Source organism: Pectinophora gossypiella, chromosome 17 (genome assembly GCF_024362695.1).
Source record: "Pectinophora gossypiella chromosome 17, ilPecGoss1.1, whole genome shotgun sequence".
NCBI classification, from domain to species: domain Eukaryota; kingdom Metazoa; phylum Arthropoda; class Insecta; order Lepidoptera; family Gelechiidae; genus Pectinophora; species Pectinophora gossypiella.
In genome coordinates, this window is record NC_065420.1 from 14407861 (window position 1) to 14696218 (window position 288358).

A 288358-nucleotide genomic window follows, 5' to 3' on the forward strand; every position below is an offset into this window, starting at 1 on the left:
TACATAACATAAACAGCCTATATACGTCCCACTGCTGGGCACAGGCCTCCCCTCAATCAACCGGAGGGGGTATGGAGCATACTCCACCACGCTGCACCAATGCGGGTTGGTGGAGGTGTTTTTACGGCTAATAGCCGGGACTAACGGCTTAACGTGCCCTCCGAAGCACGGAATCATCTTAATTTTTCGGACAATCAGGTGATTCAAGCCTGAAGAGTCCTTACCAAACAAAGGACAGTCTCACAAAGTGATTTCGACAATGTCCCCATCGGGAGTCGAACCCGGACCTCCAGATAGTGAGCCTAACGCTCTAACCACTAGACCACGGAGGCTGTTCAGATGTTTGAATAAATAAAATTTATTATTATTAATATCTTGTGTTTACAGGCAGAAAGTAGACAGCATCGACAACCTTGAAGTAAGTATATAATTAAGTAGCCATATTATTTAAGAATATGTACATCCTTAACGTCCAGAAGTTCAGGAAATATCCAGAAAGTTTATGACTGACCTTCGGTTCTTGTTCACTGTAAAATTGCTGTTTTTTTAACTGACTTATAAATTTATTGTTCAATTGACTCGATATTTGATTGTCTACCTCTTTAGGTTGTTCGGGCGCGAGTTTAGGCAGTACTTGTGTATGTAAGGTAAAGGTATACAGAGTGTCCCTTTTTTTTCACCAAAAAAAAAGAAAGAAAAAAGTCGAGAGGAGTGGAAAAATGAAAGGGAGGCCTTTGCCCAGCAGTGGGATCGTATAGGCTAAATAAGATAAGATAAGAAAGGCTACCAGAAACATCCCCGTGTTCAACGATTACGGATTAGGAGATATAACAAAAAAAATCATGTCTATCGCTATTTAGCTGCTACATAACATAAACAGACTATATACGTCTCACTGGTGGGCACAGGCCTCCCCTCAATCGACCGGAGGGGGTGTGGAGCATACTCCACCACGGTGCTCCACTAATTAGTTTCATGGAGGCGTTTGAGTCAGTAGCCCGGGGCTCCCGAAGCACGGAATAATAATGTTTCAGGTCAGGACAGTCTCATGAAGTAATATCGACAATGTCCCCATCGGGAATCGGACCAGGACCTCCAGATCGTGAGCCTAGCGCTCTAACCACTGGATCATGGAAGCTGTTTTAATTTTACTGCTATCTCTTTCTTGTTTATTCTTTTAGGTAAGTATTTTACTTCAGAGCTACTCTAAAGAATGTGGCCATTTGCGAAAAAAATAATACAGGAAATCCAACCTAAATACGTAAGTATATAATATATGTACATAGCAGAAAAATAATCTCCTGAAGTAGGTACCTACGGCCAACATAGGTAGTGTTCTAAGTTACCTACCTATTAATAATTCTAATCCTATGAATGTCAGCCCTGGGTTGATCCATTTCAGTCATGCACCTGCGGCGCGTGCGCAGCCGGCGTAATGGCCGTAATGCTCCACTACCAGGAAATCTCACATCTATACTCATATTGAAGGAAAAATATTTAAAACGTTTACGTACGTAAATACATTATATTATATTATTTGTATAACATAAACAGCCTATATAAGTCCCACTACTGGGCGCAGGCCTCCCCTCAATCAACCAGAAGGGTATGGAGCAGCGTGGTGGAGTATGCTCCATACTATTTTTATACAACAGACAGCGTAAATAACCTACATACCTATAAGTATACGCACGGGCCTCCGCTTGTAGATCGTAAGGAGTACAGAGCATATTTCAATCCGACGAAGTAAGAGTCCCTATGTCGATGATTGAAACGCTTTGTTTCATGATAGGAAATCAGGAAACACAACGCGTTGAACTATTTGAACGCCTATCGTTTTATTTTAGCTATTGTTATAGTGAATGCAACGCCTAGTAATATAAGTAAAGCAATCACTGTACTGCGTGTCCATTTATTACCAGGCGCTAAAACTCGACTTAATTATAGTTATAACGTAGTTATAATAACATTTCGTTAGTCGTTTATGAACGAATGGTAAGTACATAGTGTCTTTGCCGCGTCCAGAACTGTCATTCGACTCATTTAAAAAGAGCTCTTATTAGATTCGCACCGCAGTCCCGAACTGGTTGAGGTACGAAACGACTGAGCATCCGCTTTCCCGGCTCATTCTCTCTCTATTTGTCTGGCTTCGTAGGGACATTTTGTGCTTAGGGAACTTACTCCTTACTTACTAACAAAGAGTGGACTTGAACCCGCAGTTTTTGACAAGCCGGGACGAGCGTATTAACCATTAACCATTACACCACCTCCCGTCAGAATTATTCGGTCTAATTTACTCTTTGTAGGTACGTAGGAAAACGTCCAAGAATCTACCAACATTAGTTTACTGTATAAATCGATCCATTCCAATACTTTCTTCCACCCAAATCCATTAGGTCCGATGCATCGGGTAAAGGTATAAACTGTATGGCAAAATCATAGCCCCGCCCACCGATGGGCCAGATCAGAGGGTCTTTCCTTTTCGGCTGATAAGAAAATGACAGGCATAACTTAAAATAAAAGAAAAAAGTGTCTACAGGAGGTAGCACCAATATTTTGACAAGATGATTATGATTTTGATGTTTTTTTAACTAAACATTAATGTGTGTATATTTTAATGTTGTTTTTTGTTGTTGTAATGTGGAGGAAGCAAGAGTGTGTCAGAATCGAAGCAAATGGATTCTATAGTCTCTGCTTACCCCGGTGGGAAATAGGCGTGAGTTTATGTATGTATGTTTAATGTTGTAAATGTATATGTGTGTCGAAGGTTTTACCTAAATAAACTTTTTTATTATTATTATTTTAAGATGATTATACAGGGCTTTTACCGCGTTATATCTGTTATGTGACTACTCACATAACAGATATAACGCGAAGTGACGAATCTACATTCGTCACTTGGTCGAAGATGCGGGATATAAAAATACAAAATAAAAAACTGTTCATCTCTATAGTATAACACCTTTTATTTACGTCATTATGAACTCGTGGAATGATAGAATCTATTAATAAGAGTACCCAATAATGGCAGTTATATCTAAGGTGTATAGTCAATTCACAAATTTTAAAATTAATTACAATTTAATTATTAGAATTCTTTATTAGCTATACAATAAAATTCACCCGACCACTGCTGAACTTTTATTGTTTCATTTACCTGTATTTACAGGGCTCGAAATATGATATTGGGTAGTTTCCTAGGTCAAAGATAAATTATGAAATTCTAATTGCTTTTTCGTACAAACTCCACAGTAATTTCGTGTTTTGACTAGTTGGAAACTACCCTATTATCGCGATAAATTATATAAATATGTCGAATTTATTAATAGCTCGAGGTTGCGCTATCGTTACACTTTCAAACCCTTGGCGGAGACACGTTGACCCTGACTAAACGTCCCGAATGGAGGGCTTTGCTTCACACATGACTTTGAACATCAACGTCGCTTAGAGCTTGACGCCAAACGCGATGAATTGAAAGCCCGACTACTTACGGCGATCAATTATACAGATCTAAATGGTGTGTTCATATGCCCGCTATGTGCGAGGATCTTTTCCAATAAGATTGGCTTGGATACCAGGCACATGCGAGCACATGAACGTGGGAGTTGAAGCAGTCGCCGTAGCCGAAATCAGCAGGATCATATCATTATCATCATAGGTTTGTGTTCCGGTAAGGGACCTTGGATAAACGATATAACGCTAGGGAGATGATGAGGTTTGCATTCGACCACAATTTTACTTGATGGTACGTGAAGATGTGCTCTAAGGTGAACATTAGAGGTATATTTACCTAATAAATTCGTCATGTCTTATTAAAGTGTCCAATATTTGCCTCTTTCCCCTGACTCTTACTAGTACTTCCCCATTAGTAACCCTTTCTGTCCAACTAATTCCTTCCATCACCACATATCAAAGGCCTCGAGTCTCTCTCTGTCTTTAGTAAACGCCTATTCGTTCTTAATTTTGAAGAAGAGTGAACAAGCAGGGTAAAAGCAGTGGGTACAGTCGGTCCTTTGTTTAATTGTAGACAAATATGAAAGAAAAATTTTATCTAATATTCGAACCCTGACTTAACAATAATTATTATTAAAATAAATCACAAAGTTATATCATACTACTACACTATATCACACATGAAATCGGAATTTGGACATAAAATTAATCTGTCAGCTGATTTTACAAAAATAATCACATTATTATAAACTACTTTGAATGGGAAACAATCTTGGTAGGTAACGATTTCTTTTAAATATATTAAATTATTTGAACAAATTGTTTGTACTTCAGGTCAACGCACACACAGCTGGGAGAACGGGACAAGTGGACGTAGGGTTGCCACTGTTTTTAATGAGAATATAGTTTTTTTTTTGCAATTGGCTAATAGATATTACATAGAATTTTAAGAAAATGCAAGAAAATATAAAGTACCTTAATATATTTTTCACTTACTTATTTAAGATTAGGAGGGAACCGTGGGGTGTATTCAAAACTTAAGATGTATTTCGCCTTGATTCACTCACATGCAGACGATTCAGTAGGAAAATTAATACATCAATAAAAAATACAGTAGGTGCTTGTAGAATACATAGAACAATTTACTAAAATAAAGATATGATACTATGTATATAATCAGTACAGGTGACAACCCTAAATCGACGAAAGTACAAGATGTTGTGTTGAACCGCTTTTCCCGATTTCCCGGCTGTGTGTGGTACAGCAAGCATTAATCATAATAATACTAATGTTATAACATTTGTTAATTTATATAAAAAAGCCGTGAACGTGTAAAAACATTGTGAAAATTAATTTGTCACCGTAACAGATTGTCTTTTAGGTCGCGTTCACCCATTATCTACTGAAATAATTATACTTAAGTTACCTAGTTCAATGATTGTACATACATCTAGCACGCGTTAATGAGTTTACACTAACACAATTATAAATTTTAAATGTCGTTTAGAAATAATTACCACAGAAGATAAAGTAAACAGTTTTAAATAATGAGTACTTACCTTAAAACGAATTGTAATTTCAATACGTAGTCAATCTCAAAAATAGCATAAGTTATAAAATCCAGTTAATACTTTCCTAAGCAAGTTTATTTCTGACTTAAATATTAATTATAATATGACCACTATTTGGTAGTCCATCACATAATTATATAAAGTGTTATGTTTATCAACTCGCTTATCTATTCGGTGATTCTATTATTTGTAACTTAAAATCTTAGTTCGCATTAGAGGTATGTTATGTGTGATTTCAATATTATGAGAATCGGTACTATAACTTCACATTATTATTATTTTACAGTTACTTACTCCATTTTATAACGTCAAATGACACGCAACCAACCTGGTCCACTATGATACGACCCACCAGCAAGCAACATACAATAGATGAAATACACCTGCCCTCGCGGCACAGCACTTATATCGCGGATTTTGACCAATAGTGGTACGACGTCTATCAACGTAGATAGCATTCTCTGTGTCTATTGGACGAAACCATAGACATAATTCTCAATGCGCACGGCACGGTAGCCATGCAGAGCCTGCAGTAGGTATTCCACTGAGTGATGGCGAGGCATCCAGAAAGAAGATAGCACACACTGCCGCTGATGAATCATAATCAACTATTCAAGGCACGAGACCATAAACGAACTTCAAGAAACACAGCAATAACGACCTTATGCTATTTTATTTTCATTTGCGTCACGCATTCATACTCCTCAGTAATATATTACCTACTGTACGAAATTATCCTTTTTATTTCTGCACCCGCGGCGTAGCACACGCGACGCGATTATTATCGTAGGTTTCGACTAACATAGACAGAATATAGATAATCATGTAGGTAATTTTGGAATCCCAGTACATAAGTAATCAATATCATAGTCAGTATTTATCGCGTCGCGTCTGCAATGCCACACGTGCGATCCAGGAGTAGACTACTCTCAAGTACACCGTGATATCCTTTACGTCCACTATGGGGTTATGAGAGCTGCAGAGTCTGCACGATTCACGCTATCGCGAGTAGCGCGATAGCTACCGCAAACTTCGAAAAAAATCTGTCTACGTACATTTATTTATTACTTTATTTAGTACATAAACGCAGCATGACTTTTGATCGAAGCTCGCGATGACATCCGTGCAAATTCTGCTAGGCATTCCCGCGCTATAGAAGACCTTGGTATTTGAGTGAGGTTTTATAAGACACCCCAACCGTCGCAGTCCTCGATGAGCTCGGCGAACCGCTTGGCGAACAGGTCGTTGCTGGGTATGATGAAGTTGCTCAGGTCGCCGTCGGTGCGCGGCGCGTGCTCGGCCTCCACCAGCACGATGGGCAGTAGCGCGATGCTCAGGAATATGGCGTATGGCATCATCTGGAGTTGGTAGACAGAGAGGAGCTTATTAACAAAGTCCTATTCTTCTTCTATCGTGTGGGTAGTGAGGCGAGACCAACATCATCGACCCTGGTTTCAAGGTTATTATTGAGCCGCCAAAGGCCTGTGACTTGGCTGATGTCACGACTATGTACTTACTTACAGTAAGTAGTAACCAGGACAAACATGCCTACTGAAGCTCGGAAATCGTATTATTAACCCTGTTTGCTGAGCAACGAGCCGGGGCGCGAGGTTTAGTGTGAAACAGCAAACAAAATCCCACACTTCAGCCCGTTTGGCTTTTTAAGAATGTCGAAAGTCAGAAGGTCACAGGGGGGTTGAATAGGTCATATCCAAGCAATTCATCATATAAAAGTAAGTGCGCAATGCAAACAAATGTCAAATAGCAATTTTGCTTTCTTAGATGAATTGCTTTGATGTGGCCTTTTTAACCCCCAGATCTACACAAGATAAAAATATTGCGTCAAGTGCAGTGTCGACGTATCAGCTAAGGGTTAGGGGTGAGGTCGATCATCCTCACAGCCCACACGAGAGATGGAATTACTTCTATAAAACTATCTATTACAGAAAAAGTTAACGTCGTGTCTTATAGGGAAGTCAAGGAATTGGCCTTTGATAGACTGGAATGATTAGAGAACCGGAGAGGAAATATGATTGGCCACCTGATACGACACGATTCATTTATAACAAACATTATAGAAGGAAAAATTTAAGGGAAGAGAGGAAGGGGTAGACCTAGGATAACATTTATGAAACAAATAAAAGAGAAGGTGCAGGTCGTGTCGTATCGGGAGGTGAAGGTTTTGGCGGGAAGAAGAGAGGAATGGCGGTTACTCCACCGACAAGAGCGCAGCTCTTAAATAGAGAGAGAGAGAGACTGGAATGGAAAATGCTACACCGACAAGAGCGTGGCTCTTAAATTGATGATGATAAACTTTCTATCTCTAGGATGCAAAGAACGATGATGACGTGAAGACAAGCCTGCTCCATCTCCCGTAAATGGAACCAGTGGAGCAGTTCAGTGTGAAATACGGAACAACACCGACACACACACACACACACACACAAAACAACAAAAACAGCAAGCACAACAGTTAACAGCTTATAAATAGTTGAATATCAACCAACCCGCTTCATCTCCTCATCGAACACCTCACGCGGATACACCTCGGTGACGTCAACATGCAGCCGTGTCAACGCGGCTGTCAGTTCCTCGTAGTAGTGGTCGAGCAGGCGCGCGTGATGCTGCTTACGGAAGGCGGCGTCGGTTGCCAGCAGCTCGAAGTACAGCAGGTCGGTGGCCACGCAGCCCACGTGGATCGTTTGGAAGTCCACCGGCATTGTGAGCACTTTATTGCCCTGTGGAGGGAAGTATATGGTTTATCAGACCAGTACATCAAAAACCCCCCCTCACCGTTTACTAATGATTTGTGGCTTTAAAATGCGGAGTGTCCGCTTGCTCATTGGTTTTGCTTATTGTATAATTATTATTGAACTAATTAAATAGTTACACAGAATGTCTACACTTTTTATATCTTAGCAATTCATTTCTATTTAGCCGGGTACATTGTAATTCGACATTTTATAACCTCCTTTTGGTTGATAGAGAGAGTTGGTTGCCTCACGTTTGCTATAAGATATATGGGTTTATCGGTTGAGTAACAATTTGTTCTGAATGGTTCGAAATATACCGGTTTGAGGGCCTTGGTACGATAATTATAATATTCTTATGACTGCCTATGTGCTGTCTGACATGTCTCAAATTCGAGTCCCATATACTTAGTAGTGATGTGTCGGATCGTTAAAAATGTACTTATATCCGCGGATACGGATACGGATCTTTATTTTCTTAAAAAAAAAGATTGAAGTTTTAGTTATTTCATTGTTATAAGAGTGATATTTTATCTTGCTTTCATTATTATAGATCTATCTATCTAAATTTTTGCAATATAAAGGTGCCAAATATTAATTTTTTAAGAAATAAAAACAAACGGAATGGAATTTTATAGTTTTTTATTTAATAATTCTACTTAATCACCTGAAAAAGATCCGTAAAAGATCCGCGTGAAAAGTAACGGACACGGATACGGATACGGATTTTTCTTTTATCTCGGATATCCGCGGATACGGATACGGATATTCGGAACATCACTAATACTTAGCTATAATTTATAAGTATAAATTCATGTTGCTTACTCTAATGGCATTAGGTGAGCCTATTTGTAACATGGGACTTAAACATAAATGGCGAGCAGCGATGTCCAGTTCCCGGAAATGTTCCCAAAGTGGGAATGTTTTTGTGCTCCACATGGATTCGAACCCGTGACGTACGGATCGTGAGATCAACGCTCAACCACTGGACGACAAAGGCCGCTACTTTACGAGTTTATTATCAAAATTTCGTGAATATTTTCAAGTTTATCTCAACCGGTAGTCGTCAATTGTCAACAAAATGATGGATTGAACCTTGGTTTTTGTATGGAGTATCTCGCTTCACTAAACTACGTGACGTTACCGTTTTTTTTTTTTTTTTTCCGTGACTTAAGTGCAAATGGCTTTGACTAGTTGGCCGGAAACGTTACCGTAGTTAGGAACATAAGTAGGTAACTGTACATAAACATTGTTGATGAAACTTGTACAATCATGAGCAATATAATGTACCCACTTTAGGACTCTGTCGCACTAACATATTTGACATTTAGTGAGACTTACAGTTCAATTTGTCAAAAAAGTTATGCTGATGCTGACCTCACCCCCTTTGGGTCTAACTTTAGTCTTAAATGGCCTTAAGCCGCCGAGGACTAAAGGGGAGGGAGCAAGAACTGTGTCTCGCTCGCACTTGCGCATTAGACGGCACACAGTAAGAATGCCAAACAAGCACTTCCTTAGGTGTCACATGGCTATAGATGTAAAATACCCGATGTAACCCTTTCACTGACAGAGACCATGGGTCATTGATGGTTCATAATAGGTAGTATGACACCTTGGATTCGGAACGTCCTTATACGTTCTGTCCTTGAAAGTGTTAAAACTTTTTGAAATGAAAATAATGAAAATGAAAATATTTTTATTTCACTTTACCAAGTAAATTCTAAGTTAGGGTTGATGACTCCTTTTAAGCATAAAAGCCTGTGTTAGGAGCCAACGCTCTTCCGTAGTAAACAAGTGAATATTTGTAAGATTAGGATAAGAGTGAGACATTAAATAATAAAAAAGAAAAAATAAAGAAATAATACAAAGAAAGTGAATCTTAACTTATGTTACAATTTTTAGTGATAGTACGAATATGTGTGTGTTTGTGTGTGTGTGTGTATGCGTGTGTGTGTGTGTATGTGTGTATGTGTGTGTGTGTGTGTGTGTGTGTGTGTGTGTGTGTGTGTGTGTGTGTGTGTGTGTGTGTGTGTTAATTATAAGTTAATGTGTTCGTTAGAAACGTAGTGCACTACTGATTAGCTTGCTATATGTTTATACTTATGTGTATAAGTGTAGATAGATGTATGTTATTTATTAGTAGATGTATTTTATTGTATTTATGTAGTAGTACCCATTACCGTGACCCATTATCAGACTTTAGAATTAAGATTACAACTTTAAGGTTGAGATTCGGATACCTACTAGGATAGCCCTACGACGACATCATTTTGGGATCGGAAACTGCAATGAAGAGCAAAGCAGTTTCCACTATCTAGTTAGGAGTTCTTCAGTTTCCTCATAATTTTTAATTAGAAGCCACTGCATCTGCATTTTTAAACACAATGTTGCCGTTTTAAACCCCAAATCGTTTTAAACTGTTGAAAACTCGCCTACAACAATAAAAGAACTGTGTTTTAAACTTCATTATGGACAATGTTTGGTCACCTGACATAATTCGTTTTAATTCGTTTATAGAATATCAATAGAAAGTACCCACGACGGACCATAAACATAAACTCACGCCCGTAATCCCTAATGGGGTGGGCAGAGCCACAAGTAATCAAAGACAACTTGCAGCCACTGTTGATACGATGTCGTAAGCTGGATATGATGAACCTTATGATGATAAGGGATCAGCCTATCGCCTATAACATTAGTCCATCATGTTAGAGGACACAATCCCTCTGTCGGTTTTTACGACATGCCCGGGAAGACAAGCAGCTGAACGTTTTCTATGTTTTTTATTTGCTCCCAGAACAGCATAGAAGCACCAACTAGAACAAAACACGCTAAGTCTATTATTATCAATAACAGCTGCATATTACGCATTCAAAATGTTTTACACAGTTCCTAGGTACTTACTTAAGTACTTCGTTATATCCCTACCTCGGTAAAGTCAAGGAAATTTAAGTAGTTATAATTATAATTAAGAAAAACATAGTCATCAACAGCGGCCGTTTTAAGCCGTAATTCATAATTCATAATCATTTACAAAACAAAACACAACAAAAACAAAACAAACAACAACACAAAACAACAAAATGGTACAAAATGGTTTCGGTTTTAAATGGTTATTTTCGTTTTAAACGAATTGGTTTAAATAGTTTTAAACCGGCCTTACATCTTATAATACACGTGACCCTATATTATGTTCTGTTATGATTCTTCTGTGGTCACATTTTTACCTGTGGTAAATTTTAGAAGGCTAACTGCTACAGAGCCCTGAAAAACTTATTCAAACAGAACCTTAACTTTTTTCTTATCTTTCAGCCGGTGACTTTGACACCGCCGCGCGCCGATCGAATCAACTAAGCGCGCCCTTGACCGACTTGCCGCCATTTTCCCTGGCGGGGTACCACAAAAAAAAAACAAAAGACCATCGCGCACCGTTTTCACCACAGCCGTGCTAACCCCAACCTAGTTTAAGAGACAATACATTGCAGTTTATCCCAAAAACGATTGTTAAACCGCGGAAAACGAGCAATGGTAAACGAATGCCGGCAGTTGATGTGGCATGATATTTTGTCGCGATAAGGTCGCAGCGACTGTGGATCAAGGCTGCAGTGATAAAGTGACGTAACGATACTCCTGCGCAGCTCACTGTACTACAAACTACTAGTGTCTATAACAAGGTGTTAAGGCCCAAAGTCATTTTTAAAATGCAATTGTTTAGCTATTCTGACTGGATATATGACCCGTAAGAGGATACAAGACACGGAAGGGACAGAAGTAGCGATTTTATTAGATTCTAAACGGCCTCAGTGGTCCAGTGGTTGAGCGTTGGGCTCACGATCCGGAGGTCCCGGGTTCAAATCCCGGTGGGGACATGTCACTAAAATCACTTTGTGATCCCTAGTTTGGTTAGAACATTACAGGCTGATCACCTGATTGTCTGAAAGATGATCCGTGCTTCAGAAGGCACGTTAAGCCGTTGGTCCCGGTTACTACTTTCTTATGTAGCTAAGGTAGTAGTCGTTACATGAGCCATGTCAGGGGCCTTTGATGGCTCAATAGTAACCCTGACACCAGGATTGATGGGGTTGGTACTCCACCTCACAACCCACACGATTGAAGATTAGATTCATATAATAATTTAGTCATTTCTTCTTCAGTCATTTACCTAATATTTAGTGTGGCCCAAGACGTTCATTTAACTGTGATGACGTGTGGCTCTGTCCACCCCTAAATGATAACGGGCGAGAGTTCGATCCATGTTGTTTTCATCTGTTTGTATCAAATATTATAATGTATTTAATAAAAATCAGTTTTGTGTGTCGCAAACGAGGTCCTGAACCGAATACCCGGGCACTCTCAGGGCTGTTGTCTAAAATGTTGTAAGTACCGGGTGAGAGCCCTTAGCGCTCACCACTTGTCCAGACAAATAGTTAATTCTATTATAATTCTAACGTACAACTAGTCACATAAAAAACAATGTTCTGTTTGTGTACTAGAGACTGTTACAAACATACCTACATAAACTCACACCCGTAATCCCTAATGGGGTCGGCAGACCCACAAGTAATCAAAGACAACTTGCAGCCACTGTTGATACGATCTGGGATATGATGAACCTTATGGTGATAAGGGATCAGCCTATCGCCAATAACATTAAAAAAAACTAACTATTAGCTTAAGAAGCATTTTTTGACGGGACCATTCATCATCACTGATGATTAAATGTGAACTACACATATGACAGCTAGGACAGCTGTTGAATGGGTGCTTCATATTATGATTATTTTCTAAATGTTTTCTTTTTGTTAGAAATTAAGACAATTATATTATGTAAGTTATGTACGCCGTAACTGTGATTTACATTAGATCTATGTATATAATAAGAGTTAATTAGTATTAATGCATAAATGTAAACCATGTGGCAGTACTAATTATACAAATAAATAAAACATTAGTCCATCATGTAAGGACACAATCCCTCTGTCGGATATAACGACATGCCCGGGAGGATAAGCAGCTGAACGTGTTCTATGTGTTTTTTTCGCTCCCAGAACAGCATAGAAGCACCAGACTGGTAGTAAGCTAATAGACTGATGAATGAATAATAAGTAGGTGATAAAAATTAAGGGCCCCTTACTGGTAACGTGCTACTGGCCCCGCGCCGGCGTGATCTGGTGCCTACTGCCTTGGGAGGTCACGGCCACAAAAATTATGTTTTGTAGATAACAAAGTAAACAAACTCAACAAATGAGTATCTATCTACCTACTTCTTGACGTCAAAGATGGCAAATGTTTATGTGAGCTTAACCTACGAAGATTACACTGCACCGAAATAACGCGTAAATTCGAATCCTTATTACCTAATTAATTTAAGTAAGTAGATAAAAACCTACTGCGTAGGTAAATACAAATAAGTACTTTTTATTGCACAAAGACAGAAACAATTAAAGAGGAAAAAGAGGCTCTAATACAAGACAATTGGCGGCCTTCACAACACATCATAAGGTGAATGCATACGAAAATAAGTTTGTAAACTTTTTTTTTTTGACGTGACTTATTGTAGATTTGCGGCAGATGGCATTAACTACTTGGCCGGACAAATGGGGAGTGCTGAAGGCTCTCACCCGGTACAACGTTTAAGACAACAGGCCTGAGGGTGCCCAGTTGGGCGCGAACCTCGGCTCAGGGCGTCGTCTGAGAGGAAAAATATTTGAAAGAATTAATCGACCCTAATGGGTCGATAGCGATAAGCGCTGAATGAGGGAAATCGTCGACCACGCCGGCGGGGTCGGTATCATTTTGTAAACAGAGACTAACAGGTATCATGGAAATGGCAGAAATTCGGTACCTACCTCATAGGTCCTACATATTCACACACCTAAACAACAGGCTCTGCACGGCAACCGAGCCGCGCGCGGCGCGTCTTATATCGAGCCTTTCAATCATACACTAGTCTACTATCTACGTGGATAATTGTCGATATGCCGCGGGGGCAAGTCTCAGTCCGAGGGAGTTTTTGGTTGTCCCTATCCATTCGGTAAGGTGATCTTTAGGCGATCTTTGTGCCAATTTTTATTTGTTGGGGTGTGAGGTAATTCAAGCTGCTCCACTGACATTAGGCAACCAAAAAACTAAGTCTAGGGCTCTACGCAGAGGTTTTTCTTGCTGGTTCTTTTCCCCGGCTATACAGGTTGTGAGAATTTACAATAGTTTTAAGCGGATGAGACATTCGTTATGTAAAAAAAACGACGATTGAAAGTGTAACTATGTTACCTACTGCATAAAGATATTTTTTGAAAATAGAGAAAAATAACAAAAGTCTATACCACCGTTCGGGGTTCACAAAATAGAGCGAGTAAAAAGTTTTTAACTGAAAATTTATTTTAATTAATAAAAAATAGTCTTTTACCAAAAAGACTCGTTCTTTCTTTTTTTTTCAAACATGGTCGTATTGGTGCAGAACGGGAAGTGTCCGATCCTTTGCAAATTCTTTATTTTATGAATTTTTATACTCTTAACTTTTGTTAAGAAATCACGGGCACTGCCGGTTGTAACTATACTACGCATATAAGTATAAGAGGGTAGATTAGTAAGTAATAAGTTTTATGTCGATACCTACATACTTACTTATTGCGAATGTGTCTTTATCTTGTAATAAATGTCATAGTCAAAAGCACAGTTTTACTGGTTCCCTGTGTAGGCCCCTAAATATAGCCTAGACTGTTCATTAACTTGGTAATTTTGTTATTAGTTAAGTTTATTTTTATCTAAAAAAACCTACCTCATTCCTTTCCATATTTAGATATTTACATAGTTTTATGTTAATTATACGTTTTGCATATACAAGTAAGATTTATAACTCTGAATAAAGGAAGTTGATACACTGGCTTGTGGTAGGAGGCAAACATAGCCGTGTTAGGTGGGTAGTTTCCTATCTATTTTTCTGAATGTAAATTAAAAGAATAACGCTTAATACGTGGTTTTCCCTTGGCGACATCATGCACTTATGTATCTACTTATAAAGAGATATATTTTGTAAGTTTGTGAGTTTGTTTGTAGGTGTACCTACCATATGAAACGCAAACGGAATAAAGTTTTTGATCTCATTTGAGTAATCTCTGAAACTAGTCAACTGCTTTTGAAAATTCGTTCACCAGTAGAAAGCTACATTATTCCCGAGTGTTATGGACTATATTTGTGTCCACGACGGGCAGAGTCGCGAACCGAAAGCTAGTTTTTTATTTATCATCTACATAGCAGCCTACGGACTTAGTATTATTGTTTAGGTATTTATTTTATTCACGTTGGTCTAACATAAAGCTCGGTGAGGTGTTATTTAGTTTATCTTGCGACGGATGTACCTCTGACTACCCCAATTGGGATATAGTCGTGAGCTTATGTTGTTGTGAATATACTCTACATATAGAGACACAGGAAAGAGAGGAAAGAGATATTACGAGGCCCCATGAGCCGCACGCTTACCAATGGGTATACCTAATACTCTTTTCACGAGCATTAATATTGTATAGGTACACTTTGCTACCATGTCACATTAACTTTTTTGACAAATTGAACTGTAAGTCTCACTAAATGTCAAATATGTTAGTGCGACAGAGTCCTAAAGTGGGTACATTATATCGCTCATGACTGTAAGTACCTTCATATTCGAAGCGAAGCATGTGCTACGCGCGTATAAAGGTGAACGCGCACTAAACACACCGCAGAACCCGCAAGTGTTGACGTAATCGCATGGTGCGGCAAAATGCGTGTCGTGCGGCGCGGATAGGTGCGCGACGTTGCATGTATACGATTTCATACAAAGATTTATAATCTTATCACATAAGTAATAACGCATGCGGCATACAGCGTGAGAGGCATATGCCTTATAATATTTGTATCCGACGTAACTCTTCTCGTGTCTGTCTATATGCATTAAAACAAAGGATGCAATGACGTCTAAAACAAATAATAATGTTTAATTTGTTAAGTTATGCAAACAAACAATTTTCCCGGATATAACCACCACTGTGCTCTGAAACTCTCATTATCGTAAGACTTAGATGGAATTACAAGAACTATAATAATTACAAGACCTTTGCCCAGCAGTGGGAATTTATAGACTAGGTTAGTAGCTATATCTATTTACTTCCTCGATATTTTTTTCCATAAGTATATCAACAATCTATCTACTCAGCCTGTATCCACCCACTGCCGGGTATAGCTCCTCTCTTTCACGCCATCTTTTTTCCACCTCATCATCATCAGCCCATTAACGTCCCCACTGCTGGGGCACGGGCCTTCCCTATGGATGGGTAGGGAGATCGGGCCTTAAACCATCACGCGGGCCCAGTGCGGATTGATGATTATTAACGACTGCTAATGCAGCCGGGACCAACGGCTTAACGTGCCTTCCGAAGCACGGAGGAGCTCGAGATGATTTATTTTTTTGTGGTCACCCATCCAATGACCGGCCTTTGCTAAAGTTGCTTTACTTCAACAATCGCAGACCGAGCGCGTTAACCCTTGAGCCACCGAGCCCCTCAACTTTGCCACCTACCCGACATTAAATTTATTTTTAAAAAGATACAGCATACCTTTTGTTAATTCATACCTAGGTAATCATAACATAGGTCATAAATAACAATCAATCATATCTTCATTCATCCGTAACATGCTTATAATATGACGACTTACTATAGGAGATACCTAATCATATTAAAATTCTTCAAATCAAATTCTTCTTCAGCTACCTTCTTTTGCCTAAAACATACATTATAAAAGCCACTCACCTTCCGTTTGTACATGAGGTTACTGGTTCTGTAATCGCCATGTAGTAAAACTTTCGCAATCAAAGGCCTCTTGAACTTGGTATTCATATCCTCGCCCAGGTCCTGGACACTCTTGAGGAACCGCCCTCTCAGGTCCTCCCTTATGAACCCGATACAGTTCTTTATCATCCTCGCCCAGTACTCTTTACCCACTTCAGTCGTCTCTGGTATCTGGTACACCAGATGTTCACAAGCCTTCTCAAAATCTTCAGGCTTTTCCTTCTGATAAGCGAACGACAGAGCGTGGAATTTAGCTAGTGTTTCAACGGTGCTGGCCGCGTGTTCCCAGTCCACCGGCTCGAACCTGCTGTAGGACCCGTACCCTCGCGCCACCAAGTTCTCCATTATAACCGCCTCTTGGAACTCTTTAGTGCTGCAACCGTAATATTTAGGGTAGGACAACAAATCGTCGCCGGTGATGCCGTGTCTCGACTGTAAGTCCTCGTACGTCTTCGCGAGTTTAGTATAGAAGTAGTCCTCGAGGTGGTACAAGCGACCAACGTTCATGACTTCGCGCATCGTCTTCCCGACAATAGCCACCTTCGCGAACAGGTTCATGTCTTTTCTATTGGGGAATATGAGGTCGATGAGGTACAGCGCCGAGGTGTAGTTGGCGCCGCCGCTGGTAATGGCTTTGATCTGCACTTCATGCTCCTCGAAGTCTTGTTCGCGAGCGATTTTCACGATTAGATCGCGCAGAATGGTCTCAGCGTCCGCCATGTTGCGCGCCCGGTGTACAACTGCGCGCGCGCCGATCTATTGCGGGATTGTGTAACGATTGTTTGACAGTTCGACGCAGCTCCGTTCTGCTGTAGGTCAACGTTAGATGTAGGCCGGCTGCCAAAATAAAGTGATGAATGACCGGCGATGTTCGTATTTGGAATCATTATTTATTTATAAGTAATTTGTGAGTAGAGAGAAGGTCCCGCAATGGATATTAATACCTTGAAATATAGCGGAATGGAGTTTAGGTACTTACCTAGTTATGTTTATATTCTTTACTCCTATTTCAGTAGAGAAATCAGAAATTATTCTCCCCATCTTGCATGTATTCGTTAAGGCGAGGTGTTATGTACGCCTAACATCCTGATGTAAGAAAGTTTACAGTCCGCAAAACAAACCACGCCATAGTAATGGGGTGCGAGAATGGCGCCTCTCCGCGTGACGTATGTGTTATTTACTTATAAGTAAAGTTACTTCCCTAAAATGTACTCTAATAGCTACTAATAATAAATGCGTAGGGATATGACGAACCCATCGCCTCATTCTTCAGCGAACCTGGTTGTTTCTGAGCGGTCAGTTTCCGCTGGCTAGCTGGCAAGCCACGAACCACCGGAAACAACAGAAAGCACGCGGACCTGATATCCCCCGAGAGTCGGCCAGGCCCTCCGTCTCAGGCTTACCTTCATTGACCGGCCGGAGTGGCCCCATGGGGGGCCGCAGGACCGTCACCTATGGCTTGCTTTGGTTTCAGCAGGGGCATCATTAGGTAGCTGACGAGGAGTAGATGTATATTCTATACACCTCTGCCTACCCCTTCGGAGACGCAAGCGTGATGCGTTATGTTAGTAGTAGGATAGTCTGAAATGCATTTAATAACAGTAAAAACCCTTTCGTAAACTTAATTCACCTGAGCTAATTCACCTAGGTGCATTAAACAAACTTTTAGTTATCTTTAATCACCTGCAAACTAAGGGGTTCTCGGGATTAGTCCGAACACAACATACATACATACATACATAAACTCACGCCTATTTCCCACCGGGGTAAGCAGAGACAAACACAAACTTTTTGACGAAGCTTTTGTTGATTTCTTTGACAGTTGTTTCTTTGACTGCTTTTAATTAATACATTTTTGACGAAACCAGAGGTGGACGTCTAGTCTTCTTTTTCATTATTAAATAAATATAAACTAACTTCCTCTTAATATTATATAGTTATTACAATGCAGTTTAGGTACCTAGCAAGCCTTGCAAATGCAGCACTCGATTATCAACTTGTCCGTAACATTGAAAGTGCAATGAACGAACTACGTAATAATAGATGTTTTCATAGAGCTCAATGCCGTGGTTTATCTAGGCACGTGTATAGGGTGATTGAGTCATTACGTACTTCCCTTTGTGTTGCATAGCGTTTTAGTTGCTGTATGAACAGTCACGTGCAGTTGTTCCCACTTCGAGAATGTTCCCAGCAGTAAAAAGGCGAAAAACCTAAAGCTTTGTTACTTAACTTTTAGGCAGATAAGACCGGAGTACAAGAAAGAACATTTTGAAAAACAAAATCAGCATTTTTATTAGTTTTTACAACGGACAACATTCAAATTGGAAACATTTCCGGGAACGGTAGATAATCATTTGCACAATTTTAAACATCAATAGGTACTTTTTCTCTCGAGTGGGTTGTAAGACCAATTACCGAGCTCACCAACCTACTGTCAGGGTTACAGTTGAACCTCCAAAGGCTATAAAACTACATAGGTACTTCATCATCATCAGCCCATTAACGTACCCACTGCTGGGGCACGGGCCTTCCCTATGGATGAATAGGGAGATCGGGCCTTAAACCACGACGCGGGCCCAGTGCGGATTGATGGTTATTAACGACTGCTAATGCAGCCGGGACCGACGACTTAACGTGCCTTCCGAAGCACGGAGGAGCTCGGGACCGACACTCGCCATCCTACTTTCGAACAAACAGGTGATCAGCCTGCAATGTCCTAACCTAACTAGGAATCGTAAAGTGATTTCCGTGGTATGTCCCCAGCGGAATTTAACCCGGGACCTTCGGACTGCGAGCGCAACGCTCTGAACCACACAGGCCATGTTGTTAATGATACAAATCGCATCCAATGACTATACACTTATAAGTTTTGCCAGGTAATGACTAATTATATCATTTGATACAAAGTCTCTGCGATACACGTGTGGACATTGTCTCGCGAGATGCGAGATCCGCTGTAAATATAGATTAATGTGTGATTGTTACTCTGTCTATTTTTCAAAGCTTCATAAAATGAAGTATGTTGTATGACCAGTGCAGTTGTATGACCGACCGAAACTTCTGATTTATATTAGGTAAGTATGCGTGTACAAGATACACTTCTCATCCAAAAACTCGATACGCCTCGCAAGTTCACGTTTGGTATAAAGAGAAATATGAATATTAGGAATAAAAAATGAATGTCATTATACCCTCATTTTACAATGGTTTTTAGGGTTTTGAATTTTTAATGTTAACGTTCCTTTTCAACTTTCAAATGTTCATAAACTCGTGTTTAGTTGATCAAAAATTCGGAAGTTTCAATTTTATTTGATGAGAAGTATATTTATTAAAGAACTACTTATACCGATATAGAAATATTAATGGCATAGGTAATAATCAGAAACATACGTAACTTCGTCACATCTAACTAGGCGCTTCTGATCTGATCTGGTCCAAACGAACCCAATACACTAGCGGCATTGTCCCGTGGCACAGCCAATGATAGGCGTTGGACCAGGTAAGACGCAGACCTAGGGTCACCCCTTCTGACTTTGAGTCTCCGGCCGATCTCCCTGATCAATTCCCTAATAATAGAATAAAAAAAGGTAATAGAATTGTATTTTCTTATTAATTAGGTACTGCACACTCTCGACTTTCTTCTTCTAATCCTTTTATACCTTTTATCCTGTTGCGATGTGAGGTGTGCGTCAAGCTAGCGGCCTCAAAAAAAAAATGGGCACGAAAAAATAATTTGACCATACCAAAAAATAGTACTCTTATTGAAAAAAATAGTACCTGTTGTAAAAAAATTAGTACCATCACGGTTCTGGATTTATAGCTATGTTTTATTGCACTTGCTAGCTTGACGGTGAGCGAAATTTGGCGAGAGTTAACGATAAGGTCTTTCGCTTTGATTTAAACGCCAAAAAATAGTATCGAAATAGTACTCACCCCCTGCAAAATACCGAAAGTAGTACTTCAACGGTTCCAAAGTTATAAAGGCAGTTCTTTGATCCCGCTAGCTTGACGTTTTGAAAATACCTATTATCTGGGGAACGCTTGCATACTTCAGTATGTAACTAATGTCAATAAACTCGTATGAAATAGTACTCCCTACCATCATAATTTTGATCCGATTCTCTTTGTAGAAATGTTAAAAAATCATCATAACCTATGCCATACATTTGTTGTTGATACAGTCACGTAGACAATTACATAACCTCACAATTTATTCGTAAGTATTGCCATTTTGGAGGTCTACCCTACCATTTCTTTGCACTTCAGTGCTGCTATTACAAAAAATTCCTATTGCACACACCCATATGCACTAATTTTAATAGAAAATGGCTGCATGGGTCTAGTTCTTATCGAAAACAATCTGTGATTTTAATACATCATAATACATTTTTAATTTTCTGTTTTATTTTATAATTTATACCTTCATGTTGAATTTGTTACGGATCGAAGTGTTTGTTAATAAACAATTTGCAGTATTTGTAGAATAACTCAAAGAGTTTCAACAATGATATTACTTTCATCTGACAACCCTGGCACTTCACCAAATTTTACCCAAAAATGGGGAAAAATACTGAAATGAAAAATGAAAATGAAAAAATGAAAATATTGTTTATTGTATCCGATATAGGACTTAATTAGGTACATTAATTTAATTATAAATACAGAGATATATTCAAACTTAGACCCAAATAAATCCATCTCTTAAAAATTGAGCAGAGGTCCCCAAACTAGGCACAGCCTGTATCTTGGGGAACCAAATTACAATTAGGTTGCTGAGTTTGTACGAATAAGGTAAAAATGAAATGTAGGTATATTAAAATTTAGGTTTACAAAGTTTCCCAAAATTATCACTAAAATTAACTATAACTTATATAAGCCTTAACTTAAACCTTAAACCTTAAGCCTTAACTTAAGCCTTAACTTAACTTATAAATCTGACAACATTCTTGACCATGTGTAATAATTTTGTTCGCGACTGTACTTGTCTTGATAAATGTATGACATAGGTTATAATGACTTTTGACATATTTCTACAAGGAGAATCAGGTCCAAATTATGATGGTAGGGAGTACTATTTCATACGAGTTTATTGACATTAGGTACAAACTGAAGTATGCAAGCATTCCCCAGATAATAGGTATTTTCAAAACGTCAAGGTAGCGGGATCAAAGAACTGCCTTTATAACTTTGGAACCGTTGAAGTACTACTTTCGGTATTTTGCAGGGGGTGAGTACTATTTCGGTACTATTTTTTGGCGTTTAAATCAAAGCGAAAGACCTTGTCGTTAACTCTCGCCAAATTTCGCTCACCGTCAAGCTAGCAACTGCAATAAAACATAGCTATAAATCCAGAACCGTGATGGTACTAATTTTTTTACAACAGGTACTATTTTTTTCAATAAGAGTACTATTTTTTGGTATGGTCAAATTATTTTTTCGTGCCCATTTTTTTTTTGAGGCCGCTAGCTTGACGCACACGATGTGAGCGTCGAATAACAGATTTCCCTTCTTCGCGATCTTTTGCAGCCCTGTAGCTTACTCCCGAGACATGTCGAGAGTTCTCGACTTTGCGAAAAGAAAATTAATGGAACACAACTTTGTCAATTAGGTATATAGCTATGGGTATATTTTTCTGTAGGTATATTTATAGAATATAAATTATTAACCGTATTATCGTTAAGTGCATTAGATAGGTATATAGCACCCTTCACATACATTACCATACCACGAACGCCCGATATGAGCAGTCGATTAATAACTTCCTTCAAGCTCATAATTTTAAAACCATAGAATATGTAAAACGTAACATTAGAATGACATATCTTTCGTACTAAGCTGTATACCGTTGATGCGAAAGAAACATCTCTCTCTTTCACGCTAAGCGATGTACCATATTTCTGTCCTGCAAACAATTTAATCATGCTATGTTTTAAGAGGTATAGTTGTATTTTTCCATAGATGTGCAGTCTTTTGATGTATAATAATATGTTACTATGTACAGTACTTTCAGCACTGTAATAAGGTTCAGTTTGCAGTTTTTATGTGTGTGGGAAATAGAAGCAGACTATTTGTGTGAAATTGTTGAACTTTGGAATACCTAATGAAAAATAAAACACAAAGTTTTATAATATTTCCCTTTTATTATCTCAGGAATTGTTTGTTTTCATATTAATATAATATCATAGTTTCATTACAGTGATTACAAGTCAGCAGGTAATGACGAATGCACGAACGCTAGTACCCGACCGGTCCACCAACATTTTCACCTTAAATATCATTTAAAACAATTGTATTACATAAATACTCTCGCGCGCACCATTCAACCGTAACCGCCGTATCGAAAGAACCATAGACAATTCAACATTTTTATTTTTCAAGGTTTGGATAAATGACTATTCAGCCAGCCGGTTGAAAAGCGGCGCGAATACAAAAATTAACCGCGCAACAATATTAAACAGAAATGTCGCAACAAAAATACACAGCCTTCAAACAAAACATGACGTAACACTGCATTAGGTCGTCATTGGTGCAACTACCCACTACGCCCCAGCGGCTGCCCGAGTACCGACATTCAATAATAATTTATTTGGTCGTACACGCTATATTATTACAAACGTACACAACTTCATTTATATATAAACATTTATATTATCATAATCAATATAAGTACCTAGTAGAATTTCTCTAACCTTGCATTTAACTAGAACGACTTAGTGCATAAACATTTTTTAATCGTTTTTTTAAATAAGCATAAATTATCTTAAAACAGTATTTAAACGGTATTTTGAGTAGAAAACAACTTTTTAGTAAAAATGCAGTCCGTTAGGCTTAAAGAAGTAGGTAACGGAAACAAGCGAAGACACGGCGAAACACTAGACTTACAGGCGATATGTGTAACCAGTAATATAACGTTTCAGCTAACTATAATATAAACTTCGTAGCATTTGGGCCTTAGGGGAAGTATGTCCGTACTGCCAAGTGTCGATAGCAATCGAGTTATAGATAATTTATAAATAAATAGAAAGGCAAAACAACCCTCGACCGCCGTCGTCTCGGCAGCGGACCGCAGGCCGGCTCTAATCGTAGCTATAAATAGATAGAAATATCTACGTACAAAGCTAAATCACAAGAATTTGATTACACGATAGTTATTGTATCATTAGAACAATCCACTTCAAGTCCCCTCGACGCAAACCAAACGTTTATGATATGAGATATATTGTACTATATTTTTTTTACTTTTTTAGTCCCAAGCTGCGTCCCAAACTTGCATTCCTAGATGGCATTTGAATTAATTTATGTTGTTTATGCAATACTTAATACAAACGCATTTATAACATTTATAAAAGCACTTGTATGGGTACTGGATCTTTTAATAGAAAAGTCGGGAAATCGAGTTCAACTTTTCAAAAACTAGTATAAAATGGTCAAGATAGGAACTATAATTTTTACATCTGGCAATCTGTTGTGGTATTGTCAATTAAAGAAAAATATTTCACTTTTTGTTAAATTGTACTTAAAACCTTCGATAAAACTTGAAAATATAATTTAGATTGCACTTGAAATGTATATTAAAATAAAATGGGCACGATTTCCTGAACCTCTTCTAATCTTGTTGGGATCTTCATCAATCAATCGTCTTCTTGCTCTACATTATCACCCCCTACCGTCCTCTATACAATCCACTACTCAATTCTAATTCATAAGAACATGACGATAATGCTATTTACGATAAACCCGGTTACGTACGGCAGCTTTTTACATGAGACTTTCAATTTATCTAAAAAGTTATTGTAATAAAAACGATGCATCGAAGCAAGAGGCAGAATACAATTTATGATTAAAACTTATTTAAAATCTGGTTTAGCGAAAAATATATTAAATAAATATCATATTTAGGTCGTTATAATACTCTTTGATAATATAATGGAATGTTTATGATTAGTTTGAATTCAACATCAATTCCATTCCATACATCATTCGAACACAATTACTTTCTAGATAAACTTGTTTTATATAACTGAAATCACTGTTTCACAGAAACATGCCTATATATATATTTCGTTGCATACACAAGAAGCGACCGAACTCATAGTAACAGACTCGAATAGATATACACATTGCAAAATATTAATATTCTATAGTAACACTTAAATATCTGAACGTTAGAACTATTTTCTTTTGATATAATACGTTCAAATACCTAAGTGAGAGGTCAAATTTAATTTAGCGGTAAAATCCTCTCTAAGCCACTTTTGATGGCCACCCTTACGTATTGTCACCTGGTGCAGTGCTTAGTAACCCTATGCAATAGTAATATTGTGAGCAATTTGTCAAAATCCTAATAGGCTAATTCGGCCACCAAAGAACTTTAGTTGGACTATTCCGCCAAATTTAATGACCAACTGTTATTTAAAGTTACAACAACGACGGGAATCTGACTCGACTGGTAGTGTTTATAATGACTACATACATTCGCGTGAGTTCGGGGACTGCTACATAACCATAACCTTCCATTCTATCCTACCTCTAAGTCAAACTTCAATTTTGCAATCCGTTAACAATTCGAGATTCGACCAAGAACTCGCAGGGACCTAGCATAACATTTCAACCCCAAAGTAACCACTGACTGTTACTTTTTTGAACACCTACACACGCTGCATACATTCCATTGGTCGATCTGAATTCCCTAACCATTACTGGTCTCTGAAACCACACAGTGACATTCGCAAATCTCCAAATATGATAAATTTATGATATTTCATTAATCGTTACTCTACAAAAGCTAAGGCGCGCGGTCCTAATAATACTGAATGAATCTAAATTTAAAGCCAGATCTGGAGCCAATAAGCAAATTCATGCTGTCTCGCTCATAGCCACCTGGTCGACAAGCCGCGTGAAGGAGACACCATCAGTTTGGTAAGCTGCGAGCGCTCCAAGTGATCCCCAGTGGTCAGATAGTACCGCGCACCGTCACTACCGACTTAAGCTTACAATAACCTGTATCTTTAATCAATCCGTTATTAATGTTTAGCTTTAAATACACATATACACGTCAACGTCAAGAGTTAAAGTTTATTTATTCCGCTATCATTGAAAGGTACATACATATTTATTGTATACTCGATAACAGACACGGGTCGGCGGCGCGCGCGGAGCACTACTATAATTATAAATCCTACACAAAATATAAGGTGCCGTGCGACCGCACACCACACCACATCTCAAGCGCATAGACATACGAATTGACTGGAAAATATAGATATTTCTACAATTTTCAACAACACAATAAAGTTTTAAAAAATAACAGGTCGATTTACATCTAGAATATAACATTTAATAACGTAAATTCGAATATGTATACCTATTAAAGAAAATATTATATCCACGTATCAAGAGAGTTCCAAATGGGAACTACGAATAGAGGAGCGCCCGCGCGCCCCGCCGAGCCTCAAACAACAGCGCCTAAGAAAGAGATAACAACTTTAGGATAATACCCATAAACACACTGGTATTTTAATATTATTATACGTTTAGTTTACAAATTACATTCTTACATATATCTAGGGATTGCTTGCTGAGACATTTCGTTCCCGCCATGTTATCTATTAGCCAACGTTGCCATAACTACCAAAATGTTCCTATTAAGCAGCCGATGCCTCAGCAAGCACGCACTAACATAGTTATTGTACCGGAGGCGGCGCGTTGGGCCGTGCGCACGTAAGCTAGCGTGGCCAGGTGCCAGTCTACGGTGCTAACTTCCTAAAATCTACCATTTTGATAGAATAATAGTGCTAATTCCTGTAAACACCGTGTAATTTTATTTTAAGCTACACCTGTCATTTTCTTATTCGCCGAAAAGGAATGGGACGGATGGCTGACAGCTGTTAATTTTCAAATGAATGAATTAATGACCTGAGTGAATGAAATAGCAACCTGTTTGACGTTAATTCAAGTTATTTCTGTTGGATTATTGGCCATGTAAATTTTTAAGAGCGTTGAGTGGTGTTTCATAAATATTTAAGCCTGTTGATTATAGAAAATGACAGGTACAAGTTTACAGAAATTAGCACCATTTTTCCAGTTTATAAATGATTTTTGCTTTGCACGGATATGTGAACGGCGTCTTATATTATTCTTACGTTATGTGCGTTGGATAGATCAACGTCACTCGCCGTCGCGCTAGATGCAGACAAGACACAGACATAGCGAGGGAAGGCACTATAGGAGACATGTCGTGCCGCAGACACAAGCATCCGACTATTGAACGGCTAAACACCTACTTTAACCGTACTATTCAGACCCGTAAACCAATACTGTTATCAGTTCAAATAATTTCCGTTTGAGCATTCGGTGGTTGATCTATCTTTGGGAATGAGTATGTTGCGACAATTTCTCTACTTGCTTTAAACGGCGAACGGAGATAAACATGGAGGCAGTCTCTTCATACTCGCTGCATTTGATTTTATTGACGCCAAAAGTCAGACGATACAAAACACACTCACAGTAGCAAAATAATTAAAATTGAAAAAAGAACCACGTCACTGTTATTAATTTTATGTCGCTATTTGTCAGTGCTTAGCCGCGCTGTTTCGTAAGTTGACATACCTGTAAGTGATAAAAGGCGCGCGCCGATTTATGCCTTTATACGCAATGGCAGCAGCTATTCAGAGCCGGAGGACAGGAGTCCTGGTACAGCTTTGAAATAGACTACTCTGGGCGCCATCCCACTCGCGTCAGACAGAGTACTGCGGGGCGGAAGGCAAAAGGGAAACCGCTGTCCTATTTCTAAAAAAGTAGCATGGAGAATGCTACACCGACAAGATCGTGGCTCTTAAATTAGTGATGACCACATCAATAAAGGCCAGGTATAACGGTATGATTTTGAATCTCCGCCCCCCGCGGTACGACTTTCGTTGCGTCATTTTTAAGCCACAAGAATGCTTCCATGTCTATTTCAGTTCCCCGACTTTAAAGGATTAGTCATTCGTGCCGCATATCTGTCAACGAGACAAGCTGTTTCTCTGCCGACCGTACCACGTGTAGGGTTCGCATACAACATAGTTACAACGAAATAACAAACAAACATACAGAAATGCACAACGATTGTACTTCGACCGCCATCGAATGGAATCAGCACAGCTTATGTATTAATATACAACCGGTGAACAACGTACAACTATCGATGGTACGTGTATCAATGTTATAACCAAACATTTATTACATTGGCAATATTTATTAAGGAAACTGCATGACAAGAACCACTCAATGTTTCATCATAGAATCAATAGGATATGAAACACGCACATGATAAAATGTAATTCTAATGCCACCATTGCCGATATGTTTATACTCATAGACAGCATGGCGAGGTTCCTAATGACGCGATGCAATTCGTGCGATTTCTGGCTGAAAGACGCTAAGGAGTAAGGAGTAAGGGCGAGAGCGTGGACTGCCTGTCTCACTCGCTCTTATGCAATTTATGATTGTGTGAAATATCCGAGGTGTGCCCTCGATGTACTTTCAGCAAATTGTCAAAACATGCCTATGAAACTTTCACGAAGTTCAAAACATAGTGAGACGACTACAATCGTACATTAATACGACATCCGTTCTCGCCATGAGGAAACTCCCATAGGCTGCGTCTATTGGTCAAATTCCGTAATATTTTTCGCTTCAACGTCGATAGCGGTACCGTGCCGCGGTGGCAGAACTAGCAAACTATTGATATATTCCACTGTCGCTAACAGCACATGTAATGACCACTATCCGTGGATTTCATATCCTATTCATCGATTCTTCTTCTATCGTATGGGTTGTGAAGTGGATGACCAACCTCAACAACCATCAATCCAACAACCAATCATCAAATTTGAATTGGGTTATCATCAATTCCAATCGCATAAATTACAATCACACTTTTAACAATTTCTTCAAACTAAATATTGCCAATCAAGACATCAAAATAACTCGTGTAACGGTCTACCTAAACATGAAATATACAATCATATAAAACTAATAGTAAAAAACTAAATCATATTCACTGCTGTGATGCCGTTTCAGTAATAATATCCATTATTTTACAGCAAAATTATATTAACTGAATAAAATAATAATTTACAGTTACATTATAAATTATATTACAAATCATTAGGACTGTTTGTCCGATAAAAAAATCTGAGCATTAGAAAAGGACGCGTGAGTCGGCGTCTCTTTCCGACTGTCGAAGAATTATATCAATATATCGTGAAATAAAGTTACGGCTACTACTATACATATACTCGTATCTGTAGAAGCGTTAGGCCTCGGATGCAGACAAGACAACAACCATTATATTACAAGTTTTACAGCTATCGATACAATTTACCTCGAGACGGGAATAGTAATAAACATGATATATTTGTACTAAATAAAACCTAAGCTAATTTTAAATTTATATAGTCCCCGTGGTCACGGTACTCGGTACCTTTGCTTTGAAGGTATGCGTTCAGTACGAGCTGGTTAGTTTCAAAAGTACAAATGCACCGTGTTTACCCCCCCGCGACCCGCAGCCGCCCGGCGCCGGACGCCGAGACCTCTCCAATTGACTAGTGACAATTTCCACAATAATCCTAGTTTATTCGAAATCAAAATCCACACAGGGATCTTCAATATTAAACATGAATTCAGGTGCTTATATCCTTTATCCTGGGTAACGTGATAATCTAACGGGGCCAATTGCGAAATGGTACTTCGATATTCAACTGGGACTTAAATAAATTGGACGAATTCTTTCAAATGCAACAAAACCTCGGGCGGAGTTTCGACATGTCTACTTACGGAACCGTCGTTGGTTCACCGCGGGTCACTTCTCCTGGCGGGAGATGGCCAGCGCCAGCTGCAGCTCGGCGTCCTCCTGGCGGCGGCGCGCCTCTGCCTCGGCCTCCAGCCGCCGCGACTCGGCCGCCGCCCACGCCCACTGCTGCTCCTCCGTGGGCAGCACCTCCACGCTGCGCGCCTCCAACGCGGCCCCCTTAGACTTCTTGTCTTTCTTGTCCCTCGTCCGGCCGATGCCGCCTATCGTGTGCACGAGCGACTTCGCGTATTTCACCGGCTTCGGCGACTTCTCCTTCTTACTGGGTAACGTGTTGGACGGCCAGGTTTCATTGAGGTTCTTGTTCTGGTCGCCACCCCAGTCCGTGGCCCAGTTGTCCGTCTTGTTGGCCCAGTTGTCGGTCTTCCAGTCGCTGCCGGTGGACTTGCTGGTGTTCGTGTTGGTGTTGGTGGCGGTGGAGGCCCACGCGTCGGTCTCATCGGTCCGGGCGGTAGTGTTGGGCCCGGCCCAGGCGTCGTCGGCCACCCAGTTGTCGTTGGGCCAGGCCGCCCACGAGTCGTTGTTGTTGGTCGGCGGAGGAGGCTTGGCGGGGGCGGAGGGCTTGAAGTGGTCGCGCGAGGCGAAGGGGTCGTAGGGCACGGGCGGCGCCGACACGCGGCCGCTGCGCTTGTCGGGCGGCGCGAGCCCGTTGACCCCGGCGGGCGGGAACGGGTCCCCGGGCAGGAAGGCGGCGGCGGAGGTGGGCCGCGCGAACGGGTCGGCGCGCCGCGCGGCGGGCGCGTCCGAGAACGGGTCCTCGATGTTAAACGGGTCCTCGTAGCGGTAGTCTTTGAACGGATCCTCGGTGAAGTCCATGGCGCGCGTCTGGACACAAAGCGTGCGGGTGAGCCGCGCGACCAGGCGGGGGGAGGGGGGAGGGGATGTCAGGGAGTGCTGGGGGTGTCGGGGGGTGTCGGGGGGTGTCGGGGGGTGGGAGGTGGTGGGTACGCACGTGCCGCCGCCGCCGCCGCGCCCGCCTAGCGCTGCAAGTGGGAGGAAGCACACGCAGTGTTAGCATGTTAGTGGACAAGTGAGCCGTGATCATAGTGCGGGCGCATATCCACACTACATTACACTCGCGTCAACAAAACCGAATTTATATTGGTATTCAATTCACTTCAGATTATTATTTACAAAGAATCAACAACAATCACCTACGATTTACGATTAATTATATTCATTAAGTTAATTCACAAAATAGTCACGATATGCGCCCACACAATTATATAAAGTACAATATTTGTATAATACAGAAAAAAGTTAATAATATTAATTGAAGTAAATTGGAATAAATAAAATGGATAAATGAAAATGTAATAAATAATAAAGAAGAGAACGGGATGAAATATTTTAGCGCTACTGAAGCGACGACAATTACATATTACCAAATTTTATACACAAAGTATATAATTTAAACGTATCGATATATTCAATGTCTACTCCACTGTGAATATCTATAGTCTACTAATAAGCTCTATAAATAGAAAGCAGAACAAAATTCTTCTGCATCGTACGTGCTGCCAGAATTTTTTTAGTTTATAAGGAATTATAATCACTATGACAGAACAGAGAAAGTTGATTTTTCGTTTGTTAATTAGAAAAATCAGAAATTCGAATGTCATCAGAAGAAATCGTTGCAAATAGAACAAATATTGACCTCATCTGTTCTGTAATAGTGATTGTAATTCCATATAAAACTGAAAACGCGTAAGATGGGGAAGAATTTTCAATCATGTAGAACATTCATATTTAGGTACATCTAATCAAATAGCTACGAACAATTATTGTTTAAAATTACGGCTCATTTATTGATATAAAATGAACTTTAATTTTAATAAAAGTCTGGAAACTTTATTTAGAAATTCGTTTTCTTCTGTCTGATATGATAAACCATTATTATGGTTACAGAATAAACAATGATTACCCCCGCCGCGTTATTAATGAGCGCTAAAGGCCCTTGACATGACTCATGTAACGACTTCATACTTAAATCAGTAAGTAGTATCAGGGGCCAACGGTTTAACATGCCTTCCGAAGCACGGATCATCTAACTTTCGGAGAATCAGGTGATCAGCCCGTAATGTCCTAACCAACAAAGCGATTTTTGTGTCCCCACCGGGATTTGAACCCGGGACCTCCGGATCGCGAGAACAACGCTCAACTACTGGACCACAGAGGCCGTTAAGCGCATTATAAACCCGGCAAATAAATATTAAATATATGAATTGGAAAATGAAAACATGCAATACTAAACATATAATAATGAAACATGCCAAGCGAAACCGTAAAACCCTTAGCCGTTACCTGACCAGGAAAATAAAACAGTAAATATAAGAGACAATATATAATATATTAACTTGTAGTGCGTCAGGATAGAAGTAAATGGAATTCGAATAGTGTCTGCTTACCCCGGTGGGAGTTAGTGATACATTTATATACAGGGTGTTAGTGACATCGTAACGAAAACTTTAAGGGATGATTCAGCTCATTATTCTGAGTTAATATCAAGTGGAATTTTCCGTCGCATAATTCATGTTCTTTTTTAGATTTTTAAATTATTTTTAATTCTATACTTTTGCGGTGGAAAATTCCACTTGATATTAACTCAGAATAATGAGCTGAATCATCCCTCTCAATAGTCGTTACGATGTCACTTACACTGTATAATTTCTTTCTATATTTACTTTGTAACTAATACGTAAGGATAATTTCTGAAATACGTTTAAATTGATTATTAAACACAATTCTCAACAAAGGCTTCATAGCATTGCTACGGGAATGGAGTAGTTTTCAAGACACTCGAAGCCGATATCCATTAAGTGTTCTTATTTCAAAATGAATGACTGAATCATTGACCAAATGTAAATTGGCCTCCCAGCCGGTTCACAGTATTTCGCATGGTATAAGAAAACCAGGTATACTCAATCTTATGACAAGCTGCCATTGCTAAGTCCTTCATGATATGTGTTATCATTAAAATGGTATCTCCAACATGAATTACTGAATACAAAGTGAATTACTGACTAATGTATTTAATTACTATTATTTGCCTCATATATAAAAATCATTAAAACTGTACGCAAATCTTTTAATAAAAGCACAAGATTTTCTTACAAAGTGAATTAAAAACATTGGATGTGGGTTGGGATGACGTCAGCTGGGCTAACCTTGAAATGCTAGCTGTCACTTTTGAGCATACCTAGGTACGAAAGGAATTATTTTCTTGATCAGGTTTTACCCAGAGAACGTTCAAAAACAAGGCAACAAATTGGGATTTATGGGTTACCTCATCGAATCAGACGTATCGTTTTCGAACATACTCCTTCTACAACACGCCTTAAAACGGGAATGGCATTTTATACATAAACAGAGAAAGTAAAACTTGTTTCAAAACATATTCACAAAGCAGCAACGCCTTACACAAACATGTTTTTATACGTTTTTATGCTACGGAACCCAGTTTTGAGATTGACATTTTATGTCTTTACTGGTCAAAAAGCGAATAAGAAAAAAAAATATAAAACGCCATTCTCTGCTGAAATATGCGATATTGTTACGTGCATTAATTTACGTACATTTTACTTTCTCTGCAGCATACAGAAAATAAAAAAATATTTAGCTTTTTTGTCAACCACGTCTGCACATCTCGTCATGCGGCTAGATTTAAAAAAGGAAGGGAGAAGGGACAGGGCGGGAGACACAAAAAATAAAAAAAACAAATCGAAATCAATCTGAAAATAATAACTATTAGCTTAGAAGTAAAAAAAAAATGTGTCAAATCTCGTATTTTCTATCCTATTTTGAAATCCATAAATTAAAATGGTTCAATAATTGTAATGTATTGGTTAAACTTTTTATGAAGTTTAATTATTTTTTTTGCTAAGAATTTAATATTTATTTTACTCTATTGTAAGCCACTGCTGAACACGAGCCGTTCTTAACTTGGTAAAAAAAATCGATAAGTTTAGAAATATATAAAAACAAAACATGTATGTAAATGTCTATGTGTTTTATGTATGGTGTCTGTGTTTTATAATGTTTCGAAGGAGCGTTTCCTCCATTATCCGACATCGAGGTGTGTACAATTTGTATACTTGTTTCATATTTGTATATTTTTAACCAAACAATAAATATTATTATAAAAAGTCATAAATTGGGTCGTGTACTTGGTTCAAGATAAATTATAAAATTCTGATTACTAAATAACATGTTTAGGGTTCTGTTGAGGCTTCCACGTTTTTGCAGCGCATCAGGTATGTTTGCGAACGCAAATGTCGATTGTTTCTATACACTTATGCGCAAGAAGACCACATCGGTGTTGCAGCGAATGCGGGACAGCACCAATGGAATCCTAAATATGATAGAGGCGAGAATGGACTCTGATATCTTTGGCCGATTCCTGGATCTGCACGTTAAACGGGTAGACCGGGGAATGGGCTAATTATTATAAAATTCCCACGCTTCATCATTGTTTTTACTAACATAGTTTGTAAGTTACATTGTTACTAACAAAAATGGGCACTATTAGTCTGAAATAAAAGATTTTTTTTTTTTTAAAGACAGGTCTAAAACTAACGAAAAACATTTTATTTTTTTTTAATTAAATTATTTATAAATTTTAGTCAAGAAAAACAATACTAAGTCGGACATTTTATCACGTTTTTCTATGATGTCACAGAGTGCATTTTCATACAAATTCCATAGTAATTTCGTGTTTTGACGTTTAGTAAAAAATAACAATTTGACTATTTGGAAACTTGCCGATTGTATTTAAAATACGTAAATGTAAAATCGTCGAGGACAATGCGAAATGCAATCGAGTCAAATGACTTGATATATTGTCTCTTCTTATCGTGTGGGTTGTGAGGTGGAATACCAGCCTCATCAACCCTGGTGTCAGAGTTATGATTAAGCCGCCAAAGGCCCCTAACATGGCTCATGTAATGATTACTCACTTGATATATTGTGATAGGCTAAATGAGAACTTTTAGTCAAATGAGATACTTTTTACGAAACAACAAAACGATGCATTTCGATAGAAGTTCTATAAAAATGCTAAACTGATTACGTCATGAATAAACATGGTTAAACATAGAACTCTTTGTTACGTAGTATATTATTTTAACGGGTCGATGCGTGATTAAATGATAAGGAAAAAAACAATTACCACATTATCTATTTTCTTTGTTGCGTTACTAAAATACGTAAATGGGTCGTTCTTCTTTTTTATCGACAATAAAAAGACATTTTCTCGATTTATCGGATTTAACATCTTTAAAATTATAACGGCAATAAATATTTTAAAACATCATATAAAGATGTGTCTGTAGAGGACTATTTAGTGGTTCTCTTTATCTTGGTAACATACTTTTCTTTGCAGGCGCATTCCAAAAAATATTGTGACAGAGTGGCCCTTTTCATCGGAGACAGCATTTCAATTTACCACTCTGTCACGGAATTTTGTGAAAAACGATCAAGCTACGTTAATAACTAATTGAGGAACCGATTAGTATTTTGCTTGTATTTTGAGTATAATAAGATAACTATATTTTTGGACAATCAAAACATGAAATAAAATTCTAAAACATAACTTATCAGAAGGAGAACGAAGGACAGATCATTGTCGATAAAAAAGAAGAACGACCCAAATAAGACAAAAAGAAAAATGAGACATATTATCGATAAGCTTACGCTGACTTTTCATTTCTAGTTTAGCATTTTATAATTTACCTTCGGCGCATAACAAATTCGTGTCGGATTATGTGGAAATGCTGTATGTATAGTTATGTATAGTTATGTATAGTTATGTATAGTTATGTATAGTTATGTATAGTTATGTATAGTTATGTATAGTTATGTATAGTTATGTATAGTTATGTATAGTTATGTATATGTATGTGTGCGTGTGCGTGTGTATATGGAGTGCAGCTGGAGGTACCTTGTGCGGCGGGTTGGGGCGCGGCGGCGCGGGCCGCGGCGGCGGCGTCTTGTGCGCCTTGGGCGGCAGACCCGGCGCAGCCGCCCCAGCGCCCGCGCCCGCCCCCGCGCCCGCGCTGCTGCGCGTCGGCGCGTGTAACACCGCGAAGGGGTCGTTCTCCCACGCGCTCTGAAACCGTCGTTATTCCATATCTGTTACTACTACCTAATACTTGTAAGCGACCTCCGCGTCTCAGTGGTTGAGCGTTGGGCTCACGATCTGGAGGCGAGTGATAAGGTTCGATTCCCAATGGGGAACATTTCACAAAAATCACTTTGTGATCCCTAACTTTTTACTAAAATAATAAAATAAAAATATATGTTTAATAAAAATAGAATCGGTATTATATTTCGAAATTCAAGATTTGGGAGGCATATCCATGTTAAGACAAATCTCTTATATTTTTTCTTTTATTTTTTTTTATTTAATGTTCGGAGAAACAACAACTATAATTAATTTAGTAGCATCTTATGGTAAACACAGAAAGCCATATATTACTACTAATCGGCACTACCTATCCCGATTAGTGCTGCTCACTTGGGTGAGCACTTGGGTGATATTTTCTGACAGTTGGCTGTCAGAAAGTAAGATGGTGCTTCGAAGGGCACGTTAAGCAGCTCGTCCCACCGACTTTATGTAAGTAAGTATGTACGAAGGTGTACTCACATCGTTCTGCTTAGGCTTATTGTCTGCGGGCGTGAAAGCGTCGCCCGCGAACGGGTCCGCCGTATTCGCGAACGGATCCGAACCGAAACCATCCTGCATAAACATTACACATGTTAATACTGAATAGTAGAGTCAATATTTTTATTAGACTAAACGTCCATATTATATGGTGTCTTCGCTGGTCGTTAATTTCACTTTAAAATTATTGTAAATATAAATTATAGTCAGTGTAGATTACCATTAGTGTAAATAGTGTATATTATAGTTAGTGTAAATAGTGTACACTATAGTTAGTATAAATAGTGTAGATTATAGTTAATGTAAATAGTGTATTATATATTTTATAAAAGACCTGCACTGGCGCGCCAGAGGAGGGCGCGAAGGGGTCGTTGGCAGGGAAGGCGCTACTATCCTTGAAGGGGTCGGCCGCGAACCCGTTGGTCGTGCCGAACTCGTTGCTCTGAGAGAACGACGACTCCTCCTGCAATGTTATAATACAGTTTCCTTATTTTGGACTATTTTAAGTATAGGCGAGTCTCCGTGGTCTAGTGTCAACATTTAATTCCCATTGGGGCCAATTTCTTCTACAAATAAAATATTTTTTGTGAGTAAATAGAAGACATATTCATAGAAACTGGAGGCATATTGCACAAGTTTAATCACCAGATAATCCTAAAATACGAAATACACGTTATGCCGTTGTCACCGACTGTTATGTACTAAAATACTTAGTTGTGACTAAATGGTCTTACTTTAGTCTTCAATCGTATGGGCGTCAAACGTCACACACACAGATACGCATGTCCGGCAACGTCAATGTGTAGGGTCTGTGTGAAACGAGGTTTTTTTGTATGAAATGTTCGAGGCGAGCCTGATTCGTTGTCGGAAGTACATACGAGGGCGTCGTTGGGCGTCTGCCCCCGCACCAGCTGCTCCAGGTGCTGGTCGCTGAACCGCGGCTGCAGGCTCAGCACGGCGTGCGGCGCCGCGCCCGGGCCCGCCGCCTCCAGCGCCGAGCACGCCGCCTCCATGGCGCCCAGCTGCTCCTCCAGCTCCGTGATCTTTATGTTCGCCTGGGACATACACAATATTTTACACCATACACACACTTATTTACTTCATACTATAATAATACAAGGGAGTGAGGCTGATATCCGCACAAAGATATGGCGATGAATTGGTCATGTCCTTAAAAAACCTGTGGAGCACCCATCCCGACGAGCTTTGACCTGGTGTGCGGGAAGGGGGCGGCCCAAAGAGACCTGGCGACGCTCGGTTGGCCGAGAATTATACCTCTTGTCATGTCTAGGCGGCAAAAGATCGCGAGGAGTGGAAATCTATTATTCCAATTCTACATCCCAGCGGATATTATTATCCGTCGTTATTGTTATTATTAATCCTATGATTAGAAGAGGAAAAAAAACCAAAGAAAATGGATACCGGACTTGCAAATTTCTTCCAATGAGTTATTAATTTATCTTAAGTGAAGCTTTCACTGACACAGTTGAGTCGACCATTATGGACGGCGATATGGCACACCACCTATCACGTTGGTCTAACAGAAAGCTAGGTGAGGTGCGATAATGTACCTCGAGCTACCCCAATTGGGATATATTCGTGAGCTTATTAGTAGACGGCGATACGGTAAGTGACGAGCGTAGTGCGGGCCAGCGCGTACCTGGCTGACGGCGAGCACGGTCCGGCGCAGCTGCGCCGTGAGCGTGTCGGCCTCGCCCTCTGCGCCGCGCAGCTCGTCCAGCAGCGCGCGCTCCTTCTCCTTGAGCGTGTGCGCCGCCGCCCTCCGCGCCGCCACCTCGGCCTCCGTCTCGGCCGCCGCCGCCTCCTGCGCCGACACTTGAGACCGGAGCTTTTCTACCTGATAATGAAACATTTGGTTAGTACTGCAATGCAGCAGACTCTTCAGCCGGACCGCTCTCGTGGGGTCCACTTGGGGTCCTACTCCTGACCTATGGGGACTGGCAATAAAATAAGGATTGGAATGACTTAAACTAAATTCGCGAGGAGAGAGAGAATGAATGGGAAACAGTAAACGGGTGTACGCGTACGGCGGGAAGATAATCGCGGGCTTATCTCCCGATTGTCCGAAGGTATGTTAAGCCGTTTATCCGGCTACTACTTACTGATGGAAGTACGTAGTCGTTACATGAGTTAGGGTCAGACAATTTTATTTCATATTTGGTTTATTCGCACCAATTCCCATCAATGCCGAGCTAGATTCACTAATTCTCTATTTAATTATTGTCTTACTAAATATTTCTAGAAAAATCACACATTACTCACTTGTGTTTTAAGGTCATTTAACCTCTTTTGTGCTTCACCTTTTTGGTTTTCTAACTGCTTTAGTGTTGCCGTGAGTGTGTCCAGTTCACTCTGAAATATAAATTAATATAAGAACAGACAAAGACACGGCAGATGCGGCAGACTTGGTTAGGGGAGCTTCAACTGGATATATGATCCACGCAGGATATTTTATTTTTGTCTGCTATACGCAATAATAATAATTATATAAGAATAAATATTAATATTGAATATTACATAGAATTTATAATATACAACATTTCTTATCTAAGAGCCACCGCGGTCCAGTGGTTGGGCTTATGATCCTGAGGTCCCGGGTTCGAATCCCGGTGGGGACATACCTATAACACAAATCTCTTTGCTATCCCTAGTTAGGACATTATAGGCTGATCACCCGACAGGCGAAAGAAGATAACCCGTGTTTCGAAAGGCACGTTAAGCCATTGAGCCCGGTTACTACTTACTGATGTAAGTACCTAAACGTTACATGAGCCATGTCACGAGCCTTTAACGGGTCTATATTAACCCTGACACTAAGGTTGCCGGCATCGGTACACCGGCTTACTTCTAAATCAAGAAACGTCGGCTCGAAACCGGGTACCGGACTTGCACCATCACGTTGGTGTAACAGAAAGCTCGGCGAGACGTGGGTACCAATTAATCTTGCGATAGATGTACCTCTGGCTACCCAATTCCACATTACGATAGAAGCAGATGGGCCAGGTTGGTGGTATTGTGTGTTACCTGCAGGCTGTCCGCCTCGCCCGTCTTGCCGGTGAGCTCGCGTTGCTTGGTGGCCAGCTCGGCCTCCAGCGCCAGCCTCTCCCGGGCCAGCGCCTCCACCTCGCGGGCGATGGCCTCCATCTCTGGCGTCGGCTGCGGGCCCAGCCGCAACGCCTCTGGAACTGATTGCTGTTGGCAAAAGATATAAATGTTACATAGGTTACTTTATTTAAACATCTTATGCAAATCTCTTAACTATAAATTGTATTTTAATACGTAATATTTTTAAGCTAACTCCACTCCCACAGACAAGCCGAGGAACTGGTTTTGTGGGATTTTTAGTAACAATATTTCATGTGTCCTTATGAAAATTAACATTTTACTTCTTACTTACTATATCGAAATATAAGTTTATATCCAAAATCGACTAAAAGACCACTTGGCGTGTCTAATGTGGGACGAAGTGAGACTCCTTATAAATACTATCATATCATACAATTTTCCAGACAACTTTCTTCTTTTCTCCAAAACCGTATTCGCACTATTTTTGTTGGCTATTCTCTGGTGAAGCGCTTACCAACAACCAACATAACAAAAATAAATGTTGTTTATTCTATGTCTAAAATCGCGTATTTCCCTATTTACTAAGAACGTTATATCCTTTTCCTTGAGGTAGAATATTGTTTGGCGTGAACTACATTTGTCTATTTTTTAATAATTTAAAACAATGCTCAAAAATATAAAATGAAAACATCATCCGAACAGAAAAATGCATTTTCGGTATTCCTAAAATATGGCAACTATAACTGTCAACTTCCGATCTAACTTTCAATGGCAGTTTTTACTTCAAAAACTTTCTCAACAAATAATTCTAGCGTAAAATTCTATTCAAAATTCAAATATGAAATAAATTGTTCGAAACGTCAACAGAGTTCTCGACGTAAGACGAAAATACGATATGGCATGTTTGAAAATAATATTTCTTTTATTTATTTTAGTAGAAACCTCGCGATGTTTTACGTCCGAGTTGGAGGAGCGTATGCTGCAAAAGGTGGAGAATTTGAAGATAAGAGCCAAGCAGATGTATGGTGAAGAAGGCATGAGTGTTGGGGATAAGGGGGAGACGAATACATGGGAGTTCCAGCTTGAGGATAAACTCGCCTATCCGAGTAAGTATCGCAGAAATTTTGGGCCGATTTTGTATCGCACCAGGGCCGATTATTGGTACACGCGTAGCGAAATGATGAAATTTTGTATCAGCTGATATGTTTATGAAAACGTGAGCGAGATTCCTTGCGAGCACAGCCACAATTGTGATGAGTAATCATTTGCATTTCTGCTCGTGTACCACTGCCTCGGCTCGATGTTTCCCTTTTCTACCCCCGTTCTTGTGTTCGCTACCAGTATCGCCTCATCTCTTTTCAGGAGGTGATAAACAAAAGCTCCGCGAGATCTCCAAGAAATGGAACTCATACTACGAGTGCTGCGCGCGCTCGCTGGCGTCTCTGACGACTATGGGCGCGGTGCCGGCACACAGTCTGACGGCATACATGGGCTCCGTCGTGCGGCTGCCGTGCGGCGTCTGCCTCGCGCCCGGGGACCAGGTCAACTGGCTCTTCGCCAAGGTACTGTCCTCATCTCCTTGGACATCCACTTATTAATCTTATACCAAACGGCATTGAAGATTAAGGGCACTTTTTAATTAGATCGTCGTTTGACCACGATCGAATCGGCTTTGTCTTTGGACGTGTTTTCGTACGAATTTGCTTCATACGGCGTATTTATGAATATTTTTCTTTTAACCGATTACAATTTAGGGAGAAGGGAATCAATTGTTTAGGTCACATTTCTCCAGAGAGAGATTCTTCCTTTCATACGGTTTACATAGATTGTTTATCAGGTAAATATTGGTTTCAGTCGATGTACGAGCTGACATTCCAACCAATGGGGGACCGTCCGATGTCGGTGATGAGCGAGGGCGCACTAGTGATGTACCACGTGGGCCCCGACGACGCGGGCGTGTACCGCTGCGAGGTGGCCGGCAGCGGCGTCGGCCTGCTCGTGCTGGAGGTCGTGGACTACGAGGAGAACTACACTGTGGTCAGTACGCTAGCACCATTCATGATTAGAGCCTGATCCGGGTTCCACCCTCGATGGGAACGTTGTCGACATCACTTCGTGAGACTGTCTTTGGTTAAGACATTATGGGCCGATCACCCGATTGTTCGTGGTAATAATTAGTAAAGTCTAATTTGGTAGATTCTTTCTTAACCACCAACCAGTATCAAATTATAAAATCGTCGTAATCAAAATTGTGTTTAATTTTCTAGGATGAGCCGTGAATAGAACGTTAAACTCTCACTTTGTGGCCGCAGGTTCGAATCCCAGCATGGGCCTAAACCAATGATTTTATAATTCATGTTTGGATCACGTGCTCAAGAAAAACATCGTGTAGAATGTGTTTCGTAGATATACTGTATTGGGTTGGTTTTGCCTTAGCTGGTTGGAAGGTCGAGACAGGCAGTTGCTTCTGTAAAAAAACCGAACCTGTCAAATCTTCAGGATAGGTAAAGTAACCCCTTCAAAACGGGATAACGCTATGAATATGGCGTTTAATTTCCCAGGTGAAGCCACCAACAAGCCACGGTCCGTTGGCAGCGCCAGCAGTGATGGACGGCGAGCTACTAGTGTTCAGCTCCTGGTCTCCGTGGAGCGAGTGCAGCCGCTGCGGCCGCGTGGGCCGCCGCCGCCGGTACGGCATCTGCCACGTGCGGCTGGCCGACCAGGCAGACAAGGTCTGGTCATCTCATCTTCCTGGAGTTATCCAGAGTTCACTTTCAAGTAGAGGCCCCTAGCATTTTTCGAGCGTCGTCGTCGTACCAGCACAGCATCGACCCAATATCGACGCCAACGTTGACGCCAAATCGGGTAACTTCCAACTAATTAAATTAGTTATTTTTTACTATACAAAAACATTACATAGCATTATGCATGTATCTCCGAAGGGATAAGCAGAGCACTCCTCATTAGCTAAGTCTATGTCCCATTTAATAGGGGGCGGGCTTATTACCTTAAACCGGGCACAAATCCTGGAAATCACCTAACAACTTTTTACTATACTCCACTTTATTTGTTTGTAGTTGGACCATTTCGAAGAAATGGACACGACAACGCACGAAGAGGAAAGAATATGTGAAGAAGGTAGAAGGTATTTGGAAGGTATGAATGAATCAACAACAAACCAAACAATTGAATTGGACAAACCAATGTAGCAATCGAATATTATCCTTGTATCCTGCAGCGTTCCCGCGCGGCACGTGGTGCCGCTCGCGCTACCTGCCGCAATGCGTGCGCGAGCGGCCGGCCCTGCGCACACGCAGTAGCGAGATCATGATCGCCATGTGCAAGGTACCTCATCTACTCTTTAAGAATTCAACATTGTGGGAATTCAACTTTATGGACATGAAGAATTATATGAAATAGGTACCTTTTCAGCTAAAATCCGTACGAGGAAACTATTTGCTACTCTGGTATAGAAAACCGCATCGAGGGACTAGGTCGTTGTCACCAGATCGTTGGCATGTTGCACGGGTCGTACCTAGTGAAAATATTTACGTCGAGTGTTTCCAATACGTTACGTAAGCGTTCGAATACTGATCTGTGACGAACAACTCGCACTATGCGTTTCCAGAATACTTGGAAGGTTGGGAATGTTCCTGCGAGGTCCTCATCCGTCCATAGTGCGAGTGACGACGTTACGTTATGTGAGTGATGTTGGAGCATAGCTTAACCCCATTCCCCAGCGCGCGTGCAAGGAGGACCTGGTGTGGAGCCTGCGGCGGCGGCACGGCGCGGTGCTGCAGCGCGACAACGGCAGCGCCGCCGTGTACCGGCTGCGGCACCGCGCGACCCCGCCGCCGCCGCGCCTGGACGCGCGCGAGCTGCTCTACGTCATGCGGGCGCGGCCCGCGCTCATACGGTGCCCGGGGTCAGTCCACGTCGTATGCCAACCATCGCAGAGTACTCTTCCCTAAAATCGCACATCCGATTGCGCTGTGAAGAAGATCCCTTACATAACAAAGATTGACGTTTGACCAAGTTTATTAATGACGTCACGCTTTTGTATCTCAGTTGTCAATGTTGTCATGCATGGTGTTGCGCGGTGTGTCAGGACGACGATGCGCGACATGCCGGTGTCGTGGTCGGTGGGCGCGGCGCCGGTGTCGGAGCGGGTGCTGGAGCGCGGCAGCGGGGGCCGCGTGCGGGTCAACGCCCGGGACCACCTCGTGTTCAGCAGGGTGTGGGACTCCGACGCCAACATATACAGGTGATCCTACACTGCTGTTTCTATTTCTACACCCGATAACGTACATAACCCGTCCGAAATTAAATAAACACACTGCGTCATGGTCGATGCGTTACTAAATGTCTTTATTCGTTGGAGATTAGTTTGAAGATTGTATGTAAGTTCCAAACAGCGGATAACGGTATACGGCCATTTCAAACTAAAGATCCAAAGGGGGTGAGGTCGGGCCCTATACAAATAGATGCGCGGCGGAGAGTTACCGTTCGTATTTATTGTTATTCTTTATTCTATGGTAATATTCATATTTTGGATTGTAGATCATTGATATCACGTAGTTTCTAGGATATGTGGCTTTGTGCCCGGTTAGTGGCAATGCCCCCTATTACATGGAACTTAAACATATCTGGCGAGGAGTGGATGTACTACACACCTCTGCCTACCCTATTCAGGCGTGATGCAATGTTATGTGTCTATGGTCGTAGACATGCTTGGTTATTGCAATGTGTGTGTGGTACAGCTGTTGGCATGACGACGTGCTGGCGGGCGAGGTGAAGCTGGAGATCTGGTCGGGCGGGTCGAGCGCGGCGGGCCGCGTGCTGCTGCTGCTGGCCATCGGCGGCGCCTTCTACACGCTCAAGGTGCTGGCGCGCACGCAGCGGCGCAGGCGGCGGCTGCCGTAGCCACACCACCCACGTTACAGGCAAATAAGTCAGCGCTAACCAAGAGCAGCCTTCGCGGCAACCAATTATAAACAATACCTTGATAACCACTTCGACACGTTAACTGTGCATTTGACAAGGTTAACATTGCATTTGCATTTTATAATATAGTAACATTTTTTGTTATAAACCATATTGTGTTGATGAGATTAGATAACATTTTTTGTTATAAACCATATTGTGTTGATGAGAATTAGATTTGCCGCTGCTCTGTCTGCGCTAACTCTGAATGAGTGATGTTTTTTTTTGTTTTAATATTTAAGAATTTTTTGATGTAGGAGATATAATGACGGTGTAGCTTGAAGTGAATTGAATATTTTAAGTTATTAAAAGAAACGAGGTTTTTAAGTTACCTTATTTATAATAAATTATTTCTGATGCGATTTATATTTTTCTTTCTTTTTTCTATGTTAAAAAAGCGTGTGCATCATTTTCAATGTCCCGACAACTACTAGGTACCGGTAACAAAACTAATCCTATTCAATTTACAATCAGACTTCGAGAACCACTGAATGTATTTGCAAGCGATTTTACTGACGATCTGCGATTCTAAAAAAGTCTTTTAATCGAAAATAATCTGTTTAGGACGGGACTTGAGCCCGCAGCTCTTGTCAAGCCGAGATGAGCGTGTAATCATTACACCACCGGTTCCTCCTCCACCTGTCCCGTTAAGCTTTGATGAACACGAAGTGCTCTGTTAAAAGATTGGTCTGTCTTGGGAGGTTAAAAAGGTCACATCGAAGCGATTCATCTAAGAAAGCAATATTACACTTTGACATTTGCGCATATAAAAGTGCGCAATGCACACAAATGTCCCACGAACTGCTTCGATGCGGGCTTTCTGCCCCCCAGACGGTGCGTGGAGTACCTGGAGCGGCGGCGGCGCGTTGGGGCGCGCGGATGGCGGCAGCATGTCGGGCGCCAGCGCGGCGGGCGGCGCCGTCCCGCGCAGCGCGCGCTGCACCAGCCACATGGCCAACGCGAACTGCTCGCGGGACAGCTTGCCCAGGCTCTCCATGTCGCACAGTGCCCTGACGGAGTACACGGAGGTCGCTACTTATAATTATGGCTGCTTTTAGGAATTGTATAGCTACACGGCCACAGTCAAGTTGCAGTCGAGACATAGTTAAGTCACCGTCGAACCACAGTTAAGTCACAGTCGAATCATAGTTAAATCACAGTCGAGTCATAGTTAAATCACAGTCGAGTCACAGTTAAGTCACACTCGAGCCACGATTAAATCACAGTCAAGTCACAGTCGAATCACAGTCTAGTCATAGTCAAGTCACGAAACAAATACAAACTCAACTCTAACTAAAACACATACCATATATGTGCAAGAGTAGCCTGAGGCAATCCGGTCTCGAGGAAGGTATTCTTGATCTCTGCGCCGGACACGAACCCATCTCTGTCTTGATCAGCGCGCGTGAACTGTGCGTCGAATTGCGCTTGCTCTGCTGGGGTCACCACCCAGGTGGGCCCTGTCGTAGGGGCTATGAGGGACCCCGGCGGTGGGACCAACGGGGCGGTTGACATGAGCGGGGTGGGGGTTGACTGTGTGGGCTGCAACGGAACGGTTAACTGATGATTGTATGGATATCGAAAACCTTATTATCCTCGTACACCATTCTACTGCAGGGCAGAGGGCTCTTTCCTCCACTCTTCTCTATCCTGAGCCATTTTCTTACAAACTGTCAAATACGCATTCAGTTCATTACGACGTTTTTTTAACATTCGGAACTCAAGTCTGTATAATAATAAGAGATAATACTCACACTAGAAAGGTCGAGCAGTCCTTCAAGCAACGAGGCATTAGACTGCGGCGGCGGTTGAGGGCGTGGTGGCGGGGGCCTAGCGCCCGGGCTTGGGGGCCGACTGGGGGGCCTGGAGGGGGGTCTCGACGGGGGCCGCGAGGGGGGCCGCGCCGGCCGCGCGCGCAGCTCGGGCGGCAGCGTGGTCGGCACCGCGTGCTTCTCCAGCGCCTTGTATACCAGGTGCATGGCCTGTGAACCACAACCACTTGTGTAGAACACATCCAGTTACTGATGTCTATGTGTCATACATAGGCGCACTAGCGCTTTACTTTTGAGCGTTTAACGTAGACATAAAGACGATATAGATCGAAACTTTCGCATGAACAAAATGAGGACTCCATGGTGTAATGGTTAACACACTCGTCCTGGCTTGACAAAGAGCTGCTGGCTCAGATTCCCGTCCGAGTCAGATTTTTCGGTTTATTTTTCTCTTTGTCATCTGTGTGGTTCACACAAAATCGTATCACTAATCATTACGTCTTTAACTGTGAGTGGAATTTATCTAGAAATAGTAGAAGCTTCCTGTATAAAGGACAGTGTAAGAACGAAAAGTTCTTCGAATAAGACAAATTGCTCTAATACGTCTTCTTCAAAATATTGGCAATATACGGTCACGAGCATTAATATGTATACACTTTGGTACCATGTCACATTAACTTTTTTGACAAATTGAAAATGTTAGTGCGACAGGGTCCTAAACATTATATTGCTCATGACTGTACTACACCTCAAATCAATAATTAGTGTCTCTGTAACTCACGACAATAAACTCGTGTCGGTCGAGCATGCCATCCTTGTCCTGGTCCGCCAGGTCCCAGATCCGGCCGAGCGTTTCCAGCGGCAACTTGGACTCCATCAGCACGCCTTTCACCTGCACATAATTATGTCCAAGTTAAACATGCATACATAAACGAACGCCAGTGATACTCCATATTCCTTCTCGGGACTCTTCATCAACTTAATAGTCGCGATCTTGTCTCTGTTGCATATATACTCATTGGTCATTTCATTTGGGGACGCCCACATAAGTAAGAAGGGACTTTCCAGACTAGGTTCCCCACAAAAAATATAGAGGGCGCTGTACAGATTTGCATAGCCATTATCTTTGTTTTTGGGTATAAATGATGACCCTTTTGTTATTACACCCAGGCACAACACATCTTCCACCCATTATTATTCTGATCAAAATAAAGAGAAACAATATAGGTAGCAACACAATTCTACACCATATCTAATCCAAATATCAAGCAACAATTATTTTTATATAATGCCTCTGCTATTACATTATATTTTTGAATAATTATGTACCCGAGCAATGAGAAAATAGGTAACTCACGTGAAATCTTTACAACGCGATCTATAATGTTTTTGGGGAAGGCTGGAAAGTCCCTCATTAAGCCATTACATTACATATTGATATTTATTACCTTGTACCACTGCGCACCAATTTGAAAAAGTAAACGACTCAGCAGAGATGGAGACATGAACCTCGTACCTTGTTCCCAGCAATGAGGCCGTTGTTGGGCTGCAGCGAGTCGAACAGCTGGCTATACTTGTCTCTCTCTGCCGGCTTGATGCTCCAGTCCGTGGCGGGCGCGTGCGCCGCGGGCGCTGCGGGCCGCGCCGGCGCAGCGGTGGGAGGCAGCTTCGGGAGGTCGCCCTACGACAGAGATGTTTCATAGATAGTTGGACATATCATAAAAAAAAGAAATAATATGATGTTGAATACAATGTTAGAATTTAAATTCTGACATCGGCGAAACCAGCAACCTTCATTACCTGCAAACCCTGCCAATTCTCTACCGTGGATAATATTACATATACATACGGATCAAATTGATAACCTCCTTCTTTTTTGAAGTCGGTTAAAACTATATGTTAGTGACTATTTGCTTCTGACTGTACCACAGAACCACAGTGCCTATTACGAAGAATACTTTACATATGTGTGTGTGTGTATGATGTATAATGTATGTCGAAGTTTTTACCTAAATAACCTTTTTTATTATTAAGAATATTAAATGTATTAAAGATGTCCGTATACACAACAGGACCCTTCGTCTGATTCGATCGACAACCAGAGTTTCACTTTCGTAATATTTAGTACCTTCCGAGTAGTGTAAGAAAAATAATAGTACCTTTACAGTTAAACAAAAAACTTGAATTAATTTCCAGCAGGACCCTCCGTGGTTTGAAGGTCTTCAGACCATTGGTGTATATCCCTGTATAGCGGTGCATTAGTACCTTCAGATTATCTTCGTTTTCTTTTAAAACAAATATTAGTTTATAAGAAATAAATCTACAAAATTTTTATACTGCCAGCAGGACCCTTTTTTGTTTTGGTGCTCTCAGTCTAGACAGTCATATTTCCTAGCAGCAATATATTAGTACTTTTCAAAAAAATATCGCTTCGTTAAAAAATGAGTAGTATAAAGTAATAGTAATAAGACTCTGATTAATTATCAGGGAAAATATTCTAAATAGCATAACGTTACTTCTATTCCCGGAGTTTACTTTACCTATTATTGTTTTATTTATGTGATGCAACCAATTAAATAAAAATTTAGTTTTCATGTTATTTTAGGTAGGTACGTAGTTTAATCGTCGAAGAACATATAATTCAATAATTTACAAAATTGAGGGTAGATGAAAAAAAATAACCGATTTCGTAGTGTCATATCGCATATTAGTAACAGAGGTTCATTTGTGCTTATTACTTACTACTTTATACTACTCATTTTTTAACGAAGCGATATTTTTTTGAAAAGTACTAATATATTGCTGCTAGGAAATATGACTGTCTAGACTGAGAGCACCAAAACAAAAAAGGGTCCTGCTGGCAGTATAAAAATTTTGTAGATTTATTTCTTATAAACTAATATTTGTTTTAAAAGAAATCGAAGATAATCTGAAGGTACTAATGCACCGCTATACAGGGATATACACCAATGGTCTGAAGACCTTCAAACCACGGAGGGTCCTGCTGGAAATTAATTCAAGTTTTTTGTTTAACTGTAAAGGTACTATTATTTTCTTACACTACTCGGAAGGTACTAAATATTACGAAAGTGAAACTCTGGTTGTCGATCGAATCAGACGAAGGGTCCTGTTGTGTATACGGACATGTATTAAAGGTGCCTACTCACCACCTTGGGCGGCGGAGTCTCGCAGTGTATGTTGCTCATGTTGATGTCCTTGCCCGCCTGCGCAAGCGCCACCAGCTTCAACGCCACGAATAGTCCCGGCTGTTGACAATACAATACATGGTATTAGCATAGAATACGTACCAGACCCGCACCAAGTCGTATCAGAGTTTATATCAACCTTTTTGGTTGGCATCGCTCCTGACCCCTAACATCACGTCACAAATTAAATTACATATTATGTAACAAGCTTTAACTACTACCACATCGGAAGCTGTATCTCTGAGGGAAAGACGTGGCCAGAAAACCTCGCAGCACAGGGCCTTACTCCTACTGGTTCATGTTTTCCTTTCTTTTTCGTCATTCAAAGTTTGCCGACGACTGGAGTGCAAAGTTAAAGTGTGAACTATTTGCTCATACTTGTATGGCGCGCGTTTCGCGCCCACCCGGCCCTTCCAACCTCTTTATTCTATTCCGTAGCCTTTACTTACGACAACACGCCTAATATTTCTTTTTTTATTATTTACTTTTTCACATAAGTTATGCAAAAGTTACTAAACACTTCACCCATTGGGGTTACTCTCCTACTCCTCACGAGTTATGTCTAAGTCCCATGTAATAGGGGGCGGGCCCATTGTCATTAACCGGCCAGAAATCTTGGAAACCACGTGATATAACTAAGTACGTACCCGATTTACCTTTTTGATGGATAAATATTTACATTAACGTCCACAAATAAGTATTTTTAACTCTCGTGTAACAAACACAATGCACTTTTGTCATTGCGCACACATTTTAATCTAAATTTTATCGCCTATTATGCTTCACAAATTCGCTTACATTGTAAACCTGTTTTTGATAATATTGTGATCGGAATAATTTGCCTCGTAGCTTGCATCGAAATTGGCTGAATTATTTTATTACTTTTTAGTTTACACTTTGTAGTAATGAACCAGATGTCAAAATAATAATATGAGGGAGTTAAAGTGTCATTCAATGTTTTATTTATTTACACCCAAGAGTGAGCGAAACAAACCCCGCGCTACCCCTTGCTCGTTCGCGTCTTAAGTAATACAGAGGGGGTGAAGTCGGCGACCGATACGAATTGGTGCGGGGCGGAAGGTTACCTATGCCCATGTTTAACTCTCTCTCTCTCTATTTAAGAGCTGCGCTCTTGTCGGTGGAGTAATCGCCATTCCTTTCTTCTCCCCGCCAAAACCTTCACCTCCTGATACGACACGACCTGCTCCTTCTTTTATTTGTTTCATAAATGTTCTCCTAGGTCTACCCCTTTCTCTCTTCCCTTCAATTATTCCTTCTATGATGTTTGTCATAAATGAATCGTGTCGTATCAGGTGGCCAATCATATTTCCTCTCCGGTTCTCTATAGTCTTCAATATGGTCCTCCATGTTTAACTACATCTCAGTAATATGACTGCCTTAACACTTCTGACGCTTCAAATCAAATCAAAATCTTTATTTGTGAATACAGGTATACAAAAGGATGTTACATAAAATTATTACAACCTCTGTAATAATCTGAGTATATGTGTCTTCATTGCCACGATTCGTTTTCTGACATCATAATACATACACTGTATTATATATACCTAACCTAACCTTTATTGGGCTAATTTCCCTTCGCAAAAAGTCAGACAGGCATCAGTCGCTTTCGTAAAAAACCGGACCCGTCAAATCTTCAGGTTAGGTAAGCGGATACCTTGAAAATGGTATAACACTAGGGAGATGATGAATACACTGTATAAAGAAAAGGTACTATTCAAATAAAAATATCCGTCTTTTTCTGTTCAAACTCACCTTTACATCAAATTAAATTCATATTTAAAAATATCTTTATTCAGTTAGGTAACATAGTTACACTTTGAATCGTCAATTTTTACACCACATTCTTCTATTCCGTGATTTTTACATAACTCGTCTCATCCGCCTAAAACTACTGCAGCTTCTCACAACCTGTATAACCGAGAAAAAGAAGCTGCAAGAAAAACCTCGGCACAGGGCCACGTTCTTAAAAAAAATATAAAAATCCAACCTGCCTATATCACAAACCTCAATAATGCACAAAAATAAAAAATCTTTCAATAGACATTTTTTTCACTAAATGATCCACGTCCGCACAGAGCAAATAAATGGTACAGATAACATTATCAATGTGTAACTAAATACAACGCATCCTCTGTCTCTCTGTATTAATATTTGTTTGATTTACAAAATTTCAACTTATATGTATTTGCTGTCTTTGTTACTCATATACCAAATTATTATACTTTTACGAGTAACTAGTTTTTGCCCGCGCTTTAAATTCGGGGTAAGGCGGTTCCCCTTTCCTTATGCACAAATTTTCAGCTTCCTACCTTGAAAACTGCGAAAAGTCCCATATAAAATGTCACCCCTCTTTAAAGGGATTGGGGGCAGATTTCCAAAATCTTAAAAACTTATAAAGTGAAATTCAGTACTTCTTCTTCTTCTATCGTGTGGGTTGTGAGGTAGAGTACCAACCTCATCAACCCTGGTGTCAGGGTTACTATTGAGCCGCCAAAGGCCCCTGACATGTGTCATGTAACGACTACCTACTTACACCAGGACCAACCGCTTAACGTGCCTTCCGAAGCACGGAAAAAATAAAAATGATGCACGATTTTTTTGACTCACAAATAGTTCGCATACCAATTTTTGGCTTTCCACATACATACTCAAGGATAAAGGTATTAGCCGGGACCGACTGCTTAACGTACGTTTCGAAGCACGGAATTATCTTACGAGTATTTTTCGGACAATCAGGTTAGTACAGCCCTCTAGCCTGCAATGTCATGACCAAACCAGGGCCAATCTCACAAAATGTTTTTGTTAGACGTGTCCCCCACTGGGAATCGAATCTAGGACCTCGTGAGCTTAACACTCAAGAGCCTAACCCACAGGACCACGGAGCCTGTACAAAAACTTTTCCTAGGGAATAACGTATAAAAGCTTATATCTTTTAGTAATACCTGCCTACTTAAATATTAAAAATATCTTAAGGCCTTATTACATTACGCGATCCATCGAAATCGTGTATATTCTAATAATACACAGGGTGACCGGGGCCACGATTTCGCCATACATTATACCTGCACCCACTGATCTATAATAATGACACTGTGGTCCTACACCCGACGCGTCGAGCATGATGAATCGCGTAATGCTAAAAGGCATTTAGTGTCACAAAAAGTAAGTATAAGTAAGTGTAGTGTAGTGTAAGTGTAGTGTATAGTGTGTGTGTAAGTGTAAGTGGATGTTATCTAATGAACAGAGATATTTTTTTTAAGTTGAGTTCGAGTATATTACGGAAAACATGGTGTTAGACTTGAGTTGATATTACTGTTAGTTACTGCTAGTCGCGCGTCGCGCCCTTGCCCAACAATAAACTTTTATTAAGTTTCCACTAACATTTGGCAGGCTTACAAATTTTATTATGCATAGCAGGCATTCAAGTAGAAATTATTGATTTCATACATCCAGCGGTCCTTACTCAAGGTGACCTGCCGCCGCAACTGCCGTAATCAATTTTTTCACACTTATGCGGTAATCGTGACGAATGTCTGCATATTTATTTGTACAGGTACATAAGGATATCCTAAGTCGCTATGTTTTAAATGTAGATAAGAAATATTAAGTGCCTGTTTTTGAAAGTACATCTTCTCGTTGTGATCTACTGTTATAAACACGAAAGCACCTCTTGTCCGTCTGCTACGCTTTCACGGAAAAACTACTAAACCGTTTTTAATTTGGTATGTCGTTTCCATATCTCGGCCAATAGAGTCCCGGACTTTTGGAAGGCGTGCGTGGGGCCGAAGTCAACACGTAGAGGCCTCTTAAGACAGACAGTTTAATCTAAATGTGGTGAATGTTTTTATTTTTGGTAGATTAGATCTTGGGAAGGATCATAGGATAGATTACTGTATCACTTACAGGTGTTCAATCTGAACACCAAAAAAAAAGAAATAAAACCAAACCTATCAAATCTTCAGGTTATGACTGATGATGGGATACACATGCCGCGCGCGATGGAAAACCACACGGACCGAGTCGCGGGTGGAAAGATAATACGAAATATTCTATTGAGGTGAGGATAGTACGGTCACGAGCATTCATATGTATACACTTTGGTACCATGTCACATTAACTTTTTTGACAAATTGAACTGTAAGTCTCACTAAATGTCAAATATGTTAGTGCGACAGAGTCCTAAAGTGGGTACATTATATTGCTCATGACTGTACGCGCCAGCGACCGATCCCGCTGAGCGAGTGGCGAACGCCAAATGAAGCGTGGAGGGCTTTCATATGGTTGATTTATCACGACTTTGTGAATTTAAATTATGTTTGGATCATAGATGACATGATGGACTAATGTTATGGGCGATAGGCTGATCCCTTATCACCATAAGGTTCATCATATCCATCTTTGGACTTCGTATCAACAGTGGCTGCAAGTTGTCTTTGATTACTTGTGGCTCTGCCCACCCCATTAGGGATTACGGGCGTGAGTTTATGTATGTGTATGTTGGATCATAGATAATTTATATCACGTGGTATGCTGGATTTGTGACCGGTTAATGGCAATAGGTTCGCTCCCTATTACATGGGACTTAAACAGCATACTATTCACCTATGCCGGGGATACAAGAGTTATACTATTATGTTATATTGTTATGATTTATCACGATGGGCAAAAAAATGCCTAATTTTGCCTATAGGTACGATATAAGACTATTGTATATTGTTTGTATTGTATTGTGTAATATGTTTTTATATTGTTTAAACTTAAGTTTCATATGTTTTTTATTATACTGTTTATATTTAAAGTTTCACGGCGCATTGGCGCTTCTGCACTGTAAAGTCGCGAAATGTAAATAAATAAATAAATATATAAAGCTACTTGCCACTTCTACTCTGCTACTGGCTACTTATGGTGTTTGACTTCAATATAGGATCTTAATGTTATAGTGTAGCTTTTAGTTCTAAAGACAATATTTGTCAGTTCCGTTTCTGAAGCAAACTTAATCAAATATTCGTTGACTGGTGAGATCTAAAGTCGAAATGCAACGACTTTTAGAATACACTTTAGGTTACTTTCATCAACATCTCTGGGAACATAGGCTAATTCTTCTGAGTCACTTTGTGGTTATATCAGAATAGATACAAACAAACACATTGACTCACGACGCGTACGACGCCTGATAGTAACGATCAGTTTGATTGACAACTCTATTCTTATACAGAGAAAACCAAAGATTCAATGGCAAGTTATAATAAAATGTTATCTTGTGGCAGGAATAATTTAGTGCAGGTGTGCTAGTGACAACAACACGCCTATTAAACGCTGATTTACAGCAGTAATGACACACATCGCAAATATACGTCACATACATCACTAAAGTATAGACCTTAGGCCTCATTGTGTATATGCAAATTCGAACACAATACGGCGATGTATAAGCAAGCAAATGCAGAACGGAAGAGACGAGTCAAAGGGACTGTAACCTGGAACCCAGCAGTAACTATCAGTACTATTCAGAGGCGGAAGACAGGAGTCCTAGTACGGCTTTGAAATAGACTACTCTGGGCGCCATGACACTCGAGTCAAGAGTACTGCGGGCCGGAAGGCAAGAGGGAAATACAGCTCTATTTTTCCCTAAAAAGTAGCATGGAGAATGCTACACCGTCAAGAGCGTGGCGCTTAAATTAGTGATGATAAGAGCAAGGACGTACAAAGTATACGTATAGAGAAACCACTAAAACGCCTTTTTCAAAAATCACATTCTGAGGTGATTTTCTTTAAAAAAAACCTTAATTAATTTCAATGTGGGTAAAAAATGAAACCTCTAATTATTACCTGGATTGAACTTGAAACTGGGTTGTCTATTGCAAGACTTGTTAACATAAATCACATCACAATGTGATATAATCAAATGGAGCTTACGTGGTTTACACTATAAGACGACTTTGCTAACTGACGTATCTGTAATTTTTTGTTAAAGTGATTTGTGTCTTATTGACAATCGCAAAAGGTGCAAATCAGTTTTGCCAAAATTTGAATATACGTCACGTACGTTCGAATATGCTTACGACACCGTATCAACAGTGGCTGCAAGTTGTCGTTGATTACTTGTGGCTCTGCCCACCCCATTAGGGATTACGGGCGTGAGTTTATGTTACGTGTTGAATATACGTCAGTTCGCGACATCAGTAACGATATGGTACTAATATAAAGAGTGTTCACGTAGATTCGTTGTCACGTGCTTGCTACGCACCGACGCGCCACTCTCATATGAACAAGACATTTCTACACAGATAAGTAAAAAACACGCAGACCCCATTATAATGCGACCCAGAGTCCAGCCGATACATGCTCGACATCGTATATCGCGCAGGACGCGATAAATGAGGTAACCCTATTGGCTCAATTATAACTATAACATGCTACAGGGGCAGGTAAATGGATAAACAGATCTTATAAGATCATTTTTGTGCACATTTCCTAGTGTTTTCCTTTAACATAACTCAGGCATTAAAAACAAATATTGAGAAGTATGGCACCTACTGTGGGATTCAAAACAGTGACCTTATAATAATAGCATTCAGCCTCTGGGCTATTGCAAAACCTAAATCGACAATAAATAAGACTTTCAAACAGACAGACTGAAAGGGAACCTCTTATATGTTTCAATTTAATCTTGTTTTAATAAATAAAAATAAATAAATTCAAGGTCAATTTAAGATATAAGGTCTTTTTGGAAATCTTATTGGAAAATCCAAATCTGTGTCAACTTATTAAATATAAAGTTCATTTATTATGTTATTAAATAATGGTGTTGAATTTTACTGTGTTCAGTAAAATTAGTTTAAAAAATATAAAAATAATTACAAAAAATACCATTTCAATGTCAGTTGGATATGAACAAAACTTCTTATGCTTGTTTTGCTATATACTGAATATATATATTAACATTATATTACCATAACATCTATGAAAAAAAAAAACAAATATTATTTATTTTTCCTATAGTGTACAGGAACAGAATTATTATAGGGGTGAGCAGTGCAATGCCACAGTTTATTGGGCATTCATTCATGCATACTTACATAAACTCACCAATACTAAGATAGGTAAAACTAAATTTATTTATTATTTTGATGTATTTAGAGTGTAGAGCCTTACCTTGTCTAGGTACCCCTTGCCATTGGGGTCGGAGAGGTCCCATATCTTGCTGAGCACCACATCGCTAAGCCGAGACTTCTTCAGGAAGCGTGCAGCGTCCAACGCTTGGATCACACCTGAGCCATTTGGGTCCACCTGCAATAAGACATAGTGAGGGGCATGATACAGGTTTAGGGACTTGGTTTTATGGTCAAGTATTTTTCTTCTTCTCTCATTTTTATTGTGAGATAAATGACCAATCAAGTGTTATTGAAATAAAAATTTCATTACAAGGGGTTTAACTGGTACATGATTTGAAAATAAGTACCTAATTGATCTATCTTTTCAATCACCATTTCTCTATTGAAAAATAGACAATGTAAAGAAACCAATCGTTCATATTGTGATATTAGAGTTGTAGATGGTTCTTATCAGATACCAATATCAAGAGAAACTCTGAAAGGTCAGCCAGCAGTTAAGACACAGTACATATTACACAAGACCTTGATATCTACTTTAGAAGCAGAACGGTCATTCAGCATGTTGTTATTAGGAACAAAACTTCATAATCGATCACTAACAAGATCAATTGAACATAAATAATCATATGTTATATAGCTATAACAGAATAACTTACTTGGTGATAATACGCCTCGTACACAGCACTGTGGATCCCTGCCACCTGCGAAGGTTCAAGCCACATTTTGAGGTCGGAAATCTCACTAAAAAACTATTTTACAAACGATTTTTCTATCGTTATGGGTGTGACATTTGAACACTGTTAGTGACATTCGATGTTCGCGCAAAAACGTACGCTTCTGCGATCAGTATCACGGCAATACTGACGATTAATTACAACAGACACCACAAATATCCACTACACTCCTTAAAGATGTAAAGTTTTTCCACAATTTCCCGACAAATCTATCGAAATTCAATAATTATCGAAACATCGCAATCCGTCTACAGTACACGACACTTTGACGCCTTATTCTTCAACGTTTACGGTCCGATAGATAACATAAACTGCACTAAGCGATGGGCAAGTTAGTAGAGTTTAGTTTCAGCTATAGTACTGCAAATTTAGCACAACACAGATTATTTAATTCCAATTAATTCTACCTGAGTCGGAGACGGCAAGGCAGCCATTTTTTACATCTCCTCGTCCGACCAATCAATAGAGACCATAGAGGAAAGAAACTTTGACATAATATGGTTGTACAATTTTTGAAAAGTTTATAATCGAGGTTCTCTTGTTTATGGCATCAATCTATTATACAATAAAAGACAATCGCAAAGAAAATCGTTTATTAAAATATAAAATATATTACAAAAAAGAAAAAAGATTATATTTTTCGATACATCAATTATCATAGAAAGCTCCATCCAGCTGTTGGCATGTTTAGAGGGAGGAAAAAAATACACCTTATTATTATAATTTTCAAAATATGGGATTTATATGAATATAAAATTTGACAGCAATAATTACTTTGCTATAGAGAGTTTATCGTAACCACTTAGGCGATCCTTAACAGTTTCTACATTTGTCTTCAAAACTTTTAAACCTGCGGCATTAATATGCGAAAATGGGAGTGCGTTTATATTTTCCAACCAGTCATTAACTTTACTATGTCGTTTCAGTGGAGGTATTAACAGGCGCAGGGAGCTTATTGTTGCTGCACAACTTAAATCGCAAAGTCTCATCTGAAAATAAAGGTAAGTATTTATATGTTGCAATTAAAATATAATTAAAATTCATTGTCAAGTAAAAGGTTTAATGAATATGAATATAGAGAAAGTGTAGTGTATATTTCTATAGTACTCTAACGAATTTGATAGTTACCTTTTCACCAGCCAACCATTTGGAATTGACTAAAACACTTTCCAAATAATCAAGTAAAGTATTCCACTTTTCTACTTGTGTCGCATCAATAGGCCATTCATTGGCGAAGAAAGCAGACTAGAAAATAAAAATACAACTTTACATAATATAATACATCAATACACTACAGTATGCACGGAGGGAACAACTTCCCTGTATTATAATGATTAACTATTGAACTGTTATAAAAATACATCGGAACCATCTTATCTTATCTTATTTAGCCTATACGATCCCACTGCTGGGCAAAGGCCTCCCCTTGCCCATAATAATTTATCTAATTCAGCGCTTCACTATCGGCCCACTAGGGTTGATTAATTCTTAAAATAGAATGCTCTCAGATAATGCCCTGAGCCGAGCTTTGCGCCCAACCGGGTATCAAGAATGTTGTCTTACATTTTGTACCGTGTGACAGCTCTCAGCGCTCCCCATTTGTCCGGTCAAGAAGTTAATGTCATAATTTAGGTGACAAATCTATAATAAGTAACATCAAAAGAAAATCCTTACAAAAATAGCACTGTCGAGAGGAAACAATTCCCCAGAGTTGAAAAACAGCATTTGATCAACTCGAGCTTTCGGCAAGATTTCAGAGGGATATAAATCTCTGTCCTTACTTCGGTTGCATAAATACAAAGCTATAGCGTTGCTTTCAAGTATCACTTCATTCTCTATCTCTAATGCAGGCACTTTTTGGAGACGATTAATCTGTAAAATAAAAGACAATCCATTTTTATTATTCAATAAAACACCCTTTAAAATTTTCTACGTTTAAAATTTTAAATATATAAAAGTTAAGTGATAATTTTAAATAACGATATTTAATAACTTTTTTATTTGACAGAATGGAAAATTATACACAGAACCTTCAGAGAAATACCGACTAACTTGTTACTTACGTTAAATTACACCATCTAAAGATTACTTTACCATTCGTTTCCATCTTACCTTAGTATAGAACTCCGTTTTGTTTTCTCCACGGAAGAGATCAACTTTGTGAAAGTTTAAATCAATTTCCAAAGCCGATGCTGTCATCATCACAAACCTCACTGGGGGTGAAACTATGTCTCCAAACAAAGTCGGATTCCGTACGGGATTCCTAGAAAATAATTATATATATAGTCATCCTCCTGCCCTTATCCCACTCTAGGTGGGGTCGGCACAGCATGCATTCCTCTTCCATTATTTTTTTTCAATTATTGGCAATCGTCATCTCAGTACTCACAACTTTCAAACACATATCCTGCCTTACACAATCCATCCACACTTTGCTGGGTCGTCCCCAACCCCTATATCCAACCACATTCATACTCATAACTTTCCACGTTATATGCCGTTCATTACTTTTCATTACATGCCTATACCATGTTAACCTGCTGCCCCTCAATTTCTCAGTGACCGGCGCTACTTTCAGACTTCCCCCTGTATATTCTACATATTTAGATTAATATAGGACTAAAAATATAGTTATACTCTTTACATGCATGCAAATATGCAAAACCAGGAATAACAGTAATAATGCGAGATTAGATATAAGTTCATTGCAAAGTAGTAAGTAATTAGTAAGTAATATAAAAAACATGAAACATAAACAACTTGTAACAGTGGGACGTAGCCACTCGGGTTTCTCCTTAATCAAACAATGAAATTAAATGCTAATTAACTCACGGTGTTTCACATTGAAAACTAATACACCTCAAGGACGTTAACACCATAGTGTGATTTCTTAATATTGCCCGATATCCTAACATGATCATAAGTTATCTTTTATTTATTAACTAAGTATAGCTCAGCCGACTGCTCGATCTTGGATAAAAAGACATACTGAAGACACAGAGCGAGTTTATCCTGAACTGGATTCAAATTTCGTTGACCCTACTGTTTATATTTACATGTATTTTTGCTTTATGTTTCTTTATTATCATGTCGTTTTGCAGTAGCTAACAAACACCTTTTTGAGTTGATAAAAGAAACGATGAATTTAGGCGATGGTTAATTTCAATACTTTTTTATAGAAAAAAGAACCTAAATCATATACTTACATGATACATCTAGTTGTCAACTAAACTATTTACTGACTTTGAGACCTTTTGGCCTATAATTACGAAATTAATAATTTTCACAATACTTTTGCATCGCACTTAAAATAATACCTACGTCACGTCATACCTGACCAGATATGTAGGTATTCGAAAAATTTGATCCATAAAAACAACGACTTGCTTGAGTCTATAAAGACCGTTATCTTATTTCTTTGAAAGGCATAAATAATTGATTTGATATAAACAGTTCTTTGTTTGAATTGTAAAATCGCGGTTCATAAATAATTTATGTAAAACATCCAGCTCACGGGTACTAAATAACTAAAATTTTCTTGTTTTGAAATGCGGATTGTCTTCATTGCTTTTTCAGTTTGCGATTTTCATCTAAATAATATTTTTTAATATCAAAAAAATATTTTTACTTTTTTGCGCGTTGCGCCGGCGTGGTTTTGTCTAAAAAACACTTATACCTACACGCTGAGTACCTGCCTTCACGCTTACCCTTACGTGCAATTGTAACTCCACGAACTAATTAATAAAGATAGGTACTCTAATCATCATCAGCTGTATGACGCCCACTGCTGGGCATAGGCCTCCCCTGAGGATCTCCACGACGACCGGTACTCTAATAAAATGTTCTTTTTTTTTAGCGCGAGAATTCTTAATAAATTAAACTGAATAAGGCAACTCTCATCCAATTATTGGAAGAAGTTAAAACTACAATCTATGCTGCTTCTATATGTTGCTTCTATGCTGTTCTGGGAGCAAATAAAAAACATAGAAAACGTTCAGCTGCTTGTCTTCCCGGGCATGTCGTAAAAACCGACAAAGGGATTGTGTCCTCTAACATGATGGACTAATGTTATGGGCGATAGGCTGATCCCTTATCACCATAAGGTTCATCATATCCAGCTTACGACATCGTATCAACAGTGGCTGCAAGTTGTCTTTGATTACTTGTGGCTCTGCCCACCCCATTAGGGATTACGGGCGTGAGGTTATGTATGTATGTATGTATGTTAAAACTACAAATTATACGGAAAGGATTTTTGTGATGATTGTACAATCAAGAAAATGACACTGGCCATCAATAAAAAAATTAGTAAAAAAGATCTAGTGCCATTTTTGAAAATATCCCAAACCTTTTCTCCATAACATCATGTAAATATTTTTAGGCAATAAACTAAATCGCTTAATAACATAATTTTCGTTATTAAGCACTCAAATCACAACACAACACTCAATTTAAAACCCACAGTGTAGATTAAAACATTATGAAATAAGTTTAAGTGACTATCCACCATGGGTGCAAGCGGAAGCAAAAAGACAGTTGAAACTGCAATGAAGTAAGTATTATCCGTATTATCGTTGCTACTGGAGTAAACAAACCTATAGGCGTCCCAAGATAAATGTAATTAACAGTTGTCGTACGTATCATGAATGTTGTACACATAATTGTACACTTTAACAACTTCACTAACTGTAGTGGCTACACGACAAATAAACCCAATTCTGTAGAATATATCGCGTCACGCGCGACATACGGACTCCATGATGCGGTTCCTGGTAGGTTTTCTATTCGTCCTTAACTATGAATGTTGTTGTGTGTTTTGACTATACTATAGAATAATAATATTGTGTTGAAACTTCCTAGACATTGCACACTATGGAAAGCAGACCGAAGTCCAGCATGCAGAGCAGTCATGATGGCTCTGGACGCGATGAACCTGAGCCTCAACGAGGTCGACGTCAATATGGACAAGGAGCAACACAAGTCCTCGAAATTAGCCGTGGTTATACACTTGAAGTTTACTTCTTTCGTTTGTTGGTGTTAGAGTAGAATTATGTATCGTCGTTGTCATTGTCGCACTCCCGTTTAGAATAATAAAAGAACCAAAAGTTTTAGACTTCTCAGATATACGTCAGCACTCGCGCCGTTTCTATTAGTATATGGTCAGCACAAGTTGTCTTCGTAATGGATGACATGTGTTTCTGTTTTAGCCACCATGCTTGTTGGTTAACAAAGTAACTTATGGTATTAGCGTACGAAAATAAGGAGATAGGTACCTAATTGTATGTTAACTTTCTTTTCAGATGAATAGTCTACAGACATTACCGATCCTCAAAGACAGACAATTAATTTTGTGTGACAGGTAAGAATAAGGGAAAAAAGAATAAGGGACATGTTGTTATATCGGTATAAAGTATCTGTATAAAACTGGTAAAAATATTGGTATATAATTTCGAATATATAATAATATCGAACGCATTTCTGTATTGATAAGTATTTCCTCTTTCTACAGTTTCTTTTTTCTATAGAAACAAAGTAAAATTTCTGTGCTAAAATTTTATGTTACCATAAAGATAAGTACTTATGCGATGTCGTACAGAAAGGAAAATAAAACTCATATTCACACCGGTAAACAGTCCCTGATAAATTTTGAAATGTAGGTAAGGTCTTATCTATACCTATTACGATTTTCCACATTACAGTCACGCAATTAACACGTATCTGGTAAGGCGATACTGCGACAGTGGTCGTCTGCTGCCGAAGGATCCGGCCGGTCGGTCCTTGATCGAACAGATGTTGCACTACAACAGCGGGGTTCTCTATCCGAAATACCGAGCTGCTGCGGTCAGTAGGCCTTTAGAAGAATACCTTAAACTTCATTGATAGAACACAATTTTTTTAAATACATCTACAATAAAAAAATAAAGTAGCATGCAATCTCCTGAAAATGATTCATCCAAAAGATACATCTTTGGATGAATCTTTCCTAGGAGATTGATTGCTACTCTAATTACTATAATAGTCACTGGCATTTGTACTTAAAACAAATCTACTACAAAGAATCTTTTAACTTTTACTGTTGATCTACATCATGTCGTATTTTTTCAGTATCCAATTTTATACGATGATTGCCGCTACGTGATGCCACAGCATGTTTGCGAAATTGAGAGCGCATACGCTGAGTTGGAGAGTATGCTAGTGGGCCGCACCTGGTTTGGCAGTTGCTCCTGGCCCATGCTCAGCGACATCTGTATCTGTGCCACTGTCAGCACGCTGAACGTCATGGTGCCTATTGACAAAACCAGGTGGGGAATGTTCTTTCTTTTTGACTTTTTAGGTCTGAATAAAATCGTTGTCAGATTGCAGATGTTATAACTGTTATTAAGCTCTTTTCAGGTACCCGCGACTATCGAGTTGGCTTTACCGCATGTCTGAAGAGATGTTCTATCTGACTGCCAATGCAAAAGGACTCGGAGAGTTTTCAAAAATTATAGGCGAGTTAGAATTACAAAAATTATAGTTTTTACGTGTTCTGAAGAGTATGTTTCTTACACGTAATGTTTGTCGACACCAGATTGCGGTCATGTCGTTGAGGAAGAGAAAGACAAAGACAAAGAAAATGACGGTCCAAGAACTTCAATCAAGAGGCGTTCCTTCACAAAAGCGCAGAGGAGTGTTGTAGGAGTACTGTAATGAAAAATTCAAAACCCCACGAGAAAAATTGCAAGTAACGTTCGCTTCATAAACAAATATACAAATTGTAAATTTCTAAATAAAAAGTTTGCGTTCGTCGATAACTGTATCCTAGTTTTATTTCCTTTTTTACCAATCGCAAATTAATACTAATTAAGATTGTTGAGGTTGTATACAACTCACACTTTGACTTACATAACCATTACCTAATATCTACCTAATATCGAGAAAATGGTCACACTAAGTTTTATTACTTCACTTTCAAGTCCCCCGGTTCTCTGGGTGGTCCCTATTGGTCCAATTTTATTCATAAAACGACTACACATTTTTCAACGGGCTGGCGTGCGTGGCATGGTGTGTACTATACACCTCTGTTTACCCCTTAGGGGGTACAAGCGTGGCGGCCGTGATACTATGCTATGTTATGTGATAATGTAAGTTAGGTACAAGTTAGATTTATTTTACCTATAATGAGATGGCTACTATTTAAAGATATTACAGAGGTAGTACTTTGTGTGAATGTGACCCGTACTATTTTTTATTTATTTTAAACTTATACAATATTATATTAAGTTTTACAAAAGCAAAAAACCAATTTCAGAAAACAAAAGGATCACAGACCCTGTGCCTCTCTGTCGCTATGTCCTGATGTGGAGAGTGGATCACGCTTCATTAGTACTTGTTCAAAAGTGTGAAAATATTGTATAATTTAATCAATCGATTTAAAAATAAGCAATCGAGGTGATGCACATCACTTTCATGGAATGTCATCTGTCAATTCTGTCATGTATCTGTCACTTTTTTGTTAATTTGTTGTTGAGAGGAGGGATGGGTGCACAAGTTCAATGCAATTAATTTTATGAAGATTTATCAACATCTACCAACTATTGTTCACAGTTCACAGACGCAATGTAAAAACTTTGTATATTCTCACGGAAAAAGATGAAAGTTGTGAAAGGTTGTTTGTAGTGCTGTGACGATCTGACCCGAGCGACTGGTCGTGCCATGCTCCGCGCGTTCCTCTGGTACGTGTTAATACACAAAGTCGTCTATTACGTTACCATAACGTAACTCGTCCGGAGTGACAATAAACGCATCTGTTTGGGTTGTTCAGTTGGAAAGTTTTATCGATACTTTCTCGCGTCGCGCTCGAGCGATGTCGGGGTTCCAAGCAAGTGATACAATGCCGAAACTCGGGCATGTGACGGACCTGCGCGAGCAGTGGCTGGTGCGGGCGGACGGCGCGCTGGCGCACCGGTTGCAGGACCGCGAGATCTCGTCGCACCTCTGCGAGAACAGATACCGTAACCAACAGATCCGGGAAGACTTCCCGGTCGCGCTGCACGAGCAGAGAGGCATCGATCATGAACGGCGCATGCGAGATCTCGCGCTCCGCCGTCAAGCAGAAATCGACGCGGAGATAGCCAGGGAAATGGCTGAAATTAACCTCCGCCGACAAAGGCGACAACACTCCAATGACCTGGTGCAGCCGTGCTCGTCCCGCGCGGCGCCGCCCGCTCCGCCCCCGCCTGATCCAGTGAATTTGCCCACAGATATTGACCCTGAACAGCTGGGATTATCCCCTGCTGAGCTAGAGGAGATGAGAAGAAGATTAGAACAAGAAGAAAGAGATGCTAGACTTGCTAGAGAACTCAGTCATGAAGTTCAAGGTCAAGATGCTCTGTTGGCTGATATGAAATGTGCTGTTGAAGCTCAGGATGGAGAATTAGCTAGATTGCTTCAAGAAAGAGAATATAAGAAACTCCAAAGAGCTAAAGAAAAGGCTAGACAAAAAGCATTATTAAAAAAACAACAAAGAATGGCACAACAACAGAATGAACTACCACAAACTCCACAGGCGACGCTGTGTGATGCATACAGCAACCCACGAGAGAATAGACTCCGACTGTGCAAATCCGTTGATTCAGATTTGAATTATGTCGAGCCTTTTGAAAAGGAACATATCCAGTCCAAAGCCAGTGCCTTACAGTCTAAAGAGATATCTAAACAGTACTATTCACAAGAACCAGAACCAAGTACATCAAGGACAAATATAAACAACATATCTCATGGTCACTCCCGGTCCTTTGATTCAGATAAGCCCAGTTTACCCAGCGCAAACAGTATGTCATCAATCCAGCATCGTCAACCACCCCTGCCACCAACCACAGGCAAGAAGCCTCGTTTCCCTGACCCCATAAGCATCAGGCCTGCATCTCACTATCCCACTGACAATGTTTTACCTCACAATGACAACCCCAGCATTCCCCATAGCTATAGTGACAACAACAATTTGTATAGTTCAACATTCCCTCCGGACCATGGCAGCCCACAGAGGGGACTAGACAGACCAGACTCATCAAAGAGATTGTCTGTGATTTCTGACATCACAGCAGAAGGTTTAGCCAAGAAGAAAAACAAACAAGAGCAGAAAAAAAGGAAAGGGTGTAAGATACAGTAATTCTGAATCTAAGTCTACTCTCTATTTTATTTACTCAATTTTATTGTTGTTTCTGTGTATTGTGCTGTCCTCAATTCTACATTTATGTTCTTGTGGCAGTGATATTCAAACTGGTTAAGTTATAAACAAGGACAAAACATCATAATCTGTTGTTTGTTACAAAGTTATCTACTGTTTGGTGCCTAATTATAGTTTTGGAATGAAACATGTAACAACTTTAAATGGCTAAACATATTATGTGATTATTAACTTAAATAGTTTGTTTATCAGCTTGAGTACGACTGTTGTGTAGCCAGTAGTTTAATGTTTTTCAATAATTTCTTTTTTGAAGGTTTTTACTAACATTCTAGTAAGTTAGTTCTTTCTAAGGTTTTTGTAACTTATTTATTCTTTATTTACTCTAAGTGCAGATGTACCTGCAGGAACCAATGAGCCATTTTAATTATTCTAAGGACCAGGTGCCTTCTTAGTGTTAAGTAATTTACATTCCCAATTTGTGATTCATTTTGTATTGTTTTCACACAATTTATATGTATATGAATACTTTTATAATACATACTTTATAACACAAATAGTTTTATATCTAAAATAATACTGACAATAATGTTAGCAAATGATAGCAAATTCTTAAGTTAATTACATTTTTACTCTTTCCAAACACATTTTGGTTCAAAGTTAGATATTTCAGGAATAGTATATGAAAGCTAATTAAAATGTCATCATAAGCTGTATGGCAAAATTTTGATATTTGTTATAAGTATCTCTAGTATTGTTACATCTTTGTGGGAAAATAGCAAAGAGTACTTTCCCAAAATGGGTCATCAAGAGAAAAAAAAAATGGACCAAAATATAAACAATGGCAAACAAGTGGCATTCTAATCCGTACTTAATCTCTTAAACTGTAAGACTGATTTTTTAAAGTTTACCTGATCACAATTATTGGTTGAGGATATTTTTTATTTATACCAGTGCCTAGAAGGTGCTCATTTATTTTGTTTTTTTTTTTTTATGTGGTCATAATGACACATAAATTTGACCTTATGATTCTATAGGTACTTCACTAAATAAGTGTAGAACTTGCTACATTCATTATTTTCTATATTTGATATTAATCTTCTATCTGATAATAATTAAGATTTGATTATTCATGATTATTGTACAGGGCAATTATTAATAAAAGCTAATAAAGTTTTGAATGCAGATGTTAGATAAGCGGCTAGGTTTAGCAGCTATGAAGGATTAAATTCCGGTTACAATAATTAATTAGTATAAGTAATGTAAGCTTTAAAACGCAATCTACGGCCTTTGACGTGCCTTAATGGAACCGAACCAAACTCGAATAATTTATGACTCTTATAAGATTTTAATTATAGTTTTTCGAATTACCTATTTAGTATATTACGGACACTGGAAAGGTCGCTAGGAAATATTACTCAATTCGAGTAATATTCACTCATGAATGTAAATTGTAGATAGGTATATTTACCTAGATTCTTTTCAGATTAAAAAAAAAAGCTGTACGCGCTCTTTTCGATTGTTAATTAAATTAATACATACGTGATGTAACCAAGAATCCATTATTTAGATTCCAGTCAAAGCGCTTTGTTTCCTACGTCGTCCATTACTTACATTAATATGCAAACTTGTGTCCATAATAAGAATATGGCAATAAATTATTGTATAATCAGTCCACTTTGTACTTGTATTTATGATTCTTGTCTGAATTAAAGTTATCTTGATTTTGTATCGATATACGTAGATTTTTTATTTCCAAAGTTCCTGTTTGTTTAAAAAATTAAAAATATATTTTGGCGGGAAAAACTTACTGTGACGTAAATAACTTGAAAAAAAATGTGAAAGCAATGGCAAACAATCTATACATCCGTAAGATATAGTAAAAATATTTATGTAAGCATCACAATGCGTCAACTTATAAATGGAAATATGTATAACGACGGAGAAAGCATTTGTATACTCATTGCCATCTTCGCACAATGACGAGGAGATAAAAAGTTATGTGATGTTATAAAACATCGATTCACAAATACCTTACACCTTCTTAATGCCTGCATACCGTGATTGTCCTTCCTCTTTAGTGAAATCACAAATTATAGCTAACACAAATAAAAAAAATAATGCACCCCTCATAATAAAGGATGTAAGAGATTTCGTAGTTGTTGAACTTCTCTTCAAGACTTATCTACCTAATTACCTATTGAAAGTAAAGACCCAACAACAAAATGCAAAAAATATAAGATCTTTACCTCACAATCCACCCCAAAATAAATGAAGGATAGGTCCCATATAGATCCTCATAGGTAAGTACTTATAAAACCTTCAATAAACTTACATTACGAACATGAACGCTGGTCATTTTTGCTGGAAAAAATCATTAATAAGCCGTTAAAGTGGAAAAAAAGTTATTAACTGTTTTATTTTTAATCAATCAAGTGGCTTTCACTCGAGTTTTATTGTCCGAATTTGGCCAGTTCGACAAACTTTTTGGGATTGAATAAAAACTCCATGCTTCCACTAAAATTTACGCTAATTAGAGCTCATAAGCATGGAATAAGTTGTACGTTATTTCATGGGTGAACTCTGGATCTCGAAAAAGTAATGTTGCTTTTACGTAGGTAGTTATAGGTAAGGCAGCTGCATACTTACTCCATGTCGCGCTGTCCTTAACTGCGGAGTCGTACAGTAGGCACCTACCTATATACAGCCATGCAGGCTATTAAAAAGCCATAACACAAGCGCACTACTATATACCAATTGGGGTAGTTAGAGCTACATCTATCGCAAGATGAACTAAGGACCCACACCTCATCAAGCTTTATGTTGGGCCAAAGTGATAGGTGGTGAGCCGTATCGCCTTCGACAAACGGTCATGCATGCATCCATTGGTTGATTGCGTCTGACTGTTGTTCATTATCTAAGCTAAAGCTACGGGAGTTATCCGGGTTATTAGTCACGCTGACCTTGCGCTCTCATCCGTACATACAATATAACTGAATACTCAATGCGTCACGTATAAAGTACCTAAAATCAAGCTGGTATCGGACCGCGATATTATTGGCACAGGGCCGAATGTCCCTTCTAGCGTGCTTCTAGATAAGTAAGTATTATTGTTAATTCTATGCGCGAGCTGAGATTCGGAGGGTAAGTACCTACGTAAAACTAGGTACCTATTCCATTTTCGAAAATCATCATAATTTGCCTGCGGTAGGTATTTTCCAGGTTCATCTTCCCGACTTTGGGCGATTTTGAACGGTTTCGGAGTTGATATCCGCTTGCTTCAGGTCTTTTTGGACCGTCGTTTCGTCGTCTTTTTAGGGGGTCCTCCGTGCCCACGTTGTTCGTTGGTGTGCCTAAAGTCACCCGTACCATATAGTCTTCAGGACGTGTCCCTATTTGAATGTCTACTACTAAGTCGAAGTAGGTACTTAGACTGTTTTAGCTTGGTTATGGGCGAGGGATTATGTAGTATAAATACCGTCTTTTGTCTTCAAAGTACATGAAACAGAGCGTGAAAAATGTTTTGCGCAAATATTTCTAGCTAGACGTAATTATATGCTAAGAACATGCATATTAAAATTGTTTACCACGGCTAAGTTTGAGTTATGATAAATAACATTGATGAGGCCGTGATAACTGTAAAGCGTGTAATTTTTAAGAATTTTTCAAGCCGTAGTTTTTATAGGGAAAATTTCGAATATTTGGAATGTAAAGTTACCTACTTCTTTGCTGAAATGAGAGCGAACAAAAACACGTTCAGTTGGTTAATTAGATAGGTTGTACTCTCATTCATATAATACATGAATATGAATTTTAAATTATTTACCTACTACAAGTTTAGTCTAAAACTAATAGAATAGAGTAGAAAAAGTTTATTATAAAGAACATTTTCTTTTAATTACTTAATTATTTTACTACGGCCTCTGTGGTCCAGTGGTTAAGCGTTGAGCTCACGATCCGGAGGTCCCGGGTTCGAATCCCGGTGTGGACATATCACAAAAATCATCTTTGTGATCCCCAGTTTGGTCAGGACATTAGAGGCTGATCACCTGATTGTCTGGAAGTAAGATGATCCGTGCTTCGGAAGGCACGTGTTACAAGTAGTAATACTTACTGATGTAAGTGAGTAATCGTTACATGAGCCATGTCAGGGGCCTTTGGCGGCTCAATAATAACCCTGACACCAGGGTTGATAAGGTTGGTAGTTCACCCACACGATAGCAGCAGCATTTTACTACGAAAACAAAAGGTTGATTTTATCATGTTTTTCTATGACGTCACGGTGCACGTTTTCATATTCTTTTCCCTCAACCCCTCTACCAGATAGGCACAGTTTCCATTTAGTCAAATCAGACTTCCTTTTTCCGGTCTTTCTAACATATCGGAATTAAATATGTAGGATGATGGTCTGATCATCAATCACCATATTTTTATACCAACAGTTTAGGCTAGGACTTCGTATCAAGAGGCTTTATGTTAATGTTATTTGACTACTTCTAACACTGCCCACTCCATTAACGACTACGGGTGTGAGTTTATGTAGGTATGTTGTTACTGATATGATACAAAGTGTAGCAAGTTGCCTACTAAGGATTAACGGCAATAGGTTCGCCCTACCCCCTTGGGGATATAGGCGTGATGGTAAGTTACGGTTGTTGTCTACTTCGTCCAAGACCACTTCTCTTCTATCGTGTGGGTGGAGTACCAACCTCATCAACCCTGGTGTCAGGGTTACTATTGAGCCGCCAAAGGCCCCCGACATGGCTCATGTAATGACTACTTACCTACATCAGTAAGTAGTAACCGGGACTAACGGCTTAACGGTCAAAGACCACTGCGCCGCACTGACTGCGTGTTCCAACAGAAAACATCTAAGTCTACGGTTCTATCAAATTCCAGACTGCAGGTCACTGGACTGGGTGCAATAATTAAACTATAGAAATAAAACAACACCGTTCAATTTGAAATTGACTATGTTTATCACGTTAAACAAAAATAAATACAAAAATATGACACACACAGAGTCTAATTGTGTCCTCAACAGAAGATGGTACAGTTTACGTCAATTTTAAAATTAAGGTAAAATTATATTACATACACAAGAGAGTTCCAATTAATCAGCGTGGGTTATTGTGGTTGTGGGATGTGTAGCAGTGAGTTATGGCAGGTTCAGTAGTAATCAGGTTCATAATATAATCCTCTAGGTAGAAAAGTAGTAGGTAACGCCAATAATTATCCTCTCCCATAAAAATATGCAATTTGCTTAACTTTTTACAAAGCTATGGGCCAACGGACGCTATTTGGATAGGTTAGCAGCCTGTTTCTTTGCTTTTACTAATTCTACTAACTCCTTGTATCGTTTCATGCAGTCTTTTTTGGTACGGTTCGGGATACAATCAGCTATCTTGTCCCATCTCTCAGATGTGCTAGATGGGAATGTTTTCATGGCCTGTTCTAATAGTTCCTGCTCTGTTTTAGTCCACGGTCTATCTTCCTTTGTGTCTTTTTCGGGCTTAGCAACATCTCCATTCATTTTCGGTTTGGCTGTGCCATTGACCAGTTTAACAGCTGAATCACTCTTCGATATACTATTGTCATCAACATGGTTGGCCATCTTCTTCTTCTCCTTTTCAAATTGGTCAAAGGCTTCCTCATTTGCAGCTTTCTTTAGGCTGCTCTTAGAGAAATCTGAGCTTTGCAGATCTTTTGCTTTGTTGAGAACTTCTTTTGCATTGAAACGTTTTTCATCTGTGAAAGTGCAGTGTTGGTTTAGGAAGTTGGCTACTACATCCCACCTCTGGTTCGTCCCAGCCGGGAAAAGATTTACAGCTTTTATTAACATCTGTGTCATCTCCACGGTCCATTCAATTGGTGTACGCAATGCGGAATCTTTCTTGGCTTTTTGTTCTTCAGCTTTCTTATTTTCAAACAGGGCCTTACGTTCAGCTTCTAGTTTTTCTTCTGTTTCTTTCATTGTTTTGACAAAAGATTCTCTACCGTTGGCTTCCAAGTCCTTCATGAAGTCTTGTAGTTCCACAACTTTCATCATTTCACATATTTTCTCCACGGCAGCCATATGCGACACTGTTTCATCTTCACCTTGTGCATAGTAGTTGTTAGTTTTACATATATCTCTAAGAGCTTTACGTTCCTTGCGAAGGTTCTTTTTCTGTTGTTCCCTCTCGGCCCGTGCGGCCTCGATGCGCGCCCTCTCGGCCTCCTCCGCCTTCTGCTTGGCAAGCTGGGCTTCCTTGATGAGTCTCTCTTCTTCAGCTTTCTTGGCTTGGACTGCATTCTGGAAAGAAAATAAAACACATAAGTAAATTGAACACATTCAGCAGAAAATATATATATTTTAGTTACGCAAAGTATACCAACCATTCTGGCTTGTTTGGCAGCTAGTTTCTTGTCTTTGTCCTCCTGTTTGAAGCGCTGTATCCTTGGGTCATTGGCGTAAGCCAGATCTACTAAGCTACGTATCCTGGCCATTTCTTCTTTCTTTAGCTTAGCTCTTGCTGCTTTGTTCTGCTTTTCTATCCATCTCCTCTCTTCCCTGTCTGCTCCTCTCTCTTTCTCCTCCTCATCTAGATAAGAGAATTCGCGCCAAGATTCAAACTCATACCAAAAAGCGTAGAACCTCTCAACCTGCTCACGGGGGCTATTTTCATCACCTAACAAAGGCACGTTCTTCTTCTCAGACCATCGTGCATTTATTTCAAAAATCTTTGCAAAAGCTTTGAAGAATCCTTCCTTTTTGATCTCGGCAGGGGTCGGTACGTTGTCATCTACTAGGGGGTCAATGGAGTCATATGATCTCCTCTTGACTGGAGTTCCGAGGATCTCATAAGCTTTGGTAATGCAAGTGAAGTAGTCGTCGTCACTGCGAATTTCTTCTCCGAGTGCCTTCCGCTTGTCGGGGTGGTGTTTCAATACTTTCTGACGGTACGCGCGCTTTATGTCGTCATCAGTGGCCTTATTACGGAGGGTTTTCATACCCAGCACAGCATAGTGGTCCTGGTTCTTCCAGTCCTTGGGATCGAGGCTCCGCAAGTACTCCACATCATCGTCAAAGGTCACCTCCTCTGCCTTTTCTTTGGAGTTACTCGTGTCTTCGAGAGCATCTTCACCGTGACATTTGATCTTATAATAGCGCAGGAACGCCGCCCCCGCGCACTCCACCTGCCTCTTGACGATCAACTGTGATATCGCCACCACCCGACAATTATTACTATTCTCTCCTTCAGTCATTTTCTAATAGTTTTAACTAAACGATATGGACCAAATGCGAACATAACCTATAAGGGAGGTAAACACCTCTATAATGAAAGTGACACTCTCTTCTTCGCTTATTACGGTACACTTTCAAAAACTCTAATGAAAACTACAATAAATAAGCTTTACTAATAACTGCTAAGAGAAAGGAATCATAATTTATTAAAAATTAAAACGCGCGACAAATCCGACATTGTTCAAAGACATTTTTTTTTTTTTTTTTGGTTTGGTTTTCCCCGAAGGGTAAGGCAAAGGGAACTATGCCCATACAGCCATGTCTGACGTATTTTTTTTCTTGATGATTAATGAAATGATGAAAGGTGATGATGATGAAACCTAAGCCCCCACCCTCGGAGTAGACTCCTACTCCGAACCCCAAACGAATTAACTCAAAAGTCCGCATAAACTTTTGAGTTATGAAGCGGCTTCCTGATACGAAGCGAAAATAGGCAGATACACTTTGTTTATTGAATACTCCAATATAATAACACTCGCGAATGTCTTCCGACTAACTTAATGCGATCATTAACCACAAAACACCACTTCGTATTAATTATTTAGATTATTCAATGAAGAAAGCAACTGTCCCGTTCCCGCCTCCCGCCAAAAAGCCTTGTTCAAAGACAGATGAGCGAATTGAGTGAGTTGATTAAGTAATGACGTCAATGGGGAATGAATGAAATGAAGTAACACCACCACCAATAAATATTGACACAAATTGGTTAGGACCGTGTTTCCAGTCCTAGAAGATTCAGTGAAAAAATATATATATGACATCCACTTTCGCCAACTTAACAAACATAATCAGCTGACCGCCCGTCCGTGTCAAAACACGAAATAAACATTTCAGTTTGATTTGTAATTTCGATTAGTTTTATAAAGCTTCTGTAACATCTAGCCGTAGTTTTGTGTTAGATATCGACGAATAAAGATGTGTAACGAGTTAGATTTATTGTTTAAACCTATAGTGTTAGTGACAGGGTTCGGTCCGTTTGCTAACCACCCTGTTAACGCGAGTTGGGAGGCGGTAAAACTGATGAACAAGGAAGAACTGGAGGACAAGCACAATATCGAGCTGGTGCAGCTGGAGATACCCGTCACTTACGAAAATGTTGACGAATTTGTGCCCGCCTTGTGGGAGACACATGAGCCTAAAGTATGAAAATTATTCTTATTTGGTCGTTCATTACACTATCTACTACTATTACACTACTACCATCTATTACTATATTTACTATATATTTACGAATAAAAAAAACCTGTACCATTAATTTATTTATTTTTTAATTTCAAAGCCTTTTATTTATTATAAAAGAATAGGTGCTCATATTAAAATTAAATAATTTGCACATCATACCGATTATTGAACAGTTCTCGTTTCAGCTTGTCCACACATAGGCCTCCTCTAGTGCTTTCCACCTCTCTCTATCCCTTGCAGCTGATTGCCACAGTGGGCCAGCTGTTTTCAAATAAATAATTACACTATACTTATAAATAGTTTTCTGATTGTATTGTATAATGTTTCATGCTGACAAAATGTTAAGCCAATATTCAAAGGCTGTTAAATATTTTTCATTTGCAAACTAAAATAAAATTGTGAAAAACATTTATATCTTCTTCTTCTATCGTGTGGGTTGTGAGGTGGATTACCATCTTTAAAATAATGTAGATTTTAAAAGAATGTTCGGTCTTACGACTTTAACTCAGTCATAAAAATATATACTTTGACATTCCAGCTCATGATCCATGTAGGAGTGTCAAGCATCGCAAACAACATAACCCTGGAGATGCAGGCCCACAGGAAGGGCTACCAGCGGTTGGACTACTTTGACCAATGTCCGGCCAACAACACATGTCCTGCAGATGGTGCTGTACGCATCCACACCAAGCTGGACGTGGAGCGGCTGTGCCAGGAGTACAACAATGACAGCCCTAAGGAGACAGCTGCTGTTACATCTAAGGATGCGGGCAGGTAAATAGCAAACCATCACTGTACTTCCCAAAAATTATTTATCAAGAATGAACTGGATTTTCCCACCTTGATGATTTTGAGTTAACTACATTTTGGTGTAATTATCTATTATATTTAATAATAAAATAAAACAAATACAATAATATACTACTACTACACACTATATATACAATATGAGTACTGTGGGGTGGAAGGCAAGAGGGAAACCACTGCCCTATTTTTCCCTAAAAATGTAGCATGAAGAATGCTACACCGACAAGAGTGTGGCTCTTAAATTAGTGATGACAATAATATACTTTATAGAGTAGAAAATTTATTTATACATTAATGTTGGTCTTTCTTTTCTATTGATGTAAAATAAGTACTAACATGCAGTAAATATAACTTATGCAACTAAAGGTAAAAGGCTTTATACTTATCATAATGATAAATATTGCATTGTTATCCAGACACATGTTGTGCAATAAAATTGCTGATTGCCTTTTGTTTGTCTCACTGACACACTCCGCAATAAAGGGTAGTCTAAGGATCTGAATGATATCTCTATTATCAGTCAATCAACCAACATCACACAACAGATAAAGTAATAGTTGTATGAAATGAATCCTATTAAAGAAATTACTCACTGGAATAGCCATTAAAGTTCGGTATAATCATGTGCAAGAGAAAAACGAAAGACACTACTAAATGACTTAGTATTTTGAGACACTTTCGTTTTTCATACTCGACAGATCGCCATCGACTCGCAAAGAAGAAGAGCCACTTCTCTTCTCAGGCATGTCGTAAAATCCGACAGAGGGATTGTGTCCTTTCCAACGTGATGGACAACTGTTGTGGGTGATAGACTGTTTCCCTGTTACCATTAAGCCTCGTATCCACTAACAATTAAATGATTGAACCTTAGGCCGGTGGCCACTAAATAACGCTTAATTTCAACATGTGCATATGTCGCGCGCTAAATGTTGCCAAGTGGGCACCGGCTTAAGGTTCAATCATATCCATCTTAGAACTTTGTATCAACAGTGTGAATATGTATGTACTGCCGCGCCGCTGGCTTAAATAATTGTTAAATTACTCTTAAAATTTATTACAGATACCTCTGCGAATATATCTACTACACATCTCTATCAGTGGACAATAAGCGCACCCTGTTTGTCCATGTGCCCGACACGAACAAGTACTCTTCGGACCAGACGGCGCGAGCACTGGAGCGCATCCTGGAGCTCTGCCTGCAACAGCTGGACGAAGCCTCCTGCCCTAACGACGTCGCCAAGACGTTGGAGAGAACTACGTTAAGTGAAAATGGGATTTGCGAAAACAAGATTTAGAAATACGTATTGTTGAACTGTGTACATAGGTACCTAGTTGTAAGAATAGAGAAAGTTGATTTATGTTTTTTTAATAAACATAACATAATACAGCCTATATGCATCCTATTGCTGGGCACAGGCCTCCCTTCAATCAACTAGAGGGGGTATGGTGGATATTCAATGTAGCTTCCGTACGGGTTGGTGGTGTTTTTACGGCTAATAGCCGGGCCGGGGTATAAGAAGAATGGCCGGGACCAACGGCTTAATGTGCCCTCCTACTTTTTGAGACAATCATGTGATTCAAACCTGCAAAGTCCTTATCAAACAGAGGATAGTCTCCCAGTGATTTCGACAATGTCCCCATCGGGAATCGAACCCGTACCTACCTCCAGATCATGAGCCTAAGGCTGTAACTACTAGACCATGGAGGCCGTGTACTGTATAAGTAATGTACAAGGGCTAATAGGTGTATAGGAGTGGTGGAAAATATTTTACATAATACTGATGTAAAAAAGTATTTTTAAAGTATATCACTAAAAAAATATTTTGTGTATATTCGCAAATAAAATATTATGTAATAATTGTTGTCGCAATTTTTGAGATTGTTAAAAATGTTACTGTAATTCGTAAAATAAATGATTAAACTTATTTTAGAAGGTATTAGTACTTTTTACTGTATATTATTATAGACTACGAGCTTATTACGTCGGGCTTCCCGTAACAGTTACACAGGGGAACTAGATGTCCAGTCTTTTGTTTCAGTGAAACAGCTGGTGTGTCAGTGTCAGGCCAAGCTCCTTTCCCCAGGATCACTTTTTTGTTACAGCACTAAGCGAATATCTGGTTTCACCAACAAAGCGTCTATAATTTATCGATAATATATTATAATTTGTCGTTAACTCTCGCCAAATTTCGCTCACCGTCAAGCTAGCAAGTGCAATAAAACATAGTCAAATTATTTTTTCGTGCCCATTTTTTTTTGAGGCCGCTAGCTTGACGACGCACACGAAATATCACAACTTGATCGCACGGTCCTCCTATTTATTAAGCACTCCTTCTATCGTGTGGATTACCAACCTCAGTTACCCTGGTTAGGTTATTATACACTATAACACACTGTTGTTGCTGTGTGTTAGCACTTAAGATGTACTCGATTACAGTCTGCCGTATTTCTAATTCATTTAAAACCCATATCATATCAAGACTTCCCATATTGATCTTAAACGAGAGCTATTGATACCAATGATTTTCAAGATCAACTATCGATAGTTCGGCAACAGGTAATGCCTATAAGTGAGGGTCCTGCTACATTTACATATGTGCAGAGCAGAACTAGTGTTATTACTTCTTATTCAAATACTAGTGTGCTAGCCAAAACAAACTGTTCTCAATAATAGCAACAATAAAACAAAAAAATAGCTTATAAACATAAGTTTATTGGTTTAATCTTCTTCTTCGTCGTTACCGCCGCCGCCAGACTGTCCCTTGCGGAGGTTCTTCCTCTTGACGCGGCCAGGGCGGCCGCCGCCGAACGGAGACTTCAGGGAGAAGTCAATGTGCTTGCCAGAGTCCAGGCGGACAATGAATGAGGGGATGTTCACCACCTGCTTGCGGACGCTGGAATGGGAAGGCGTAGGTTAGACAATAAATTGGAAAATGTGGAAATAAAAGGCAGACATCTCGTCCATACAAGGAATTAGTATCGGTAAATGTGGAATGAGTGGAGCTCCAAATTCTGAATGAACAAACAATATTCAGAGGAATGTGAAGGTTTTGTGAAATTATCTTACAGTTTAAGACTCCAGAAAAGCTTCTCTAGCTACAGTAAAGAGACTAATATTACAATTAAATAGATTACCTGTACACAAGACAACTGACACAAGAGGAATCATAAATGTGTTGAACCATTTGTTAAGTTACAACACAAAATTTTGATAATTTGTGAGTAGGGTACTCAATAGGTATTATGCACATTACATGTATGTATGTAATGATATACATATTCAATACATTACCTGCATTTCAGCTCAAGAGAGCATACACATTTCAAGACATTGACCTTGTCAAGCAAGGTTCAAGTGGTCTATGAGAATAGGTTCAACAAATGCCAGGTATAGGGCAGCTCTCGCCACCGCTGCATCAGCTACCTGCATATTACAGCATGATCAAGCATTGCTTTGAAAAATGGCTCAAAGTAGGCATGTGTTTTACACCTTAATGCAGTATTTCAATTTGTGCTTATGCCAGTATCGGCAAGAGTTGTTTAGTCATAAAACCAAGGACAACTATTGTGCCTGAAAATCTCAGCTTTAGGTTAGTTGACTGAAACCATGTGGTTATGCCAACTAAAACAATTTTATAATCACTTGTTATGCATTTGTGCATTCATCATGTTGAAAGAGTCATCCAAAATTAATGAATCAAGATTTACCGGATATGTCTCTGCCTGATCAGGATGCGGGCATGATGGATGGACTTGGCGAGACCAGCTTTGAAGACCTGGGTCTGCAGACGGCGCTCCAAGAAGTCTTCAATTTTAAGACCAAGCACGTAATCAAGCTTCATCTGTTTCTCGTCCAGCACTCCGATCCTCACGAGACGACGGAGCAGGGCATTGCCTGGAAATTTGGAAATACAACTTATGATTTCTGTTCACAGCTGAACTGCACTTTTTGTTGTTTTTTAACAATGTAATCAGAAAATAGTTATGTTTTCAACAGAGTTAAGTCTGACAAGAGGTGTCAGAATAATTATCATCATTATAAATTAATGCTATACTAGGTATAAATATGTTGTTGCAACTAGAGTAGAGTCGACAGCAACAAGCTTGACGTACGGTATGAACAACCATGTGGTTAAAAACATGTGCAGCAGTACACAGTACTAACCTTCAAACAGTCTCTTGGGATCCTTCTCTTCGAGGGTCAGCAGTTCACGGGCAGCCTTACGGATGCGGGCGAGCGTGTACTTAACCCTCCACACCTCACGCTTGTTGCGGAGACCATATTCTCCGATGATCTTCAACTCCTGGTCGAGACGCGCCTTCTCGAAAGGCCGACGCGGAGTTACATAGGTCTTTGAGAAGACCGAGGGCACTCGGTTGTTCACCATTTTGGCGAGCTAAACGGTTAAACAAATGTTAGATATGGTATATTTGATGTTTAGACGTGTTTTTAGCACAATGTCACAGAAGAAAGGGGAGTTTGTCGCCACAAACTGTTGCAAACGCATTCTGAAATGCTTTACGTCTAGGAATCATGTTAGTGGCAGTACTGTAGCCTTATTGTCCAAACATGACGCCCGGTGATAAGAGCGCCATGGTCTACTCTAAGGCAAAATTGTTAAGATACAAGATATGTTCGTCGTCATACATTCAGAGGTTATGTGACACAAATCCATTATAATCACAAGAAATATGGAAATATTACCGAATATTATAGCACTGAACAAATCAATAACGTAAATTAGAAAGATATTCACACTTATTTCATTAATAAATTCACATAATCATCACAATATTCACCTCGGTCTGTTACACGGCCCGCCGGGAAAAGAAAAGAATCTGTCAATCTTGAACCAAAGACAACAAACTTTTTTTTAAGTTGCTAGAACTATGAACAAAAATACCCAAATATTGGATTTTTTAAACATAACTTTTCGTATTATTTTGATTATTTCATAATAATAAACTACCATTTATTCTTAAAAAAAGTAAAATTCTCTATCCTGCTAAAGGCAAACGCTGCAATACATACTACATGTTTTAATTTTATTTACTGAAAGTAAAAAATATTACCATCTTTTGTAGGAGCAAATTTCACTATGGCAACCTAAAAGCAAGCATAAACAATAGTTATACTTTGTTTTTAATAATTTCAGGTTCTGATACAAAGCAAATTTGTTTTGTCCATCGTGAAAATGAATTTTCTTTTATAATAAAAATTATAGGTCTTTACCTGTACTGGCCGTTTCAATTAATTTTATTTTAAAACGTGGAATTCTTTTTTTAACAGTTTATTTCCCACGTGCTCTTATGGAGAATATGTCCCCATATTACCCACACATATTATATGATATGGGAACGTATTTTCCACACTCTAGTCTGTAGGCCCAAGGTCTGGTGAGTAGGTACTCACTACTTCTACTATTACTTTACTCTCTCTACTACTTTTTCCAGAATTTGGAGAGATACCGAGAGGCAGTACAAATTCCCATGAAGAATTTATTGCCTCCCGTCGACTTGATTTCTTTTAGAAGGCCTTCAATAAACTGGCACTGCACAATAAACTGTTGCATTGCATGTGTAATTACTGCGAGTAATACAAATAAAAAACACGTAAAAAAAATTGTTTAAATTTGTTCATACAAAATCGCAATTTCATAGGTAATATATAATAATAATATATAAATATCAAGCGGGTTTACAAATTACAAGTCCGGCCAAGTTTACTTCGTAGATAGTATTTGGTTCTTTTGAAGAGTTGTAGACTTGCCTACTTCGATGTGCACGTTATAGTTTATGTTGAATCATATTTAGGAAATAATTTAGAAATTTTTAATAAAAAACAATTCATTTACAACTTTTCCTTAACAAAGTTTTATTAAAAATAAAATATTTAGAACTTCTTGTACTTCAAGAAACTTCTATATTTCTTAGGATTTAACCCGTACGCTTTTAGCCGTTCATCTGAAAGCTTGTTGAGAGGATTATCCGACGCGTTGTCTTTGCCTTGTTTATTTTTGAACATATCTTTTTGCTTGAAGGTCTTTTTATTATTTTTAAAGTCTTTCTTGCCCTTGTTGTCGAATTTCTTCTGCTTCTTACTTGGTTCTTGGTCATGTTGATCTAATTTGCGTTTTAGATCTGATTTCGGTAAATCTTCTTCTGTGATCGAATCCTTTCTCTTACTTCCTTCATGGCCCACGTGACTAGGTTCAGCGTTTCTAACATTTTCTATGACAAAACCATCGGATTTGTGTTTCTTTTTCTTATTTTTCTTTTTACTGACATCTGTAGATGTACCATTTACACGAAAAACATTATCTTGCGACTGTATCGTTTCTATGTCAACTTCTTTACTTTGAATGTTGCTATTTTCTTCATTTTCAATTATTTTTTTATGCTTTTTCTTATGTTTCTTTTCACTAATTTCTACATTAGGCTCGACTGTACCGTCTTGATTGCTCTCACTCCCTTTCTGCTTATTCTTTTTCCCTTCTGGTTTATTATATTCACTATTTTCGTTAGTTTCTAAATTTTCTTCATGAGTTTTATGCTTTTCCTTGTGTTTCTTAGGACTAGCTTCTACATTATCTTCTAGAAGAATGCTACTCTCGCTTCTTTCTTTATGCTTCTTCTTTTTCTTTATTTTAGCTTCTGTACTGTTATTTACCTCAGCTGCGCTACTTTCATCATTATTTTCTGTAGCATTTGATTTACTTTGCTGTTCATCATTTGTAATTTGATCTTCTTTCTTTTTATCTTTGTTCTTCTTTTTCTTCTTCTTCTTTTTGGTTGCTTCTTCTAGTGGCACTACTATTTCCGGTTCTCTGTAAACGTAACAACATATCTTGTTTAAATTTTTTTGATTTTTAGTTAAAGGAATACAGTTTAGATGTACGAAAGAGCCAGGTAATGCTTGCATTTTTTTTTAAATAATATAGGCTCGCGCTGATGGCAAGATCACGCTTACCTAGCGAATGCCTATTCCCTATTCACATATTCTTATAAATATTGCGGGTAGACATTGGTTATCACCAGTGGTCGGATATTCGGGATTATTTATCTAAAATATGGACATCATTGTATTGAGAAAATCCCGCGAAACCAATGAAAAAAACTCACTCGGGCAAGTTCTTGAAGAGGCTCGGCAGCACCTTCTTCTTGAGCCGCTCGTCCGCCGCCTTCGCCCGGTATGTGTGCACGTCGCTCTTCTCCACGTCGGCGGGGCGATGCTTCACTATCTTCTTGAGCGGCACCCACTGCGTCAGCTCCTTGTCGTCCGCCAGCAGGATCTACGAGACAACATATTATAACTGACTCCTTGATACGGGTCCAAACCGCTGTCACTAGAGAGTTGAAAAAGCTACCTTGTATAATTGCTTCATACATACATAAACTCACGCCTATTTCCCACCGGGGTAAGCGGAAACTATGAAATTCCATCAATTAATATAATTGCTTTCAAGTCGCCTTTTTAAGCGGTTAAGGTATACAAGTGGTCAATTCACTCAATCGAATTAGATGAAATTTGATATGGAGATAGTTTGAGACCTGGCGCGGAATATAAGATAGTTTTTATCCGGGAAATCACCCCCTAAGGGGATGAAAAATACATGCCGGGTCAAAGCCGCGGGCGGAAAGCTGGTACCACACTCACCTCTTCAATAGTCAACCCGTAATCGTTAGGAACGCACTCCCGATACTTGAACCGCGTCGGCAGGTCACCGCCTATGACGTCTTCACAGTCCATCTTGTAGTACTCCTCCATATACTCATCGTACGTCTTATCAGCGACAGTTGGAACAAACTTGGGCTTGTCCGAGGTGAGGATCTCTGCTAACTTAGACTTCTTCTTGCGGTTGCGACGTTTCTTGCCTAATGTGCTCTGTATTTCTTCTAGCAGGGTCGCTCTCGCTTGCTTCGGGTCGTAGTCTGCGTCCATCTGGGGAAAAAATGGTTTATCTTCAATGTTGGATTATAAAAACGTACATACATACATAAACAGCCTATATACGTCCCACTGCTGGGCACAGGCCTCCCCTCAATCAACCGGAGGGGGTACGGAGCATACTCCACCACGCTGCCCCACTGCGGGTTGGTGGAGATAAAAAAAAAGAAAACTTAAAAAAATCAAATTATTCATCATCATCAATCAGCCCATTAAGCACCCTTTGTCCATCGACCATCCTCCCGTCTAGCCAAGTGTCCGGTTCGTAATTCGCCTACCCACGTCAATAACTTTCGTCTTGCGACGAAATAATGGTGATGTCCTCCCAGACAGGGGCGGCCCTAGCAAAATATTTAGTTGGTGCGAGGTCTCAGTGGCACCCCTCAGCCCCTTAAAAAAAAAAAACCTTGGATGAACAATCTAACCCGATGAAGTTAGCTTGCGGCCAGGGTGAACCAGTCTTGGTTGATTTTTGCCAAATTTTGGCGCTCGTTGCGGTGGCACACGTCACACCGCCCTAAGGCCGCCTCTGCTCCCAGACATATCCGCCGAAGGCGACACCCCGACAATGGGTACGCGATCCACGCGGGAGATGCCTCACACGGAACCCAAAAAAAAAACATCAATGGCTCACATTAAAGTCTTCATCCTCGCAATGTGGCCCGTCGTCGCCCTCCGCATTCTTCGCCTCCTCCGGCTCATACTTGTCCCAATTTTCTGGAAAACACAGTAAAACATAATGTATCATCCCACTAAGCAATACGTAGCATCATCATCTCAGTTGATATCAAATGGAAAAATTCCGTCACAAAAGTATGGAACCGAAAATGATTTGCGACAGGAAATTCCACTTGATATCAACTCAGAATCATGGTCTTAATCATCCCTCAAAGTTGTTACGGTGTCACTGACACCCTGTATAAAGGCGAAAAGTCACTGACTGACTCATACATACATACATACATACATAAACAGCCTATATACGTCCCACTGCTGGGCACAGGCCTCCCGTCAATCAACCGGTGGGGGTATGGAGCATATTCCACCACGCTGCTCCAATGCGGGTTAGTGGAGGTGTTTTTACGGCTAATAGCCGGGACCAACGGCTTAACGTGCCCTCCGAAGCACGGAATCATCATACTTTTTCGGACAATCAGGTGATTCAAGCCTGAAAACTCCTTACCAAACAAAGGACAGTCTCATAAAGTGATTTCGACAATGTCCCCATCGGGAATCGAATCCGGACCTCCAGATCGTGAGCCTAACGCTCTAACCACTAGACCCACACTAGACCAACCACGGAGGCTGACTGACTCACTCACATACTACAAGTGCTAGGAGTCTAAAAGTTTGCAAGACGGAATTTTGCGAAATTCATCCCATGAAAAATGGGTTTTCATTAAGGTGTCTCTCAGATTTCCCTGTATATAGATTCTATGCTATGGGTGTTATCAACTATGGGCGGCGTGTGCTACTGACCGATCTCAAGCTCCTCGTCGAGGTCAGGGAAGACAGGTTTGTGCTCGTCGACATCTCCGTAGAACTCTTCATTAAACAACGCCTGCATGCGGCGGTCGTGCTCCGCGGGGTCGAAGTCACCCTCTATGTCCTCCTCCTGGTTAAAGAACGTAAGTTTTGGTGAGATATTACAACATTGACGGATTTTGTGTGCTTTGATGGGTTGTCTGTCTTTCATATTTCAGTCTCGCAGTTTGGAGTACCTACTCAAGACCTGCGGGCTTAGCACCGTAAGCGCGCGACTCTTTCTCGCCTCGACATACGTCACCCGTCACTCTCTCACAGTACTGCACAAAAAGAGACAGACGATTTCTGTCGCGGCGAGAATGTCTGTGCTTACGGTGCTAGGCCTGCTGAGGGGTTATAAAAGCCACATCGAAGCAATTCCTCATCACTAATTATTACCACATACCTTAAACGCCAGGTCCTCGTTCCCAGTAACTTCTTTTATCTTAGCGATCTTCTCCTGTATCTCCTTCAGCTTGAGCGCCTTCATCCGCTTGATCTCCTCCATCTTGCGTCTCTTCTCCTCCTCCTTGCGCGTGCGCAGCTCGGCTCGCTTGCGCGCGCGGCGCTCGTCCTTGGGCCGCGTGTAGCTCATGGTGCGCGGGTAGCGCTTTAGCTGATACAATGGAGGGTATTTTTGGCTAATTCATTCTTATTAATTTTTCATCATAACAAACAATGCTCGCCGATTTAAATACTCTAGCAACAACCACTGTATAATAACTAATTGCGTAACTGTATAGTATTGGTAATTCATTATTTTGTTTTCTCTATTCAATATTACTCTATAATGCAACTATTTTGTCTATGGTGTAAATAAATATTGCTATCTAATTTCCTGTATAATCCTTGTTTTAATCATGGCAAGGTTTATGTTGTCTCTGGTACACCAGTAGCAGAACTACCAGACCTTGAACTTGATTATACCAATATGTCCTGATATTAGTATACCACTTATGTCCTATGCTTTTATTTTCTTCTATCGTGTGGGTAGTCAGGTAGATTACCGACCCCATCAAAGCCGCCAAAGGCCCCTGATATGGTTCATGTAACGACTACATACTTACATCAGGAAGTTGTAACTGAGACCAAGGGCTTAAAACGCCGTCTGAAGCACGGATCAATACAATGTCTTAAGCAAACCAGGCCACGTTTACGGCATTGTTAGTGGCTTCGTAAAGGTCTTTAATAGTGCAGGTGTTAGGGCACTTAGGACAGCACAAAAGGTGAGCCATAGTTTGTGGTGATACTCCACATTCGCAATCAGGACCAATTATTGGTCAGCAAAAATTTAGTTTCGATCGCCATCGACTCGCAAAGAAGAAGAAGAAGCAAACCAGGGCTCAGAAAGTGATTTTTGACTATTTGCTGTGCTCCTTGCCTTTGCTGTAAGTTAATATGAATGAATGATAGTATAGCTTACATATTCGTCATCAGGCTCCTCGAAGCGGAAGTTATACGCGCGCTCGAACTTGCCCTGCTCCTCCACGCGGCGCTCGTCTTCCTCTAGGTCTTCATCATCACGCAGCTTGTCCGCGTCACCTACGTCGCCTTCCTCCAGGTATCTGATGAGGAATGATGGAGGACCTCTTAGTGATTTTGTGTAGTGATCATTAATTGTAATACTAATGACCCAACACCATCCCTTTCCATCACTCCACTTTAGATGACATAATATAGCATCACGCCTCTATCCCTGAAGGGTCAGGCAGAGGTGTATAGTACACCCACTGCCCTGCTATGTTTAAGTCTATTGCAATTAATTTACCGGTTCCAACTGAACATCAGCGCCATGGCATATAGTGAAAACATTAGCATTTTGAATAAATAGTTCTTTACTCTTTCTTTCTTTTCATTGGAATTTTACTTGGCTGTGTGTAAAAGATTCGCCAATCTGTCTCGGATTTATTTGTGATTGTTTTTGACAAAATAATATGTATGTAGAGAAGGAAAAAACAGGGTTAGATGATGTCACATACAAAACAATGCAGCTAAAATGGAAGTGGGCTGGACATACTATTAGAGCAGATAAATGTAGCAAAGTTGTTACACTATGGTACACTAAGAGGCCATAAGAGAAACAGGTAGGCATGAGTAGGCAATTTAAAAGGTGGGCCGACGAAATAATTCCTATGGCTGGAAACACCTTAGTGTTTCGGCCCACCTTTATTCTTTGTTCTTCACACCTTCATCTTTATTCAGATTAGCGCACAACAAAGAAGAATGGGGAAAAATCAGGGAGGCCTTTGCCTGAAGGCACACAGAATAAATAAATAAATGTAGACAAGGATAGGTGTCGTAAAAACCGACAGAGGGATTGTGTCCTCTAACATGATGGACTAATGTTATGGGCGATAGGCTGATCCCTTATCACTATAAGGTTTATCATATCCAGCTTATAACATCGTATCAACAGTGGCTGCAAGTTGTGTTTGATTACTTGTGGCTCAGACGACCCTATTAAGGATTACGGGCGTGAGTTTATGTATGTATGTGTAAGGATAGGTTTAACTTAAAAGCGGTGGAATTGGAACCAATGTGTACCTTTTGTTTAGTATGTAGTCCCTAAGGAAGGCCTCCCCCTCGTTCAGCTTGGGGTCCGACCACAGAGCCTTCAGGGGCGCCAGCTGTTGTTCCACATCCTCATCAATGTGCTCCACCTTACCCGTCAGGAAGTCCTTTATTTTTCCTTCCTGAAAGTTAAGAAATAAATGTGCATTGATTAAAGGTAGTCACCCACTGTCATACTAGTCAAATTCGTACAAAAATGTGTCTGAAGTGCAATCAGCCTTAATCTCAAAGGATTTTTTTATAGATTGTGTTTTAATGCTGCATACTTTATTTGCTTTATTTTAAAGTTACTTAATTTATAGTTATTACATAAGCTTTACATAATAAATTATATCTTATTCACTCACAATGACCCATTCTCTAATAAATACAATATTAACCTTATCAGTTTTCTTAGAATCAGCTGATTTCTTAGTAGGTGCCTCGGCAGCTATTTCGGCTTTCTTTTCCACCGTAAATATGTTGCCGTCATTGCTGTCCTCATCGTCACTGTCTTCAAATGTGAGGGTCTTGGCTGCAGGCTTCGCTTCTGGAGGAGAAATAATTATAATAATATAATTTTATGTTTGATCTGAGTTATAAGTAGGTAGATGAAGTAGGTCATATGAGTGCTAGTAATCTTAGTGTCACTTTGCCCTTTGGCAAAGGCCTCCCCAAGAGCACACCACAACTCCTAATCCAATGCCATTCTTCTCCATGCTGGCAAATTGACACAAAGGAAATAAAAAATAAAAATGAAGATGTCAGTAAACTAAAAATGTATTATTATAGTTTAATAATACAAATAATAAACAAAAAACACATACAAATACATTTTTAGTTTAAAATATTGTAATAATTAATAACATTTGTTTTTTATTACTTTTATTTTATTAATATTTATTTTTTTGTTATTTTTATAGTTCTAGTTGCAAGTGATTCTATGTAAATATTTTTTTTTGTGCAATAAAGATTATTATATTTTTTTTATGTAAAAAAACTGTCAGAAATAAAGGCTTACATTATAATAGGACTTAGTGACAAGCCACTTGCCCACTTGACAGTAGTTCTAGTAGTATCTGGCAGAAGAGGTAACAGACAGCTTATCAGAAAGTGCTGTAACAGACCCTTGGTCTTGTGTTTGATTCTTTTGTAGACAGTACCTTGATTTAGAATTAGACAAAGCTATTCTATTATGTAAAAAGTTACCACCACTAAATTTGTTTAGATTATTATCAAATAGTTTCCAGGATTTGTGCCCTAATGGCTAGTCCCACAATACATGGGACTTATACTTGGCTGGCGAAGAGTGAATGTATTATACAATTCTGACTACTCCTTTGGGGATGTAGGCGTGATGCTATTGATAAAAAGGCTTTATAAAACAACTGAATGAATACCTTCAACTTTCTTCTCTGTCTCATCAAAAAACTTGTAGTTGGGATCATAGATCTTGGGGTCCTTGGTCTTCAACAGCGCAAGGGTCTTGAGGAACTGAGTCTCCATCTCCTCGGAGACCTCCGGGGGCTCATCGCTCTCATCCTCGCTGTCGGATGACACCGAAGCGTCAGATGATAGAGGTTTTGACCCATACTTTTGTTCTACTGTAAAGTTAAAAGATTCATCAATGTTGATGATGTTGTTCTACATAAATTGTATGAAATATAATTGAAGTTTTGGCATAAAAATATTATATTGAGTTGCAAATGTGGAGTAAATAGAAAATAAATATAACTTACACTTGTATAATTCCTCTTTTTCCCGCCAATTATCATATTTCTTAGCGTACTCGTTTTCTGTTTTGAAGCTGACATCTTCTTCATCTAAATCATCATCGAATAATTTCTTTTTGGACATCTCACTGTAAATTATTCGTAAAAATAACCAACAAATCGTACGACGTGCGAGTGCGAGTAGCCAACACGGAGTTTTGACAATTACGATTCATTTCACTCTCTCGCAGAATTATGACACATCAGATTTCTGATATTAATTTATTATTTGATTTGATCATTAATTCACAACATAAAAGAAATAGTAATATTAGTTGTAGAGTGATGACGAATAACTAATGATTAAAATATAAAAAAAATACTTATAAAATAGAAGTTGCAAAAAACCTTTTGCGTGTAAACGAACTTGTATACCTAGGGTGGACAGTAAATAAAAATATGTTTCACGCTGAGGTAAAATTTATTCAATGAAATAATTATTTTCAAGCAACTGAACAGAAAATGAATTGCTTAGATAAAGCAACCGAATACATTTTAACTTTTCAGTGCATTTAGATTTGCTTAAATATAAGTACAAATTGAGTTTAATGTTGAAAACGGGTGTTCAGTTTGTTATTATGGCAACATTATAATAACCTCAAATTCTGCTTTTGTCATCTTTGGCCGGTGGATGTTTTGTTTTGCAAATCAATATTTTATTGAAATAATTATTAAACCTATTGCGTTCGAATGTCGTTGAATATATTCAGATAAATAAAATCTAAATCATGACCACTAATCCAAGAAAAGGCACCGATCCGGTGCTTATGGAGGAAAGTGACCAACTTACGATAAGGCCTTTGTGAGTATATTTTTGTTAGTGTTTTAAAACTATAAATCTATTGAAGTAACTAACTTTCATAGCTAAATGTTCCTATTCATCTAATGAGAATCTATATTTGCCGTATAATAACCATAAATCCAAACATTTGCGTGGTAATTTATCATGAATAATAATATGATGTCTAATGTACCATTTGTTTTTATACCACATTTTGTGCGTAGTATCTCAATGTATTTTTTTACAGAGGCGCTGGTCAAGAAGTAGGCAGATCATGCATCATGTTGGAGTTCAAAGGGAAAAAGATTATGGTAAAAATCGTTTTTTGCTTAATTACATACTTTTTCACAAATTGACACACAATGCTACAATATTGTGTAACAACATTTAAGTTAAGATAAGATGCTTTATTTATGATAAAAAAAAGTGATCGATTCAATTAAAAAAACATGCTCAAAACACTTTCTCAGATACAATGTTTACACCTGTCTCTATATGTGTAATGTGAACCGCTGGTGGATCGGGATTGGGATCCCAAAGTGTGATACTATTATGAAAAGTCCATCACCATATTTTTTTCAATTTAGTATTAATAGCAATTTTTCCAATGTAATTGTTTTTATTACAGCTGGACTGTGGCATCCACCCTGGTCTATCAGGAATGGATGCCCTGCCTTTTGTGGACTTAATAGAGGCTGATGAAGTGGATCTGCTGCTCATATCACAGTGAGTATCTGAAAAATCATCTTTTGTTTAAGTTGGCCCTTTCAAGGACTCTCATCATGGGTCAATGACCTTTTATTTGTAATAAGATTGGACATCAGCAACATAAATAACACAAGTTAATTAAAAAAAAAACAATCTAAAAATATCTGTTCAATGACATTGATTATGGTTACAAATGTGATTATAAATTGCAAATGACAATGATCTTTTTTTTACAGTTTCCATTTAGACCACAGTGGTGCTCTGCCATGGTTCTTGACGAAGACCTCATTCAAGGGCCGTGTGTTCATGACTCATGCAACCAAGGCTATCTATCGGTGGCTTGTCTCAGACTACATTAAAGTTAGGTGAGTTTTACTATAGGATTGGGTTTTTATTTTCCGTAAAGAATATTTCTTTTTTAATACCTATCGGTTTCAATTAAACCACAGACAGTGTATGTGTCTCCTTTTACCTTATTACTAACATAAGAACAAATATTTTCGTCTTCACTCTACCTGAGATGACATACATAAAAAAAAGAAACATTTGATTAGGTTTGTCTTTATTTTTTACATGATGATCATTCTTGTAAACAATTCCAGCAACATATCAACAGAACAGATGTTGTACACTGAGTCTGACCTGGAGAACTCAATGGACCGCATCGAGACCATCAACTTCCACGAGGAGAAGGACGTCCGTGGTGTCCGGTTCTGGGCATACAACGCCGGACACGTGCTGGGAGCTGCCATGTTCATGATTGAGATAGCTGGAGTTAAAGTAAATACATACACAGATAGACACAGGAGGACAGACAGACACAGGATGCCAGACTGACTCAGGGTGACAAACTGACACAGGGTGATACTGACACAGGGTGACAGACTGACACAGGGTGACAGACTGACACAGGGTGACAGACTGACACAGGGTGACAGACTGACACAGGGTGACAGACTGACACAGGGTGACAGACTGACACAGGGTGACAGACTGACACAGGGTGACAGACTGACACAGGGTGACAGACTGACACAGGGTGACAGACTGACACAGGGTGACAGACTGACACAAGATGACAGACTAACGTACAGACATGGGATTATAAACGTGCATTTTTTTTTATTTTAGCTTTTACCCATTATAATAGATATAGTCCATCATCATATTGATTGTACGTATATATACTAATTTCTCAGCTCTCCACTTGCTAAAGGAACATTTATTTACGCGTTGTAGATGTACAAGATAATTATAAAATGTCAAAACAATTTCAGATCCTGTATACTGGTGATTTCTCAAGACAAGAGGACCGGCATTTGATGGCGGCGGAAATACCGACAGTGCATCCCGATGTCCTGATTACGGTAAGAAAATTATTCAGCAATAAACTTTTCAGTATATACTTCGAGACTTTAAAATACTGACTTGCCATGTTATAGATGTAAATGTAATTTGTGTATCTTTGAACACAAAATCATGATTCGTTTACCAAATAAATCTACTTATTGTAAAAGCCGGAATATAAATGTTTTGCATATATTGCCCTCTTCCTGTCTAATCATTATCTCTAAAACTTAAAAAATAAGTAACCGTTTAAGTTGATTGAAACATAATTTAATTTTTTAAAGTCTCATGGCATTATCGAAGACTGTCACTTGACTGCCAAGCCCTGCATGTCTGCTTGTTTGCTTGACTGTCGGTGAGGTGTGCGTACTCCCCAATTGGGATATAGCCGTGAGTTTATGTTGTGTGGTCACTTGACTGCTCAACATTATATGCCACCAGGAGTCAACATACGGCACACACATCCACGAGAAACGCGAAGAGCGCGAGAGTCGGTTCACTGGTCTGGTCAGCGATATTGTGACGAGGGGGGGCCGATGCCTCATACCCGTGTTCGCTTTGGGGCGAGCACAGGAGTTGCTGCTTATATTGGGTGAGTATTTTGGCTTGACTCTCTATCCATTGTCATAGAATACAGAATACAGCGTATAGAAAGGTAACTCTTCCCCGCACCAAATCGTATCAGGCACGAAGCTAGATTTACCTCACCCCCTCTGGATCTTACTTTTTTTATGGAGTGATTTGATGAGATTTTTGTATGGAGTGTCCGATTTGTTCCACTGTATAGGAGCGAAGTAATTCATCTAAAAAGCAACATTGCAATCACATCTACCTACTGTACCTGTGTGTGATGTGTGAAAATGATTTGAATTTTTGCAATTTGTCATTTACGCACATGAATGTAAAGAAATGTCAACAAATATTGAATGAAATTGTGGCCTTTTCGACCAATAGCGATACGACGTCTATCTGTGTACTTATGTTCTAACGTTTCCTTTGTCCCCAGACGAATACTGGTCCCTGCACCCTGAGCTGCAGGACATCCCGATCTACTACGCGTCCTCGCTGGCCAAGAAGTGCATGGCGGTGTACCAGACGTACATCAACGCTATGAACGACCGCATCCGCCGCCAGATCGCCGTCAACAACCCCTTCGTCTTCCGGCACATATCCAATCTAAAGGTCAGTTTTCTATAGGAATAAAATATGTATATCTGTCGAAGGGAATAGACGTGCGGATGGACACTGGCGAGATTAGTCGGTTCCTACCCTACCACTTTTTACGAGTGATATCAATGACCGAACGCATCAACCCTGATCTCAACAAATTATGAAAAAATAAAGAGAATAATCATTACATGTTTAATTTAACAAATAGTACAAAATAATGAATAAATGCAAATTTAAGTAACGTAAATCTACGATTTCTCCTCGCCGACAGCAAACACATCAATTTCAGGCTTCACTTTATCATACAAATGCGGGAAGGCGCCTTCAGCCTTATACTTCTTGCGGACCACCTCATACAGCGACAGATCGAACATAACCTCAAACTCTTCTCTCGTCATGAATATATCAGCGTAGAGGAAGGAATATCCTCCAACGTCTCTTGTAAATTCCTCCATCTTTCTCATGGCTACCACGGGGTTATACGGCTTCTTCTCTTTCACTTTACCAGGTACTCCATATACTCCCAAATCGTTGTACATCGCGTAGTTGGTACCAGGAACTAAGTACTTCGAATCCGGTCGCCTCAGTTGACCTGATGACGGCCCATGGTCTACGATCTTGCATGGGTATACTAGTAACGGGAATTTTTCGAATAATTCGCTAGCAATATCAATCTGTCTTTCCAATTCCTTGATAGGCAAAACGATATCTTGAAACACTTGTTTAGTAAAAGTGTACTCTCGAACTCCAGGGGTGGTTGTGAACTTCAAAAACGCAGGTTTTGGAGGCAACAGCCAACCGAAAAGGTATCTGAATATCGGCTTGTTCCCGAATGAGAGCATATCTTCGACCACCCAAAATATAGCTCGATTGTGTCGTAATAAATAATCCCTCAACGGGATCAGCTCTGTGGTTTCGCCTTCAACCAGGAAAGACTCGACGTGTTTGTAGAACCAAGGTTTGTACCACTTGGAGCACTCATTGACGGGTATGTAAGGGTCGTAATCTGCGTAATCTCCTGTCATTATAACTGCTTCATCTTTGCTGAATATCGTCCCTTCGATATAATCCGGGAAGACTTCAGGTTGTTTCTCGTATGTGCCGGAGAGTTCCCTTAACCTATCGCAGTAGTTCTTCTGCCCTGTCACAGGGGTGTATGTGAGTTTGATGTAGGGTTTTACTTTGACGATTTTCAGAGTAAGTGCTACTAAGAATCCTAGACTTCCGTGGCACCAGGGCAGGGCTTTGTACAAGTCAGCGTGTTCGTTGTCTTTGGTAGCGGTTACTAAAGATCCGTCTCCGAGGACCACCTCGTAGCTGGTGATGGTTTCATGGTACAGGCCGGCCTTGTGGGAGTGTGTTGACATCCCCGTGCCGAACGCTAGACCTGGAGAAACAAAAGATATGAATATATTTCTGAGAGTAAGAGAGAAAGAGTACAAAAGGACGACTACATTCCTAAAATTGGCCTGGTCAAAGGTACATACGTCGCAAGATGAACTAAGTACCCACACATCACCCAAATTTATGTTAGTACAACGCGAGAGTTGGCAACTGTAGTAATATAAAACAAAAAATAAAGAAAGGCACAACCAGGCTTATTGATCAGGTAGCTATTTCTTCCAGATAATTTATTTTGTTGACCTTTGAGTACAGGAAAATTAAAACAATATTGTAATTATAGTACTTCGATATAACAATAAGAACTACTTTTATATGCACATTTTTGTAATAATATTTGCATTGTGTCGCTCACCCATTGCAGCACAGTGACTATTGTACCATAGTGAAGATAAACAGCTAATTCAGAGGCTCATAAACTTACCTCCTAAAGTAGCGTCCACCAGCTCAATGGTGACAGCTAGCGAATAACCCTTGGGTATCAAATATTCAGTGATCTCCCCTATAGTGACCATGGGTTCCACTCTGACGGTCATATTCGTCTCATCCAGCTCGAGTATGTCGTGCAGTGGGATCGGGACCTGGTGGTGGAGGTGTTTCTGGAAGAAGGTCGTGGAGAGAGACAGCCAGTTGGGGCGGGATGTGCACAGCAGGCGGCGTTGGTTTGGTGGTAGCTTGTTCCAATGCTGCACCTGGAATGGGATTCGTTTGATTTGTCACGTCATGTTGGTAATTCCATACCACACTATCTTTCAAAATTACAAGTTTATGTACTGGGGGTTTGTGATCAAAAAAGCTTATAGTTATTACAATCCTGATTCAATCTGGTTGCTGGGCTGATTCAATCTAAACAATGCTCAATTGAATTATCATAACTGTGCGTCATAGCGTGACTGACATCTTAGTGTCGATCGAATACCTGTTCAACTTTTGAGTTTGATCTTTGGATCACAGATAATTTAATTTTATATGAATGGTTTCCAGGACTTATGCCTGGTTAATGGCAACAAGTTCGCCTCCTATTGCATGGGTCTTAAACATAACTCACGAGGTGTGAGTGTATGTACTATGCACTTCTAAACCTAATGATATGCTTTTGTTGTCTGTTGGCGAATCGGCGCGCTACAATCACTCCTTGTCAGACTATAGGCTGATGAGTAGATACAGAACTTACCTTCGCTTGCACCTCTCTGACCGCTACATCATGCTGCCCGGGTCCCTGTCGGTGTCGCAGCCAGCTCTTCAACCGCAGCAGCAGTGTGAATAGGAAGCTGGCTGGCAGGCAAAACAACAGCACCACCAGCTCGCGGTTGTTCTCCAGCCATCTGATCAGCTGGGCCCTCAGCCAGTCGGGCAGCATTGCTGGGAAATAGATATAGGATACTTATAACCCGTAACAGCTTTTAATGGATGCAAAATTTCGTATTCTTCATTGCAAGTTTATGTCGTCATTCAGATCACGGGCCTAAACCAGTGACTTTTGAAATTGTTTTCGCATTCTTGTTTGGATCCCAGATGATTATTATCACGTTCTCAGCGGTGAAGGAAAACATCTTGAGAACCCACATTTCCGAGAAATGCGTTTCGCCTATGTGACAAACCGGACCTGTCGAAGCTTCAGGTTAGGTAAACGGACCCAGTCAGAAACGGGATAACGCTACGGAGATGATGAAGTTTATGACGCCACTCGAACTCATTTTATACTCAAATCGTAACGCGTATAAGTTCACGACTATTTCCCAACCAGCCATCGCATGATTAACTACAAGTATCTGTATAAATCATAACAACAAATTGAGGACTACATTTTGATCTGTGACTAGAAATTTCTAATGAAAACTTATGTACTTGTATTAAGAGAGTTGTAATAGTCTTATTATAACCATGATTAATATGAGCGTACTTAATGGACAACAACAGTGGCTGCAAGTTGTCTTTGATTACTTGTGGCTCTGCCCACCCCACTAGGGATTACGGGCGTGAGTTTATGTATGTATGTATGTATGTACTTAATGGAAAATGAAAGATGGGAATTTAAAAACATTGTTTAGAAAATCTATTCATTATTTACAATGTCTTACGTACCGTTGTATAAAAGAACGTTTCGCAGTAAATCATAAACCAAACCACAAATACCTTGAAATATTGAAACCGTCAACTTATTTACAATAACAAGCGAGACCCGGCGAAAGATAACCTCAAAACGACTTTAACAATCAAGGTACGTTATAAACTGCATACATCCGTGACCAACACAAAATATATAATCATATTACATAGGTACTAATGTTATAAATGTTAAAGTTATTCTGTCTGTGTGCGTCTGTTACTTTTCACATGTAAACCGCTCGACCGATTTGGATGAAAATTGGCTCAACAGTAGATCGACACTTTGAATACTTGTCAGGGGCCGACTTATAGTACCAATTTAACACGATAACTCAAGCCCACCCGAACTAAGTAGCGGGAATCAACTCCATAATTATACTCACTGGCAATATTCGTTATAATTAAATCTTTTACGATGTGACATAAAGTGCCATAAGTCCTGACAGTGATTATGATTACTGATTACAATATCCAATGAGTTATCATCGATGACTGAATACGAGATAACGTTACGGAACAAAGTACTAAAATAAACGCAGGGCCGAATTAAGTCAGCGAGGAACGCGTGTGCCCCTCTCGGATAAATTCAAGAGCCTAATTGTACCCTTTTACCATGACCATTGTAAGGTCCAATAGTGAAATTCGGTTGTGTACAAAAATGATCCTTTTTTACAAAACTTTTCAGGGCATCTGGGGCTAAGAGGTCCAAATGCCGTATTGACCACAGACCGCCTAAAAACTTTATTTAAAAAGCAAAGTTGTTAAGCCCGGTGGTCGGGTGATATTGTGAGGTATACATTGTCCCCATATCCCCATTTAAACGCGGTAATAACCCGTTATTGTGTGCTTTAATTATTGTGAGGTATGCCGAAAAGCAATGGATGAGACTTGCACAGGACCGGAAAGGTTGGCGTGAAAGAGAGGAGGCCTATACCCAGTAGTGGATGGACACAGGCTGAGTAAAGATAGAAAGTTATTGAAAGAGACTAAATAAGGATTTTCATTTTTTTCTAGTAACATTAGCCAGTAGAATAGGAGGCTAAAAGTTTTCTTTGGGCGGACACTTAGGTCTCTAGCGACGGCCCTGTCTCAATCACTTTTTAAAAGATTATTTTTATAAAATGTTATAAACAAATACTTGAACATCTAGACTATCTTTTAGCTGATTAGGTAATTATGGTAATCTTATTTATTGTTTTTTGATACCACTATCAGTCACTGTGGTTCTGTGTTACACCAGCTTGCTTCTTAATCGGGGAGTGTCGGTTCGAACCCCGGAACCGGACTTGTACCAATGAGTTATTAATTTATCTTAAGTGCAGTTTTCACTAACACGGTTGGCTCGACCATTATAGACCACCGATCACTAACACTTATACAACTTACAATTCCATAATGGATTAGGCAGATAAACTGATCAGAACTTCAGGAGACAACTTGAAGCCACTTTAGATACGATATGAAGTCATAGGATGGATATGATGAACCGTATGGTGCCAATTGATCAGTTACCTGGAGGAAATTGCATAAAAATACTTACTCTGGTAAACAATTTATGCGTCAAGCTTATTTTTTAGTTTTAGGTTAAAACAACGGGTGAAATTACAGTTTACACAATATCCGTAACCGAACTCCGAATGAATATGAAATGGTATTGTCTTCATAAAAACTGTGTGCGTGTGTTGTTTTTTTCTATTATTCCTATTTCTATGCTAAAGTCTAATCAATTTGACTGGTTCATTTGTTATAACTTGACTCACACACAACGACTCACGCCACAAGAAATGTCTCTATAAAATATTATCATATCACATATTTTCTTCCTACACACTTCGAGCTACAGACTATTGCTTGCCTCACGACCTTGACAAACTTGAGTGAAATGAATGAACTCAACAAACCTAAATTTAGTGTAGCCAACGTTATCGCCGTTGTAAGAGACAGATGTAGTTCTTATTGGTCGGTTTTAAGAGTCATGTTGACCGAATCTGTGAGCCGGTTAATTGTGTTTTATTGATGTAGGCAAATGCAAGGTATTTAAGAATGATAATAGTGATTGGTGGAATAATTGTATTATTTACACGTGAAGTGAAATCAGTATTAGTTTATGGAACGTAAATAATGAAAAAGAATGCGTTACTTGTTACGTTATTGTTATGTATAACAAGTGGTTATAAAATATTCAAAACATAGATTTACTACTACTGTATTTGATTGAACATCAGCGCTCAAAAAGTGTGACGCAAAGTTACTGTTAAAATAACGACGTTGACAGTACTTTACCTCGGTGCATCCTCAGTACGCGATTAGGCGCCGAACTGGCAACACGGGGAAGTGCGTGGTAAAAACATGCAAAAATAGAAGCTCAAAGCGAAAAAAGAAGGATGGAACGTCATAATTCTAATAAGTACTGACATTGTGCATGTTATCATAGTATAAACATTTTAATTTTCGCAGTAAAAGCAATCAACATTATTATTTTAGTTTAAAATTCACTAAAACAAGTACTCCCAGTCAATCCCAGTCGCAGTATAACCCGACCGCGTTACGAAGCACCACGCGCTAATATACGTAATAAGACGATGGACACTTTTTTAATTTGACACGATTTTATTGAATGTATAGCTAAACAAGCGCCAAGTTTTCGCCGCATTTTTGTATCAAGCGCTGTATCTACGGTAGTGGTAAATCAATGATTCTATAGCATAACATAGCATCACGCCTGTATTCCCAAAAGAGTAGGTAGAGGTGTCTCCCTCCGGATATGCGCGGATTATAGGCAGTGGTTTGTGGTTCCAGTAAAGCACTAGTCGGTAGAAGGGGTTAAAATGGCCACATCGAAGTAATTCATCTAAGAACGCAATAGTGCTATTTGACATTTGTCTGCATTGCGCACTTACTTTTATATGCGTAAATGTCAAATTGCAATGTTGCTTTCTCAGATGAATTGCTTCGATGTGGCTTTTTTAACCCCCCAGAAGTCAGTTTTCTGACGTTGGACGTTCGTTAGCATTAGTGATGTGTCTATCGGTTCTATCTAACAATACGTAGTATTATTCCATATACCTGGAGGGTACTGTCATGAATCTGTATTGGTTGCAGGGCATAGACCACTTCGAGGACATAGGTCCGTGCGTGATCATGGCGTCACCCGGTATGATGCAGTCGGGCCTCTCCCGCGAGCTGTTCGAGTCCTGGTGCACCGACCCTAAGAACGGTGTCATTATCGCTGGTAAGTACTGGTTGAAGGGCTGGGCTGGGCTGGTTTCCCAGGTTTAACATCTATTGCTATCTGTAATGCAATCGAGATTCACAAAAAATAACGATTTCTGTGAATTTGATAAAATTATACATAACATACATGAACAGCCCATATACACACTGCAGGGCACAGGCCTCCTCTTTATCAACTGGAGCGGATATGGAGCATACTCCACTTTGGGTTGGTGGAGGTGTTAAAACACCTCGGCTAATAGCCGGGACCAACGGCTCAACGTGACCTCCGAAGCACGGAATCATCTTAATTTTTCGACAATCAGGTTATTCAAGCCTGCAATGTCAATGCCAAACAAAGGACATTCTCCCAAAGTCTCTCTTTTCATATTATCATTCTCTTAACTAATATTTGGTACAGTACCACATCAAAGCAATTCATCTAAAAAAGCAATATAGCTATTTGACATTTGTTTGCATTGCGTATTTGCTTTTTTCGATGAATTGCTTCGATGTGGCCTTTTTAACCCCCCAGATCCTAAACACTTTCTCTTGAACTATATTTCCTCAAGTTTAGACCCCCATCAATTTCTTGCGGGATGACTTGCGCCCAGCATTAAAATTCAGTATAACTCCCCACCCAGGGTACTGCGTGGAAGGCACGCTGGCCAAGACGATCCTGTCGGAGCCGGAAGAGATCACCTCCATGTCCGGTCAGAAGCTGCCGCTCAAGATGTCCGTGGACTACATCTCCTTCTCCGCGCACACAGACTACCAGCAGACCTCCGAGTTCATCAACATCTTGAAGCCGCCGCATGTTGTGAGTGTTCGATACATAAACTCAAGCCCGTTACATATCGTTAGCCCTAATGGTCACAGCTATGAGTAATTAGAAGGGAACCTGCAGCCACTCTTGAAACTTACGACTTCGCGTCTTAAAAGTGATATGATGAGTTTTCTTCGGCTCTTGCTGTGTTTGGACTGTAAGTGTAGTAGATAGTGAGAGGTCGAGGGTTCTCCTTCCAATTGCAAAACACCAGTTTGTTCCTTGTCACTATTTAATTATGTTTTTATAATCGTTAAAATACATTTTCGCGGGAGTCGTCGGCCATTCAATTCCGTATGATATTGCCTTGCAAAAAATATTATTATTTTATAATTGTGTTGCCAGCAACAAGTCTTACCCTCGTCAAGCAGATACTTCCAGACACAAATTGGCTAGTTGACAGTTTTCGGATAAGTATCTTAAATATAACTGACGGTTATTTTGTACCTTTTAACATATTTTATTTTCTCGAAAAAGCTTTATACAATAGAAAAAAACATATGTTTCTTCAATTATTTTAAATTTCTCGCGTAAATATTATTATTATGTTGACTTCTCAAGTTTAGTTTATAATATGCATGACAATTTTAAATTCGTATGCCAATTCTTGGCTGAATCTGCTGAGACCGATGACAACACTGTAATATCTTGTAACACGCAACATTCACGAATAAATATATTTGTATTTGTAACGGTTGGTCATGTGACGGAAAATTCCACTTAATATCAACTCATAATCATGGTCTGAATCATCCCTTTCAGTATTCGTTACGATGTCACTAACACCCTGTACAACTTAATTTTTCTGGTGGCAGGTGCTGGTCCACGGCGAGCAGAACGAGATGTCCCGGCTGAAGGCGGCGCTGCAGCGCGAGCACCGCGGCCGCCTCGCCATCCACACGCCGCGGAACACGCAGCAGCTGGCGCTCACCTTCCGCGGGGACAAGACCGCCAAGGTGTGTATTGAAACAAGGAACCGTTTATTGCGATCTAGGGAGAGATCCCTTGAAGAAAGGAACATATTCTATGCTCATCAAAGAAAGATAGAAAGAAAGAAAGAAACATTTATTACTTCCGGACACCATAGACACAGACAGACAAGTACATTACATTCAACACAGGACAGAAACCACAAGGAAATCTATACACAGAAAAAAAAACCAATTAAATCTTAAAAATAATAATAATAATAAAGGTAAGTAACCGCGTTATTTTAAACATAAACACACCTATTTCCTACCAGGGTAAGCAGAGTATGGAATTCCATTTGCTTCGATCCTGACACACTTCTCTCGCTTCCTCCATATTCATCAAACGTTTCATACACGCACGCCGGTTCGAGTAGATCGTACTGAACCTTTTCTAAGGACAGGCGCCAACACAGCTCTTGTCAGTAACAACACGACGCGTGCGAGTAACAACAGAGTTCTTGTCAAGGCGCTTACGTGGTTTTCACTATAAGGCTTCAGTATAGTATATTCTTTACATCTCTGTCTACCTCTTCGGTTGTACAATCGTGATGTTATGTGGTTGTTTGCAGGTGATGGGTTCACTAGCCATGGAGCCCCCGGAGCCGGGGCGGCATCTGCAGGGCATCCTCGTCAAGAGGAACTTCAACTACCACATTCTGGCGCCGGCAGACCTCAACAGTAAGAATCCTTTATCAGTCAGAATGGCCTATACAAATAACAATCACAGAATAGTATTAATAAGGTAGACTCACCTTCTTCCTTCCTTCCTTCTTTTTTTCTTTTTTTCGGCAGTGATGTGCCGTTCCCGGGAATTTTCCCAAAGTGGGAATGTTCCCGTTGTAAAAACTGTGTAATAGTAAGAACCCTGGCTGCTTTTCTTTTCGCAATTCTTCCTTCTTGTACGGTCACGAGTACTAATACGTATACACCTTGAAACCATGTCACATTAACTTTTTTGACAAATTAAACCGTAAGTCTTATTAAACCGACAGAGGGATTGTGTCCTCTAACATGATGGGCTAATGTTATGGGCGATAGGCTGATCCCTTATCACCATAAGGTTCAACATATCCAGCTTACGACATCTTATCAACAGTGGCTGCAAGTTGTCTTTGATTACTTGTGGCTCTGCCCACCCCATTAGGGATTACGGGCGTGAGTTTACGTATGTGTAAGTCTTATTAAATGTCAAATACGATAGTGCGACAGGGTTCTAAAGTAGGTACATGTTGCTCATGACTGTACTCTGATCCTATCTACCTAAAGGTTAGGTATAACTCCCGGCAAACTTCTTGAGCATCGAGTGTCGTAGTGGGGGAAAGTTCGCGCACGTACACTTCCGTGCAAAAAAAAAAACGAACTTTTGATTATTTCCTTAACTTCATTAAAAAAAACAATTATTATATTATTTAATTATGCAAATAAAACTAAACTTATATTATTATAGTTTATTAAAACTTATATTGTTATATTTAATAAAAAAATAATCGTCAGGTAAGTATAATATTCCTTCCATGAGGTTGAAACCAGCAATACCAGAGCTAGTGCTAGGTTTTGGATCTGTAGACCTCGTGCTAGTAACTAATTCTTAAACTTAAACAAATGAGCAATAACAAAAAAAACTAACAAAAGACCAATAACAAAAACGTGACAGTTTCACTGCACGCAAGTGTATTCGGGAGTCAAAGGGACGAAGACAAGAGTGCGCGGGGGAAGTATCGACTGATGTACCAATAGCCGGTCGATGCGGTATTCACCCGCCCCCGCGCCCCGTACCGCACCACCAAAGAGATCTAAAATTCGGTTGTGCGCAGTCAAGGTCGATACTCAAGAAGTTTGCCGGGACCTATAATACAGCTCTTTTTACAGAGGTTTTGCACCTTTTTACTGCCATCACTGGTCACGCATGATATGAACGCTGAAAAAACATAACTAAGCTGGGGATAAACTTATAAATATATTATTTATTTTTCCAGAATACACAGAGTTAAGTCAATCGGAGGTCACACAACGCCAGTCCATCCACTACGCGGGCTCGCCTGCCTTACTGCGCCACGTGGTGATGCAACTAGCAGGCAACGTGGAGTTCCTCAGCGAGACACGCTGGAGGATCTACTCGTGCGTCGACCTCACACTAGAAAACAACATCATCACACTCGAGGTACCATACATATTACAAACACCACTCATACCAGTAACAACACAGCTCTTATCAGTAACAACACGACTCGTGCGAGTAACAACAGAGTTCTTGTCAGTGACATCACAACCACGCGTGCCAGTAACAACAAAACTCATGTCAGTAACAACACAACTCTTGTTAGTAACAACGCAACTCATGCCAGTAAGAAAGAAAGAAAATATTTATTTCCCCACACAAAGACATTGTACATGACAATTCACTAGTTTAAACTGACAGATTTTGTGAAAGGGCTGATGCCTAAACTAAGTTAAAAACTTGTAATATAGGTCATCAGGCCTATATTAAACAACAACACAACTCTTGTCAGTAACAACACTACTCATGCTTGTAACAACACATGTCAGTAACTACTCAACGAGACAAAAAAGACTTACGCTCGTAATTCCTTTCGGTTATTACCACAAGTTATAAGAAGATAACTTGGTCTTTTGATATTGCAGTCCTAAGGTAGATACGATGAACCATATAATGCTGTTTCTTTTGAGGACTATCAAAAAGCACCCGCGGCATTGATTCTGTGCCGGTCTTAGGACTTTGTATCAAGAGGGGCTGTATTTTTGAGGGTCAAAAATACTCCACTGTACTGCAGCCCGGGAGGCGGGGCTTCAAAACCATTCCGCCAATAATAATAACCATTAATAGGCTACTATGGCCTTTATTACTGTAAAGTAAATGAATTACATAAACGTGTTTATGGAATTTTAGTATACGGTAATTAGTATTTAATAGTATTACAAATAGTATTTTGCTGCTGAGATTGTTTTCTTTTTGTTATTATTGGCGTCAATAATCAACTGCAGGGAGTATAAAGAGACTGCTTCCATGGTTATTGCCGTTCACCGGGCTGGCCCATCAGAGATAACGGGCGTTGGTGGCATTTGAGAGCGGTCCCCCCACCCGCGTGGCGCGTGCTAACCCGTGGCGCTGTTGCAGTGGCAGGCGCAGCCGGTGTCGGACATGTACGCGGACGCGCTGGTGGCGGGCGTGCTGGCCGCGTCGGCGCTGCCCGCGCCGCGACACCTGCCGCTGGCGCCCAAGCTGGACCGCATGCACTTCAAGGTAACCACTTTATATTTCACTTACGCCCCAACCCGCACTGCAGCTGCGTGCTGGAGTATGTTCCTTCCATCTCCGGTTGATTGTAGGCAGGCCTGTACATGCTTGTACTGGATTTGCATCAACAAATTAAAGAAGTCAAAGAATTTGCCCTTGATAGACAAGAATGCCCTAAGGTTGTCTGGCAGAAATTGCTGTTTAGCAATAAGGCCGCCTATTGTGCTTATGTTTTATTCGTATGTTTATGTCCTTTGTATATGTTGTTGTGCAATAAGGTATTATTGATTGATTGAAGAATGGACAATGCTGAACTGCCAAAAGCACGGCTAAATCAATGATGATGATGTATATTTGAAGCTTATCGTTTTACCGCTTGACTCTGATTGTGAAGTCGCGAGGTATTTCGATTTTTGTGTGAAGTCTAGAAACCAGTCTGAGATCAAAATTCAACCTTAGTTTACCAATAATGAATGGTGTTTCAGGAGTGTGTAATAGAGATGCTGCAAGAAATGTTCGGGGAGGATTCCGTGCCCAAGATGTTCAAGGGGGACAAGCTGTACGTGACTGTGGGTGACAAGCGAGCCGACATCGACCTGCTCAGCATGGTGAGGATTGACTTGATAGATAATTGATATCCAGGTTTCCAGGATTTGGGCCTGGTTAACAGCAAGGCCTCAAGGGATGATATGCGATAGGCTAGTTTCCAACTAGTCAAATCAGTTACTTTTTACTAAACGTCAAAACACGAAATGACTATGGAATTTGTATGAAAAAGCACACTGTGACGTCAGAGAAAAACGTGATAAAATGTCGGACTTTTATTACGATTTTCTTGATGAAAATTCATAAATAATTTAAATAGAAAAAGGAAAATGTTTTTCGTTAGTTTTATTATTATTATTACATTTATTTCAGATTGTACTCCATATTATTGTTAGTAAGAAAAAAGGCGCTTATAAACTATGTTAGTAAAGTAACACTAGGTAATATCTATTTTTCGTAGGCACCAGAATCAGGCATGAATTAGGTTATTTATATCTGTCTTTATTTAGTAATCAGAATTTCATAATTTATCTTGAACCTAGTACACGACCCAATTGTACGCATTATTTGCTTAGCTTCAGCCCAATACTTCGGTCGCGTGGATTTCGACTGTCATGGCAAGAAATCCATTCCTGAATAACCTTATAGTTTCGATCTAGTCGACAATTTTCATTGGAATTACTCCAGCGATTTAGGCGTGGTCTTACTTTCGTATTTATAATATTACGATAGATAAGCTGATGTACTGTATCGTTATTCTAAATTACATTTCCGTTTCGCATTTCCCAGGAGGTATCCTGCCCAGAGGACGAAGGCTTCGAGCGCACCGTCCACACCGCCATCAGCAAGCTGTACGCGGCGCTGGCGCCCGTCAAGCCGCCGCCGCCGCCCAGCTCCTGACCTGCAGACCTGCTGACCAGCTCCTGACCTACTCGGCACGAGCGGGGCTCCACAATGCGCTACATTTAAAGTTTCACCTCTTAATTAAAATTTACATCAAAAACATTTTTAAAACGAAATTGGTGCTAATTCCTGTAAATACCATCTAATTTTATTTTAAGTTATATCTGTCCTTTTCTTATCCGCCGAAAAGGAAAGGGACGGGTAATCGACAAGCATAAAATTTATGGAACACACGTCAATTTTAAGCACAAATCTAAACCAACCGTCTAAAAATTTTACGTCAGTCAATAACCCGACACATTAATTTACTCATTCTTCCTAAAATTAAGAGCTGTGAATCATCCGTCCCTTTCCTTTTCGACGGATACGAAAATGACGGATATAACCTAAAATAAAATTAGGTGGTGTCTGCAGGAATCGGGGCCATTGTTTAGTTAAATTGTCCGATAAGGGATTCTAAACCACTCCTTAGGCCGGGTTTCCACTGACGCGGAGATGTGCGGATTTGACCAATCACAGCGTTCGAGAGCGAAAAACGAAGACGCTCAGTCACTCTCTCCCTCACGGTGATTGGTCGATTCCTGCACATCTCCGCACAGTCCCGCGTCAATGGAGACGCAGCCTTAAGTTGTGGTCACCTTTAAACTTTAATACTGAGGACTTAGGTTTGAGTTTAAGTTATTTTCTAAGTAAAGATCTTAAACCTTTTAATTCAGGTACGGGTAAACGACTGTAACGCATTGATGTATAATAAAGTTACTATAGTAACACTTAAAACACTCCATATTCATCGTTATACATTTCCATCCAAGTTCATGTCTCCTGGAGAGATTATAAAAAGACAATATAAATTGTCATGTTTGAAGACGTCAAACGAAATTGTTGTAACAATCATACAACTATTATTTTGTAAGTCATGAGTGTATAATGCGGATGGATTTCGTTCTAGTTTTATGTACTAACTCTAAAATGCGACTGCAAGTCAGCTTTTAAAAATAATAATTGTGAGACTGTATTATTATTGTGTAGTACACGTATTATGTAAGAATAAAATAAACTAATTATATCGTTTTCGAAGAGTTTTGAATTTATTATTTGGGTCAATCATCATCACCAGCCCATTAACGTCCCCACTGCTGGGGCACGGGCCTTCCCTATGGATGGATAGGGAGATCGGGCCTTAAACCACCACGCGGGCCCGGTGCGGATTGGTGGTTATTAACGACTGCTAATGCAGCCGGGACCAACGGCTTAACGTGCCTTCCGAAGCACGGAGGAGTTCGAGATGAAAACTTTTTTTTTGTGGTCACCCATCCTATGACCGGCCATTGCGAAAGTTGCTTAACTTCAACAATCGCAGACCGAGCGCGTTTACCGCTGCGCCACCGAGCTTCTTATTTAGTTGAATAAAATTCAAAAATGGAATTAAATATAAAAATACGTATATTTATTTACAATCATATAACTTAACGAACAATGACGCATAGCGCCGTTACATTATAATGGTACCTATTCGGGCGGACACAAACTTAATTTTAGTTTGACAGCTCTTACGTTATGCCGTCCTTCACTTACAATAAGTGCAAGAAAGAGATAGAACTAGTTTTAGTTCCGACAAATTACATTAAAGCTAAGTTGGTGGTGACCCAAATCTGCACCATTAACTCCTTCACTGTTCAGTTCAGCCTCTGTAACATAGAGACAGGTGCCTCTAGGGGTGAGCATCTTATGCACCCTGGGCGACCTCTCAAAGCGTAAAGTTCCTGCTTGGATGACACAAACATAATAGTACTGACAGTTACTGCTGCCCTCTATCAGGTTCGAGGTTACAGTCCCTGTGTCGCCTCTTCCGTCCTGCATTGCCGTACCGATGGCTCCCATCTCCGCCTCTGCAACCGTTGAGGTCTTCACCCGTATCGCTGGGCAAGGGATACGGGTCCTTCCATACGCGGTGTTTATTGGCTCCAATTACTACGAGCTCTTTGAGTATCCCTTCCAGAACTTCTTGACGTAATCACGCTTGGTGACCATCATGGTGCGTTAACGCTCATTCTACCACGTCACCACAACGCGGACACTTCATACAAAAATCTCGTTCTTACTCAGAAACAGTGTACCGAGCGAGACAGACAATCCATGCGCGCTCTTTACTCGCGCCTTACGGACGTGAGTACGCAAATCGCAGGCGGGGTGATCAGGCTTGAATCGGTGCGGGACGGAGAGTGTCCCTACTATATGTAGTATTGTTTACTCCATGCTCCAATTAGTACTACGAGCTCTTGGAGTATCTCTTCCAGAACTTCTTGACGTCGTCGTGCCCCTGCCTGGTGACCACCATGGTCCGCGAGCGCTCGTTCTGCCAGGTTAGCACACCCTGCTGGCGCGCGTAGTCGCGTAGCACTACGAAGTCCGCCTGCACATGGAAATGTGGGTTATATTACAGAGGAATAGCCAAGCATAAGACACTCCCTACAAAAATATCATTGTTACAGTGTGCCACCTGCGGGGGAACGAGGCAGATGATCCGCGCGCTCTTTTTTAGGGGTGAAACCACATCTGTCAGCATCTCATCGTTACTTTCCTATGCTTCTATCCTTTTCAGTTATTCAGAACAGTCATTTGTTGGAGCGAGACGAGGCGATACCGTGTACGCGTGCTGCCAGATGTGAATGACTAAAGTCCCAGAGGGGTGAGGTCAATTCTTTCATTCATTCACACCGCACCAATTCATCTAAAAAAATCAACATTGCAATTTCTTCTTATCGTGTCGATGGCAAACTAAATAGTATCGGCCCAAAAGTAAGTGCGCAATGCGAACAAATGTCAAATACCAATATTGCTTTTTAGATGGATTGATTAGATGTGGCCTTTTTAACCCTTTATGATAGTGTGATCATACCTGCGACAGGAACTGGTTGTAGACGACGCCCTCGGTGTACGTGAATCGGTTCCGCTCACTCTCCCACAGCCGCACCTGGTCCACCACAGTGGGCGGCAGCCGTGAAGACGAGCGGATACCGCCTGTCTCTGACTTCAGCATCTGAAAGAAACAGCCAACTTTATTAGTTGCTAAATGACGCCTAGTGCACTGAAGGTGGTTTGAGCGGCGTGTCGTCATGTGGTGATTTCAAACATAAATAGCGATGTATAAAAGCGATGTTCGATGTAGCCCCCTAACAACAAATGTATGACATAGGTTATATTGACTTTTTGACATATTTCTACAAAGAGAATCAGGTCCAAATTATGAGTACTATTTCATACGAGTTTATTGACATTAGTTACAAACTGAAGTATGCAAACGTTCCCCAGATAATAGGTATTTTTAAAACGTCAAGCCAGCGGGTTCAAAGAACTTTGGAACCGTTGAAGTACTAATTTCGGTATTTTGCAGGGGGTGGGTACTATTTCGGTACTAATTTTTGTCGTTTAAATCAAAGCGAAAGACCTTGTCGTTAACTCTCGCCAAATTTCGCTCACCGTCAAGTTAGCAAGTGCAATAAAACATGGCTATAAATCCAGAACCGTGATGGTACTAATTTTTTTACAACAGGTACTATTTTTTTTTAATAAGAGTACTAATTAATTTTTGGTATGGTCAAATTATTTTTTCGTGCCCATTTTTTTTTTGTGGCCGCTAGCTTGACGCACACATATTTTAATACACATGAGGTGACAATTATTTGAATATAACGCAAGAGTATATATACTGAGACCTCAACTGTCTTGTAGATTCATTTATCACACTATACTTTTAAAGATATCCCCCATACCTGTGGGTGTGAGTGTTGTTCCAGATAGTGTATAATTTGTTCCGCCGTGATGCCGCCGCGCAGCGCTTGTCTCACTGACTCTCGTGTTAGTACACCTACCACTAAATTGGGAAACCTGAAAACGATACCATACTTATATTGAATAAGGTAATTTTTTTATCAAGCATCATTTCGGACAATCACGTGATTGAAACCTGCAATGTCCTAGCCAAATAAAGAAAAGTCACACAAAGTGATTTCGACAATGCCGAATTGAACTCGGAACCTCAGATCGAGAGCGCAACGCTCTAACCACTCTAATAATGATCGTGATAAGTATGTTTTCTACAAATATATTCTGATTCATGTACGAAGTAACCAGAGTTGCACAGAGTGCAATTCCTTTGGATTAAATTAATAACATTTTTTTTTAATTAAAGAACAATGACTGTAATTGTATGAGTCCCTTCCCCCCTTCAAACAGATACTTTATATGTGTAAGTAGTGTCATTAGAATCTATAAAAATACTACCAATTAGTTTTAGCTTCAAAATCCATGGGGTTCAAAACAGCAACCCTTAATCTGTTGGTTAAAACTTGAAACAATGATGTACCAGGAGGTACCCAAAATCATATTTAAAAACCCGAATTCAGACTACACCCCGCGTATTTCGAGAAACCCATATAACAAAAATATCGACTCGCTAAGACGCTTCGAATGAGTCTGGAATCTGTTGGTGGAGGGGGACGTTTTGACTCATCTTCCTTTATAATTATAAAATACAATGTAATACACAGGTCTCTCAGAGACCTACCTGGTCTCTGTATTGATAATTACCTATAGATGAGCTCCGTAAAGAGGCCCAGCAGCGCCACCTGCAGGTTGGTCTGCGTGTAGGCGTACACGCGGTAGTTGGTCTCGACCAGGATGTACCCGCGGGCGCCGCGCGCCGCGCCGGGCTCCAGCGGCGCCACCAGCGCGGCGCCGTCGCGGACGCACGTGATGTTCAGCGCCAGCCGCGTCGGGTAGAAGCGGCCCGCCTTACGCTGCAAACATTGCACAGTGAACGTTTAAAATCTATATACGTAAAGTCGAAAAAAAAAGAAATAATCGAAGAAAAATCGCGAAATCTCAGTCGCAAGTGGATATATTGTCGCGTTACAGTGAAAACAAAGAAGATGCTCACTAAATAAACGTTAACTTAAATTAATAAATAACTTACTAAAAGTAAAGGAATTTGCGAAACTCAACCCCTAAAGGAGAAAAAAGGGACGGCAAAGTTTGTATGAAACTTCTATAGTTTTAATACTAGCGTTTCACGCGAACAAAATCACTTGTTTGATTATTTAAAACTAGAACATAAATAAGATTGATTAATTGATTAATAGAGATTATTTAGAACGAGATGTTCGCAGTAGAAGCGAGATTTTTTTTTTATTATAGTTGACTTTGATGAAATGTATAATAATGATTTTTAATGTAATTGTTTTTTATGAATTGATACAAATTTTTACTAGCTGACTTAAGTTACAGATTTAATTATAATTATTAATAATATTAATTTATTGAATTGACGTGAAATGATAATGCATGATATATAATTTTAATTTGTATACCTGAATTATAAGGTCGAATATGGCGGACATCCTAGCTATAAGATCATTTTGTACCTATATTCTTACAAATAAAGCAATTTGAATTTGAATATTTACTTGACATTTCTTGTACACTAGTATAGTTCGAGCCGGAACTATGTGATGAACACTAGACAGGTAATAATGAACATAGGTTACCTTCCTCTGGTACACGAGTCCGAACTCTCTCAGGTGTTGTAGGAACACTAGCATGTTGTTGCTCATACCCTCTGTACTGTAATCCTGAAAATAGAAACACAAATACATTGTTTTAGGTTTACGCGGTTATTATCATAATTAAAACACATAATAAGGGGTTCTTACCGTGTTTAAATCAGGGATATGAGACTTCCGATATTTCGACACTGTTGCAAGTGCCATGATCACGGGATGACAACAACACTTGACTTGCAACAGTGTCGAAATCCCTGATTTAAACGCGGTAAGAACCCGTTATTATGTGTTTTAATTAGAAACACAAATATTAGTCGACGCCACTAAGGTAAGCGTATTTAAAGTACTATTAAACCACATGTGGGTTTGAGTAAACATTATTCTTCTATTGAAATTATCCGTGCTTCGGAAGGCACGTTAAGCCGTTGGTCCCGGTTACTACTTACTGATGTAAGTTAGTAGTCGGTACATGAGCTATGTCAGGGGCCTTTGGCGGCTCAATAGTAATCCTGACACCAGGGTTGATGGGGTTGGTAATCCACCTCACAACCCACACAATAGAAGAAGAGTAAATATTGAGCAAACCGTAAAAAATATTGAGTGTGCGCGTACATCTTTCAAGCCTCGTTCAAGTCGGTATTTCTTTTTAGCCGTTAGTTTCGGTTACTTACTGATGAAAGTCGTGGTCGTTAGATGAGCCATGCTCAATAGTAACCCTGGCACAAGGGTTGAGGAGGTTGGTAATCAACCTCATAATCCACAAAATAGTAGAAGATTTCCTAATGAGGTAATTCCTTGATTGGGAAATCACATTAGAGGAACATCTAATTAGATGTACATCCATCGCAACATGAACGAACTGCTAGGTCTAAAGCTAAATACGGGTATGCCTCACCGAGCTTTCTGTTAGACCAACGTGCGGTGTTTATGTATATTATTATTATAAGTACTAGTTACCTTGCCCAACGTGCTGAAACTGAGCTGGTAGAGGAAGGCGAGGCACTCGGCCGCGCTCAGGCTGCGCTTCTCTGCCGTGTGCAGGTAGTGTTGCAGGAACAGCCATACCTGTAGACCACGACATTACACACCTTATCAATGCCATCGCCGATATATCAGGGGGTTTAAAATGGCCACACCAAAGCAAGTCATCTAAAATTAAAAAAAATAATAACAAAACGACATTTGCGCATACATTTACAGTCAAGTAAATGACTCCTTGTCGTGCGTAGTTATAAAAAAAAATGTTTATAACATGTGTGTCATAATTTTTAACAATTTACCTGAAAATTTAAAGGAATTAAATATGAAAGAATTTAAGCATGATTTAACTAAATGGTTATTACATATGTGTTTTATAGTGTCAACGAATTCTTTAACTATAAGAATAAGTCTTAATAATAATATAATTAAGTATATAAATATTTGCACACCTGCTTGCAGGTTGAATACATGCACTGTTTTACTTAGAATAAGTTCTTTAACTTTGTGTTCTTGCAAATAAATGATTGATTATGATTATTATTATGAGTATAAAAGATGGCCTAGTGATTAGCTTGACTTTCGTCATTGACAGACAGAACCACAACTGATGGTATGAAATGGATTTTCAACCGTGGAACTACACTTCTCATTTAAAAAAATATTTATATAAGGATTATCAGAAAAATATTAAATACGAATACCTATTAGGAATAAAAAATAAATGTAATTTTACAGTGGGTATTATAATATTATTAATTCTAAATGTTTTTTAAAATTATAAAAAAATGATTCATTTAAACTCGTTCTCAACAAAATTTCGTGTTTCGAATACTCACTTGTTTAGCAGTACTCAGCAGTAGGAATTGGAAGCCGGCGCGAGTTATCACCGCCGAACCGTCTTCTGCGTCCCTGAAATAGATGATAACTGCATTCAGATACAATTCCTTATTATTGTATTAAGTATATTAGGTTTCAGTACTTTGTTCCAAGAATTGTGTAGTAAATGTGACATGGTCACAGATTCTGCAATGAGTATTATTCATAAAGAAACAGTCAGTGTTTTAGATAATTATGAATAAATGAATGTATGATTGAATGAATTTTGGATTTGGATCCATAGGTGTTAGTAGGTACAAAAATAAGAAATAAAAATAATTATAAAAATGAAATAAACTCACCTGATTTCACCGACGGACCCCATATCCTGGCATAACTGGTATATTATGGAGGTCTGTCATTAAGTAACTTGGTTATAATAAAATTTATGGCAAACATAAAATAGTGACCTGGTCATGAGCCCCGCGTGCAGCAGTATCCGCACCGCGTCGGCGCTGATGCCCTCCGTCTGCGCGCTGCCCACCATGTAGTGCAGCACGCACTCCCAGCGCTCCAGCGCGTACGCATCCAGGAACGCCACGTCCCGAGCCTTGCCATCTGGCTCCAATGAGGATGACATGCTCCATGGACGACCGCTGTGGTGATGTTTAAGTTAGAATCTTTTTTTCTTACAAGGCATCTTTATGTTTTTTTTTTTATTTATATTTATTTGGGACACCTACAGTTACTACAATATATTCATACTTCATATACATTTAAATCATTATATCTAATTGCGTAACTAATTAAAGGTAAGCATCGCATGCAAAAGAACAAAGGAAAAAAAACTTTATAAAAATGCTAACCTAGAAATCAGAAGCCTGTTTAAAGTGATCAATCAATGTTCTAATTGCTAAGTAAACAAGAGGTGAACATTTGTTAAAGGATTTATATAAATACTTTGGCAAAGTTCAATTGAAATTAAGTGATAAATGGATTCAATTTTGCCCGACGCCACATTAAAAGTTTCGCCCCTTTGTCTGCGCCATTGTAGCTTCAGAATGGGTGGTCTGATCTGGTAGAGGTTTTTTGCTTGATAACTGATATTCGCCAGTAGGTTCTTAGTTGTAACTGAAGGATCTAGAGTCTGATGATCAGGTAGTCATAGGAATTTGACATTTAAAACTACTCCTATACTAAAGATGGCTCTTAAGAAATTGTGCACTTACTTTATATCATAGTGTTCTTTAAATTAAACATTTACTAAAAGCAGCAGATAGGTGAAATATGATATTTTTTGTAGGAAAATATTTTATAACAGAGTATCTACTTATGCTATTACTTAAATAACTCACCCTCCCAACAAAGCCACCTTCAGGTTTTTCTTGAAGGACTGTGCGAGGATCCAGCCGGGCAGGCCCCCTGGGATAGGAGCCTCCTGCCACACCGACAACTCGGACAGTGCCTCGCATGCTTTTGACTGCTCTCTGAACAAATATAAGAAAAAAATTCAATTATTATTATGTTATTTATCCGTTCATGACTGCTAAACAGCGCCACAATGCATTTAGTGTCATGTCACATAGCCTATAACCAGTTGACACTCAAGATGCTTCTAGTTAAACCTCATTTGTTAAATTCAAAGTGGTTTAGAAGTTACGAAAAAACAGATATAGATACAAACATACATTTTATTTTAGAATAGGGATAATGCCTTATATAATAAACTCTTAAGACCGAATGTCTTTTTGAAATCCAAACCCTATTGTTACTAGTAGTCACCAATGCGAGAAGGTAAAGAAAGAAGGAGAGAGTAATGAGTGAGCTAGAGAGAAGAGAGATTTGCAGAATGATAGGTGAATGACGCTCGGTGGTTTTTGAGTTGAAGGCGTAAAATTGGTAAAACAGGAAATAAACAAGTTTGTTAAGAAATATACTCGTTTTCATCCTGCTGTCCCACAATTCTGAAATTTAACATAAGAGCACTCATAGAATGAATAACAAGATGATAGAAAATATACTTTTCTTTGGAGCACTGACCTTTATTTTGCGTGGATCTTTGTTTTTCTCTGATGACCTTCTAGACATACTCAACAACACAACCGATACACCTAACATACATCTTGATGATGAGAAACACTTACTTGGCATAGGCCTGAGACACCCAGGAAGCAACCACAGCCTGCGGCACCGGCTGCTCAACGAACAGCAAACGGATGACGAAGTGTCGAGCCAACTCCGGCAATTCTCTGCAATAAACAAACAAATATCACATACATAACCTAACCTCAAAACATTACAACCCTCGTAGATTGAATAACAAGATGACTGAAATAAAAGAAATAAGCAACATTTACCTGTAAACTGCCAAGCATATCGTAGGATAGTTGTATAAAGTCTCTAAAAACTGCGCCGAACGGCTCTTAAGATATTCATGAAGATCTTTGCATTGCAATGTTGGAGACGGGTTGAGGTTCAATGAAGACTTAGATTTAGAAGACTCGGACATGTTAACCACTTAATTACCAATATTGTGGTCAGTAAAAAACTATAAATATAAATAAACTACATTTTTTGGAAAGGATGCAAATCTGGCAAATGCAAAGTTGCAAACCGAGCGAGCAATTTTTTTTAAACTTAATGCGGCACTGGGTGGCAGCAAGCAACACAATAACTTACGTCTTTCTCTTTTTTAATGAAGTGTAATGTAATATTGATCTTGTTATTCTACCTTACATTTTTAAAGCGTAAACTACATACGAAAAAAACGCAATCCTGATGTTGTTCAAATACCAAATGTCGACCTTAAAAAAACCCCCTAATGTTATATTATAAGTGCTTTTTTTATTTTATCACAGTGCGTCGGCATTTTAATTTTATGTATATTTTGTTTTACGCTATTGTTTTACTGTAGTACATAATTCAACTTACATAAATATGTTACGGTTAACTAAATAGTTAACCATTTTTTAACACTCTTTTGTGAATTAATAGTTTGAACGGACTTTTGCAATGACAGTTTTGTTTTTTTTTACGTGTTTGGACACATGGCTTTTGAAAATCATACCAAATGAAAAAATAATGTGCATGTGCATCATACTAGCTAGACCACTTACAGACGACAGATCCGTAGCTTTTAAGAATATATTTTTTGACACGCTTTTGATAATGACTGATTTCAAGTTAATACTGTCATAATTGTTACAAACATCAAAAGTTAGTTTTATGTAAGTAAACTAAAGCGGAAGGCTAAAATTGTCAAAGAAAATAAAGGATTACAAACTTATTTGGAGTCATATATGTATTATTTATTTTGCCCAGCAGTGGGCGTCATACGGCTGATGATGATGATGATGATGATGATGTATTATTTATAATGCTTATAGGTTCGGTAAAACTGGATTCGATTGGCCTAATGCTAAATCGGATACCTATTTAATTAAACGTAGCTTTATGTCTTCAGATTTATAAATAAGAATGCAGAAAGGTATGCAATTAAATCAGTGAACTCAACTTCATAAATGAGTGGATTTAAGGTTCAAAATGGAGGAGAAAATGTAGTTACTCTCATCGTCAGTCTACACTACAATACTTGTTCCCGAGTTCTTGTTCATAATCCCGCCCAACAAATGAAAAAAGTTTACCCACACTAGTGGGCACATGACGCATACGAGCGTATTTTCCCCATGCGAGACGTGCCGAGACGCGCACACACGCACAGGAGGCGCCGAGTTCACGGCATTCATTCTCGTCGGCAGATGGCGGATGCAGTAGACGCCCCCGTCGCCCGTCGCCCGCCGTCAGTCGCGCATAGACAACTCACCGAGCGCAAGTGTGCTTGTGATCCGCTCAGCACCATTTTGTGTGTATCGTTTCGAACGGGACATTGTGTGTATGTGCTCCGTGAATAATTGTAAACCACGAACATCCAAGTGTCTACCGAGTTCAGTGTTTCACTTTCGACATGCCCGCGGAGGGATCGATGCGATATCTCGTAGAAACCGCGCCTCCGTCATGAGCGAGTGATCGTCGACGTGAAAAAAAAGTTAACACAGGAAACATGTCTGGGCGGACCGCCGACGCGGATGCGAGCGAAGGGTTCGGGTTCGAAATTCGAAAGCGGTCATGTCATCGCCTCTCGGATTTCGTATAAGTCACCGTCCAATGTCAAAATCGTGCACGTACCGCGAGCGCCGACCCTCCGGATCGTGCGGAAAATGCAATCGTTGGTAGTGTGGTGCGCGGTGGTGTGGGCGCTGGCTCTGCTGGCGCCGCTGGTGCCGCGAGCGGGCGCGTGCTCGAGCTCCATCTCTAAGCGGCCGGCGCGCGTGGCGCGGCCGCGGCCCGGCCCGCCGCCGCGGCCGCAGCCGCCGCCGCGCCTCAACGTCACCTTCCCCACCTACAAGTGCGAGCCCGACTACTCGGAGTACTACTGCCTCAACGGCGGCGTCTGCTTCACCGTCGTCATCTCGGATAGCCGGATATACAACTGCGAGTGCCGCAGCGGGTTCGTCGGCCAGCGATGCGAGTTCAAGGACCTCGACGATTCGTACGTGCTGACGAGCCGCCACCTGATGATGGAGACGGCGTCGATAGCGGGCGGCGCGACGGTGGCCGTGTTCCTCGCCATTCTAGTCTGCTTCGGCGCGTGGGTGCGCCTGCACCGGCGCGGCAAGACGCCGCCCTTCCAGGAGGAGCGCGGCCAGGTGCAGCTGGTGGCCGTGGCGGCGCCGCGCGGGCCCGTGCGCCTGCAGCCCGCGCCGCCCGCGCCGCACTAGCCGCCTCATAGAACTCTTGTTTATACTGTATCTCGTGTACATATAGATAGATTATGTGTTAAGTTATGTGGAGCGAACGGAAGATATAAGAAAAATTTATGTGATAATTATTTTACGAAGCTTATAATTTATTTCGAGGAATTTCTTTTGTATATACCGTTCCGATCAGTCTCAGTATTTGATTGAGTGTAAAATTTCAGTGTCTCCCCAGTGTTGATCCGTGAATAGTACCTATCCTATTGTTAGTATTCAGTGTATCGGATGTGAACGACGACCATGTACCTACGCTACTCGCTTAAGTAGAGCTGTTATATGTTGTTTTGTTGTTAGCACTGTATCACAAGGTACAGGAGTGTCTGCCCTCTAAATGCCTGTAGGATGCAAGTTCTGCTCTACCTGTTTTATGTCAGAAGCAAAGTTCTCATGTACAAAGTTTCCCTGTAAACACAGCTAGACTAGAAGTTGTTGTAGTGGGCTGGAGGGCGGTGTGTGCAGCCAAGGTCTTGGTGGGTGCACACACTGCATGTTATGTTTGTTAATGTAGCAAATGTTATGAATAATCAGAGAGTACCAGGCAGGTCCCTTGTCTGTGTACTACATTGCTAGTATTTGTGAATCAATGTTAATTGTATTATTATTCCATTCTATACCAATAGAATTGTGATGAATTGATGCGTGTGCAGCGTGAGTGGCCGGCGTTGGCCAGGTAGCGTAGTCCCGGGCACATTCCATCTTGCGGATATTTTACTGGTGTCAGTATTATTGTGTAATACGAGTCTTAAGCCGGCAGCTTTACTTTATTTTTTAATTTATACCTGTTATCCCGCTGGGATAGTGCTGTATTATATGTTTAAAGGCTGATGTGCCCTTGATGATGGCTTGTGTAAATATAGCCTATGTAGGTATTTATTAGATATTTATGATCGTTTATTTATTGACTGCTTTATTTAGTTAATCTGCGCCCTCGGCACGGCGGCCGGCGTGGTGGCCGCGCCGAGGGCGCTGGATGATCAGCGGCACCCGAGCCTAACTTACGGTAAACGGTTGCATTTTTCATTTCACCTGCTAAGCATGGCCTCGCGTAATATATTCCCAAATATAATCTCATTATGAATCTCCATTATTGTCTTGTATTATGTAAAAATTGAAATACTACATTGGATGGTGTATAAAACTGGTTCCTCTGCAGTGTGCACTGTCTGTCTCGTCTGCTACACACTACCTGTTACACACTGGGTACAATCTGTCAAGATTTTTTGTACATTCATAATAGATTGAATATGCTTGTGAATAATAAAATTTAATGATAATTAATTGTATGTAAATATTGTCAAATTGTATCTGTAATGCTTCTGTAATTGTCCAATATGTAGCAGGAAATCTTTATTATTTTCGCTCTCTACTCATTCCTTCAGGCCTATTCTGGAGTCTCAGTTGTCTACTGATGCTGTCTAAGTTACAGGATAGGCCTACTAATCATGTAGTCTTAACTATCTTCTGTATGGCAGTGCAGATTGCAAGAGGGACACAAAAAAATAGTAAATTTGTTAATAGGCTGTGAGTATCACAGAGGTAAGCCTGGCATTGATAAATTGATGTAGTTTTATACTAGACCCTTCTGTCCCGTTAGTGATGGCGATTTCATGTATTTGACGTATTTTGGCATCAATTTATCATGCTGGGTTGTAGGGGCTTGTTTGTTGTCGTGCGGAACAGCCCCGCGTGAGGGTCTACTGGGCATGTGTCCTGCACGCAGCCACTCATTGTCACACGAGTGTTGTTGTCCAGAGCAGGTGGGCACGCGGGCCAGTCCGCAGGACAGGAACCAGGCCCTTCAACAGCTTTGCCAGTTTGTATGAGAAGTGGTTGTATGGTGGAGTCCACATTGTATATTCATATGAGATTGTTTATATGAACATTCCAAAGTATTTGTAAAATATTACCTACAGCGCTAATAATTTTGAACTATCTGTTAAGACGCTACATTGTTAATTATACAGTTTTCTATTGATCATTTGTTAAAAGAAAATTATACGAAACTAAATCCTTAACTACTGCTTTTCATTCTACATTCCATTCGTGTGCAGTCTCAGGTACCTCCTTACCTAGTCAGTTATGTTATCAAGTATCTAACGATTGTTTTGATGCAATAATCTAGTAAACAATAAGTTAGATAGCCAAGTCGTAAATAATAAACGAAAAATAGAAATCTTCAAGTTTGAAGATAACGCAAACATTTGTTAATTATTATAATCTTGACCTAGTTTCAGATAAAGAGTAAGAATCTTAATATTAGTGGGCCGACCCGACCGACAGTCGGTTATATCTATTACAGGTAGTGGATTGTAGTGTAGGGCAGTACAGTATCGATCTAGATCAGTTCGTGTGATTTAGTTGTGCAATGATCGGAAAGAGCAGGAGGTCGGCGCGGGCGCACGTCGCACGCACGGCCCACGCGAGCCGAATCTACTTTTCGCAAACTTGTGCAACTACTATGTAACTACACCTGCCTTTATTACATTCGGTTCAACTTCAAACGCTGTGAAACTTACTCAATGGTCCGTTAAAATGTATCATAACTCATAATTAAGTTTATTCCGCGTACAACGAAAGTGCTAAGTTATTCAACAGTTAGCCAAGAATATCGAACAAAAAGAACAGTGGCTATTATTTCATGAAGCGGACCATTAAATAGCCGGATTAAAAATACGTGACGATCCGAGCGCCATAAAGGAGCTGACAAAGAGCAGGGCGCGAGGCGCGGGCGAGGCGACGAGACAGCGGCACTCCATTGAGTCTCTGGGAGCATAATTTTTATGAATACCGCTCGGGACCGGTCCGCCACCGGCGACGCATGCATAGAGTTCATTGAATGAGTGGCTGGCTGCCCGCGCCTGTTCGTTTGTTGACATTCCCCGAAAACCTGCCCGGCCCGGAATAGCGGCGTATCACGGCTCCCGATGGACAAGGACCGAAATAGATGCCGTACTAGGTAGGTACATCTAATGCCGTTTTCGGAGTTGGATTCTTAACGAACTTAGATATATTCGAGCAGGATGTACAAGGATCCAAGCGGATTAGTTTAGTAGAATGTGTCACGTTACCTGCGACACATTTCTCGGTACAGTCATCGTTTCGTAACATTGCGAGATTGTCGCCAATGATTTCATTATGAAATACTTTGATTGGATGATTATGTAGTTCCTGATTATGATAGTTGTAGGAAACATGACACAATCGGCAGTTGGGTCTTAACTATGTTGTTTACTTGCCTGTAAGTAAAGGTAAAGGAGCATTCTTAGTTTATTTGTCGTTATTTTGTAAATACGTGGATGAGAGCGCTTATCCTATTTAGTGTCCACTTACCTCAACATTATGTTATGTAAATCTCGCATGACTAACACTTACAAATGCCTAATAACGAATATACATTCAGATTAAAGTAGGCAGGTATCTACTGAAGAAAGCATTTCGTAAGAACCTGTATCACCTACCATTTGAAAAGCATTCAACAGCAACGTGGGCATTTCTCTAATTTCCCAAACAGCGAAAGTACAAACGCTTTCGACGAGCGAGCAGAGCTAGACGGACGCCAGAAAAACCCTGAGAATGTACACATCAACTCGGCGGGCAGACAATCGGCTTGGAGACATCCAACCGCGCACTGCGGCCAGCTTCCCACGACCTGCCTCGCCTCCCTTTGGCTTACAATTCGTTGGGAAAACGTCGGTAGCTGGTTGAAAGTGAGGGGTCTTGCCTGTGGTCGTGGGTTAGACGGTGCGTCGCAGCCCACGCCCGTTCGTTTATGGGCAGCGGGCAGTGTCCATTGCGCCCAATTAACGTGCCTACGTGCCCAGCCCACTTGTCATTACCTGCTTCGCAAAATCTTCCAGGCTGGCCTGTGTTTACCTCGCCTAGGTGGTATTTATTGCCCGCAGTAAGGTACAAGGAACTTATGACATAACGTGTGTTATATTTTTGATCGGTTTAATATGGCTGTTGTTATGTTTATTGTGACTTTAAGTCGCGTATTCCACGATTTTGCAACTGCATTTTATAAATTATCAATATAGATAGGTACCGACGTACTTAGGTTTTCTTAAAACTATTCATCTCAACTTGAAAAGGTGATTGGCCAATAATTTGTTGTGGCTCTGCCCTTCACGTTACGGATTATGGTCGTGAAGTTATGTGCCCGACATAATGTTGGTAGGTAATTAATTATTACAAAATACTTGACTTGATGATGATGTAAGTAATTCAGTTCATCATCATTAATTTAAGATCCACGTTCTTGTCAGTGTAGCATTCTCCATTCTTGTCTTTCAAAGACCAATTCATTGACTTCCTTATAAGTTACGACGTTCGCATTCTCTTTAATTTGTGCCATGTAAGGTCATGTTCTTTGCCTTCCTTCTTGCCTTCTATCTACTTAGCAAAAATTACGTGGTTTATTTCATCAATTTCTAACTGGCAAAATTGATGCAATTTCGATTCCTTTGAAAGCTGTTGCAATCTAGATCATCTAGCCGTATTCTATAGACGCGTCCATTCATTGTCCCTTTGAAATTGTTGAAAAGAGTAGTACGCAGCCCGCCGAGGTATGAAATAACAATAGTCGCGACAATTTACAGAAACACGACATTGTGAGGATTTGGCGAATACCATCTCTAGTAGCCGACATTTAGGTAACTTGTTTCTAGTGTCAATTAAGCAGCTTATGATTAGGTTTAGTTCATTCGCGCGAGTCGACACGCTCACGACTATATCCCAATTGGGGTAGTCAGACAAACCAAGATAAACAACGCAAGATAAACTACGTACCCTCACCGAGCTTTCTGATAGACCAACGTGATGAGAGGCGAGCCGTATCTCCGTCTATAATGGTGGAGGCAATTATGTTCGTGAAAACTGCACTTAAGGTTAATTTATTAAGTCATTGGTGCAAGTCCTGTACCGGGGTTCGAATTGGAGCTCCCCGTTTAGGAAGCAAGCCGGTGTACCAGAGGACCTATAGAGATATTGTTTTAAAGAACGTGTAGGGCCCTGTGCCGAGGTTTTTCTAGCAGCTTCTTTTCCCCGGCTATACAGGTTGTGAGAAGCTGCAGTAGTTTCAGGCGGATGAGACGTTCGTTATGTAAAAATTGACGATTCAAAGTGTAACTATGTTAACTACTGAATAAAGATATTTTTTGAATTTGACCACAGTGACGGCCTTCTGGAAAACGCTCTGTCTGTCGGCCAGTCATTTGTTTTGTCGTCACGATTGTCCAAATAAATAATAATCATTTGCATTTTTATTTGTGTCATTGGATGGATAAGCCATAAAAAGAGTTCTTGTAAGGCGAGGGATTGAATAATTGATCTACTTACAGCCACTATGGTTAACACGTTGACAGTCCCCATACCAAATGTTTTGACTGCCTTGTAAGTCCCGCATATTCAACCTTTGCTAAGTTACCCAGAATCCAAGTGGAGCACTCGCCCTTAGTACGTACCTGGTCGTTTCTTAGTGACCCATGTATGGGTCACGGACGTATGGAGCCAGTCCATCATGACCCGTATATGGGTCACTGGACTGTCAACGTGTTAAGTTAAATGCAAAATTATTACAATGGTATCAAGTGGAGTCATAGTTCGGTTGCGAATATCTGTTCTGAACAAAGGAACATATTGCTCTATAGTTAAAGTAAATATCTAGTGAGGGTATAGCGTGTTTGACTGGGTCAAAGACAAATTATAAAATGCTAATCTAAAATACAAGCCTGTCTAAGATGATCAAAACTATCTCATTTTACTTTTCGACTTATTTTCGAATTTTATTTATGAATTACTTAAGTAACAATGAGTACGACGTTAGACCGCTTTTGTTGATGACGTCATAGGACAATATTTCCATATAAAACCCTAAGAAAACTTTCGTTTTGACGTTTCGTAAAAAGTATGTCATTCGACTAGATTGTCAAGTAGCCTATTGTGACTGGGTCGTTTGTTTAGTTCTATTATACATATTATAGATAGGTATACCTACCATTATACCTATCATGAATAAGTTCATCGTGTTGTACCTTCTTATTGTCTTTATAATTTTATTTATTTATAAGGCAACACCTACTATAGTAATCGTTATAGACAGGTGTAAGTGACATCGTAACGAAAACTTTAAGGGCTGATTCAGACCAAGATTCTGAGTTGATAGTAAGTGGAATTTCCCGCCGTAAAATTAATGTATTTTTTAAATTATTTTCAGTTCCATACTTTTGCGACGGAAAATTCCACTTAGTATTAACTCAGAATCATGAGCAGAATCACACCCCTCAGTATTCGTTACGATATCACTAACACCCTATATTATGTCATTTATAATTATAACAATAGATTACTGGAATCTCAGTATTTATTCTCTGTACGTTTAAATGAATGCTACATAATATAATAAATTCATGACAGACTCCGCTATTGGGGTGAACAGAGACAAAATTCGTTAGAAGATGTAACAGTCGTTTTCTAGTGACGTTAGGATCTGCCCACTCCGATAGGGGTGGCGAGCGTGAGATGTATTTGTTTGGTCAAAGAGACGGGAGGAGATTGGACATTTATAGTAAGTAGGGTAAGTGTATCCAAGTGTGGTTACAAGTGAACGATGTAATATAGGGTGGTACCTGTCACCGGACAGTTTATCATAATATAATATCTTAGGATGGATATCAGGAGTGGCTGTGTGTGTGTGACAGACGTAGAAGACTCCATTCTCTTGATCCTCTTCGCCTTGTTGCTGGTTTCCAACAGCATGGTTGTCAAGGGGCTTGGATGGTAGGTCAACCATCCAAAATCAAATTCAAAAATATCTTTATTCAGTAGGTAATATAGTTACACTTTGAATGTCAATTTTTACATAACGAACGTCTCATCCGCCTGAAACTACTGCAGCTTCTCACAACCTGTATAGCCGGGGAAAAGAAGCTGCAAGAAAAACCTCGGCACAGGGCCCTAGACGTTCTTTAATTAATAAAAATAAACATAAAATATTGGTATACAATTGAGTAATTTAGCTGCCTAATATTTCTCATCCCGTATGCCTTTTGTTGTGATTTAAAAATTCTTCTGCAATCGTTGGCATTTCTCGGTATTTGTGGATCTCTGACTTGCGTATAAACCAGGGAGCGCATGCAAAAATGCGTTTCGGTTTCTCCGTAGACAATGTATATTTATGTATATTTGTGTAAATATTTCTTATTGAATGATAAATCTTATTAGGGTATTCAAACTATTAGGATAAATAGTTGCTTATGCGTATGATGCGTGAACCAAAACTGGCCAAACCGTTTCTGATCCACATACTGTCCTCGGTTGGCCAATATTTCCCCCAAGTGATCCTGCACCTGTGACTGCTCGTCAGAAGCCCACCTTCCACTCGAGCGCTCTTCCTGTGGCAGATGGCGGCACGAGCGCGTGCGCCCGCGCACAAAAACCAAGAAGAGTATGTACCTACGTCATAGATTAACTAACTTTAGGTACTTACTGTTTTGAAATGTGTTTTCGAAGGTATATGACCTAACCATTTTCCCTTGGGGTTGGAAGGTCGAATGAAGAAACTGGATTTGTCAAATCTTCAGGTAGGTACGGTTCCAAAGTTTATAAACTTACATAAATATGCTCACGACTACATTAACAACTGGGCTAGCCAAAGGTACGTCCAGAGTAGACACACCTCACCGAGCTTTGTATTAGACCAACATGATAGGTGGTGAGCCGTATCATCGTCTATAATGGTCGACCCCACTGTATTAGTTAAACTTTTACAAGAATATTGGCCCCGATTCCTGCAGACACCTAATTTTACTTTAAGTTATACCTGTCATTTTCTTACCCGCCGAAAATGAAAGGGACGGATGATTGACAGCACTAAATTTTAGGAAGAATGAGTAAATGAATGAATAACCCCGACGAATCAAAAAGATATCTCGCTGGTATGCAAACCATTTGACGTGTGCTGTCAACATAATTCTGTCGAGTTATTGTAAAATTTTTAGACGGTTGTTTTAGATTTGTGCTTAAAATTGACGTGTGTTCCATAAATTTTATGCTTGTCGATTACCCGTCCCTTTCCTTTTCGGCGGATAAGAAAATGACAGATATAACTTAAAATAAAATTAGATGGTGTTTACAGGAATTGGCACCAATAAGACTATAAAATAATGTTTCTTTAAATAAACTTGGTGCTTTTGAAAGTTTACCTATTTCATTTTAGTTCACATCAATATTCTTACATTTACGAAATTACATTATAATCATCAAATATTCTTTATTGTTCAAAATGTCTTACCATAGCATTACCTGTGTGTCTCCTCTATAATATTGCAAACTCCTCTATATCGCAGGTTCCAAAAACCAGTTCCACTACGGGGGTGGGCTGAAAAACTCCGGCGCAGCACGTGTCACCTGCCTCTCATCGCGCCATTGTCTTTGCAGTACCATCCAATCAAAAATCACTTAAAAATTATCACGTTATTTCATAACAGCTACCGTCGCTGCTACTGCGAAACTGATATTTATAATCACGGCGCAAAGTTGACGATGGAACGCGGCTCCAATTTTGAAATAAAGTTTTTTTTTGCACTTTTGTTTTTATTTTTTTATTAGAGATGCCAATCGATTTATAAGTGGCGTGTAACGACGTAATCGATATCGTATAGTGTGAATTTGTATGGGGATATCACACAAGCAATCGATGCGATGTTCTGTTTTTAAAAGTTGATTAAGAGATAGGGCATGATTGAGATTGAACATTTATATTGAGAACTAAGTAAGTATTATGGAGTTTTCGAATGCAATATTTTAACGAATTATACATTCTTTAACCTAGTTAGACCAAAAAAACATTCATAATCTTTCCTCTTCTGAGCGGATGCTTACCTATTATAAGTACGTAGTATCATAAGTAGGTACGTTATTCTTTATCCTATGCCTACATTCAAAGAATATAGAGGTAAGTACCTATTCCCGGGACCAATATTTGCCTTAATAACTATTAACACTAATGCCTTTATCAAATAATTGTCCAATCAAAATCAATTAGTTTCCCCTTATCAGTGTTGCCAACTTTATTTTTACCAGCCCACCAAATGCGGCCGTGCAAACCACCAGAAACCATTAAAACTGAGCGGTCTCTCAAACCACCAGAATTTCACTAGATAACCCAAAGCCGAATCAGTGCAGTCAGATCGTGGGATGTTTTTTCCCCCTCTTTAGCGCCGCGTCGTAGGCAAAAACGTGCTAGAGACAGGGTAAATTATCCAATTATTATTAATAATGATTCCTTAATAATATACCACATAATTTGCACTTAGTAACTGGACCACCAGTGCTTTCGACTATTTGCAACCAATCCTTTAAAACTGGGTCACGTAACCAACAATCACGAAACTTTCGGGTGTACTGTGACTTAGGCATCTTGATCTTACTCAATATGAAACTAATTGTATGTATTACTAATAAATAAACTTTATATTGGTTCTTTCGCTCAAGTAACTCATAAACCATATTCGGTTGTGTTAGTGGTTAAATTCGTCACTTACCGCTAACTGAAAGGACTCTAATCCACTAAAAAATCCACTAGCCACTAAAACGAATATTTTTTCGCCGAACCACATTTCTAAACCACCAGATCTAGTGGAAAATCCACTAAGTTGGCAACACTGCCCCTTATGATGAGATTACCTTGTAAGTATATTATAAAACTTTTATACTTATTACAACAAACTGAAACCTAACGTGTAGTGCACATCAATCGCAATTACTCGGAGGTTTAATTAAAATAGTTTCTCTAGAATTTCAATACGGGTGTATTTTCCTTACCGTGGGAGTCATTGTCGTGTCGGAAGGAAGCTGGGTGCTCTTACAAACACACTTGATTTGACACCGAGCTTTGTCTCCGTTGCTAGAATCTAGACTGTAATAGCATGTTTTGTTTTGTTCTGTGTAGGCTGTTGAACTGTTGACCGTTGCCATGTCGCTGTCTTGGCGTATTAAAATACAATATGTTTTTTTTCTGAAACCTCCAGACTCTGGAAGGAATAGATTGTAGCCGTGGTAGGCCAGTCGAATGAACGCTCGACTCTCACTCTAATTAATAAACTAATTTCAGTTTCGAGACTGCCCTCAAGATCATGTCAATGTGACAGTTCTAATATAAAAACAGATACTTGAACATGGTCTTGAGGGCAGTTTCAGCTGAGATTAGTTTATTAATACCACCCTAAGGTCGCATTTTCTTAAACTTTGAGCCTATGATTTTCGAATTCGTGTTTGGATCATAAATTATTATTACGTGCTCAGCGGTGAAGGAAAACATAAAATAACATAGCATCACGCCTATACCCCCGAAGGGGTAGGCAGAGGTGTATAGTATAACACCCACTCGTAGTCAGCTATGTAATAGCGGGCGAGTCTATTGCTATTGCCATTGTGAAGGAAAACATCGTGAGGAAATCCACATTCTCGAGAAATGAGATATGATGGATCGTTATTGGATAGGATTTATGTGACCTAACCTGTGTTGGATGGCGTTCCCTTCGCAGTTCGGAAGGTCAGACAGGCAGTCGCTTCTGTAAAAAATCCATGTGAACACGAGATAATTTATTTTATTTACGTAAGAAGTTTATATGAGGAGCTCGGTGGCGCAGCGGTAAACGTCGTAGGGTAAACGCGCTCGGTCTGCGATTGTTGAAGTTAAGCAACTTTCGCAAAGGCCGGTCATAGGATGGGTGACCACAAAAAACAGTTTTCATCTCGAGCTCCGCCGTGCTTCGGAAGGCACGTTAAGCCGTTGGTCCCGGTTGCATTAGCAGTCGTTAATAACCACCAATCCGCACTGGGCCCGCGTGGTGGTCTAAGGCCCGATCTCCCTATCCATCCATAGGGAAGGTCCGTGCCCCTGCAGTAGGGACGTTAATGGGCTGGTGATGATGATGATGTAAGATATACCAACAGTACAACATTTTATTTAGGCATAACAACAGTACACATACTGTAAAGTTATAAAATTTAAGTCTTAAGTTAATTTTTGTATATGTGCCTCATTACAGGTACACACTGCAATGATAATGCTAGGGAGATGATTCCGAAAAGAAAAGGAAACTTATAACGTGCCATGCTGCTTATCAAGCCAGCCGCATAAAAGCTGAACTACGGGATCCCGGCGATGGGGTAGAAGACAGTCACTAATCACTATTCAACGGCCTCCGTCCAGTGGTTGAGCGTTGGGCTCACGATCCGGAGGTCCCGGGTTCGAATCCCGGTGGGGACATATCACAAAAAATCACTTTGTGATTCCTAGTTTGGTTAGGACATTATAGGCTGATCACCTGATTGTCCAAAAAGTAAGATGATCCGTGCTTCGGAAGGCACGTTAAGCCGTTGGTCCTGGTTACTACTTACTAATGTAAGTAAGTAATCGTTACATGAGCCATGTCAGGGGCCTTTGGCGGCTCAATAGTAACCCTGACACCAGGGTTGATGAGGTTGGTACTCCACCTCACAACCCACATGATAGAAAAAGATTCAAGGGAATCCTTTCTCCACGAGAGTACCTAAGTCAAATTACAAAAGATATGCCCTTCACACATAAGAATGAAGACCAAATAACAGCAGGATGTCTTACAAGTGTTCAAAGAACATTTTCTCGTTGGTAATTCTGGGTTAAAACCGTTTTATTATCGGGGTCGGCGCATTATTCACTTAGTTTCATGATTGGAGCTGAGCTAGGAGTTAACTTTGTTTGTGAATTAACACATTAAGGTACATCCCTATCAATTATTACAACGAGGGGGTGGAAAATGTCTCGAAACGATTCGCGTAACTAGTGCATGATTTGCGGGCGGACGGTTTTTCATCAACTTTGCAAATTCAAAAATACTTTATAAGATAAGATAATATAATTATTATTTCTCAAAAAATTAAAAAAAAAAGAAATAGGACAAGTCCATAACAGACAGAAGAGGTGGAATCCGCGGGTCCTGCGCACTTAAAAGCAGAGTGCGAAGGCATGGGAAGACAATTATTATCACCCTGTATACCCGTTAGGCAGAAGTTTTTAGTACCTATATAGACCCAATACTCGCCAGGGATGTTTAATTGTATCATAATCTACCACACGATATTAATTATCTATCTACGATCTTAATGTGAATTGGAACTCATAAAGTCGAATTCAGTGGTTTAGGCCCGTGTCAGGATTCAAACCCGTGACATTGCGATCGAAGTCACGCTTTCTCTGAACAGGGCTATCACGTATAGAAGTCATTGGAAGACAACTAATCTTAGACATCATAAGACATAGGTAAGTAGGTATAATAATATATGATCTTTTTCTGTCTAGTCGATTACAAATTCAATCAACTATCCAATAAATAACAAATCACGGAATAGAATCTATTCTGTGTAATAAATCCATCATGTTAGATATGCATGACGTTGTTTAGGACTCGATTTCTTATAGTTTCTTTTCTGACCATAGGTACTATGATGAAAAATATTGAAAAATAATCAATATTCAAAAATATCTTTATTCAGTAGGTAACATAGTTACACTTCGAATCGTCAATTTTTACATAACGAACGTCTCATCCGCCTAAAACTACTGCAGCTTCTCACAACCTGTATAGCCGGGGAAAAGAAACTGCAAGAAAAACCTCGGCACAGGGTCCTAGATGTTCTTAAAAAATAAATAAACATAAAATATTTTTATACAATTCAGTAATTTAGCTGCCTAATATCAGTTCTCAGACAGTTAATCCCATGCATTAATATCTTCTAAATAATCACTAACTTTATTAATAACCTTTTTTGTAAAGCTTCTGTTCTGAATACCTTCCTATTTCTAAACATCCCTAAATCCCCTTGGGTTTCCTAAATCTAAGTCATAGCCCTTTCAGGCCGAGAAAAAAAAATATCTGTGCAGCTGGTTTTGATGATAGATTCTAAGTATCTGAGTATAAAGTGGTCCTAGAAAAATAAAAATAAAATTCCCCCCTCTCCCCCCCCTGAGAAAACCCCATGTCACGATAGTGCGATATCGGCTTTACTTTGTCTACCTCAATTTTTCTAGGTATACATTTGCTATCTGTAATTTTGTAATTTTAAAGGAATTAAAAAGACTTGTTTAGTCGTAATTATTTATTAGTTTCTGTAATTAAATTATATTTTAATAAATCAACATAATTTTTAAACATTTCTTCTTGAGATCAATAATTTTATAAACATTTTGGTTTAATCACTTTGTAATAAAATCTTAGAAAACTTATCTTCTATTTATTGCTTATGAAATAACGTGAAACAGTTGCCTTTTCTGTTAAGACAAAGGTACACGTTGCATTTTTCACATCTTATCTTGGATCGGCTTGAACAACCTTCCATTCTACAGGAACGAGGGTTTTCGATCTCGTCAAAAACCGGAAAATGTTCGTAACCGTCATGACGTTTCGCCTCTGAAGGTACATTCGATGGACGGTATCTCTTCGCTAGAATATTTGGGTCGTCATTTTCTGGAGCTTGGACCTCTATCCCTTCCATGTTTTCGTCAGCATCTTGTTCTGGTCTCGGACGATCAGGTGTGTTTGTAAGGCCATCAGCTACTTGCAATTTGAATTGAAGCAAGTCAAAGACTTGACCTCTATGTATGCGAGCCGTCTCAGAGTGTATTTTATGTAAACGCCAAGCATTTGCGACTGCGAGATCAAAAAAATGTAAGATGACCTTCAACGTCCACTTCCGGGTCTTCATGAAGGTTCGATAATATTCGATTGATTGGTCGAGGACGTCAACTCCTCCCATGTTCCGGTTATAATTAGCAATGATAAGGGGTTGCTTGACGTCTATAAATGCATTCCTCTTTTTGTCCCATCGTTTCACGAATACATGGTTGTCAGCCGAGGTGCAATTGGACGCCGCTAAAACTGATTTATTGTCCATCCAGTGCACAACTACCAACCCATTATTTACGAACTGTTCTGAATCTCCTCGGTTCATTTCACGATCCTTTTTAAAAGTTATGTGTTTTCTGTCAGGTATTCTATTCATCATCACCGTTCCTGTGCCGTGTAAGCCGTTTTGAGACAAATTTTCCAAGAGAGGTATGGACGTGAAATACCGATCGAAGTAAATGCAACTTCCTGGGGGAATGGATTTAGAAAGATGTAAGATAACTGATGCACCCACACCCAGCGATTTATCAGTAAATGTAGATTGAGCTCCTTGATAGACTTCAAAGTCAAGCATTAGACCATCGTTCGTTGTGGCAACAAAGGCTTTCAATCCGGTGGGTCGAGGCTTCGACTTTATGACTTGGCGTAAACCTTTTGGGCACACGCCGCAGAAAGGGATCATCTGCTCATCTATGGAATAGTAACCTGGTTGCCGTTCTATTTTGTTACATGCGTTTTTTACCTGATTCAATACCGGTTGTACTTTCCATAGACTGTTTTTGTTACCCACCGGGGCGACTTCCTCTTCCACTACATGAAAACTTGTGCGCAACAGCTTTAGTCGATCTCTTGGAATAACATCTGCTACTAAAGCCAGTCTCATTTCTTTCCTCCAATACATATGGATCCGTGGGTAAGGTATACAACCCATTATAAAATGTACACCGAGGAACTTCTTCATTTCTACAGCACTGGTATGTAAAAGCCTCCCTGTTTTCCTTAAATGATAGTTATTCGTACAGAAAGCAGCTTTTTCATAAAATGCATCGTCAAAATAGTCCTGAAAGTACTCTAAAGGCGTTCTGATGGTCTGTTGTTCTCGTGACGGAAAAGTGTGTTCTTTTTGTTCAAACGGAATACATTTCCATAGCCTTCGCCTAGACGGATCCCTGTCACGTTGAGCAACCTCGGACTGAGCGAGATCACTGCGTGGCGGATTATCAGCTGAGTCAGGCAGCTGATTATTTCTACTAGTGCGTTGCCTCTTGCTGTACTGAGAAGTGTCACGAGATGTGCTCGATGCGCTTGAAGAACGGTCAGATAGATGATGTCCGCGAATTACAGTGCGGCCACGTTGAGAAACACCACGCTTTCGTTGCGAAACCCCTCGAGCACTTTGTGAAACTTTGCGACCACGTTGAGATCCAGCACATACTGCATTCGGCCTAGAAGGTATTCTTTCAGGTCCCTGAATGTTGATAGTTTCATCTTCTTGCTCGCTGTTAGAACTTTCGTCATCAGAATACGACAGGCCCGCCACCCGATCTGGTACAGCATCAATGCTTTCCTCTTCATGAGTTTCTTCATCTCCTAGATCTTCTATCTCAGACTCGTTCCCATCTCCTATCAACTCAAGTAAGTACTCTGAGGTTAATTTTTTTTCTGCAAAAAAAAATAAAAGGATTTATAGCAATTTAAAACATAAAAAAAATGATTTCATTCTCATTGAGCAAAAAAAATTGATAGATGCGATAAAGCCGAACTCGCACTATCGTGCATGTTTGATTTGACATTCCGATATCTTCGTGTCCGATGAAAGTATGGACTCAGCTATAGTTGTCTAATTAACTTAACCTAATCACCTTTTAAAATCACACAAACAATCTAGTCATTCACTGTTAAACATATTGTTAATCATTACTTACTTTTCCCACGCGCGTCGACCACGTGCACCGCCATCTTGGAATGTGTCGTGATCCGCAACAATTTCACTCAGGTCTAAAATTCGTGGCTATGTTCGTTCTGCGCTAGACGCACCATCGTGTGGTACCGTCCTGGTCCCCTAAAGTTGATTGAGCGCGCGAAAATTTTTTTTTAAAGTTGAACGCACGATCGTGTAGTAGCGTCGTGAAAGGGATAGTCTGCATAGACGTTTATAGTACATTTATTTCAATTAAAGTGGAATCTAGCCGCGCTGGGCCGCGATCGCGTGATCAGCGTCTTCCGTGCGCCCGCGCCGATACCATCGCCGAGTCGCCGTGTCAGGGCTTTCACATTTATTGCCTGAGCTCGCTGTGCACTTATAAAAATATAACATTTTGGTAAAAAAAAACATTTTATAATTTTTCAGTTGGTAACAGTAAAGTCATCACTAATTTAAGAGCCACGCTCTTGTCGATGTAGCATAAAAAATAGGTACTCAAGGAGATTCGCCCAAGCCCGTCAATCTCGAATGGGATCTCGTCATATTATGCTTCGGGATTGATCACGAAATATTAGACGAGATCTCGCGAGATTGGGATCCCGATCGGGATAAGTAGTAACGGGGCCCAATGGCTTCACGTGCCTTCCGAAGCACGGATCATCTTACTTCGGACGGTGATCAGTCTTTAAGGCAGGTAGTGATGTGTCTGTTAATCCAGAGGGCCGATAAAATGCTTTCTTCGAAAAAAAAAATTGGTGTGTTGGAATGTTTAAAACTCGTGTCAGACAATAGACGACCCGGACAATGGAGCATGTTTGTATTGTTTATTATATTGCCGCCATGTTGTTTACTCCGATAAACACTATTGTTGAGAGTAAACACTGAAATTGGCCCGAGATTCGAGACTGAACTATGTGACACTTGGTTGACTGATGACCGCTGTATGTAGTGATGTGGCGTTCTCGGCAATGTTCCCAAAGTGTTTTGTTTGACGTGACTTATTGTAGATTTGCCGCAGATGGCATTAACTACTTGGCCGGAATTCCCAAACTGGGAATGTGCCCGTTGTAAAATCTCTTTAATAGTAAGGACACTGACTCCTTTTCTTTTTCAAATTATTATTTCTTGTATTCTGGTCTTATCTACCTAAAGGTTAGATAACAAAGTTCTTTTTACATAAGTTTTAGTAAAGTGCACGTCGGCTGTATGGAAGCGGTCTATACATTATAAGTACTTACCTTCATAATAGAACTTGAGAAAATAAGCAAACCATCGCATCTTGGAAACAAGCCTGTTTTCTCATCCCTCTTGGGAAACTCCCAAAGGCCAATTTCGGTTGATTTTATGTCACATTAAGGTATATTGCATAGTCGATTTGTCACGTCGATAAAAACGCAGTCATTTCCCGGCTCAGAAGTTCAAGAATTTGCATCACATGTGATTCAATAGAATGATTTCACTGTGTCACAGTATGTAACGCTTTTCTCCAAATGATGCGTCAACGATATACTTGACTCTGCGTCGATTAACGTTCATCATCAGGCATTCGTATTAGACTATTTTTATCTACGAGTGCTAATTAAAACGTCCAACGGTAAAGTACGTGTCGGGCACGCATTTTAGACAACTGTTTATAAATAGGTACCTGTATAATACAATCACACACAGGACAGGAGTCCTAGTACGGCTTTGAAATGGATTACTCTGGGCGCCATCACACTCGGGTCAGACAGAGTACTGCGGGGCGGAAGGCAAGAGGGAAACCACTGCCCTATTTTTCCCTAAAAAGTAGCACGGAGAATGCTGCACCGACAAGAGCGTGGCGCTTAAATTAGTGATGATGATGACAATACAGTAATTACTCGTAGTCAATAGTGATTTGAGCAGCATTGCCAAATCTTATTAAAAATAAATGTATCCTAAAGGGGTAGGCAGAGGTCCATAGTACATATAAGTTACATATCTGTTGTGTTATATGAAAATAAAACAGATAGGTAAGTGTAATAGGTAATAACATAAGCTGGATTATCCTGTTATTCACAGGGTCCGCTTACCTAACCTGAAAATTTGACAGGTCCGGGTTTTTTTACAGAACCGACTGCCTGTTTGACCTTTTAACCCGCGAGGGGAAAACCAGCCACTTCAAAGTGAGAATTAAGTCCTAAATAATAATCCCTAAATAATAATTGTGTTTATGTGCAACAAAGGGTTTTTGTATTGTATTGTAATTAAGGAATTACAATTGCATCGCTGGTATGAAGTTGACATCTACGATTTGCATGGGATGGTAAGCACCGTAGCTGATTCCGGATATTGATATAATAATGATGCTGATTCCAGTAAACACCATCTAATTATATTTATTTAGATAACTTTATTAACCTTATTGTTTCAGATTATTGCATTTATAAAATAGGCTGGAAAGGTTCCAAAAATATTATTATGAAACAAAAATGAACCAAAAATGCAATTATTTCAGTGGAAAAAAATATTGTATGTAGCGTGATTCAGCTCGGTGGGAGCTCGGGAGGAGCTCGATGGCGCAGCGGTTAACGCGTTCGGTCTGCGATTGTGAAGTTAAGCAACTTTCGCAAAGGCCGGTCATAGGATGGGTGACCACAAAAAAAAAGTTTTCATCTCGAGCTCCTCCGTGCTTCGGAAGGCACGTTAAGCCGTTGGTCCCGGCTGCATTAGCAGTCGTTAATAACCATCAATCCGCACTGGGCCTGCGTGATGGTTTAAGGCCCGATCTCCCTATCCATCCATAGGGAAGGCCCGTGCCCCAGCAGTGGGGACGTTAATAGGCTTATGATGATGGTAGCGTGATTAAAATTGTGTTTTGAACTGTACATGTAAATGACAGACGTGATGTCAAGCAGTTGCCGTTCGGGGAGTCGCTGTCAACGCTACAATTCCACCTATGTATAAGTACCTAAATGCGTTTCCGAATACCTGTCCATAATCTGCCAACAGTCACGACCCTTTCATTCACAACAAACATCCCTTCTATTGCTACGTTATTTATACCGCGCAGGTCATTGGTTTACCTTGGAGAGTTTTCCTGCAAAAACTTCGATACGGGCTCGACGTCATCACGTGACGTCATCACGCCTTGTAGGGATCCCCTCCCACGCTGGCGCGGCGCGTGCGCCTGTGGCAAGCTTATCTTAGCTAAGTTTTTTTACTTACTTAAAAATGGGTTTGCCAATACTACGTCACGTGATGGTAAGCGAATATTTGGCCTAGGGTGGTACTCGCTTATCCAGGGAGAAAGCAGTGGGGTGAGGCATGTGCTGATTCTGGGAATGTTTTGGCACAAACCTTCCAACCACCAACAAAGTTCTGAGGATGATAGCGGAGAGGTTCGACTCGCCTGTTCTCGGTCGGTTCACAGAACTGCACTGCACGTGTGAGGAAGTGAATCGAGTTGGGGGCGGCTTATCTTTTATTGTACTTATTTATATTGTTTCGCTGTACTAACATAGGATTCTTAAGCATTTACTAACATCATCATCATCATTTGTAATTATCTGAAAATAAACATTTTTTTTTTAATGTAAAAAGAGCTTTATTACCTAACCTTTACGCAGATAAGAACAGAGTACAAGAAAGAACAATATGAAAAAGAAAAGCAACCAGTGTTCTTACTGTTACAGTTATTACAACGGAAACATTCCCACTTTGGGAACATTCCGGGAAACGGCTTATCACTGATCGGCACATGTTTAGTGCAACTGGCAGGACCTGTTTCCCCTAGCAGCTTCACCTGAATATTTTTGTTAAAAAAACTGCTTCGACTACTGTAGTTTAATGCCATCATCACCAGCCCATTAACGTCCCCACTGCTGGGGCACGGGTAGTGATGGGCAGGGAAAGAAAAAATTGGGTGGGAAAGAAAAAATATCGGGAAAATATGGGAAAATAAAATAAACACCCGAAAAATTCCCGAATCATGGGAAAATATTTTTTATTTAATTATTTTTAATCTTATTATTATTTGTATGTCGTTTCCATGTCTCGGGTCGGGTCTGTCATGGAGTCCCGGACTTTTGGAAGGCGTGCGTGGGGCCGAAGCCAACACGTGGAGTCCCCTTAAGACAATTTACTCTAAATGTGTTGTGACATCAACCGGCGATTATCCCTGTATGCACTATGGGAGTGCACCCAAAGACAATCCCTGCTTCGTGTAGGACTATTGCAGATTATGGGAACAAAAGGAACGGGGCTATTGGGTTGGGGGTTAGTGAACCGGGATACTGGGGCTATGGGGGACTATGGCGCCTGCTCGACCAATTTTAATAACAGAGACACATTGGGCAGGCGGTGACTCGTCACTAACTGGTTGGGTCACCTATCTAGCCGACGCGACTGGACGGCAAGGCAACAACATGGTTGTGAGCATCTCAGGATGTCAAGAGGTGTACACCGCTTTCTGCGAGGCGGTTTACCCGCCTTACCAACTCGCGACTTATGCATCTTTCACTTCCACCCTGCGAGCGTATAGCTCTAACGCCCCACTCTGGCTGGCCAATGAAGGCAAGCCAGAGGTGAGAGTCCTGCGGCCCCCGCTAAGGTCCACTCCGGCCAGCCAGTACTGTCACCATCTTTGTTGCTCTTCTTTGGACTCTCTCGAGTAAAGAGAGATCTCTCTCTAGTAGAGTCCTTCCGATAGTAAAGTCTCCATATTTGAAACCCATGTTCTAACAGCGGTCTGACGTAAGTAAGTTTTGTAAAGCCTAAGAAACAATTCCGTATCTATATGATAAAAAGCTTTTCTAATTATGTATAAGAGGGAGTTATCCTTATTAGTGATTCCAATAATGTGTTCTTCCCACTTTAGATTATGTGTTATCGTTATTATCTGAACATTTTTTACTATGACACCAGAGGTGTATGACCATTAATTTGGCTTTAATTGGATTTTAAAAATCTCGATTTTTCATACATTTTGTAAAAAATAATATTATGTCCGTTGGGAAAAAGAGGTATACAAGCGTATTACAAAGGACCGTTAGAACATTTATTAGTATGGCGCCAAACTTCTATGACCATTATTGGACTTTCAGTTTTGTTTAATATGTTAAAATACCGGCCATCGAAAAAAATATGTCGAATCTGTCTAATAGTTGCTTCTCAATATTTTTTAATAACACCAAACATCTATGACCATTATTTTGACTTTTATTGGAATTTACGTTTTAGTTCGAATGTGAAAAATGCTGACCAGCAAAAATATCATGTTGAGAGTATCGAGTAGATGCCTGTTATATTTTTTTTCTATAGCGCCAAACTTGTATGACCATTAGTTTGGCTTTTAGTGTATTTTAAAAATCTTGATTTCTTATTTATTTTGTATGAAAATAAAGTGCTTTGGGTAAAAAATGCGGTACGGCGGATTACAAAGGACCTTTAGAACATTTAATAATCCGGCGCAAAACATTTTTGACCGTTATGTTGACTTTTTATTCATCTCTCTTTCCGTTTTGGTTCAAATGGGAAAATGTCAGCCAGCGAAACAAATAAGTCAAATCTTTTGGTAAACGACTTGAAACGTATTTTTACGATACTACCAAATGTCGACTTTGGCTTTTATTTGACTTTAAAAAAAACTTGTTTTATACATTTTAACAATGACAACAAGCAGAGCTTTCCCAATGACTAGTTATTAGTCAGATAAATACTTTGTGTTTTTGTTTTGTGTGTTGTTAGGTGAACTTCTATATTAATACTATCTGATTTTAGATATGACGTTGACTGTAGTTTTTGCATTCGACTCAACGTTACGGCCTAAGTTTAGGTTGAATTATGGTATTGATTCACCTTGACCGTAAATGGTTACCACCCTCCAAAGATAAGCTTGCCATCTAGTGACAAAACTCGTATTTTGGCATGACGCCTGAAGTATCTGTTAGGGAAAACAGGAGTCGGGTAGTTGTACTTATAATAAACTTTTTATATTCTATTCTACTTTGCAAGTATGCCTATCACAATGTCCTGGTGCTACTCGGCCGATAACATAGTACTTACCTCTATCACCCCGCTGTTTATTCCTTGTATACACTTTTCTTTAAAAAAGTAGCTTCTTAAGCGTGTATCACCATCAAGTAAGGTAGTGGTCAAACGTAAACCTATTTTTCAAAAGACGACCACCATATTACGCCTTTAGCAAGATAGTTCCATTATCACTAGATAAAACTTTTTTTTGATTTTTGAAAAATCGAATTAAGTTCAAAATATTGGTCATAGTCGTTTAATGCCATAGTAATAAACATTCTGACGATCCTTTAAATAACGCGCCTGTTGTATTTTATTTTTATACAAAATGAATCAAAAATCAAGTTTTTTTTTAAATCCCACAAAAGCCAAACTAATTAATGGTCATACACGTTTTTGTCATAGTTAATAATGTCTCGATAGCTTAGACATGTGTTTTTTGCTGACCGGCACTTTTCACATAGAAACTATAACGTAAAGTCCAACAAAAGTCAAAATAATGGTCATAGACGTTTGGTGCCCTAATAATAAATGGTCAAATGGATAAGTTCTAACGGGATATACAAATATTGTTTCATGGCCGGCACTTCACATTTTCACCAAAAATGTATGAAAATTCAGTTTTTTTTAATTCGAATAAAACCGAAAATATTGACCCTACAGCTTTGGTGCCATAGTAATAAATGCTCAGACAGATAAGTTCTAAGAATAATACCATTATTGTTACTTGGCCGGCACTTTACATTTTCACCAAAAATGTATGAAAAATACAGTTTTTTAAAATCGAATAAAACCGAAGATATTGACCCTACAGCTTTGGTGCCATAGTAATAAATGCTCATACGGATAAGATCTAACGGAATATAGCAAAATTATTTTTTGGCCGGCACTTTGACTTCTGGGCCGAAATCCGATGATCTCCTTTAGATAAGTTTTTTAAGAGTTCATACGACACTACGACAGAAAATAAATTGGGCATAAGTAGGCATACATTATATTTAAATGGTCTTTGTTGGAAATCCTTACTTTTAATACAAATATATGCGATAAAAAATATTTTCCCTTGAAATGGGAATTTTTCGGGTTTTTTCCCTCAGAATTGGGAAAATTCCCAAAACGCGGGAATTTTCCGGGTAAGAACCCAACACTAGGCACGGGCCTTCCCTATGGATGGATAGGGAAATCGGGCCTTAAACCACCACGCGGGCCCAGTGCGGATTGATGGTTATTCATCATCATCATCATCATCAGCCGTATGACGCCCACTGCTGGGCATAGGCCTCCCCCAAGGATCTCCACGACGATCGGAAAGTCACCGACATAGCTCGGAGAATTGCAAAGCTAAAGTGGCAGTGGGCAGGACACATAGCGAGGAGAACCGATGGCCGATGGGGCGGAAAGGTTCTGGAGTGGCGACCACGTGTCGGACGACGCTCAGTGGGTAGGCCCGCTACAAGGTGGACCGACGATCTGGTGAAGGTCGCGGGAAGCCGCTGGATGCGGGCAGCGCAGGACCGATCGTCGTGATGGTTATTAACGACTGCTAATGCAGCCGGGACCAACGGCTTAACGTGCCTTCCGAAGCACGGAGGAGCTCGAGATGAAAACTTTTTTTGTGGTCACCCATCCTATGACCGGCCTTTGCGAAAGTTGCTTAACTTCAACAATCGCAGACCGAGCGCGTTTACCGCTGCGCCACCGAGCTCCTCAAGTGCATTTACATCCAAATGCAGACTTATGACGTACATTACATAAACTCAAGCCCGTATATAACTTGAAAATCTCATTCGGGTGTGATTTTTGTTATCAAAACCTCGCAGTGGACAAGCTTCAAACCAGGTGAAAAATTGTGGTCACCTTTGTTAAAATATCATATTAGTAGGGCGTATGCGCAACGTGATACAATTTTGTCACGGTCATTTTATTTATTCTAACGATATAATTATGTCGTTTTGTCGATTAGTGCTAATATGTAAACTCAAATAAGTCATGTCGTTTTGTGAAAATACGAATAAAATCAAGGAAATAAGTAGGTAATAAACTAATAATTTGCGTAAGGGAATAAACAAACTTATCGATAACGGCAAAATTTATTTAATCGATCGATATTTTTATCACGTTGCGTGTTAACTACGGCCTCCTTGGTTGTCCTAATTTTTGTTTTTTAAATATACTTGTCATGTTATGTTGTTTTTTTTATAAAATGTCAGTGTTTTCGTTTAATATTAAAATCAGTGCAGTGCAGGCACGTTAAGCCGTTGGTCCCGGTTACTACTTACTGATGTAAGTAAGTAGTCGTTACATGAGCCGTGTTAGGGGCCTTCGGCGGCTCAATAATAACCCTGACACCAGGGTTGATGAGGTTGGTAATTCACCTCACTAACCCACACGATAGAAGAAGAAGATTAAAATCAGTTTATAATGTTTTTTGGCTTTTCGATCTTTTCTTTTTTCTTTTTTGTGTCCTCTAACATGATGGACTAATGTTATGGGCGATAGGCTGATCCCTTATCACCATAAGGTTCATCATATCCATCTTTGGACTTCGTATCAACAGTGGCTGCAAGTTGTCTTTGATTACTTGTGGCTCTGCCCACCCCATTAGGGATTACGGGCGTGAGTTTATGTATGTGTGTATGTGTATCTTTTCACGTATGCGCTCTCAACATTGCGCATCTTAGCCCTGCAAAATGTGTTTTTTCAAAAAGGCGCTTATGTGCCATGTGCGCTTATGTGTTATAGTGATATAAGGCGACATATACCTACTGATGGTTGGCCAAGCCCTCAGTAACCCCGGGTTGACGAGTCGTGATTCACAGGCACAAAGACGAGGTGTGTATGGTGGAAGTTTCGCAAGATTCGAATGTGGAGCGCCGGTGAGGTCACTTCCTGTCGGCGCAGGAAGTGCGTGGGATCACCGGGTTCCTAGATCTAGTCGGCTCTAGGGCTGCCGACGTCATCGTGTCGGCATAGACGTAGATTGTTTTGTTGGCTACCTTGTGTAAAAGTGTAAAATATCATACCCACTTTAGAACCCTGTTGCACTAACATTATTTGACATGTAGTGAAAGTTACAATGAAGTTTGGTACCAAAGTATATAAGTACACATATTAATGCTCGTGCGGTTAGATTTTGTTTTTTTTTATTAATAATATTTACTAAAAAGAAAAACGATGCAATATTGTACTTACACCTGAAAAGATAAACTATAGCATAGGTACTATTAGCATAAGGCCTTCTTTTTGTTAAACTATAGTTACTTAAGTATATAATAAATGCATTTGATTTGATTTGCAGAAGTAGTACGTACTCACGAATAATGAATAGTCTGTCACCTAATTAATTACTTAATCGAACTATGATACTTCGAATGATCAAAAATGTTGAAAGAACAGGAAAGTGCCTTTTAGGGTTCCGAACCTCAAAAGGAAAAATGGAACTCTTCAGGACCACTTGTCTGTTCGTCTGTCTGTCAAGTCAAGACCTTTTTTTTGGTAGTGCGTGGAGGTATTAAGTTCAAATTAACATGTGTCTCTGGTCTCTTGTAGCTGTACAAAAATCAAGCTTCTAAATCATTTTTAATTTTAATAATTTTATTTTTTTTAATTTTGGCGAATGGAATTCTATAGTAGAGACTATAGAATTCCATTTGCCAACCATTCCATTCCATTTTTTCCATTTGTTTATGTATGTATGTATGTATTTTAAAGCCACGTTTATTATGTCGTTTTTTAATATACGGCAATTCGGAACCCTCAGTGCGCAAGTCGGACTCACACTTGACCGACTTTTTTAAGAATTAGGTATACAAACTTATTCATGTTATCCGAGCTCGTGTATATTTCCAATGTAATAAAACCTCCCGCTTTAATATGACTCAAATGCGATTACTAAAATTCCCGACTAAACCGTCCGCAGACTGTTACCAGGGTGCGCCGGGCGCGAGAAAACTAATGGTTTAGTCGGTAACGCAGACTGGCCGATCCTTTCACCACGATGGCGATCCAATGTGATCGGTCCTCATCAGGACCAAACAAAAGACCCTATGCAGGGAACTTCGATCGCCATCGACTCGCAAAGAAGAAGACTAAAATTCCATTGGTGGAAAGTTTCCACTCAGGAACGCATCATCAAATGACTTCAATTTTGTGTAAATTCCAGGAATTTTGGGTGGTACCCTCAGCGCTCCCCATTTGTCCGGCCAACTGAGTACCTACTTTGCGTATTTTTCCGTCAGTTCCATGAGTAGGTAGAATTTTACTTCCTATGGGTTCCTGTTTGGAAAATATTCATAAACTTTGAAAAAAAAAAATACAAGATCATCATCTCCCTAGCGTTATCCCATTTTGACAGGGTCCGCTAACCTAACCTGAAGATTTGACAGGTCCGGTTTTTTACAGAAGCGAGTGCCTGTCTGACCTATCCGCGAAGGGAAAACCAGCCCAGAATTCATACAGGTCACATACCTTCGAATCGCATGATGCACGATGTTTTCCGTCACCGCTGAGCACGTGATGATCATTTATGAACTAAACATGAATTCGAAAACGATTCCGAAAATCATAGGTTTAGTGCCGGATTTGAACCTGCGACCGTACAGTGAGAGTCAAGCGTTCTTCCAACTCGGCTACTACGGCTGGGTTACACTTTTAAAAAAGATAGACTTTCGAAACAAAGACCGGTGTTAGAAAAAAAATAATAGTAAGTAGTTACTTTTGCAGGTCAGTGTATTATAACTAAAACTATTTGAAGATGGCCAGCTGTTCACAATCTCAAATAATGTAAGTAAATACATTAATATTTCTCGGAAATTTTCCACTGTATCATCTGACTTACCTTCTAACGTGTCTGGCTATTTTTCTCAAGAGCTTTGTTATGATTTCTAACAATACATTTTACTTCCACTCGAGTGAATCACACGCAGTTTGAGTGTACCTTTGGTCGATTAAATGACGAATTAAATGAGTAAATAGTTCACCCGACCTACTTGCTACTTTTTATAAAAAAATAAAATAAACATTGAGACTTTTATCGTCTACTCATAAAATTGTTTATGTTGAGTAGAGCGTTACACCGTTTTCACAGGGTCCGCCTGCCTGACTAGAGGATTTGACAGGTCCGGTCTTTTACAGAAGCGACTGTAAATAGTTGCAAACGATTATGACACAGATTGTGACAGTGAAAATATCTGGGATTGAAATGTAATCTTATTTTATCATATAATTTATGTTACTTTATATCAATTTACCTGTGTTTGCAACTTGGTTAAGTTCCCTGTACAGATACGTTGTACTTAGTAGGTAGGTAGGTGCAGATATGTCTACATAAGGACATAAAAATACATAAACTCACGCCTATTGCCCACCGAGGTAAGCAGAGACTATGGAATTACATTTGCTTCGATCCTGACACACTTCTCTAACTCACTTTTCAATCAATAATACTTTATTGCACAACAACATATACAAAGGACATAAACATACGAATAAAACACTTTTCTTACTTACTCTCTCTCTTCTTTTTTCACTTTTCTCTTCTTCAGATACTTTTCCCTATCAACAGCGGCTGCAAGTTGTTGTCTTTGATAACTTTGGGTCTGCCCACCCCATTAGGGATTATGGGCGTGTGTTTATGTATATATGTATGTATGGAAACTTTCTTTGGAAAGAAGATTCCTTGTAGAGTTAGCCCTAGTATATCTAGTCTATGTACCTACGTAGTTAATGTCTATCTAGGTCAAATGGACCTGGAGGTGATATTCATTCATACACTGTTTACTGATAATAACGGACTTGTGATCACGGATTTCCACTTGTCGCAATCCTCTTCTCCACGTCACTTTCGTTTCATCAACTATCATCATACTCGTATTTTAATCATAAGTAGTATGGGTATAGGTGTACAGTATATCAGAAATCAGAATCATTTATTCAACGTAATTATCATGGATAAACTTGTTGAAGGTGAATGTAACATTTTTGAATTTACGTAAATTCAAAATAATGTATCCTCATTGATTTAAAAGATGTGTTGCTGTTGAAGTTTCTTGTCATTTCTTCTCCTCAGCCATAACACCTTGCGAAATGACGTAGATTCAAAAATGTTAAATTGACCTGCAACAAGTTTATCTATGATAATTGCGTTGAATAAATGATTCTGATTTTGAGACGTGCATCAACAATCGGGGCCCAGGGTTGATTAAAGAAAGATTGAAACTGTTTCTTAATATATTCTCTATATAGTTAAGTACACGAGCCAGTATACATTCCCTGTCATGTTTTATTCTTGTTATAACAGCTGTCATTACGTCATTATTCATGTCTAGGTAAGGTCTTGATGCTAATTTGCATTTCACGGTAAGTATTTATCAAGTAAATCAATAGTAATCCTCTATAATGGATCCAAATTGACTTTCTACAGAATTTTCTCTAACAAATCAGTTAAGGAAGTGAATCACGGTGCCAAACAAAAACGTGTTAAACACAAATTAACGTAAAAACAGGTTCACACGATTGACAAAAGGATTCTTACAATAGAAATTACCCAATTGGTGCGGACAAATACCGCAGGTGTCAAAAACCGAAAAGTTTATTCGAAACAAAAGATAAACTAAAAGTTTGTATGCAAAAGACCTTTTAAGAAAAAATGTGGTTACGCACTATCGCACGGCGCGCGGCGTTGTTTCATTGATGCGCTTAGACAAAATGGGTGTAAGTCGTAAAAGAATGTTTATGATCGGTGAATGGGGTTGAATGGATTATTGTTGGAGCAGGTTGTCAATGAACAGGCAGGGTACTGCTACACTAGTGGACCGCCCGTGGGCTCTTCCGTGTGAACTTCGGGCTTCTTTGCATAGATAGAATTTGAAAGAAAAAAAAATACGGTAAGTATAAAAAATACTCTCGTTGCTGAGCATGGATGTTGTAAACCGTAATAGTGAGATGAGTAAGAAACACATTCCATTCATTATATTTTTCAAACATTTAGTGGGTAGGTATAATCCGTATGAATTAACAAGACACCTCGTGTCAAAGGGGCTGTATTAGCGACGTGCTAACTTAAAGTTGCCAAGGTAGAGTTTAGCCATAGAATAAGGAATAATACGTGTTTAGCTTAATAATAACATTATTGCTAGCCAGTTTTATTATTCTTTTATCTTTCTTAGAAACGTAAAGATCTTTACAAAAATACCTGCAATCTACCTAATGACCAAACAGATGTCCTAATCCGAACCAAATGTGGGAAACAAAGGCTTCGCCAGTATCTTATCATGTTTAACGTAATCGCATACAGCTGGGCGCAACATTTTGTCTGTGCTTTATTGTAGGTTAGAATTGTACGTGAGGTTTTTACTTTTAAAAAGGTTCTTTATCAGTGCAATTTTAGAGGGGGCATAACAATTCTTCAGTTTTAGAACATGAATGGGCATAGCAACTTAACCTCAGGTGTAATAATTTTTAATAAGTAGGTGAGTTATTAATTTATCTAACCTATCACGTTGGTCTAACAGAAAGCTCGGTGAGGTGTGGGCTTAGTTCTCTTGCGATGGATGTAGCTCTGACTACCCCAATTGGAATAGACGTGAGCTTATGTTATGTTGTTAGGTACGCAGGTACAATTCACTGCATTATAATGTATTTTTTATGCCCAATCCAGTAAGACCGTACACATAACTAAATGATGACGGTTGTTTTCATAAACCAATAAGAGATTACGGCAACCAGGGTAAACTATGGGCCAATCCTTTTGTTTGGAGACCCGTGGTTGTCTGATAACACGACACTACGACACGTAAGGACCGTGAGAACTTGGTGACGAATCAGCAACAGCTGACTAATGGAACTGTGGAAATACAGAAGTCTCTTATGGTATTATTAGCTTTGCGCCCGCGCCGTTGTCCGCGTGGACTTTAGATTTTTCCAACCCCTTTACATGCCTTTAGGGGGTGATTTACCGGATAAAAACTATCTTAATTACTTCTCTAGGTCTCAAACTATTTCCATACTGTCTTCAGTATGTCCATATGCCCCTAACATGACTCATGTAACGACTACGTACTTAACTTACATCAGTAAGTAGTAACCAGGACCAACGGCTTAACTTGCTTTCCGAAGCACGGATTATCTTACTTTTGGACAGCGATACGGTTCACGATCTAATCACGTTGGACTAACAGAAAGCTCGGTGAGGTGTGGGTACTTAGTTCATCTTGCGATGGATGCACCTCTGACTACCCCAATTGGGATATAGCCGCGAACTTGTGTATATGTGTGTCAACTCAATCAGTTCAGGGGTGTGTACGAAATTCCATTACTCGTACAGTCATGAGCAATATAATGTACCCACTTTAGGACTCTGTCGCACTAACATATTTGACATTTAGTGAGACTTACAGTTCAATTTGTCAAAAAAGTTAATGTGACATGGTACCAAAGTGTTTACATATTAATGCTCGTGACCGTAGATCATTTTTTAAGAACGTCTAAGGCCCTGTGCCGAGGTTTTTATTGCAGCTACGGTTCCTCAGCTATACAGGTTGAGAAGCTGCAGTAGTTTGAGGCGGATGAGACGTTCCACAAAAAAATATATTTATGTACTTAAAAAATATTGACGATTCAAAGGGAAGACAGAGGTACATCGCAAGATGAACTAAGTACCCACACTTCACCGAGCTTTCTGTCTGCGCGTTGTCGTGTGGTGCTGTAAACTATGTTACCCACTGAATAAAAATATTTGTGAGTTTGAGTTTGTCCTTTCAACTATTGGTTTTCTTAATTCGTTATTGTTTTGGAGTAACCCAAAGGTCTCATTTATTAATTGTTATTATTTTAAACAATTCCCTTTGTTGCGTACTATATTCTAGTCTATAATGGACTCTATTAAGACAAACATCTGCTTCTCAATTGTACCTATAATCAAATAGAATGGTGACCACATTTCTTCGGTTTGTTTTGGCTACGTGACATTTCAATACCATAGAACCGAATCTATTTACGCAATAACAATATTAAGAATAATTAAGTATATTTTACAATCCCTCTACTTTTTTGATAAACGTAATTTACACGTACTTGTAACTTGTAGCTTGTGAACTTGTAAACTTGTAAGTTTTTATAAACACCGCACTGGTTGTTCTGTTGAATAGTACCTAAATTACCTAATACATTGCATTGCATTATAATGTGTAAATTACAAGCTGCGGGGATTTCTTGCAGCGAATGAGTAAGAGCAGATAAGCCACGTCTGCAATAGGTATTATTGTTATCTGTGGTATTGTATCGATGACGTCATTACGGCTGTTAGCATTGTTTGGAGAAACTCCTGCGCTGCGTTAGGTTAGCGCTATAGGTCACTTAATTCACTTGATCTTCCGAAAAAGATGATCTGTGCTTCGGAAGGCACGTTAAGCCGTTGGTCCCGGTTACTGTGTGTGTGTGTGTGCGTGTGCGTGTGCGTGTGTGTGCGTGTGTGTGTGCGTGTGCGTGTTTGTGTGCGTGTGTGTGTGTGATGTATGAGTGGTGTCTAGGTTCATGAGGTTAGCAATCCACCTTACAACCCTCTCTGAGTGTCTCTGTCCACCCCATTAGGGACCGCTAGCGTATGTATATGTTATATGCAGAATACAAGGAAACTACGTTCCTAATATTCGCTGAGGAGGATGTAGTTGAGTGGCGTCAGACAATCAAGCCACCAATCATGCAATCAAACAATCAGGTGCGACGCCGGCGCCTGCGCACGCGCACGTCAACCGTTGGGGTCCTGTGGCGACGCTTATATGGTGATTTATTTTTATAACTAGGGTTTCTAGCTTTCTGTTTAGAATTCCCTCAGAGACTGCGTCCTTATGGGCTTCGGACAGTATACAGGGAGTTAGTGACATCGTAACGAATATCGTTACAGACTGATTCAGACCATGATTCTAAAAAAATAATAAAAAAAGCTACTAAAGTACTAACTATTAAAGAACTCTACGTGTTTCCCTATGCGTTAATCCTAGTATCTGCCAATTTTCATCAAAATCGGTGAAGCGGTTAAGGCTTCACACTACCCGGGACATTACGATAAATATCTCGCGTTCTCTAAACATGTCTATCACGATTTTTATGATGTACAATATGGAATATAATATGATAAGAGTTTCTCTTCATTTCTGATTAATCAAAAGACAATACCGTCGCCTTATAAAAACTACAACACTACTATTAAAACTACTTAAGCGTCTTTTTGCGTGATTTTCTACAACAAAATATCGATTTCTTTCAATTAATTTCAATCCGAGTAAATATTGTTTTATCAAGATTGAAATTAGCGTGTCTGTTATGAGGTTTTATTGACAACATTCATATCAGAATGTGAATTTTCAAAAAGAGAATTACGTGGTATTCTATATTCTAGTAATTAATTACAAAATGTAACATTACATTAATGTAAGTAGGTACTTAATGTTGAATGTGTTTGTGTGTCGCACCCACAGCGCTCATTTGGCGAATTTTAATAGGGTCAAGCAGAGGTCGGCGTAGAGCATTGTCCTCTTTCCTTCATAGGATATCGCGGTTGCAAATTTTCTATATAATTAATGTTTTTAAGGGTTCCTAACCTCAAAAGGAAACACGGGACCCTTATAGGATCACTTTGTTGTCCTTCTTTCAAGCGTCAAGACCCTTTTTTAAACGACTAGGAGGATTTTATTATCAAACCCGACTGTTTTATGTTAAAATAACTTGTCGAATTCTTTGAAAATAATATGCGTTTTTTTTATCGAAGATAACGTAATATAGAGCGGTCTAAGGCTTTTTCTATCCCTCACTAGTTGAACTTTATGTCTTGAACCAATATGCAACAAACACTGTACACTCACTCACATTACCTCACTTTTTGTTGAGCACGCGCCAGCCTAATAACTAGGTTAAGTTATGGTTAAGCCAACATCTTTTGTCTACAAGACGCGTACTTACAAACATCTGTACATCTACAACCGACAATTATTACCAGCAGCTGTTCTGTCATTCCATATAATAGTGATTATATTTGCCATTTTGTAAATACGCATCTTACTTAAGCATCTATAGGTAGTGATTATCACCGCTTCCCTTTACGACTTAGAATAGAATAGAATTTACTTTATTTGTATAAAAAGTTGTGTAATACAATGTTGGTAATGTTTTTGTTGTGTTTGTAAAGTTATAATTTATAAATAAGCTGTAAATGTTGCTGCGTTCACACACTTTCTCTTGTAAAAGGACATTACAAGGAAATTGTTCATTTTGAGATCTCAAAGAACAAGAAAAGTTTGGATTTGCAATGAAATCACTAAACGAATATGTTGCGTGAAATATGACGGGCTTGTCACTTCTTCTACAGTGCCTAAAAATGTCCATATCTTTGGATTGCATCGATTTAGAAGCTTGAATTATATACAGCTTCAAGGGACCGCAGATATATGTATTAGATGTTACTTTCAATTTTATATCTCCACGCGTACAAGAAAGGGTTCCGTTTTTCATTTTGAGGTTCGGAACCCGAAAAAATACGGAAAAATCACATGTCAATTTCAGCCTCTCACCTCCTAACACTCAGTTCCAAGTCCTAGAAGGTGTTATAAACAATAAAACTTTCAATAAAAACAATAAACTTTATATGAATAATAAAAATGTAGCAATAGTTGACTGAACGACGACTGTCGACGACGTCCTTGCGAATTGAGTGTGACAAGGTAGCAAATGCCTACGAGTGTCCTGGTGTGTGGAACCTTGTTTACTTGATCTGTTGGTATTCGCTCGCTACAGGTTTGCCGGACTATGGACTCGAGACAAGGAAAGTTGCATATGTACTGTCGCTGACAGAAGTCACTATTACCTATTTATGCAAATACAGGGTGTTAGTGCCATCGTAACAATAACTTTGAGGGCTGATTAAGACCATGTTCTGAGTTGATATCAAGTGGAATTTTCCGTCGCAAAAGTATGGAACTGAAATAACAAAAAAATTTCATGAATTTTCTGACAGGAAATTCCACTTGATATCAACTCAGAATCATGGTCTGCCTGGATTATCTCGTTCAGTACTCGGTAACACTCTGTTTATTAAAACGACTACTATATTAAAATTTCTATCCGGTTAAGGCAACAGGCTCGCCCTATATTACATGGCACTTAATCATAGCTGGCAAGAAGTGGCTGTAGGTACTTATAAGCCCATTTGCCCAAATTTTCGCTTGAACCCATTTGCCTTTTAACCCTCCCCCTATTTCCAGTCTTACCAGTTGAACTACTGGAAATTCGTGGTCCTGTGCGTACTCCTTCCAGTCCCTCCGGCAGGCGTCCAAGTCATCGCGGCATCTCTTTCGAGGTCCACCAAGACGCCTGTACCCGTCATGAGATATACTCGTACACCTCGATATATTATTTGTGTTAAAAGTCAACAAATATATAATACATTCATACATTTTTCTCCGCGAATGTAACTGCTTGCGTACTTACCTGTTTACGCAGCGCAGTGAATCACAGTGTACCCGGTAAGTAGACGCGACACGTAATACCTAGTATTGTAACTAGTATTGGAAGTATCGCTTGGGTTCCTTGAATCAGCTGGCTGTTACACTGCCTTTGTTGCTGTGCTCTCGTTTTGTTTTTATACAGGGTGTTAGTGACATCGTAACGAATACTGAGAGGGATGATTCAGACCATGATTCTGAGTTCATATCAAGTGGAATTTTCCGTCGCAAAATTCATGATTTTTTTTAGTTTTTTAAATTATTTTCAATTCTATACTTTTGCGATGAAAAAATCCAAAAATCCAGTCGGAAAATTCATGAAAATTTTCGATTTTTTTTTAAGTTATTTTCTGTTCCATACTTTTGCGACGGAAAATTCCACTTGATATCATCTCAGAATCATGGTCTCAATCATCCCTCAAAGTTTTCGTTACGATGTCACTAACACCCTGTATAAAAACAGCAACTCGTCAGTATCCCCGAAGGAGTAGTGTTGTTTTGTGGAGTGGTGTTTTGTATATAAGTATATCCTCGCTAGTTATCTTTAACTCCTATGCTATAGGGCAGAGTCTATTGCCATTAATCGGGTGGTTGAGCGTTGGGCTCACGATCCGAAGGTCCCGGGTTCGATTCCCGGTGGGGACATATCACAAAAAATACTTTGTGGTCCCTAATTTGGTTAGGACATTACAGGCTGATCACCTGATTGTCCGAAAGTAAGATGATCCGAACAGATCTAAAGGTGACAAAAAACGTTTTCATTTTAACTTAAGTATTTATGAATTTTAATAATGAAAAATTTAATAATAAGTGCGACATTTTGTCACGTTTTCTATGACGTCACAGGTTGCTTTATCATACAAATTAAATAGTAATTTCGTGTTTTGACGTTCAGTAAATAGTAACTGATTTGACTAGATGGAAATCCACGGTTGAGAGTAACAATGCCAAAGGGGCAATAGACGTTGACAATAAGTTGCCAACTCAACGATGTACCTAAACAGGTTTGTTTTGATTTGAGTGTAAAACCAACAAGGCACGGGCCTCGAAACTGCGTGTGACCACAGGGGATCACGTTACTAAGGGTTGGTGTCGATCGATCAACTCTGCCTAGTACGGTTAGCTCACTGCATTGTCAGACCAGGGGGCTTAAAATGGCCACATCAAAACAATTCATCTGCATTCAGAAAGCAATATTGCTATTTGACATTTGTTTGCATTGCGCACTTACTTTTATGTAGGAAAGTGAGAATACTATGGAAGGATAATGAATGGGAGGTAAGGCAGTAAAGGCTAGTCTATGGTGGCATGTCAAGGTTAGAGGATAAGGGAAGAAGTGTATTTTTAAGAAAATTAATTAAAATACAAGGAGTGAAGATAATTAAAATATCCCGTTTTATTTCTGTGTCCCACATTTATATGCGCAAAAAATGTCAAATTGCAATATTGCTTTCTTAGATGAATTGCTTCGATGTGGCCATTTTAACCTCTGTGCTTACGTCAGGGACACACAACAGATAGACACGTTTCGCCATCATTATCAGGGTCCCTAGCCATCAGGGGGTCTAAAAAGGCTACATTGATGCAATTAATCTAAAAAAGTAATATTACAAGTGACAATTCGCAGGCATTTTTTTTCATTTTGTCGTGACTTATTGTAGATTTGGCGAGATTACTTGGCCGGAACCCTTCCTTGACGTCGGTGTACTGGACCAGCGATTTATTCTACAATGGAACCTCGACGTGTTCTGTACGTCTTTCTTTACTAACCAGAGGCCCCGCGTTCGATTCTCGGTTCGGTAAATTTAGAAAATAAACTGTTTCAAATCACTTCGGTATTATCCCAGCAGTGGGCTGTATACTAAGCTGTTTCTGTTGTTGATATAAGGAATATTATTTATTTATCATAAATGACGTAATAAGGATAATAATTGAAAAATAATTCGTTATCGCGTGTAACCTCCGCATGGATACATATTACATATATGTATAAGTACATTGTTGTACGTAATAATAGCATTATCTAAAAGGAAATATTACGTATTTATTGTTGTATTTAAAGCGTAAACATATTTAAATATAACATGTTTTCATTCATAAACAGTTACAGGAAGGAAGGAAAATGCGTCTGGGTAATTTGAGTTGGTGCTTTAGTCTATAGAACCCTGTCGCAACAACATATTTGACATTTACTGAGACTAACAGTCAAATTTGTCAAAAAAGTTAATGAGACACGGTACCAAAGTGAATATCTATTCCTATCGCCCAAATAGATAGTTCAATTCATCAGTATTTGTACCGTCTGTGATCAACAAAGGCGAATCGTTTGACGGGAAGTGGGGGTCAAATGCAATCTTATAATTAAAAAATCAAGAAGGGTCGTCATCATTAATTTAAGAGCCACGCTCTTGTCGGTGTAGCATTTTGCATGTTACTTTTTTAGGAAAAAATAGGACAGTGGTTTCCCTTTTGTCTTCCGCCCCGCAGTACTCTGTCTAACGCGAGTGGGATAGCGCCCAGAGTAGTCTATTTCAAAGCCATACTAGGACTCCTGTGTCCTCCGTCTCTAAATAGTACTAACAGTTATTGCTGCCCTTTGTCAGGTTCCAGGTTACAGTCCCTGTGACTTGCCCCTTCCGTCCTGCATTGCCGTACCGGCAGTTCCTATCTCCGCCTCTGGAACCGGAACCGGTCTTGAAGTGGGTGTCCTACTATTAATAATATACCAACTATTCCTAACTATTATATTATTCATCATCTCCCTAGCATTATCCCGTTTTCCACAGGGTCCGCTTACCTAACCTGAAGATTTGATCAGGTCCGTTTTTTTTACAGAAGCGACTGCCTGCCTGACCTTCCAACCCGGAAGGGAAAATCAGCCCAACACAGGTTAGGTCACATACCTCCGAAAATGCATTCCTCGGGAATGTGGGTTTCCTAACGATGTTTTCTTTCACCGCTGAGCACGTGATAATCATTTATGATCCAAACATGAGTTCGAAAACAAATTCGACAATCATTGGTTTAGGGCTGTGCTGGATTCGAACCTGCGACCTTAAAGTGAGATACAAGCGTTCTACCAACTGGGCTACCACGGCTCATACCTATATTATTAATCTAACTACTTATATATTATTATAAATTATAAATAATTAACATTCCTAGCAAATAGTTACATGTTATACAGTAATGAGGCGAGGTTTATTAGCCACCGCAGTAATATTTCGTGCTACCTAGATCATTATCTGAAATATTTACTCAGATTGCCTGGCTAGATCCAGGTTAAAGTTATAGACCTAGATTTTTTTGTAAAATGACCTGGGTACAGAATAATCTATTATTATTATTGAGGATAGAAGAGGCAAGATTATTGGACACTTAATAAAACATGGGAAAACGCCCGAAATAAATGTTTTTTATTTTATCTATTTATTATTTAATAAGACACGACGAATTCAGTAAAACATCATAGAAGGGAAGATAGAAGGAAAGAGTGGGAGAAGAAGACCAAGAGGAGCTTACATAAGTAACTTCTAAAACATCTCTTAGAATTTTACAAGTGACACAAGTGTCTTACACGGCATAACTCTTAAACATCACTTCAGAGAAATATTTTTTTGTTCCATACTTTTTAGAGTGCGATTTTTCCGTATTCGGGTTTTAGTTTTTAATGTTTATACCTAATACCGATACAAATGAACTCAAACACAAATTCAACTCGGTAATAGAAATCGGTAGCAGCAACTGTAAGTATATAAAAATATCATAACGTCGGAAAAGTGAAAACTATGTAAGCGCCATTTTGAAAAATCATAAATTGATGCGATTTTATTCAACAACACCTCGATTACTTTCAATTGATTTCAATCCAGATAAAATTTGAGACCTCAAAATTTTGACTTGGATTGATACTAGCTTGTCTCAAATCACATCAGAATGTCATTTTTCAATAAGGCGCTTACATGGTGTTCACTATAAGATGACGATATCTACGTCTTCGCCAGTGGATATTGATTTCATATTGATTGTATGAAAATAAAATATTCAGAGGTGACAGAGGCACACTCGTGCTTCATGTCACTATAGTATATTATTTGTACGTACTATGTACCTACAAATAAATAAATGTATGAATGTATAAGGCGGAGGACAGAAGTCCTAGTACGGCTTTAAAATAGACTAACTCTGGGCGCCATTACACTCGCGTCAGACAGAGTACTGCGGGGCAAAAGGCAAGAGGGAAACCACTGCTCTATTTTTCATTAAAAAGTAGCATAGCGGATGCTACACCGACAAGAGCGTGGCTCTTAAATTAGTGATGACTATGTACCTATATACATACATGAAGTTATGAATCCGTGATAACCCTCGGAAAACACGTAACGTGGCTCATATGCGCACGAGTTTAACATAACATATCCCCGAAGTGGTAGGCATGCCCATCCTCGCCAGCTATATTTAAGTCCTGTGTAGTAGAGAGCCTATTGCCACTAACCAGGCATAGATCCTGGAGACCACGTGATATGTATCTATGATCGAAACACAATCAATAGAGGGACTGTACTACTACGCACTTCAAGCTCTTCATTACACATTCTTTGATTGAGCAAGAACAGGTGTTACACGCCTCTTCCCTCTCTTACTTCTTAAATATCTCTTTCCCGGTCTACTCGAAGACATTTCTACTAGAAATCAGGTGAATGGTTTGTAGTCTGTCTTGTGTTAGTCTAATTGTTTTAACATCCTGTTCAATACACTGTTAAAGAAATAAATAAAAATAAACACAACAACAGAATTTAAAAAATCGATTATTGGTAATAAATCTGGAGTTGTTGAGTAATTCCAACCCCTGTGCAGCGAGCGTGGATCAGGTGCGCGCGCGCAGCGTGACCGCACCTGTGCGCAGGAGTGCGACGCGTGGAGGGGGGAGGGGGGCGCGACTAATCGATCAGCACTACAGTACTCGCTTTGATTGGGTACGTGCCGAGTTTAGTAAAGGGTTGAATTATTGGGAATGCATTATTTCGACTTCTCCTGCTAATGCTAATGCTAAGTTGTTGACGCCATTTGAGGCAATCCTACAATAAGTCGCGTCAAAAATAAAACTTCAATTTTCATTTCGTCAGGCTATAGTTTACAAAGGCTTAGAAGATATCCTGTCCCCGCGGCACAGCACCTGCGCCGTGTGCCGCGCGACTTATATCGTGGGCTAATGGGCTTTGACCAATAGACGCAGCGAATGCTACCTACGCAGATTAACGTCGTACGGCTATTGGTCGAAGCCCTCGATACGGTTGCTATGCTGCGGGGCTGGCAAGATAAAAAAAATAAAATAAATCTTTACAGTGTGATGAAGAGGAGTATCGTTCTAGCCTTCACGCCCGTAACCCCTACTGGGGTGAACAGGGCCACTAAGTTACCAGAAGACCACTTGCAGCTACTTAATATTCATCAGCACACTATTGTTTAGTTACAAACGAATAAAAATAACTTTGCATATTTTATTTCACTTATTAAAAGCCCTATTGCCCCCTATTTGGTTTACCCTTCTATTAGTCACAAACCGCACCTTATATAAGCTTCATCAAGATAACTACATTCGCTAATCGTGTTGCGAGTGTTATAATTGCTGGAATGAATGTCAGCTAGTGACGAGTATAGGGCAGTTTACCCTAACTCCATTTGTTACTGGTAGGCATAGATAAATACGCAGATATGACAGTGATTACTATATTGTTTTGTCTATACTAACCTTGATAGGTCATCAGTCACACACAACTTACTTGATTGACGAAAAAGATTATTTATTGATTGATTGAAGAATGTTGTTTTTTTTTTTAGAGTAAGTCAGGCATAACATGTATAACATAAGCTCACAACTATATCCCAATTGGGGTAGTCAGAGGTACCATCGCAAGATGAAATAAGTATCCACACCTCACCGAGTTTTCTGATACGAGTAGGTGGTGACTGATAAGCTGTATCGTCGTCTGTAATGGTCGAGTCAGCTGTGTTAGTGATGTGTCTAGTATTTTAGATTTAAATAACTGAGAAATAAACTAGAAATATAGGCGTTTAAGCCTGCGTGTACTATCTAGGACTTCGCCTTGAGCCTCATGCGCATGTCTCATCTAGGGTGAGATTCGTATTACGGTTAATAGATTTTTTTTTAATAATAGGCTTGCGTATGCCCACAATCTCACCTGAAGTTAAGTGACGATGTGGTCTAGGGTGGATCACGCTTACCTACAAAATGCCTATTCAGTCTAGCCTGGAAGACTTCCAGATTATAACGAGTCGGAAAAACAGACGACGGCAGACAGTTCCAGACCTTTGCAGTTCGCTTCAAAAGGGAAGAGGCAAAACGCTTAGTGCGGATTGGTGGTATATCCACAACATAAGGATGAAATGCCTGCCGACGTCTAGTTGGATAGGCATAAATGGTACCATAGCTGTTACCTCTGCACCTTACTCTTTGCCAACCCTTTTGTGCTAGGGGTGACATCGACTAGCTCATTCATCATACGCCCAATCTGTCAGTTGTGGCGTAATGACTCAATGGCATGACGTATTAATGACGTAGTGAGTGACGTCATGACGAATCTCGCGGCACCCCGTCCCTAGTCGTCCGAAGGGGTAGTCAATAATTATAAAATTGAAATAGCAGTTTAAAGGGCGTTACAAGGTCGGCCCGTATTAATCATAGTTTTAAATATTCACGCTAAATTGTGGGGCCTTTGACATGTGCTTCGTAGGGTTGAAATGTAGAATTAACTAGTTATAAAATTAGATTGGAAAAATGTCCATGTAAGTAGGCAAATTGAGTGTTAAGTATCATAATAGGTTATATGCGTAATTTAACAATACTTTCGTGTTTTTGCATAAGTGCTTACTTATTGTAAATCATACTGAAAATATTAAGCTGTGAGTCAAATGTTTTTCTCTAATCAATTATTTTATAAGCTCATGCCCGTAATGACTAATCATTTTTAGGATTATGTACATATAACAATATTTATCATTCATAATAACATCCTGAGGAAACCCACATTCCCGAGAAATGAATTTATCGGAGGTATGTGTGTGTCATACCGACAGAGGGATTGTGTCCTCTAACATGATGGACTAATGTTATGGGCGATAGGCTGATCCCTTATCACCATAAGGTTCATCATATCCATCTTTGGAATTCGTATCAACAGTGGCTGCAAGTTGTCTTTGATTACTTGTGGCTCTGCCCACCCCATTAGGGATTACGGGCGTGAGTTTATGTATGTATGTATGTGTGTGTCATATCCATCTTAGGACTTCGTATCAACAGTGGCTGCAAGTTGTCTTTGATTACTTGTGGCTCTGCCCACCCCATTTGGGATTACGGGCGTGAGTTTATGTATGTATGTATGTATGTGACCTAACCTGTATCGGGCTAGTTTTCCCTTCCCGGGTTGGAAGGTCAGACAGGCAGTCGTTTCTGTAAAAAACCGGACCTGTCAAATCTTCAGGTTAGGTAAGCGGGCCTTGTGAAAAAACGGGATAATGCTGTGTACATTATAACTTTCACATCATCACGCCCGTATCCCCAAAGGAGTAGTCAGATGTGTAACGCACTAGCTTCTCGACAGCTATGTTTGAATTTCACGAAGTACGCAAGCATAAATCCTCGAAAACATATCATATCAATTATCTAATGATCTAACGAATTTAAACGCATAAAGTCGCATTCAGTTGTCGAAAGCTATGCCACGCGAGAAGTTTAGGTTTTGTTGATAAATAGGTACTTCCCGTATAACTTAATTAATTAGTTTAATTTGTTTCCCTATTGTTTTTGTATTGTTAGGTAGGTACTGTGGCGTAATAAATACTTTCTTTCTTTATTTTCGTTCTTTTATTTTTTTTCTATACAGGTGAGTGACATGGTAACGAATACTGAGGGGGATGATTCAGACGATGATTCTGAGTTAATATCAATTTAGTGTCTTTTTTAAATTATTTTCAGTTCCATCCTTTTGCGACGGAAAATTCCACTTGATATCAACTCAGAATCATGGTCTGAATAATGCCTCAAAGTTTTCATTACGATGTCACTAATACCCTGTATAACATGACACATCATCCAAGGCCTACATAATGTACCAAGTCTAGACATTTTCCAGACAACTAACAAATCAGACGCGTCATATTCTTCTCGTGATGCATTTCCAAGTTTCCCGGCAATAATTTTTGAAAAGCCGGAATAACGTCTCATAAAACATTTACGACCTAAGGGGTTGCGTTGCGGAATTACATTTAGGTATACTTAATAAGCTCGGTGCTCGGTGGCGCAGCGGTAAACGCGCTCGGTCTGCGATTGTTGAAGTTAAGCGACTTTCGCAAAGGCCGGTCTTAGGATGGGTGACCACAAAAAAAAAGTTTTCATCTCGAACTCCTCCTTGCTTCGGAAGGCACGTTAAGCCGTTGGTCCCGGCTGCATTAGCAGTCGTTAACAACCACCAATCCGCACTGGGCCTGCGTGGTGGTTTAAGGCCTGATCTCCCTATCCATCCACGGGGAAGGCCCGTGCCCCAGCAGTGGGGACGTTAATGGGCTGGTGATGATGATAATTAATAATAAAGTAAGTGGCTTATTTGATGGACTGGTGCATGTTGATCTGTTGTCGTTTTTTGGTATCCAGGTAAGCACGTTTTTGAAAAATCACATTTCGGTGCTATTTTCTGTAACAATAGTTATACATACATAAATACATAAACTCACGCCCGTAATCCCTAATGGGGTGGGCAGAGCCACAAGTAATCAAAGACAACTTGCAGTCACTGTTGATACGATGTCGTAAGCTGGATATGATGAACCTTATGGTGATAAGGGATCAGCGTATCGCCCATAACATTAGTCCATCATGTTAGAGGACGCAATCCCTCTGTCGATTTTTACGACATGCCCGGGAAGACAAGCAGCTGAACGTTTTCTATGTTTTTTATTTGCTCCCAGAACAGCATAGAAGGAACAATAGTTATAATTATTTTAATTAGGTCGTGTACTAGGTTCAAGATAAATTATGAAATTATGATTACTAAATAAAGACACTGGGCCACGAAGGTAGTCGAAAAAAGAATTACTTAAAAAGAAAGGTGATAATGAAGGAAGTAAGAGAAGAAGATTCTTCTCCATTGCATAATTTTGCAAACGTTCTTAGTAAGACATCCACCAGTTATATTTTTATGTGACTTTTCGTGATTTCGCTTATTGGCCGGACAAACAGCAGGGTCCTTTCACCCCCAGAAATTCCATTTTTTTCAAGAGAGCACCTACTCTAGCCATAGAGGCAGCCAATCAGCTCGCGACACCAAGCACTTCAGGACCCCGATAGCAACCCCGCCGGCGTGGTCGACGATTTCCCTCAATCAGCGCTTATTGCTTATTGCGACCCACTAGGATCGATTAATTCTTTCAAATATTTTTTCCTCTCAGACTACGCCCTGAGCCGAGGATCGCACCCAACTGGGCACCCTTAGGCCTGTTGTCTTAAACTTTGTACCGGGTGAGAGCTTTCAGCGCTCCCCATTTGTCCGGTCAAGTAGTTAATGCCATCTGCGGCAAATCTACAATAAGTCACGTCAAAAAAAATCAAGAGAGAACCACACTAGATGTTAATCGGATCCGAAACCTCAGGTTACACCAATCGTTACCAAGTTACCAAATATAACTTGGCTCATGTTTACACAGACGAATGGAGTTGGCAGGCGACGCCGCGGGGAGTAACAGTTCAACTTCTTTTTTATTGACTAAGTTTGCGTTCAGTCTAGCCGCTGTAAGTACTTAAGATCTACGGATTGTATGTTTGTCCTTTGGCTAGAAGACTTACCTATTGTACAGAATTTGGAATTTTCAGTCACAAAACAGTGGAACTGAAAATAATAAGAAAATCGCCAAAAATTTTCATGAAATTTCCGACAGGAAATTCCACTTGATATCAACTCAGAATAATGATCTACATCATCATCATCCCCTTTAGTATTTTTTACATTTTTTTTTGTTTTTTTTTTTTTATTTTCAATTCTATACTTTTGCAATGGAAAATTCGACTTGATATTAACTCAGAATAATGAGCTGAATTATATCGTAATCATATCGTATTTTAACCCCTTTTGACGGGGTTCGCTTACCCAACCTGAGGTTTTGACAGGTCTGTTTTTTTACAGAAGCAACTGCCTATCTGACGTTCCAACTCGCGAAGAAACTAGCCCAATAAAACTTTCAAAACACATTTCTCGGGAATGTGGGTTTTGTCACTAATATGTTGTCTTTCACCGCTGGGCACGTGAAAATTATTATGATCCAAACATGAATTCGAAGAACACTGGATTAGGCCCGTGCTGGGATTCGAACCGGCGACTTCAAAGTGAGAGTCAAGCGTTCTTCCAACAGGGCTACCACGGCTCCGAAGTTTAATTCCAATCATTTTAAAATAATAACCAAGTAGTTGTGTAAAATAGTATAATTTCAAAGCGCCCGCTACCAAACTGATGTAACTCACAAACGCAGCTTTTCTAAAAGACAATACCGTCCACGAGGTTCCCACAGCCGTGTCGATACAGACAGACAAACAAACCACTTTCACTGATAAGGATAAGAGTCCCGCTTTGTTCTAACATATCTTGAATAATTTACTGAGTTATGCAAGCGTTGTGTTGCGAAGAAAATGTTGTTTCTCTTGCCTAGTCTATGGAAACAGCAGGGTTCCGTGTTTGTATCCAAAGAGAATCTTTAGAACTCCTCATTCACCATGCCCCTACCGTAATCCCGTTTTACAGGACAATTTTCCATAGCTGCAGTGTTCACGAAATTCTACTTTCGTGGTTCGCAGGCACTTGTCAATTTACCAGTTCCTCTATTTATCATCACCCTAGCATTATTCCGTTTTTCACAGGGTCCGCTTACCTAACCTGAAGATTTGACATGTCCGGTTTTATACAGAAGCGACTGTTTGTCTGACCTTCCAACCCGCGAAGGGCAAACCAGCCCAATACAAGATAACAGCAGGAAAAGAAAAGAATGAAGATGTTTTCCTTCAACGCTGAGCGTATATCTCCGAAACGCATTTCTCGGGAATTTGAATTTGGGGACTTTGAATTGAAGATGTGATTCAGCCGATTTCGGCTACAGCGACTGCTACCACTCCCACATTCATAGGTTCGCATGTGGCCAATCTTCTTGTTGACTTTGAATTACATAATTATGTGACATTAGGCTATGTAGGTTGCACAAATTGACTGTAACTATTCCTACTGGGTTGAACGTTTTTTATTCGCCAAATTTCTTGTAGGTTTGCCTCAGATGTCTATTACTACTTGGCCGGACAAATAGGGAGCACAGGGATTTGAACAGGGTCACATGTCATGTTGTTAAAATTTCTCTTTCTATAGGCATTACAAAAGCCATTTACACAGTTATAACACAAAATAGAGTCAGATAAGTTATGCTTAAATACTTACCGATAAATCTCCGTGAAAACACTGATACATGTTTTAAATCAAAAACTGTGACATTTTTCTAAGTGTTGTCATTTAAGTATAAATAAATTGCATACTTACCCACAAATCGATTACTCACTTGATAAGAAATTCGGAAGCTCGTTTTTAAAACATGAATGTCAGATTCGATTATTTAAATCCAGAATTATTAAAATTCAAATCACCAGGCATACATATAGTTTAAAAGAGATTGAATCCAAAAAAATAATCTTATTTCCAAAACATTTTATTTCATTTCTTAGTACAAATAACTTACAAAAGTGGTTTCATTCATTTGAACAAATCGTTGCCAGTGTTGTACAAAATTATTATTACTATTTTAGGCTTACACATGTTGACTGGGGCTAAATTCCTGTGATTATTAAGGCCACCTCTCTAAGTGTGTTTTGAATTCGATTTCATGATTAATTAATGACGTCATACAGAATAAATTTTAACAAGAAAATATAAATATTGTATGGTAATCGAAACTATTGAAAATTGTACCGTAAAACTTATGAAATTATGTTTTTCTAAACTAATTTGTACAATTTATATTTCTAACGAAAATAATAAAATTAGATTTTTACGAACAAAAAAACATGTTATTACATTTTATTTTAATTCTACTTATTATTATTAATAATTATTATAAAATACACAGGCTTTTAAATACGTAAGGCAATCCTAAATCTACGTACCTAATAATAATTGTCATTATTATAACATTATTTACAAACTTTGAACACTTTTTTTCGGAATACAAAATGTAATACAAAATAATACAATTTTTTTGTACTTATATCGTTAATTTACATTTCCTTTTAAATCTACTTAAGTATTTCTAATTAATTATTAGTGGCAAAGTGGGATATGTCTTAAAATTATCATTTCATGAATGCGATATGGTCATATACATACGTTTTACAAAAGCATTCTATATATTATGTTACAAGTTTATATATGAATAAAAAAAACCGAAATAATATATTAAAGCTGACTTTTTAGTCGCAGTTTATTCATCAGCAGTCACTTAAATGTTTTTGAAACTTTGATGAAATGACTTTCATTACATACTTTCATTAGGAATAGGTACTTATACCATCTTTTTATGACACATCAATCATACACTTCTCACTTTCTCTAAAAAGTTCTTAACACGATACAATCAGGCAGATGATTTATTAGATTTCATAGCTCCTATTACACGTAGGTCGTTAACATTCTATTATAATAGCAATATGTCAAAGCCGAATTCACAACCCTTTTAAATCGATCACCCCAAGGTGTCGCATGGATAAAGTCACATTTAGTGGTTATTAAGCACGAATTTGGGATATAAATTTGTCAAAAACCCCATTGAAGGGATAAACGTTACAAAGATAAGAGGCGTCTGCACGTCATAATAACGTTAGCGACACACCTGGGATACTATTATTTGTAAGTTACACGCATTTGGCAATGTGGCTTTTGCTTACTTTGATCAAACTGAAGAAACTATGTCATGAAATATACACAGGCGTGAAATAAGCTTAAGTTTTTGAAGTTTCCAGACATTGGCAAGACATATAGGACATGGTTCCAGCTAGAAGAAGGAAGACAATACATAAGTCTTACAATACTATGGCTTTACGGGGCTAAACTATCAGAAGTCAGTCTTGAATCGGAGGTTGGTGTCAGTAGGAGGGATTTGGAGGCACTATGTAGTCCCAGGATCACGAGATGATGCAGTTCTTGTCGTTCTGCGCGTTCTTGCGTTGCCGCTCGCGCTTGGCGCAGGCCACAGCGTCGTTGGGCACGTACGATATCCTCACTCCGCCGTACGCGCGCCGCGTCGGCAGTGTGTACGACTCCGCCGACGACGACGACGACGAACACGTGCTGCAGTAGCTGCTCGCGTCCTCCTCCCTCTGCTTCTCTCTCCTCGGAGGGTCATCAGGCTCAAACGCTTCATTATCGTCGCCGCAGAATCTAACCGTCCGGCCTCCTCGTGGCCGCTTCGGAGACGGCTTTCCGTCCACTAGCGTCAATTCAGGCATGGACGTCGAATGTCCAGGCGTGACGACAGCTTGAGCTTCAACAGGATGCGGCGGCTTCCATTCCTCAGACGCTTCCTCTTTCATTTCGGAGTTTGGTGTTGGTGGAATTTGGTGTTCGGTCATGGACTGCTCTAGTCTGAGATCCGCGAGCGCTCTGTCTAGACTGAGGCACGCGTGGGGCGGCGGCGGCGGGTGTGGCGGCGGCGACTCCGGCGCTAGAGACCCGCTGGGTTCAGAATCAGCGTCTATATGGTGCGGGGAGGGTTCTCTCTGGGGCGTTCTGGGGGGAGATTTGGGTGACGGCGGTCGCCGCGGTCGCGGCACTCGGGGGGGACGGGGGCCCGGGCCTGACGAGTCGGAAGGCGTTGGCGGTTCGCCTTTGGAACAGGCAATGGAGCAGAATATCGCTCCTTTCCGTGGCAAGAAAGGTCTCCCTAAGAGGCTAGCGCGGCAGGTGTGACAGGCGAAGCAGCGTTCCGTGGCGTGCCAGTGTTGCCCTTCATGCGACATCTGGCCCTGATCAACGCCAACAGGTTCTCCACAGGCGTCACAGTACTCCGCGAAGCAGTTGTCGAAGCAGGGTAGGCAGTATGGGCGCGCTTCTCTCATGATGTACCGCTGGCCACCGAGTTGCCGCGCGCATTCGGCGCATGCGAAGTGCTTCATGTGCCACGCGCGGCCCTCCGCCTCCGTGCACTCGTCTGCCAGGATAATCTGGGGACGGAAAATGGATCGTTAGACATTGTCTTGGCATTTAAAAAACGGGTGACAATCTGAATATTCTTAAAACATTTTGATAGTGAAGGGAAATATCCTGAGGAAGATTTAACACTTTCAAGGACAGAACGTTTACGGACCTTCCGATTCCAAGGTGTCATATTATGAAACATCAATGAGCCATGGTCTCTGTCCGTGGAAGGGTTAAAGATCTGCAACATATGAAAAATGTTTCCATCATCCCGCAGTGCAGTAGGATGGTGGAACATGTTTCACACCTCTCTCGATGACGGGGGAGGTCTGTGCCTAACTATGGGATATATTTTACTATTATAATGCAACCGACAATTATATCTAAGTATTATAGAGAAGCTTGATTAGCTTCTCTGGATCAGAGTGGTTTTTTTGCTTTTTCCAATTTGTAGCAAATGCGAACACGATGTTATGGTTTATTTGCAGTGTACCTACGTGAATAAAATAAACGAAATGAGCTTCCATCCGTCTAACCGGGCATGAACCAAGCGCAGCCGAATCTAAACCCGTCTGATAGATCGCATGGCTCGTCCGTCTGATCCAATTAGTCCCATCTGCTGTCTAATTAATTATCTGTATAAACAAGTTTAATTAAGCATTATTATTCATCACTGTTATCATTGCAGCGCCGTGGTTCAGGAAAGTGCGCGGACAATGGCCGTGGGAGAAGGTCCCACGGTGGTCCCACAGCGGGGGCAGCGAGGGGGGAGCCGAGGGGAGCGGGGATGTGTGGGGGACGTTCATTAGTGGACTCGCCTCATTATTAATATTTTAAAACGGTATTTCGTGTCGGGAGCCGCGTGATGGACGCTGTGCGATTGTTGACGTCAATGGGTTCACGAGGTACTCAGTGACCTCTGAAGTTGCTGATAATGGAGAGTCTAACGTTTTATTGTCGGTTGTGTACGAGGAGTGTGAGCTTCACGTCTGCCGTCGAAAGGCGCTTTCGTAACATAAGTTGTTCTAGTTATTTATTAGCTATACATACTTACTTTACTTATAAGTACTTAAAAATATTTTTTATGCTATTGAAGGTTAGTGGAGTCATTCATAATACAGAGTTGTTTAGAGTTTAAATATCTCGAGTTTGTTAGAGATCACTATATTGAGTTTGTTACAGCTTATTACTTTTTTACTTGTTAGAGTTTGTTTAAAGGCCTGACTGGCTGGCGTCCTTTGGGGGGCGGTATGTTCAAGTAGAAAACCAGGCCAAAATATTTAAAAAAAAATAATAAGTTTGTTGTCTATGGTTTTTTGTATACACTATGAATGGGGTTTTTCAGCGGGAAACGGGAACGGGACAGTTGCTTTCTTCATTGAGTAATCTAAATAATTAATACGAAGTGGTGTTTTGTGGTTAATGATCGCATTAAGTTAGTCGGAAGACATTCGCGAGTGTTATTATATTGGAGTATTCAATAAACAAAGTGTATCTGCCTATTTTCGCTTCGTGCTGGGAAGCCGCTTCATAACTCAAAAGTTTATGCGGACTTTTGAGTTAATTCGTTTGGGGTTCGGAGTAGGAGTCTACTCCGAGGGTGGGGGCTTAGGTTTCATCATCATCACCTTTCATCATTTCATTAATCATCAAGAAAAAAAATACGTCAGACATGGCTGTATGGGCATAGTTCCCTTTGCCTTACCCTTCGGGGAAAAACAAAACAAAAAAAAAAAAAAAACACTATGAATGGACAATAAAAAAGTTTAGTTTTCCCGCGATACTCGAGTTTTCTTTCACGAACATTACTTAGCATAGGCTGCAAAAAATCGCGAGTAATGGAAATCTGTTATTCTAGCCCTACATTCCAACAGGGGATAAAAGGATTAGAAGAGAGATAGTCTATTATACAGATGATAGGTAGAATTTCCTATCGGAGAATTCATAAAATTTTAGATAAGTAGATAAATGTATAAAATACTTTATTGAGCGCAATGGACACAGGATACAGAAATAATGACAACAGATACAGAAAGGATTTTAGTGTTTTCTTTATTTTCAGTTTCGTACTATTGCGACGGAAAATACCATTCGATTTACCTGATCAGGTAGCAATTAGTTACGTTGTAAATTTTGATAGTGCTTTTTATAAAGACGTAGGTAAGTAAACTAAGTACTAATTAATATTAAACAGAACGACCAGTTCAGCACAATAAGTGATTATATTTCGATAAGATAACATTTTAAAATAGTCTCATTGCGCGGTAAGGATGGTTTCCGACTTGTCAAATCAGTTACTTTTTACTAAACGTTAAAACATGAAATTATTATGCAATTTGTATGAAAAAGTACAATGTGATGTCATAGAAAAACTTGATAAAATGTCGGACCTATTATTACGATTTTCTTAATTTTTTTAAATTCATAAATAAACTAAATAATAAAAGAAAAAGTTTTTCGTCAGTTTTAAAACCGCCTTTATTTGGTAATTAGAATTTCGTAATTTATCTTTGACCAATTAGACCGGTCAAAGGACGTAAGCTAGTGTTGTGACGTTCATTAGCATAGTGATGTATCAGTCGATATTAGGTCGATCGATTCTTTTTTATCTAACACTATAAAACGTATGTAGAGATAACTTTTTGAATAAATAAATCAATTATAAATACTTTAGATTAATTAAACTCGCTTAAATTCAAGAACCTTGTTCATTATTCCCATGAAGGCTTACATAGTACTAGATGTCACAGCGCAGCAGCTGATGAAGGCCACAACATTACAAAACAATCAGGTGTTTCAGTCTAGATTGAGATCTGAAACAATCGAGATGATAATGCGCAGATAGCCGCACTCCCAGGCTTAATTGAAATCTCAGGCCATTCAGGAAGTATGCGATGGGTGGGATGCGCTTGCGACTGAAGCGAGGGGGCTTTTTGAATGACTTCTATGTATTTAGGACAGTCGCTAAAAAGGTGTTATAGCGCTGTGGAGAACGCGAGAAACAATTTTTTTTGACGTGACTTATTGTGGAGTTGCTGCAAATGGCATTAACTACTTGGCCGGACAAATGGAGAGCACTGAGGGCCCTCACCCGACACAAAATTTAAGACAACAGGCCTGGCGGTGCCCGGTTAGGCGCGAACCTCAGCTCAGGACGACGTCTGGGAAATTATATTTTAAAGAATTAATCGGTTCTAATGGGTCGATAGCGTTAACCGTAGATTGAGGGAAGTCTTTGACCACGCCGGGGGGGTCGGTATCGAGGTCCTGAAGTGATTGTTGTCGCGAGCTGGTTGGCCGCCTCTATGGCTAAAATACGGATGAAATACAGCATGTCTTTAATTACATCAAATAATATATTATAATAATGTTACAATCCAATAGTCAGAATATATTCCGCACCTTCCCTTCGAAAGATATCTTTATATTTGTACCATTACATCATTATTATACATATATGTAGATAGCTGGCATATGGCATATGCCAAGTAGTTAATATTTAAAAAGTGGCAAATCTACAATAAGTCACGTAAAAAAGGAACTTCTTCTTCTTCTATCGTGTGGATTGTGAGGTGAATTACCAACCCCATCAACCCTGGTGTCAGGGTTATTACTGAGCCGCCATAGGCCCCTGACATGACTCATGTAACGACTACGTACTTACATCAGTAAGTAATAACCGGGACCAACGGCTTAACGTGCCTTCCGAAGCACGGATCTTTTTACTTTTTGGACAATCAGGTGATCAGCCTGTAATGTCCTAACCAAACTAGGGATCACAAAGTGATTTTTGTGATTTGTCCCCACCGGGATTCGAACCCGGGACCTCCGGATCGTGAGCCCAACGCTCAACCACTGGACCACGGAGGCCGTATATAGGTTGTTTCACAAACTAAAATTCTATCCGAACTTTTAATAGGAATTCGAATTGTCGATGAAACGTATCTGAATGCCCGTTTGGCGGTTCTCTCAGCTCACAGCATAAGTAGTTGAAATGTCAAGGATCCCGCAGTGCGCCGAAGTCTTCGGACAAGGCTGGTGGCGAGCCTCCACACGCGACCGCCGCAATGCACCCTCAAATATGTTTCCTATAGAACCTTGAATGCCTACTGCACATTACTTGTACCAAAACGTGCTTTACTCGTGTAGAGATAAGATACATTTTGTTACATAAACAACAGCAAAAGCTCACGACTAATGCTTAGGTTTTTTGGTGCTCTGTACATAAAAAAAAATATACGGTCGATTTGAGAACCTCCTCCTTTTTTGAAGTCGGTAAAAATAAAACCCTTATAGGATCACTTTGTCGCCGTCTGTCTGTCATGATCCATTTTCCCGGGAACGCGTGGAGGTATAAAGTTTGCGGCAGCGACTCGCACTTTTTTTTTATTATTATAAACAATTGCAAAGTACATTATCATGTTTAGTACAGTACACTACCACAGTCAGTACTTGACCAGCTTTATGTCTAAAATTAGAGTGTATCAATTCCCAACAGGTTATAACCATCGCAAGATGAACTAAGTAGCCCACGCTTCAACAAGCTTTTTGTTACACCAATGCGCTGTTTATCAAAACTTACAAGCCCTATATAACAAGAATTATTCTTGTATAAAACTTCATTAAAATGTGTTTATCAAAACTACACGTGTAAATTACATGTTACAAGTGTCAATATTTATTTCACAAGTTATATTTTACATTGCAGGCCTGAATCACCTAATTTTCCGAAAAAGTAAGAAGATTCCGTGCTTCGGAAGGCACGCTGAGCCGTTGGTCCAGGGCTACTAGCCCAAACACCTCCACCGACCCGCAGTGGAGCAGCATGGTGGATTATACTCCATACCCCCTCCGGTTGATTGAGGGGAAGCCTGTGCCTAGCAGTAGGACTTGTATAGGCTGTTTAATGTTTATATTTTACAATTCCTTTACTTTTTTTGATAAACGTAATTTCAACGTACTTGTGAGTAACCATAATAATCATATCATTTAATGCGTTCCACATGGTAACTTGTAACTTGTAGTTTGTGAACCTGTAGACTTGTAAGTTTTGATAAACACGGCACAGGTCTATAATTGTAGAGGCAACTGTGTTACTGAATTTTCTAGAATCTTACATTTCTTAGATTAAAAAAACAACCCTAAGTCTCCTTCAATAAAATAAACAGTATTCTTTCAAACGTGTGAAATGAATGATTCACTCAGCTTCCGATAGCTTTCCAATACAATACACTACAATAGTGGTAGAATGTCACGTGTATGGAGTTATGTCAACCGACATGTTGTAGTAACATGCGACAGATGTTTACTAAACTGACACTTTATTATTATCTATTTATTGCATAATACCTACAGGGTGTTAGTGACATCGTAACGAATACTGAGAGGGATGATTCAGACCATGATTCTGAGTTGATAGTAGATACGATGTCACTAACACCCTGTATAATATACTTGATGGGGATATTGTCGAAATAACTTTGTGAGACTATCCTTTGTTTGGTAAAAATCACCTTGAATCACCTTGAATCACCTTGAATCACCTGATTGCCCGAAATTGTAAGATGATTCCGTGCTTCGGAGGGCACGTTAAGCCGTTGGTCCCGGCTATTAGTCGTAAAAACACCTCCACCAACCCGCAGTGGAACAGCGTCGTGGAGTATGCTCCAAACCCCCTCCGGTTGACGGAGGGGAGGTCAGTGCATGTTTGTGCCCAGCAGTGGGACGAATATAGGCTGCTTATGTATATGCTATTACTACTTAAACCATTACTTTAGGAGTTTGAATGCATGTTTGAATCACAGACGATTGATATCACGTGGTTTCCAGGATATATGTCCTGGGGGGTTAAAATGGCCACATCAAAGCAATTCATCTCAGAAAGCAATATTGCAATTTGTCATTTGGGCATATAAAAGTAAGTGCGCAATGCAAACTGTCAAATAGCAATATTCCTTATTTTCGATGTGGCCATTTTGACCCCCCTGTTAATGGCAATAGGCTCGCATTCTATTAGATGGGGTTGGCGAGGTGTAGGTGTATCTAATATACACTTCTCCTACCCTTTCGGGAACACTGGCGCGATGCTACGTTTGGTTATGATCCTAACCATGTCATCATCAGCCCATTAATGTCCCCACTGCTGGGGCACGGGCCTCCCTATGGATGGATAGGGAGATCGGGCCTTAAACCATCACGCGGGCCCAGTGCGGATTGATGGTTATTAACGACTGCTAATGCAGCCGGGACCAACGGCTTAACGTGCCTTCCGAAACACGAAGGAACTCGAGATGTAAACTTTTTTTTTGTGGTCACCCATCCTATGACCGGCCTTTGCGAAAGTTGCTTAACTTCAACAATCGCAGACCGAGCGCGTTTACCGCTGCGCCACCGAGCTCCTCCCTAACCATGTAAGAGTTAAATGTATGTAGGTAGAACAAGGGGTGATTTTACGATCAGATCGTACTAAAACGTCGACAATAAATCCTGATCGCTTATAAACGTTCAGATGATACGTTCTTTGTAAAAATGGGGGAAAATATTGAATTATTCGGGTGTTTTACGACACATGCCGAGCAGACTACAGTAAGTACAACATTCGTGCTATGATGTCATAAACGGAGTGCTATCGACCATCGACATGCGAAGACACCGCCGTCTGTATAAGTCCTCGTAAAAATTTGCATTAGTTTGTACAGGGGACTACGAAATTAAAAATAAGTATGTCGAATTTTATAAAGAACGGAAGTCGAAATTGTTAGGTAAATAACGTCTACAAACGCTTACACATTTACTGGAAGTGACAATCGGAAACTGTCACATAAGAGTAGAAAAGAAGAGCACAGAACAGAACAAGGGGGTTAAAAAGCCATGGAAGCAATTCATCAATTAAAGAAGGTAAAGAAGTCAAATAATCATCTTTGGATGGAGACTGTTACACTAACAGTAGCGTCGCCCTTAAGGTCGTACAGCTTACCCCTTAAACAGGTTCAATTCTCCGGAGTAAATGGATTCATTGATGAACACAAAAAAAACTAAAGGAGCAATTTTGGAATTTGACATTTGCGCATATAAAAGTAAGTGCGCAATGCAAACAAATGTCAAATTTTAACCCCTTTTTAACCTCCCCCCCCCAGCACAACACAGGAAAAAAAAAGTAGGTAAGGTATAAAGAGGAGTGGGAAGGAGTGGGTCCTTCGTTTCGTATTTATAAAATATTCACTGAGCAAATAAACACATTTAAAAAAGCTTTAAAGCACAAAGTTTCAGTAGTTACCCTGCGATCATGCCAAAAATGTAAAGATATGAACGTAAAACATATTGACATTGTTGCCAAGACCCTCCAAACTTGATGGGGTTGTAACGAGGTGATTTTAGGAGAGATCCCCTTTGCCGGTTGTCTGGCTATAAGGAATATGTTTATGATATTATTTTTATAACCCTTGGATATTCGCATTAGGGCGTGAATGCCATTCGAGGCTCTAAAAAGTGAATATGTAGGGTTGCCATTTCCAAAATTTGTCAAACAAGACAAGAAGTATCAAAACCCCGATATTTGAACAGAGATTTTCTACTACCCAGTAAAAAAAAACAGTTTTACTAAATCAAGTTTTCTTCAATTTATTCGGGCACCAGGGATTTCAAACCTTCAAATAGAACTGGACGCTCCCCAGGTCTTCTAAACTGCGCCTATGTTCGCGCGGTGGATGCGATTGCACACATCTGGCAATCGTTAACTTATTTTGTGTTTTCTACTAACAATAGGTTAAGACTGCATTTTTACTAACAACTATGGATTGTAAATCTGAAAATAAATGATTATTATTATTATTATTATAAACTCGGACGGATTGGAACTCTAGATGTACTCGTATGTATGTTATAAAATATTTGGGTAGTTTCCTAGGTCAAAGATAAATTATGAAATTCTGATTACTAAATAAAGACAGATCTAAAAGTGACAAAAAGTTTTCATGTTTCTATTTAACTTATTTATGAATTAAAGTAAAGAAAAATGTAACATGTTTTTCTATGACGTCACAAGTTGCTTTTTCATAAAAAAATGTGTTTTGACGTTTATTAAAAAGTAACTATTTTGACTAGTTGGAAACTAGACTATTATCACAATAAATAGGCGTTATGTAGTATACGTATTGTATGTACGTATGTATATGAATGGATTTTCAGCCTACGCGTTTCTACCTAGCCTTGGGCAAGTGACCAACAGAATTTATTATTCATATACTTACCTAAAACCTGAAATATTGCAGGTTTTTTATCATAATTACGATCGCATTCAGTTCCATTCGAGGTGAGAGTATAAATGTGGGTCTAGACTGAAAACATTATTTTCACCCAGTATCGTGACTGCGGTAAGTTTAGCCAGGTGAGGGCTGTCTCGGTGAAGGCGTTTGAGCGAGGGATGATGATGAGCTGTACAGAGTGTTAGTGATCCCGTACCGAATACTGAAGAAAAAAACATAAATTTTCGCGACGGAAAATTCCACTTGATATTAACTCAGAACCATCTTCCATAGTGTTAGTTACTGTGTCACTTACATCCTATATTTGTTTCAAAGAAATGCAGCCAAATATACGAATTTATTTTTTTTATTTTATTTTTTTTTATAAAAAAATTGGACACGCACGGTGTCCCATCGACCAGGCTTAACACTGCTGAGCACAAATAAAAAAAATATATTTAAATAATATTTCTCGATTCCTACCTCGTGTAAGTACATACTCTACCACACTCAAAATATCCCGATCGAAGACAACTTAGCAAAGTGAGAAAATTGCTACGACTGGAAATCGAATTTGAAAATCTTTGACGCTAGCAGTCCGACGGTTCATTAAAGCCAGACTTAAGTTGCTTAGGTAAGTCTCGATAGTGTTTGGAGAGGCACGGCTAGCCGGCTCAGTAATTGAGCTTTCACAGACGACACGGTCAAATTAATAAATTTCAAGCCTCCGAGCATGAAACACACTTTAACATTTAGTCGAGTAATAAAACGTTTAGTAAGACGGCTGTGTTCATAGGGAAGAAGACGATGTAGGGTAATGGGCTGATCACTTTTTGACGTCGCTTATTGCATATTTGCCGCAAATAGCATTAACTACTTGGCCGGACAAATGGGGAGCGCTGAGAGTTCTCACCCGAGACAAGATCTCACACGCTTGAGGGTACTCTACTCGTGGCTCGGCTCAGGTCGTGGTTTAAAAGAATAGGTAATAAATCTGTTTATTGTTTATTAAAAAAGGAAGAGGTTCTTTTGAAAGAATGAATCGACCTTAGTGTGCCGATAGCGATAAACGCTGAAACGGGGAAATCCTCGACGACGTCGGTGAGGTTGGCAAAGTCTGATCACTAGAGATGGGCGAATGTTCAAAAAATAAAATTTAATCGAACTCGTGTTTTGTTGAACAAAATTCGCAAAGGCTTTGTTTTTTTTTACTAACCTTTACTAACCTAACCTTTACTAACCTTTACTAACCTAACCTAACCTAACCTAACCTAACCTAACCTAACCTAACCATGTCATCATCAGCCCATTAATGTCCCCACTGCTGGGGCACGGGCCTCCCTATGGATGGATAGGGAGATCGGGCCTTAAACCATCACGCGGGCCCAGTGCGGATTGATGGTTATTAACGACTGCTAATGCAGCCGGGACCAACGGCTTAACGTGCCTTCCGAAACACGAAGGAACTCGAGATGTAAACTTTTTTTTTGTGGTCACCCATCCTATGACCGGCCTTTGCGAAAGTTGCTTAACTTCAACAATCGCAGACCGAGCGCGTTTACCGCTGCGCCACCGAGCTCCTCCCTAACCATGTAAGAGTTAAATGTATGTAGGTAGAACAAGGGGTGATTTTACGATCAGATCGTACTAAAACGTCGACAATAAATCCTGATCGCTTATAAACGTTCAGATGATACGTTCTTTGTAAAAATGGGGGAAAATATTGAATTATTCGGGTGTTTTACGACACATGCCGAGCAGACTACAGTAAGTACAACATTCGTGCTATGATGTCATAAACGGAGTGCTATCGACCATCGACATGCGAAGACACCGCCGTCTGTATAAGTCCTCGTAAAAATTTGCATTAGTTTGTACAGGGGACTACGAAATTAAAAATAAGTATGTCGAATTTTATAAAGAACGGAAGTCGAAATTGTTAGGTAAATAACGTCTACAAACGCTTACACATTTACTGGAAGTGACAATCGGAAACTGTCACATAAGAGTAGAAAAGAAGAGCACAGAACAGAACAAGGGGGTTAAAAAGCCATGGAAGCAATTCATCAATTAAAGAAGGTAAAGAAGTCAAATAATCATCTTTGGATGGAGACTGTTACACTAACAGTAGCGTCGCCCTTAAGGTCGTACAGCTTACCCCTTAAACAGGTTCAATTCTCCGGAGTAAATGGATTCATTGATGAACACAAAAAAAACTAAAGGAGCAATTTTGGAATTTGACATTTGCGCATATAAAAGTAAGTGCGCAATGCAAACAAATGTCAAATTTTAACCCCTTTTTAACCTCCCCCCCCCAGCACAACACAGGAAAAAAAAAGTAAGGTATAAAGAGGAGTGGGAAGGAGTGGGTCCTTCGTTTCGTATTTATAAAATATTCACTGAGCAAATAAACACATTTAAAAAAGCTTTAAAGCACAAAGTTTCAGTAGTTACCCTGCGATCATGCCAAAAATGTAAAGATATGAACGTAAAACATATTGACATTGTTGCCAAGACCCTCCAAACTTGATGGGGTTGTAACGAGGTGATTTTAGGAGAGATCCCCTTTGCCGGTTGTCTGGCTATAAGGAATATGTTTATGATATTATTTTTATAACCCTTGGATATTCGCATTAGGGCGTGAATGCCATTCGAGGCTCTAAAAAGTGAATATGTAGGGTTGCCATTTCCAAAATTTGTCAAACAAGACAAGAAGTATCAAAACCCCGATATTTGAACAGAGATTTTCTACTACCCAGTAAAAAAAAAACAGTTTTACTAAATCAAGTTTTCTTCAATTTATTCGGGCACCAGGGATTTCAAACCTTCAAATAGAACTGGACGCTCCCCAGGTCTTCTAAACTGCGCCTATGTTCGCGCGGTGGATGCGATTGCACACATCTGGCAATCGTTAACTTATTTTGTGTTTTCTACTAACAATAGGTTAAGACTGCATTTTTACTAACAACTATGGATTGTAAATCTGAAAATAAATGATTATTATTATTATTATTATAAACTCGGACGGATTGGAACTCTAGATGTACTCGTATGTATGTTATAAAATATTTGGGTAGTTTCCTAGGTCAAAGATAAATTATGAAATTCTGATTACTAAATAAAGACAGATCTAAAAGTGACAAAAAGTTTTCATGTTTCTATTTAACTTATTTATGAATTAAAGTAAAGAAAAATGTAACATGTTTTTCTATGACGTCACAAGTTGCTTTTTCATAAAAAAATGTGTTTTGACGTTTATTAAAAAGTAACTATTTTGACTAGTTGGAAACTAGACTATTATCACAATAAATAGGCGTTATGTAGTATACGTATTGTATGTACGTATGTATATGAATGGATTTTCAGCCTACGCGTTTCTACCTAGCCTTGGGCAAGTGACCAACAGAATTTATTATTCATATACTTACCTAAAACCTGAAATATTGCAGGTTTTTTATCATAATTACGATCGCATTCAGTTCCATTCGAGGTGAGAGTATAAATGTGGGTCTAGACTGAAAACATTATTTTCACCCAGTATCGTGACTGCGGTAAGTTTAGCCAGGTGAGGGCTGTCTCGGTGAAGGCGTTTGAGCGAGGGATGATGATGAGCTGTACAGAGTGTTAGTGATCCCGTACCGAATACTGAAGAAAAAAACATAAATTTTCGCGACGGAAAATTCCACTTGATATTAACTCAGAACCATCTTCCATAGTGTTAGTTACTGTGTCACTTACATCCTATATTTGTTTCAAAGAAATGCAGCCAAATATACGAATTTATTTTTTTTATTTTATTTTTTTTTATAAAAAAATTGGACACGCACGGTGTCCCATCGACCAGGCTTAACACTGCTGAGCACAAATAAAAAAAATATATTTAAATAATATTTCTCGATTCCTACCTCGTGTAAGTACATACTCTACCACACTCAAAATATCCCGATCGAAGACAACTTAGCAAAGTGAGAAAATTGCTACGACTGGAAATCGAATTTGAAAATCTTTGACGCTAGCAGTCCGACGGTTCATTAAAGCCAGACTTAAGTTGCTTAGGTAAGTCTCGATAGTGTTTGGAGAGGCACGGCTAGCCGGCTCAGTAATTGAGCTTTCACAGACGACACGGTCAAATTAATAAATTTCAAGCCTCCGAGCATGAAACACACTTTAACATTTAGTCGAGTAATAAAACGTTTAGTAAGACGGCTGTGTTCATAGGGAAGAAGACGATGTAGGGTAATGGGCTGATCACTTTTTGACGTCGCTTATTGCATATTTGCCGCAAATAGCATTAACTACTTGGCCGGACAAATGGGGAGCGCTGAGAGTTCTCACCCGAGACAAGATCTCACACGCTTGAGGGTACTCTACTCGTGGCTCGGCTCAGGTCGTGGTTTAAAAGAATAGGTAATAAATCTGTTTATTGTTTATTAAAAAAGGAAGAGGTTCTTTTGAAAGAATGAATCGACCTTAGTGTGCCGATAGCGATAAACGCTGAAACGGGGAAATCCTCGACGACGTCGGTGAGGTTGGCAAAGTCTGATCACTAGAGATGGGCGAATGTTCAAAAAATAAAATTTAATCGAACTCGTGTTTTGTTGAACAAAATTCGCAAAGGCTTTGTTTTTTTTTTATGAGTAGTATATTTATGTTACTTTTTGCTACTACTACTCAGTATAAAAGATACAGTTTTATTAAATCAAGTTTTCATCAATTTATTCGGGTACCGGGGATTTCAAACCTTCAAATAGAACTCCGCCTGGACGCTCCCCAGGTCTTCTAAACTCGGACGGATTGGAACTCTAGATGTACTCGTATGCATGTTATAAAATGGAGCCATGTCAGTGAATGTGTTTTCCACTTCGAGGTTGGCAAAGTCCGATCACTAGAGATGGGCGAATGTTCAAAAAAAATTTAATCGAACTCGTGTTTTGTTGAACAAAATTCGCAAAGGTTTTGTATTTTTAATGAGAAGTATATTTATGACATTTTTTGGTTTCGCGATAGATCACAATCTATATTATGATGAAATAACGGGTCAAACTATAAAGAACCAATACAATTAGTTGAGGCAACACATGATTGCATCAACAGATAATTGATCAATCATGAATTCTCCTTATCATTCCGGGCCATCCTTCCCCGGTTGATAACATCGCCGTAATTGTTCCAACACCGTTTTGTTAAGAACCCTGACGTGTTAAGTTCTAGGTAAGAAAGCAATATTGCAATTTAACCCTTGCGCAATACAAGTAAGTGCGCAATGTCAAATAGCAATATTGCTTTTTATCAGGTGAGATTGTAGTCAAACGCGAGCCAGTATTGTTACAGGTAATTGTTATTGCTAAAAAAACAAAAAGCTGCTTCATGTCTCGGGTCTCTCTATACTAGCCACAGCAAGTACAGCAACTGCGTACAACGGTGTTTGAAGACATGGGACCGCAATGCCGGGAGTCAGTCCGGTCAGAGGTAGATACATGAAACCATGTATAATTATGTTACTATAGTAAACATTGAGGAGCTCGGTGGCGCAGCGGTAAACGCGCTCGGTCTGCGATTGTTGAAGTTAAGCAACTTTCGCAAAGGCCGGTCATAGGATGGGTGACCACAAAAAAAATAAAAAATAATCTCGAGCCCCTCCGTGCTTCGGAAGGCACGTTAAGCCGTTGGTCCCGGCTGCATTAGCAGTCGTTAATAACCACCAATCCGCACTGGGCCCGCGTGGACCACCACCACCCTATGGATGGATAGGGAGATCGGGCCTTAATGGTTCTCCCTATCCATCCATAGGGAAGGCCCGTGCCCCAGCAGTGGGGACGTTAATGGGCTGGTGATGATGATGATGAGTAAACATGAAACTGTTTATAGGTTTCGTCTATATTCGTCATTGCGAGTATTCGAAGTACTGACATACTATAAGCAAATAGACTCACAAACGCTAAGGTTTTATTCTAAAAAAGTGTACGATGTGTTTTGTAAATACGTATAATTAAGTTAAGTACATAGTATAAGTTCGTTCCCTTAACTTAGGATGTTATGGTTGTTTAACTAAAGAGCATTATCATAGAAGTTTGAGTTCTAAAGAGTAGCATCAATAGGCTAGTTTCCAACTAGTCAAATCAGTTACTTTATAATAAACTTAAAACACGCAATTACGATGGAATTTGTATGAATAAGCACACTGCGACATGAAACAGAAAAACGTGATAAAATGTCGGACTTATTAATACGTTTTTCTTGATTAAAATTCAATAAGTGAAATGAAAAATAAAAAAATGCTTTTCGACAGTTTACGATGTGTCTTTATTTAATAATTGGAATTTTATTATTTACCTTTTAACAGTTTATATTTTTTTCAATAGAATCGTCCGCTTACCTCACCTGAAGATTTGACAGGTCCAATTTTTACAGAAGCGATTGCCTGTCTAACCTTCCAACCCGCGAAGGGAAAACCAGCCCAATTTCCATTTTTTTTTCAATAGAATATACTAATATATTATATAGGAAATCACTTACTAGAATATACCAAGAAATATTATAGTAGGTGATTTCCTTTTGCTTCGTTAATGTCGAGTGTAATGTGGCTGTTCCACCCTTCGACCTAAATATCAACATCAACCCCTTATGGGTCACTTTTTGCTTTTTATTGTAAATGTAAAATACTGCTAATATTCATTTAATCGCTTCCTAAGGTAAACCTACCAAACCTCCTCAAATTACAGTGCCTACAATTTATCAATACAGAACCATATACGATTAAAGTATAATAATATTGGATCTTGTGTTGAATCGTATCAAAAAGAGAGATAAGAAAATCTTTTAAGTGCGAAAACGCATAACATTTTTATTTATTTTTTTCAACGGATTCTATTTTACAAACGCATATCGCGCGTCGTATTAGTAACATAAGGGAAATACGCGTGATTTTATGATAAGATAAAATAAATTTATTTTATTCTTAACCTCTCATCTGCCGGAACGCGGATCTCGACCAGACACAATGTAAAATCTATTGTGTCTGGTATCTCGGCAGATGAGAGGTTAAAGATAAGATAAAATTCTTTATTTGCCATAAATGCAGTGTGACAGATGTTACAAAAAATATAGTTTACCGTGCATTTAAATTACATAAATCATGCAAAATTTATGTACGTATGTATGTATATTATACATAAAAGTATTATAATTCTGTATGTGGACTGTAGTAACGTTATTATACATTAATGGTTTGTCTACACGGTCTTAGTTTTACAGTGCTTACTTATATTCTTGAATCAAATGTCCCTCCGTAGTAGGGCATTTGACTGGGTCACAGATAAAGCATGCGTTAGTGACATCGTAACGAAATCTTTGAGGGATGATTCTTACTTTTTACGAAACGTTAAAACGAAAGTTTTGTTTGGAGTATGTATGGGAATACTGTCCTGTGACGTCATCAATAAAAGCGGTCAAACGTCGTACTCATTTTTAGTTAATTTATAAATAAAATTCGAAAATAAGTCGAAAAGTAAAGTGAGATTGCGATTTTTGATCACTTTAAATTGGTTTCTATTTTGAATTACCATTTTATATTTGACTCAGTCAAGTGACCGTTTTAACCCGCCTATACGTGGCTGTTATACAGTGCATATTACAAAACTCTAACTATCAAATAAACCCTTTATAAAACTAACCAACTGAGGCACGAGCTCCTCAGACCGCCCATCACGAGTATTCACGAGTCATTAATCATACCACAACCGCGGTCACGTTCCATCCCTTCAACCTCCCCCTTTTCCTCCCTCCCTCATCGATGTTATCAGTTCCGGAGTATCGCCGGATATTGGCCGATTGGATAATTGCACTCGGATCGACGCGCGCGCAACAGTTTGCTCGTAGGGTTGCCGATGAGAGCTTTTCATTTTAATGGCAGTTTGACGTAATGTCTAACTAATGGTAGGCAAAAAGACAGACAAGTCAAGCTATAAATCTTGCTTTTTAATTAAAACACATAATAACGGGTTCTTACCGCGTTTAAGGGATATGAGAGTCCCGATATTTCGACACTGTTGCAAGTCCCTCTCTCATATCCCTATTTTAAACGTGGTAAGAACCCGTTATTATGTGTTTTAATTATGATAATAACCGCGTAAACTTAAAAAAATGTATAAATCTTTTTAACGAAATTATTAGTAGAATTTTCTTATATGGGAAAAATCTGATTCGGTCGGGTTTTTATCAAAATCATTTATATTTTACATCCTTCATAATAATTATGTTCATGATTAGGTAAGTAGTTATATGTAAAAATGGGTAATAGGCTTGAATGTCACCATACCTTTGACCATAATACATCTTAGGCCTTTAATGATTGACTACCGTCAGCATAAGGTTTTCTTGGATATCATGAGCCGCTTTGTCATATATGATACAAATCTCTCTCACCTCATCGCAAGCCGAGCACCTAGGCTTGAGCGTCTCAGCGTGGTGTCTCCCACAGTACAGGCGTCCATCTTTCCAGAAGTAGACCAGGTCGACTAGCAGCTCGGCGCACGCGCAGCACACGAAGCAGCCGGGGTGCCAGCGCGCCGCTGGCCCCGCCCGCGCGGCTGATACGCACATGTCGCCCGCTGACATTGATTCTTCACACTGTTGAAGAAAGGTTTGGTTAGAATTTCGTTTCTTTATTAAATAAACTAATATAACCCATGCCTCCATGGTCCACAGTACAGGCCTCCATGGTCCAGTGGTTGAGCGTTAGGCTCACGATCCGGAGGTCCCCAGTTCGAATCCCGGTGGGGAAATATCACAAAACAAATTACTTTGTGATCCCTAGTTTGGTTAGGAGATTACAGGCTGATCACCTGATTGTCCAAAAGTAAGACGATCCGTGCTTCAGAAGGCATGTTACGCCATTGGTCCCGGTTACTACTTACTGATGTAAGTAAGTAGTCGTTATATGAGACAGGTCAGGGGCCTTTGGCGGCTCGACAGTAACCCTGACACCAGGGTTGATGAGGTTGTTAATTCACATCATAACCCTCATTAGAGAAGACAAAGTCGGATTCAGTGGTTTAAACCGAGCTGGGTTTCGGAATAAGTGTGTTTGGACAAATAGTTGAACTTGCCTACAGGTTACTTTTGAATGTCATCTCAATTACCATCATAACTGCAAACCTGACCGATAGCAAAGCAACCGGAATACCCAAAACAATCAACACCAATTTAATGACAGGTCGCGGCATAAAAAGGCAAAGAAAAAAAAAGATGGCCGCAAATGGAGCTGGCTCCTTAGAAGGAACAATGTGCGGCCTTCGGGTCTACGGCCGGCGAAGGTCGGCCAGGACTGATCTGGTACTGGGACTATGAATAAAAAAAAATAAAAATAAAAAAAAACAAATATATATCTTATCTTATCTAGGCCCTAGTCAAATGAGATACTTTTTACGAATCGTCCAAATGAAAATTTGACGAATAGGGATTGAATAGGCTTCAATAGAAAATTTTCATTTTGACGATTCAAAGTTTGACTGGGTCAAAGATAAATTATAAAATGCTAATCTAGAAATAGAAGCCAGTCTAAGATGATAAAAAACCAATCTTGTTATACTTTTCGGCTTATTTTCGAATTTTATTTATGAATTAAGTAACAACGAGTACGACATTTGACCGCTTTTATTGATGACGTCACAGGACAGTATTTCAAATATTTCGTTTTGACGTTTCGTAAAAGTACCTCATTTGACTAGGTTGTCAAGTAGCCTATTATGTTGTTCTCTCTGTCGGTTGCCTCTTTTACCGGCTCTATGTTGGTACTATATTAATTACGAAGTATTTAGTACTGTATTTTTATAATGCCATGTTTTGTAAGAACACCATGGTCACAATAAAACATTTATATTCTAAAAAAAAACAAAGCCGTGGAAGACAAGTATCACTGTAGCAATAGCAACAAGGTACGTCATAGCAGCGGAATCCTTCAATCATTGATCTGTTTATTTTAGATCCTGTGCGGTGAATCACGCGCATACCGGCGCCCGCGCATACGAGCACAATGCGGGAGGGGTGCCTAGTTGTGCTGTGAACTATTGCCTCTTTGTTTATCTTTGCACATTTTTATTGCGCTAAGATGACAGTTAGTACTACTGTATTAGTAATAATGGTGATTATACAATAAAAGTGCACGATTCTTATGTAGAGTCTAGGTAGACCACAATCACATTGATCGATTGGATAGGTATGAGTTTTCATACCTTGCCAGCCACATATGCTATGTCACATCCTTTTAAAATAACTTTGTTTTGGTAATATAACTACGTATACTAGCTAGCTTAACATAACATAAATATCCAGGAGAGAGGCATCATAGGCTGTAATACAAGTATTCATATACTTAGTCAGCTATGGTACCTACCTATTTATATCTGTGTCCAAGACTAAGCTATGTTAAGGAAAGAACTGTACCTACTTTTTTGGCAATAAATTATTATTATTATTATAACATCGCATAACATAAACTCACGACTATATCCCAATTGGGGTAGTCACAGGTACATCCATTGTAAGATGAACTTACCCACACCTCACCGAACTTTCAGTTTGACTAAACTAAAATTATTAATAACTCTTCATCATCTCCATAGCATTATCCCGTTTTTCACAGGGTCCGCTTACCTAACCTGAAGATTTGACAGGTCCGGTTTTTTACAGAAGCGATTGTTTGACCTTCCAACCCGCGAAAATTACTAAGTAATAACTATTTTCGAATAATCCTTAAACTATGTAAATCGTGGGCACAGGTTAGAAGAAACAGACATTCAAGTAAGTAGGTCGCACCTTAAAGAAAATATTGTTTAAATATTCCCGAGAAAAAATATTTTTTACAGTCCAAAATTGTGCCGAATACCTTGCAGTTGTAAAGGTGGTCCCACACAGCGCCGGATCAGAGAAGCCGCGCGATGTGTAACCACGTTTGCGACAATCACGCGTACAATGACGCCCTTCTCAGAAGGCGAGTACGTGCCTAGGTCGGCTTCCCGTACTACCTTCGCGAATTGTTGGCAAGTGCCGAAAAAATGCCGCGATTGGGACGTGCCTTTAGAAGGCTTATGTTCGACGAGTGTCTGGAAGCTGGAATGTTTACCGCCTGTGTCGCCTGTGTTTTAAAACGAACTCTACACGACTTGTCAAATCTTTAAACGCTAGGGAGATGATGGTGACATATCGTTGCCTTGTACAGAAAAAAATGCCTGTTCTTTTTTTTACATTTACATTCTGATGTTTCTTCAATAAAACTTTGATTTATTTCAATTAACTTCAATCTGGGTAAAAAAAGTGAGACTATATTTTTTTTACTTTAGGACTGCATTTCAAGAGTATCTGCTAGTTGTCTCTGATCACTTGTGGCTCTGCCCACCCCGTTAGGAATTGCGAGCATGAGTTTATGTATCTATGTTTATTGTTTTCCTAGTTCCAATACTAGGTAACTTTACAAATAATTTTCGTAAAATTAGTCTTTGTGCCTGGTTAGTGGCAATGGACTCTCCCCGTGTTACACGGGTCTTATATATCTCTGTCTACCCTTGGAGGTTTACAGGCGTGATGGTATGTGTAAATATTTATAAACTTTGATCTCTTTTGAAACAAGAAACATTTATTGAGAAGCTGTGTAGGTACATACATGCAGGTGTCAAACATTATAAAATTGTCTCAACAGCATGTCCATGTCGGACGTACAATATTACAAATAATGTCAGTATTGAGCATCAAGGAATTAAGTAAGTACCTAATAATTAGTCACATTATAAACATTTGTCAATTTTAAATATCATTGAAAAAAAAATTATTAATATAATATACTTATTTTTTAAATAAATGTACGTTTAATTTTTCGGCGAGTAAATGTTAATTCAGAACAATAATAATATATGTATATTCAGTACGAGGAGCTCGGTGGCGCAGCGGTTAACGCGCTCGGTCTGCGATTGTTGAAGTAAAGTATCGGGCCTTAAACCATCACGCGAGCCTAGTGCGGATTGACGGTTATTAACAACAGCTAATGCAGCCGGGACCAACGGCTGAACGTGCCTTCCGAAGCACGGAGGAGCTCGAGATGAAAACTTTTTTTTGTGGTCACCCATCCTATGACCGGCCTTAGCGAAAGTTGCTTCTCCAATTTATTTAATCAGTTTAGTTCTCTGCCTACCTGTTTGGGAATACAGGTGCGATGCTGTGTTATGTTATTTACCTTGTTATTATTTCATTTTCTGAATAGCCACGGTTATAGAACATAGCTGCAGATTCTATGAATGAAATTCCTTAGCCTCTTGGCACAAGTTAAAAGCTACACAGACAGACAGCGCGTGATATTAGCCCGTTATCCTTAAGGCCCTACCTCACTGGGACCACTACCATACAATACAAATATACTTTACTGCACACAACATACAAAACAAGTTTTACACACACAGACGAAAGATAGTGATTTTTGTGATATGTCCCCACCGGGATTCGTACCTGAGACCTCCGGATCACAAGCCCAACGCTCAACAACTGAACTATGGAAGTATTCGATTACAGTTGTAAAATAAAATATTTACCTATATTTTAACCTATATTTTGGTGTTCATTGCGTCTCCACTATGAAGCTCCAAAACATATTTGATCAAGCTACAGACGTACTCCGCAATGTTTACTGAACAGGCCCTTGTCAACATTCATCCATCCCTTTACAGAGGTCATAAGTCCCAAGCTATACTTGTGCCTATGCGCATGGCTATTAAAGGAAGGATTTCCTATGGTTTGCGCTGCGGAGACGGAACAGTGACTCACACGCAGGATCTCGTCTGCGCGCGCAGACGGGCAGCTATGCGCGAGCGCTGGGAGCGAGGGACGAATAAAACTTTAGACATTATCTTATCGCATTATTCATACTTACTTAAAACTTTGCCTTTGGGTTACTGTTACGCTACGGGAAATAAGCAAAGTGCTTCTATATTATCTAACAAAGTCTTGAAATCGATTACGAATGCGAATGTTTGTTAAAAATATATTTCAATAAGACAGATCTAACGCGAGTTATAAGTGAAACAAATCAGTCAATGGCAATAGGCATTGACGTATAATATGTTATTTACTAGTTATGTTAGAAATATAAGTTGAAAAACTACGGAAAAATGACGCTCTAAAAGTATGAAACCAGAAAATATTTTTCTGAAAATCTTCCTAATAGTTATGTTTAGAAGATAGCTGTGTTCATATGACGTGGTAAACAAACTCTTGTAAGGATAGATTGGCATTCCACCACGGATATCTCCTCAGGAAGATTTTCAGACAAATATTTTCTTGTTTCACAACCCTCCTTTTTGCTTCGCTGCAGTCGGGTAATAATAGTAAGAAGGTAGGTTAGTAAGACATCGACTATTATGTTTTATGAGTGTACACCTCTTTATGTGTTCTACCGCTTTGATGAAGTTTCTTAGACGATATCTAAGTGAGTATGCTTAATTTCCTAAAAGTTTATAGTTCTGTCAAGTCTTGTTATACTAAAGTTTGTAGACGTGTATGTGATGTATATGAGTAATACTTTCACTGTCATTGTGTGTGTGGCACGTGCCAGGAGGCAGTCAGCTGAGAGGAAGCGGATGTGACGTCACGGGATGTTGCCGTAGGCTCGGGTGTCCTCATGGCCGCTGAGGTTTACAAGACAAGTTCGTATTTAGAGACAAGCCGCGATGGTGTTCGTTAACCAGTATCATTATACCTACGTGGCATGATTAGAATGACAGCAGGACAGAGATATACTACATCGCCTATCGCGAAAGAGACGAAAATAAGTCTCTTTAGCACTAACGGTGTACAGCTTAGTACGAAAGAGACGAGAGTTAACTGGGCACCCTCAGGCCTGTTGTCTTAAATTTTGTACCGGGTGAGAGCCTTCAGAGCTCCCCATTTCGCCCCCATTCCATCCCCAAGTAGTTAATGCCATCTGCGGCAAATGTACAATAAGTCACGTCAAAAAAAAAGACGAGAGTTACTATGTCACCCTAAATAGCGTCCTTTCGTAGAATAAAGTGCACCAATTATTTTTCTTAATAAAATGCTGTTCCTTTGGTTTACTTTTGTCTGACCGTCATGTGGATGCCACTTGCGGCAAATCTACAATAAGTCGCGTCAACAATTTTGATTGGTTTCCTGACAAAACAGCTCTTAGTCGGTTGGAGGGGTGAGGTGGTAAGTAGAGCCTTCGTCTTCATGGTCGTTGATTGTTGGCTGCTGCCGTCGGTCGCGGGCTTCCGAATTGCTCTTTATGACAGGTGCCAAATACTATGATGGGCGATGCGTTCTCGGTAATCTGCGATTCTGTTCATTGGATATTTATTTCACACTCAAATTGGGTATTTTTTTCAAAGGCAAGTCAAATGCCGAAGGATACGGCTGTCTGACTAGAGTTCATAAGCCACGAAAAAGGACGGCGGGAGTTCAAAATATTTCTCAAGTGATTATTTATGATCCTGGTAAAACCATACCTCTCGTTGATAACTTGATGACCTATTGGAATGAGGGACCACACAGTAGACTCCAAAAACATGAAAAATTACCACATAGGCAGCTCAATCCAAAACCCATCAGAGGAAAATAGGGTCGTGAACAAATCGGTGCTAATTTGTTAAAAAACCCGAGTTGGACCTTCAAATCAAACAGTGATGACCGCGCCCCGCCCCGGCCGACACACCACTTTCAATTCAACACACTCGCCGCACTATCATTTACTAATCATTTGTTTCTCAATAAAAACTGACACGCACAATTTTAAGCTTTAAACCTCTGACAACAAAGAAGTAGTTTAAGCTACAGAGCGAGTTGAAGAAGCTGATGATTTAATAGCAAAAACTGAAGGTGATTTAGACCTGCACAAATATTTCGGCAAATATAATTACAAGGTGCAAACTGTAAATGGCCCGCGGAGAAGCATTGCGCAAATATTGGTGTTGGACCACCGGCGACGGCTGTTGGTGATAGTGTAACTGCTTCATCGAGGGCTGGTGGGCGTGACCATGCTAGCAGATGAGAAGGCGGCTGTGGACGGTTTGTTTGCTTTGATGTCGATAAAATAAAGCAATTATATACGATTTCTGTCTTCGCGACAGATCCGAAAGTAAATTTGATTTGCTTTGATCTGGGATGCTTCTTAGTGTTGGTGGTGATTTTGATAGAGCACATATTATAGGCTAAGTAAATTATATAATTGTGACGTTGAAAGAAAACTTTATTTCAAGTCTGGATATACTTTTAATACCTATATAAAATGAACATCATCAAAAAATCATGTTAATCTATGTTCACTAGATCCAACAGACAACCCAGCGACTATTGTTGCTATGGAATGCGATGCGCGACTAAAAATTTTCGCATGTAACAAATAGCATCGGAATAAAAGCTCTTTAACAAAGTTTGTTTCTTACATGGCATTGTCCCCATCACCCGGCGTGGCATCTTTCCCACCAACGCCGCCGGTACGTCACGCGCGGCACTTGTTTCCACTTGTCTTATTTTTTGATTTTCTCTTTTTTTCTCTTCATTCTGTCCAGATACCTGCAGCGAACCCCCCGGGTCGACTCTTTTATCGCTTTTTAAAACGTTCCGAAATTCTATGTCACTATCGCCATCGTCGTTATTCAATTCTGTTTCAACTTCAGCCTTTGTACTGCGTTGCTTACGTAAACGTCAATGGAAGTTGCTTGTTACTGGTTTGTGGTAGACTATTGTGGTGTTGGTGTGGTGGTGGAAGGCGTATCGATCGGCGGTCACGTATCGGCGTTACGGGAAAGCGTCAGCGCAGGCGCAGCCGGCTGTTTGTCAAACAATCCGTGAATGTGGAGACTGAGATAAGGGTGTGGTACGAGTGGACGACACCCATTTGTTTTGCAATAGATACTTATGTTTTATTTAGATAATATATTTAAGGGCTATAGGTGTTTTGAAAAAGTATTTAACGTTTACCATCGGATTCAATGGAATGTCTTGTGAATGACCCGCTTGTGGTTTATGAGATCATTTTGAGATTATATAATTTTGAGATTATTTAAAGCTTTATGACATTTATGTACATGCAAGGGGAGTGAGAATGGAGTGTTTGAGTAAAAAAATGTTTCAGTCTTATAATATTTTGCGGAATAATGTGAAATTATCTTATCTAGCATATGACAATATACCTTATTAAATCATTCTAGTAAGTTGGTGTATGGTGATTGGGTGACGTATATTGATATGTTGGTGTTTTATATGAATGTTTACCCAGACGAGTGTTTGTCCGAGATGTGGGACGAGGATGCTCTCGCTCTGTTTGTTTGTCAGTCTGCTGTGCCATGTTTGTTTATGTTTATCATTTTACATACGTAATAAAAGGATTTCTATGTTTCTAGGCTAGGTCTTAATGTCTGTAACACACACTGTCTTCTAATGTCTTCGCTCTTATTATAATGTAAAATTTGATTTGTCATACTTTTTATTTGGCCAACAAGAATTTAAGCTATGTAATGATATATAAATTATGTTAGCTGTAAAGTATGCAAGAAACAATAAAATAAAATAAATATTGCTTTTAGAAGACAGTGTGTGTGTGTGTGTTACAGACACTGAAAACGAAAGAAAATATAAAAAATAATCTTATATTTTTATTTTGTTTTTAAGCGTCATGTCTTTTTTATTCTCAAAAATAATCCTTTTTCTTAAATAAACTTCTAATTAATACATAAACCCCACAATCTAAAATAAACAAAGCGAAAGATTTATAAGTTCGATAAAACACAGTTGCAAGAATTGGAATAGTTTTGAAATCTAAACCTCTATTTCACAAGATGCTATCTCACACAGATAAGAAAATAAAATCAACACCAACCAATCAATTAGTCAATGCCGTAAAAGCCAATTCGATTAGATGCCACACCAGAAAAAAATAAAAACAAAGACTACAGATAAAAAAAGTGAAGAAAAAAAGGTGTGCGAGGCGATAGAGCCTCCACTTTTAATTATCGTTTACCGATGCATTGTTTTAATGTAAAAAATGGGAATGAAAAAATGTTTAGGACTGCGTATAAAGTTGTATGAGATAGATACTGTCCGTTTTGGGGTTGAGAACGTAACGCTACGAACGGATACATTTAAGTATTTATTTTACTTGAAAAGTGGTGTTAGTATTTGTAGAATAAAGTCTTCAAATATTTTTTTCATAAGTACATAATTATGGTGTTACGTTGACGGATAATCTGTTTATCGAAAAATCAGCCCTTAATCAAAGTTTAGTAAACAGAGTGTGTAAGTAGAGGTAATTAAGATTAACATAAAACCTGTGAATAATAAATTCTGTCATTCCATTTTACCCGGAATAGAGGACAGAGAATCTTTTCTTCTATTCCGTGCATTTTACTCATTCTTTATGTTAGTTCTTTGTAGAATGACGCGATATATATTTTTTATTTCAGCTTCGAATATTTCATCTAACATGCAAGTTTACTATCTCAGTCTGTAAAGTCCAGTCGATCCTAATGGGATTATTGGTGGCATTTATACAGAACGATTTCAAATTCTGTGATTTAATTTTTTAGGACATTGATACATTGTCGAAATCACTTTGTGAGACTGTTCTTTGTTTTGTAAGACCTTGCAGGCTTGAATCACCTGATTGTCCGAAAAAGTAAGATGATTCCGTGTTTCGGAGGGCACGTTAAGCCGTTGGTCCCGGCTATTAGCCGTAAAACACTTCTACCAACCCGCAGTGGAGCAGCGTGGTAGAGTATGCTCCATACCCCCTTCGTTTGATTGAGGGGACGCCTGTGCGCAGCAGTGAGACGTATATAGGCTATTTATGTTTATGTATGTATTTTTTTTGACTTTAGAAGGCGAGGTTATTTTTATTCTTGATAAGCGGGTAGTACCCTCACTCGCTTCAATATATTTATTTACAAGAAAAGGTAAGTAGCATTGCATACGATTCCAGAATACCCCATCAATTGCGTGCTTCGAAAGGCACGTTAAGCGGTTGGTTCCGGTTACTACTTACCGATGTAAGTAAGTAGTCGTTACATGAGTCAAGTCAGGGACCTTTGGCGGCTCAATTGTAACCCTGACACTAGGGTTGATGAGGTTGGTAATCCACCTCTCAACCTACACCAGAGAAGAAGATGTGTTTGTATACTTTTTTACTCATATTTTTTATTTTGTTTACACCGTCCATCCCGCTACGGTTTTATTATTCCTTAACCTTAGCAATAAGGCTGCCTTTTATAACACTTTGTTCAAGTTTGAATTTGGAACCAAAATGCAGACTATCGTTAGCTATAAATGTCCTCTACGGCGGCGGCGCAGGCGCACGCCGCACGATTTCACGGCGTCAACGTTCCCACACGTTTGGCCCCCCAGACGCAATTCTTGTCGATTGTAGGTAAGTATATCATATACTTTGGAATTTAACTTGCAATTGACATAACCACCGTCAGGGTTGATTTCACAAATTGCTTAGTGCATCTTTAGTTATTGAATTTACCCTTGAATATATAGAGCGGAACTCAGAGAGAAACATTCGTTTACATACTTATAGTCACGCCCGTATTCCTATCTGGGTGAGCAGACCCACAAGTCACTAAGAGAACCAATACACAGAAAACCTGATTATGATAGAAATCCCATGCGCAAGTTAATTTAAAGTTATAATTTATAGGTACCAAGTAGGTACAGTCATGAGCAATATAATGTAATAATAATAATATTTATTGACAAAAATATCGGTACATAGTTTTCCTTGTATGTACCCACTTTAGGACTCTGTCGCACTAACATATTTGACATTAAGTGAGACTTACAGCTCAGTTTGTCAAAAAAGTTAATATGACATGGTACCAAAGTGTATAAGTACATAATATTAATGCTCGTGACCGTACCTACTTGGGCGGATTGGTTGGCATCATTTTTTTTAAGCATTGGAACAGAATAATGATAATGGAATTTGGGAGGCGGGGTGAGCCTTAGGTCTTCAATTAAAGTTCTTAAAATTTTTGCATTATATTAAGGCAAAGCCGTTTAAAAATTATGTGAGTCACTTGTTTCCGAAAGATTCTAAAGGTAGGTACATTAAACTAAAGTTTCAGATTTTCCGTCAATTTCACAAGCCGGGCAGAAATCACAAAGTTACCTACACGTTCTCCAAACAGAGATATTACGGGTTGTATTTTTAATACAATAATTTGTGCCGTTTATATGTCTTTGTCAATAACTAAATCCGTTTCTGTAAATTCAAATTCAAAATCAAAAATATCTTTATTCAGTAGGTAACATAGTTCAGTAGTAAAGAACGTCTCATCCGCTTAAAACTACTGCAGCTTCTTTAGTTAAGATTACGAACGGCCAGTATTTCTCACGTCCTTGACTAACTCTGGAATTTTGATTGGAAAATACCCTCGTGCCAATATAGTGCCTAATTGGCCCAAATATAAATAAGGGTTCGGTAGAAGGTTGCCCGTAAAAGGTTTATTCAGATAAGATTATCCAATAAACGCCTGATTATATTCTCGATATAGTGATTTATAGAAATATTTCCACGTAAGGTTTGGGACTAATTTATTTCGAAGTTATTTTACTGTTTTAATACCGCAGACATTGGTTTGTACACATGCATGTAATTTGTAACTTATACCGAAGCGAATTGAAATTTCTAAAATAAATATCCTATAGAGTTCTGTGGGTCTGAAGACTACATCAAATCAATTCATCACAAATTCACCTAAATAACAACATTGAAATTTGATATTTCAACGAATGTCAAATAGCAATATTGCTTTTTTTAGGTGAATTGCTTCAATGTAACTTTTTTGACCCCCTTTGATTTATAGATTTTTACTTCGGCGCTGAAGTTTCTTTACAAAGTCAAGATCATCAAATCATACTAAGACATAAAACTGAAAAAATATCTAATATCAAAAACTAAAACATGCACCCATCGCGATTTAAACCTGAAACCCGCTACAATTCCACCCACCACGATCTGCTAACGTGATCAAAAAACTCTGAATGGAAATGTTCCAAATATTTACAAGGCATTGAGCAGTCACTTCAGGGAAATAGCTGGTCCATAATGTTGGTCCATCAAAAGCGTCCATTGATGCCGGGACAATGGATCCAATGCAACGGTGGTGATTCTCCACTTTGAGCCGCCGCCGTAATCCCTACGACTTCGCATTCCTCACAAACTGTTGGTGTGAAGTCGTTCTTACAGCATTTCGGAGGTTCTGTAGAAATATTTGATTTTGGAATGTGAATGATTGGCCTTATTTGTAATTGAAAAAGTGGATGGAATATGTGTGTGATAGTGGAACTGTTTCTGTGTAGTGGATCAGGGGGTCTAAAAAGGCCACATTGTTGCAATTCACCTAAAAATAATATTTTATTTTTGACTTTTTATATACGCATTTTATTTATTATGTCAATTAGTAATATTGCTTTTTTAGATGAATTGCAACAATGTGACTCTGAAGTCTAATCAGGGATATTATTCAATGTTTTGTAACAAGTAATGTATAAATAATAATAATAGTTCAAAAACTGTATCTATTTCTCTATCTGTTTAAAGGTGTAGATTAATTACTTTTTGGTTACTAAGGTCTAAGACGAATATATGCTAGCCATTATTAATTTCACTTTATCTTAAGAAATGTAAACCTTATTACTATTAAGTTTGATTAAATAGAAACTGAAATAAATCATAGTTTACTGTTTTGTCTCTGCGCGATCTTACTATCAGCAACGGCCAGCGCCCGACAGAACCCCAATTTCTTCACACACGGTTCCCAAAAACTGGTCGCGATACGATAATGCTTACCTATGAATAATAAGATCAAATGAAAAAAAAAATCGTGCCGTGTGTTCGGGACAATCGCATGCGCATGTAGACAAACCATTATGTAAATACAATGAGCTCTTTCCTTCTCTTTTTAACGATGCCTTCACAAAAGCATTTTTATTTGTCGTCTCATTCTTCCCGACTGCCTTAGTTTATAATGTTGTTAAGAACTTTATTTTATTGTGTGTCCATCTTGGAAGGTTCCATGTTAAGTCACTAATGTAATATCTTGGTGACAACGTCGTTTTCATTGTTAGAAGTGGCATAATGGGAATAAATAAGGTTTGAAACAATTTAGTGTCATTTACCTAAAAGTTAGTGCAACTTTACTACATACTGAGTGAGTTGGACAAAGAGTCATTAGAGTGATTAAGCAATTATATTAGTTAGGGAACTCCTCTATATATTTTGAATAAAGACGTTGATTGGCAACCAGGAGGGGTTGCCATGGCCACGCAGCGGGCTGCGACCTTCACCTTGTCGTAATAACGTCGTCTGATGGAGACCAATCAAACAATTTCACTAAAGCATTCGATACACTCGATTATAGCAAATTGTAGGCCTTCATTGCAGATTATATCCGTATAGTATTCAAATTAGCTGAACTTTGCAGGTAATGTACAAAAGACACGGCAATAGTTTAGGTAACACTCAAAGTTTAAGGAAGGAAGGCTTGTCGAGTCGACCACCACAGGGTACGTTATTGGGGCCACTACTCTACCTCAAAGGTGACCCTAGTAAGGGCGTTCTTATTTCATGTTATTTACCCGACTTTTGTGTATTTGAATGAGGGTAATTGAATAACTATTCAGATTAAACGATGAGGGGAACCAATTATGCTTATTGTGAACTTGTTGGTTTAAAATGTTATAGATATGGTACACTTTTTATTTGGCTGTACAAAGTGCGTTCAATTATTTTGGCGTGGAAAGACTTTTATTTTGTAAATATGTAGAAGCTTTGCAACAGAGTTCAATGGAATAAGCCTGCCTTAATTTAACGTCACGTAACACAACATTTAGTATAATAATAATATAAGTAATATAAGTATATGTTTTGCAATGAAGAAAATGCTCATCATGATATTGTGGGTATGTGATAAATAGATTTCGAATTAGTATCCTGCCTGCCCTACAATGCATACATGTAATCATGAATAAGCCGATTGACAGGACGACACTTGACGTCAAATGGGACAGCAAAAGCAACAATGTAAGATAAAGTATAAGGGTGTTTTTTTCAATGAATATTCTATTATATTATTAACATAATCGTATGACAACCTGTGAACGACACGGTCCTTGTAAAAAACTAATCAAAATGCAAAAGGAGCTTCGGAAATTAATAAAAAATAGAAGGGAAGATATAGAAGTGTGTTGTGACGATTACTATCTGAATTAGCTGTATAATAGGTGTATTTATTCTGTGATCTTGTTAAGTCAGCTGCATTGTCTTTATAAGTAGTATAGTTTGGCTTTATAGTAACGTATATTACGTTATATTGATGAAACTTTTAGATAAAGAGAATGAAAAGCTTATTTAGTATATCCAGAAACCAGATGGTTATTTGTTTTTGGTTTATTTATCAGAAATATGTCTGAATAATAGTAACGTTTATCCACCAATGTCACTACATCTCTTGTTTATATACTTTACAAACTTCTATCAATTTACTTACCTATTTTTTCTTCACAATGATTTCCGCCAACAAAAGGGTATTTTACGCCTTCTAAAAATGGTAGATGATTCACTGTTAGTTGTTTGTATATATCTCTCTATAAGTCATACAAGTGAGAACTGCATATAATTAAGAACGCGTTGCCCCGTGGATTAATTTGGGTGGTCCGATGGTAATTCTTTCTCTCGACATGCGCAGGCGCGCGGGATCTACGCATTGTTTTCTTAGCAGCCTCCTCATTCGATATGAGTACATCCAAATATTGCTCCAAGAGAGTGGAGATTTTTTTAAATGTAGATATAATAATTATGTAGTTTGAAATGTTGCAATTTTTCAACTAATATAAGTTCGTTGACAAAAGTTTGATTTAACAAGTGTTAAATAAAAATATGTTTGTTACTTAAGTATGATATAAATATTTTTAATACTTAATATATTTCCTAAAACTTATTTTATTCAATTTTCCAGCGAGCGAATGATGTCATTCTTCACAATATTTGAACTGCAAAGTGTGTAAAACTTTTTAGATTTGTGTTATGGGAATCTTCATATCAGCCGTAAACAAGTTAAAAACTAAAATCTGTCAAAGTCATTCCACAATGTCAAACACTTCGGGTAAATATAAAATTTTTCGTGTATAATAATTATTAAACATTCATAAATTACAGTGATGAACATCACAATTGATAAAAAAATTGACATTAACGCTTTGCTGGCTAAGTACCATAAGAAGAAGCAAAATGTGCCAAAACGTTCTTTTAGAGCTGTGTTAGTGGGGAACAGCGAAGCCTTCATCGGCGCGGATGGCTGCACTCAAACTCAACAGGCACAACAAGACAGTAGTACACATACTCACCAACTGAAAATGCCTAGTTACAGTTTCAATTTTGACGAAGACAAAAAATATTCCATGGACCAAAATGAAGTACAACATTATGAACTCAATGTACAAGCAGATCGAGAGAGCTTCGATGTTCACAGTGTCCAGGAATCTACAAACGCTTATACTAACTCTGTGTATTCGAATGACCGAATGAAAATATCCCCAAATAAATCACTACGTTCAGATACTTTTTACAAATTAAGCCGCTCAATTGAACTCAATGTTGATGATCTGACAAGTAGCGCTACGTATACAAATCACCAATTACAGGCAAGACGAAAAAAATGTGCTGAAAAAACGACATACTGTCGACCTGTTACCAATATGTTCAACCAAGAATTCATTTACAAAACAATGGAAAAGCAACGAAAATTGCAAAGTTTAGTGCAGAAATTAGTTGAAGCTAGGAAAAAAGAAAGGGAGACAGTATGGGACAAGTATATACGGGAGCTGAAAATTAAACATGGTATGAAAAGTGACGGGGCTGGGCCGTCGTCCATAGGGTCGCCTATCCAAGCACCAAGCTCTCGAACCGCTGAACAGATTTTAGAAGACTACTACAATACCAAATATGCACCCGCAGACTCGTTTCATTGCAAGGATCTTCTCAAAGATATCTATGATAGCAATATAATGCACACAGATAATTTAGTGATTGCTCTTCGTAAAAATAAAGGCGTGAACACCGAAGGTGCAAATGTCACCATACCGACTTTATACAAATCTAAACCGTATTTTTGTTATCCAACCGCTTCTCAAGCACGTCTTCAAAAATATGGTTATTATAATTGTAGTGATACATGTGAAACAGCTGCAGGAATGAGACCTATTATCACGGGCCCACGCCATTATCATGGCGATATAGATACTAGAAAATATCTTGGAAATTATATTTATGTTCCATTAAGTAGAAAGAGAAGAAGAAAATCCAGGAAAAGTGTGTCTATATGTGATTGTAATGATGAACATTATTCAAAACGCACAGCCGGCACTGAAACAGATGATTCACGTATTTCTGAAGAGAATGATAATGTTGCTAATGATAATGCTCTCAACGAAATGACTGAAATGAAAATGTTACAAAACCAAAATGTTCAAACAGAAATATCGGAAGATCCCCTTCTAAAAGAAAAAGGTTCCTTTGGAGACCAAAATTTAATAATTGAAAAAGTGTCTGATGTACAGAAATCAGATGAACATGCTGAGTTAGGACAATCAATGGAAGGTAAAAATGAGCAAAAACGGGTATCAGAACAACATGCTGAAGGGCGAGGCTCTACTGCTAGTCAAAACAAAAATAGACCACGTCGAAGCGATGATATCAGTGGAACTACTGGACACACGAGAAGAAGTCAAGGAGGTGGTTCACAAAGACCATCAGTTAGTGACAAATACAATAATGATAAGATGAATTCACTGAAAGAACAGTACGCAAAAGTTTCAAATAATGTAGCTAGATTGAAAGAAAAAAATGAAAACCAAAAAGCACACTTAGACCCAGATGTTTTAGGAAAAATTGAAAACAAGCTTGATTTGCTTATAATAGCTATAAATTCTTTAATAGCAGGAATCAACGAAAATGATGTTAAGAATAAATACGATGTAAGTAGAAAACCGTTAAGTGATGCCAAACAGATAGGTACAGAACTTCGAGAAATTCAGGGGGTTAGGAATACAACGACGCTAACAAAACCGTCAACGATGACAACGCAACGTTCAACGAACCCAACGCAACAATCAAAAAACTTAACGCGGCAACCTACAACGCCAGGGCAATCAACTACGCCAGGGCAACAATCTATAGCACCAGGACAACAATCAACCCAAGGAAGTTTGGAACTACCTGATAACATTTTGGACAGAGTCAAAAAGACTAATTACAGATGTAATATGTCAGGGTGTACAAGTGCCAGATGTTTGATGCGTAGAAAACTTGGCGAAGATGCAGTCCATACCGCTGAATATTTCAATGAAAAAGAAAGGAAGGAGCTTATAAATGCAGCTGCTGGTAGCGCTAGCGAGTGTATTTCTAAACCAACCACGTCACCATGTTGTCGTCTTAAAGCTGAGCAAATTAATATAGCTATATTAGATAACGATCACAATAGAAGTGCATCTGATAGATTACCAAACGCAAAGAGTTTCCGAAGTAATATAAATGAAAACTTTGAGAATAAAACTGAAAATCTTCATTCAGGTCCATCTAAACGGTGTAGTAGTAGACATGATGTCAATAATGCTATTAAAACACCTTTTGGTTTTACGAAAGGAGATGAGTATGTTTGTGAAATAATGACAGATCAGTCGATTTTGCGGTTTACTGACAATTTTATGAGTGATTCAATGAAAATTGACAAAATCCTCAATGAGGAGATGAATAAAAGTGATCAAGCGAAACGCGATATAGAGGAGATACTAAATGGACAGTCAAATCAAACTTGCGCTGTACAGATTTCTTTCGATATTCCTACTAGGGAGTGTTGTACTGAAGTGACAGACTCTTTGTCGAAAACGAAAATGGCGCAAGACAAAAGTGTAGAAGTAATTCCGGTAAAACGAAGTAAATCTAGAGGACTATCGATAGCTGTGAACACAGATCCCCTGAGTATATTGGCTCTTATTAAAATATCAACTGAAGCTATCTGGAAAGTTTTAACAGACATGCATTTGGATTGTTATTCGTTCCTGTCGTTGATACAGTCTCCACAGATAACAAGAGCACTAACAGCCAGAGAACCTCAGTACATTTGTGATATATGTGGAGCAGTGTTTAGGAAACCATCGCAACTAAGCGAACACATTAAAGGGCATCAGTCAGGAACCTCAAGGTATTGTTTCCTCACTTTATATCTGATATGACAAGGTGACTTTTATAATTTATAGAAACTTCAAATTACTGAAACGTAGTGGATCCTATATCACATCAACTTTTATAGGTGTTGAGTTTATACATGGACATAATATCTGATCAATATATAGATGGCTTTGAACCAAGACTTTGCTTTTACCGTTTCAGGGATTGCTGCGTTTGCCGTCACCTGTTGGAGCTCCGCCAGCAGCGCAGCACAGGGCTGTTCATCTGTCAGTATTGCGGCCAGTGTTTCACCAGGGCGTACTGCCGCGAGCTGCATGAGCAGAAGTGTGCCAAGAGACAGGGGCAGGTTCACGATATTCCTGAGAACCTTGCAATACTGAGATAGTTTTAGATTTAGAAAAGTATTTAGTTATTGTGAGTATTTGCTCACTCGCTTAGTGGAATTTTGGCGGGAATATATTTATGTATGAATTTGTAGTGTTATTTTCAAAAGTTTAATATTATCTACTTGTTTTGGTGAGAAATTGTTTGTTTCATGATTAAAAAAATAAATATAAGAGCAATACACGTACACGTTTATTGAACGATTATGTAATTATTATTTTTGTTAAATTGTTTTACGGAAAATAAAGGTTTTATTGTCATCAGAAAAACATATTTTTTTTCATGCCTGCACGGTGGAACGCTACTATCCAACGCGGGGGACATTTTTTTGGGTATAAGGGTATAATTGGACACAGGGCACTGTCAATGGCCCTTTTGTGGTCGCCGCGTCCCATCCATCATGTCTGTTTGTCAAGACAGGGACAGCATTAGGGAGAAATGGCCATAAAATTCCACCGATACATCTCAATAGCCGTAAGGCTAATTATGTCAATTTTGAGGCAATGGAACCAACGATGCAGACTAATGTGTAGCAATAGGAGAAAATATTGAAGTTAATCCAAGGTAACAAGTAGTAATTAAAGTTCATTTTGAATTCATACAATATAGGAATGGGACTTGATTTGTGCGGCTTGTCAAGTTGTTGGTTTGGCAAGTTTAACGTTACTTACTTATGTTCAAACAAGCCGCATTATAAAAGACACTATGCAAAAAAAAATGTTTACCGATAATCACCCATCACAATGTTAACCTATTCTCACCCCAAGAATGCTAATATCTCTTAAACCGGACATTCATTTAACAGTTTCCGATTATCTCTCGTTTTTTCTTCAGTGAGACAGTGTTGTCCCACTGTGGAGGTGCAAATTCAATAATAAGGTGGGTACAAAAGACTTGGCCCACAGGGGGTCCGGCCATAATTTATGTACCGTTAAATATTTGGCACGCCGTAGCAAGATCAGGTCCGTTCTATTTGTTTAGGTGAAATTGTAAGTATTGCTTCGGACGTGGGAAGTAAGATGCAATAAAGAATTTACAATGTTGAATTGATTTCAGAGATTTTTTGTGATTTCTCTTTTGGATGTGTTTAGCGACGTTTTTGCGAGTAATTAGGAGATTGTAGCTTGTATTGCCTTGAAACTTCCTTTTGTATAAGTTGCGAACAATAACATTTATGGCTAACTAAAGGCGAATCAGAAAGTGAAATTGCCTGTTCAACGAATGTTAGCAAAGATTTTTTGTGTACATTTCAACTTAACCTTATCATCAGTCATATTGTGTGTTTAATCTGTTGCACCTGTTATGTTATCGAATGAATAAAAAATGAGGACCCGAACAATCTTGTTCTTTTACCAAAAGTTAATATTTGTCATTTTAATCGCGACACAATACAGGCACCTTGCGGCACGTGGCAATCTTATCAATGTGTTTGAGAACACGCCTTATCGAAGTTTATGTGAGCAGCCTGTATATCTCGCGACAGTTGCCTCGAGTTGATGTTGGTGGTAAAAAAAGTTTGGTGATAAAATACATTTGTGGACATTTTTTATACTTGACGCGGTGGTAGCGTCAACCACTGTGTGGTTTGAACATTTTAAAACAAAATTTGTCATTAAAGGTTAATTAATTTTAAGTAGCTGGTATATTATCTGCACAGTATTTTATTGGAATATAGTTTGTAAAAAAATCTAATGGGAATTAAGTAATCATATAAGAGGATCTATCAACCTCAATAGAAATAGGAGCTATGTGCGTGTAGTTAACTGGGCTAACTCGTTTAAGTTTTGTTTCATTGTTCGATAATCTGTCGGATAAGTATCTGATAGCTTTTGTATCAGTTATCAGACACTTATCAGCAAGGGGTGAAATCGACCTTTATATTGATAAACAGACCATAGTTTGGAATCAGGGGGTTAAAAAGGCGACATAGAAGTAATTCGTCTAAAAAGCAATATTGCAATTTGACATTTGCGTATAAATAATGTCAAGAAATGACAAATAGCAATATTGCTTTTTTAGATAAATTGCTTTGGTGTGGCCTCTTTAACCCCCTAGGAACCAAATAACACTCGGACATTGTGAACCAGATGTTCCATGGTCTGTGGCAGGGCGGATATCGTATAGACAAGTCGGAACTTGTTTAACATTATCGTTTGTATTATAATATTGGTAGCCATAAGACTCAATGACTCATCTCGGATGTCGATCGAATTATCGTGATAAATTACCCCGGACACAATAACATACGAATATTTTAACTTGATATGTGCCATTTCCTCTTCTTTTATGCTTATGACCGACTTAGGTTTGATATAATGTATATTGTATGTTGCTTTGTAATAGTTTTTCGAATATTAAAATCTCTCTTGCCAACAGAAGAAATTTAAATCAAATCAAATAACTTTAATGCACAGAATTCAATTTTAACAAGCAGACATAAATTCTGTAGCTTTATATTGAGTGTCTTCTATCATGGAACATAAACAGCCTATATACGTGCCACTGATGGGCACAGGCCTCCCTTCAATCAACCGTACATACTCTACTGCGGGTTGGTGGTATTTTTACATCTAATAGCCGGGACTAACGATTTAATGTGCCCTCCGAAGCACGGGATTATCTTACTTTTTCAGACAATCAAGTAATTCAAGCCTGCAAAGTCCTCACCAAACAAATGACAGTCTCACAAAGTGATTTCGACAATGTCCCCATCTCTAGTCACTAGACCTCGGAGGTCATCATGGAAAAGTATTCTACAGAATCCACCACGCATTTTAATTTGATGGATTTAAAATGTCTGTAACAACGCTTGAAAATTTTGAACTGGATGAGGATGCGGCAGTGTATACTCGGTTTAACAAGAGCTGCAGGTTCAAATCCCGTACAAGTCAGACTTTTTCGATTTCATTATCTTTTTGTCTGTGACTTGTCTTCTGAACGATTTGTAAGAAGCTTCTGATAACCTTTATGTATGAGTTTAAACTATAAATTGACTTTAAAAGCGTGACATAATAAAGCTTGGATTGTTAGAATCGGTTACCCTCTTGCTGTTCCTTGTATCCATTCCTCTACTTCGCAAATACCATATTAAACCATTAGCCATATTATTGTAATTTCTATACACAACACCTAAATACAAAAGTTTTTAATTCTAATTATAACATCCAATAAATTCCGCTGTAGCAATAAAACGTGTGGTATTTAGCGGTATCTCACCACTTTATCGACGAATTAAACGTATAATAAAGTGGACGGTGACCACCACTGATGGAGAGGTGACGGTGGATGGTGACCACTGCCAAACGTGTCCACTGATAAGGGATTCTGGCGCCCTGTGGCATCCTGGCAAGGATGTTGAGTAAGTGGAAGAGACAGCGTGGTCGATGGTACAAAAAAGTTTGTGTAACATTCAAACACATTTGAAAAATGACATCCTTCTGCTATACTCACAGCACTAATTTAAGAGCCACGCTCTTGTCGGTGTAGCATTCTCGGTGCTACTTTTTTAGGGAAAAATAGGGTAGTGGTTTCCCTCTTGCCTTCTGCTATACTAATCGTCTTTTTTACTTTCAAGTCCGTAAGGAAATTCAGGCTAAATACAGACTAGATTGCAATTTTTATTTCTATCAAATACTTTTACTCATGCTGTTTATCTTCATATTTATTTGGTATAATTCATTCATTATTTAAGAAATGACGTTGGAAGATCTTGTAGGGAAGTAGTTTATACCTTCAAACATGCCAAATGTAAAAAGGAAAAAGCATATCTGACTTTGCCTGCAAGTTATTAAAAAAAAAGTAGGTTGTTCTAGCTCAACAAAGTTAAATATATCTATGAATGCCCTGCGTCTAGTCTCTTCCACGCAGTGATAGATCCGTGCGCCGGCGCCTCGACGATCTCTGATGAGTTTTTGTCGTTTTGTGATCCGCGGCGTGCTAAGCGACAATCACTGTATTGTGTTCCGAGAATACTTCACTGACTGATATAGGAAACTTGGGATGTGGTACTTTGTCTTTGAACCTTGTAGAGGATTCTGTCATTAGTTTCTTTGTTTTTCGTCATTGGGACTTTAGTATTTTTGGATGCCTGTCTAAACTGAAGTTTGTAGCACTGCGAAAAGGTCTTGATTTGCAGAAACGAGATTTTGCTGTTTTAGGTTTACAATTGATCTTGAACTTCTGACTTTATTTTGTACCAATTTTTTTTATTTATAATGCTTCCATCATTTTTCGTGTTTAGTTTTTTCGTGAATCTTGGATTATGTACTGCTAAGTATACTTGGCCTTGCAACTTTGAGAAGATTTGTGAGGAGTAAAAAGCACATCCAAAATGAAGCAACTTCCCACATCTGACCAACACCGTACGGAATGCGGTGTGATCGAAATGAAACCAAATAAAAACTAACAAAAATAAAATATAACGATCCCTTATCAGATCGGGACACAGATAATGGATTGACCCATTTAGTGTGTGAATCATTATACAGGTGCAAACTTATTGATGCATTTGGAAATCCATCCGATAGAAATAACGTTAAAGAAAACGTATACGACATTGACCGCATATTTATGTTTGTCAATTATTTTAAAACAAACTTATCATCTGCTGTATCGAAAACTAAATTACAGAAACAATTTAAAGAAGGGGAGACTGAATGGAACGCAAATCTAATTTGGTTTTAAGGATTGGTTTTTAACTTGGTTTTTCGTGTTTGTATCGATAAGACCCTGCTTTTATGGTAAAGTTGGTGATAAGTTTTGGATTTTAGAGCAAATAGTTTATTTAATGTAGGTGCTCTTACTCTGATTATGGATTTATACGTACTTTTGGAGGTAAGATAAATCGAAATTATCGACATAAAATATTCGTTCGAGAGCAAAACATCGCGTGATCCGTCAGGAATTATTTGGAAGAATTCTTGTAAAATAAAAGAGCAGAGAACATGTAAACAAAACAATTATAGTGATTTTCAAAGAATTTGATGTTAGCGAGCCCGAAATTATGGCAACATGAGATGTTTAATAACGTAACGAATACTAACTTGGTCGTTCGTGCGTTTAATTGGGAATAATGTCTGCTTTATCTCAGTTTTATTTTATTTCTGGGAAGTATACCAGCGGTAGTGGGTAAATCTGGAAGTAGGAACACCAGGAATGTATTATATAGAAGGCAAAGAGGAAGACCCTCAGGATACCATGGTGGCGCAACCAACAAAATGTATGCAGTTGAGACGATTAGTCAAGTTTCAAACGATTGTGACAATTGGAAGTGATAAAAATGACAATATGTCATTGCCATAAAGTGACATGTCAATCCTATTTTTATCACTGTCACTGTAGATTGTCACAATCGTTTGCAACTTGGCTAAGGTGTGTTGTTGGTTGCGCGATGAAGAAGACGGGGTAGCGTCTATTCAACTGCATGCATTCATGATGTCCCAGTGAGATATTGCCCTAAGGGTCGAATAGGGAAGGAAACAGGGATAACTGATTTTTAGGTGAAAAATATCGAAAGTGGTTTTAGTAAATCTATAGATGTCACAAACATAGCCGTGGTAACCCAGTTGGTAGAACGCTTGCCTTTCATTTTGAGGTCGCAGGTTCGAATCCAGCACATGCCTAAACCAAAACTAATGATTGTCGAATTCGTTTTCGAATTCATGTTTAGATCATAAATGATTATCACGTGTTCAGCGGTGAAGGAAAACATCGTGACGAAACCCACATTCTCGAGAAACGCATTTTCGGAGGTACGTGACCTAACCTGTATTAGGCTGGTTTTCTCTTCGCGGGTTGGAAGATCAGACAGGCAGTCGCTTCTGTAAAAAAATCTGTTAAATCTTCAGGTTAGGTAAGCAGACTCTGTGAAAAACGGTATAACGCTAGATAGGGTTTTAGTAAATCTATGCCGAATTTGAATTTACCAATAGTTACTTTGCCATCATAATGGGGAAATCAGTCTCTAAGCTTGTCTGGGTTTACTTATAGGTTATTTAACCCGCGTCTTTCAGAGTTCAAATACGCAGGTCTTTTTCTTATACTCGCTAAGATCGTTATCTTGGAAAAACAAATATTTTACCTCTAGCTTTATCAGATGGTAGTAAATAAGGAGCAGAGAATATTAACCTTAGAATATATTATCGTGGTACTGCTTAGGTACTTAAAGTATACATGTGACCTAATAGGGCTCACATCTCTGCCTCAATTTGACTAACTTTTAAATGACACAAAAAGCAACACGTCTGTATCCCTGAGAGGGTAGACAGAGCTGTATGGTATGTGTGATAGGGACATTAAAGGAGTGATAGGGACATTAAAAAGGCACAAATCCTGGAAGCCACATGATGAATTCAAACCCATTAAAGTCGAATTCAGTGGTTTAGTTCCCGAGCTGGGATTTGAACTCGTTACACTGCGGTGTAAGGAAAAACATCGTGAGGAAACCCACATTCCCGAGAAATTCATTGTCGGAGGTATGTGACTTAACCTGTATTGGGTTGGTTTTCCCTTCGCGGGTTGGACGGTCAGACAGGCAGTTCAATTCAATTCAATTCTTTATTCATAATAAATATTACACGTCAACAAATATTTCGATGAGTACACATTATATAGATTACTTTACAATATTTCAATATTACATCACAATAAAATCATAACAATATACAAATTACTTCGCTATATTGTCGTCATCCTAATTTTATGCTATTGAGAAACTCTGTTAAGTCATAATAGGCTTTATGAACCAAATAATAATCGCTTCTGTAAAAAAACGGACATGTCAAATCTTCAGGTTAGGTTAGCGGACCATGTGAAAAACGGGATAATGCTAGGGAGATAACACTACGATGTAAGTTACCTAATTAACATGTTTTCAGAACAGGGCTTTCACGGAGTCGGGGTATAATTTTTTCTGTGTTTTGATTGTATTTTCGTTTAGTAAAACGTTAAGAAGCGACATTCTCGAATTATGGCATGTTGTGAATGCTAGTAGACATAGTCGGGAAGGCAAGTATTCGCACGGTAGTTATCAACTTCCTATCACGCGAGCCTAGACTAAATGTCACCGTGTTGCCAATTTCACGCTCATTTGCAAAGTATGCACTGAATTGTGCAAACAGTCACTTTATTATGTCATGTGCAAGAAAAATGACCGTTGTATGAAAAAAAAATATCGTGGAAAATTGTTAATTGGATAGTTCTGCTCTAATTGGTTCTACTTTTAACAAAATACCCTAACGGCTATCTTAGAACGAGATCTAGAGTAAATATTAATTTATAACTTAGTAACGGGCTCCGCGGTGGGTAGTTACTTTTGTAACAGAATCAGAATCAGAATCGTTTTTTGGTGCAATAAAGTATATTTTAATTGAAATTCTTTACTGACATTCCATTTTCGACTACCAAGGACTTGAAGTCATCTCCTGCACTCGCTCAATCACTTGTAAGGGAGCACATAGATACGTCCAAAGTAGATAAACTAACATTTACACACGTGAGTCCTAGGGACGTCTTAAGAGCTTTTAAATCTTTAGAAATCAAAAAGACTGCAGATCTTCATGGTCTCTCTGTTAAAGTCATTAACTCCGTGATTGATTGCATAGCTCCCTATCTATCATGTATATTTAATAAATGTGTAGACAATGGTGTGTTTCCAGATTTAATGAAGCACAGTAAAGTCATTCCATTGTTTAAAGCTGGTAGTACTTCTGACCCTACTAATTTTAGACCAATATCTATACTACCCACGCTTAGTAAAATATTTGAAAAAATTTTATTACTGCAATTACTTCAACATTTCAATTTAAACAATTTAATGTCTAATAAACAATTTGGTTTCACAAAGGGTCGCTCAACAACCGATGCTGGTGTTGAGTTAATAAATCATGTTTTTCAGGCTTGGGAGGAGTCCAAAGATGCTATTGGTGTCTTTTGCGACCTTTCCAAAGCCTTCGATTGCGTTTGTCATGATATCTTGATCGCGAAACTTCGTCACTATGGAATAACTGATAATGCCATCGCTCTTTTGGAGTCATACCTTAGTGGCCGCGTTCAGAGGGTTGATGTGCATGGCTCCAGATCGTGTGGATCTAACGTCACTATAGGCGTCCCGCAGGGCTCAATTCTAGGTCCATTTCTATTCCTAGTTTACATAAACGACCTACCTAGTCTTGTAAAACATGAGGTGGTGCTGTTTGCAGATGATACCTCCTTACTTTTTAAAGTAAAGAGACGACAAGATTCCTTTGACGATGTAAACAACGCCATTTCAGAGGTAGTGGATTGGTTTACTGTAAACAACCTGCTACTTAATGAAAATAAAACAAAATATGTTTATTTTACGTTATCGAATGTTAGTAGGCCCCTCGATTCTATTATTGTAAAAAATAAGGAATTGGACCTCACGGATACTGCTGTATTTTTGGGAATTACTTTGGACGCTAAGTTGCAATGGAGTCCTCATATTGATAAGTTGTCCAAAAGGCTCAGCTCAGCAGCATTCGCGGTCAAAAAAATTCGTTTAATAACCGATGTAGAAACCGCGCGATTAGTTTATTTTGCCTACTTCCACAGTCTAATGTCGTACGGCATCTTGCTGTGGGGTCATGCTGCAGATATGAACAGCATTTTTGTTCTGCAAAAGCGAGCCATTCGGGCGATTTACAAATTGGGACCCAAGATGTCACTTAGAAATAAATTTAAAGAAATTAATATTTTAACTTTGGCATCACAATATATCTTTGAAAACTTAATATATGTAAAAAAACATATAGGATTATTTGCAAAAAATAGCGATCGGCACATTGTTAATACCAGGAACAAAAATAAACTTGCTTTACAAGTCAGTCGATTACATAAGATTACTAAATCTTTTAAGGGGCAATGTATACGTTTTTACAATAAGATTCCCATTGACATTCAGAATTTGCCTTTCAACTGTTTTAAGACAGTAGTTAAACAAAAACTTTACAAAAAAGGTTATTATAAAGTTAGTGATTATTTAGAAGATATGAATGCATGGGATTAACTGTCTGAGAACTGATATTAGGCAGCTAAATTACTCAATTGTATACCAATATTTTATGTTTTATGTTTATTTTTATTTTTTTAAAGAACGTCTAGGGCCCTGTGCCGAGGTTTTTCTTGCAGCTTCTTTTCCCCGGCTATACAGGTTGTGAGAAGCTGCAGTAGTTTTAGGCGGATGAGACGTTCGTTATGTAAAATTGACGATTCAAAGTGTAACTATGTTACCTACTGAATAAAGATATTTTTGAATCAAATTGGTTGTTTGCTGGATGACCAACCTCATCAACCCTGGTGTAAGGGTTAATATTGGTCCGATAAAAACCCCTGACGTGGATCATACGACTACGCACTTACTTACATTAGTAAGTATTTATTAACCGGGACGACGGCCTTGCGAACCACGGATCATCTTACTTTGGGACAAACGGGTAACTTGCATGTAATGTCCTAACCAAAGTAGGGTTGTGTACATACTAATTCGAACCTGGGGCTTCCAGCGCTCAACCACTGAACCACGGCGGCCATTGGAGAGAGGTTTTTGTCGACAGGTGAACTTCACCTTTTCTTGCTTCGTTTCGCATTGGTAACAAGGAAACGAAGTACTAAGTATGCTACTATATCAATCGATGATCACATTATGGTACAGCTACTCAAAATCTAACCCAAAACACCGTGACGTTTACTATGACAAAAAAAAATGTGAAAATAACAGAATGTGCTCGCAGTGAGTTACGCAAGAGGTCGACAGCCGCCGCGGTCGCTGCGCGGGCGCCGCGCCGGCAGGTGCGACGCGATCATAGCAAATCGGCTGTTAAACCACCATCGACGACACGGCTAGCTCAGTGCTCTTGTTGCTACGAACAACACTTATCGGAAAAAATGTCATATACCTATCTATAGTCTTAAGATCCGTAAGTTCGTTCTCATTACTTATTCCCTCCAAGAGCAGTTCTTGCTCACATTATAAAAGGAAAATCTCTCTGTTAATTTTCAAGTTAACGGTATTTAGATATATTAATCAAGTCTCCGATTAGTCGTGTAGAAGAATGAGATGACACCAAGCCTGCAACATTCCAACTGTCGAAGGCTTCTGCAGAATTATCCGCTCCAGAATTGGCTTGAACAGCCATGAAAAAGTGCATGACTCTGCGACAATGATAGTCATGAATCGCCTGAAACAGACTTATGAGGCCCATGATGATGAGGCGTAGACTAACCAATAAGGATGACAACAGACATGACTGGTGATTAAGACTTGCTCTAATAAATTATTGTTTTCACTATCACAGTTGGCGCGCATTTTACAGACGGCGATACGGCTCACCACCTGTGACGTTGGTCTAAAGAAAAGCTCCATGGAGTGTTGGTACCTCTGACTAATTCAGTTTGTCAAGCCCTCGACATCATAAATAACTCAATGCAGCTCATAAAAGTGATAAAAATTCAAATAAGAATAATCCCTAAGTGAAACTCACGTGCCGGCTGGCTTCATCGTAAACTCCCTTTTTTGCCAAACTTGCAAACTTACCTGGAAGAAAAAAATACACCATTAGATATAAATTCAATAGTTTAGAAAAGGTCGCGCCAGATGGTGAAGATATAAAATTGGGTTCCGATATCGATTTAAATGATAGAAAGGTGCAAAAATCGAAGGAAAGCGAATCCACAACTGTATCATTGGTCGACACGGCTACCTTTACTGGCAAAAAAGACATCGATTCAAAAGCCATACTCTTTATTTAGGGAAACATAAAGTTCATACTTAAACTGCATACATATTTTTAAGTACAAGTGGTAGAAGCATATGTAACGGTAACAAAGGTGGTACAAGGTGGCGAATACATGAACACGTGTTGAAGCAAAAACTTGAGCTGCATCGCTCGGTGAAGCCGTAATTGATTGATATAAGCCTAAAAGGATTTTTTGGTTGGTTACGCTTATTGTAACGCAACTACTTCGTACATTACTTAGACTAGTCAGTCAATAGCGAGGAATTCATATTAGATTCAAACTTATTTAACCATGATTTCACTTAAATTAATAAATATACTTAAACCAATCATAATAATAGTAGATTATTTTACTTGTTTTGGTTTTGGTGCTGTTCCCATCTTTATTATTAGGTTATTTTTATTTTAAATCATAAATTTACATTCATAGAGTAATTTTATGTAAGTAAGTACACGAAGTATTTATTATAGCCGTGGCTGTCAACGAGGATAAAGTTCATCAGAAATTATGATCAAAACAGATTGAGAGCGTGTCTCGAGCACACCTTGCCGCGTATCGTTTGTTCAATCAGATCCGAAGGGAGCTTGCGACTAAATATAATTCAATATACACCCTCTTCCTGCCAAATATACGCCGGCGCTCACAACGCCGCTTGCAGGGCGGGTACGGCCTATAAGAATGCAGTAAGAGTATTTTTTGCTTGTATCGCAGATGAAGATATTGGCGTCTGCAAGCGCAGGTGTGCCGCAAGGGCCTGTCCTGGGCCCGCTTTTATTTTAGATTCACAATCTCAAGCCACGTGGCGGAGGGTGGTTTCTGCAGAAAAACTAGCAGCTTTCGACTTCCGTAGAGTACAAATATAAACAGAATTAGATCGCCATGATGTTTTTCCGGTTTCGTGAGCTTGTATTGCTGATTTAGTAGCTCTTGAGTGGTCTTGTGCCAATTATAACGAGGGTTCCGCCCAATATGTTATTTTTGCTAATACAAGGGCTTTTAGGGGAATTGTTTGGGGTGGTGATATAAATATTTGTGTAACTTCACAAGTCAAATAGTTTTGCGCCTTAAACGTTTAATAAACATGGGTTAGTTTGCATATGCGTTTAAAGGTATTGTTCATATGGAATAATACAAATCGTCTAAAACGGTTTTCTTTTTCAGTATTTACTTATATGCACTCATTGTCAGTGTATGCACTGTATAAAATCTTTTCTCGATTGATATCAAGATATGTCTAATATTTTATACATATCTACCTAAAACGCGATACTTGACATGATTACTGAGTTGACTTCGGTACACCCGCATATTACTCTAGTAACCAGCATGTTTGTTACTCTACTTAGTCATGGAACGAATTTCAAACTTCGGCAATAAAAATCAAAATATCCATTGAACGGCCTCCCGGCTGAGGGTGGGGGTTGTTAAAACGTTTGGGCAAGCAAAGTAGGCCTCCGCGACACGGTATATGGCGTGATCACGGTGCTATTTGTCAACTTACCCGATTTAATCTACCTTCGGCCGACGTGCACTGTTCGTGGCTTAGATTGGCTCAGGGAAAGATTAGGCCAAATAAATTTGAAGCCGGTCAAGAAATTGGTGATTTTGCTTTTCTGTTGTACGTAAAATTTTGATGAGAGTGGAAGAAGCAAAAGTGGTGTGTCAGGTGTCAGGGTCGTAGCAAGTGGGATTCCCTGGTCTTAGTCTAGGCCAATGGGAAATAGGCTGATTTCATGTATGTAAGCATTTGTGCAAAATTCTACAGTAGTTTCTATAACAAAAGCGGTTGGAGCAAAATATTGATTAGGAACAAGATAGAGAAGTATTTTACGTGTCTTGATTCGTAATGTGATTTGTTTCGGATGGGTTATAGCATTGTTACTTGGCTGGAGATTTAGCTTCTTGCTTTTTGGTGTTTTGCCAAAACATGTAATTTTTCCGAAAAATTATAATAAGGCCGCCTGTTGTTCTCTTTATTTCTCTTTTACGCGTGTTCAGTAAAGTAATTGTTATGGTATGGTACCTGATTGTCCGAAAGTAAGATAATGCGTGTTCGGACGGCACGTTAAGCCGTTGGTCCTGGGGCCTGTTGTATAAAACTTACAATTGTAAATTACAATGACAATTTGATGTACATTGTGGAGTGTGTGATCACGAATATTTTGCAGTTTCATATTAGCTACGTAATGAACATCGAATTGTCGTTGTAATTTACAATTGTAAGTTTTATTAAACAGGCCCCAGGTTGGTTAGTTGTAGTGCCCTTACAGAGCACTTGTTTGTACTTTCCTCTACTATTAAGACCTCTATAAAACATCAGGAATGCAATAAATATCTTATCTTACAACTTACAGATGTAAGTTAATAGTTGGTACAAGAGCCATGTCAGGGGCTTTTGGCGGCTCAATAGTAACAACCCTGACACCAGGGTTGATGAGGTTGGTAACCCAGCTCACAACCTGCACGATAGAAGAAGATAGTGCTCGTATACTAGACTTGACATATCTAAATTAGCCGATTCATCGCACCCCGACTATGAAGGTTATTGCCATCAAAAACTGACAAGGTGAACCGCTACGGGGAAATAAAATTACGCCAAAACAGCCTGAAACGCTACGTATCTTCACGCTACTCCGTTGCAGGGGTGGACAGGTGACGCCAATCTATGGTTAGTACATTCGATCTCTGCACTTTTCAGTTCATCGAATGTGTGAAGGAAAACATCGTGAAGGAACCCACATTCCCTCATGCGTTTCGGAGGTATGTATCCTAACATAGCTGTATTGGGCTGGTATGCCCTTTGCGGCTTGGGGGAACAGAGAGGCCGCTTCTATAAAAAACTGGACCTGTCAAATGTTCAGGTTTATTTTATTTATTTTATTTTTTTATTAGGTTTGCCAACAGACAAAAACACTTTTACATATAACTTAACCTATTTACAAATACTGGACTAGTGCTCGTCCAATTATAGGCAAACACAACATGCTACTTTATTAACGCTACAAAGGACGACAATCTACATAAAAAATAAAAAAAAAACAACAGAGAAATAAATCCTAAAAAGAATAAAACAACACTTAACTTAAATGGTTAAAGATCACTCGGCCAAACGAACATTCACAAAATTATTTAATATTTTTTTAAATTTAGGTAAGGAACAGGATAGCAAATCGACTTTGGATTCCTTATAAAAGTTATTATGTAGGTTAAGTAAGTGGATCCTGTAAAAACGGGATAACGTTAGGGAAATAAGATCTTGTGATCTGTATCCCTTACTGACGAATGGATTCTACTCAGAAGTGTTTAGTAAGTATGCTCATTTTAACGCATTTGTGATTAACAAAAACTCTGCCTAACAAGGAATCAAACCCAGCCCTTTAACCCGCAGGCGGCAACAATCGGTCGTGAACCCCCAAACCTACGATTTATACAGTAAAGGCGACATTTGTACACGCAATCCCGTAACTGCTTATGATGTTTTTAGGCGTAATTGGTGATCACAATCTTAACGACGAGCTATGGGCTTTTAACGAACTTTGTATCGAAACTAAAGTGTGGTTTAATGTTTGCTTATTGAATTTATGGAGGGATTCATATCGGGGGCATAGAGCTGAATGCTGAACGATAGATTGCAGTATTTTTTTAATATGCTAATCTAGAAATAGAAGCCAGTCTAGGATGATTAAAAATCAACCTCATTTAACTTTACGACTTATTTTCGAATTAAGTAATAATGAGTACGACGTTTGATTGATTTTATTGATGACGTCACAGGACAGTATTTCCTTACAAACTCGAAAGAAAATTTCCGTTTTGACGTTTCGTAAAAAGTGTCTCTTTTGACTAGATTGTCAAGTTAATAATAATGGTTTATTTCTGCGGTTGGTTGAGCTTTTTTACGGCTAATAGCCGACGGAATCATATTATTTTTTCTGATAATCAGGCAGCGTGGCGGAGTATGCTTCATTTGCTTCAGATGGCGGGAAGAAGCAGAGTCCTAGATTTCAGTATTTATATTTTATACATTATACTAATAATATTATTATGGCAGAAGAACATCCGAATATATCTTACCAGACCTAATAAATAAACTACCTAATCATGCTAAATTAAAAATAAACAAAAACAACTTATCTAATACATTAAAAAATGAACTGTTAAAACAACTAGAGTATCAAAACAATAACTTATATAAATAATACATATTATACCAACAAAATACAAAAAGATAAATAAATAAATTACATAATTGCTACAAAATGTAAACAATATTACTAGAATAAATAAAAATATAGTTTTTTCAGGTTAAATAATAATAAATAAATAATAATAAAATTAAAATATCCACATAATTTAAAATAAGTAGGTACATATCTAGTTAACATTATCTGTGCCTCCCTGTATATCGGTTCTGAGTACGCGGCGGAGGTGAAGGCGGGAGGGTCCGGCTTAGCAGTGAGCGCAACCATCACCACTGCCGTGTTGCTATGCACATCGGCCAGTAGGCATAAGTTTTATAGGTAAAATTATAACTGTAGTTATCATATCACTTGCTTGCGCTCTGCGATGCGTAGCCGAGACACGAACTGCACAAAATGTTTGTTTACCTTTTGCTTACCCACAAGTTTTTGTTACCTACTTATCTATGTATAATGTAAGACGGACATCGTAGATACCTAGCATCGACACAAACCATGGTTTAACGATGCTAGTTAGTTTAATCACTGTTTGTACTTAATTTTTGAAATAAATAAATAAATAAAAAAAAAAAATATCTAACAAGTTTCTTATCAAAATATAAATAAACCCGGCACGTGTACAACCGTAAAATAATATTAACCTTTTTATCGTATTTTAATATCTCCCAGACTACAAGCAAACTATATAACACCATTGTACAAAACAAAATTATGCAATTTTAAACTGTACATGTTTGGAATAAGGAATTAACTGTCCGATTCGAAGACATCTGCAAAGCATATTTTCTTTTAAGAACTACCCCTCTGAATATTAAGAATGGAGTATAGAGGACATTACAATGATAAGTTTGCGTTTGTGTCGCTCTTATTGGTTATAACAGAAGGCTTGTTTTGTGAGGTTGGAAGTTTGTGATCTGTTGCTACGGGGTGTATTAACGAAAAAAGTATTTTTTTCTTTTTTCGGCACGAGCGCACGCCAGATGGCGCTAAGGGCATTGACTCCTTGAATTTTTTCGTTCAGAAATCGCAACCCCTAAGTGCGGTTGGAAATTGCTGGCGTAGCGTTTAATTTGGTTTAAGTAGAGCTATTGTGGTCGGCAGCCGTTTGTGTGTAAGTTTTTGAACCATTTTGTTCTTTTTACGCTTTTTAAATCTTTCTGGAATTAGTCCTCGATAACAGTTTTGACTTTTTAGCCGCTAACATGATTTTCGTACTTCGAAATTACGGAACTTACTTACTCTTCACGCAAGTAGATAAAAAACTTCACTGTTGACTACTTACCTATAAGTATATTATTTTAATAACGTATAAACAAACATACATACATAAGATGACGCCTATTTCCCGTTGGGGTAGGCAGACACCACGGAACTCCACTTACTACGACCCTAACATAGCACCTTCTTTTTTTTACGTGACTTATTGTAGATTTGCCGCAGATGGCATTAACTACTTGGCCGGACAGATAGCACCTTCGCTAATGTACAATAGGTATATAAAAAAAATATTACGTTATTATCACCACTATAAGAGCGCTCCCGTTGATATCTTTTGTATTACTTATAGAGCTGCTTCTATGCTGTTCTGGGAGCAAATAAAAAACATAGAACACGTTCAGCTGCTTGTCTTCCCGGGCATGTCGTAAAAACCGACAGAGGGATTGCGTCCTCTAACATGATGGACTAATGTTATGGGCGATAGGCTGATCCCTTATCACCATAAGGTTCATCATATCCATCTTAGGACTTCGTATCAACAGTGGCTGCAAGTTGTCTTTGATTACTTGTGGCTCTGCCCACCCCATTTGGGATTACGGGCGTGAGTTTATGTATGTATGTACTTATAGAGATATCAGATCATAATGTTATATAAGACTGTGAGGGTCACATAATGTAAGTAGAAATGAACTAGGTACTTAGTTGTTACGAGATATCCGAGATCGCAACTACATAGAGTCAACTTCTACAATATAAAGGGGATGATAATTATACAGAACGCACGATTATAATGTATTTTCTTTCCTTCCACCAATTAAGCAAAAAATAAAAATATACTTACAGATTGTTTATGATACTGTACCGATAATCAAGGGGGATGATTCAGCTCATAATTCTGAGTTAATATCAATTCATCACGGAAAATTCCACTTGATATAGCTCAGATCATGAGCTGAATCGATCCACTCAGTACCTATTCGGTACGGTGTCATAACACCCTGTAGATAAAAACCTAAAACAAAACACTGCGGTCAATATGGCAAAAAGAGAAAGAAATTCAAACCACATTCTAAAAAAAAGAATTAAGAAGAATTAAGGAATATGTTAAAAGCCTCAAAACGCGCAAATAGAGCGCGCAGGATCGCGCACGGTTCCTATAATTGCGCGTTCGGATCACCTGCGCGCACGCACGTTATCCTTTTTGTATGCGCCTTATTACATGGTACGAAACAGCAATAACAGTTTACTCTGTTACCTGCTTCACGCTAGTGTGTGGATACCGGGTATACAGGGTTGAGTGGATATATTTATGCACAAAACTGTGAGTATATTCCGCTTAACCCATTAACTCGTCGCTAAATCGTGCGCAGTCTTTTTGGTGAATTATTTTATTATTTATATTTCTCTTTTGTTTTGTATTTCCTGTGTGTGAAATAACATATTTGTTATGTTAAAATAACTGGTTACCATACGATTAGTGTTAGTTATTTTCGTATTCTATATTTTACATATTTTATGGATATAAGTCTATTTATCTATCTAATCTGTGTCCACCCACTGCGGGGTATAGGCCTCCTCTCTTCCACGCCATCCTTTCCAAGTCTCATCCATTGCTTTCCGGCATACCTGACAATGCCATCCGACCACCGGGATGGTGGTCTGCCTCGATATCGCATACCATCCCTTGGCCACCATTCAGTAACAGCCTTAGTCTATCTGTTGTCTTCCCGTCTTGACAAGTATACTTATACAAGGATATAAGTATACTTATTAGTTTTTAAACTAAATAAAAATAGTAAAAAATCGACGCAAATCGATTCCGAAATCAAGGTTGCGTAGAAAATAAGAAGATTAGGCATCAATATAGTATTATATCATCAAAACAAAGTTTCGTGCATGGTGCAATCAGGCAATTACCATATTTTCCCTCAGGGATACATCCCTCAGTGCCCTCAGGGTACGCAGAACCGGAGGAAGGATTCTGGTACTAATATTATACATGCTCCATGCTATTGCGTACCCATAGAAATCAGAAATAGCATTAGTGTTTGGATACTATATTTGATGCTCTTTCACCCAAAAACTACTAGACAATTTTTGATTTTAAAACAACAATATACAGTTTATACGTCAGAATAAAACTTAGGCTATAATTTGTAAAGATATTGTTTAAACCCATAATATAATGACGATAAGTGTCAGGAATAGTTTATTTGGCTTTTAATCTTATTCATTTTCTTCTATCGTGTGGGTTGTGAGGTGGATTACCAACCTCATCAACCCTAGTGTCAGGGTTACCATTGAGCCGCCAAATGCCCCTGACATAACTCATGTAACGACTACTTAGTTATTCTAATTAATCATCAGTCATCATCAATTAGTCATCAGTTTAATCTTATTTAGTAAAATATTTTATTCAAGTATTGTTTACGGTCAAATTTTAATATGAATACATCTCTGTGTCTTATATTAGAATTAACAAGCGCAGTGTAAGCTTACGTAAGACACGCTAGTAGGGCTTGGTAGGAATTTGACAGGAAAAACAGAAAAAAAAACGATGCATGCATTATTTGTTGCACGAAGTGTATCACGCACGGAAATGGCGGAACAAAACAGTTTAGCTTCTGAATTGAAAATTCCATAATAAGCTAAAATAATGCTGCGTCTAAGAGAGGGTATATATTGTTAGTAATCGTTCAACATTTTATATGCATATATCTTATTATTTTATATGAATTATTTTGTAAGTATTATTGTATTTACCGCACACAAACACGTTTTTAATAGGTATATGTTTTTTGTAAACCTTTGCCCACCTTAGAATAAGTTTATCCTGTAAATGTTTTGTAAATTTGTGTGCAATAAAGTGTTTTATTATTATTAAAAGTAAGTAGTAGCAGTATATTCGTTTTTAGCCCCTTCTGTAGTTTACATATCCATAAGCTTACTTTCCAAATAGGCGAGGTGAAATAGTATCCTCATGATGATAAAACAGTGTAATTAAAAAAATCATCTTCTATGCAGCACTGAGGCAGGCGAATGGAACAATCAAGTAGCTTAGGCAAATTGCTAACGACTACGAAAAACGACAGTGTAATCGATAAATGTATGGTATTGACATAAGGTGACATGTCAATCCGAAAATGGGAAAACCAAAAACCGGGACCTGTCAAATCTACAGGTTAGGTGAGCAGATCGGTTCTCTATTTTAACGCATAAAAGTTTATGTAATAATTTACCATGGCATAATGTTACTTGTCCTATTATTAGTTACGCATAGTATTAATTTGTCATAACTTTTTAACCATAAATTTGAAACTCATAACTACTATAAGCATAATAATTAATGGCAATAATGATATATAAGCATAATTATTATAAGCATAAAAACTATACTCCGAATGAGAAAAGCTTTGGCACAACTTTGAACATTTCCGAAACTTATTTTTTCCTAGGCTGCATTTGGTTCATGATTGTGACTTTTTATATTTTTTGATGCGGGCAGCGCGGGACCGATCGTCGTGGAGATCCTTGGGGGAGGCCTATGCCCAGCAGTGGGCGTCGTACGGCTGATGATGATGATATTTTTTGACTCTATTTCATGCTGTTGGTCATCATTCAGTATTCTTTTTGTGTGTAAGATAAACATGCTGGCGGCGTAGGGGTGGCCCAAGGGCCACCCCCGCCGCACCCTAACCTACTGTTATGCCTTGTAAAAATTATGACAAAACACTATTATTCTAAAAAAGAATTATTAGTCCAAAAATAAGTTATACCTAACAAACCAGTATTCTTAGATGTTATTATGGGAAAGTACTATTATGCTTAAAAACGTTATGCAAAAAGGATTATGATAATTAAAATTATGACAAAACCATTTATGCATTTTAAGAGAATCCCGAGCAGATCATGTGAAAATGGGATATCGTTAGGGAGATGATGATATGACACAGTTTGGAAATTGGCTAAGGCTCCAGGTCGGAACTCATTGCCTAAGATCTCATTGGCATTTATAAAGTGATTCTACCACAATGTATAGGTACCCTGGCTAATAATTAGCATGTCCTAATATAACCAATTACAACGGCTTTTAATGAAGGCCACCTTTGATAACGGCTTCTAAAAATAGGGTACGAAGCATGTCTTTAGCTTAATCATAACGAAAGCCTGAGTGCTGTGAGGGGCGAGGCTGGCGAGAGGCTGGTTGGAGCATGCAAATTGTTGAACTTGCCGGCACGTGCACAATACCTGCGCACGCAAAAAGCGCACAGCTGCGCGCACAGCTGCCGTGCGCGTTGCGCGCTAACTGTACGCGCTGTGACGTACGCGCGTGCGCCACAGCTGGGGAGGCTGCGCGCTAAGGGAGTGCTAGGCATTAAAATGACCTATTTTTAAATATAGCTCAATGTCAGACTAAAAGCGGAGAGGAATTCTGGAGAATTTGATGTTGTTGGAGAAGTTACGCCTGTTGATAATGGCAGGTCTGTCGTGAACTTATGTTAATCACATTACAAGAGCCAATCGATGCCTCCATTACTACAGAATAAGGAGAGAAGCTGAGACAAAAACTCTAGCTGGTCTAGTAGGCCTCCTGATCTTGCAGGCGGCTCGTGGTGCGCACGCGCACGTTCCATCTGTTGGCGCTGACATTTCCGTTAATTGCCTCACAACACACGCACATTGCCAGATAAGCACTAGCTTTATAAGTACTAGTCAGTAACATCCTGTCAATCCTATTGACGACTTTTTACAAGTATTTTTTTTAATTGCAGACAACTTTGATACAAAGTCCTAAAAGAGTAATAATCTGAGAGCCTTCAAAGGCTTTAAGGCTAGTGTGAACAGGCATTTGCTAGGTAAGCGTGATCCATGCTACACCATACATATCGTCACTTACCATCAGGTGACATTGTGATAAAACGCGAGCCTTTATTATTTAAAAAAAGAAGACCTTTCACTATCAGCTAAGTTGCAAACGATTTCGAAAGGCGACACTTTTTATGATGGGTCTTATTCTAGATTGGCCTCAGTGCCAGTAACGGTGTCAGAAGCACAGCCGAGGATTATAATCGCACGTAGTATATTGGCAAAGATACTGTTAAAGTGATGAGACGGCTGGTGAGTAGGACAATTACAATTGTTACACGAGCGTCAAAAGATTTCGTTGGTTATCCCGTTTTCACAGGATCCCCTTGCCTAACCTGAAGATTTGACAGGTCCGGTTTTTTTTACACAAGCGACTCCTTGTCTGAACTAGCATTATCCCGTTTTTCACAGGGTCCGCTTACCTAACCTGAAGATTTGACAGGTCCGGTTTTTTTACACAAGCGACTCCTTGTCTGAACTAGCATTATCCCGTTTTTCACAGGGTCCGCTTACCTAACCTGAAGATTTGATAGGTCCGGTTTTTTGGCTGCCTGTGTATCCTTCCTACCCGCGAAGGGAAAACCAGCCAGATTAGCCAATACAGATTAGGTCACATAAGTCCGAAGCGCATTTCTCGAGTGGGTTTTCTTACCGTTGAACACGTGATAATCGTTTCTGATCCCAATATGAATTCGAAAAAGGATTCGAACCTAAGACCTTACAGTGAGAGTCAAGCGTTCTTCCAACTGGGCTACCACGGCTATATTATAATGACGTAATATTCTTGAAAGTATACAGCTATAAGGGCAAGAAATAATATACATATAAAAGGCGTGCTCAAGCAAGTAAGACACCACAGTCAGTTTTGTCCTTAGGTACCACTTCATGACCATCATCATCACTGGCCTTAGACGTCTATTCATCTCTTTCTAGCGTTATCCCGTTTTCCCAAGGTCTTATTACCTAACCTGAAGATTTGACAGGTCCGGTTTTTTAGAGTACGGAAGTTATGAAAACAGCTGTGTTCAGAAAAGGGTTAAGTTCGTCAGAAGATTGTTAAGATTATTCAAATATGTTCATGGTAGGTCCGTTTCGAGATATTTTCCGAGTAATTTGCTATAAAAACCACCATAACCTACAACAACAAACATTGGCAAACTAACTGGAGCTTAAAATTCGTCGCCGCGCGTGCCCCGGCGCATCTGCCGCGAAACCTGACACGCTCCTTACCATATGAATTATGCTACTTCCGAAAAAAACCAAAACGATCAACGCACAAAATAAAGCCTTATTTTTATGCCCTGACGCTTCATATCTCCTTTATTTTGCTTTTATTTTTTCTTTATTAAACGGTTGTTATATTTGAACTTTACGAAATTAAGAATAGAGTGGAAAGTTGTGGGTTTGTACCCGCACAGTGGTGCAAGTCATATGGACGAAAAGACATGTGTATATTTCGCCGAGGCCGCCAGATGTCGTTAAGATGTCGTGTACAAGTATGAGGCTGCGTTTTTTTTTCTCAATTTGTGTTTACCCATCACAATGTGTAGCGGTTACTATCCTGTTGTTTGATTGAAAAAATAAACTTTGAATTTAGTGAAACGTTATTTGGTAGCGGTTTTAAATATTATTCTTGGATTTTGGGAAAGTTTACGTATTATTGAAGGAACTACATTGAAACTTTTAATATTAAACTTTAGTAATTGTTATTTATTTTATAATATGTAGTATAATAAGTACTATATCTACTAACTAATGTGTTTATGTCTGTTTGTTCCTAGGTTACACAACCGATCATTTGGCCTAAACTTCTGGAGCTCCTGTACACTGAAAATGTGTATTTCCCAACCCTGACGCTGGCAAAATTGTCCCTGTTGACAGAAGCCATTTAGGAGAAAAAAAAAAAAAACAGAATTGGGACTTTCCTGAGAATATAAATGCCTTTCACCTCATAACTTTGAGGTTATTCTTTGTCAATTAATGGATTTTCCAAATGTGGCTTATTTTACAGCTGAAGTATAAGTTAAGAACGGGAAAGCTTCAAAAATATTTTATAAAACACATTCTTTCATAACCAATCCAAATTGATTTACTTATTAATTAATTTATTCTTATAAAAATGGTAGAAAATAATTTCTTCTAATAGCGCTCAAGTAGCGAAGCGCCCAGCGATACATTCTCTTCCATTTTCTTTAAGTAGTTGAACACATGTTTTTTTTTAATGGAATCTCGATTTTTTTTTAAATGAAAAGCAGTGTCTTATTTGGCGCGTACAGATCAAATTACCCCATTGATAACGTCACCACGGGCCCAAACCGCGGCCCATGGGCGAGTGGGCGATAACGGTGTCCAATCGAAGCCATACGTGACCTCAGCGATTTGTATGCCATATGCGTTATCTGAAATGTTGTGCGACGTCACCGGACCTTTTCGACGTTTTCTATAAAACGCCATATCCTCGTTTCCAATTTAAAAGCCCTTATGTGTCGCCTCCACCAAATTTCTTTTTTGTCAGGATCGAATAGTATTTTGCTCCTAAAACATTCAATACAAACTCTTATATGTACTTACGTAAATATCAATTATCTTTTGATGTATTTAACACAGTCCTTCAAAAAAATTCAGGCGGATTTTTTTTTTAATTTCTGTATAATTGACCCGATTGCACATAATACATTTTAAATTGGCAACGACGATATAGCACTTTCCTATGCATGCATCCTTTTCTGACACGCGGAACTGTCATTGTCTAGAGCGAGATAATGCGACCGCTATATTATTAGATAGGTACACGATACGTACCTACTGTGATGATGTGTCCTCTTGTACATCACCCTGGCTAGCAGGCACGTCATTTGAAAAGGAAATTGCTTTTTGAATGTCGTGAATTGAATGTTGTGATACAGGGAAAAAACACGTAAGATTTTTGAGAAGTCAAATTCGAGTGTAAGTAGTTAGTTAGTAAGTAGTTTCATTCCAGGCAATTAAAAGATATGTGAAATTATTTCAAAGAAATTGGTTGGGGTTTTGTTGAAGAAAGTCACATAAGAATGTGTTTTTTTCAAAAAACGCTTACGTGGTTTTCTCTATAAGGCGACAATATACGAATACTAAGTAATCTAAGCAATCAATCCGGAATCTCCATGGAGTGTAAGAATAAAGCCTGTCGCCCACGACGAGCTATTTTGGATATTCGCAATTACCTTAAAAAGCGCCTTGTAATCTTTTTTTGTCTGTCTGTCCCGAAATAAACGTAGCATGGTCATGCAACTGATGGGATTATACAAATTGAAAAAGGTTGCTGTAATATAGAAAATTATATTTAAAAAGGAGCCCTGGTAGCCTAGTTGAAAGAACGCTTGACTCTCGCTGTAAGGTCTTTCCAGTTCCTGTTGGGATCATAAATGATTATCACGTGCTCAGCGGTGAAGAAAAACATCGTGAGGAAACCCACATACCCGAGAAATGCGTTTCGGAGGTATGTAACCTAACCTGTATTGGGCTGGTTTTCCCTTCGCGGGTTGGAAGGTCAGACAGGGACTCGCTTATGTAATTGTTGGGTAAGTTAGGTACCATGTAGTGTAGGTATTTGGAGAACACTGCTGCGCCAGTGCAATAAACGGCCTCGCTCTGAACGCACGTAGTTTCATTTATAACAGTAATAAACCGGACCTGTCAAATCTTCAGATCTGTGAAAAACGGGATGACGCTAGGGAGATGATGATGATATTTAAAACAGACCCCGGACATTTCGTACAAATGTCCCTAACGCGTAGTGCGAGCGAGACAAACAACGCGATCTCCCCGAAGATTAAAGTAAGTCCCAGAGGGGGTGAGGTTGGCGCCCGAACAAATTGGTGCGGGAGGGAGAGTTAACGTTCTATACGTATTTACTCTTTATGCACAACCTGGACACTTCATACAAAATAACACGTTTTATACAGTCATTACACATTGACGTCATCGTACACGCGCATCTGTGTGTGTGACGTCTGACGCCATACGATGGAAAACCAAAGTAAGACCGAGGGGTGAGGTAAACCTAGATTAGCCGCTGGTGGGGAGCGGAGAGTTGTTGTTCTATACGTAGTATAATTTCTTATTCGATGTTTAAAGGTTTAATAACTTCAAAGACAAGGGAAGGCCGATTGACACTTTCAGGTTTCAGTACATTTTCAGTGTCTTTGTGCGAAGCCTTCACCGGTACAATAGGAGATGGGGTTTCAACTCCTACGCATCTAGTATGAATGGAGCTTATGGAACGCCTACCTCTATTATGTGCCTATTGATGGGCATGTCAATGTATTAGTTTCAAATTACTCAGTTCTTGGAAAAATAGATTAATAAAAAAACCCTCTCTTACAAAATTACATTATCTGACACCCACTATTTGGTCAAGATAAGAAGTAAATGCCAATGGAGGTTGTTAATATACCTACAGGTGAACTGGGGCCTTAGCCAAGTTGTAAACGATTACGAAAATCGACAGTGACAGTGATAAAAATACAGGATGTTACTGAAATTGTCGGACAGGAGTCCTAGTGTGGCTTTGTAATAGACTACTCTGGGCGCCATCCCACTTGCGTCAGACAGAGTACTGCGGGGCGGAAGGCAAGAGGGAAACCACTGCCCTATTTCTCCCTAAAAAAGTAGCATGGAAAATGCTGCACCGACAAGAGCGTGGCTCTTAAATTGATGATGACTGAAATCGTAACAAATACTGAGGAGGATGATTCAGACCATGATTCTGAGTTAATATCAAGTAGAATTTTCTATCTTAGCATAGGTAGCCATCCGAGTACGTATGGGTGTTAGTGACATCGTAATGAATACTGAGGGGGATGATTCAGATCACAATTCTGAGTTTATATCATGCGGAATGTTCTGTCGGAAAATTGAAAATGGATTGATTTTTTTTGAAAAAATAAAAAGAAAAACTGCCGATCTAAACATAGTACATTCTAAGATCATTGGTTTAGGCTCGTGCTGGATTCGAACCTTCAAGCGTTCTTCAAACTGGGCTACCATGACTCTTTCAGAACGGTCCATTAATTGTCTATCGCCCCCTCCACCAACCAAGTGGAGTATACTCTTGTACCATTGAGGGGAGGTCTGTGCCCAGCAGTGGGATGTATATAAGTAGGTTGTTTCGGTTGTGTTGAAATGGTTAGTCCCTTAGTTGGCTAAATCACTCAAAAAAAAAATAAGAAGCTTCCTCACCTTATGGTTTTCTGAAAGAAATCGCTTTAAGCGATAAGGCCGCCATTTGCCATGTACTTAGTTAAGAGTCTTTTTGTAATTATTTCTTTTTTATTTTGGTGCAATAAAGTGTATTTGTATTGTATTGTAAGCTTCGATATTGCATCGATCCTGACATGGTCTTGTAACAAATTAATTACAGATATTGTTCCATTAGGCAGACAATGTAATTCAATTATGCGCCGACGACGGCGGGGAGTGGAGGGGACGCCACGTAGTGGGGGGGAGGGCGGCGTCGGCTGCGCATACCGTCGAGAACACTTTGATCTGTCAGCGCGTACATTTGCGATGCTATCAGACTGGGCTGAAAAGCTTTACGAAAATTTGTAAGTATAAGAATGAACGAAAAGATATGTGGTGTCCACTCCATGTCCTAACACGGTATGTTAACCTGTTACTAGTCCACCTGACCTGTCACCATAAGTCTTCTTCTATCGTGTGGGTTGTGAGGTAGATGACCAACCTCATCAACCCTGGTGTCAGGGTCCTGGTGACCATAAGTTATCTCTATAGATGTATATATGTAGAGATGTCTATCCATCTTAGGACTACTAACATATGACGTGTAATGTGCACCACTTTGGTACCATGTCACATTTTTAAAACAAATCGAACTATAAGTTCTAAAGGAATGTAGATACGTAAATGTATGTTGTTCGTTACTGTTGTTTTCTGGTGACTAGCGGTTCTGCCCACCCCCAAACGGAATATAGCATGAATCGCATATCTGTCTGGTTGTAACTGTATTTATTTATAATGGATTGTCTGTGGAAAACTTTATGTCCACGTCTCAGCAGTTAGTGTGTCTATAGGCAGTCTATAGGGGGCCGAGCGGCGCGAGCGCATTATAGTTGCCTTTGCGCACCACTACGGCACGATCAGTTAAACGCGGCGCGACGTCTCGCCATCCACGTTTGCCAAAAATAACACTTTATATATTAAATAATTATATCATTAAATAGAACATGACTTCTGTTGTAGGTATTATTACTGCTACGAGTATTAGATGTCTCAGGTTCGATTTCTGGCGGGGTTCAAGACCCGCAAAGAAACGGAAAAAAAAGAGTTTTCTCAAGATTTTTTCCTTTACTGGAAAATTTTAAACGGTAAAGTGCCTTCATCACTAATTTAAGAGCCACGCTCTTGTCGGTGTAGCATTTTGCATGCTACTTTTTAGGGAATCATAGAGCAGTGGTTTCCCTCTTGCCTTCCGCCCCGCAGTACTCTGTCTGACGCGAGTGTAATGGCGCCCACAGTCTATTTCAAAGCCGTACTAGGACTCCTGTCCTCCGCCTCTGAATAGTACTGACAGTTACTGCTGCCCTCTGTCAGGTTCCAGGGAAGTGCCTTAGGGCTACCGAATTTATTGCTACAATTAGACGTATTAGTTCCACTTCAGGGGCAGTTGCAAACGATGATGACAATCGACAGAGACGATGATCCCTGCTCGCTGCTATGAATGAACAAGTTATTTGTCGTAAATATTTTATGATTAAGTGGTATCCCCACATGAACGCGCAGAATTCATATGCGCATCATCTAATTATAACCGTTGCAATCTAAATATACGGCGTCTAAATGTGTGACATTCGCTATATTTCCGTCCGTCCGTCCGTCTGTTCCGCGTCGCGATAAATTTCGCCCGTCTGTCCAGCCCGTCTGGCCGTCTAGACTTGTCTGGGTTGACACATGTTATTTGAAATACCTAATTAATCACTACATGTAGGTATTATTTACGCCTTTCGTGATTTAAATGGTTGTAATTACATTGAGATGTGATACAAACTGGACTTAAAAAAAGAAAGAAAAACAGGGCTGGGAGGTTTTCTGGCCACGTCTTTTCCACAGCGATACAACTTCCGATGTGGTAGTAGTTTTACAGCTAGTTACATAATATGTAATTTAATCGTTGGCGTTCAAAAAGCGCTAACTATGTAAGCCATTTTTGAAGAATAAATATTTTTGAATTTTAAAAATTTTGAGTTTTTAGGGTTCCGAACACGAAAGAGAAAAACGGAACCCTTAGAGGAACACTTTGTTGTGAATGTAATCTGTGGTAGAGTGCTCTTCTTTTTGACGAGACTTATTGTAGATTTGCCGTAAATGGCATTAACTACTTGGCCGGATAAATGGGGGGCGCTGAGGCCTCTCACCCGGTACAAGATTTAAGACAACAGGCCTGAGCGTGCCTAGTTGGGCGCGAACCTCGGCTCAGGACGTCGTCTGATACCATGTAGAGTGCTCTAAATCTTGCTAGATCCTTGAAAGAGTAACAGATGACTTATTAGTTATATCCCTTGCTACCCCAACCAGTGCATTCCTAAAATAAAAAAGAAAATTTAAGATTGTGGCAAAAAAGATAACAGAACTCATTAATAATTTCCTTTTTCACTACAACTTTTGTTGCATTCGATAAAATCTATACAAAATAATTAGCACAAGAAACCTTGCAGACTTGGATAAAATGATATAATAACGTTTTAATTCTATAAAAAACCAATTTACATTCACCTCCTGCCACCCATTTGATATAAGTTGATTACAAATTAATTACTGGCAGTTGCAAAAACTGCAATAAATTCATAATTACAACATTAACTGCACAAAAAAATAATTATAAGTGATGTCGAGGTGCAATTTGTTTAGCTTTTCATTTTATAACCACGTCGGAGATAGGATCTGTTCGCACGGAGCGGGGGACCCTGGTGGAATTATTTTAGTATCAGACTATATATAATAATGGTGAAAGTAAATACCATCAGACTAAGCAGTGGCGTAGGTTCATTGCATTAGCCGTTGGTTCCGGTTACTTCTTACTGATGTAAGTGTGTAGTCGTTACATGAGTCATGCCAGGGGCCTATGGCGGCTCAGTAATGACCTTGACACCAGGTCTGACGAGTTTGGTATTCCACTTCACAACCCACACGATAAGAAGAAGATTGCTTTGGCCTACGTGGTGCAGTCGTTGAGCATTGGGCTTACAATCTCGAAGTCCCGGTTCAACTTCCTGATAGGGAACTCTGTCTAACAAAAAAATGCTTTAAGAGACTCTCCCCGGTTTGGTCAGGACAATGCATGCTGAAATCACTTGTTTGCCAAAAAATGACTCCGTGCTTCGGAGCACACGGTAAAAATATGGTCCCGGTTAAAATATTTACTTAAATAAACAGGTATGTAGTCCTTACATGAGTGCGACCGCTTTGATGTAATGTCCGGTGGACATTACAGGCTGATCACCTGATTGTCCAAAAAAAGATGTTCCGTGCTTCAGAAGGCACGTTAAGCTGTTGGTCCCGGATACTATATACTGATGTAAGTAAGTAGTCGTTACATGAGCCATGTCAGGGGCCTTTGGCGGTTCAATAATAACACTGACACCAGGGTTGATGAGGTTGGTAATTCACCTCACAACCCACACGATAGAGAAGAGAGAGTCATGTCATGGGCCTTTGGAGGCTCTATACTAGGCACACGGTTGATAAGATCGGTCATTGTTTTTACAACTCATAAGAGATAAGTCCAAAGTTACCACACTGGTAGTATATATAACTAAGCAATGTTGAAGTGTGTGGAGGGACATTAATTGTGGAGGGCCAGTAAGTGTGTAGGGCAGGAAAATAGTTGTCTCTGTATCTGACACGATCTGTGCTGCGATGATAAACATTAACGACACGACAATTGCTTTATCAATTGTCCGATTTCAATTTACGATAGCGTAAATTATAGTGTTTAGTTCGTATATCTACCTAATATCAGTTTTTCGTGTTTTTTACAGGGTAACCGTTTAAAATATTATATGTGTTTGAAAAATTGAAACTTAGTATTTTTTTTGACGTTACTTACTGTAGATTTGTCGCAGACGGCATTAACTACTTGGCCAGAGAAATGGGGAGCGTTGAAGGCTCTCACCCGGTAAAACTAAGTAAACCGACTTAATTTTTGTTACCGGGCATTTGGAAACATACTCTGTTCTCCTCTATGGTTAGAGTAATTGGGTCGTCAGGATTGTATATTACTTACATTCCTCGATATTTCACCCCCCTAGCATTATCTCATTTCACAGGATCCGCTTACCTAACCTGAAGATTTGACAGGTCCGGTATTTACAGACCTTCCAAGCCGCGAAGGGTAAACCAGCCTATACAGGTCACATGCATCCGAAAATGCATTTGTCGGTAATATGGGTTTCTTCACGATGTTTTCCTTCAACGCTGAGCACGTGATGATCATTTATGATCCAAACATAAATTCGAAAACAAATTCGACAATCATCCCTCGATATTTAATTATACTTTATTGGTAATAAGTTGTGCTTATAGTTTGTACCCGCAATCTTTCAATTATATTTTTTACATTTTTCCTCACCTTATGGTTGCCTGGAAGAAATCGCTTTAAGCGATAAGGCCGCCATTTGCCATGTACTTAATTAAGAGACTTTTTTTAATTATTTCTTTTTATTTTGGTGCAATAAAGTGTATTTGTATTGTATTGTATTCAATGTTATTATATTTTTGTTTCCACTCAATACTAACTCAAAGCTGGAAGCTACTTACCTAAATACATATTTAGTAAGGAAATATAGGAAACATCAAGAGCCCCTCGATTTCCTCAATAGTCGGATTGTGCCAGTCATGGTCGTTCTTTATAGTCGTTATAACAAACAACATATTATGATTTATGTCTTAAAGACCCCGTGGCCCAATTGCGCTTGTTGTTAAGAGGGGGCTCCGGAACTTCCTTTATGTTTGTTTCTGATCGAACGATATTTACTACGGCTATATTTAAAGTGCTATAAGGAAGACCGAATGTCCTTTTGAAATCCAAACCCCATTGTGTCTGGAACTCTCGGTCTTAGGAGTTTAATGAGTTATCATCATCAAGAGTAGGTAACACAGTTTTCGTTATCGTGTGGGTTGTGAGGTGGAATACCAGCCTCATTAACCCTGGTGTCAGGGTTATGATTAAGCCGCCAAAGGCACCTGACATGGCTCTTTAGGGTTAAATTAGGATAATACCAGTCTCTTCTTCTCTAACCCACACGGGGTTATGAAGTGAATTACCAACCTCATCAACCCTGGTGTCAGGGTTATTATACCAGTATAGTATAGCAGTGTAGTGTAGTGTACCAGTGTAGTATGATAGTTTATTTATTTACTTTTCGGAAGATTAACAGCTGAATAGTACAATAAATAAAATCACTAGTATCTATATGCTAATAACAAATCTCCACCTATAGGTTTCAATATAGTTACTCTATAAAGTAGGCTAATTAAATGAACATAAAAAGAACGTTAATAAAATACATTTCAAATATGCGTCAATAACAGAAACAATCACAAACAGTGCCAGTTCATCCATGCAATTTATTAAGTGATGATGTTAAAATAGCCTTGTGTCAGTAGTCTTTTCACAGTGCTTGTGCTTGTGCTATAATAGTATTTTATGCAACAGTTGTATAAGAAGGGTCAAAAAATGCGAGTGGCGTGAGTTGCGATGTGAGCCTTGGCGAACATCGCAATAAGAGACGCCACGAGCATTTTTTGACCTAGTTATACAACGTTGCATACAATACTTTTTCTACGACGACGTAATTTTAAACGAAACACAAAAATTTTCCAATTTATTTTCCAACGCGCGGGAAAATGGCGGCAAATGTATACTTTTTTCTTATAGTATATCTATGGCACCAAACAAAGTAAAGGTGCCAGTTTCCAGGTCAAAAAAAAAAAAACAACAACAATGCTTTTATAGGCCATAGAGCGTACACTTTTTCAAAGAGTTTAATTATGTATGTACTTATATTAGACTTTTTGGTTATTTAAATGCCAGATTAAAGTAGAGGAGTAGAAAAATAAATAAATAAAATTGTTTATTTCGGATCAAAAAATTACATCCATATTATGTTAGTAAGAAGTGACTTATGAAACTATTGTTAGTAATGAAAATTATATTTTGCACGCATTCATGACCATCACGTGAACGGGTAAGTTCCCGTGATCGTCACCCTACACACAAAACATCTCCAAAGCGGCGATGTGTATCGATCAGCTAATGTCTTCAGGATGCTGTTGGGGCTGTTTCTCAACCTGGTGAGCAGGGAGCCAGTTTTTTCACAGTGGTTGTGCTTGTGCTATAGAGGTCAATATTCACGTTACAGGAAGCCTCGTTGAAACTTCTAGCTCAGGATATACCAGTAGTATATTGTACTTTATTCTACGGTATGATTGAGGAATAGATGTGGTTGTGTATATCTGTCTCGTGTAGTCTATCTGAAGGCTGTGAAGCGGTCCCTGGCATTGGCATCGCGCCACTCCAAGGACACTATTATAGGGGGCTGGCATGTCCTAGTTACCAATAGAGATGAGAACATATCGACACCCAACTTATCGACAAAGAGAAAATATATTATTAATATATTATCTTCGAGGTTCAGTAGTTGAGAGAGGTGGGCTCACGATCCTGAGGTCCCGGGTTCGAATCCCGATGGGGACATATCACAAAAATCACTTTGTGATCCCTAGTTTGGTTAGGACATTACAGGCTGATCACCTGATTGTCCAAAAAGTAAAATGATCCGTGCTTCGGAAGGCACGTTAAGTAGTTGGTCCCGGTTACTACTTACTGATGTAAGTAAGTAGTCGTTACATGAGCCATGTCAGGGGCCTTTGGCGGCTCAATAGTAACCTTGATACCAGGGTTGATGAGGTTGGTGTTCCATCTCACAACCCACACGATAGAACAAGATCTACATCGATATAATTGTTGCCTCTCTACTCAAGAGCTAAGCTTGAAAAAACCGCTTACGCATTACGAGAAATATACATAACACGAAGAAAAAGGGGGAAGCGAGGCATAGTCTATGGTGGCTGCCAAAAGTGTGTAGTTAGAGGTCAATGACCCAGGCTGTATGCCGAGTAGCCCTTGCCTTATTATGGCTGATTATAATAAAATGGGGGTTGCTAAGGGCAGTTTACGACTGAAGTTACGACGGTTCTAAGGCTGTTGGGCAATTTGTGGCGACTTAAGACGTGAATAATTTGAGATTATGGGCCGTAATATTTTGTTTACTATTTAAGGGAGACAAGTCGGGTCTGCACGGCTAAGCTATCGCGCGCGGCGCGACGTATATCGCGGGCTTCAGCAAATAGCGACGCAACGTTTATGTATGTAGACGGCAATCGTTGCGTCTATAACGTATGAAACATATTTCTCGAAATAAATAAATTATTATTATACATAATGCATCAATAGACGAGTTTCGGTAGTCACGTATATATACCATTAAAGTATGTTTAAATAAAAGCTACTTTTTTTTATAAGTCGAAATAAATTGCGTAACGTGCGATAACGAATCCATGAATTATTTTCTACTATTTTACCAATATTTTTCTAGTAATTTTATTTCGTGTGTTTTCGTTAAAATGGTTAATAACAAACTGTAAAATGTTTCTTTTTAAATAACTCATGTAATACACACAAAATGTCTTAAATTCACAGCAGTTCCCCTTAAAGGGATGCCAGAAGTAGTAGCAGACAACAAAAAGAGAAACAGCAAGAATCACCACTCAACACTTCAACAAGTCAACAACAACAACTCAACAACACGAAAATGACTTGCAAACAACTATAACCTCACTACTATAGTTATTACTACTAAACTACTTAATATACTACTTTGCCTAACCTTTGCTTTTTTTTTGGACCCCGCATGGTCTTCCACGGGGCAGACCACGAACACGATGGAGGGACGAGCTAGACGCCTTCCAGAACACAGGTGTTCTGGATTGAATTAAATGGAATTCTCTGCTTACCCCAGTGGGAAATAGGCGTGTTTAGTTTATGTATGTAACTATGTTTTTCTGCAGCATAACATATATCCCACTGCCTCCCCCTTCTACTTCCAACTATCCCTGTCTGGGGCATCGTTCTGCTAGACCTAGCAGGCAGGGATGGTTGGAAGGAAAAGGGGGAGGCCTTTACCCAGCAGTGGGACATCAATTAGGCTGCAGCAAAACATACTTACATACATAAACTAAACACGCCTATTTCCCACCGGGATAAGCAGAGAATTCCATTTGCTTCGATCCTGACACACTTCTCTTGCTTCCTCCACAATCATCAATCGTTTCATACACGCACACCGGTTTAGAGTAGAACTTACTGAACCTTGTCTAAGGACACCACCAATGTACGTCCTTCTAGGTCTTCCTCTGCCAGCCCTAACACCAAACTTTAGAAAAAAAAACTACTTTTTATACTATAACTACATTGCTTGTTAACTTGCATTTTTCTTGCTTGTAAAAGATCTTTTCCTAAATTGACCCGCCGGGAATCGAAGCCGATTTGATTTGTCTTTCAAGTCGTTCAACCACTAAGCCATCGTAAACTAAATAGCATGATAAAGAAAGCAAATAACGTTCTGGTAACATCCTCATTGGACATGTTTTATTCATAACTTCAGATTAACATACAACTATGTATGTATGTACGCTAGGGGTTAGTTTGCAATGACTAATGGTTATATCAAGTGGTTTGCCGTCGCAAAATTCATGAAAATTTTAGTGTTTTTTTTAATTATTTTCAGTTCCATACTTTTGCGACGGAAATTTCCACTTGATATGAACTCAGAATCATAGTCTGAATCATCCCTCAAAGTTTTCGTTACGATGTATAACGAATGTGAGTTTTGTATGTGTGTATGTCAAACATCCTACCCTGGAATTAACAGGATAAACTTCAGGGCAATGTGGTTAGATCTTAACATAAGTATTTTTTTTTTAAATCGGTGACAATCATACTTAATGATAGCCATTTCGACACAATAAAGTACAGGTATTTGCTCCTTTATGTAGTTATTAATTAATACAAAACTTGATGAGCAGGACAAACGTCAAAACGGCCATCATAGTGTGGCGCTAGTTTTTTTTTTTAATTAAGACCAAATCTTTACTACCTACTTCTTGCTTGCTTGCTTTGCTTCTATGCTGTTCTGGGAGCAAATAAAAAACATAGAACACGTTCAGCTGCTTGTCTTCCCGGGCATGTCGTAAAAACCGACAGAGGGATTGTGTCCTCTAAAATGATGGACTAATGTTATGGGCGATAGGCTGATCCCTTATCACCATAAGGTTTATCATATCCAGCTTACGACATGGTATCAACAGTGGCTGCAAGTTGTCTTTGATTACTTGTGGCTCTGCCCACCCCATTAGGGATTACGGGCGTGAGTTTATGTATGTATGTATGTTTACTACCTACTTTCAATACATATAAAAAAATACAGATTTTGTCTATAAAACGATGTAACAGGTGAATCAATAAACTTGTATAAATTATTCATTAGCCAAATTGATATTGCCTGTTTAATTGATTAAAATTCAGTGAAAATTTAAAAAAAACATGATTGTCCCCTGTAGTAGTAAAAGTAGTAAAAAACAGGGTAAACGGCGCAATGATAGACCGCTGAATTCATTATTGACGTTTAATGTGTGTAACTTTGTTTGTTGACTTAAACTTGACAGCAATTTGAATAGTTTACTAAGCGATAAATAATTGCTATAGCTTTTTGTTATTGTATGTTGTTGTATTATAAGTCGGTTGATGGTTTTGTTTTTGTTTTTTTATTTTTAAATTACCTTAGGCTTAACCTATACTTAGTATAATTTACTTGCTTATCTTAGAGAGGGACTGAAGATGTGATAAAATATTGCGTGCATAGGTATGTTTTTTTTTTTCATGACATAATCTCACGGCTATATTCCCAATTGGGGTAGTCAGAGGTACATTCATCGCACTTAGGTGAATTTCCTACCCATGCATCACCAAGCTTTCTGTTAGACGAAAGTGATAGGTGGTGAGCAGTACAAGTCCGGTATCGGGGATCGAATTGCCGCTTCCTGTTTGAGAAGCAAGCCGGTGTCACACAAGACCATAGCAACTATAGAAAACTAAGTTTCTTAAGTTATTTTCTTTTTACTTTTGAAACGTGAAAGTAACACGAAAATACGTATCTAAAAGTTCGCCCAAGTACTAAAAATAAACGCTATGTAAACTAAAGAATAAAATTTAGAAATATCGAATGTACAGTCATGAGCAATATAATGTACCCACTTTAGGACTCTGTCGCACTAACATATTTGACATTTAGTGAGACTTACAGTTCAATTTGTCAAAAAAGTTAATGTGACATGGTACCAAAGTGTATACATATTAATGCTCGTGACCGTATAATTAATTGACTAGCGTAAAACCGCATCTTAATTTATTATGCACACACAAGACTAATAACCCATTCAAAGCAAATAAAAAAACCGTCACACATAAATAACTGTTACCGCGACAGTAGGCCGTAAAATCAACACCTCAACGGGTTATGCCTTAAAAAATGTATTAGAAAGTGCTAATCCCGTGGCGTTATTAATTACCACCCTTGAGAAAGTGGAAAAAAGTTTTAAAAATAATATCCCCCGTCTCTTTGCGGCTATAAAGTATGCCTCAAACGACTCCCGCGCAACAGACGGACAGACAAGACAAAAAGAGGATGCAAAAACGTCGGAGTCCCACACTGGGTGCGTTCACCCTACTGTTTAGGGAGTATGCACTACGAAATGTTTAAAAACTTCACTATAGATGTAGTATGTAGGTACAGCGAACGTCTAGCTGTGAAGTAAACACTAAAATTAAACCTACTTTAGGCGGAAAATTACTGAAAGTTCATTTCAAAACTGCAGCTTCACTGGAATTCAGCTGTAAAATACGGATTATTAACTTAGGTAAGTATGTCTTAAAATTATTTATTTAAAATAAAGTTAATAGAACGACGATTCAATTATGAGTATTATAATGAAAGCATTTTATTCGATTATAACCTTCAACAAACAATGTCGGCATCTTTTAGCATCTATTCAAATTAAGAAAAAAAAACTCGCCCCCCGCGATATCTGCGCCTGGGCACATGCACCATATTTGAATTTCGAATCGGATGCAAAAAAAATCCGGCGCAATGTGTTGGTAGCACGCGCTGCGCCATATGCGCGGCCTTAAGGTGCAGAAAAAAATATTTTTTCCTCATCAAACACCCAGATAAGTGAGTGAAAAAAATGGAAACATAAGCATAATATTAGTAGACGGTAAGTTAAATAAAAAGCGGGACAAAAACCGCGCTCATTTTGAGGTTAAATAGAGGATGCTAGCGCCGCGCGCGCACGCTCTACAGGGCTGTCGATACTGCGAGTATGTTGCATCTCTACATACAACATCATCCACACCCGCATCATCCCACTGCTGGGTCACCACTCCAGGCTTCTTACATTTTGCACCACTTTTAGCGCAGGACCGGAAAGTCCCGCACTAACCTCATCCACTACTATCCCGCCGTTGCAACACCCACTCAAACCCACCGATCTTTTCCTTTCTCGTAGTGTATGAATGGTGGCCATTCTGTGATGGCTTTTGTCCACTGACCATCCTCGGGTCTAGCCAAGTGTCCGGCCAATTTCCACATCTTCTTGATCTTACTTCAGTAATACTTATTGGTTTGGGTAGAAGCACGAATCGCCTGATAATCACTGCAGCCCCCGCGGCACTGCAACCGCACCTCAAATTATATCGACAGCTTCGACCAATAGACGCAACGAATGCTATCTACGTAGATAAACGTCGTCATTTTAGCATATAACCCAAGAGAATTAAACTGACGTCAAATGGGTAATAATGGGTTGCATACCAGCGACATGGTAGTTACGTGTGACGCGCGGGGTGAAGCTGATGCAGTGAACTACTTTTTGTGTACTTCGCTTGCAAGTGTATAAGTTCCTACCTACTTACATGTTCTTTATTTATTGTACCTATTTGTTCGAGCATGATATTATGTTGCAAATTGGAAGCGACGATGGTGAATGTCGGTGTACGGACAAACCAAAGTTGGTTTTTGTTGCACCGTCAATTGTAAAAAAATGTATTAAGTACTGTACTTATTTTTAATAAAAAAAAATAAAATAAATAAAATAATGCCTATTTTATTCGTATCATATCTGTATCTTTCCTTTTCAACGGATAAGAAAATGACAGGTATAACTTCAAATAAAATTAGGAAGTGCCTGCTGGAATCAGCATTAGGTGTACTGTTAAGGTAACTGTAGTGCGTGCCAGCCCTGTGCGTGCGCGCAGGACATCTGTCGCTATGAAATTTGTTCGTCACTGCTGCGCGGATTGCGTTATTATTAGATAAAGCTGGGACTTAGATAACCGCACTTACTCGCGAGTAGCGCCATCGAACATAGGTAATTGCAATTTTTTTTTATAAAATCAAAGTTACAAACACTGGCACACAGACCTCGGTAAGGTACATTTTACAAGTTTTTGTTCTTGCGATGGATGTACCTCTGACTACCCCAATTGGGAACGTAGTCGTGAACTTACGTTATGTGTTATGTTAACTCTTGTTCAATGCATCTCGTTTTTTTTGTTAAGTTCGTTTGTTTCAATTTACTCCTTTTGTATATAAGTAAAAGTTTAGTCAACCACTGAATACGACTTTATACGCTATCATCTTTGGATCATAGATAAATAATTGATATCATTGGTTTCCACGATGGCTCGCCTCCTATGAGAAGCTGGCGAGGAGTGCGTGTGTATACTACACCACTGCTTACCCCTATGAGACAGGCGGCGTGATACTATGTTATGCAATGTTTTTTAAGCAGCTGAAGTATATGACTTTTCCTCTTACGTCAACAGAGAAGTTTTTAAATAAAATTAATTAGAATTTAATATGGAGAATACTAAAACATACATACATAAACTCACGCCCGTAATCCCTAATGGGGTGGGCAGAGCCACAAGTAATCAAAGACAACTTGCAGCCACTGTTGATACGATGTCGTAAGCTGGATATGATGAACCTTATGGTGATAAGGGATCAGCCTATCGCCCATAACATTAGTCCATCATGCTAGAGGACACAATCCCTGTGTCGGTTTTTACGATATGCCCGGGTAGACAAGCAGCTGAACGTTTTCTATGTTTTTTTATTAGAATACAAAAAAATACGTTTTGTAGTAATTTACTTTTACCTCCCAAAAAGTAAGCACTCGTGGCCATCACATTTGTTATTCTATAAAGAACTCTATCCCTTACGTTCAAAGTTAAAACACCGAGGTATAAATCCAAACGCAGTTGAGAGAAACAAAGTGTGTTCTACTTACATAAATGGGCTGTAATTTAGCCTCTTATATCGGCGGTCTCTTTGTGATGGAGAAAAAACCTCTAAACGCAAAAAGAAAAAAGATTTAGCTGGCTTGTGAGGAGAGTTACGAAAATTGACAATTAAATTTTAGTGCTGATATTTCTATAGCTTATTTTCTATAGTGAGGAGCTCGTTGGCGTAGCGGTAAACGCGCTCGGTCTGCGATTGTTGAAGTTAAGCAACTTTCGCAAAGGCCGGTCATAGGCTGGGTGACCACAAAAAAAAAGTTGTCATCTCGAGCTCCTCCGTGCTTCGGAAGACACGTTAAGCCGTTGGTCCCGGCTGCATTAGCAGTCGTTAATAACCACCAATCCGCACTGGGCCCGCGTGGTGGTATAAGGCTCGATCTCCCTATCCATCCATCCATAGGGAAGGCCCGTGCCACAGTAGTGGTGATGATTTCTATAGCAAGACAAGACGGGAAGACAACAGATGGACTAAGGCTGTTACTGAATGGTGGCCAAGGGATGGTATGCGATATCGAGGCAGACCACCAGCCCGTGGTCGGATGACATTGAGAGGTACGCCGGAAAGCAATGGATGAGACATGCACAGGACCGGAAAGGATGGCGTGAAAGAGAGGAGGCCTATACCCAGCAGTGGGTGGACACAGGCTGAGTAGATAGATAGATAGACAGATTTCTATAACACAAACAGCTTATAGTTCTTCTATCGTGTGGGTCGTGAGACCCATTGCTCTTTACCAATCTCATCAACCTGGTGTCAGGGTTACCATTGAGCCGCCAAAGGTCCCTGACGTCGCTCATTAACGACTTCATATTTTTACTTAAGTAAATAGTAGCTGGGATCGACTATTTAACGCTTTCACGGACAGAGACCGTGGGTCATTGGTGGTTCATAATAGGTAGTATGGCACCTTGGAATCGCAACGTCTGTAGAAGTTCTGTCCTTGAAAGTGTTAATGTGCCCTCTAAAGCACGGATCATCTTACTTCAGGACAATCTGGTGATCATTCTGTATATCCTAACCAAATTTTTTGTGATATTTCCCCACCGGGATTCCAATCCGAGACCTTACAGCTTATAGTGGGACGGCATAGTTCTTCCCTCGTCTATAGAAAGAGGTACAAGGCGCACTCCACTCCGGTTTGGTAGAGAAACTTTAATTTTATTTTCTAAGCGGGACCTCAATTTTGGGGGCCAAGGTCTGCTGCCATTACCGCAGAGTTCGAGGTTATTATTATCTCGATCAATGTCGATCATAAATATAATTTTCAGTAAAACAATAAAAAATAAAATTATTGGCTACTATCGACTTATGTAGGTAAGTATAGACGTTATAAGACCAATGTCAGGAATCTTCATGGTCCAGTGGTTGAGCGTTGTGCTCACGATCCGGAGGTCCCGGGTACGAATCCCGGTGGGGACATATCACAAAAATCATCTGTGATTCCTAGTTTGGTTAGGACATTGCAGGATGATCACCTGAATGTCCGAACGTAAGATGATCTGTGCGTCGGCAGGCACGTTAAGCCGTTGGTCCTGGTTACTACTTACTATGTAAGTACCTACGTATTCGTTACCTGAGTCACGTCAGGGGCCTTTGGCAGCTTAATAATTACCCTGGCTGGTTTATGAGGTTGGTCATCCACCTCACAACCCACACGATAGAAAAAGAAGAAGGAACCTTGGGCGAGTCAATAGTAACCTTGACATCAGGGCTGATGAGGTTGGACATTGATCTCACAACCCAGACGAGATAAGAAGAACTATAAGGTTATGTCATGATGGTGAAAAGCTGCTAGCCTTATCAGGTGAAAAAAGGTTTTTTCAATGAATTAATAACGACAGTTTTCTCTTCACGTTAAGTACATAGCCAGAGTACCAGCGGCAGGTGTGGCCGACAGAGGGCAAAACCCTCCCTCACGATTTGAATACCGTTTAAAAAAAGTAAAAAGTCCCGAGGACACGAGCCCAGGTTTTTTGGACAGCCATTGTAATGGTTTATAATAAAGTTTCATTAAAAACCCATAGTTTTTATGAGCGTGTCGTATTTGAATGATGGCTCGAGTCTAGCTTGTGTGATAAGCAAATTTTGTCACCTGGCTGTTTTTTATTCAGGACAGTTTCGAAGTTTTTTTTTAAGAACGTCTAGGAACACGTGTCGAGGTCTATCTTGCCGCTACTTCTGTTCGGCTATACAGGTTTTTAGAAACTGTATTAGTATTTAAGTAAATATTTACGATTTAAAGAAAATGTTACTTAATGAATAAAGATATTTCTGGGTTGAAGTAGGAATTAATACCTATACAATTTATTGTCTTCATTTTAAGTTATCATACTTAGGATAGGATCTAATCTTTCTGAAATATTTTTTTAAGTAATTTGGTTCCCATCTACATACCTACCTATCTAGTTTATTTAGAGAAGATGAACCTACCTATTTTTACTTTTTCTCTATATTTATTATGTTTAGGTAATAGATAGGTAGGTAGGTACCTACGTACCATATTAACAATATTAAAAAGTCAACTTGAAAACTTTTTATACCTACTTAGTATTAAAAGCGCTAAACCATCTAACTTATCGTACAAGAAACGGGAAACTAAAGCTTATGGGAAAATTTACGTGACCTAGTCGTTATCTAATCGCCAAAACTGTAAAGAGGCCGGCGCAAGCGCAGCCGCGGCGTACAGCCTACAACAACGCACTCCGTGATGCAACCGCACTCGTACAACATTCGTATAACTACTTACTACGCCTCTATAGGTGACTTGACTAGCCTACTCTCCGCTACCTGCCCGTTCCCACGGCCAAACAACAATAAAAAACAAACCCGACGAATAAAAATGATTTTCACACCTTCGCAGAAAGGTTTTAGGAGTTTATTACGAATGTAAAATAATAATGGATGCATAAACTTTAAACTTTCTTTGTATAATAAAAGTGTATGGTAGCGCCATCTCGTTTCTGGTATTTGTACTAAACCTTGCAGCGCCATCTCTTTTCTTGTATAAGAACTACTGAGTTACGGTTCGTGGCCAGGATTCTAAGGAAAAACAGCGTCATCTGGTATGAAGCTCGGGTACTAAAGCAGCAACGCTTGTGCTCTTACCGACAACCTGTTGGATGTTTGTTCAAAAGATACAAAGAGTGCAAGTAGATGACAGCACAATGGTATTTCAAAAGTTTTAACAAGTTTGAAAGTTTTGAAATCGATGTTAGAGTAAGAAAAACTTAGGAATCTAATTATAATAATAAATAAGTATTTAAGGATATTTTAGATTATAATAGTTGTAGTAGGATAGTAGACAGGTAGTTGAAATATAAACTTTTAACGTTTTTAGTTTAAACTTACCTCATCCGTTTTCTCGGCGTAAACTTCATAACTATCTGTTTGCACAATATTGGACATGATGTAATTTCAATTAGATAGGAATTTCTTAATTAAGTAGATAAATATAGAAATACATGAGAGGCAAGTGGATGTCTTGAAGTTGTGAATGCAAATGCCGGGTGTGATAAACAAATTGCATTTCACACTTTTCCTGCGTTTACAGCATTTTATTATCACGTGCGGTTTTATTGTCACTTCTATCGATAGTTTGTCTTGAAAGTGAAATTGAAAATAATGGCAATAATATATTATTACTAGCAAATAATGAAGACTTTCACTTTATTCATGGTTAGAAGTCGGTGTAAAGTCAATCATATTGGTCGTAAGTAGTGATAACTGTCTGTGTAGGTAGGTATGCTTTGTAACAACAGAAAAATAGTTAATAAAATATAAGTGTACGGCGTACGTACGGTAACGAGCATTAATATGTATACACTATGGTACCATGTCACATTAACTTTTTTGACAAATTGAACTGTAAGTCTCACTAAATGTCAAATATGTTAGTGCCACAGAGTCCTAAAGTGGGTAAATTATATTGCTCATGACTGTACATACTTATTTTAGTAGGTAATTTTACTCACTGAGTTTTTTTATGGAAGTAAGGAACCACTAAATTTGATCACAATCTCACCTAATGGCAAGTGATGATGCGGTCGAGGACATGGTAACCTAGAAAATGTTGTCTCGTAGAAATCAACTATAGGACAAACTCTAAATCATTCGCATTTTTTCCCACCTATCCCGGTAGGGTACATAGGCACCTACCAACAAAAGGAACGGCCAATTTGAAAATAATAATAATAAACAAATAGTAAAAGATAATAAAAAAAAGAAACTATTCGATTTTTAAATTTTCTGATGATGTAAATGTGTAGTTCTATTTGTCCCATTCATTAATCTGCAACTAACATTACGAACCTACTTATAGGTAGGCTTCCTATCGTTCGGTTTCTTGCATTTTTTTTTAAGTGCATAAACATATTTTTTCTCTATTAAACTCTTGTATTGTGCCTAAGCACTCATTAAGCCAATAACACCTATTCCAATAGCGACCTTTAGCGACACACATTTGCACTCAAAGAAAACAATAACATGCTTGTTCAATAAGCATTTAGCAAGTTCTACCCCTTGCAATAAATCTGCGGGAGCAATAAACAACTCACGCCATCTGTCGGCGACGCGCTCATAACTCGACGCGATAAATCACGAGCGACATACATAACAGAGGGCGCTGCGAGTAGGGAAATATATCTCTGGCGGGAAAACTGCGCGAAGATTGTGTTTATGAACGTAGTTTCGAAACAGGTGCGAAGGGGTGTAAATGGGAGAGTGAGAAAAAGATGGCGGTTGTAGGTACTTATATTATCAGTTTCTTTAAAAATTACATTTCAAGTGCGACAGAGCGTGAAGAAAAGTTATTACCTACGTAGGTGCTTTCTTTTTAAATATTAGTCTGTTTCGCAAAAAAAGCATTTGTTTGATTCGATTCCTTTTTGGATTTTTTTTGCGTACTTCGTTTTTGTTCAGAAATGTTTGAAGAATTCTTCTTCTCTCTTATCAACCCTGATGTCAGGGTTACTATTGAGCCACTTCAGGTCTCTGACATGTCCCATATAACGACTATGGTAAATAGTAGCTGAGACCGCTTAACGTGCCCTCCGAAGCACTCATCATATTACTTTCAGACAATCGAGTGATCAGCCTGTAATATTCTAACCAAACTAGGGACACATAGTGATTTTTTTGATTATGTCCCCGCCGGGCCTCGAACCCGTTACCTCCGGGGCCCAACCGACTACTAGACCATGGAGGACGTTTAGGAAATAATAAGGAATAGGAATAGTTCCACCAGCTTTATTGTTGCATCATCATTAAAATTGAAACGCCAAAGATACATCCAATTAAAGGAACTCACCTAACAATACATACTCCCTCCCGCGGCGTTGAATGCCCATTAAACCCACAAGAGCCTTACACGTCCCATGTATTTTCTTATACACGTACTGACAGATTTATAAACGAGGTTTATGTTAATTTTGTTAACTGGAGGATATTGTGGCTTTATGGGTCTTTAAGGATTTGGTGAAAGAGGCTTTGTTGGTGGGTCATATTTTACTTATTTAATTAACAGTTTATAGCACGAGCGGGGAAATACAATGTCGCCTTATAGTGTAAAACCGTGTAGGTACATAAGCGTCTTTTTGAAAAAAAAAAATTCGTATGTTGATTGTTGTCAACAAAACCTCGAAATAGACAAGCAAGTTTCAATCAAGATAAAAAATATAGTCTCAATTTTTACTTGAACTGAAATTACGTTTTTATTTCTTTTAATTACTTTGTACAGTTTAAACAGAAACTTTGTAAAAAAGGCTATTATAAGGTTAGTGATTATTTAGAAGATATAAGAGCATGGTATTAACTGTCTGGGAACTTATATTATGCAGCCAAATTATTAAATTGTATAACAATATTTTATGTTTTTTTTTAAGAACATCTATGGACTAGGAACTTTAGGGACCTGTGCCGAGGTTTTTCTTGCAACTTCTTTTCCCCGAGGTTGTGAGAAGCTGCAGTTTTAGGCGTTTTTTTTTTGACGTGACTTATTGTATATTTGCCGCAGATGGCATTAACTACATGGCCGGAAGTTTTAGACAGATGAGACGTTCGTTATATAAAAAAATGAGCATTTAACTATGTTACCTACTGAATAAAGATATTTTTGAGATTGAAGTTTGCAACAAAACCAGACAGTTTTCCCCCTCACCCCACATTCAACTAACTCAGTGTAACACACGACGCACGCAGATCGTAAAATACAGCCACGTGTGTTTTAACTTTATGATACATCGCTTTATTTCTGTATAATTATGTCCCTTAAGGCATTTTCACACTAAGTACATCAGGGGAGTTAAAATGGCCACATCGAAGCAATTCATCTAAGAAAGCAATATTGCAATTTGACATTTGCGCATATAAAAGTAAGTGCGCAATGCAAACAAATGTCAAATCGCAATATTGCTTTATTAGATGAATTGCGTCGATGTGGCCATTTTAACCCCCCAGATCCCAGTCCGTGAAATGACGGAACCGAATTGGTCGCACTACATCCGATATCCGTCATCCGGTTTGTTTTGTGACTTATCATAAACTGCCTATATACGTCCCACTGCTGGGCACAGGCCTCCCCTCAATCAACCGGAGAGGGTATGGAGCATACTCCACCACGCTGCTCCACTGCGGGTTGGTGGAGGTGTTTTTACGGCTAATAGCCGGGACCAACGGCTTAACGTGCCCTCCGAAGCACGGAATCATCTTACTTTTTCGGACAATCAGGTGATTCAAGCCTGAAAAGTCCTTACCAAACAAAGGACAGTCTCACAAAGTGATTTCGACAATGTCCCCATCGGGAATCGAACCCGGACCTCCAGATCGTGAGCCTAACGCTCTAACCACTAGACCACGGAGGCTGTTTGTGACTTATCGTAGGTACCTATTAACTACTTTCCGGACAAATGGGGAGCGCTGAGTGCTCTCGCCACGGGTCATCCGGTATCTGTTAAGTAATTTTCCGTAAGTAAGTATAATATGCGACGATCTTGTGACGTAGAGAGTAGGCGCCGCTACTTCAAAAGCGCACCCCTAATGCGCAGCAGCGGTATTAGTACTGGTTGGAGGTCGAGGAAAAGGATTCTGGTAGGGCTCTAGCTAGAACATCACCGATTGTGAAATTGGTCGGTGTACTGCGGAATGGAAGGCGATTGGGGCAACCATTCTACACGCCCTATCTATGGAGTAATGAAAATGGAGGCGATTATTCCACCGACAAGAGTGCAGCTTTTAAATAAAGAGAGAGAAGTAATATACGATTCCAATCTTGATAGGCATGAAGCTTGGAGCGATTTAAAATAAAACGCCAATTAGCAATGATGACGTCACTCTCAGAGGGTAGGTATCTCCCTCAGTGAAGAAAGAGGTATTCCTTCACAGTTGACGTCACCCACTCTTAGATATGTCGTTAAAACCACTCGTCAGTCGACTTCAGAATCACGAGGGTGCACTGTGTCCACTATACAACGTATACAACAAATAGTACGGAAACACATTATGCGAGTTGACTGGCAGAGATTTATTTTTATTACAGATCACTCCACTGTCTATTCAATTTTTCTTTTATTTTGTCAATATGATGCATACAGTAAAACATTATTACTCCTTAAAAAAAATAAGATTCCAAGAACAGATACGTATAATTGATTTGACTAGACGTTTTTAAACATAGTAAAGTAAATCAAAGTAAAATATATCTATGTTCTCGGTGTATTGTAGATGAGTGCAAGTATTTGTTTGTTCGGCAATATAGTAAAAGTCGTTTAAGGGGAATGTACCCACCAATACGCTGTGGTAATGCTTCCTATAAAATTATTATTTAACATACTTATTTATTGAAATATTCTACTCATTCCACCTTATTGCCAAACGAACACTAAAGATAATAATCTTCATCACTAATTTAAGAGCCACGCTCTTGTCGGTGTAGCATTCTCCATGCTACTTTTTTAGGGAAAAATAGGGCAGTGGTTTCTCTCTTGCCTTCCGCCCCGCAATACTATGTCTGACGCAAGTGGGATGGCGCCCAGAGTAGTATATTTCAAAGCCGTACTAGGACTCATGTCCTCCGCCTCTGGATAGTACTGATAGTTACTGCTGCCCTCTGTCAGGACTAAAGATAATACCAGGTTTAAAATACAGTTCGCGCTACAAGTCCCGCGGCCGTGGCGCTAGTGTCGCTAGGTTTTTCAATGTCGTGCCGTCTAGAGCAATGTAACAGCGCACTCTCTTATAAAACCCACCACTTTCCTTGAAGTGGTAGAAAGACCAAATATTTCCAGTACATTAATCGCTAATTGCCCGCTGTGGCGTAGCGAGGGAGGAATCATTTCACGGTGGTGCGGGTTGGTGCACTTTTACTATAATAACCGGCCATTACCAGATTTCGACGGTTTTAACTTGAATAAGTTTTGATTGGGCTGTTTGAAATTGTAGGTGTCTAAGCTTTTAGATTTCAAGTAAAATAATAATAATATACATAAGTACATTTTCAGATAATTTTTAACTTAGATTATAAAATCTGAATGTTGAATAAAATCGGGTATTTAATTATTTTTAATATATTTATCACTTTCTAAGTTAACAAACTTGTTTGGTTTTATTATTTTTACTTTTTGTTTAGTGTTTTGTAAAATTATTTAGTACTAGTTTTAGTTGTTGTTGGTATTGTGTTGTGTGTTGTTGTTGTTCTGTTGTTGTTGTTGTGTTGTGATTTTCGTTCTTTTTAAAGTTTTAATAAAACACAAGTTACGATTTGCGATTTTATTTATGATACTTAATATGATTTTTCAAAACGGCGCTTGCGTGGTTTTCACGATAAGGCGACGATATATAGGTACTAGTGTACTGCCTGCAATGGGCGTAAAATTAATGTAAACGTTACTTCAAATCAATTTATTTGCGAGAACACATAAAAATACAAAAATGTGGTAAAATGTGTATGTGTTGTGGTATTTACCAATGTACCTCGCCGTTTAATGTTCTCCCAAGACTAAATACCGAGCAGATACAATCAAAAGATTGCAATTTGTCTGAAGTAACGCCGGGGGCGGCAACTAACTTGCAGGAAGATGGTTTTTGATTTTATTTGCGCCCCGACGTTAGCTCTGACATGCAAAGTAGTAGGGAGGTGAAGTAGTTGAAACAATATTTTATCGATGACTTTCTTATATGTATTCAAATCAATTATAAAATAATTAACATCCACCTATGTAAATATTCATCTAAAGAGAATAGAGTACCGTATCTGTACAACATGCTGCCGGTCGAATACGTCAGGAGTGCAATAGAAATAAATTCAGTAAATCTTTATTTAAACATCTTATGCAAAAGATCTCTTAACTATAAGTTAACTGTAAGTATTTTAAGCTAACTCCACTGCCACAAACAAACCGAGGAATTGGTTTTGTGGGGTTTTTATTGTACCAATATTTTTTGTATTTTTTTTTATGAAAAATAAACATTTTTACTTAAACTTTCACCTACAGTAACTTCATCTACAGTGACTTCATCTACAGTGACTTCATCTACAGTGACTTCACCTACAGTGACTTCACCTACAGTGGCTTCACCTATTTAAATGTATTTCTTTGTCTGATAATCATCTATACAAAGCGCAACATCTCTATGTCTCCGTGGACAGTAGTTTAAATGAGTTACCCGTAGTCTGGCAGCCTCGCTGGCGGAATTTTATATTAACTTCCTCAAAGAACAGCGCTGCAAATAAAGTAAAGAACTTCCTTTGAAGGAAATTGCAGTTTGTACTTAAAAATGTGTTTCTCTTTTGCAGTTTCGGTGCACATGTACGAAATACACGATACATAAACTCTCTTTTTTTTCGTATGTACTTACATACATAAAATAAGTAAGTAGTTGTTTCCTGGGTTGGATGTACCTCTGTCTAGTCCAATTGGGAATAAAGTCGTGAGCTTAACGATATCTGAGGTGTAATCGATAGAAACTTTTTCGATTCTCGGTTTCTTTTGCATTATTTTTATTATTTTCTTTTGTTTTCTTTCCCCCTGTTTTAACGTCATTTAGGCCTGAATATTGTAAATTGTAATTAGTAATTACCTTTATAATCTATATTTTGTACAACTTAGGAAGAGCGGGGTTTCTACTACAAGTATCTTGGATACTTAAAAGAAACCCCAACACTGGAAATTTTTCTTCTTCTATCGTGTGGGTTGTGAGTCACCTCACCAACCCCAACAACCCTGGTTTTAGGGTTATTACAGAGCCGCCATAGGCCCCTGATATGACTCATGTAACGACTACTTACATCAGTAAGTAATAACCGGGACCAACGGCTTAACGTGCCTTCCGAAGCACGGATCATCTTACTTTCGGACAATCAGGTGATCAGCCTGCAATGTCCTAACCAAACTAGGGTCACAAAGTGATTTTTGTGAAAAAACTCTTCAAGTGATTCTTTAAGTGATTTTTCTGGATATTTGTAAACTTACTTCTAAAAATAAACGTTTTTTTTCAGTGCAGTCAAAATAGAAAGGCAAGTATCTGCTCTGCATCGACTCGGCGTATTCAACAAACCGTTGTGAAGTAATGTGGTGAAGAAAAAAGCGTATTTTTCCTCTCTCCTTCACTTGAATAAGAAAGATAAAAATCCCAAGTAATTAGCGAAAGCAGTTCCAACAAACTTAATTAGAAAAACCGCTGCAAAAAAGGGATATTCTGAAAAAATTAAAACTTAGGTGATTAGAAACGATTCGAACCCGAGACTCCGGAGTTATTGCTAGAGGGTGTAATTGACGGCCGGTAATAGCAGGGTGGGCAGACGTTTGGGAGAATGAAATTAAACGAAAGTATCGCCTGACTAATTTTTAGAATCGGTAAAGTTTTGGCGAAATTAGTTTTTATGATTTTGGTCCTTTGTAGAACAGACGGCTTTGATGTCTTCTTTTATCGAATTGTTTAAATTAAAAGAGGGTTTCGTCGAACAAATAAATGAAGATAAAAACTGCCTATTTCTCTCATCAGGTGTCGCTACTGTTGGGTGCCCTTAAATTTGAATTTTGTCACTTTCCTATATTATTTGAGTAACTTTTGGTTATATTTTTACACGATAAGCCAAATGACGTGGCGTTTAATTGAAAAATCATACGTAGTGTTATATTTATTCCCTAAACATCGAAAATAATAAAACTTAGAAAAACTTATTTTCAATCAAAACTGCCTTTTTCCAGCCGATGGCTTTTCTTTTTCGTAACTCATCATTCAGAAGGAATACACTCGACGTTGCTTCAGATTTTATAGCAATTTATCACGAATTTTAAGAACTGTCAAAATTTACGGACACTCAACAGTGCTGCCGCCTACATCTGAGCTTCTAGTTTTTATCCTGGATAAACGAAAATTGCATTCGAATTTGAGTTTGAATTCATGTTTGGATGATAGATAAATGGATATCCCGTGGTTTCTAGGATTTGTGCCCAGTTAATGCAGTAGGCTCGCTCCCTATTTGGGACTTAGACAGTGGGTGTAACCGGAGCACATCCCGGACACTTCATACAGACAACCTCGGTTTACATAACATAACATAAACAGCCTATATACGTCCCAGTGCTGGGCACAGGCCTCCCCCAATCAACCGGAGGGGGTATGGAGCACACTCCACCACGCTGCTCCAATGCGGGTTGGTGGAGGTGTTTTTACGGCTAATAGCCGGGACCAACGGCTTAACGTGCCCTCCGAAGCACGGAATCATCTTACTTTTTCGGACAATCAGGTGATTCAAGCCTGAAAAGTCCTTACCAAACAAAGGACAGTCTCACAAAGTGATTTCGACAATGTCCCCATCGGGAATCGAACCCGGACCTAAAGATCGTGAGCCTAACGCTCTAACCACTAGACCACGGAGGCTGTTTTATTATTACACACACTGACACCATACGATTCAAGTGTTCGAGGGCGGATGAGGTAAACCTAGCTCAGATAATGATGGGGAGCGAAGAGTTGCCGTTCTATACGTAGTACTTATTCTATGACCGGACGCCTGTGCCCAGCAGTGGGACGTTTATGTTTGTTTTGTATTGTAGATATTCACCGTCCCGCATCCAAGTTTTTTAAGGCTATTCTAGTGGTTGCCTAGAAGAAAATGCTTCATAGCAATAAGATCGCCGTATATTTTTTTGTATGTTCTGTTTGTGTGCAATAAATTATATTTGGTTTGATCTGCTACTTGGCCAGAGATTTTCATTCGTAGCCATATATTGCATGTGAAACCTAAACAGGAGTACAAAGCCCCGGCTTTTACCCGGTAAAAGTGAGACAAAACAAAAAATGTGGGTATCAATTGCAAGCGGGGTGGAATGATTTATGTACCGTCGGATTAAAATGTTACTTCACTGGGGAGTACAGGCTGCGGTTATAGTGTATAAGCGGAGGCGATAGCGGGGAGGGTAGCCGAGCGATGATGCTGAAAATTGTTTGCAAATCAACATGTAAGCCAGCAACCACGTTGATCTAACAGAAACCTTGAGGCATGGGTACTTAGTTCACCTTGCGATGGATGTATTTGGCTACCCTAATTGTCGTTTCATCTAGTGATGGATGTATCTCTGACTACCCTAATTGGGATATAATAATAATAATAATAATATTTATTTATTCAGAAAAAAAGGTACAATTTTTACAAAATCAGCATTACATTTTTTTGTGTAAGTTTACAATTATTACTGAGTTTACGTTTTTCAGAAGCAATATCTATGATTCTTACACTAGGCAAAGCCTGTATCGTAAGAAACATATAGACGAGGTTTTTCTTGCAGCTTCTTTTCCCTGGCTGTACAGGTTGTGAGAAGCTGCAGTTTAGGCGGATGAGACGTTCGTTATGTGAAAATTGACGATTCAAAGTGTAACTATGTTACCTACTGAATAAAGATATTTTTGAATTTTGAATTTTTGAGCTTATGTTGTTAATCGTACACAGGGTGTTAGTGACACCGTAACGAAAAATAATTAGAACATCTAATTGATTGTACTAATAACCATGGAAGGTGTTTTCCTTTTCGGAAATCCGAATAGTTGCATACTCTATACGTAGCGACTGTTCGCGTTGTTCGATTTGCATTGGTTTTTAATAATTAGTCAGACAATCAGGTAATTTCAGCCTACAATATTCTGACCGAATCAGGGAGAGAGTCTCGTAAGGTACTTAATTTTTTGTTATTATCGAGAATCGAACCCTGAACCTGTGGATCGTGAGCCTAACGCTTAACCATTAGACCGTGGCCACTGTTATACGTTTTATGTAGTCTAATTTTGAAAACACAGTATCACTACATGGGTAGTAGTAGTAGTAGTGAACCGCTGTCTCTCGTCACTAAGTCCCTATGTATACAGGATGAAGATAAAACGCCTACTGTCAGCTCACAGGGTGTTGTCCAAACACCCGCAGATGAGCTGAGTTCCAACCGTTTAATTAGGGAGACTCATTTGTTTATCGTGTGTTTTTAACAAATGTTTGTTTTAGAAAGTCCGAAATGAGCTAACATTTTTATTTGCATTTCGCAAGGGAAGTTTGTCAGTTTTGTCCGAAAGTATATTTAATGAGTTAATTTATATTCCAATTGGAATGAAATAAAGGAAAAAGAGGAGTTTTGGATTCTTCTGGATGACATTTTACGGGAGATACCAAGCAATGAAACCACGGTTCTTGGTGGCGACTTAAATGGCCATGTGGGCCAGGAATTTAAGCCGTTCGAGAGAGTACATGGAGGTCACGGTTTTGGTTCAACGAATGAAGATGGCAAAACTATTATGCAACATGCCATGTCTCACGACCTTGCAATAGTTAATACATTTTGCATAAAGAAGCCAGAGCATCTCATCACATATAAAAGTGGCACAAATTGTTCGCAAATCGACTACTTGCTTTTAAATAGAACATTGATTGGAAGAGTTAAAAATTGCAAGGTCATACCCGGAGAATGTGTGACGCCACAACATCGACTTGTCGAAATGGATTTGGAATTCAGAAGGAAAATAAAACCTAAGAAAGAAAAGGAACCAGAACTCACCAGATGGTGGATTCTAAAGGGTGAGAATATTGAAGGGTTCCGGAAGGAATTAGAACACCTCTGTATCCCTGACGACATTGGAAAAGATGTAAATATAGCGTGGCAGCACATACAGGCTCAGATCTTAAAGGCAGCACACAAAGTACTCGGGCGAACTAAGGGAGGAAGACGAATATCTAAAGATACTTGGTGGTGGACAGAACCAGTGCAGAAAACACTCAGGGATAAGAAACAAGCCTTTAAAACATGGCAGTCTACTAAAACCACAGAGGATCGGGATATATATAAGGAGAAAAAGAAGATTGCCAGAAGAGTAGTTGCTGTCGAGAGATCGAAAGCGAACAAAGATCTGTACCACTCCTTAGAGAGTAGGGATGGTCACAAAATCATTTACAAGCTGGCGAAGTCACGGGATCAGGCTACTAAAGATATCGTCAAAACAAAAGTACTTAAAGGACCGGATGGCAATCTACTTTTTAGAGACGACGACATCTTGAAAACGTGGTACAAATATTACGACAACCTATTAAATATTAACACTGCAAGTATAAATTTGCCTCAGGAGGATGTAAATCTGGGTTTGATTTACCCTATAACACCTCAAGAAATTAAGATCGCGCTAAATAAAATGTCAAATAAGAAAGCGTTGGGTCCGGATGGCATTCCAATTGAGGCATGGAAGTGCTTGGGTGATACCGGAGTCGTAATACTGGAGAATCTGTTCAACACCATGCTCCTGGAGACTAAATGCATGCCGGATGCTTGGAGGATGAGTACAATCATCCCACTTTATAAAGGCAAAGGAAGTCGCTATGAATGTAATAATTACCGAGGTATAAAATTAATGAGCCATACCATGAAGTTATATGAGAGAATCATAGATAACCGTCTCCGTCAGGAATGCTGTCTCTCTCAGAATCAGTATGGTTTCGTCCCAGGGCTCTCAACTATTGATCCAATCTTTGCAATGACCGTGGTTACTGAAGAGCACAGAGCAAAAGATGAACCCCACTACATTGCATTCCTAGACATGGAAAAGGCTTTTGACCGTGTGCCCCGAAATACAATATACTGGAGTCTCAGAAGGAAAAATGTTCCCGAGGCATACGTCACCATCGTAGCCGACATGTACAAGGATGTCCGCTCTTTTGTACGAACTACAGTAGGAGTCACACAATCCATCCCCGTGACTGAGGGTGTTCATCAAGGTTCAGTACTCAGTCCGTATTTGTTTAGTCTCGTACTCGATACCCTCACTGAAGATGCTCAGAAAGTAGCCACATGGACCTACATATATGCAGATGACGTAGCGATTTGCACATCAAGCCGACAAGAACTGGCGAATGCCCTCGCAGCGTGGAAAAGTCAGTTGCAGGCAGGTGGGCTAGTACTTAGTGTAGCTAAAACCCAATATATGGAATGCAACGTCAAGAACCCTAGCGCTGACCCTATAGTGATAGATGGACAAGTTGTTCAACAGTGCGAGGAGTACAAATATCTGGGGACAATAATCTGCAGTTCCGGAAATTTGGAGAGCAACATACAGCACCGTATATCAGCAGCCTGGCTCAGGTGGCGTGAAGTTACTGGCGTTACCTGTGATAGCCGAATGCCTGTAAAGCTGAAGGGGCTTATCTATAAGTCAGTAATAAGACCTGTCTTAACCTATGGAAGCGAGACGTGGGCCGTAACGAAAAAACATGTCCAGTCCATCCAAGTTGCAGAGATGAAGATGTTACGTTGGATGTGCGGCGTGACGAGGCTCGACAAGATTCGCAACGAGTATGTGCGCGGTAGCCTCGGTGTACGTGACGTGGCTGACAAACTGCAGGAAAACCGGCTGCGTTGGTATGGGCATGTTAAAAGAAGACCGCCTGAGTACATTGGCAACGTGGCACTCGACTTCAATATTACTGGTCAGCGACGTAGAGGAAGACCTAAGCTGAGATGGTTGAGTGTCGTGGAGAAAGACATGGAGAGTTGCGGGTTATCCGAAGACGATGTCCAGGATAGGGCAAAGTGGAGGAAGAACAGTAGGAAAGCGGACCCCGGCGCAAGACGGCGGGATTCACGCTAGGAAGAAGAAGAAGAAGAGGTGGAGGAGTCCATACAAATATGGTCATGGTGCTTGTTTTGTCAATACTAGTAGAGCAAAAGCGTTTTGAAGCTGTAGGTAACTAAAAATGTTTCATTATGTTTCTTATTCATCTAATGCAAGGAAGTACACTCTACCACACCCCGGACACTTCATACAAATCACCTCGTTTTACACAAACACTACACGTCTTCAACGGGTTCTTACCGCGTCTAAATCAGGGATATGAGACTGCCGATATTTCGACACTGCTGCATGTGCCATGATCACGGGATAGCTGATGAGATTGGAGTGGAGTAGGTAGATCCATAATTTTCTACGTGCAGACATATCTGTCTACCATCTTTATTTGCCACTTGTTTATGTATTTGATATCGGAATGTTCGGAACTATCTTAGTGTCGAAATATCGGGAGTCTCATATCCCTGATTTAAACGCGGTAAGAACCCGTTATTGTGTGTTTTAATTATGTTGATGTTATCGTACACGCGCATCTATGTGTGTGACGTCTGACGCCCATACGATTGAAGACTAAAGTAAGACCGAGGGAGGGGAGCGGAGGGTTGCCTTTCTATACGTAGTAGGTATATACGTATATAGAATTCCTTATTCTATGCCCTAAGTCAATTGAGCTCCCGGCTTTAATTATAATTGGTGGAATCAATTTGTTTTCCTTAATATTTTCATCGGCCGTTTCATTATGGAGGTCACGTTTCTGCTGTTTGTATCTTCCCTGTGGTTGGGGGAGGTGTAAGGGCTGTAACACATCACATGCGATGCTATTTTATTAACGTGACTTGGCATTAACTACTTGACCGGACAAATGGGGAGCACTGAGAGCAAACGCGATGCGACGCTACACACACACGGGTTGAAGATGCCTTTTATTTAAACTCCTTAAAGACCAAGGCTCAGAGAGAACCGTAATGTTAATCAACCTGAAAGTAGTGCCAATTAAGGCGTCATAATGTATTATTTATTAGACTGATTGAATCTATGGGGTTTCAACTAATTATAACTCGTCAATTGGCATTATTATTGTTTGGGTACAGCGCCCATACATTTCGAGTAGGTAAGTATATTTGTTTACATTTGGTTACATAACTACTAAACGTCAAAGGTTGCGTCGATCGATTTTGGGTTTTTCGTCCTTACATTTGGATGATTGTTTCTGTATAAAGAGTAATTACTTCAAAATCAGTACTCACCCGCTCGCACGGCGCCGGCGCAGGCAGCTGGCGCGCCTGCCCTCGCCCCAGCGCCTCCCGCTTCCTCTGCGCGCTGAACAGCCGCAATTCCTTGCGCTCCTCGTCTGACAGCGCGTGGCAGTAGCGGACCTGGAAAGGTCACATATTGGCGGGTCAGAAAGTCTGGGGCAAATACACGCTAACAAAGAAAAAAGATCGAAGAGTTCTGAACCCGAAGATGATAGGAAGACGCTGCTTGGACTGAACCTTAGCATAAACAGGAGCCTTAGCCAAGTTGCAGACGATCATGATCAGTGACTGTGATGAAAATGTATGGGAATGACTAATACGTTTTAAATGCAACTGACGATTGGCGAATATCGATTGTGATTATGAATAAGTTTTGCAACTTGGCTACCTCTGGGTCTGAATGACAACCACACCGCGCGCGGCGCGAATTATATGAAGGTCTTTGACCAATAAACGCAGGGAACGCTATCTACGTAGCTGGTGTTGAATGACCCGGTTCCCGTGCTGCTAGGGTAGGTGGAGTTCTGTAGATCGATTGATTGTGTAATCCGTAACGGTTGTAAAAATATGCATAAGTATCTCACTTCAACATCAATTAGGTACTTACATTAAACAACCTATATAACGTACGTCCCACTGCTGGGCCTCCCCTCAATCAACGGGATGGGGGTAGTTACTTACATTATACTCGCTCCTTGTTTTAACAGTGTAGTCTACGTCTTATGCTCCAGCATCGTCATAAGTGAAGTTCTATCTCAATTATACGAAGCTCCTCTCGAACAAGGAGCATCCCCCATTACCCTGCTTCTCTAGCTCCTGCAGTATCCGCTTGAGGCTGTACATCTCTCCCACGCTGTTTTACGACACCTTGCCTTCCAGCAGTTCCAGTGCTGACAAGTATAAATCCTCACCTCATTGTCCTGTGGCGGTAGCTGCTGCAGCAGCTGCTTGAGGCGGTATCTCTCCCCCACGCTGTTCACGTACGGCACCTTGTCTTCTGGAAGCGCTGAGAAGTATAGGTGAACCTGGAATGTATGGACAATGGGAGGTTAATGGGGTGTCAATGAGTTGCTGGCAGTTGCAACTTGAATGTACAAATACAAAAAATACTTTATTTGTAGAAAACCAATACACTATTATAGGTGATTGGAGCCTCCTTTTAAGCGTAGCGCCTGTATCAGTCAACTCCGCTCTTCCCGAGAAAACACATTGTACTACAAATAAGTAAAACAAACAACCATAAGTAACTTACATACTATAGGTAAAAATGAATGTTACTACAAAACTAACGTAAGTAACCTAAACGTGTTTTAGTTTTTGATTTTCAAGGTCTTCACCGAACAATATTTTACGTTCGAAACACCACCTTCATTTCGTCGAACATCCGTTTTTCTTTTTTGTAATCTATCTACTCAGCCTGTATCCACTCACTGCTGGGTATAGGCCTCCTCTCTTTCACGCCATCCTCTCCGGTCCTGTGCAAGTCTCATCCATTGCTTTCCGGCGTACCTCACAATGTCATCCGACCACCGGGTTGGTGGTCTGCCTCAATATCGCATACCATCCCTTGGCCACCAATGATGAGAAAAGTCCACCTTTTGTACCTATTTTTGTCATTAATTTAATTATTGTGTACAATAAAGAGTTTAATATGACTATGACCTATGATTTCCGAATTCATGTTTGGATTATAAATGATTGTCAAGTGTTCAGCGGTGAAGGAAAACATCGCGAGGAAACCCACGTATTAATAGCGTTTCGAAGGTTTTTCATATTTAATTGTCATTTTGTGTAAGTTTTAAGTCTGATGTCTTTTATAATTATATATTTTTACTTTCTTTCCTTAGATAGATACACGCGCTATTTCATAGAAATAATCCAGGACGAGTTCCACAAGTCATCTCAGCCACAATCAATTAACTGAGTCCGGACCACGTTACCTACTACGCTATAAGAATTTAGATGAAACTAATAAGTAATAACGGTCCGTGGTAAGTGATATTTCTTGTAATAAGTCCGGGGTATGACGGGCTATTAGCTGGCCCAGTCCGATAGTGGAATTAAAAGGATTTGTCGGAACGGAAAAACGGACGGCGTAGAGATAGGAGGTTATTTATTTTTGGTCCAAAATTAATGGTATCTTAACATTGGAGAACTGAGAGGTTTAAAACGCCACAAGAAAGCATTTTCTCTAAAAAAGCAATATTTCTATCTTCTCTTCTATCGTGTGAGTTGTGAGGTGGAGTACCAATCTCATCATCTCTGGTGTCAGGGTTAGTATTGAGCCGCCAAAGGCCCCTGACATGGCTCAAGTAACGACTACTTACTTACATCAGTAAGTAGTAACGGGGACCTTCGGCTTAACGTGCCTTCCGAAGCACGGATCACGGATTGCTATTTTGCAGTTGTTTTATTTCGCACTTACTTTTATATGCGGAAATGTCAAATAGCAATATTGCTTTTTTAATTGTGACGTATGTAAACAATGTCGATGGAAAGTATAATTATGTTACCTACTGAATAAAGATATTAACTTTCTGAATTTGAATTTGTACTCCCGCTGGGCACCCGGCCGCTTGTCTTAAATTTTGCACCGGGTGAGAGTCCTCAGCGCTCCCTATTTGCCCGGTCAAGTAGTCAATAATGCCATATGCGCAAAATCTACAATAATGTAGGTCAAAAAAGTTGAAGAAAATTAAAGAGTATCATGTGATAAATTAGACTGTGCATGGTGGTACAGTCATGAGTAAATATAATGTACCCACTTTAGGACTCTGTCGCACTAACATATTTGTCATTTAGTGAGACTTGCAGTGCAATTTGTCAAAAAAGTTAATGTATACATATTATGTATACATATTATGTATACATATTATGTATACATATTATGTATACATATTATGTATACATATTATGTATACATATTATGTATACATATTATGTATACATATTAATGCTCGTGACCGTCCAGTTGGAAGAACGCATGATTTGCATGGTGAAGTCGCAGGTTCGATTATAGTATCCGTTACCCCGATACCGACCCCGCCGGCGTGGTGGGATTTCCCTCATTCAGCGCTTATCGCTATCGACCCACTAGGGTCGACTAATTCTTTCAAATATTTTTCCTCTCAGACGACGCCCTGAGCCGAGGTTCGCGCCCAACTGGGCACCCTCAGGCCTGTTGTCTTAAACGTTGTACCGGGTGAGAGCCTTCAGCGCTCCCCATTTGTCCGGCCAAGTAGTTAATGCCATCTGCGGCAAATCTACAATAAGTCACGTCAAAAAAAAAAGAAACTGTTTTCGAATTTATGTTTAGATCATTGAATGATTATCACCTATCACGTTGGTCTAACAGAAAGCTCGGCGAGGCGTGGGTACTTAGTTCATCTTGCGATGGATGTACCTCTGCCTACCCCAATTGGGTTATAGCCGTGAGCTTATGCTATGTTGTGTTATTAAATTAATAAAGCGTATTACGTAATCCCCGAAACATGAACAATATTTATCACCGCATGACGTCATCTCAACCCGGCTCACGTCCTCGCCTCATTATGAGATCTTCCTTCTCATTATATTAAACACGCGACGTACATACTGATAAGATTATTACGTTTTATTATCAGCTGGAAATGTTATTGTTTCATACGTACAGATATATCTTTATTTTATTTATTTGGGAAATTTACAGCGTCTTAATAGTATTACAAAAACTAAAGTATATAAATTGGAAAGCCATTACAAACTTCCACATACTTACAATTATAAATGAAAACAGTTTTAGGAAAGAACGGAAGATGTGCCGTATGTCGATGCATCAGTAAATCATCAGTCAATCTATACACTTATATACCTAGAAGGTTTTCTCACTGCGCTATGTAACGGAGTTCTTCAAAAATGGAGTGAAAAAGGCTTTTCAATGTTGGCAACATAGGAAATACCCCGAGTGCTTCAAATTTAATTATTTTTTTGGGGATAAATTGGGGAATGTATAACTCAATCCTTTCAAAGCTCTTCTGAAGAAGTATTTCCTAGACATTGTTTTGAGGTAGCCTAAATTATTTATTTATTTTTGAAAAATGACATTCATATTTTTGTAAATAAAACCTCGTGATAGGCAAACAAGTTTCAATCCAACTAAAAAATTGTGCTCTCAATTTTTATTCAAATTCAAATTCAAAAATATCTTTATTCAGTAGGTAACATAGTTACACTTTGAATCGTCAATTTTACATAACGAACGTCTCATCCGCCTAAAACTACTGCAGCTTCTCACAACCTGTATAGCCGGGGAAAAGAAGCTGCAACAAAAACCTCGGCACAGGGCCCTAGACGTTCTTTAAAAAAATAAAAATAAACATAAAATATTGGTATACAATTGAGTAATTTAGCTGCCTAATATCAGTTCTCAGACAGTTAATCCCATGCATTCATATCTTCTAAATAATCACTAACTTTATAATAACCTTTTTTGTAATCCGAATGAATTAAAAGAAATTCAGGTTTTGTTGAAGAGAATCACATCAGAATGTGATTTTTAAAAATTGCGCTTAATGGTTTTCTCCATAAAGCGACGATATTTTTGATTTTAAGAATAAGAATAAAATACAATTGTTAGTAACAGTTTACTTTTTTCTATAAGAACTAGGTAATTATGAATATTACGAATACGGGCATGCTATGGCGCCATCCAGCGCTGGTTTTCAGTCATTTTCTCTTCCTGGAATATTGTGCGGAAGTAATTGTCACTTTTATCTGCCGTTATAAAGAAACGATAACATGATAAAAAAAAGAAAAAAAAAAGATTTTGATTTGATTTGCTATCATCACCTTATCTATTACCCTCAACAGTAAGCCATCAAAATGATGACCCACAAGAGCCCCTGTAATTATAATAAACTCCAGTAAAGCCCAATCTTAACTTTAATTGAACTTTGTAATTAAGATTCCCTTAAACATCTCCCTTGAATTTTAACACTTTAAATTCTAGCTGTTCAGTATTTATAATTGCAGTAAAAATAACGGGAGTAACCGTACAGAGGGCAGTCGAGCAAAAAATTAGAATGTCCCTCTGAGGGTCCTGCCCTCTCCCTCTCCAGGAAAATTACAAAGAAAATAATAAGAAATCTTGTGTAATACCAACAGACAGTAGGATTAGCGGATGCTTGTTTGTTATGCGTTATTTTTATTCCCGGGTTTGTTGCCGTGGTAATGGTTTTGTTTCAGCCTGGGTATGCATTCACATTTTTCTATAAAACTAAGGTGAACTGGCATTTACTGGGTAATCGTGTACCACCTTAAGTCACATCTTCACTTACCATCTTTAACCTATTGCAAACCTATTTTTAATTTATAATAATTATTAGATCCCACAGTGGAACAGCGTCAATGTCAGGGTGTCAGGATCGAAGCAAATGGAATTCTACAGTCTCTGCTTACTCCGGTGGGAAATAGGCGTGAGTTTATGTATGTATGCATGTGGAACACGTGTATGTATGCAGCCATAACACCTTGAGAAATGACGTAAATTCAAAAATGTTACATTGACCTTCAACAAGTTTATCCATTATAATTACGTTGAATAAATGATTCTGACTTCTGATTTCTGATTTCTGGAACAGCGTGATAGAGTGTGCTCTATACCCACTCCTTGGTTGGTTGAGAGGAGGCCTGTGCCTAGCAGTGGGACGCATATAGGCTGTTGATTTCATGTATAGGAAGTATTCTTATCCTCATTATTAAAGCTTCCAAGAACAAAACCACTTCACGCCTCATTTTTTACAGTGCAGGCAGAGAAATCGTCATTTAAAGGGCAGGTATGTTTACCCCGTTACCGGGAACATTGGAAGTTGGAACTAACTGATGATGAGCAGGCCGTAATGACACATAATAGGCTGACACAGACGATGATGCACAAATAATGACGCTCTGCACACAACCGCCGCGGATAATCCAGTAATGGACGGTAGATATATATCGCGGAGAGAAATGTATTGAGGAAGATAAGATGAACTACGGCCTCTGTGGTCCAATGGTTGAGCATTGTGCTCACTATCCGGAGGTCCCGGGTTCAAATCCCGGTGGGGAAAATCACAAAAATCACTTTGTGATTCGTAGTTTGGTTAGGACATTACAGGCTGATCACCTGATTGACTAAAAAATAAAATGATCCGTGCTTCGGAAGGCACCCGTTGCCGTTGTAAGCCGTTGATCCCGGTTATTACGTACAGATGTAAGTACGTACGTAGTCATTACATGAGTCATATCAGGGGCCTATGGCGGCTTAGTAATAACTTGACATCAGGGTTGATGGGGTTCGTAATCCACCTCACAATCCACACGATAGAAGAAGAAGAAGAAGGTGAACACCCGTATTCATAGTACATAGTGTAGTTATTCGTAGTACAGGGTCCATATAATACCAGCGGCGTGGTTCACGCCGCGACTTGTGCTGAAGTGAGGCCCTTTTATCTTAGGACCTCCACCACCACCTTATGATCATTTCGACGAACATTTCGAAAATTTTAAATTATATTATTGTCTTGTTTTTGTGTGTGGCGTCCTTTGTATAATAAACTACCACCGGGCTGGTTATTCGAACCAGGCAAGATTTGCCGCATAAGGCATTAACTACTCAGCCGGGTAATTTTGTGCCTACAAGAGCAGAGCCTCTCCGAGTTATGGTTATATTTCAGTAATATGCCTCCGTTACGTCCAGCGCAGTCCGTTCCGTTCCATTCTGCCAAAATAACGCGATGCACCGTCAATTTCCTAAAGTAACCGGTATAGGAACGTATTGTTCTAAACAACAGTCCTCTATTGTCCGTCGCAGACGGTTTCATAAGCATTTTCACGTTTTTTTATTCAAGCTTTTTCACAAATGAGACGTAGGTAGGTTCTTATTCCTCTTTATATTTTCTATTGGTATAAAATATTTGGTATTCGGGGGCAGAAGTTCAGATGCTTAAATAGCGTATCGGCGACCTGAAGTTTATGACGTCTTTAGCCTGGTGTCACCGCACCAAACGCCTACAAATACCATATTACGTATTATAGTACACTAAGGCCCGTATTTATAAACCGATCTCAATACCGCTCTCAAGAGCGATATCAACTGAGTCACTCTCAAGATGTAAACAGCGTCTTAAGTGCGACGTTAATTAATAGACGAATATTGAGCGCGTATCACATGATATCGATCTCAAGTTCAGGATCTCAAGTAAACGTCCTAATTGAGTGAACTATAGACCGAACGAATCAACGTTTCGTTCCTGCTTTAAAAAAATATTTCGGTTTAGGGCTTCAAACATATTAAAAATTGTTCAATTCTTTACTAAAATGTTAAAATTATTATAATTCAAACGTAAGTTATTTAAATTTATTATAAAAACGGTCATTTAACGTTTTAAAAATAATTTGTTATGATTTCAAAACGCAATGTGTAGTGAAAACAAAACGCAACAAACATCATTCTCAAAAAAAAAAGACGCGTCCTTCGCAACCACTTGTTTTGTTTTTGTATAGTTTAGACTTTAGTTATCAATAATAAACGTAAAGTAATTACTGTCCATAACGATGTCAACAATTAAGAAGCATATTTTTACTCCCCTCGAGAAGAAAACTTTTTTGGATATATTGAAAAGATACCCCTCGGTGATAGAGAATAAGGATACCGATGGCGCTTCATTACGCGCAAAAAATGAAGCTTGGGATATTGTAACCAGAGAATACAACGCAAGCCCTCATGCTACCAATCAGGTAAACAAAGTTATTTAACCTTTGGTGCGCGATTTCCTCTCGCTTTTTGCTAGTTTTTTATAATTGCATCCTTGATTTTAGGTTACAAATAAACAACTTAGGAGATTGTGGATGAACCTCAAGCAGCGGCAAAGGGAAGCACTGACAAAAGAACGTCAACATCGGCTAGCTACTGGAGGAGGGCCTGCAACCAGTGATGCAGTTGTAGACCCAGATGTGTCTGAGGTGGCCCCTGCTCTAATAGTTGGTATCGATGATGCTGTTGACTCTGATACAATTCCAGGTAAGTAATTTTCTTCTAATATAGCATCACGCCTATATCGCCGAAGGGGTAGGCAGAAGTATATAGTAAATACAAAATCACTACTTGCCAGCTATGTTTAAGTCTGAGGGGTGAGCCTATGGCCAATGGTCTAGAGCCAGAGCTGGGATTCAAACCTGGCAGTATGTTGTAAGCCACACATTCTCCAAAAACAGCTATCATCAATTCTATCATTTTTAAATATGTAAATTAGATCTTTTTTATATTTCTCTGTTTAAATTACTTTGTTCCAGTAACCGCTGACCTTGCCGTCCAAGAAGTAAATATGGACTTGCAGCCCGTCTCTTGTCTTCCCCCAACTTCTTCCCAAATACCATCCACCAGTGCATTTTCTTCATCACCATTCCCATGCGCTGTTGTTACACAAGCACCACTTGCCCTTGCCCCAACCCGGACAACATTGACACCACCTCCACCTGAAGTAGGTCCACTACTGTCTCTCACTACAACCACTCCACCACCAGCTCTCCCTACAACCACTCCACCACCACCTCTCCCTACAACCACTCCACCACCACCTCTCCCTACATCCACTCCACCACCACCACCTCTTACTGCTTCCACTCCACCACCACCTCTTCCTACATCCACTCCACCACCACGTCTTCCTACCCCACCTCCACGTTTTCCTACTCCACCTCTTATTAACCCATCAAATACAGCTACCCAAACTTTTCAAAGGCATAAAAGTTCTATTCTGGATAAGGAATATAAAGACAGACAGAGACGGGCTAATGAGATTCATGAGTTGGAGGTTTTATTGTTAAGAGAAAGAATAAGAGAAGCAAAGGCGAGAGCAGACCTCGCAGAACTTCAACTGCAGCAGCAGTGTTCGTCAGGTACATCAGTATTATCTACTTGCTCATCATACTATTTTAAAAACTAGTATAGCTTTGTTAAGTCCTGGGATAATTAATAACACTTTTCATCTAATTTGTTTCAGATACTGCAACTGATGCCTGAAGAGGGGATGTGGCATAATATAATAAATGGAATATTGTTAATTTATTAAATAAAAGCATATAAGTCAATATATAAAATATGTTTTATTAAATAATTTCAAATACTATTCAATCACAAAGCACTGCTCATAAAGATTATTGGTAATAATTTTCAACAATTGAATTTCTAATTAAAAATCCAGTGCTAGTGCTTGGTATTAAACTATCTGTTTCTTCTTGTTCATCATTCTGATTCTCATCAAAAACCATGACATCATTTAAAATTAATGACAAGTTGTGTAATACCGCACATGATACAATTATATGAGAAACAGTTGACAGTTTGTTACCTAGGCCTCTAGATAAACAGGGAAACCTCCGCTTCCAAATGCCGAATGTTCTTTCCACAACATTTCTGGTTTTTATTTGAGCTCTATTGTACCGTACTGAGGGAGCATCTTCGGGGGCAGGTCTTATAGGTGTGAGAACAAAAGGTAGTGTAGGATACCCATTGTCTCCGACAAGTCTTCCATTTAAAATACCCTGCGTGTATTTTATGTAAACTGATGACATTTGAAATATCCTAGAATCGTGCATGCTGCCTGCCCATCTGGCTACTATGTCTAATATTTCCCTGCGGGGCCCTGCAACAACCTGGACATTAATAGAAAAATCTGATTTCCTATTTCTAAAGACTTCATGGTGCTGGCACCCTGGTGTTGATACAATTTTAACATGGGTACAGTCAATAGCTCCATCGATCCCGGGAAGTCCAGGCCACTATCCATGTCTACCCATCTCTTTAAACAATTCTCTGTTTCTGTTAGCCTCTGCTCCTCGGGGAAACTTTATGTAGTGTGTATGCAATTGAGCTAGCAACTTTGAAACCTTCGTAATAATATTTGAGGCGGTAGGCTGTGATATGTGCAGTAAGTCTCCACAGACTATCTGAAAAGGCAAGGTTTGTGTAAGTCATTTATGTAAAATTAAATTACTACCTATTACTAACTTATTCCTGTCCTGGACACAGGCTTTCTTTCATTTACTCGTTTAGAAGGATATGGTGCATTGCTCTACTGTATTCAGACCTCAAGATGTTCAGATACATAGTAATTTCGGTGTTCATTGTGCTGTCACTTACACTTTTTAAAGACAAAAGTAGAATAATTAGTATTGAATAAATTCTAGCTTACCTGAAATGACGCTGTAGCATAAAATCTCAGAGTTAATAAAACTGCTATTTCCGGAGCAATCGGTAGACCTCTGTTGTCCTGTTTTTCTAAGTCACTTCTCAGTAACGATGTTATAAACAATACAGATTCTTGGCAGAATCTGTATCTTTTCTGGAACCGATCCGCTCGCATTTCAAAGGGATTTTCGGCGTCCCTGATATAAACTTTTGGCAAACGATACGCATCTTGCCATAACAAATCGTCGTAATGATCTAAATCGTCGTAATAATTGATTTCTTGTAAAATATTTTCTAATTCCATTATCGCGAGATCACAAAACCCGCACTCAAGTCACGGTTTGACGGCACTCAGCAAACACGATCTTAAGTAACATCTTGAGAGCACTCTTGAGAGCCGAGTTTCGTTTATTAATACGGCGTCACTCAGTTGATATCGTAACCCTAAACGCGCACTTAAGTTCCGTTTATTAATAAGGACGTCATCTTAAGAGCTCACTCAAGATAGATCTCAGAGATAAGAGCGGTTTATAAATACGGGCCTAACTCTCACCTGTTCAGGCCTCAATCCTGGCGGCACCCAAGTATATTCCTCAAGCGCGCATCCTGAGTCATCGTCGCTCTGAGAGTGTCTGTGAGGGTCTCCTGGCTTCATCAGTCTCTCTGCGTGCTCCAACAGCCCCCTGAGTTTCCCCTGTGGAACGGGATGGGGAGAGAGGGACATGGCAGATTGGGGAGATTGGGGGGACTGGTAAGCTGGAAGTTGCGGAACGCTGTGCGAATGCGAATACTCAGGGTATTGACTTCTTCGGAAATTGGGGTAGGAATAAGGGTGCGGGGAGTTGGACTGGCTTGGCACTGATGAGCCGCTGTGCGACGGCTGTGGGGATGGCAGGGATGGGAGTATGGGTAGATGCGGGGATGGAGATGACGGTGCGGGGGGCGGCGGGGACGACGGCTGCTCGTGTAGCGGGGGCGGGGATGAGCCCGTCGGTGACACCACGCAGTTTCGGCACACCGGTCTGGAATAAAAGGTTGTAGTTTAGTTTCATTTTAGAATTCACTATCAACATTTATTATCGTTAGATGACTCTTTTAAAGTATATTATGGCCTACAAACAGGCAGCAGTCATCTTTAACACCTTAGTTTAGACGTTTTTGCGGTCGATGACTGTGCTGGTAGTAATTATTAATGTATATTAATTTAACTATTTAGTAGTAAGTGTATCTACTGGTTATTTAATACTTAGTAATTAAAAAAAATACGTTTGTGCTGCACTTTTCTTATCTTTTTGTTAAGTAAACAAAGCAGAGTGGAGAGGACAGTAGCGCAAATTATAATTCATAATTAATAATAAAAAAGCAGGGTCCTCTAATACCAGCGTCATGGTTCGCGCCGCGACTTGTGCTGAGGTCCTTTTATCTCAGGACGTCTACCACCACGTTATGATCATTCCTCTAAGTTTTTTTTGTTATTGTTCTGTGAAAATTTTAAGTGATGTATTGTCTTGTTTTTGTGTGTATATAAATAATTTATTTTATATTATAATTAAAAAAAACGTTTACTAAGTATTTATTTATTTAATAGTATATTCAGACACATTGATTGTGGTTATGTTATTGGTATTACTTTAAAGCTTGCTTTGCAGCTTCTTTTCCTCGGCTATACAGGTTGTGAGAAGCTGCAGTAGTTTTAAGCGGATGAGACCTATGTAAAAAATTACGATTCAAAGTGTAACTATGTTACCAGCTGAATAAATATATTTTTGGTTTTTATAGTTTTAAATTTGAAAGTAGTACCTAATACTAATAGGTATTAAAGAACTCTAAGCTTAGTAGCGCCTCCATAAATCCATCGTATAACAAGTTCGATTCCATCAATAACCAACACAATAGAGTCGTGACGAGTCAACATACCGCACTTGATCGATGTACTTACCGCACTAAACCAACACAGATTTATAGGCAGTCCAATTGCGCGTGATTAATCGCTTAATTTGAACATGATGTATGTGTGGCAATAATACACCATCATGGAATGGTCATTAGTTATAATCTGTGGGATTAGAAGGGTGTAATGGCCCTTGTTGATTGCATATTGCATCCGATCTAGTTAGATAAGTCGTTTTTAGCTTATTTAACATAACATAAGCTCACGAGGACTATCTACCTAGGACAAATAATCCAGTTAGGTAAGTCCAACTTTGAGAAAGAGATCTCTCGTCGGATCCAACTCGGATGGGCAGCGTTCGGGAAGCTGCGGAATATCTTCTCGTCCAAAATACCTCAGTGTCTCAAGACGAAAGTCTTTGACCAGTGCGTGTTGCCAGTGATGACCTACGGCAGTGAGACGTGGCCGCTTTCTATGGGTCTCGTGAGGAGGCTTGGTGTCGCTCAGCGGGCAATGGAGAGAGCTATGCTCGGTATTTCCCTGCTGGATCGAATCAGAAATGAGGAGATCCGCAGGAGAACTAAAGTCACCGACATAGCTCGGAGAATTGCAAAGCTGAAGTGGCAGTGGGCAGGATACATAGCGAGGAGAACCGATGGCCGCTGGGGCGGAAGGGTTCTGGAATGGCGACCACGTGTCGGACGACACAGTCGTGTCGTGTCGGACAGTGGGTAGGCCCGCTACAAGGTGGACCGACGATCTGGTGAAGGTCGCGGGAAGCCGTTGGATGCGGGCAGCGCGGGACCGTACGTCGTGGAGATCCTTGGGGGAGGCCTATGCCCAGCAGTGGGCGTCGTACGGCTGATGATGATGATGATGAAGTTCACGAGTGTTATGATCTTCATGATATGGGCTATAAACCGTTACAAATAACACTAGTATTACAGTTGTGCTGGTATACATTAATAGTTATCTTTATGTTTGTTCCAATTATTCCTGCATTAATATAATAATTGAATGTACAAATACCTAGTTATATAAATTGTTATACTTATTGTAAATTATTTTATTAACTCGTATTAGTAACTCGCTCTGTAAACGTGTCCTCTCGTTTGACGTTAGATGTCAACTGTCAACTCAACGATTCGCAGTCTGTGGTTAGCGCCAAAACGTACGGCTTTGTTACTGATAATGTTAAAAAAATATTTCTATTTAATAAAAGATTTACTTGTTATACTAACATAAAGTTAGTATTTACACGACAAATCCCTTTCCTGAGTAATAGTCTAACACGAGTATATCTCAACATGAACAAAACATGAAGTTAAAAACAGTACCTAATTGACAAAAGTTTTTATATTCTGCAGGAGATTTTTTAATGATTAGTAGTTTTCTTTTACTTTTATGTCTAAATTATGTATACTTGTTCTCATTTATTATGTTTAAGCCTAAAAAATATGCTGTAACTCTCCTTTAAATTGCCCAATCCGCCCAATCCGGGTCCATATGTGTTACTCACCTTATATTACCAACCTCCTACCTTGTGGAATGCAATATATGATATATTATTATGATTATGAACTAAACACCCACATCTCACAGAGCTTTCTGTTACAGTTGTTACACCAACGTGGTAGGTGGTGAGCCATATCGCCGTCTATAATATCTTGGATAGATTTGCATAAAAGCACGAAGCACGAGTATCGGTGGGCACGGGTCATTCCGTCAATGTTATCAATGTTATCAATGTATTTATTCATTAACAATATAAATTGTATTTGAAATTTTACATATGTACCTATGAATTTAAACAATCCAAAAATATAACAATTGAGCATCTAAAAGCCAACAACTTAAAGTGAAATCAACATTTATCAATATTTCGACGAATTTAAAAATAGTACATATATTACTAATTAATATCAACGAAACATTAAATTAAAAACAACTTAGTCAATAATTACAATTCAAAAACAATAAATAAAAAATAAACATGTACAAGTCAATTTAAATACAACATTATTTTTTCCTTATAACTTTTAATAAAATACAATAATTTGATGTTACCCAAAGTGTAACTTTCATATCCCTTGTATAATTATGTTAAAATTCGTCAACACTGTAGCAGCACTTTTCCAAAAGATATGCTTTTAATTTATGTTTGAAAGAATTTATATTAGTAATTTCCTTGAATTCAATAGGCAGCTTATTAAATAGTCTTACTGCTTGATGTCGAGCACAGTGTTTTACCACCGTTAATGTGGGTTTAATAACATAGTTTAAATCTTTCCTTCTTGTGGCTAACCGGACTCTCATTTCATTGTCAGTCTCAAATAAATGCCTCCACTTAATAATATCAGTCAAGAGAACAAAAATGTATAAACTTGGGACCGTTAAAATGCCCAAAGATTTGAAATGAGGTCTACAGGACTCCCACTGAGGAATACGAACTATAGTTCTTATGGCCCTTTTCTGAGCTACAAATGCTTTATTTACATTATACGCGTAGCTATTACCCCACAGTTTGATACTGTATCTTAATCTGGATTCAACCAGGGCATAATAAACACCTTTTAATTGTTCTAAAGTCAGTTCATCCCTTAGGCTGCGAAGCGCATAGCACGCAGAACTAATAGAGTTTGCCAATGTGTTAAGCTCTGGTTTCCAGTTTAGAAATTCATCAATATGGACTCCCAGAAACTTAACATAATTTACACTGTCAATCGAGTTCCCGTGCAAAACAATGTCCAAATTATCTTGGTTGCGTGCTGTGGTTTTAAACAGTAAGATGTTTGTTTTACCAATGTTAAGCTTAAGATTATTATACTTGAACCATTCGTCAAAAACACCTAAGGCCCTGTTTACCCTTGAATTCAAGTCCTGCACATTATCGCTTGCTATAATGGCATTAGTGTCATCCGCAAAAACTACCAATTTTATGTCTGGAATAAGGTTACATACGTGTTGTAACATATCGTTAAGAAATATGATAAAAAATATAGGGCCCAGAACTGAGCCCTGGGGAACGCCTCTAGTAACTTTTACCATCTTCGAATTATATTCCCTTTCAATCCCGTTACTAACTTGTCTAACCTCGACATACTGTTTCCTGTTTAGTAGATAGGATTTAAACATATCTAGGGCTTTATTCCGGATGCCATAGTGCTCCATTTTACGGATGAGTATGGCATGGTCTACAGTGTCAAAGGCCGAGCTAAGGTCAAGGAAAACTCCTGCAACCTTTTTTCTTTCATTAAGTAGTTTTGTCATATCATTTATAAGAGTGTCTATGGCGGTATCCGTCCCTACACCTCTCTGGTAACCAAACTGTCTCATATGCAATACGGAATTTTGATATAAATGGCTCAACAATCTGGACTTTAACAGTTTTTCAAAGATTTTGGACAAAGAGGGCAATAGCGAAATAGGCCTATAGTTTTTTGGGTCCATTTTATTGTTCTTCTTGTGAATTGGCACCACTTTGGCTATTTTCAATTGGTCGGGAAATAAACCTTCCTCCATACACAAATTAAAAAAATAAGTAAGGGGCTCCGCTAGAATGTCAATGTTATCTTTTATTAAAGTAATTGGAACGTGGTCATAGCCGAAAGATTTTTTCGTTAACATTTCTTTAACGATTTTAGTAACTTCCACCCTGTTTGTTCTTCGACATTCCATATCTGAAGTTACTCTTGTAGTGCTATTTTCTAATAAAGTTGTGGCTCTTTCTAGGTGTAGTAAGTTAAAGTCTGAACCATGGTCGAAAATATCGCTAAAAACATTAGCTATCTCAGCGGGGTCATCAATTATATTATCTTTCTCTAATTTAAGAAGCAGATTTTCCTTGTTATTTGATTTTTTATTTGTGTATGTATTGACTATGTTCCAAATTTCTTTGACGCAATTTTTTGCCTTATGTATACGTGTCTGTATTGATTTTGCCCTTGCATTTCTTAATATCTTTTTGTATAGTGTAACATATGTTTTCCGGTACTTCAACAGGGTATGATCATTATGGGTTTTATCAAGTAAACATAACACCCTTTTCATCTTACTAGCAACACGTATACCTTTTGTTACCCATTTGAGTTTGTTGCACTTCCTTAATAGGATTTTCCTTCTGACTCTCTTAAAGCTAAGTTTAAAAATATCTATAAAAGTCTTCAAAAAGCTATTAATCCCAGTTTTTTCCCAATCAACATTTTGTATTTTCTGCCTAAATGTGGCACAATTTTTATCATTGAAGATTCGTGTATAAACATAGATTACTTGTTGTTTACCAATTTTCGCAGTATCATTATGCGTACTTTCCACCTCAACCTTGCTAATGATCGCACCATGCCCGTCAGATAAGCCATTTTGGTCTACAATGACATTTTTTACATCCCCTTCAGGGATGTTAGTAATAATGTTATCAATACACGAATATGATCCGTTCCGTTCAAAAGTTTTAATATTAACTAAATGTCTAAAGTTATAACTATGTATTAAATTTAAGAAATTATATTTATTATTATGAGTTTTCAAAATGTCAACATTAAAATCACCACAAATTATACAATATTTTTTGAAGAAGTGCTGTAACAAAGATTCTAGTTTGTCAAAAAACACGTCAATATCCTTGTTATTTTGGTAAATACAAAATATGTTCAGATTTGTATTCAAATCTTTTACACCACAAACTTCAAAATACTCCAATTTGCTCAACGTTTTGCAAAACACTAGAGGTTCTACTTTTCTATCTTTGCTAACAAGTATTAATGAACCTCCTCTGATTTTATTTGTCCTAGTATAGTATGAAGCCAAGTCATATTGTTCAAAGTTTAACACGTTAATAGCTTGTTCATTTAGAAAGTGCTCACACAAACAAACATAATCAAGTTTCCATTCTGAGCTGTCTAAATATAATTCTAGTTGGTCTTTCTTTGTATTAAGACCACAAACATTTTGGTAGAAAATATTTAAAGTTACATTTGGCAATATAATTAGTGGCTCAGGTATAAGCAAATCATTAACATTATTTATTTTAGAATAGTTATTATTATTTGGGGTAGGAGCGTCTGAAGCATGCAAATGACTGATGTTTGTATCAAAGAAAAAACTGAATCTCAGTAATAGGTTTCACCAGGTGCACCATTTTCATTACGTCATTAAAAACAGTACACAAACCATGTCCATTTAGTAATCCCGTGTCTGTGTAAAACATAGAAAAATTGTTCTCTAAGTTTTTATTTGAGTCGACTACATAAGCATATTCATGATTCATCGCATCCTCGTAGAGCATGTTATTAAAGACTTCAACCCGGCAGTTATACAAATTAAAGAACTCTCCATACTTATATGTAGGTGCACAAATAATAATATTTGTGTGTTTGATTACTGAAAGAGTTTTTCTAAAACACGAAACCAGTTCTGGATAATCTCTAGTGGTAAGGAAATCATTTTCACCCAGTAACACGATACAAAAATCTTCTAATGTAAAGTTGCTCAATTTACTTTCCAATCCCGTTAACAATCGGTTAGTTTCGCAATCAGCAAACTTGTAATGACAGAGCTCATATCTTCCCTGAGAAATGTTCAAAGCTGTGGCCAAAACTTTGTTCGACTTGTTTGAACTTACTATGCACATTTTACTACGTCTAGAGGTAGTTCTAATTGTTGTGGGCATTAGCGGTGACTGTATTTTAGTAGGTATACCGTCATGCTTGGCTAGAGTCTCCGTAGATCTATCAGTAAGTGGACCTGGATTCGATTGAATTCTACCAGGGAATACGTCTTCATGTTTATCTGCCACAACATTCCCCAAAGTGCACAGTTGATGTTGCTGTTGTGGGAAGTCATCAGCTTCGGGACTCAACGTAGGCATAGTTTTGTTAATCTTATTTTTATTTTTCTTCTTTTTTCCATCAGATTTTAAACAAAATTGCGTCAAACAGTCACTTTTCCTCTTGTAATGATTTAATTCATCAACTAAATTGTACTTTTCCGATAGTAAATTCTCTATTTCGTTCTCCGCAGACTCAAGTTGTAATTCCAGAGTAGAGACCCTTTCTCTTAGTTTTTCTATTTCGATAGATTTAGACAAATTATTTAACTCGGGGCAGCTTCTTCCGTGGTTTAAGGATGTTTTTTCTACATCATCGTCATCGTTGTCAGTATCTAGAGTTGACGATAACGAACTAAAGGAATTTGTGGTCGATACGTTTACTATGACATTTTCCTTCCGTCTTTGTGTGATATTTTCAAACATGACAGAAGTTAAATTTGACTGTTCCTCAGGAGATTGATTAATGTTATCTGATGTGCTCTCAATTACTAGTTCAGTTTCGGTTACTGTTAAAGGGGGACACATGTTCTGACTACTGGGTGTTATTTCACAGGAGTTTATGGATGAAGAAAGCTTATTTTCCAAGGTTTTCATGGGTGTCGCAGGTTTCTTCTTTGACACAATAATTTCAGGTTTTGTACTAAGTTTACTAGCCGATTTGGTATTTATCGGAGTACTAGTTTTCCTGTTAATACATATCTTGCACCTCCAATTAATTTTCTTCTCAAATTGTAAAATATTATAACGCTGTTTCGATATACTTGAGCAGTTATCGAAGCAAAAATGTTTTTTACAGACACTGCATTCAATGTAGTCGTTTCTTTTGCATTTCATTTTGCAAATATTGCAAGTTAGAATTTTAGTCGCCATCCTGATGTTATTAACAGTGCTTGCTTTTAAAGGAGTAGTATATGGCAAGTTTATATATTTGTAGTATATCTACTTAGTACTAGATAGCGTTGTATCAAACACAGTCGCCAGTGGCGCCCTCTCTTGATGAGAAGCGTAGGCTAGATGGCGCTAGTTAAATTTTCGATTTTTATCGGTCTTTCATATAAATGGCAATACTGCTTGTCCTTACGTCAAACTGACAATAATGTCAGTTGAGTTGTCAAATTATTAGCCACACCTCTTAACACACAGAATCCAATCAGCTGTTGTTTTAAATGAATTTTGTATTTATTGGTGGTTTTAAAAGCTGTTATAATTCAAATTATGTAGTTCAACAGTTAAATTTGTCCATACCCAGTCCTTTTGTGATGTGTAATCTTCGATTTATTGATGGTCAATGATATCACCACACTTCGTTAATGCACTGCTATAATCTGGATGTATTTATGATTCCAAAATGTAAGTATTTACTAGATTTTTTAATTTTAAAACGACAAGCAAATTTTTGTGCGACTGTTTCGGAGGATAGCTCCTCCCTCTGAAACTTTATATTACTTCAGTCCTTTATATTACATTTGCCATTTACCTATTTAAGTTTCTTTTGTAACTATTTTCTTTTATTTTGGTGCAATAAAGTATATTTGTATTGTATTGTACTTAAACTAATCAGTTCAAGTCTAAACTAATCTATCCAAGATTTGCATAAAAACTAAGAAGATTTTTTTCGGACAATCAGGGGGGTCTTCTTCCTCTTCTATCGTGTGGGTTTTGAGGCGAATTATTTTCAGGGGGGTTAAAATACCACATCAATTCATCTCAAAAAGCAATATTGCAATTTGACATTCGCGCATATAAAAATAAGTGCGCAATGCAAACAAATGTCAAATAGCAATATTGTTAGATGAATTGCTTCTATGTGGCGTTTTTAACCCTCCGTAGTTTAAAATGATTGTCCCCACCGCACGGGGTACGTAACCCAGACCATCAGATCGTGAGCTGAACTCTCTAACCAATAGACCATCGAGGCTATTACCCGGGCTAATTCCACGCCTGTCTTAATCTTGATGCAGTTTTTACTAGAGGTGACTGCCCTGCCACTGAGAGCGTACTAAATTATTTGTTTAGAGTTAATTGGAAACGGTATTCGATTAGGTTTGTTAGTATTACCTGGAATTAAGATTTGATGGCCGAGTATTAAAGCGGTTTGGATTTTGAAATTAAAATCCCGATCGGTCTAGGTACTATATTTATTATTATTATGTATGTCGTTTCTATATCTCGGGCCTATGGAGTCCCCGACTTTTGGAAGGCGTACATGGGGCCGAAGCCAACACGTAGAGGCTTCTTAAGACAATTTATTCTAAATGTGGCCTGACACCAACCGGCGATACAAACAGGGATACTTTTTTCACTATGGGAATGCCATGCCATCCTGAGATCATGGCACTTGCAACAGTGTCGAAATATCGGGAGTCTCATATCCCTGATTTAAACGCGGTAAGAATCCGTTATTATGTGTTTCAATTATGCTAATAACCGTGTAAACCTAAAACAATGTAAAGATGCATATGTCTATTATCCATTAAATGAGAAGGTTAAACGAAGGAAAATCTGTACAGCGCCATCTATATTGTTTCTGAGGAATCTTCTTCTCTCGTGTGGGTTGTGAGGTGGATTACCAACCTCATCAACCCTGGTGTCAGGGTTACTATCGAGCCGCCAAAGGCCCCTGACATGACCTTGTGTGGCGGCTTCCGAAGCACGGATCATCTTGCTTTCGGGCAATCAGGTGATCAACCTGTAATGTCCTAATCAAAGTAATTTTTGTGATAATTCTCCTCCGGGATTCGACCCCGGGACCTCCGATCGTGATCTTAACGCTCAACGACTGGACCGCGGAGGCCGTTTTCGAGGAATGTAGCCTGAGAAGTTGCTCATTCTTTACATCCTTCACCACGCAAGGGATAAGGAACGCACCACAGCTATCCCACAAATTCATTTACTCTCAGTAATTTCACGACTACCTCAGCAATGTTCGTCGGCACGGCTTCAAGACATGTTATCGCTGGAATCGACAGGCGATCCTATCGTTAACGATTGTATCGCTCGCTGCGATTGACGTAGCAATAAATACAACCAATACGAGCAGTACAACACTATATACATGACAATGGCTGACGAAGCTACGGAATGGATTGCTTGTGCTCTCTGATTGTTGAATAGTAAGAAATTTTCGCAGCCACGATGGATTTGTTAGGTTAGCGTGACGGACTTATTAGATTAGATTAGATTCATTTATTTCACATTTTAGACACAATATAAAACAGTAACAACATAAATATGATCGTCGAAAATGATAACAAAAGAATGTCAACAAAGAAGGTAATAAATTAAATTGAAACGTCAAAAGAAAATAAATCAATACAATGTCATGGCTAATATGAGTAATAAATTAATTATGTATAAAATAAAATTACATTCACTTGAATGTAATTTTATTTTATACTAAATTTTATTTTATATATTTTATTTTTTATTTTATAAAAAAAAAATAATTAATAAAAATTGACATTGTATTTTATTGTAAAAGTAATTACAATAAAATCATAAAATCATAAAATCATAAAATCGTGAACAGAATATAGCTTCATATACAACAAAAAGTTTTTTAGATGGTGGCCGAATGATACGTGACATTAATCATTTTTAATGCTAGTGGGTGGTTGCTCATATAAGTATAAGCACATAATAATGAGAGGTAAGAGGTAATCATATCGCTACAAAACATAACATACAATCACGCCAGTAATAATTTTGAGGTTGTCATCTATTTCGATGTGCCAACTTCATCGTAGTCGATTATAACAATACACCACAATGTTATAAATAACAAAAAGTGCATCATTGACCAACCCGCAGTGGAGCAGCGTGGTGGAGTATGCTCCATACCCCCTCCGGTCGATTGAGGGGAGGCCTGTGCCCAGCAGTGGGACCTATTTAGGCTGCAGTGGAGCAGCGTGTGACGGGCAATGAGATGTGGTAAAACACATCCATACATACATAAAATCGCGTCTATTTCCCACCGGGGTAAGCAGAGACTAGGGAATTCCATTTGCTTCGACTCTGACACATTTCTCTTGCTTCCTCCACATTCACCAATCCTTTCATACTCGCACGCCGGTTCAGAGTAGATCGTACTGAATCTTTTCTAAGGACGTGTAAAAACTGATATATTTATACATGTGTGTGTGAGAGAATATAATGCTAATTGTTGTATGTAGTTGATATACTGGTGGCAGTAGGCTGTGGTATCCATGTCCATGTCTATTAACTTTTCGATGCCGCGCGTTTGAGATTGATAACCTCGTCAATTTGGAAGACTTATCTTTTTTATTCTTTATTACAATTAAGTAAGATCAAGATAAGATGGTCACTGTGGTCCTGTGGTACACCGGCTTGCTTCTCAAACGGAGGGCGCAGGTTCGAACTTCGATACCGGATTTGCACCATGATCATCATCATCATCAGCCCATTAACGTCCCCACTGCTGGGGCACGGCCCTTCCCGATGGATGGATAGGGAAATCGGGCCTTAAACCATCACACGGGACCAGTGCGGATTGATGGTTATTAACGACTGCTGATACAGCCGGGACCAACGGCTAAACGTGTCTTCCGAAGCACGGAGGAGCTCGAGATGAAAACTTTTTTTTTGTGGTCACCCATCCTATGACCGGCCTTTGCGAAAGTTGCTTAACTTCAATAATCGCAGACCGAGCGCGTTTACCGCTGCGCCACCGAGCTCCTTACTTGACCTTGACTTGCACCAATGAGTTATTAATTTATCTTAAGTGCAGTTTTCACGGTTGGCTCGAGCATTATAGACGGCGATGCGGCTCACCACCTATCACGTTGGTCTGACAAAAACCTTGGTTAGGTGTGGGTACAGTCAAGAGCAATAACATACTCACTTTACAACCCTGTCGCACTATCATATTTTGACGTTTAATAAGACTTACGGTTTTATTTGTCAAAAAAATATTGTGACATGGTTTCAACATACGTACATAAACTCACGCCTATTTCCCACCGGGGTAAGCAGAGACTATAGAATTCCATTTGCTTCGATCCTGCCACACTTCTCTTGCTTCCTCCACATTCATCAATCGCATGGTTCAAAACAAACACACATGACAAACATACATGGTTTCAAAGTGTATATATATATATATATATATATAAGTACTTACTCGTGAATGTACATAGTTCATCTTGCGACGGATGGGATATAGCGTAGCTTATGTTACAATTAGATTATTTTCCATCTTACGTTCCTCGAAAACAAACTTTAAAAAAGCGCTTTAAAGATTTTCCTTCATATAGCCTTCTAATTTCATGAATAACAGACGTATGCATCTTTTATCTTTTGTTTTTGGGTATAAATAATGACCACCCGCTATTATTTAGGTAAGCGGACCCTGTCGTCAACCTAAATTGAGCAAGGTGACTTTAAATTAAAATCTAACATGTTCTGAAACTCGTTACATTTAATAGACTACAAATTACTTGGCTACTTCAATTTAAAGAACCGTTCAAAATGATCGAATAATTTAGGAAAATATGTAAATTAGTTAACAGCTTCCGTGGTCTAGTGTTTAGAGCGTTGGGCTCACGATCTGGAGGTCCGGGTTCGATTTCCGATGGGGACATTATGGTAATCACTTCGTGAGACGGTCCTTTGTTTGGTAAGGACATTGCAGGCTTGAATCACCTTATTGTCCGAAAAAGTAAGATGATTCCGTGCTTCGGTAGGCACGCTATGCTGTTGGTCTCGGGCTACTAGCCCAAACACCTCCACCAACCCGCAGTGGAGCAGCGTGGTGGAGTATGCTCCATACCCCCTCCGGTTAATTGAGGGGAGTCCAGCAGTGGGACGTATATAGGTTGTTAATGTTATGTTATGTATGTACTTAAATGAGTTTAATGTAGATTAGAAGACTGGGAGCGTATTGGTAGGTACTTTACGTAGGAGGTTATAGCAATTTACAAGTCCCTGACTGTACATAATTCACTAAATTAAATGTACAAAAGGCCGGGTAATTCCTTGTAGTGATTGTCAGTGACGCTAAGCCGTTGTAGTCGTGGTGTAAATGCAAAGCGTATGACATGAAACACTGCTTTCAATACATACAAACAGTGTAGCAACTTCATGTATGACCCACGCATACACTCACATACGTAATCTTACGCATGAAGCTGAAATAAAAATATTTTCATTTTTTCAAAAGAAAATATTTTCATTTTTCAAGCTCAAAATCTAGGGGGGGGGGGGGTTAAATGGCCTCCAGGAGGATTAAAAATGGCCACATCGAAGCAATTCATATAAGAAAGCAATATTGCAATTTGACATTTGCGCACATAAATGTAAGTGCGCAATGCCAACAAATACAAATAGCAATATTGCTTTCTTAGATGAATTGCTTCGATGTGGCCATTTTAACCACCCAGGCCTATCGTACTAATTAATCTAAAAAGCAATCTTGCAATTTAACATTTCCGCTTATAAAAGTAAGTGCTGAATCCAGGAGACACTTTCTTGTTTATTTTGAGTTATACCTGCCATTTTCATATGCACCGAAGAGAAATGGGACCAGTAATCAATACGCTAATTTATGGAACAGACTTATATTATAGGCAGAAATATTAATAGTCCTTTTAAAATTTTATATTCGAAAAAACGTTCGCGTACAGTACTACAGAATAAGGTTGACAGCACACGTCAAACAAATTCCATACCAACGAGATGAGTATTTGGCTCGTCGTAGTTAATCATTTATATTAAAATTGACAGCTGTCAATCAGTCCCTTTCCAATATGGCGGATGACTTAAAATAAAATAAGGAGGTGCATTGATGAATATTACGTTACTGTTTGAGGAGGTGTCTCGAATCAACACCAGTATGCTATCAACGCGCTGCTTGCAAAGTAGTAATTAAACCAGCAACGTAGTAAGAACAAGATATTTTGAATCTGTTCCGTTGCTTGTAAATAATATGTGCGTGTGTGTGTGGACTCTAGCTATACACGAGGTAGCCATACTGCTTATTGTATACTGTCCTAAACGCTGTGACATCTGTGTTACGCCGGTATGACTTGAATTATTCATGAAATCACCTCACTTTGTTTCAACCATTGTTTTGTAGGAATATCTTTACTAATAGCATAATTTATTTTGTGAACCTTTTGTCCGGTAGTGAAACGTGAATACTGAATATGCCTTTAAGAAATAATGGAGGTTAGTTATTTCGCATAAACTTCATAAAGACAAGTTTATCACCCCAGGGCCTCCTTCGAAATGTAAATGCAACTAGTACACTCATAAAAACGGTATTAAAGTCCGGTACAATGGTAGTTTACTAACGTGCGCGTTGACGTGGGGAGCATGTTTAATTTTTTCATGATAGGCATGTGTATAGATAGCGATAAGCTAAAAAAAAGATGACTTACCTTTTTGCCTATCTTTGTCTTACCTTATTGTCTTTTTACAATAAGATTCCCATTGACATTCAGAATTTGCCTTTCAACTGTTTTAAGACAGCAGTTAAACAGAAACTTTGCAAAAAAAGTTTATTATATTAGTGAGTATTTTGAAGATATGAATGCATGGGATTAACTGTCTGAGAACTGATACCCCAAAATTGTGGGATCGTCGGGCGAGAATTAAACACGTTAGCACCTTTAACACCTTTTTTTATTGTTTCCTTCTTAATAAGCACGCAGACATTACACTTTTTAATTGAAAATATTAACAATTAACGCAGATCAAAAAATAACACCCTTCCACCTCGACTCTCACCCAACGTCTCTTTTTAAAAATCAGTCGTCTCAATCCGTTCACACCGTTCATTTCACTCCGTTCATTTCAAGTCACTCATCCATCTTTTCTTTATACGTCTTCGTTCAGAAATCAACATTCAGCCTCTTACTTATCCCACATGTATAACAATATTTTATGTTTATTTTTTTTAAAAGAACGTCTAGGTCCCTGTGTCGAGGTTTTTCTTGCAGCTTCTTTTCCTGCTGTAGTAGTTTTAGGCGGATGAGACGTTCGTTATGTAAAAAATTGACGATTCAAATTGTAACTATGTTACCTACTAAATAAAGATATTTTTGAATTTGAATATCATTATCCTCCCCCCCCCCCCTATCCCACTCATCCATTTCTGTCAATCATCATCTCAGTACTCATATATCTTTCATCCCTCCTCATCACATGTCCATACCATGCTAACCTGTTGCTCGTCAATTTATCAGTGACCGGCGCTACTTTCAGACTTTTTATATATTCATTTACTGGTCTATATTTTTTGCCTATATGGCGTTAGTTACTTGGCCCGAATTACGTATTCACATATTCACTCAAATAACTTGTAATGTATACCCACATTGGTTATTAAAAGATGTGTTGCTGTTGCAGTTTCTTGTCATTTCTTCTTCTCAGCCATAACACCTTGCGAAATGACGTAAATTCAAAAATATTATATTGACCTTCAACAAGTTTATCCATGATAATTACGTTGAATAAATTATTCTGATTTTTGATTTCTTATTTCTGGTACGTAGCCCAGAAGGGGTCTTAGCCAAGTTGCAACTCAGCTGCTAAGGTCGATAAGCGACAGTGATGAAGCTAACTAAGCCGCAGTAGCATTGAAATGTCACCTTATGTCAATCACATAGACTTTTATCACTGTCACTGTGTCTGTGTGTCTTTTGCTGTGGCACTTTGTAATCGTTTGCAACTTGGCTAACCATCTCCTATTGCAGCGAGTGAATCATTCGCGAAAATCTACAACGTAGATACTTAGTTCCAAAAAAGAGTGTCTACGTACATATTTCTTAGATATTTTTTTTCATAACCTACAAACTGGCTAGTAATGTAGTGATGTATATAGGTGTTACTCAATTTTGGATGAAAATACTACAGTTAGCTAAGTGGCGACTCCTCCGAATAACAGCACCACTTCGGATGACTCGACGCCTCCTACTATTTGTAAAGAGAGGCGTTTCATCCACTGATGAAATACATCTGCGGATGAGCTGTCACCCAAGTCTATTAAAAGATGGTTTTCCCTTCACGGGTTGGAAGGTCAGACAGGCAGTCGCTTCTGTAAAACATCGGACCTCTCAAATCTTCCGGTTGGGTAAGTGGACCATGTGAAAACGAGATGATGAATCGTGCATTGATTCTATAATAGATAGACTTACATTTATTTAAGTGTTAAAAACTATAAGCAGGAGTTCATTTAACATACTTTTGTCAACGTAACGAACGACTAGAAACGCGTTTTTTTTAACGCTGCGCTTTCGCTTCTCGCTGTTCGCTTGCAGTGGAAGCAAGCGTCACGAGGTGAACACGGACCTTCCCACAGACCACGCGATGTGCATGCAAGGGGTTACATTATAAATAAAAGTAACCTTCACGTAGCTTTAAAATATCCACAATTTGTACAGTCATGAGCAATATCATGTACACATTTTAGAACCCTGTCGCACTATCATATTTGACATTTAATGAGGCTTATCGTTTAATTTGTCAGAAAAGTTAATGTGACATGGTTGCAAAGTGTATACATATTGATACTCGTGATCGTACACATGGCAGTCATCTGTGGACAAAATCTTTTGAAGCCTTTCTCTTTTTGCGAAGGCTTAAGTGAAATCTACGTCAAGGATAGCAAAACCTTTTAGTAAGTAGCATCCATTAATGGGTTTTGAAGACACCTCTATTAAGGTCTGAAGTGCTGCTGGATCAATATCATCATCTCCGTAGCGTTATTCCGTTTATACGGGGTCCGCTTACCTAACCTGTAGATTTAACAGGTTTGGTTTTTTACAGAAGCGACTGTCTGTCTGACCTTCCAACCCGCGAAGGGAAAACCAGCCCAATACAGGTTAGGTCACATACCTCTGAAACGCATTTCTCGGGTATGTGGATTTCCTCACGATGTTTCTCAAGGGCTGTTGGATTTTAGTGATAATTCCGTTAGAGTAGAAACTCAATTTCGAAATATTTTATTCAGTTTGTAACATAGTCACACTTTGAATCTCATCCGCCTAAAACTGCTGCTTCTTAACCTGTGTAGCTGAGGAAAGTAATTGCAAGATAAACCTAAAAAAAATATGACTGAGCTAACATGAATATCAGCAGTATAAGATATCTCCCTCTCTCTCTCTATTTAAGAGCTGCGCTCTTGTTGGTGGAGTAATCGCCATTCCTCTCTTCTTCCCGCCAAAACCTTCACCTCCCGATACGACCTGCACCTTCTCTTTTATTTGTTTCATAAATGTTATCCTAGGTCTACCCCTTCCTCTCTTCCCTTCAAATTTTCCTTCTATAATGTTTGTTATAAATGAATCGTGTCGTATCAGGGCATACTTACAATACAAGGAATAAAAATAAAATTGTTGTTCAAAATTCTAGATTAAGTAAATTAAATTCATCTTTTTTGGGGTTATGTATACGTTTTTACAATAAAATACCAGATAATATTTTAAATTTGTCAGAGAACAAATTTAAAGCTCACGTGAAGCTTACTTTATGTAAAAAAGCCTATTATAAGATTAATGATTACCTAAATGATAAAAATGTCTGGTATTAAATGTGTTCCTCTAGTTATTAAATAACTTGTAATGTACCCTCATTGATTTAAAAGATGTGTTGCTGTTGCAGTTTCTTGTCATTTCTTCTCCTCAGCCGTAACACCTTGCGAAATGACGTAAATTCAAAAATGTTACATTGACCTTCAACAAGTTTATCCATGATAATTACGTTGAATAAATGATTCTGATTCTGATTCAGGTGGCCAATCATATTTCCTCTCCGGTTCTCTATAGTCTTCAATATAGTTCTCTTTTCTTCAACTCTTTCCAGCACTTTTTCATTTGACTCCATTTCAGTCCAGCTTAATAAGATATAGACGACAAAAAAGAAAATTATTAATTTACAACCGTACATCTTCTGTTATTCCACGTATGTAGGGTAGACTTATAAAAGTAACTTACAGTTAATAAACAATTACGATGCAAAAACGTTATAATGAAAAGTGAATCTGCCCAGTTTCCCTTGTCAACATAACAACTTTTCACAAAAAAATCTATTAAAACTGTCCCACGATGCAGTAATTCTATTCAAATTAGGTTTTATCACTTTCATTACAGCGCCACAGATTAAAAAATTACCCACCTAACTCGCATGTGATTCGTCAACATAGCGTTATAACGCTAATTGTGGGTAAATTATAGTTAATAACGGTTATTATGCGAGGTAGCGTTATGGGACGGTTAAGTTCGTGTAATGTTGTCCTTATAATTAAAATAATAAAACACATTAAACAGTAGGGAAAATGAAACACTATCCACAACTTTCAAAGTCATAAGCCTAATAGTTTTTTTTAGAAAACGGTAGGGATTTTGTTCCTCCCGATCATAGCCTATAGATAGGCACTTCAATAAGCTGTCAATACAGCCACTATACAGTTGAACTGTAGGTACCTACCTACTTTTTTTATTAGATACCTATAGGTATCTAAAAAAGTAATATTGCTATTTGACATTTGTTTGCATTGCGCACATATGTGCAAATGTCAAATTGCGTTTGCACATATGTGCGCAATGCAAACAAATGTCAAATTTACCTTTGACCTAGAAAACTACCCAATTGGTGCGTCGGGGAGAGTATCTATCGTAAACGTAATTCAAAAATGTTACATTGACCTTCAACAAGTTTATCCATGATAATTACGTTGAATAAATGATTCTG

The 288358-nt window shown here is 39.1% G+C and overlaps 16 protein-coding genes across 34 annotated transcripts in view; 6 read left to right on the forward strand and 10 right to left on the reverse strand.

The window, feature by feature from the left end:
* Window positions 1–6106: 6106 nt before the first annotated feature.
* On the reverse strand, window positions 6107–17360 carry LOC126374726 (uncharacterized). Its single transcript, XM_050021460.1, has 3 exons — window positions 16561–17360; window positions 7532–7762; window positions 6107–6382 (listed from the first exon to the last, which is right to left on the reverse strand). Exons 1-3 carry the CDS (start codon window positions 17317–17319, stop codon window positions 6206–6208), a joined length of 1167 nt encoding a protein of 388 aa, XP_049877417.1. The 5' UTR covers window positions 17320–17360; the 3' UTR covers window positions 6107–6205.
* A 5359-nt stretch (window positions 17361–22719) lies between these two features.
* LOC126374701 (epidermal growth factor receptor substrate 15-like 1) lies at window positions 22720–57533 on the reverse strand. Of its 2 annotated transcripts, XM_050021418.1 has the most exons (17): window positions 57442–57533; window positions 56957–57001; window positions 56341–56475; window positions 49123–49221; window positions 47472–47636; window positions 46737–46847; window positions 45938–46165; window positions 45490–45725; window positions 45031–45193; window positions 39159–39326; window positions 38397–38486; window positions 37774–37971; window positions 36992–37168; window positions 36448–36576; window positions 36096–36188; window positions 35391–35558; window positions 22720–30277 (listed from the first exon to the last, which is right to left on the reverse strand). In XM_050021418.1, the coding sequence occupies exons 1-17, from the start codon at window positions 57466–57468 to the stop codon at window positions 29444–29446; spliced, it is 3066 nt and encodes a 1021-aa protein (XP_049877375.1). In that variant the 5' UTR covers window positions 57469–57533; the 3' UTR covers window positions 22720–29443. The 2 variants fall into 2 exon arrangements, with proteins under 2 accessions (XP_049877375.1, XP_049877376.1); XM_050021419.1 differs by lacking the exons at window positions 56341–56475; window positions 56957–57001; window positions 57442–57533 and adding an exon at window positions 51190–51255.
* Window positions 57534–57613: 80 nt separating this feature from the next.
* On the reverse strand, window positions 57614–68992 carry LOC126374732 (glutathione S-transferase 1-like). 5 transcript variants are annotated; one of them, XM_050021469.1, is made up of 6 exons: window positions 68850–68926; window positions 68536–68564; window positions 59147–59297; window positions 58709–58906; window positions 58163–58279; window positions 57614–58023 (listed from the first exon to the last, which is right to left on the reverse strand). In XM_050021469.1, the coding sequence occupies exons 2-6, from the start codon at window positions 68544–68546 to the stop codon at window positions 57805–57807; spliced, it is 696 nt and encodes a 231-aa protein (XP_049877426.1). In that variant the 5' UTR covers window positions 68547–68564; window positions 68850–68926; the 3' UTR covers window positions 57614–57804. The 5 variants fall into 5 exon arrangements, with proteins under 5 accessions (XP_049877426.1, XP_049877427.1, XP_049877429.1 ...); XM_050021470.1 differs by lacking the exon at window positions 68536–68564 and having other exon boundaries at window positions 68850–68992; XM_050021472.1 differs by lacking the exon at window positions 68850–68926 and having other exon boundaries at window positions 68450–68557.
* On the forward strand, window positions 61265–63763 carry LOC126374730 (glutathione S-transferase 1-like). 2 transcript variants are annotated; one of them, XM_050021465.1, is made up of 7 exons: window positions 61265–61586; window positions 61895–62033; window positions 62335–62393; window positions 62734–62875; window positions 63140–63336; window positions 63428–63525; window positions 63606–63763. In XM_050021465.1, the coding sequence occupies exons 1-7, from the start codon at window positions 61543–61545 to the stop codon at window positions 63722–63724; spliced, it is 798 nt and encodes a 265-aa protein (XP_049877422.1). In that variant the 5' UTR covers window positions 61265–61542; the 3' UTR covers window positions 63725–63763. The 2 variants fall into 2 exon arrangements, with proteins under 2 accessions (XP_049877422.1, XP_049877423.1); XM_050021466.1 differs by having other exon boundaries at window positions 61895–62030.
* On the forward strand, window positions 64371–67939 carry LOC126374722 (coiled-coil domain-containing protein 50). Its single transcript, XM_050021456.1, has one exon. The coding sequence runs from the start codon at window positions 64881–64883 to the stop codon at window positions 66183–66185; it is 1305 nt and encodes a 434-aa protein (XP_049877413.1). The 5' UTR covers window positions 64371–64880; the 3' UTR covers window positions 66186–67939.
* Window positions 68993–71155: 2163 nt separating the features above from the next.
* On the reverse strand, window positions 71156–74068 carry LOC126374713 (dnaJ homolog subfamily C member 2). Its single transcript, XM_050021437.1, has 2 exons — window positions 72579–74068; window positions 71156–72495 (listed from the first exon to the last, which is right to left on the reverse strand). The coding sequence occupies exons 1-2, from the start codon at window positions 73446–73448 to the stop codon at window positions 71497–71499; spliced, it is 1869 nt and encodes a 622-aa protein (XP_049877394.1). The 5' UTR covers window positions 73449–74068; the 3' UTR covers window positions 71156–71496.
* Window positions 74069–74260: 192 nt separating this feature from the next.
* On the forward strand, window positions 74261–77414 carry LOC126374733 (pyroglutamyl-peptidase 1). The gene is made up of 3 exons (XM_050021474.1): window positions 74261–74628; window positions 75209–75444; window positions 76538–77414. Exons 1-3 carry the CDS (start codon window positions 74404–74406, stop codon window positions 76770–76772), a joined length of 696 nt encoding a protein of 231 aa, XP_049877431.1. The 5' UTR covers window positions 74261–74403; the 3' UTR covers window positions 76773–77414.
* A 756-nt stretch (window positions 77415–78170) lies between these two features.
* Window positions 78171–80359, reverse strand: LOC126374735 (40S ribosomal protein S9). Its single transcript, XM_050021476.1, has 4 exons — window positions 80278–80359; window positions 79643–79874; window positions 79186–79372; window positions 78171–78371 (listed from the first exon to the last, which is right to left on the reverse strand). The coding sequence occupies exons 2-4, from the start codon at window positions 79863–79865 to the stop codon at window positions 78197–78199; spliced, it is 585 nt and encodes a 194-aa protein (XP_049877433.1). The 5' UTR covers window positions 79866–79874; window positions 80278–80359; the 3' UTR covers window positions 78171–78196.
* Window positions 80360–81178: 819 nt separating this feature from the next.
* On the reverse strand, window positions 81179–89414 carry LOC126374705 (protein KRI1 homolog). The gene is made up of 11 exons (XM_050021424.1): window positions 89239–89414; window positions 88900–89103; window positions 87901–88049; window positions 87494–87642; window positions 86373–86514; window positions 85356–85565; window positions 84905–85040; window positions 84060–84142; window positions 83135–83419; window positions 82600–82769; window positions 81179–82304 (listed from the first exon to the last, which is right to left on the reverse strand). The coding sequence occupies exons 1-11, from the start codon at window positions 89354–89356 to the stop codon at window positions 81371–81373; spliced, it is 2580 nt and encodes an 859-aa protein (XP_049877381.1). The 5' UTR covers window positions 89357–89414; the 3' UTR covers window positions 81179–81370.
* Window positions 89413–107573, forward strand: LOC126374709 (cleavage and polyadenylation specificity factor 73). Of its 2 annotated transcripts, XM_050021432.1 has the most exons (16): window positions 89413–90073; window positions 90300–90363; window positions 90681–90778; window positions 90997–91125; window positions 91363–91540; window positions 92038–92127; window positions 92549–92699; window positions 93114–93289; window positions 99890–100019; window positions 100645–100820; window positions 101642–101782; window positions 102367–102475; window positions 103774–103958; window positions 104934–105059; window positions 105539–105661; window positions 106389–107573. In XM_050021432.1, the coding sequence occupies exons 1-16, from the start codon at window positions 90000–90002 to the stop codon at window positions 106497–106499; spliced, it is 2061 nt and encodes a 686-aa protein (XP_049877389.1). In that variant the 5' UTR covers window positions 89413–89999; the 3' UTR covers window positions 106500–107573. The 2 variants fall into 2 exon arrangements, with proteins under 2 accessions (XP_049877389.1, XP_049877390.1); XM_050021433.1 differs by lacking the exons at window positions 104934–105059; window positions 105539–105661; window positions 106389–107573 and adding an exon at window positions 104801–104909.
* LOC126374717 (delta(24)-sterol reductase-like) lies at window positions 93456–99095 on the reverse strand. 9 transcript variants are annotated; one of them, XM_050021443.1, is made up of 4 exons: window positions 99071–99095; window positions 95853–96040; window positions 95103–95370; window positions 93456–94664 (listed from the first exon to the last, which is right to left on the reverse strand). In XM_050021443.1, exons 1-4 carry the CDS (start codon window positions 99078–99080, stop codon window positions 93526–93528), a joined length of 1605 nt encoding a protein of 534 aa, XP_049877400.1. In that variant the 5' UTR covers window positions 99081–99095; the 3' UTR covers window positions 93456–93525. The 9 variants fall into 9 exon arrangements, with proteins under 9 accessions (XP_049877400.1, XP_049877406.1, XP_049877403.1 ...); XM_050021449.1 differs by lacking the exon at window positions 99071–99095 and adding an exon at window positions 98548–98640; XM_050021446.1 differs by lacking the exon at window positions 99071–99095 and adding an exon at window positions 98328–98539.
* A 349-nt stretch (window positions 107574–107922) lies between the features above and the next one.
* Window positions 107923–116500, reverse strand: LOC126374720 (general transcription factor IIH subunit 4). Its single transcript, XM_050021454.1, has 11 exons — window positions 116218–116500; window positions 116005–116109; window positions 115216–115347; window positions 114331–114516; window positions 113881–113953; window positions 113021–113128; window positions 112049–112132; window positions 111093–111301; window positions 110276–110390; window positions 109402–109542; window positions 107923–108915 (listed from the first exon to the last, which is right to left on the reverse strand). The coding sequence occupies exons 1-11, from the start codon at window positions 116367–116369 to the stop codon at window positions 108772–108774; spliced, it is 1449 nt and encodes a 482-aa protein (XP_049877411.1). The 5' UTR covers window positions 116370–116500; the 3' UTR covers window positions 107923–108771.
* A 1083-nt stretch (window positions 116501–117583) lies between these two features.
* LOC126374734 (protein spitz-like) lies at window positions 117584–120689 on the forward strand. The gene has a single exon (XM_050021475.1). It carries the CDS (start codon window positions 117946–117948, stop codon window positions 118636–118638), a length of 693 nt encoding a protein of 230 aa, XP_049877432.1. The 5' UTR covers window positions 117584–117945; the 3' UTR covers window positions 118639–120689.
* Window positions 120690–131565: 10876 nt separating this feature from the next.
* LOC126374708 (piggyBac transposable element-derived protein 3-like) lies at window positions 131566–134467 on the reverse strand. The gene is made up of 2 exons (XM_050021431.1): window positions 134267–134467; window positions 131566–134003 (listed from the first exon to the last, which is right to left on the reverse strand). The coding sequence occupies exons 1-2, from the start codon at window positions 134298–134300 to the stop codon at window positions 131950–131952; spliced, it is 2088 nt and encodes a 695-aa protein (XP_049877388.1). The 5' UTR covers window positions 134301–134467; the 3' UTR covers window positions 131566–131949.
* Window positions 134468–164491: 30024 nt separating this feature from the next.
* Window positions 164492–288358, reverse strand: part of LOC126374704 (protein prickle-like) — a 268632-nt gene continuing 144765 nt past the window's right edge. For all 3 annotated transcript variants that reach the window (XM_050021423.1, XM_050021421.1, XM_050021422.1), the window contains exons 3-7: window positions 269485–269953; window positions 259636–259749; window positions 258716–258844; window positions 183655–183858; window positions 164492–167013 (exon numbers count right to left, since the gene is read on the reverse strand). In XM_050021423.1, the coding sequence (XP_049877380.1) occupies window positions 165976–167013; window positions 183655–183858; window positions 258716–258844; window positions 259636–259749; window positions 269485–269953 (1954 nt within the window). In that variant the 3' untranslated portion in view covers window positions 164492–165975. The remainder of the gene's footprint in view (window positions 167014–183654; window positions 183859–258715; window positions 258845–259635; window positions 259750–269484; window positions 269954–288358) is intronic.
* Window positions 266106–267820, forward strand: LOC126374728 (protein diaphanous homolog 1-like). Of its 2 annotated transcripts, XM_050021462.1 has the most exons (4): window positions 266106–266479; window positions 266561–266762; window positions 267035–267640; window positions 267745–267820. In XM_050021462.1, the coding sequence occupies exons 1-4, from the start codon at window positions 266297–266299 to the stop codon at window positions 267762–267764; spliced, it is 1011 nt and encodes a 336-aa protein (XP_049877419.1). In that variant the 5' UTR covers window positions 266106–266296; the 3' UTR covers window positions 267765–267820. The 2 variants fall into 2 exon arrangements, with proteins under 2 accessions (XP_049877419.1, XP_049877418.1); XM_050021461.1 differs by having other exon boundaries at window positions 267035–267764.

Bases quoted from the DNA above. Each gene is read 5' to 3' on its own strand.
- LOC126374701 (XM_050021418.1), bottom strand. From the start codon at position 57,468: ATGGCTGCCTTGCCGTCTCCGACTCAG. The intron at 56,476-56,956 runs GTAAGTTATTCT...GTCTTATTGCAG, and splicing joins ACGAGGCGTATTATCACCAA to GTGGACCCAAATGGCTCAGG. The intron at 39,327-45,030 runs GTACTCCACGCA...TTTTGCCAACAG, and splicing joins ACGCGCCGCCGCCGCTCCAG to CAATCAGTTCCAGAGGCGTT.
- LOC126374728 (XM_050021461.1), top strand. From the start codon at position 266,297: ATGTCAACAATTAAGAAGCATATTTTTACTCCCCTCGAGAAGAAAACT. The intron at 266,480-266,560 runs GTAAACAAAGTT...CCTTGATTTTAG, and splicing joins GCCCTCATGCTACCAATCAG to GTTACAAATAAACAACTTAG. The intron at 266,763-267,034 runs GTAAGTAATTTT...ACTTTGTTCCAG, and splicing joins TGACTCTGATACAATTCCAG to TAACCGCTGACCTTGCCGTC.
- LOC126374709 (XM_050021432.1), top strand. From the start codon at position 90,000: ATGACCACTAATCCAAGAAAAGGCACCGATCCGGTGCTTATGGAGGAA. The intron at 100,821-101,641 runs GTGAGTGTTCGA...TTCTGGTGGCAG, and splicing joins TCTTGAAGCCGCCGCATGTT to GTGCTGGTCCACGGCGAGCA. The intron at 103,959-104,933 runs GTACCATACATA...GCGCTGTTGCAG, and splicing joins ACAACATCATCACACTCGAG to TGGCAGGCGCAGCCGGTGTC.
- LOC126374734 (XM_050021475.1), top strand. From the start codon at position 117,946: ATGCGAGCGAAGGGTTCGGGTTCGAAATTCGAAAGCGGTCATGTCATC.
- LOC126374708 (XM_050021431.1), bottom strand. From the start codon at position 134,300: ATGGCGGTGCACGTGGTCGACGCGCGTGGGAAAA. The intron at 134,004-134,266 runs GTAAGTAATGAT...TTTTTTTTGCAG, and splicing joins GGTCGACGCGCGTGGGAAAA to AAAAAAAATTAACCTCAGAG.
- LOC126374726 (XM_050021460.1), bottom strand. From the start codon at position 17,319: ATGGCGGACGCTGAGACCATTCTGCGCGATCTAATCGTGAAAATCGCT. The intron at 7,763-16,560 runs GTGAGTGGCTTT...TTCCCTCCACAG, and splicing joins ACCTCATGTACAAACGGAAG to GGCAATAAAGTGCTCACAAT. The intron at 6,383-7,531 runs GTTGGTTGATAT...TACCAACTCCAG, and splicing joins TCGATGAGGAGATGAAGCGG to ATGATGCCATACGCCATATT.
- LOC126374705 (XM_050021424.1), bottom strand. From the start codon at position 89,356: ATGTCCAAAAAGAAATTATTCGATGATGATTTAGATGAAGAAGATGTC. The intron at 86,515-87,493 runs GTACACATTGGT...ATTCCTCATCAG, and splicing joins GACTACATACTAAACAAAAG to ATACCTGGAGGAAGGCGACG. The intron at 82,770-83,134 runs GTGAGTGTGGTA...GTTGTCTCGTAG, and splicing joins ACGGGTTGACTATTGAAGAG to ATCCTGCTGGCGGACGACAA.
- LOC126374713 (XM_050021437.1), bottom strand. From the start codon at position 73,448: ATGACTGAAGGAGAGAATAGTAATAATTGTCGGGTGGTGGCGATATCA. The intron at 72,496-72,578 runs GTTGGTATACTT...TTTTCTTTCCAG, and splicing joins CTGCCAAACAAGCCAGAATG to AATGCAGTCCAAGCCAAGAA.
- LOC126374732 (XM_050021468.1), bottom strand. From the start codon at position 59,955: ATGATCATGTTAGGATATCGGGCAATATTAAGAAATCACACTATGGTG. The intron at 58,907-59,146 runs GTAAGATGGAAA...TTTATTTTACAG, and splicing joins AAACGGAGTTCTATACTAAG to ATTAATCGTCTCCAAAAAGT. The intron at 58,024-58,162 runs GTAACTATCAAA...CTTTATTTTCAG, and splicing joins AATGGTTGGCTGGTGAAAAG to ATGAGACTTTGCGATTTAAG.
- LOC126374717 (XM_050021443.1), bottom strand. The intron at 95,371-95,852 runs GTAAGTTCTGTA...ATCCCATTCCAG, and splicing joins TCAGAGAGGTGCAAGCGAAG to GTGCAGCATTGGAACAAGCT. The intron at 94,665-95,102 runs GTAAGTTTATGA...TTGTTTCTCCAG, and splicing joins GGTGGACGCTACTTTAGGAG to GTCTAGCGTTCGGCACGGGG.
- LOC126374730 (XM_050021465.1), top strand. From the start codon at position 61,543: ATGGGTGCAAGCGGAAGCAAAAAGACAGTTGAAACTGCAATGAA. The intron at 61,587-61,894 runs GTAAGTATTATC...GAAACTTCCTAG, and splicing joins ACAGTTGAAACTGCAATGAA to ACATTGCACACTATGGAAAG. The intron at 62,876-63,139 runs GTCAGTAGGCCT...GTATTTTTTCAG, and splicing joins CGAAATACCGAGCTGCTGCG to TATCCAATTTTATACGATGA.
- LOC126374735 (XM_050021476.1), bottom strand. From the start codon at position 79,865: ATGGTGAACAACCGAGTGCCCTCGGTCTTCTCAAAGACCTATGTAACT. The intron at 79,373-79,642 runs GTTAGTACTGTG...CCAAATTTCCAG, and splicing joins TCCCAAGAGACTGTTTGAAG to GCAATGCCCTGCTCCGTCGT. The intron at 78,372-79,185 runs GTAAATCTTGAT...TTCCCATTCCAG, and splicing joins ATCAGGCAGAGACATATCCG to CGTCCGCAAGCAGGTGGTGA.
- LOC126374733 (XM_050021474.1), top strand. From the start codon at position 74,404: ATGTGTAACGAGTTAGATTTATTGTTTAAACCTATAGTGTTAGTGACA. The intron at 74,629-75,208 runs GTATGAAAATTA...TTGACATTCCAG, and splicing joins GGGAGACACATGAGCCTAAA to CTCATGATCCATGTAGGAGT. The intron at 75,445-76,537 runs GTAAATAGCAAA...AATTTATTACAG, and splicing joins ACATCTAAGGATGCGGGCAG to ATACCTCTGCGAATATATCT.
- LOC126374722 (XM_050021456.1), top strand. From the start codon at position 64,881: ATGTCGGGGTTCCAAGCAAGTGATACAATGCCGAAACTCGGGCATGTG.
- LOC126374720 (XM_050021454.1), bottom strand. From the start codon at position 116,369: ATGTCCGAGTCTTCTAAATCTAAGTCTTCATTGAACCTCAACCCGTCT. The intron at 110,391-111,092 runs GTAATTATCAAT...TATCGTTTTCAG, and splicing joins TTTACGGAGCTCATCTATAG to GTTTCCCAATTTAGTGGTAG. The intron at 109,543-110,275 runs GTATGGGGGATA...TGTTTCTTTCAG, and splicing joins AACAACACTCACACCCACAG to ATGCTGAAGTCAGAGACAGG.